The sequence below is a fragment of the Myotis daubentonii genome, chromosome 2 (genome assembly GCF_963259705.1).
Source record: "Myotis daubentonii chromosome 2, mMyoDau2.1, whole genome shotgun sequence".
In the NCBI taxonomy this organism is placed as follows: Eukaryota; Metazoa; Chordata; class Mammalia; order Chiroptera; family Vespertilionidae; genus Myotis; species Myotis daubentonii.
Window position 1 is genome coordinate 109,508,296 of NC_081841.1, and position 232,233 is coordinate 109,740,528.

The 232,233-nt window shown below is 42.0% G+C and overlaps 6 protein-coding genes, 1 long non-coding RNA gene, 1 other non-coding gene and 3 pseudogenes across 23 annotated transcripts; 6 read left to right on the forward strand and 5 right to left on the reverse strand.

Annotated features, from left to right (window-relative positions):
• The first annotated feature begins 2,522 nt into the window (after window positions 1-2,522).
• On the forward strand, window positions 2,523-3,961 carry LOC132225863 (alpha-enolase-like). The gene is given in 3 exon segments (XM_059680849.1): window positions 2,523-2,758; window positions 3,060-3,480; window positions 3,482-3,961. Coding segments are annotated over 3 exon segments (1,047 nt in total). The 5' UTR covers window positions 2,523-2,612.
• Window positions 3,962-31,127: 27,166 nt separating this feature from the next.
• LOC132228193 (signal peptidase complex subunit 2-like) lies at window positions 31,128-32,466 on the reverse strand. Its single transcript, XM_059684188.1, has one exon. It carries the CDS (start codon window positions 32,185-32,187, stop codon window positions 31,864-31,866), a length of 324 nt encoding a protein of 107 aa, XP_059540171.1. The 5' UTR covers window positions 32,188-32,466; the 3' UTR covers window positions 31,128-31,863.
• A 1,358-nt stretch (window positions 32,467-33,824) lies between these two features.
• LOC132228194 (peptidyl-prolyl cis-trans isomerase A-like) lies at window positions 33,825-34,367 on the forward strand (annotated as a pseudogene).
• A 1,535-nt stretch (window positions 34,368-35,902) lies between these two features.
• LOC132228195 (putative elongation factor 1-alpha-like 3) lies at window positions 35,903-36,867 on the forward strand (annotated as a pseudogene).
• A 7,029-nt stretch (window positions 36,868-43,896) lies between these two features.
• On the reverse strand, window positions 43,897-45,607 carry LOC132225864 (MAP kinase-activated protein kinase 2-like; annotated as a pseudogene).
• Window positions 45,608-52,672: 7,065 nt separating this feature from the next.
• On the forward strand, window positions 52,673-68,730 carry SAP18 (Sin3A associated protein 18). The gene is made up of 4 exons (XM_059684232.1): window positions 52,673-52,831; window positions 52,947-53,056; window positions 67,964-68,086; window positions 68,322-68,730. The coding sequence occupies exons 1-4, from the start codon at window positions 52,760-52,762 to the stop codon at window positions 68,476-68,478; spliced, it is 462 nt and encodes a 153-aa protein (XP_059540215.1). The 5' UTR covers window positions 52,673-52,759; the 3' UTR covers window positions 68,479-68,730.
• SKA3 (spindle and kinetochore associated complex subunit 3) lies at window positions 67,348-119,854 on the reverse strand. 4 transcript variants are annotated; one of them, XM_059684209.1, is made up of 10 exons: window positions 119,719-119,850; window positions 109,175-109,294; window positions 105,054-105,115; window positions 104,795-104,960; window positions 95,704-96,112; window positions 93,612-93,691; window positions 81,046-81,131; window positions 79,102-79,308; window positions 77,744-77,875; window positions 67,358-67,616 (listed from the first exon to the last, which is right to left on the reverse strand). In XM_059684209.1, exons 4-10 carry the CDS (start codon window positions 104,877-104,879, stop codon window positions 67,515-67,517), a joined length of 1,101 nt encoding a protein of 366 aa, XP_059540192.1. In that variant the 5' UTR covers window positions 104,880-104,960; window positions 105,054-105,115; window positions 109,175-109,294; window positions 119,719-119,850; the 3' UTR covers window positions 67,358-67,514. The 4 variants fall into 4 exon arrangements, with proteins under 4 accessions (XP_059540190.1, XP_059540192.1, XP_059540189.1 ...); XM_059684207.1 differs by lacking the exon at window positions 109,175-109,294 and having other exon boundaries at window positions 67,348-67,616; window positions 79,132-79,308; window positions 119,719-119,854; XM_059684206.1 differs by lacking the exon at window positions 109,175-109,294 and having other exon boundaries at window positions 119,719-119,854.
• Window positions 79,306-80,866, forward strand: LOC132228213 (uncharacterized). The gene is made up of 2 exons (XR_009451307.1): window positions 79,306-79,568; window positions 79,600-80,866. It is a non-coding gene; the product is annotated as an uncharacterized LOC132228213 (long non-coding RNA).
• A 313-nt stretch (window positions 119,855-120,167) lies between the features above and the next one.
• MRPL57 (mitochondrial ribosomal protein L57) lies at window positions 120,168-120,930 on the forward strand. Its single transcript, XM_059684233.1, has one exon. It carries the CDS (start codon window positions 120,168-120,170, stop codon window positions 120,474-120,476), a length of 309 nt encoding a protein of 102 aa, XP_059540216.1. The 3' UTR covers window positions 120,477-120,930.
• A 459-nt stretch (window positions 120,931-121,389) lies between these two features.
• ZDHHC20 (zinc finger DHHC-type palmitoyltransferase 20) lies at window positions 121,390-231,061 on the reverse strand. Of its 13 annotated transcripts, none has more exons than XM_059684213.1 (13): window positions 230,890-231,059; window positions 223,547-223,573; window positions 219,032-219,135; window positions 187,404-187,524; window positions 181,815-181,884; window positions 179,777-179,809; window positions 177,640-177,760; window positions 164,071-164,106; window positions 161,824-161,956; window positions 148,651-148,777; window positions 142,560-142,649; window positions 140,377-140,492; window positions 121,400-121,611 (listed from the first exon to the last, which is right to left on the reverse strand). In XM_059684213.1, exons 1-13 carry the CDS (start codon window positions 231,005-231,007, stop codon window positions 121,544-121,546), a joined length of 1,164 nt encoding a protein of 387 aa, XP_059540196.1. In that variant the 5' UTR covers window positions 231,008-231,059; the 3' UTR covers window positions 121,400-121,543. The 13 variants fall into 13 exon arrangements, with proteins under 13 accessions (XP_059540200.1, XP_059540205.1, XP_059540196.1 ...); XM_059684216.1 differs by lacking the exon at window positions 121,400-121,611 and adding an exon at window positions 127,848-132,184 and having other exon boundaries at window positions 140,392-140,492; XM_059684215.1 differs by lacking the exon at window positions 121,400-121,611 and adding an exon at window positions 127,848-132,184 and having other exon boundaries at window positions 230,890-231,058.
• Window positions 129,936-130,067, reverse strand: LOC132229026 (small nucleolar RNA SNORA51). The gene has a single exon (XR_009451604.1). It is a non-coding gene; the product is annotated as a small nucleolar RNA SNORA51 (small nucleolar RNA).
• Window positions 231,062-232,233: the final 1,172 nt, after the last annotated feature.

Here is a 232,233-nt window from a genome sequence, read left to right on the forward strand (position 1 = left end):
CAACCATAGTAAAACAAAGACTTATATTTTTGATATTTATTTCATATATTTAAATGCCATTTAACAAAGAAAAATCAACCAAAAAAATGAGTTCGAGTGTCACCTCTGACACGCGTGTCGTAGGTTCGCCATCACTGGCTTAAGGGGTTCCTTTTTCCAGTCTTTTACCCAAACCTGGTCCCCAGGCTTGTGAGGGTGCACAGCTGTTCCTAGAGGGATGGGCAATCAATCAGTAACCCATCTGTGGACTTCAAGGATAGTTTTCCCAAGTCCTTTTAGCTATTTCTGAATTTCTAAGTTCCCTATTTCCCCCCAAATCTCCCTTTGGCTGAATTAAGGGAGGGGGTCTGCCATATAGAATTTCAAATGGAGAGAAGCCTACCCTGGCTCTCGGGGCACAGCACACCCACAGGAGCACAAGTGGTAAGATATCTGTCCAGGGTAAGTTCGTCTCCTGGCATAGCTTAGCCACAGCCTGATTGAGAGTCCAGTTCATGTGTTCTACTTTCCCTGAACTCTGGGGCCTGTAGGCTGTATGTAAGTTCCACTTAATTCTTAAGGCCTTAGCTACCTGCAGTACTACCTCAGCTATAAAGGCTGGGCTATTATCTGACCCTGTGGTTAATGACATTCCATACCGCATACTTATGTCCTTCAGTAACGCCTTAGTGACTTCTTTTGCCTTCTCTGTGCCGGTAGGATATGCCTCAACCCAGTCTGAAAAGGTGCAGACAAAAACTAAAAGATATTTATTTCCTCTACTAGGCCCTATTTCTCTAAAGTCTACCTCTAGACCTCCAAAGGGAGCCAGCCCACAGTGCTGAATTCCTATCAGTCCTACAGGACCCTGCATTGCATTGTTCTGTGCACAGAGGAGGAAGCACTGAGAGACAGAGGTGCATAAGGAAAGGGAGACGGGCAATTAGATAGTATCTGCTTAACAAGGCTTCTAGAGCCGTCTTCCCTAATTGGGTAAGTTCATGCTGCTAGAGGACTACTCTATGAGCTAACTGTTCTGGAACGTAGACCCTATGATCTGGGAGTATCCACCAACCTTCCTTCGTCCTTTTACTCTCTTCTCGTTGGGCCCATTCTTCTTCTTGAGGGGTGTATTTCAGAGGTTCAGGTAATTTAGGAACCAGCATGATCCGCGATGGTGCTTCCCGGTCCCTAGCAGCTAGCCTTGCCGCTGTGTCTGCATGACAGTTCCCTTCTGACACTGAGTCTTTTCCTTTTTGGTGTCCTCTACAATGGATGACTGCTACTTCCTTGGGCTCCCAGACTGCTTCTAGTAACTTCAAGATCTCATTCTGATTTAGCCACAGCCTGATTGAGAGTCCAGTTCACGTGTTCTACTTTCCCTGAACTCTGGGGCCTGTAGGCTGTATGTAAGTTCCACTTAATTCTTAAGGCCTTAGTTACCTGCAGTACTACCTCAGCTATCAGGAGCCCCCTTTCCTTGTATATGCAGGGTAGTGAAGGCATAGCAGGAGTCAGTGTAGATATTGGCACGCTTATCCTTACTGAGATTTAAGGCTTTGACTAGGGCCCAAAGTTCTGCCCTCTGCGCTGACCATCCTTCAGGCGGGGGCTCTGCCTCTATTACCTCAAAGTTTGATACCACTGCATACCTGGCTCGTCTTTTTCCTTCATCTAGGAAGCTACTGCTGTCTGAGAACAATACTAAGTCCAGATTCTGTAGAGACCTATCTGTTAGATCTGGCTGGCTGAAAGTCCTCTAAGACTTCTAGACAATCATGCTCAGGGGTTCCCTCTGCAATGGGTAGGAAAGTGGCAGAATTAAGAGTTCTTACTGCCTCTAATCTTATTCATGGATTTTCACATAGGAGCCCTTGGTATTGAGTTGTCCGAGCGTGAGTCAGCCAATGTTGCCCCTTAGCTTCCATTAGGGTGACAACAGCATGAGACACTTTAACATTTAAGTTCTGTCCCAGAGTGAACTTGTCTGCCTCTTTGACTAATAAGGCTGTGGCTGCAAGGCCCCTGAAGCATGGGGGCCACTCAGAAGCAACCGGGTCAATCTGTTTGGAAGTATAGGCTACTGGCCTCTGCCAGGGTCCCATCTCCTGAGTCAGAACTCCCAGGGCTACCCTGTTGTTCTGGTGAATGAAAAGATTAAAGTCCCTCATCACATCTGGGAGCCCTAGGGCCAGCGCCTCGGTGAGCTTTGTCATTATGGTCGTGAAGGCTTTTTCCTATTCAGGACTCCAGTTAATGGGTGCCTTTTCCTCTCCTTTTAAGACTTCATAGAGGGGCTTAGCTAGATTTGGGAATCTGGGATCCAAATTCGACAGAGCCCTACTGCCCCTAGGAATTCCTGAATCTGTTGCCAGGTACTGGGACTGGTATGGCACATACTGCCTGTTTTCTTTCTGTCCCTAGCCTTCGTTTCCTTTGGGTAATTCGGAAACCTAGGTAATTGACCTCCCTCTGACAGATTTGAGCCTTCCTTTTGGACACCCAGTAACCTGTTTCAGTTAAGAGTCTTAGAAGGGAGTCCTCGCAGCACCACACATTGTGACTAAGCGCTCACCCTGTGTGTCTGCAGCTCCCTTCTTTCTTGGGTGACATCCGGCGGCTAGACATTCACCATGTCTATTCTGAAGGTGCATGCCAGAGAGCTCTTCGACTCTTGTGGGAACCCCACTGTTGAGGTGGATCTCTACACCGCAAAAGGTCTCTTCAGAGCTGCTGTGCCCAGTGGTGCCTCAACTGGTATCTACGAGGCTCTAGAGCAGTGGTTCTCAACCTTCCTAATGCCGCGACCCTTTAATACAGCTCCCCATGTTGTGGTGACCCCCAACCATAAAATTATTTTTGTTGCTACTTCATAACTGTAATTTTGCTACTGTTATGAATCGTAATGTAAATATTTGATATGCAGGATGTATTTTCATTGTTACAAATTGAACATAATTAAAGCATAGTGATTAATCACAAAAACAATATGTAATTATATATGTGTTTTCCGATGGTCTTAGGCGACCCCTGTGAAAGGATCATTCGACCCCCAAAGGGGGCATGACCCATAGGTTGAGAACCGCTGCTCTAGAGCTTCGGGACAATGACAAGATGCACTATCTGGGGAAGGGTGTCTCCAAGGCTGTTGAGCACATCAATAAAACTATTGCACCTGCACTGGTTAGCAAGAAACTGAGCGTGGTGGAGCAGAAGATCGACAAGCTGATTATTGAGATGGACGGGACGGAAAATAAGTCTAAATTCAGTGACAATGCCATACTAGGAGTGTCCCTGGGATTCTGCAAGGCTGGGGCTGTTGAGAAAGGGGTGCCCCTGTACTGCCACATTGCTGACCTGGCTGGCAACACCGGGGTCGTCCTGCCAGTTCTGGCTTTGAATGCCATCAACGGTGGTTCTCACACTGGCAACAAGTTGGCCATGCAGGAGTTCATGATCCTCCCCGTAGGCACCGCCAACTTCAGGGAAGCCATGCGCATGGGGCCGAGATTTACTACACCCCAAGAACGTCATCAAGGAGAAGTATGGGAAAGACGCCACCGACGAGGGGGAGGAAGGTGGCTTTGCTCCCAACATCCTGGAGAATAAGGAAGCCCTGGAGCTGCTAAAGAATGCCATCGGGAAAGCCGGCTACACCGATAAGGTGGTCATCAGCATGGACGTGGCTGCCTCCAAGTTCTTCAAGTCTGGGAAGTATGACCTGGACTTCAAGTCACCCGATGACCCCAACAGGTACATCACCCACGACAATCTGGCCAACCTGTACAAGTCCTTCATCAAGAACTACCCAGTAGTGTCTATTGAAGACCCCTTCGACCAGGACGACTGGGAAGCGTGGTGCAAGTTCACTGCTAGCACAGAGATCCAGGTGGTGGGGGACGACCTCACAGTGCCCAACCCGAAGCAGATTGTCAAGGCCATGAGCGAGAAGTCGTGCAACTGCCTCCTATGTGCAAAATAAAGTCTTCAGTGTCCTTGGGGGGGGGGGGGCTGGAAAGAGTCTTAGAAGGGTTTGTGTTCCTTCCCAACACTGAATTCGAGTGGAGCTAGCCAGTAGGAGGTTGTGTACATATTGGAGTAGAACGCACCCCACGTCCTATCCTGGAAATTTGGACAAATCTGATGCTAGTGCTCCACTAACAAGAGTCAGAGAGTTCTTGAATGCTTGTGGCAGTCTGGTCCAGGTGAACTGTTCCTTAGCCTCTGTGGTTGGGTTTTCCCACTCGAAGGCAAACAGGGACTGACTGGAGGGTGCCAGCTGAAGGCAGAAAAAGGCATCTTTTAGATCTAGACATGTAAACCATTCCACTTCTGATGGAATGCTGCTCCCATTTTGACTAAAAGGTCTCTGCCCATTAGAGGGACCTGGCAATCTGGCAAGTACAGAAATTCATAAACCACCTGGTGGCTGCCTAACTGACATCAGTAGGGGGTGGCAGAATGATCTGCGGGTGTGGTCCCCTGTAGCTCTGATTACAGTGACTTCCCATCCTGAGAGGGGAGCCACTTTCTGAGTAACTACTGAGTGCTCTGCCCTTGTATCAACTATAAAGTTCAGTCTGGCCCCCCGATTTTCATTTCGACCATGGGCTCATGGGGGCCCAGTTTGAAAAAGCCCGGTCTGTCCTAGTCGGAGTCTGCTGCCGCCAGTCCGATGAGGTCTGAAAAGGCTGCGGAACTTTCATTCGGCCTCTGGAAAACCTCAGAAGTCTTGCCATATTCGAGAGCCCCTGGAGGAAGACCAGTGGATATCTCTCTAATCTGGCCCTCCCATCCTCTGAATTTGGGTCCCATCTGGGTTTCACATCTGGGAGAGCCTCCCTGGCTTATCTGTCTGTGTCTAATGTCCCTGCTGGGGCCTGGGTCTGGAGCCATTTCTGAGTTTCTGTTATTCTCATGTGCTCCTCAGTGTTAAAAAGAGTGAGAAAGAGTTGCTTGCAGTCTACCCAGGTGGGCTTATGGGTCTGAAAAATTGACTCCAGAGGTAAATCATGGCTTGAGGTTTTTTTGAATAAGCAGGTGTGAGACTTCCAATTTAAGAGATCGGTCATAGCGAAAGACTGGTAGTAAAAGACTGATCTCGCTTCTTGTGGGATCCCATTTTCTCCAATTATATGAGGACCCTGCATTTTTCAGAGAGGCATCTGGAAAGCTGGGAGTGGTTTGGGTCCCTGATCAGCTGAGCGCTAATGTCTTCCAACTGGCTCTGGAGAGTCTGGCCTGGGGGAGACGGAAGGAGATTGTGCATATAAGCTTCCCTGGGTAGGCAAAGGAGCACTGGGTACCGCTTGAGGCACATATGGAGGTGGTAGAACTGGCAGGGCTTCCTCAGAGGGGTTCCTGCAGGATAGGAGGCTTATTCTCCTTCTGAGGGGCCTGCCCTTTTTCCTTATATACAGAAAACCAGGTCCAAAGTGACTTCACTTTGCTATTTCCAGCCACTGGTCAATATAAGGGAAATGGTCGGGATGACCTGGGTCTCCTGTGAACATTCCTGATCGTGGGGACATCCAATGTGCCCTCCGGTGGCCATCCTACTCCAAAAGATGGCCAGTCTATTTCACATATCCTTTATAACTCCCAGGGGACTAGTTTTATCCCATAGTCCCCAATAAACCCCTTTTTAAAATTCCTTACCATACATTCTAAGTAGAGTTTGTGCAGCAGCTATTACCCATGTTGCAGGGAGGGACCGGGTTGCCTCCCTTAAAAAAAAAAAAATACCTGAATAAAAGAACTAATCAAAATAAGTCTTGTTTTCTAACTTAATTTGTCCTTGGGTGTGGACAGCAAATGACACTAATCAGATTTCTGCTATCAGTCTCCCTGAGTACATTGATGGAAGCTATTTAACCTCTGTTTAGGGAGGTAAAATGCAAATCATTTACTCCAAGTGTCCTTGGTTTAGGGAAGACAGGATTTACAAGATGTCTTGATTTAGGGAAGACAGGATTTCTCTTCAGTTTCCCTATTCTACTTGTCCTAGCATACTGATCAGCTATCATTCATTCAACTTTCTTTCAACATTTCTTTTTTTTTTCTTTTCTTTTTAATTAAATCTTTATTATTCAGATTATCACAGTTATTCCTCTTTTTTCCCTCCATAGCTCCCCTCCACCCATTTCCCACCCCACCCTCTGCCCTTAAACTGCCCGCTTCCCACTGTCCTCATCCATAGGTGTACGATTTTTGTCCAGTCTTTTCCCGCACCCCCCACACTCCTTTCCCCCCCCGAGAATAGTCAGTCCACTCCCTTTCTATGCCCTTGATTCTATTATATTCACCAGTTTATTCTGTTCATCAGATTTTTTATTCACTCGATTTTTAGATTCACTTGTTGATAGATATGTATTTGTTGTTCATAATTTATATCTTTACCTTTTTCTTCTTCTTCCTCTTCTTAAAGAATACCTTTCAGCATTTCATATAGTACTGGTTTGGTGGTGATGAACTCCTCTAGCTTTTCCTTATCTGTGAAGCTCTTTACCTGACCTTCAATTCTGAATGATAGCTTTGCTGGGTAAAGTAATCTTGGTTGTAGGTTCTTGCTATTCATCACTTTGAATATTTCTTTCTACTCCCTTCTGGTCTGCATAGTTTCTGTTGCGAAATCAGCTGACAATCATATGAGTACTCCCTTGTAAGTAACTAACTAACTGTTTTTCTCTTGCTGTTTTAAGATTCTCTCTTTGTCTTTTGCTCTTGGCATTTTAATTATGATGTGTCTTGATGTGGTCCTCTTTGGATTCCTTTTGTTTGGGGTTCTCTGCGCATTCTGGACTTGTAAGTCTATTTCACCAGGTAGGGGAAGTTTTCTGTCATTATTTCTTCAAATAGGTTCTCAATATCTTGCTCTCTTTCTTCTTCTGGCACCTCCATAATTCAGATGTTGGTACGCTTGAAGTTGTCCCAGAGGCTCCTTACACTATCTTCATATTTTTGGATTTTTTTGCTTTTTGCTTTTCTGGTTGGGTGTTTTTTGCTTCTTCGTATTTCAAATTGTTGACTTGATTCTTGCGATCGTCTAGTTTGCTGTTGGACCTCTGTATATTATTCTTCCGAGATCAGACAAGATCGGGCGCGTTCAGGGTGGTATGGCCATAGACTGTATATTATTCTTTATTTCAGTCAGTGTATGCTTAATTTCTAGTTGGTCCTTTTTCATATCCTCAAGGGTCTCACCAGATTTATTGAGGGTTTCACTAAATTTATCCGCGGTTTCTAGAAAATTCTTGAAAAACCTTATAACCATGGTTTTGAACTCTATATCCAGTAGTTTGCTCTCCTTCATTCCTGTCATTTGTGACCTGTTTCTTTGTCTTCGCATTTTGGCTGCTTCTCTGTGTTGATAGAGTGGCTTTCCGTGCTAGGTGTCCTATAGGGCCCAGTGGCTCATCCCCCCCAATTACCTGAGGTGGACACTCTTGGTGCACCCCTTTGTGGGCTTTGTGCACAGCCTTGTTGTAGTTAAGCCTTGATTGTTGTTGGTATCACTGGGAGGAATAGACCTCCAGGCCAAGTGGCTGTGAGAATCAGCTGTGTCTGCAGTGGGAGAACTTCTGTGCTGGAGACACCCTTCTGGGGCAAGACTTGCTTCAGTGAGGCTGTGGTGCTCACTGAGTCTGCCCCCTGAGTGTGTCCCTTATGGATCTGAGGAGTTGTAATCTGGATGGTCCCACTCTGACCACTGGGTACACTGGCTCTTGGATCTCTAAGAAGGTGCTAATTTAGCCTCTGCCTGAGGCTACCCAGCAGGAGCTATGGAGAGATCTGCAGATTCCTCTTCTTTGTTTGGGATTTGGAGGTGCCCAGATGAGGCCCAGCTGTGAAGCAATGCAAGCTGCTGTGGGGTTTTGGGCCTTCTTTTGGATGTTCTGGGTCTCTCTGACCCAGCTGCAGTTTGTTAGGTAATTTTAGATTGCAAAGGGCCAGGACATTCATATGCAAAAGCCTCTGCACACAGCTTGGGTGGGACGGGGTCTCAGGGAATCAACAGGGTGGAGCAAACAGCTATGGCTGATCCTCAGCCCTGCCCTAAGAGTCCCCGGGTCTCAGTGTCTCATGGTAATCGCTGCAAGTACCTCTGAAAGAAATTCTCCCTCGAGTTCTGCCTGCTGCCAGACAGTCCAGTTTCTCCCCGTATGAGTCTGGGTCCCCAGAGACTTGCCCAGAACTCAAGTTCAGAGCAGTCAGGAGTTTGTGTCTCCCTCCCAATTGAAAAAGACAACCATGCCTTCAGTTTCCAGCCCTCTCCATGTGCACCAATTTCAGGTGTTTACCTATGCCGCCATCTTGGTTTCTTCTCTTTCAACATTTCTTGTTACCTTCCTCCATTACACCAAAGCTATACTTTCTTTCCAGTTAGTTAGAACTCTTAGTCTTAATTTTTAGGTGACATGTCATATTTTTTTAAGAGACACAAACAGAAATTTCACTAGCTAAACAATTTAAACAAACAACAAAGAGATATATTTAAACAATAAAGACAGATAACATTCCCCACTAAAAACTTTGAATCACCACAGAAACTCGAGAGAGGTTTAACTTCATTTGTAAACAAACAAACATATAAAACCCCAATAGTAAATAAACACTTTTATACCGGCATGTGCCACATTTACACCACAGAATACCCTGCATTCACCAAATCAGTTTCAATTGCACCAAGATACAGAACAAGTCCCTGAACAGAGGCAGTAGAAAACTGCCTAGGAACACTTTTCTTCTACGTTTTTTTAAAAGGCAGGCCAGACTTGGACCCTTAGGCAGTCCGAGTTTTTACTTCCCTCCCGGGAGGTCCCAGAAATGGTGAATACCGTCTAGAAGCTGTTCCTCCAGATGATCTGAGCTGTCCTGAGGTAAATAATTACCTAGGTCTGGGCCAGCTCCCTCTTCTGTCCCATAGGACAGGCCAGATCTCAGACCCATTTCCCTGGGGAAAAACTTAGCTTTAGATGTCTGATTTGGCTTCTCTCCCAGGAAGTCCCAGAAAGGTGTTTCCTGCCTCTTTGGTGTCCACCAGAGTGCAGAGTTGCCACATTCCCTCTGGGCCCTGAGAGTTCAGGAATGTGCTGGTGGCGCACCTTCCTTGGGTCCCAGAGCTCTAAGCGAGTGCCCCGAAGTCCCCTTTCATCAGCAGTGGCCTAAGAGCCAACTCAACTGACATTTCTCAGCCAGTGCACCAAATGTTGTGGCAGAATGCAAAGGAGAATGATCAGCCGGCACTCTGAGGGAGGAAAATTTAACCTTTATTTCGCAGATCTGCTAGTCCAGGGGAATTACAGATCCAAAGCCTGAACTGAACTCATGGGGAGTCTCCTCCTGTAGTGGGCCCCTGAGGGTCCCCGAAGCTCCACCCAAGTCAGCTGTGGCAGGGCCCTGGGGTTAAGGATCTAAATAGACACTTTAGCTCTGCAGCTCTGCGCAAGTCAGTCAGAGTGGGGAAGTAAGACTACAGTTGTAATCAGATTCTGAACTAGGTTGCAAGCTCCCCTCCCATGCCCCCCCACCCCCATTTTCCTTTTCACTAAAAGAGAACCTTGTGATTGGAATGGAGAAGAGTATGAGAGACAGAAGGTGAGGATGGAGAAGGCTTCCTGATTTACTGTAAGTATTTTATTTATTTATTTTTAAATATGTTTTTATTGCTTTCAGTGAGGAAGGGAGAGGGAGAGAGAGAGATAGAAACATCAATGGTGAGAGAAATCACTGATCAGCTGCCTCCTGCACACCCCCACCAGGGACTGAAGCTGCAACCCAGGCATGTGCCAAGACCTCCTGGCTCATAGGTCAATGCTTAACCACTAAGCCACAACGTCTGTGCCAAACTGCATTTTTAAAAATGTTTTTTTAATTGATTTTTTATTGTCTAAAGTTTTACATATGTCTCCCTTTTCCCCAGTTGACCGAACCCCCCCCCCCCAAGACATTCTCACCCCAGGCAAGCCCCTGCCGCCCCAGTGTCTGTGTCCATTGATTATGCTAACATGCATGCTTACAAGGCCTTTGGTTGCTCTCTAACCCCCCCTCCCCTACCATTTGTCTCAGGATCTATTCTTGTTCAAATTATGTTGATCATTATATCCCACATATGAGTGAGATCATGTGATATTTATCTTTCTCTGATTGGCTTATTCCACTTAGCATAATGCTCTCCAGTTCCATCCATGCTGTTGCAAATGGTAAAAGTTCCTTCTCATAGAATTCCATTGTGTAGAACTACTACAGTTTTTTTAATCCATTCATCTGCTGATGGGCACTTAGACTGTTTCCAAATCTTAGCTATTGTTAATTGTGCTGCTATGAACATAGGGATACATATATCCTTTCTGTTTGATGTTTCTGTTTTCTTGGGATATATTCCTAGAAGTGGGATCACAGGGTCAAATGGGAGTTCCATTTTTAACTTTTTGAGGAAACTCCATACTGTCTTCCACAGTGGTTGCACCAGTCTGCTTTCCCACCAGCAGTGAAGGAGGTTTCCTTTTTCTCCACATCTTCACCAGCACTTATTTTTTGTTGATTTTTTTCTTTAATTAAATCTTTATTGTTCAGATTATTACATTTGTTCCTCTTTTTCCCCCCCATAACTCCCCTCCTCCCAGTTCCCGCCCCACCCTCCGCCCTCACTCCCCACCCACTGTCCTTATCCATAGGTTCACGATTTTTGTCCAGTCTCTTCCCGCATCTCCCACACCCCTTTTCCCCCCAAGAATAGTCAGTCCATTCCCTTTCTATGTCCCTGATTCTATTATGATCACCAGATTATTTATTCACTTGATTCTTAGATTCACTTGTTGATAGATGCATGTTTGTTGTTCATAATTTGTATCTTTACCTTTTTCTTCTTCTTCCTCTTCTTTTTTTTTTAAATATATTTTATTGATTTTTTACAGAGAGGAAGGGAGAGAGATAGAGAGTTGGAAACATCGATGAGAGAGAAACATCGATCAGCTGCCTCCTGCACATCCCCCACTGGGGATGTGCCTGCAACCCAGGTACATGCCCTTGACCGGAATCGAACCCGGGACCTTTCAGTCCGCAGGCCGATGCTCTATCCACTGAGCCAAACCGGTTTCGGCTTCTTCCTCTTCTTAAAGGATACCTTTCAGCATTTCATATAATACTGGTTTGGTGGTGATGAACTCCTTTAGCTTTTCCTTATCTGTGAAGCTCTTTATCTGACCTTCAATTCTGAATGATAGCTTTGCTGGATAAAGTAATCTTGGTTGTACGTTCTTGCTATTCATCACTTTGAATATTTCTTGCCACGCCCTTCTGGCCTGCAAAGTTTCTGTTGAGAAATCAGCTGACAGTCATATGGGTATTCCCTTGTAGGTAACTGAGTTTCTTTCTCTTGCTGCTCTTAAGAGTCTCTCTTTGTCTTTTGCTCTTGGCATTTTAATTATGATGTGTCTTGGTGTGGTCCTCTTTGGATTCCTTTTGTTTGGGGTCCTCTGCGCTTCCTGCACCTGTAAGTCTATTTCTTTCACCAGGTGGGGGAAGCTTTCTGTCATTATTTCTTCAAATAGGTTTTCAATATCTTGCTCTTTCTCCTCTTCTGGCACCCCTATAATTCTGATGTTGGTACGTTTGAAGCTGTCCCAGAGGCTCCTTACACTATCTTCGTATTTTCGGATTCTTTTTTCATTTTGCTTTTCCGGTTGGCTGTTTTTTGCTTCTTCGCATTTCAAATCTTTGCCTTGATTCTTGCGCTCCTCTGGTGTGCTGTTGGGAGTCTGTATAGTATTCATTATTTCAGTCTGTGTATGCTTAATTTCTAGTTGGTTCTTAATCATAACATCGAGGGTCTCAGTAGTTTTCTTGAGGATCTCACTACATTTACCGGCAGCTTCTAGACAGTTCTTAAGAGAACTTAAAAGTGTGGTTCTGAACTCAATATCCTCCATTGACAGTTTTGTCCTGTTTCTTTGTCTCCACATTTTTTATGTTTTCTTGGTACACCCCCTAGTGGTCTTTGTGCGCAGTCTTGTTGTAGTTAAGCCTTGATTGATGTGGGCAATATCGGGGGTGATTTGACCTCTAGGCTAACTGGCTATGAGAGTCAGCTGTGTCTGCAGTGGGAGAGCTTCTGTGCTGGATCTCTAGGGCGGTGTTAATCTAGCGTTTACCTGAGGCTATCCGGCAAATGGCTCTGCGCAGGGCTTGGGCGGGGCGGGTCCCTGGGGATCTACAGGGCGGGCCAGAGGGAGCAGTTATGGCTGCTCTCATTTCCGTCCCTAGGGGCTCTGCCTCTCAGAGTCCCAGCAACTGCTGCAAACCTCGGAGAGAAAGCTGCCTTCGAGTTCCGACCGAAGCTAGACAGTCCTGCTTCTCCCGTTTGAGTCTGGGTCCCTAGAGACTCACCCGGATCTGGAGCTCAGAGTCTGAAGCTCCCTCCCGATTGAAAACAACAACCGCGCCCTCCACCGCCAGCCCGCTCCGCGCACACTCTGCACCTGAGTATTTCACTTCAGCACTGCGCCTCCTCTGAGTCTGGGTATGATATTCTCTTTCCTCCTAGTTGTAGAATTTCCACTCAGCCAGCCTTCCTGTGGTTCTGGATGATGTCCGTTCCATCTTTAGTTGTTTTTTTTGAAGTGGTTGTTCGAGGCAGCAATCTCCGGCGTTAACCTATTGCCATCTTGGTTTCCCAAATGACTATTCTTTGATTTGTTGATGATTTGTCATTCTGACAGGTATGAGATGATATCTCATTGTTGTTTTGATTTGCAACTCTCAGATAATTAGCTACTTTGAGCATGTTTTCATATGTCTCTCGGCCTTCTGTATGTCCTCTTTCTAAAAGTGTCTATTTAGATCCTTTGCTCATTTTTTTAAATTTATTTTTTTTATTGCTTAAAGTATTACAAAGGGTATTACATATGTGTCCTTTTTTTCCCCTCACCCTTGACAGTCCCCTAGCCTCCCCTACCCCCCAGTGTCTTATGTCCATTGGTTATGCTTATATGCATGCATACAAGTCCTTCGGTTGATCTCTTACCCCCCTCCCTCCTGCCCCCGAACCCTCCCCGGCCTTCCCGCTGCAGTTTGACAATCTGTTTGAGGCAGCTCTGCCTCTGTATCTATTATTGTTCAAAAGTTTATAATGGTCTCTATTATCCACAAATGAGTGAGATCATGTGGTATTTTTCCTTCATTGACTGGCTTATTTCACTTAGCATAATGTTCTCCAGCTCCATCCATGCCATTGCAAATGGTAGGAGTTCCTTCCTTTTTACAGCAGCATAGTATTCCATTGTGTTGATGTACCACAGTTTTGTGTTGTTTATTTATTTATTTATTTTTTGAATTAAAGAGTCACATTTATTCCAATCCGGGACTATGAGGGGCCATTCTGCTTTCCCAAATCTCATAATGACAAGATGGCTGCAACGCCAGATTTATATAGGCAAAGATCACAAAGGTATTGATTACATCTCAAGGTTTGGAATGAGGAACCTAGTTTGCAAAAAAGCAGTTTACAGAAGCAGAAGCAGCATGTTATCTAAAGTACAGTTTTGGGACTCTGGATCACTGAATTGATAGAAACACATTATCTAGAGCCCTTGTGTCTGGAATGAGGAACCTGGTCAGACTTAAGCATGTTATCTAAATTACAGTTTTTGTTTTGGGTCTCCGGAATACTAAGTCAACAGGGACACGTTAATTGGAGCCCTCTGGCCTTGGGATAATTGTGCTGTCCTTCCCAGGTAAAGGAAAATGTGCTTTCTAAGACCAGTATGACCACAACCAATGGGATATTCACAATTTATATAATTCAGAAAATCAAAATAACTTTTCTATTATTTTAGCAAACAAATAAGTACACAAACCAAATAGCAGGGTTAAAGTTAAACTATATTGCTACCATACTTCATTACCCACTGGTTTTATGTGCATGAGTCAAATCATGGACTCATCTTTACTAATTAGGGGATTGTACTGCCCCCTAACTACAAGTAGTTTGACCAAATTAATTTTTCTAAGCTGCCTGCTCTCCTGTTCTCTTGACATCTAGCCCCACTTGGCCCTGGACTTTCTCACTGGCTAGTAAAAATGTTCTTACAGTTACCGAGTCCCCTAGTGCCACAGTCCCCATCAGTACTGTCCTCACTGAAGCCCAGTTCCCCTCCTACAGGCATCAAGCCTCCTCCTGGCCTGGGTGGAGCCCAGGCTAGGTGCCGGGGTCCAACCCCAGCAGGTCCAGGGGTTCCCAAAGGCGTAGACGGAGTCGGCGAAGAAGGAAGGACACAGAGACAGCGTTCAGTTGATCAGCAGCCTAGCCAGGATCTCCAGCGAAGTTCTGGTCTGGATCTCCTGCGAAGTTCTGGTTCGGATCTCCAGCCAGGTTCTGTAGCCATGTTCCCTCGCTAGGTTCTCCAGCCAGGTTCTGTCTGAGATCTCCAGCCAGGTTCGGTCACCAGGTTCTAGTCAGGTTCTCTTGCCATATTTCTGTAGTCAGGTTCAGTCCAGGATCTTTTGCCATGTTCTCTCCAGTGAAGTTCTTCTGTCTGTAGGTTCTGTGTAGGTTCTGTCTTCTGAGTTCTGACTTCTAAGTTCTGTGTTCTAAGTTCTGTGTTGTTACATCTGTATTTATACCAGTTGATTCCAATCCTATCAATCTCTATTCCAAAGGTTAGGGCGTTTCTTATCTCCATTCCAGGGAGTAAAGATTATGTAGCTTAAGCATGATTATTCATAGTTAAAGTGATTAATTACCCACCTGGCACTTAGTTAAGAGGTTTTATTCCCTCCCTAACTTCAGGGGAAAATCCCTACCTGGGGAAACAACCTTTCTCAGAGACCTTGGTTAAAACACATAGTGCCAAGAAGGTGAGCAAACATATTAAGAACAGCATGCCATATATGCCAGGTCCCTTGAAACAGCAAGCATGGACCGGCTCCCGGCAGCTAGGGATCTCAGAGATGAGGCAGCTTGCTGCCGGGATCAAGGCCGTTTCCTGGTGCAGGAGCTGGGAGTGGTGTAGCCAGGTCTGGATGCCATCAGCAGGGCGGCAGTGTATAGTCCTTTCCAAGTTGGGCTGAGCCCTTGGGTAGTGAACTTATTTACCCACACCGAGTCTTTAATGTATTGCTGGATCTTATTTGCTAAAATTTTGTTGAGGATTTTAGCATCTATGTTCATCAGGGGTATTGGGCTGTAGTTCTCTGCCTCTGGTTTTGGAATTAGGGTAATTCTAGCCTCATAGAAAGAGCTTGGAAGTGTTACTTCCTCTTGAATTTTTTGGAATAGTTTGAGGAGGATAAGGTGTTAGTTCTTTTTTGAATATTTGGTAAACCTCCCCTTTGAAACTGTCAGGACCAAGGCTTTTGTTTGCTGGGAGTTTCTTGACTACTCCTTCTATTTCATAAGTAGTTATTGACCTATTCATGTTTTCTGATTCTTCCTGATTGAGTTTTTAGAGCTTGTATATTTCTAGGAATTTTTTGTCCAGGTTGTCCCGTGTGTTTGTTGGAATAAAGTCATTCATGGTATTTTTTTATGACCCTTTATATTTCTGTGGCGTCAGTGTTTACTTCACCTCTTTTGTTTCTGATTTTGTTTATTTGGGTCCTGTCTCTTTGTTTCCTGGTGATTATGGCTAGAGGTTCATCAATTGTGTTTATCCATTCAAAGAACCAGCTCTTGGTTTTATTGATCTTTTGTATTGGTTTTTTCTTTTTTGTCCCTGTGCCATTTATTTCCACTCTGATCTTTATTTCTTTTTATTTATTTATTTATTTATTTATTTATTTTTTATTGCTTAAAGTATTACAAAGAGTATTACATATGTCTCCTTTTTTCCCCCCGCCCTTGACAATCCCCTGGCCTCCCCTACCCCCCAGTGTCTTATGTCCATTGGTTATGCTTATATGCATGCATACAAGTCCTTTGGTTGATCTCTTACCCACCCCCCTCCTGCCCTCCCGCCCTCCCCGGCCTTCCTGCTGTAGTTTGACAGTCTGTTCGAGGCAGCTCTGCCTCTGTATCTGATCTTTATTTCAACTAGTAGCCTGATACACCAAATTCGTGCATGGGGGGTGGGGGGGGTGTCCTTCAGCCCAGCCAGCACCCTCTCCAATTTGGAACCCCTTGGGGCAGTTGAACATCCCTCTCACAATCCAGAACCGCTGGCTTCTAACCACTTGTCTGCCTGCCTGATTGCCCCTAACTGCTTCTGCCTGCCAGCCTGATCATCCCTAACTGCTCCCCCTGCTGGCTTGATTGCCCCTAACCATCTCTGCCTCAGCCCCGCACCCGGGACCCAGGATTCCCTTCTCCAGCCAACCACAGGCACCTGGGACCTGAGCTTCCCTCCCTCTGGTCAGCCATAGGCACACAGGACCCTGGCCGGCTTTGCCCAGGCCAGCAGCAGCCGCAGGGGATGGTGGGCAGGTGGCTTTCGCCTGGGCTGCAGCCGCAGGTGGTGGCGCCCAGGACCACAGGGTGGGTGGCTTCTCCGCCTCCCAGGCCACAGCCAGCCGCAGGTGCTGGTGCCCAGGACTGCAGGATGGGCAGCTTCTCTGTCTCCCAGGCTGCAGCCAGCCATAGGCACTGGTGCCTGGGATTGCTGGCAGGCGGCTTCACCCAGACCCAGCTTTGTCAGGAAGGATCTGCGATGGTGATCCAGAAGACATGTGGTCTAATTACCATATTAGCCTTTTATTAGAGTAGATCATGATGTGTTTTTTCTTGCAATCATTAACCGTAGTAACAGTTGCTTATGTATTAAAGTTCTATTCCTGCTAAGTCTAAAAGCAGTCTCAGAATCCTTCTCACCATTCATCTTAAGTCTGATGCTTAGTTGATCAGAATTAATACCTGAGGTGAAGCCTCTTACTGCAGATATATCCCAGAATGTATGGCATCCTCTCTGCTTTATGATCCAGCTAATAATACATTGTCTCAATCATGTTGATTGAGGTCATTTTTCCCCTTGCAGTTTCTAGTAGTAGATTACCATCTACTGCCTAGGAAGTAAAATTGACTGTCTCCATGTAGATCGCAAAATAAGGCATTTTTCTCATCAATAAAATTCCATTCTTTCAGCCGGAACCGGTTTGGCTCAGTGGATAGAGCGTCGGCCTGCGGACTGAAAGGTCCCAGGTTCGATTCCGGTCAAGGGCATGTACCTGGGTTGTGGACACGTCCCCAGTGGGGGATGTGCAGGAGGCAGCTGATCGATGTTTCTCTCTCATCGATGTTTCTAACTCTATCTCTCCCTTCCTCTCTGTGAAAAATCAATAAAATATATTTTAAAAAAATTCCATTCTTTCAACATGAGTAACTTTGTCAACAATGTTTTGAGGCAGTAACAGTTTATAACAAATTGAGTGAATTATTGTTTCAGGTACTGTGCAGTGTCATACACAGATTTCATTTTATCTTTGCAACAACTCTATACAGTGGGTACTATAATTACACAGATGAGAACACTGAGGTATATAGAGATCAGGTAACTTGACCAGTAAAACCTGAAAGTGGCTGAGTCTCATTTCAAATCCATGAGCCATGCCATTTAACCATTACACTCCACTCAGTATTGTGCTAGAGCCTGTTCTTACTGGCTCACAAATTTTCAGGAATTTTGTAAGCTGGTTGTTAATCATGTTCATTATTAAAAATTAAATTATATAATCTTAAAAGTAAATAAATACATTAAAACCAAAGGTAATACATACTCTAAATTCATCACTCCTCAATTATTTACTACACTTTACTGTTCTGACTCTTGACATTATTTGTATCTTTTGGGTCTTTCTGGTAGAATGTAATAGTGTATTACTGCACATTTCTCCTCAGCTCTGCATTTAGTGGCATCACATTAGCAGCTGAAATCAGCCATGGATGGAGAATTTATACCACAGAAATTGGCCGAGAGTATAAATCAGAGTTTTGTTTTCTTTGATTGAGAGCCAGTTGTTAAACATTTATCGGCACAACGCTGACCACAGTGGTGGTGGTGGTGAGCTTGTCAGAATGTGTTACATTATGCAGATGAAAATCTATTTAAACAGACTTGATGTAGATATTTTCAAAGATGGAAGAATTGTCCCTGTCAACTATTTTAGTTGATTCATATCTTCACTAATTGTCATTGCAAAGTTTTCAGTCCCCATATAATATGTCATGCCTTGTCTCTGTCCCCTCCCTTTGTAGCCTTTGTTACCTTAAGGACTCTAGTTTTCCATTTATATGTTTAAGTACCAACATTACCGGCTTAAAGATGTAAGCTTTTAACATTGCTCTCTCTGTTCCATATCCTTCAGATGAAAAGTGTAGTTGGGTTGCAGCAGAGGAGAAAAATTCAGAAGGGGAATATTGGAGTAATGACTGCAGTGGGAGAAGAGGGAACCTATTTCCCGGCCACAGGCGCTGGCGCCCTGGACCACGGGACTGGCAGCTTCTCCGGGTGGCTGCAGCCTGGGACCTTGGGGCGGGTGGCTTGTCCGTCTCCTGGGCTGCGGTCAGCCGCAGGCGCTGGCACCTGGACTGCAAAGTGAGTGTCTTCTCCGTGTCCCCTGGGATGCAGTGTGGGCGGCTTTTCTGGCTGACTATGGCCTGAGATCACGGGGCAGGCGGCTTCTCCAGCTGCCTGCGACCTGAGATCACGGGCAGGGGGCTTCTTCGTCTCCTAGGCCGCAGCCCACCTCAGGTGCTGGGGCCAGGCTTCTCAGTCTCCTCAAGGACATGGGGAGGGCAGATGTGGTGCAGGCGGCTTCTCCAGCTGGCTGTGGCCTGAGATCACGGGGCAGGCAGCTTCTTTGTCTCCCAGGCCGCAGTCAGACTCAAACCCTGGAGCCGTACTTCTCTGTCTCCCCTGACTTCTGTGTCTCCCACAGGCCTGGAGTGGCCAGAGCTGTGTATTGCTGATAGCTCCAAAGAGGGAACTCGGGGCCAGACAGAAACAGTGTCTGACATTGTCCTGCACTAGAAATTGGGAGTCATAGCAGATCTACCTGATACATAGACACAAACCCAAACGGGCAATCAAAATGGGGAGACAAAAACTAACAACAACCCCCAAATGAAAGAACAAAAGAAATCTCCAGAAGAAGAGCTAAATGAAATGAAGATAAGACATTTATCACATATAGAGTTCAGAATAACGGTGGCAAAGATGCTCAAACAGCATAAGGAAAGATATGGTAACTATGAAAAAAGACCAGTCGGAAATGAAGAATAACATAGCACTAATAAAGAACACACAGGAAGGAATACACAGCACATTAGGGGAAGCCGAGGATCAGATCAGTGAATTAGAAGACCAGGTAGAAAATAACACTTAATCAGAGAACCAAACAGAAAAAACAATTTAAAAATGGGAGGACAGTTTAAGGAGCTGTGGGACAACATGAAACACACCAATATTCACATAATAGGCGTGCCACAAGGAGAAGAAAGTAAGCAAGGGATAGAGAACATATTTGAAGAAATAATGGCAGAAAACTTCCCTAACCTGGTGAAGGAAAAAGTCACATCAGTCTAGGAAGCACAGAGAGAACCAAGCAAGAAGAACCCAAACAGGCTCACGCCCAGACACATCATAACTAAAATGCCAAAAAATTAAAGACAAAGAGAGAATCTTAAAGACAACAAGAAAAAAGCAATTTATTACCTCCAAGAAGCTCCCATAAGGCTTTCAGCTGATTTCTCATCTGAAACTCTACAAGCAAGAAGGGAATGGCATGAAGTACTCAAAGTAATGGAGAGCAAGGATTTGAGACCAAGATTACTATATCCAGCAAAGCTATCATTCAAAATAGAGGGTGAAATAAAGAGCTTCCCAGACCAAAAAAAAAGGCTACAGAAGTTCATTATCACCAAGCCAGCATTACAAGAGATGCTAAAAGAGCTGCTGTAATGAGAGGAAGAAAGAGAGAGAGAGAAACCTAAGCATAGGAATTCAAGTGGCAATAAATAAGTACCTATCAATAATATCCTTAAATGTAAATGGATTAAATGCTCCAATCAAAAGACATTGGGTAGCTGAATGGATACAAAAATGTTACCCAACTATATGCTGTCTACAAGAGACCAATCTCAGAACAAAAGATGCACAAAGACTGAGAGTGAAGAGATGGGAAAAATCTTTTCATGCAAATAGAAAATAAAAAAACACTGGGGTAGCAATACTTATATCTGACAAAATAGACTTCAAAATGAAGGCCATCAAAAGAGATGGCCAAGGTCACTACATAACACTAAAGGGATCGATCCAACAAGAGGATATAACCCTGGTAAACATATGCACCCAATATAGGAGCACCTAAATATATATGAAAATCTTCTAGAGGACTTTTAGGGAGAGATCAACTGCAATACAGTCATAGTAGGGGACTTTAACACTCCTCTGTCTTCACTGGATAGATCTTCCAGACAAAAAAAATCACAAGAAAACAGTGACTCTAAAGGACACACTGGATCAGAGAGATTTAATTGATATTTATAGAATATTTCACCCCAAAGATGCAGAATATACAATCTTCTCAAGTGCACATGGGTCATTCACAAATATAGACCACATACTAGGACACAAAACAAGTCTCTACAAGTTCAAGAACATTGAAATCATATCAAGCATCTTCTCAGATCACAATGAAATGAAATTAGAGATAAACTATAATAAAAACACTCAAGAACATTCAAACACATGGAGACTAAATAGCATGCTATTAAACAATGAAGGGGTTACCAATCAGATCAAGAAAGAAAGAAAAAAAACTTCCTGGATACCAATGAAAATGAACACACAACAACCCAAAATCTCAGAAACACAGCAAAAGCAGTCCTATGAGGGAAGTTTATAGCACTAAATACCTACCTCAAAAAACCAAAACAAAACAAAACAAAGAAACACAAGACAAACTAATAATAAATTATTTAACCCTACAACTTAAAGAACTAGAAATAGAACAACAAGAAAAGCCTAGAGTAAGTAGATGGAAGGAAATATTAAATATTAGAGTAGAAGTAAGTGACATGGTGTTGGGGACCAGAGGACATGGCAAAGCCCTGGACTCTACCCTACGTTGATCCTGGAAGGTTTTAAGGTCAAAGCTCAGGAAAGGTTTAAGGCTTTATTAGAGTTTGCAGCAAAGTGGAACTAGACAAGGCTTGACCGAGGCATGACCTCTGTGGCTAAAAGTGTAGTTAAGCTAGCATAACCTGATTGTCATAGTAACTGTAACCTGATTGTCATAGTAACTGTCAAGTATAGATGAATCTAGACAAAGCTTGCCCAGTCTTGCCCAGCCTGTAACAATCTGTTACTTCCCTATGAACAGGCCAGGCCCTAACAGTGATCTATGAAGCATGACCAGCTACAGCTTAGCTATAAAACAGTGTGTGTAAAAAATAAAGTTGCTGGTGCCTTGTGCCAGTCCTCCCAACCCCGTCTCATGGTCTCTTGTATTTCATCCCACGCCACCTCTACCCGTCGGACCCTCTCCAAGGTGCGGGTCACCGCAACATGGAGACTAAAAAAAAATACCAAAAAAATCAATGCAACCAAGAGCTGATTCTTTGAAAAGATAAACAAGATTGATGAACCTTTACCCAGACTCATCAAGAAACAGAGAGGACCCAAATAAATAAAATCAGAAACAAAAGCAGAGAAGTAACAACTGACAGCACAGAAATACAAAGGATTGTAATAAAATACTATGGACAACTATATTCCAACAATCTGGACAGTGTGGCTGAAACGGACAAATTCCTAGAAAAATATAATCTCCCAAAAACGGAATCAGGAAGATTCAGAAACCTGAATAGGCAACTAACAACTGATGAAATTGAAGCAGTAATAATAAAAATAAAAACTCTCAGCAAACAAAAGCACTGTCCAGATGGCTTCACATGGGAGTTTTACCAAACATTCAAAGAAAAGCTAACACCTATACTCCCCAAACTATTCCAAAAAATTCAAGAGGAAGGAACACTTCCAAGCTATTTTTATGAAGCCAGTATTATCCTAATTTCAGAACCAGATAAAGACACTACAATGAAAGAGAATTACAGACCAATATCTCTGACGAACATAGATGCTAAAATCCTCAACAAAATATTAGCAAATCAGATCCAGAAATATATTAAAATGATCATAAACCATGATCAACAATCTTAGGGATGCAATATTCACAACTCAATAAATGTGATACATCACATAAACAAACTGAAAGACAAAAATCAGGGAGAAACCAAGATGGCAGCATAGGTAAACACCTGAAATTGCTGCCTCACTCAACCACTTCAAAATTACAACTAAAAGACAAAACAGACATCATCCAGAATCACAGGAAGGCTGGCTGAGTGGAAAGTCTACAACTAGAAGGAAAGAGAAAAGCACACTGAGACTCAGAGGAGGTGCAGAAGTAAAGTGCAGTGATATACAGGCGCGCAGAAAGGGCTGGCAACTGAGGACCCAGTTGTCTTTTTCAATCAGGAGGGAGTCGCAAGCTCCCGACTGCTCTGAACTCCAGTCCCAGGTGAGTCTTTGGGGACCCAGACTCATACGGGGAGAAACTGGACTGTCTGGCATCGGTCGGAACTCAAGAGCAGCTTTCTCTCAGAGGTGCTTGCAGCGATTACGGGGACACTGAGACCCGGGGCCTCTTAGGGTAGGACTGAGGATCAGCCATAGTTGTTTGCTCCGCCCTGTTGATTCCCTGAGACCACGCCCCACCCAAGCTTTGCACAGAGGATTTTGCATATGAAAGGCCTGGCCCTTTGCAATCTGAAAATTACCTAACAAACTGCAGCTGGGTCAAAGAGACCCAGAACATCCAAAAGAAGGCCCAAGGCCCCACAGAAGCTTGCATTGCTTCACAGCTGGGCCTCATCTGGGCACCTCCAAACCCCAAACAAAGAAGAGGAATCTGCAGATCTCTCCATAGCTCCTGCTGGGTAGCCTCAGGCAGAGGCTAAATTAGCACCTTCTTAGAGATTCAAGAGCCAGTGTACCCAGTGGTCAGAGTGGGACCATCCAGATTACAACTCAGATCCATAAGGGACACACTCAGGGGGCAGACTCAGTGAGCACCAAAGCCCCACTGAAGCAAGTCTTGCCCCAGAAGGGTGTCTCCAGCACAGAAGTTCTCCCACTGTAGACACAGCTGATTCTCACAGCCACTTGGCCTGGAGGTCAATTCCTCCCAGTGATACCTACAACAATCAAGGCTTAACTACAACAAGACTGTGCACAAAGCCCACAAAGGGGTGCACCAAGAGTGTTCACCTCAGGTAATTGGGGAAGATGAGCCATTGGGTCCTATAGGACACCTAGCACACAAAGCCACTCTATCAACACAGGGAAGCATAAAAAATTCAGAGACAAAGAAACAGGTCATGCCGAAACCATTTTTGGCTCAGTGGATAGAGCGTTGGCCTGCGGACTGAAAGGTCCCAGGTTCGATTCCGGTCGAGGGCATGTACCTGGGTTGCGGGCACATCCCCAGTGGGAGATGTGCAGGAGGCGGCTGATCGATGTTTCTCTCCCATCAATGTTTCTAACTCTCTATCTCTCTCCCTTCCTCTCTGTAAAAAATCAATAAAATATATTTTTTTAAAAAAAGAAACAGGTCACAAATGACAGAAATGGAGGAAAGCAAACTACAGGATATAGAGTTCAAAACCACATTTATAAGGTTTTTTAAGAATGTTCTAGAAACCGCCGATAAATTCAGGGAGACCCTCAAGAAATCTAGTGAGACCCTCAAGGATATGAAAAAGGACCAACTAAAAATTAAGCATACACTGACTGAAATCAAGAATATTATACAGAGTTCCAACAGCAGACTAGAGGATCTCAAGAATCAAGTCAAAGATTTGAAATATGAAGAAGCAAAAAACACCCAACCAGAAAACAAAAAGAAAAAAGAATCCAAAAATATGAAGATAGTGTAAGGAGCCTCTGGGACAACTTCAAGCGTACCAACATCAGAATTATAGGGGTGCCAGAAGAAGAGAGAGACCAAGATATTGAAAACCTATTTGAAGAAATAATGACAGAAAACTTCCCCTACCTGGTCAAAGAAATAGACTTACAAGTCCAGGATGCGCAGAGAACCCCAAACAAAAGGAATCCAAAGAGGAACACACCAAAACACATCATAATTAAAATGCCAAGAGCAAAAGACAAAGAGAGAATCTTAAAAGCAGCAAGAGAAAGAAACTCAGTTACCTACAAGGGAATACCCATACGACTGTCAGCTGATTTCTCAACAGAAACTATGCAGGCCAGAAGGGCGTGGCAAGAAATATTCAAAGTGATGAATAGCAAGAACGTACAACCAAGATTACTTTATCCAGCAAAGCTATCATTCAGAATTGAAGGTCAGATAAAGAGCTTCACAGATAAGGAAAAGCTAAAGGAGTTCATCACCACCAAACCAGTATTATATGAAATGCTGAAAGGTATCCTTTAAGAAGAGGAAGAGGAAGAAAATGGTAAAGATACAAATTATGAACAACAAATACACATCTATCAACAAGTGAATGTAAAAATCAAGTGAATAAATAATCTGATGAACAGAATAGACTGGTGATTATAATAGAATCAGGGGCATAGAAAGGGAATGGACTGACTATTCTTGTGGGGGAAAGGGGTGTGGGGGGTGCAGGAAGAGACTGGACAAAAACTTATGGATGAGGATAGTGGGGGAGGGGGTAAGGGCAGAGGGTGGGGTGGGAAATGGGTGGAGGGGAGCTATGGGGGGCAAAAAGGAACAACTGTAATAATCTGAACAATAAAGATTTAATTTTAAAAAATCACATGATCATATACTAAACGCAGAAAAAGCATTTGACAAAATCCAACACACGTTTTTGATAAAAACTTCCAGCAAAGTGGGAATAGAGGGAGCATATCTCTTGATGATAAAGGCCATATATGACAAACCTACAGCCAACATCATAGTCAATGTGCAAAAACTAAAACCATTTCCCCTAAGAACAGGAACAAGACAGGGATATCTACTTTCACCACTCTTATTCAACATAATACTGGAAGTCCTAGCCACAGCAGTCAGATAAGAAAAAGAAATAAGCCAAAACCGGTTTGGCTCAGTGGATAGAGCGTCGGCCTGCGGACTGAAAGGTCCCAGGTTCGATTCCGGTCAAGGGCATGTATCTGGGTTGTGGGCACATCCCCGGTGGGGGATGTGCAGGAGGTGGCTGGTCGATGTTTCTCTCTCATCGATGTTTCTGACTCTCTATCTCTCTCCCTTCCTCTCTGTAAAAAATCAACAAAATATATTTTAAAAAAAAGAAAAAGAAAAAGAAATAAAAGGCAGCCAAATTGGAAAGGATGAAGTAAAACTCCTATTATTCCCAAATGACATGATATTGTAACATAGAAAACCCTAAAGACTCCATGAAAAAACTACTGGGTTTAATAAGTGAATTTGGCAATGTAGTAGGATACAAAATCAACACCCCAAAAATGGTTTACTTTTTAAATACACCAATAATGAATTCTCAGAAAGAGAAACTAAATAAACAATCCCATTTACCATTGAAACAAAAAAATTAAGACACTTAGGAATAAACTTAACCAAGGAGGTATAGGACTTGTACGTGGAAACCTACAGGATGTTGAAAAAAGAGATAGAAGAATACATAAACAATTGGAAGAATATACTATGTTCATTGATTGGTAGAATCAACATCATGAAAATGTCCATACTACCCAAGGCAATCTACAGATTCATTGCAATCCCTATTAAAATACCAATGGCATATTTCACAGATCTAGAACAAATACTCCAATAATTTATATGGAACCAAAAAAAGACCCCGAATAGCTGCAGCAATCTTGAGAATGAAGAACAAAGTTGGAAGAATCACAATACCAGATACCAAGTTATATTACAAAGCCACTGTACTCAAAACAGCCTGCTACTGGCACAGGAAGATGTCAGGGCCAGCCTTACAGGTTGAGCCAGGCTGAGGCAGGGAGGTGGGAATTGAGAAAAGAAAGAAAGACAGGAAAGCAGGATCGGGAGGACTGCAGCTCATTCAAGGAACTACAGCAAATTTATTAAGCACTCAATGCCTTTTATACACAACACACTGAATAGGAGGTCTGTCAAGAGGAATGTATTCTTTGTTTCTCTTAATCTCTAAGGGAGGGACAGAACAGAAGGACAAGTTCTTGGTACAGCATATCTCAGTAAATAGTTACAGACTTCTTGGTAAGCCATGAAAGGCTGTTCTCATTCTACAAACGTTGCTCTCATTCTACTGATAATCGCCATCAAAACAAGTCTGGGAAAACTGTGTGGGTAAGGGTCCCAGCCTTGCTAGCCCCTTCAGGTGCAAGGACCTTGCCAGCTTACATCTGGCCCCCAACAGGAAGAGACATATAGACCAATGGAACAGAACAGAGACCTTGGAAACCAACCCAAGCCATTAAGCTCAATTAATATTTGACAATGGAGTCAAGAGAGTCTCTTCAATAAATGGTGTTGGGAAAATTGGACAGGTACATGCAAAAAAATGAAGCTAAACTGCCAACTTACACCATAAATAAGAATAAACTCAACATGGATTAAAGAGTTAAATGTAAGTCAGGAAACCATAAAAATCCTGGAAGAAACCATAGGCATCAAAATCTCAGACATCTCTCATAGAAATATGTTTACAGATGCATCTTGTAGGGCAAAGAAAATTAAGGAGAAAATAAACAAACAGAAGTACATCAAAATAAAAAGCTTCTGCACAGGTTAAATACCATCAACAAAATCAAAAGGGAGCCCACTGTATGGGAGAACATATTTGGCAATGATACATCTGAAAAAGGGTTAATATCCAAAATATATAAGGAACTCATACAACTTAACAAAAGGAGGACAAACAATCCAAATAAAAAATGGTCAAAAGACCTAAAGACACACTTCTCCAAAGCGAACATACAGATGGGCAAGAGACATATGAAAAACTGCTCAAAGTCACTGATCATCAGAGAGATGCAAATTAAAATGACAAAGAGGTGTCACCTCACACAAGTCAGAATGGCTACCATCAACAAATCAACAAAGGACAAGTGTTGGCGAGGCTGTGGAGAAAAGGGAACCCTAGTACACTGCTGGTGGGAATGCAGACTGGTACAATCATTATGGAAAACAGTATGGAGTTTCCTCAAAAAAATTAAATATGGAATTGCCATTTGATCCAGTGATCTCACTTCTAGGAATATATCCTAAGAAACCCAAAACAGCCCTAGCTGGTTTGGCTCAGTAGCTAGAGCATCGGCCTGTGGACAGAAGGGTCCCAGGTTCGATTCCAGTCAGGGGCACATGTCTGGGTTTTGGACTTGATCCCCAGTAGGGGGCATGCAGGAGGCAGCCAATCAATGATTCTTTCTCAACATTGATGTTTCTATCTCTCCCTTCCTCTCCCTTCCTCTCTGAAATAAATAAAAAAAATTTTTTTTAAAAAAATAGAAAAGAAACCCAAAACACCAATCAGAAAGACTGTATGCACCCCTGTGTTCATAGCAGTACAATTTACCATAGCTAAGATCTAGAAACAGCCCAAGTGAACATCAGTAGATGAGTGAATAAAAAGCTGTGGTACATTTATACCATGGAATACTATGCACATTATAAAAGAAGGATATCTTACCCTTTGAGACAGCATTGAGGGGCCTGGAGAATATTATGCTAAGTGAAATAAGTTAGTCAGAGAAAGGCAAGTATCACATGATCTCACTCATATGTGGAATCTGATTAACAAAATAAACTCATGAACAGAGTGGATCCAGAGACATGGAAGCATGGAACAGAGTGTGGAATCTCAGAGGAAGGAGGGGGCGGGTGAGTGGTTAGGAGGTAATCAACCAAAGACCTTGTATACATATATGCATAACCCATGATGCAGACAGTGTGGTGGTGAAGGCCTGGGGTGGGGTGTGGGATTGGGCTGGCAGGGTCAATGGGGGAAAATTGGGGACATATGTAATACTTTCAACAATAAAGATTTTTAAAAAAAGAAAATAACAGAAAAGAAAAAGAAACATCAAGGTGAGCTCAGCTGGCATGGCTCAGTGCTTGAGTGTGGACAATGAATTAGGAGGTCCTGGTTTAATTTCCAGTCAGAGCATATGATCAGGTTGTGGGCTTGATCCCCAGCAGGGGGCGTGCAGGAGGCAGCCAATCAATGATTCTCTCTCATCATCATTGATCTTTCTTTATTTTTTTTTGTAATTTCAGAGAGGAAGGGAGAGGGAGAGAGAAACATCAATGATGAGAGAGAATCATTGATCAGCTACCTCCTGCACGCCCCCTACTGGGAATCAAGTCAGAAACTTGGGCATGCTCCTTGACAGGGAATCAAACTGTGATCTCCTGACTCATAGATCCGTGTTCAACCACTAAGCCACACAGTCTGGGCTCCAAGTTAAATTTTTCAAATCTAAAAAGAGATAGGGTCTGGGAGACATATTACTTCCATTAGGAAACCATAAGGAGGATAATAACAATATAATATCATTTAATGTACATCCAACCAATAAAAATTAGGTGATATAGGAACAAGCTTTGAGCAGCATCAATTTGTGAGCATGCAGGCCTTGTTGAAGTCTTGGGATAGCCGTCTGCCTCCATGGTCAGTGACTTCTCATCTTTGAAAAGTCTTTGATCTCCATTGTAGATGGAGGGTAGTGTCAGAGTCAGGAGCTGATGTCCATTTGCAGTTTGGCACCTGATAAAGCAAGGTCCCTTTTAACACTGTTGGAGAGAGTCTTTAATTAATTGTCTTTCTCAGTGGACCAAAATCTCCTGGTTGTAACTTGTGGTCTTTGAAGTCTTTGTCTGCTGGGAGTATTGTGAAATAAATGTTACTAATTTATCAGTCCCTATAACCTAGTTAATGAGTAATCTATAACAACAAAAGCATAATATGCTAATTAGACCGGACAGCCAAACGACCTTCCAGACGTCCTTCCGGATGACCTTCCGGACAAAGCCAGGGTTGCGAGGGCTGAGCCCCTTGCATGAATTTCATGCATCGGGCCTCTAGTTGATAATAATGCAGAATGTCTGCTTTTATTTTTCCTTATATTTGGAAAACAAAAGATGTAACATATTTGTAAATGCATCAGAGTATAACAGTGGCTATCTATGAATGACAAAACTTAAAGTGGCATGGTTATAGATTTGATTATAATGCAATTAATAAAAAAGAATTTTACTTTTTTGTAAGATATAACATTCTAAGACAATAATTTTTGGTAAATAATAATCACTGTAAAATGACATAGATTCAATACACAATTTCAACATATACATAAAAAATGATATGTAAGATTTTAAAAATGCTGTTCATAGCTTATTGGAAGCATGTACTGAACATTGGAAATAATTCATATATTCCCAATGTGTGGGCCACAAATATTTGGAGTATCACTGTCAGATGCCCCCACAAGGAACCATCACTCTTGCCTTGCCCAGTATCACTGATAAGACACCTGTTAACCCTGAGAGTTTCTTGTTTGAACTTGGCTTTGAATCTTTATAAGTTCCTTCCTAGGGCAGTTTGAAATCTTTAGAACATCCATTTTAATAAAAGACATATGTACACAAATAGAACAGTTATTATTAATTTTATTTTTTATAGATATTTTTAATTGATTTAAGAGAGGAAGGAATTGAGAGAGAGATAGAAACATCAGTAATGAAAGAAACATTGATCAGCTGCCCCCTGCATGCCCCCTACTAGGGTTTGAGCCTGAAACCCTGGCATGTATCCTGACCAGGAATTGAACTGGGAATCAAACCTCCTGGTTCATGGATCAACACTCAATGACTGAGCCACATTGGCTGGACTATCATTTTTATTATTATTATTATTATTATTATTATTATTATTATTATTATTATCATTATTTAATCCTCACCTGAGGATATTTTTCCATTGATTTTTAGAAAGTGTAAGGCAGGGAGGAAAGGGAGAGAGAGAGAAACACTGATGTGAGAGAGACGCATTGATTGGTTGCCTCCTGCCCCAACTGGGGCCAGAGATTGAACCTGCAACCTAGTACATACCCTTGATCTGGAATCAAACCCAGGATACTTTGGTCCACAGGCTGACTCTCTAACCACTGAGCAACTGGCCAGGACTATTATTTTTATACTAGGGGCCCAGCATGCAAAATCGCACAAGACCCAGGACCCAGAGTCCCGCGGCTCAGCGGGACCCAGAAAGAGTCCTGCAGCCGCCGCCCTGGCGGGACCCAAAAACCCACCTGCTCCTCCAGTCAACTTCTCCAGAGTCAAGTCCATGCCCACCCGTGCACGCCTCGCTGTGCACACAGCCCCGCCCACCCCATGCACACAGCCTCCTGCTAATTGGTAGTCACAGTGTGATGGCGTGACAACCACGGGCTTTTTATATAATAGATTTTTTATTTGGCAAACCTTCCCATGTAATTTCAAGCATATTAAATAAGGATATAGGGGAGGAAATATAGAAGGGGAAAGAAATGGGATGTAGGCATTTATTAGCTTCAGAATATTTCAGAGACAGTCTCTAAAATTTCTTATTAAAATCTTTTAAATATATTGTTATTGATTTTAGAGAGGAAGGGAGAGGGAGAGAGAGATAGAAACATCAATGATGAGAGAGAATCATTGGTCAGCTGCCTCCTGCACGCCCCCTACTGGGGATCGAGCCCACAACCCGGGCATGTGCCCTTAACCAGAATCAAACACAGGACCCTTCAGTCCACAGGCTGACACTCTATCCACTGAGCCAAACCAGCGAGGTCTAAATTTTTTTCTTATAAATTTTTTTTAAAAAAATTTACCTGTGCTTCTCCTTAGAAGCTTCTAATTTTCAAATCAAGGTATGCTTCCCATTCATTCATCTAGTTTAATTTTAGACATTTTTCTAATGTTTGCATGCAAAAAATCAATTTAGACACCCAAAGACAGCATTTTGCCATTTTAAGTTGATATTTTCTAGTTACCAGTAAATCTTCCCATTTCTGAATAAGTAAAGGCTTCTTATCAGGAATATTAATGAGGGCTTGGGTCTGGGAGTTTCCCAGCCTTGGAGACACAAATTTCCATGTTAATTTTAGTGTTTTGTTTTGTTTTTTTAATATCTGCAGAGCCTGAGCAAATTTCCTTTTTTTTTTTAAATCTTCTTTTTATTGAAAAAAATTTTAGAAAATGGCAGTTAATAAAGGACACAAACAAATCAGCAAATCAACAGGGATATACTAGTGAAAAGCATAGACAATATAAAACTAAAAATGTCATTGGCTTCTTTAATCGGTTAAGAGCACACAAAATGTAACAGGCAGAAGGTCTATTTTAAACAAATTAAAAGGCTGGGTTTTCCCCCAATTCGCCTCATCAGATATATACACACCACAAAAAATGGTGTGTGAAGATGTATACAAGTAATTGTATCCTGAGTTAAGGATACAATTAAAACAGCTATTGAAACAGGAATTAACACAATAAAGTCAGCAACAGATGGACAATTTTAAAAACTGAGTCTTAATACTCTGCATGGCACAAAGCTATACTATTCTGCTAGATATGAAGGAGAAAGTCTGTTCAGTTTTTAGCAAAAATGCTTCTCCAGAAAAGCAAATGAAAACAGTGTAATCAGCAGACCAAGGAAGTTACAGCTAGATATCAGAGCTATAATTTCTCATATCTCAGATAGAAAATCCTATTTATCCAGAATGGACTAAATTTCAGGACAAAACAGTAACATTTAACATTTTTTACATTGCTTCTTTCCTTCTCACCCCATAATTTTGCATGATCTTGCAAAAAGACGGCTGCTTTTAGAATTGGCTATTTTATTTTTCTTTCTGTGGCAAGACTGTCATGGAGTCTTGATATTTAAGGCTCATATGCATCCATGACCAGTGTCCCACTGTGGTCAAAAAACTTAGCAATGGACCTGGTGAACTCAGCTTCCCGCTGCTGCTTTGTTCTTCCACTGATGAAGGTCAGCTTCAGAGTGTATTTGTCATCAAACCTTTTGAGACTGGAGGACAGTTGCCAAATATCATCAGGATCCATCCCTGTAGGATCCTTCCTGTGGGCCACGAGAAAGATGCTCTTCTCCTTATATGAGGTATAAATGGTCAGGATCCCCATCATCACAAAATAGGATATGATGCACAACGCCAAAACAGGCTTGGACTCTGGAAAAGGGTGCATATAATTCCAAATCAAAGCCACTATGGCAAAGAAATAGGAGATGGTACAGATGGTGAGGCGACTGTCAATTAGACCAAAATTTTCCACATACTTGTACTTTTCCAGAAGTACCTTTTTGGCAGAATCATCCAAAGAATTTTTCACAGCTGATCCATCCCATTTGTCAATTTTTACAGGCTTATTATCAATCTTCCACTTGTCCAACAAGCCGCTGCGGCCACTGCCTGTCCTGCAGCTAGAGCCACCGCCAGCCCCACTACTGCCTCCGCCACCACCAGATCTCCCCTGAGCAAATTTTCTAGGGATGTTATGTAGTGGGTTGAAGTGTGATGCTTATGCATTGATCTCCAGGAGACTCTCACCCCTCAGGTCACATTCAACCCTCTTACATGCCTCGATTTCTCTCCCGGCTGTCTAAAACAACTGGAAGGGCCAGGCCTGTGTGGTTCAGTGGTTGAGCATCGACCTATGAACCAGGAGGTGATGGTTTGAGGTCATAGTTCAATTTCCGGTCATGCTCAGGTTGCAGGCTTGATCCCCAGTGTGGGACATGCAGGAGGCAGCCAATCAATGATTTTCTCTCATCATTGATGTTTCCCTCTTTCTCTCTCACCCTTCCTCTCTGAAAATATATATAAAGCCAGAGTTAAAAACCAGCCATCCATTTTTCCTCCTTTCTCACCTTAGTCTGGGTTCTGTCAACCCTTAACCTTAGTTCCACATTGAAGATTTAAAAATGCAGCTCAAACAAAGTCAGACCCTCTACCACAAGCAGAAAAGGTCCTGGATCCAAGAGACAACCCACTCAAGTTGACCCAATAGGTGGGGAACCAGCAGGCTCAATGGGCCCTTTGCTGGATCCTAACACCAGGTCTGGATCCACAGGGTAGTCCTGGGTAAGCTTCTTTGGAATCCTGCTGCACTACACCAAGTAAATATCAATGTAAGAAACATTCAAACCTGTGAAGAATTTTTGTGAGTTTAATTGAGTCAAACTGTCAACAATTGCCTGGAAGCAAAATTTCAATGGATTGAGATAATGCTTCAAAGAATGGCAGTTTTGTACCTTATTTTATTTTTATATATTTCTTAACCCTCACTTGGGGTTATTTTTCCATTGATCTTTAGACAGAGTGGAAGAGAGAGGGAAAGACAGAGAGAAATATCAGTGTGAGAGGAACACATCGATTGGTTGCCTCCTGCATGTGCCCTGACCAAGGCCCAGGCCAGGGAGGAGACTGCAACTGAGGTACATGCCCTTGACCAGAATTGAACCCAGGACCCTTTGGTCCATAGGCTAATGTTCTATCCATTAAGCCAAACCAGCTAGCGCTGCACCTTATTTTATACCAGTGGTTCTCAACCTTCTGGCCCTTTAAATGCAGTTCCTCATGTTGTGACCCAACCATAAAATTATTTTTGTTGCTACTTCATAACTGTAATGTTGCTACTGTTATGAATCGTAATGTAAATATCTGATATGCAGGATGATCTTAGGCGACCCCTGTGAAAGGGTCATTCGACCGCCAAAGGGGTCGCGACCCACAGGTTGAGAAGCACTGTTTTATACATTACAATCAAAAGAGGAGATGTATGTGGGTTATATGAAATCTATTGGTGGGCTTTGCAGACGCCGCCGCCCCGAAGCTGTCCGAGACTAGCCATGATGAACCCCACCCTGTACTTCGACATCGCCGCCGTCGGCGAGCCCCTCGAGTCTCCTTTGAGCTGTTTGCAGACAAGGTTCCAAAGACGGCAGAAAACTTCCCTGCTCTGACCACCGGGGAGAAGGGATTTGGTTATAAAGGTTCCTGCTTTCACAGAATTATTCTGGGATTTATGTGCCAGGGTGGTGACTTCACACGCCACAATGGCACAGGCGGCAAGTCCATCTATGGGGAGAAATTTGAGGATGAGAACTTTGTCCTGAAACATACAGGTCCTGGCATCTTGTCTATGGCAAATGCTGGACCGAACACAAACGGCTCCCAGTTTTTCATCTGCACTGCCAAGGCTGAGTGGTTGGATGGCAAGCATGTGGTCTTTGGCCAGGTGAAGGAAGGCATGGATATTGTGACAGCCATGGAGCGCTATGGGTCCAGGAATGGCAAGACCAGCAAGAAGATCACCATTGCTGACTGTGGGCAACTCTAATAAATTTGACTTGTGTTTTATCTTAACCACCAGACCATTCCTTCTGTAGCTCAGGAGAGCACCCCTTCATCCCGATTTGCTTGGAATGTTCCATAATCTTAGTGCTCTTGCCAGTTAATTGGGTTCCATAATTTCCCTCCCCTTTCCCAGTCTAGCTGGATTACAGAGTTAAGTTTATGATTATGAAGTAAAAACTAAACAGTTGTCAAAAAAAAAATCTATTGGTGATAGGTCAGGGAAGCAGGAGAAGACAAAGCAGGAAAACATCTGGGATTGGATAAAAAGTAATATGATAGACACATACTTCTTAACAGTCAACCATTAACTCAATAATAATGAGGGGAATTGTAGTCTCCACAGCAGTGCCTATACTTTGAGGAGTCCAGAAAAAGAAAAATTACTTTGACATCCAAAGATATGTTATTATAGATGCAAAAAGACAATAGATAGGCTCAGTTAGGGTAAAGAGTGACCTTTGTCAGGGAAGATGCCAGCCTAGAACATGACTACCCACCATAAATTGCTTTTAGTTTAAAAAATTTTAATTTCAGCCAAAACCGGTTTGGCTCGGTGGATAGAGCGTCGGCCTGCGGACTGAAGGGTCCCAGGTTTGATTCCGGTCAAGGGCATGTACCTCGGTTGCGGGCACATCCCCCGTGGGGGATGTGCAGGAGGCAGCTGATCGATGTTTCTAACTCTCTATCTCTCTCCCTTCCTCTCTGTAAAAAAATCAATAAAATATTTTTTTAAAAAAATTTTTTAATTTCAGACCATCCTTTGTGGTTATGTTAGTTCTCTGAGTTTGCAAGGCCACCATGCAGGCCTTCCCTGAGCTAGTCAGGTTAGCATGTGGCCCCTTTTCACCCACATATTTTTGCTCAGAATTTCAAACTGAAATCTCATTCAGTATCCAAATCTAACAACCAATTTCTGGGAAATATAAGGGGCCAAGGAAACTTGCTAAATGACACATTAAGTGGAGCTGCACTTAACAATGTCCAGATGGTGAGAAGCTCTACAGGACACACAACCTGCTTGATTCATCAAAAAACTTGCAAGGGCCTGACCAGTGTGGCTCAGCGGTTGAACACTGACTGACCCAGAAACCAAGAGATCATCAGTATGATTCCCAGTCAGGGGCACATGTCCAGGTTGTGGGCTTGATCCCCAATATGGGGCGTGCAGGAGGCAGCTGGTTGGATGATTCTCTCTTATCATGGATGTTTCTATCACTCTCCCTCTCCCTTCCTCTTTCTCTCTAAAAATCAATAAAAACATATTAATAAAAAGTGTAGGTGTAATTATGGTATTATGGTTATATTTTAAATTTTTTAAATTGATTTGAGAGAGAGAGAGGGGGGGGGGGAGAAAGATAGCAACCTTGGCTTATCAGGGCGACACTCTAATCAACTGAGCTACCCAGACAGAGCTGTGGTTATATTAAAAAAAAAAAATCTTTTAGAAATACTTTTAAAAATGTATGGATTAAATGATGTTACTTCTGGGATTTGCTTCAAAACCATCTGGTATGGCTTTTTCGCAATGGGTTTGCCGCCAGAACACAGGTGTCATGAAAACCACTATTAACTCAAACCCTAGATGGGAAAGGAAAAGACTCACATCAACATCGTTGTCATTGGACACGTAGATTCCAGCAAGTCTACCACTACTGGCCATCTGATCTACAAATGTGGGGGCATCAACAAAAGAACCATCGAGAAATTTGAGGAAGCTGCTGAGATGGGGGAAGTATGCCTGGGTCTTGGATAAACTGAAAGCTGAACGGGAGCAAGGTATCACCATTGACATCTCCCAGCGGAAATTTGAGACCAGCAAGTATTATGTGACCTTCATTGATGCCCCAGGGCACAGAGACTTCATCAAAAAATGATTACAGTCACATCTCAGGCTGACTGTGCTGTCCTGATTGTTGTTGCTGGTGTTGGTGAATTTGAAGCAGGTATCTCCAAGAGTGGACAGGTATCTCCTTCCGGCTTACCCACTGGGTGTGAAACAGCTGATTGTTGGTGTTAACAAAATGGATTCCACTGAGCCACCCTACAGCCAGAAAAGATATGAGGAAATTGTTAAAGAAGTCAGCACCTACATTAAGAACATTGGCTACAACCCTGACACAGTAGCACTTGTGCTCATTTCTGGTTGGAATGGTGACCACATGCTGGAGGCAAGTGCTAACATGCCTCGGTTCAAGGGATGGAAGGTCACCCCTAAAGATGGCAATGCCAGTGGAACCACGCTGCTTGAAGCTCTGGATTGCATCCTGCCACCAACTCGTCCAACTGACAAGCCCCTGCGTCTGCCCCTCCAGGATGTCTCCAAAATTGGTGGTATTGGTACTGTCCCTGTGGGCCACGTGGAGACGGGTGTTCTCAAGCTCAGCATGGTGGTGACCTTTGCTCCAGTCAACGTTACAACTGAAGTAAAGTCTATTGAATGCACCATGAAGCTTTGAGGGAAGCTCTTCCTGGGGACCATGTGGGCTTCAACGTCAAGAACGTGTCTGTCCATATGCCGAAGCAATTTCTTCACTGATACAGCTCCTAGGGCACTTGAAACGAAAGAGAAAATGAACAAATGGGACTACATCAAAATAAAAAGCTTCTGCACAGCAAAAGAAACCATCAACAAAACAACGAGAAAACCCACTGTGTGGGAAAACATATTTGCCAATGACATATCTGATAAGGGCCTAATCTCCAAAATTTATAGGGAACTCATACAACTTAACAAAAGGAAGATAAACAATCCAATCAAAAAATGGGCAAAGGACCTAAATAGACACCTTTCAAAAGAGGACATTCAGAAAGCCAAGAGACATATGAAAACATGCTCAAAGTCACTAATCATCCGAGAGATGCAAATCAAAACAACAATGAGGTACCATCTCACACCTGTCAGACTGACTATCATCAACAAATCAACAAATGACAAGTGCTGGAGAGGATGTGGAGAAAAAGGAACACTTGTGCACTGCTGGTGGGAATGCAGACTGGTGCAGCCACTATGGAAGACAGTATGGAGTTTCCTCAAAAAACTGAAAATGGAACTCCCGTTTGACCCTGTTATCCCACTTCTAGGAATATATCCCAAGAAACCAGAAACACCAATCAGAAAGGATATATGCACCCATATGTTCATAGCAGCACAATTCACCATAGCTAAGATCTGGAAACAGCCTAAGTGCCCATCAGTAGATGAATGGATTAGAAAACTGTGGTACATCTACACGATGGAATACTATGCTGCTCTAAAAAGGAAGGAACTCTTAGCATTTGCAACGGCATGGATGGAACTGGAGAGCATTATGCTAAGTGAAATAAGCCAGTCAATGAAGGAAAAATACCACATGATCTCACTCATTCATGGATAATAGAGACCATTATAAACTTTTGAACAATAATAGATACAGAGGCAGAGCTGCCTCAAACAGATTGTCAAACTGCAGTGGGAAGGCCGGGGAGGGTTGGGGGGCAGGAGGTAGGGCTCAGCTTGGAAAAGACTGAGATATCCCACAGCTCAAGGATATCAGGGATCCTAAGGAGCCCTGAGCCCTTTAAGGCACCAGAGTTGTATAGTATCCTGGCTGGATAAGGCTCCTGAGAAAATGGCCTAATGACAACCTTATGCAGTCCTGCACATGGCAGCATGGAAGAGATGTGGAAGTGTCTGAGAAAAGGGCATTACAATAGGGACAAGAAGGACCCAGAAAACACCAGTATTTGATCAAAATACCCAAAATACATAAAGAACTCATACAACTCAATAGCAAATTGCCGGGAGCCGGTCCATCCTTGCTGTTTCAAGGGACCTGGCATATATGGCATACGGTTCTTAATATGTTTGCTCACCTTCTTGGTGCTGTGTTTTAACCAAGGTCACCTCTCCGAGAAAGGTTGAATCCCCAGGTAGGGATTTTCCCCTGAAGTTAGGGAGGGAATAAAACCCCTCAACTAAGTGCCAGGCGGGTAATTAATCACTTTAACTATGAACAATCATGCTTAAGCTACATAATCTTTACTCCCTGGAATGGAGATAAGAAACGCCCTAACCTTTGTAATAGAGATTGATAGGATTGAATCAACTGGTATAAATACAGATGTAACAAGACAGAAAGAGACAGAACTGAGAAGAGAGAACCTATAGACAGAAACTACACAGAACTTAGAACACAGAATTCAGAAGACAGAACCTACACGGAGCCTGGAGACAGAAGAACTTCGCTGGAGAGAACATGGCAAAAGATCCTGGACTGAACCTGACTATAGAACATGGCAAGAGAACCTGACAAGAACCTGGTGACTGGACCTGGCTGGAGAACCTGGACAGAACCTGGCTGGAGATCTGAAGCAGAACCTCTCTGGAGATCCAGACCAGAACTTGGCTGGAGATCCTGGCTGGAGATCCTGGCTAGGCTACTGATCAACTGAACGCTGTCTCCATGTCCTTCCTTCTTCGCCGACTCCGTCCACACCTTTGGGGACCCCTGGACCCGCTGGGGTTGGACCCCGGCATATGGCACCCGAACAGGGACCCCTAGGTAAGCGCCCCACACTCGGAACGGATCGGACTCCACCGTAGGAAGAGGGTGGATAGTCTTCACCGACTCCGTCCACACCTTTGGGAACCCCTGGAACAGGATTCCCATAGGTAAGCCCCACCCCCCCATTGAGAACCCCCGCATTCGGGACGGATAGGACTCCACCAGGGGCTGCAAACCCCCCTACAGAGGATAAGTAGGGTAAGAAGGTGGATAGTACAGAACTTAGATTGAGAAGATGTGCCATACTGAGTCCAAAGAAAGAAGACTCTGTATTGATTCTTAGATTGAGATGTGCCATACTGAGTCTAAAGAAATAAGACTCTGTATTAATCTTTTAACACATATGCTTGCTAGCAGAGGAATTAAGGTTACTCCCAGTCAGACAGAACGTTTTATTCAAGAAGTATGTCCATGCTTTTCTGAGGAAGGAAAGGTAAATGTAATGGCATGGGAGGAGGTAGGCCCAAGGAGCCTTATCCTTAACCCCACTGCAGCCTTTCTACCCTGGGAAAGTGCAGGATTGGCAAGCTCTCCCTGGGATGATAGATCAGGACTCAGGTAATAGCGGAAAGCGCCAATCCTACTCTTAAAATGGATATAAGAGAGCATTTGAGGTTTTTCTTTTTAATGCCTGCTTTTAAAAAATAAAAAAGGGGGAATTTGCCGGGAGCCGGTCCATCCTTGCTGTTTCAAGGGACCTGGCATATATGGCATACGGTTCTTAATATGTTTGCTCACCTTCTTGGTGCTGTGTTTTAACCAAGGTCACCTCTCCGAGAAAGGTTGAATCCCCAGGTAGGGATTTTCCCCTGAAGTTAGGGAGGGAATAAAACCCCTCAACTAAGTGCCAGGCGGGTAATTAATCACTTTAACTATGAACAATCATGCTTAAGCTACATAATCTTTACTCCCTGGAATGGAGATAAGAAACGCCCTAACCTTTGTAATAGAGATTGATAGGATTGAATCAACTGGTATAAATACAGATGTAACAAGACAGAAAGAGACAGAACTGAGAAGAGAGAACCTATAGACAGAAACTACACAGAACTTAGAACACAGAATTCAGAAGACAGAACCTACACAGAGCCTGGAGACAGAAGAACTTCGCTGGAGAGAACATGGCAAAAGATCCTGGACTGAACCTGACTATAGAACATGGCAAGAGAACCTGACTAGAACCTGGTGACTGGACCTGGCTGGAGAACCTGGACAGAACCTGGCTGGAGATCCTAAGCAGAACCTCTCTGGAGATCCAGACCAGAACTTGGCTGGAGATCCTCCTGGCTGGAGATCCTGGCTAGGCTACTGATCAACTGAACACTGTCTCCGAGTCTTTCCTTCTTCGCCGACTCCGTCTACACCTTTGGGGACCCCTGGACCTGCTGGGGTTGGACCCCGGCAGCAAATAATGCAAACAAACTAAAAAAAAAATGAACAATCTGAATAGATACTTTTCCAAAAAAGATATACAGATGGCCAATAGATACATCAAAACCACAATGAGATATCACCTCACATCTGTCAGAATGGGTATTTTTTAAAAAGACATGAAATAACAAGTGTTGGAGAGGATGAGGTAAAAAGGTAAGCCCTGTACATTGTTGGTTAAAATTTGAATGGGCACAACCACTAAGGAAAACAGTGTGGAAGGTCCTCAAAACATTGTGAATAAAGCTATCATATGACCCAGTAATCCCTCTTCTGGGTATTTGCACAAAGAAAACAAAACCACTCATTTAAAAAGATCTCTGCATCCTTATGTTCATTGCAGCATTATTTACAATAGTAAAGAATTGGAAGCAAATTAAATGTCCATCAATGGATAAACGGATAAAGGAAATGTGGTACATAAATACATAGGAATATTATTCAGCCATTAAAAGTGAATAAAATTTTGCCATTTTAGACAACATGAATGGACCTTAAGGGCAGTATGCCAATTGAAGTAAGACTTACAGAGAATGACAAATATTACATGACCCCTCTTATATGTGGAATCTAAGAAAGAAAACACACACAAGCTCATAGATATAGAAAACAGATTGGTGGGTGCCAGAGGTGAGAAATAGATGAAGGGGGTCAAAAGGTAAATAATAATAATAATATTCTGCTGCTTTGGGATGAAACATTCTGTAGATATCAATTAAATCCCTTTGATTCAGTGTGTCATTTAAGGGCCATTTCCTTACTGAGTTTTTGCCTGGAAGATCTATCCAGTGATGTCAGTGGGCTGTTAAAGTTCCCTACTGTTACTGTATTGCTGCCCATCTCGCCCTTAAAATTGACCAAGAGTTTTTTATATATTTAGGTGTTCCTATACTGGGTACATATATGTTTACAAGAGTTATGTCCCCTTGTTGATATGATCCCTTTAGTATTATGTAGTGACCTTCTTTGCCTTTTTTATGGCCTTTATTTTGAAGTGTATTTTGTCATATATGAGTATTACTACCCCAGCTTTTTTCCATTTCCATTTACATGGAATATATTTTTCCATCCTTTTGGCATACAGGAAGATACTCAACCTACTGAGCCACACCAATCAGGGTGGCTCATGTTTTCTTATCAAATTCAGCTATCCTATAACTTTTCCCCCTATTTATCTTTTGATTGGAACATTTACTCTACTTACAGTTGAAGTTATTATTGCTAGGTACTTATTTATAGCCATTTTTTCTTTATTCCTATATTCCTCTCTTTATTGCTTCTTCATCTTAAAGTAGTCTCGTAAACATTCCTTGCAATGTTGGTTTAGTGATAATGAACTACTATAGCTTTTTTATAGTATGGGGAGCTCTTTATTTTACTGTCAATATTAAATGATAGCCTTGCTGTATAGAGTATTCTTGATTTCAGGGGCTTGCTTTTCATTACTTTGAATACTTTATGCCAACCCCTTCTTGCCTGAAATGTTTCCGTTGAAAAATCAGCTGACAGCCTTATAGGAACTCCCTTGTAGTTAAATAATTGTTTCTCTCTTGATGCCTTTAGGATTGTCTCTTTGTCTTTAACCTTTGCCATTTTAATTATGATGTGTCTTTGTGTTGGTTTCTTTCGTTTGTCGTGATTGGGATTCTCTGTGCTTCCTGACCTTTTGTGACTTTTTCCTTCACCTGGTTCGGGAAATTTTCTATCATTATTTCTTCAAACGGGTTTTCTATCCCTTGCTCACTTTCTTCTCCTTCTGATACTTCTTATGATGCCAATATTATTATGTTTCATGTTGTTCCAAAGTTCCCTTAAATGTTTATTTTTTTTCTTTTTGTTGCAATGATTAGGTCTTTTTTCCCCATTGCTTTTGTTTATTTTGTTTTGTTTCATTTTAAAGAGTGGGAGGGAGGGAGGAAGAGGGGAGAGAGAGAGAAACAGAGAGACAGCAATTGGTTGCCTCCTGCATGGGCCCTCACCAGGCCAGTGATTGAACTCGTGAACTGTCAGTGCACAGGGGCTGTTTCTTTCTACCTTGTCTCCCAAATTGCTGATTTGATCCTCTGGTTCATACAGATTACTTTTTTTAAAAATTAAATGTTTATTGTTGAAAGTATTACGTATGTCCCCCTTTCCCACCATTGACCCCTTCTGGCCGGGCCCTGCCCCCCATCCCAGGCTTTCACCACCCTCTGTCTGGGTCCATGGATTATGCATATATGCATACAGTTCTTTTTTAAAAAAAACTATTAAATCTCTTTAGTAAAAACAGTTTTGCTCATGCAAAACAACAGATTACAACAATCTAAGTGCTGGGCTGGACACACCATCAGACCCAGAGGCACTGTAGGCACTGGAGCCCTCTCCAGGGTGGAGTAGACCTGAATGCCCCCCGCCCCCCCCCCCGCCTTGAGGGAGCTGAAAACTGAACTATTACTGCCACCCCATCCCTCCCCAAGGGACCATGTCACCAAGGACCTCTCCCCAATGGGGAAGGACCTCAGTAATACTGGGGAAGGGCCTTCCCCCTGCGTCACTGGCCTGGACACATTAAGCCCAGCTGTTTGGGGTGGATGGGAGTGGCTAATGGGTAGGGCAGAGTTGGGACGTCTTTGGTGTGAAGACCCTCCCACCCACTAGGCCACACAATGGAAATGTGTGGGATGCCACAAGGGTGGTGCTGCCTTTGCCCATAGAGGCGTGGCTGGCCAACGCCAGAGCCCAGGGCAAACTGCAGAAGCTTTGTGTCACGTATAAAGTGCCCAGGTTCACCCTGATAAGCTGAGAGGAGGCCTGTGGAGAAACAGCTAAAAATGTAAGAAAAATAAACAATGGGCGAACAAAGGCAGGAAGGGGAAGCAGAGGTTACTTGGTAGATGAACGCCTCAGAGGACTAGGACCAGCACTAAGTGGGGAGTAAGGGCCCTAGGGGGACAGTCCAGTCTTCCTGATTCCGACCAGTGCTAAGTCACTTCTCTCCACCTCCCGGACCAGCTAACAGAGACACACACGCAGGCCTGGCTCAGAGTCTGGACAGGCTTCCAGGCTTTGTGGCAGATGCTCCATGGGCAGGGCAGGGCAGGCCCAAGGAGGCAGAAGGTTCCTGAGCCACAGCAGGGCCGCTCCTTATGCAGCCCTGCGTGCCCCTGGCCCCACAAATGCACAGTCCTAGGCACACATGCATGGGCGTGGCTGGGGGGGGGGGAGACAAGCGCGTGCGCGTTCTCTCTCTCTCTCTCTCTCTCTCTCTCTCTCTCTCTCTCTCTCTCTCTCTCTCTCCTATCCATCTGGCACACTGGTGATGTCTGAGGGATCCAGTAGGAGGTGGGGGCATCCTGGCCCCAGACCTCCATGACCTTTTGTGCCAGGTTCCTCAGCCAGTGGAGAGCTGAGGTTGTAATAGGGAAATGGGGCATATGGGACACTCCCTACAATAGTTTCCACTAACATCTTTAATAAGAGGAAAGGGTTTGGGGGAGAAGAGGAGTGGGCAAAGGGCAATAAAAGAAATTTCATGAAAATTCTAAGTCAAATTACTGATAAAACTGCAGAATGAGCACAGGTTCAAGAGGATCTGCTCCCTTCTCTGCAGGCCCTCCAGACCTATCCCCTCCCGCTGGGCAGTCAGAGCCAAAGGCAGAAGTGGCCTCTCATGGGGCTCCGGGGTGGGGCGAGGAGGAGGGAGGCAGCAGTGGGCAGTCTGTATCTTCATTTAAAAGCATATTCAGTTCATGAGTTATTGCTTGTCCTCCAGCGGAGAAGGCCAGGCTGACAGTCAGTGAGCTAGGGGCGCGGCCTCCAGGGCCCGAGCCTTCTTCCGCCCTTCAGAAACGGGATTGGAGGCATCGTCTATCTTTTTTATCTTGATCTGCTCGTAGTCGACACGCATCTCCTCTCTGACATCCTCCCACCACTCCTTGTCCTCCTTCAGGACCCGGCTGGTGTGCAGTGGGGTTTGAGGGACCTTTGTTGATCGCATGATCCTGGGGTGGTTCATGAACTTCGTGATGGTCATTCTCTGAGTGGGCTCTGTTTTCAGCAGGTTCCGGATGCGCATCTTCACTTCCTCTAATATTTCTGACACTCTGGGTTGGGAAATTCATATTGGCCCATTTGGATGTGAGTCTTCATGACCGGAGAGTTGGCCAGGCCATGGTTGGAATAGAAGGGCGGGTATCCACACAGCAGGATGTACATGATGACATTCAAGTACCACATATCACAGGACTTGTCATACTTCTCTGGGCCCAGCACTTCCGGAGCTACATAGTATGGCATATAACAAGGAGTGGTCAACAAGTTGTGGCTGGTGGTTTCCTTGGCAAAGCCAAAATTGGTGAGTTTCAGGATGGCGTTGGGCCTTTGGAGGTAGTTATAAGAGATTCTCCGGCTTGACATCCGGATGAGCAATGTAGATTGAGTGCAAACACTGAATGGCTTCATCAATGCTCTTCATGATTTCTGAAGCTCCTCTTTCTGTGAACACCTGGCCTCCTCGGTCCTGGATTTGGCTGAAGAGTTCTCCACCATCCAAGCACTCCATGACGATGAGCAGGCACTTCCTCCCCAAGTACAGATTTTCATAGATGTCCACAATCCGCACAATGTGTGGGCACTGGGAGGCCCACCAGTGCAACTCCACCTCACGCTGGGCCTTGGCGCAGTCCTGCAGTATTTTTAGGGCGAATTTCTCCTGGGTCCTCTTGTTGAAGATCTGAAAAACTTTCCCATTGATGCCCAGCCCCAGCACCTGGGTGGTGACCTTGTAGTCATCATAATGACGTTCTTCTAGATCTACAGGCTGGACCTGGCATGGGACTAGAGAAACTGCTGCGGGGACTGCGGGCACTGTGGCGGCGGGCTGGCGAACGCCAGTAGGGTCTGGCCCTGGCAGTTGGACAGCATGGTGCTAGGAGACAAGGGAGCAGGGGCAGTGACAGGGGCGGGGCCCCCGTCCATCTCCTCTGGCCCGGGTCCGGTCACCCCACCCGCGCCCGGCGATGAAGTTTGCTCCAGGCTGGAGCCAGCTTCCCTGACTGGCCTGGCTCTAGGCTCCATGGGTCCCGCCACGCTCCACTGGCACCCACCCACCCGCTCTGCTCCCTCCCTCTCCCCCTTCTCCTCCTCCCTCCTCCATCCTGGGGCCCTGGTGTTCAGTGAGCGCAGGACTCGGGTGGGGGAGTGGGGAGGCGGGAGGGGAAGGGCAGAAAGACAAACTACCTGTATGCAATTTCTTTGGTTGATCTCTTCCCACCAACCCAACTCCACCGCCATCCCTCTGCCATTCCGCAGTCTGTTCTATGCTTCTGTGTCTCTAGATCTATTTTGTTAATCAGTAAATTTTGTTCATTAGATTGCACATATGAGTGAAATCATGTGATATTTGTCTTTCTCTGACTGGGTTATTTTGTTTAACATAATACTCTCCAAGTCTCTCCATGTTGTCTCAAAGGGTTAGAGATCCTTCTTTTTACTGCTGTATACTATGGTATAAATGTACCACAGCATTTTTATCCATTCATCTACTGATGGGCACTTGATCTTAGCTATTGTAAATTGTGTTGCTATGAACACTAAAATTTCTGATTAGTGTTTTGGGTTTCTTAGGATATATTCCTAGAAGTGGGATCACTGGGTCAAATGGCAGTTGCAATTTAATTTTTGAGGAAACACCATACTGTTTTCCATAATGGCTGCACTAGTTTGCATTCCCCCCAGCAGTGTACTAGGGTTCCCTTTTCTCTACATCCTTGCCAGCACTTGTCATTTGTGTTTTGTTTTGTTTTTATTGATTTCAGAGAGGAAGAGAAAGGGGTGATAGAAACATCCATGATGAGAGAGAATCATCAAACTGCTGCCTCATGCATGCCACCCACTAGGATTGAGCCTGAAACCTGGGCATGTGCCCTTGACCAGAATTGAACCCGGGACCCTTCAGTTCACAGGCCCACACTCTATCTACTGAGCCAAACCAGCTAGGGCAGCACTTGTCATTTATTGATTTGTTGATGGTAGCCATTCTGACAGGTGTGAGGTGATCCTATTGTCATGTCAATTTGCATCTCTCTGATGATCAATGACTTTGAGCAATTTTTCATATGTCTCTTGGCCATCTGTATGTCTGCTTTTCAGAAAGGTCTCTTTAAGTCCTTTGCCCATTTTTAATTAGACTGTTAGTCTTCCTTTTGTTAAGTTGTATGAGTTCATTATGTATTTTGGATAGTAAACCTTTATCAGATATATCATTGCCAAATATGTTCTCTCATACAGTGGGCTCCCTTTTCATTTTGTTGATTTTTCCCCCAATTATTTTTTATTATTATTGAATATATTGGGGTGACATTGGTTTGCAAAGTCATACAGGTTTCTAATCCACAACTTGATTAAACATCATCTGCGCACTGTAGTCCCATTTGTTTATTTTCTCCTTAGTTTCCTTGGCTCTAGGATATGTATCTGTAAACATTGCTATGAGAGATGTCTGAGATTTTGCTGCCTATGCTTTCTTCTAGGGTTTTTATGGTTTCACTATATTTATGTCTTTTATCATTCTGAGTTTATTCTTGAGTATGGTGTAAGTTGGTGGTCTAGTTTCATTTTTTTGGCACATATTTGCCTAATTTTCCCAAAACCATTTATTAAAAAGCCTGTCTTGACTCTACTGTATGTTCTTACCTCCTTTGTCAAATATTAATTGAATGCAATGGCTTGGGTTGATTTCTGGGGTCTCTGTTCTGTTCCATTGATCTATATGCCTGTTCTTGTGACAGTACCAGGCTGTTTTGATTTCAGTGGCTTTGTAGTATAACATGATATCTGGTATTGTGATTCCTCCAACTTTGTTTTTCTCAAGATTGCTGCAGCTATTCGGGGTCTTTTTTGCTTTCCTATAAATTTTTGGAGTATTTGTTCTAGATCTGTGAAATATGCTGTTGGTATTTTAAGAGGGATTGTGTTGAATCTGTAGATTGCTTTCAGTAGTACAGATATTTTAATGATGTTAATTCTACCAATCCATGAACACTGTATATTCTTCTACTTGTTTATATCTTCCTCTATCTCTTTTTTCAATGTCCTATAGTTCCTGAGTGCAAGTCTTTTACCTCCTTGGTTTATTCCTAAGTATCTTAATTTTTTTGTTGCAATGGTAAATGGCATTGTTTGTTTAGTTTCTCTGAGAATTCATTATCGGTGTATAAAAATGCCATTGATTTTGGGGTGTTAATTTTGTATCCTCCTATATTGCCAAATTCATTTGTGAAATCTAGTAGTTTTTTGCTGGAGTCTTTAGGGTTTTCTATGTACAATATCATGTCATCTGTGAATAATGATAGTTTTACTTCCTCCTTTCCAATTTGGCTGCCTTTTATTTCTTCTTCCTGTCTGATCACTGTGGCTAGCGCTTCCAGTACTATGTTGAATAAGAGTGTTGAAAGCAGATATCTCTGTCTCATTCCTGTTTTTAGGGAGATTGGTTTTACTTTTCGCCCATTGAGTATGATGTTCGTTGTAGATTTGTCATATATGGCCTTTATTATGTTGAGATATGCTCCCTCTATTCCCACTTTGCTGAGAGTTTTGATCAAAAATGGGTGTTTGGTTTTGTTGAAGGCTTTTTTTTTGCATGTATGGATATGATCATGTGATTTTTGTCTTTCAGTTTTTTTATGTGATGTATCAGGTTTATTGATTTGCAAATATTGTACCAGCCTTGCATCCCTGGAATATATCTCACTTGGTCATGGTGTGTAATCTTTTTTTTAAAATATATTTTACTGATTTTTTACAGAGAGGAAGGGAGAGGGATAGAGAGTTAGAAACATCTATGAGAGAGAAACATCGATCAGCTGCCTCCTGCACACCCCCTACTGGGGATGTGCCCGAAACCAAGGTACATGCCCTTGACCGGAATTGAACCTGGGACTCTTTAGTCCACAGGCCGACGCTCTAGCCACTGAGCCAAACCGGTCAGGGCAAATCTTTTTAATATATTGCTGGATCCGATTTGCTAATATTTTGTTGAGGATTTTAGCATCTGTGTTTATCAGGGATATTGGCCTGTAATTCTCTGTCTTTGTAGTGTCTTTATCTGATTTTAGAACTTGGGTAATGCTGGCCTCATAAAAAGAGCTTGGAAGTGTTCCTTCATTTGGCAGTTGTTTTTGTCTCCCAACTTTGGCTGCCAATTTGGGTTTGTATCTATGTATTAGGTAGATCTGCCACAGCTCCCAATCTCTAGTGCAGGACAATGTCAGATGCTGTTTCTGACTGGCCCTAAGTACCCTGGTTGGAGCTATCAGCAATCCACAGCTTATGGCTCCCTCTGCCCAGGCTGGTTTTCTTTGGAAAGGACCAGAATGTGCACCAGGGTCTGCTTTTCCTAGCAGCGGGCCCAGAAGGGGATCAGGCATAGACTCAAAGCCACCTGCCTCTGCCTGTAGTCTGATTGTATTCAGGCTTGATTAGCTTCAGGCTATCAACCACAGGGTATGTCAAGAGTTCACCCTAACCCTTGGAATCTGGCTGTTTCCACCATGCATCTCGACCCCTGTTGAGGAGGCAGTAGCAGAGGCCAAGCTCATGGGGCATCAGTGACTGGCTTTGGAATCGAGCCATTTCCCCAACTTTCCTGGGAACCTGATAGCACATCCCCTTCTCAAGAGAGTTGATAGAAATTCCCAGATTCCAACAGGTCCCACCAGCCTGCTGACATTAGGCTCCACCCTGCCGAGGTCAGAGAATTATTTTGGGATAGACTCATATGTTTGACTCTGGGATCGGGGAATACACCCACCATCTTCCCTGAAGTCTGAATGGCACCTGCCCCTCACGGAAGATCTAGAAGTCCTACCATCCTGATTCCATCAAAGCCCTTTGAGAAACAGCCTTTTCAGTAAGTCTTATACATGGCCTGCAGTCAGAGTTGGATAGAGAAGGATCCCAAGGTGCCTTGGGATTTTTACTGACCCATCACTGGGCCCCATGCTGCTAAAAAGTCAGTTTGGCTCCTCCCATGAAGAGGTAGCCACAAGCTGTGGATCACTTGAAGTTTCTAACAGTTGCAGAGAGTCAAAAGTGAGCACCAGGAAGTTAGGAACTGGCATACAAAACAATCAGCCAAAGACAACAACAGTACAGGATTCAAAGGTAGATCCCAATGGCCCCTACACTCTGCCAAGACAAACTCCTACTGGGGATTGAGCCCACCACCCAGGCATGTGTCCTGACTAGGAATCGAACCAGTGATGTCTTTGTTCATGGGTCAACACTCAATCACTGAGCCACACTGGCTGAGCTCTGGTCTGGCCTCTTTTTTTATTTTTATTTTTTTTAGAGGGTGTGGCCATTATTATTATTATTTTTTTTTTGTTAATCCTCACCTGAGGATATTTTTCCCATTGATTTTTAGGGAGAATGCAAGAAAGAGGGAAAGACAGAGAGAAACATCGATGTAAGAGAAACACATCGCTGTAGCCGGTTTGGCTCAGTGGATAGAGCGTCGGCCTACAGACTGAAAGGTCCCAGGTTCGATTCCGGTCAAGGTCATGTACCTTGGTTGCAGGCATATCCCCAGTGGGGGGTGTGCAGGAGGCAGCTGATCGATGTTTCTCTCTCATCGATGTTTCTAACTCTCTATCCCTCTCCCTTCCTCTCTGTAAAAAATCAATAAAATATATATTTAAAAAAAAAAAAGAGAAACACATTGATTGGTTGCCTCCTATACTCGCCCCAACCAGGGCCGGGTCTGGGGAGGAGCCTGCAACTAAGGTACATGACCTTGACCAGAATCGAACCCGGGGAACCTTTAGTCCGCAGGCCAATGCTCTATCCACTGAGCAAACTGGCTAGGGCTGGTCTGGCCCTTTTTTTAAAAAAAGTGTCTTTGTCTCTGGCAGGTTCTGTGTCTCCCCGGTGGGTAGAATCCTACCACCTTTCACTGCCGGATGCTATGTGGGCTGTTCCTCACTCTGGTGCTCTGGGCTGGGGAGCCCAGCCTGGGGTCCAGGCCTCACTCCTTTCGTGAGAACCCCCATTTCCCCAGTAGCCAAAATATCCCTCTGCACCCTTGGCCTCCAGCCCATTGGGGCAGGGCCAGCCCCTCTCACTACCCTACCCTTCCTACCCCTCTTGAGTTGGTTTCTGCCTTTTTGGTTTAAAAGTCTTATCTTCTAATCTCAGAAATCTAATGAACAAAATAAACTGGTGAGTAAAATAGAATCAGAGGCAAGGAAGCATGGACTAGACTGACGAATCTCAGAGGGAAGAGGGAAAAGGAAAGGGAATGGGAAGAGATTAGCCAAAGATCTTACCTATGGACACAGACAGTAGGCAACCGGTCAATGTTTCTCTCATACATTGATGGTTTTGTTTCTCTCTCTATATATATTACTACTTTCCCCTCTCCCTAAGATTAATAAAACATATCCCTAAGTGATGGTTAAATAAGGGGGGAAAAAGTCTTATCTTCAGCTAGTCTTCAATTGGTAATTCAGTATAAGTGTTCCCCAATTTAGTTTTATTTCCAGTTTGGTTCTGGGAAGAGGTGTGAAAAAGATCCACCTACTTTGCTGCCATCTTAAAATTTACCAGTAGAGATTTACTTTTTAATTAAAAAAATATTTTTATTGATTTCAGAGAGGAAGGGAGAGGGAGAGAGAGAAACATCAATGATAAGAGAGAATCATTGATCACCGCCTTCTGCACGCCCCCCACTGAGGACTGAGCCCGCAACCCGGGCATGTGCCCTTGAACAGAATCTAACCCGGGACCCTTCAGCCCACAGATCGACGCTCTATCCACTGAGCCAAACCAGCTATGGCTTAATTTTTTTGAGAGAAAGAGAAACATCAATTTGTTGTTCCTCCTTATGTATGCATTAATTGGTTGATTCTTGTATGTACTCTGACCGGGAATTGAACTGTGACCTCCTGGTTCATAGGTCGACACTCAACCATTGAGCCACACCAGCTGGGCATAAGCCAACTATTTTAGATGCATGTATTTCTCATAACAGGCTATTGGGTATTTTATTATAATATGTGGATCAGGAATCTAGTGACTCAGAGTAGTTAAATGATCCAAGATTAACTAGCTAGCAGGTCACTAAACTAAAATTTAAGATCTATTCCCTAGTCAGTTTAGTTCAATGGTTAGAGTCTCAGCCTGTGGACTGAAGGGTAGCAGGTTCGATTCCAGTCAAGGGCACGTACCTCAGTTATAGGCTTGATCCCTGGTCCTGGTTGGGGCTCATGTGGGAGGCAGCCAATTAATGTCTCTCTGTCTGTACCTATCTTTCACATTCTTCTGTATGAATATTATGTTATTATTTTTATTCAATAACCTCCTGCCCAGCTGGTGTTGCTCAGTGGTTGAGTGTTGACCTATGAACCAGGAGGTCATGGTTTGATTCTGGTCAGGGCGCATGCCCAGGTTTTTAGCTGGGTCCCCAATCAATGATTCTCTCTCATCATTGATGTTTCTCTCTCTTTCTCCTTCTCCCTTCCTCTCTGAAACCAATAAACATATTTTTTTAAAAAAGTGTGTAAAACATAAACACTGTTTAAAGAACAATTTAAAATCAAACAACTGTGTAAGCCCACCTAGTTTAAAAAATAGAATGTTGCTCTAGCCGGTTTGGCTCAGTGGATAGAAGATAGGCCTGTGGACCAAAGGGTCCTGGGTTCCATTGAAGGTCAAGGGCACCTACCTTGGTTGCAGGCTCCTCACGCCTGGGGCTCCTGCAGGAGGCAACAATGGGTGTGTTTCTCTCAGGTTGATGTCTCTCTCAGTCTTTCCCTCTCTCTTCCACTCTCTCTAAAATCTATGGAAAAATATCCTCAGGGGAGGATTAACAACAGCAACAACAACAAATAGACTGTGGCCAACACTACAGAAGTACCTCCTTTGCCCCTGTGATCACAACCCCCCCTTTTTTTCTCAGACGTAATTACCATTCTGCCTTTTGTGATAATTACTTCATTGCTTTTTTTATATATATAGTTTCATCACCTGGGAATACATTCTGAGCAATATAGTAGTGCCTGCTTTTGAATGTTATAAAAATAGATTCAAATAGTATATATTATTTTGTCTTCGGCTTGTCACACCACCATGATGCTTGTGGAAGTCTTGACACACACAGCTGCAGCTTCACGTAGCCGTAGTTTGTTCATGGCCCCGAGTCATGCCTGGGAGGACGCCCAGGGCCGCTTCGTCAAGGACGCCGCACGCGCAGGCGGCGCCGCGGGTTCGCGCTCGCACGCTCAGTGCGCCGGAGCCAGGGACGCCCCGCCCCGCCCCGCCCCGCCCCGCCCCGCCCCGCCAGGTTCGCCGGAAAGCCTCGAGCTTCTCGCGAGACGCTTCACTCGCACGCTCGCTGCCGGGGTCGGAGGTCAGAGCGAGCTTCTCGGGGACCACTGGAGGAAGATGGCGGTGGAATCGCGCGTCACCCAGGAGGAAATTAAGAAGGAGCCGGAGAAGCCAATCGACCGGGAGAAGGTGAGGGGTCGGGATGAGGTGGCGGAGGGCTGGCGGGGCGCAGAGGGGGCCCGCAGGCGGTCGGGATCCGCGCTGGCCGGCTTGCTTCAACCCTTGCCTTTCCTCCTGCCCGCAGACGTGCCCGCTGCTGCTGCGCGTCTTCACCACCAACAACGGGCGCCACCACCGCATGGACGAGTTCTCCCGCGGGAACGTGCCGTCCAGCGAGCTGCAGATCTACACCTGGTGAGCGGGCGGCGCGGGCGGCGGGTGCGGGGGGTCCGGTGGCTGGGGAAGCCGCCTCCACTGGGGCCTGCGGGCGCCGAGCTCACGCAGTGAGCATTTGGCCGCTGAGTGAAAGGATTGGCCCGCCTTGTAACGCTTCGGCGTTTGAAAAGAATTGTGGCGGTTCGTTACGAAAATAGTTTGTAGACTGTTAAGAAGCGGTAGGCACCCTTAAGGGGCTCCTGGTTGAGTAAATGATGCTGAGGTAACAGGCTCATGGGAGCAGTGCTGTGCAGGGATGTCTGTTATCCTCAAAGAGCACTTTCACCTGAGGTTGAATCTTAGCTACCGTAGCATCCACAAATAATCAACAAAACCCAGTGATTGCTGATCTGAGGTTGGACGGAAAGGCTGCTGCCTTGTGTTACCTGCCCTGAATGTATATCCCTTGTGTACCTCGAGTCTGGCCAGGCATGGCACATACTGCAGACTACATGGAATTCCTTGGTTTGTTATCATAATGGCTTTTTAGTAACAGTAAAAGATATGATTATTTAAACTTTGTGTGTTGTGGTAACATTTGCCATTTAACTGTTTTGTTTTCTTAAAATATATTTTTATTTCAGAGCGGAAGGGAGAGGGAGAGGGATTGAAACATCAATGATGAGAAGAATCATTGATGGGCTGCCTCCTGCACGCCCCCCACATGTGCCCTTGACCAGAATGGCACCTAGGACCTTTCAGTCCACAGGCGGAAGCCCCATCCACTGAGCCAAATCTGCCAGAGCTATATATATACTTTTTTGAAAAGAAGGTGTAGTAAGGAAGGAAGCTCAGTGGATGTATAGTAAGCTCAATCTAGTGAGTTTATTAGAGCAGATGAATACTAAATAAGATGTAAGGGTGAAAATGACCCTCTACTCCCAATCAAGAAAAAGGATTACAAAAAATTCTGTCCTAAACTGTCCATCCTATCTAATAAAAGAGAAACGTGGTAATTGGCGTACGACCCCTACCCTTCCCATTGGCTAATCAGGGCACTATGCAAATTAACTGTCAGCCAAGATGGCAGCCGGCAGCCAGGCAGCCTAAAACTAACATGAGGCTTGCTTGCTTCAGTGAGGAGGACTCCAACTTTCCCCGCCTGCCACTGCAGGCCTCTGAGCTGCAAGCAACTATGTAACAAACATAGAAGCTAAACAAAACCCCAGAAACCTGCCCGGCTTCAGCCAGCAGGATCGCAACATTGTAAGCAAAGGCCAGAAACCTACTTTCAGCAGCGGAGGCCTAAGAGCTGGAGCCAAACCTCAAAGCTAAAGCTGGCCCAGAAGAAAAAAAGAAAAAAAGGAGCGGTTGGGAGCTTCCGTCACCCCCAGCCTGAAAACAGCCCTCAGCTCCTCACCCAGACTGGCCAGGCACCCCAGTGGGGACCCCCACCCTGAAGGGTGTGTGACCAGCTGCAAACAGCCATCATCCCCGCACCCAGGCTGGCCAGGCACCCCAGTGGGGACCCCCACCGTGAAGGATGTGTGACCAGCTGCAAACAGCCATCAGCCCCTCACCCAGGCTGGCCAGGCACCCCAGTGGGGACCCCCACCCTGATCCAGGACACCCTTCAGGGCAAACCAGCTGGCACCCACCCATGCACCAGGCCTCTACCCTATATAGGAAAAGGGTAATATGCCTCCCAGCACCGGGAACAGCGGAGCTGCAAGGCCTTCCGGCACCGGGATCAGCGTGATGGGGCAGCGCCCAAACCCCCTGATCGCCCTGCGGCTCTGTGTGTGACAGGGTGCGGCGCCCCAACCCCCTGATCGGCCCTGCTCTGTGTGTGACACGGTGCAGCGCCCCAACCCCCTTCCCCCCCCCCCCCCCACGGCCCCTGCTCTGTGAGTGACGGGGTAGAGCCATAACCTCCCCATCGGCCCTGCCCTGAGTGTGAGAGTGGCGGCACCCCAATCCCCTGATCGGCCCTGCTCTGTGGGTGATAGAGGGCGGCGCCCCAACCCCCTGATCAGCCCTGCTCTGTGCATGACAGGGGCTGCGCCCCAACCCCCTGATTGGCCCTGCTCTGTGCGTGACAGGGTACAGAGCCCCAACCCCCCTGATGGGCCCTGCTCTGTGAGTGATGGGGAAATGCCCCAACCCCCTGATTGGCCCTGCTCTGTGCATGACGGGATGGTGCCCCAACCCCCCAATCGGCCCTACCCTGAGCGTGACTGAGGGTGGAATCACAACCTCTCGATTGCCCTGCTCTGTGTATGACAGGGGGCGGCGCCCCAACTCCCCAATCGGCCCTGCTCTGAGCCTGACCAGGGGCTGTACCTAGGGATTGGGCCTGCCCTCTGCCACCCGGGAGCAGGCCTAAGGCAGCAGGTCGTTATCTCCCGAGGGGTCCCAGACTGCGAGAGGGCACAGGCCGGGCTGAGGGGCCCCCCTCCCCCCCAAGTGCACAAATTTTTGTGCACCGGGCCTCTAGTGAAATATAACCAAACAAGGAAAGACAACTCCTCCTATACCTCAAAATGGTGCCGAAAGACATTCTGAAAGAGCTCTACCCAGAAGCAGTAATGAGAGAGATTAGTTAACAAAGCTTGGGAATTCTCAATTTGTAGAAGTGGGCTGAAGAGCTGTAATGTAGGCAGCCCTGAGACAAATCAAGGAAAAAGGAGTGGAAATCAAGAGGAACCCAAGGCACTCTGTGGAGTTGGGGGAACAAGCCAGACGCCACAGAGGTGCTGTCTCTCTTGTACTTGGGAGGTCATCAAACAGGTTATTGGAAGTGAATTACATAGGTCACTGTTTCAGGCTCAGCCAGAAAAATAGAACCAGTAGAAGCTCTATATTAAGAGATTTATTGCAAATTGGCTTACACCAAGCATGTCAAACTTGAGGCCCGCAGGCCACATGGGGGCCCACAATGAATATTTTTGCAGCCCAGCCAATATAACGGTATGTAAGAAACATTTTAATAAAAATTTTGTAACTTAATTTTTACAGTATCCTGTTATAACGTTCGCTAATGACTGATTACTATAATCATGTTGCATTCATTTCCCTTACATGCCTTATGCACAGGCGCAACATTTCTCTCCACTAATACTAGCAGTAAATATTTTAGCAGCCGATTGCCACATCATTAGTTTTGTACTGACTTGTTTGGTGTGCGCAACAGGAAATATTTCGCTTTCGGAAAATAAGAAAAATAGGTTTATTTGCATTATGCTTATTAATTTGTGCAGTTATTCAGTGTCTGGTAAGTTAATGTTCAAGAAAAATTAATTTTTATTAAAATGTTCTATGATTTTGTTATAGTTTTCTTTTGTGGCCCACATAAACTTAAACCTTGTTTATTTGGCCCGTGTTAACCTTTGAGTTTGACATGCTTGGCTTACACAATTGTAGTGCCTGAGCACCTAAATCCTAATCTGGAAGGCAGGCTATCTGGAAGCTGGAACTCTCAAACATGTGAGAAAGCTGTGTTTGAAGCCTGATAAGACCCTCCTAACTGATTGAATCAGGTGTGCTCATATTATCTGGAATAATCTCTTTAAAGTATAACTGATGATAGACTTTAATCCCATATATAAAATACAAACCCTGCTTGACCTACCATGGGGTTATTGTAATGTCTCAATAAACCCATTCCCATCATAGTTGGAAATATAAATCGAAAATTTAATACATTTAATACAGCTACACTGTAAAGTATTGGTTGTTTAACCTTGTGATCGTGTCCTGTATGTCTGTACCTTACACAACACCTGAATTAGTGGGATTTTTTTGTTTTTAGGTGTTTGTTTGTTTTTTGTAATTTTTATTTGTGTGTTTTTTCACATTCAATATTCTGCATTGGTTTCAGGTATACAACATAGTGGTTAGATAATCATATACTTTACAGAGTGGTCCCCCTGATATTTCAAGGACCCCCCCCCCACCCGTACATAACTATTAAAATGTTATTATTTTCTCCCCTTGACCTCTCCCCAGCCACTCCTCCCCGCCCCCCCAGCACATGACCTCATTGTTCATTGGCTGAATTAGTGTTTGATTGAATAACTGGGAGCTTAAGTTCGCCAGATTGACATATAAAAGTGACCCTCACAGTTAACCAGCAAAGACTTCAGCCCCAAGGGAGCTCTTGCATGCTTCACCCCTATACTCAGCTTTATTTCATTGCTTTAAAATTATTATTAGCCTGGCTGGCATAGCTCAGTGGTTGAGCATTGACCTATGAACCAGGAAGTCATGGTTCAATTCCCGGTCAGGGCACATGCGCGGGTTGGGGCTCAATCCCCAGTTGGAGGCATGCAGAAGGCAGCCAATGGATGATTCTCAAAACTGATGTTTCCATCTCTCTCTCCCTTCCTTTCTGAAATCAATAAAATTATTATTATTTGTTAATCTTTACCCAAGGATTTTTCCCCAAGGATTTTTAGATAGAGAGGGAGAAAGGGAGGAAGGAAGAGAGAGAAAGAAACATCCATGTGAGAGAGACACAGCAATTGGTGTCTCCTTGCACTCACCCTGACCGGCGCTGGGATTGAATTAGCAAACCAGGTATGTGCCCTTGACAGGGAATTGAACTTGAGACCCTTTGGTGGGCGGACCAGCACTAACCACTGAGTCAGGGCTATTTTTTGTGTCTTTTTTCTCCCTCTTATTTTTTTTTAATATATTTTATTAATTTTTTACAGAGAAGAAGGGAGAGGGATAGTTAGAAACATCCATGAGAGAGGAACATCAATCAGCTGCCTCCAACACACCCCCTACTGGGGATGTGCCCCCAACCAAGGTAAATGCCCTTGACTGGGATCGAACCTGGGACCGTTCAGTCCGGAGGCCGACGCTCTATCCACTGAGCCAAACCGGTAGGGCTTCCTTTTTTATGCTTGCTTTTTTTGTTTTGTACTCAAGCTTTAGACTAGTGGTCAGAAAGCAACACTTGGCACTCCTCCACCTATTGGTCTGGGAACATAGTCCTCAGCAGGTTGGAAGCTTGTGGAGGACTCACACTGTCAGAACTCATAAAAGGTGTGAGCGGAATTCCCAAAGTTCATTATGAGCAAGATGACAATATGGGAGATATTTTTAGAAAAGAAGACGGAATCCTTTCTGGTACAGTTAAATATATATTATGTACCAGGGAGTAATTGATTACAATAAACAGCATCAGAATATCGGGTTACCTCCAAGACATTAAAAAAAACCACTCTGGCTTCAGACTTCATGCCAACATTGGAGATCACTGGGGACAAAGTTAAAATAGGGTTGCAGAACAGAATTTGAACTCTGACAAAGTAAAAATAAGCTACGAAAGTACAAGATGAGAGGAAGTAAACAGAATCTTTCTCTGATGTTTTACAATTCCTTCAATTTGACTTCAGTTTTTCTTCTATTAATTTCAAATTAAACCTAATTTGTTAAAAAAAATATGTATAATATCTGATGAGCCCTGTATTAGTCAAGTATTATCAAGTATTAATACTTAATATTATCAAGTATTATAATATAGCATTGTGTGTATATATAAAAAGATGCCTAGAGTGATGTTAATCTGGCTATTTCAGGTTGGTGAGATTTGGCATATAATTTATTGCATTCTTGCGTATGGCTTTTCTTTCCCTATTTGTTTGTTTTTTTATTGATTTCAGAGAGAAAGGGAGAGAGATAGAAACATCAATGATGAGAGAGAATCACTGATCAGTTACCTCCTGCACAACCCACACAGAGGATTGAGCCCATAAGCCGGGCATGTGTCCTGACTGGGAATGGAACCGTGAACTCTGGGTTCATAGGTTGAGCCATGCCAATCCGGCATCCTTCCCCCTTCATTATTATTTTTTTAATTTATTTTCCCTTTATTGATTAACATATTACAAATGTGACCTTATCCCCCCAATGTCCTCTCATCCCCCCAATCCTGCCCTCACCCTCACCCCCTGTTGTCCACATCCATCGCTTATGCTTATATGCATGCATACAAGTCCTTTGGTTGATCTCTCCCCCTCACCCCCACCCTCCCCTACCTTCCCTCTGAGTTTTGAGCATCTGATTGATGCTTCTCAGTCTCTACATCTGTTTTTGTTCATCGGTTTATATTGTTCATTATAATCCACAAATGAGTGAGAGCATGTGATATTTATCTTTCTCTGACTGACTTATTTCACTTAGCATAATGCTCTCCAGCTCCATCCATGCTGTCGCAAATGGTAGGAGTTCCTTCCTTTTTACAGCTGTATAGTATTCCATTGTGTAGATGTATCACAGTTTTTAATCCATTCATCTGCTGATGGGCACTTAGGCTGATTCCAAATCTTAGCTATGGTGAATTGTGCTGCTATGAACATAGGGATGCATATATCCTTTCTGATTGGTGTTTCTGTTTTCTTGGGATATATTCCTAGAAGTGGGATCACTGGGTCAAATGCAAGTTCCATTTTTAGTTTTTTGAGGAAACTCCATACTGTTCTCCACAGTGGCTGCACCAGTTTGAATTCCCACCAGCAGTGAACGAGGGTCCCTTTTTCTCAGCATCCTCGCCAGCATTTGTCATTTGTAGATTTGTTGATGATAGCCATTTTGACAGGTGTGAGATGGTACTTCATTGTCGTTTTGATTTGCATCTTTCGGATGATTAGTGACTTTGAGAATGTTTCCATATATCTCTCAGCCTTCTGTATGTCCTCTTTCAAAAAGTGTCTATTTAGGTCCGTTGCCCATTTTTTGATTGGATTGTTTACCTTCCTTTTGTTAAGTTGTATGAGTTCCCCGTAAATGTTGGAGATTAAACCTTTATCGGTGATAACATTGGCAAATATGTTCTCCCATGCAGTGGGTTTTCTTGTTGTTTTGTTGATGGTTTCTTTTGCTGTGCAGAAGCTTTTTATTTTGATATAGTCCCATTTGTTTATTTTCACTTTAGTTTCCATTGCCCTAGGAGCTGTGTCAGTGAAGAAATTCCTTCGGCATATATCTGAGATTTTGCTGCCTGTGGATTCCTCTAATATTTTTATGGTTTCCCGTTTTTATCCATTTTGAGTTTATTTTTGTGTATGGTGTAAGTTGGTGGTCTAGTTTCATTTTTTTGCATGTGTTTGACCAATTTTCCCAGGACCATTTATTGAAGAGACTGTCTTAACTCCATTATATGTTCTTGCCTCCTTTGTCAAATATTAATTGAGGATAGTGGTTTGGGTCAGTTTCTGGGTTGTCTGTTGTGTTCCATTGGTCTATATGTCTGTTCTTGTGCCAGTACTAGGCAGTTTTGAGAACAGTGGCTTTGTAATACAGCTTGATATCTGGTATTGAGATCCCTCCTATTTTGTTCTTCTTTCTCAGGATCGCAGCAGCCATTTGGGTTTGTTTTTTTTTATTCCAGATGAATTTTTGGAGAGTTCTTTCTAGATCTGTGAAATATGCTGTTGGTATTTTAATGGGGAGTTCATTGAATCTGTAGATTGCTTTGGGTAGTATGGACATTTTGATGATGTTGATTCTACCAATCCATGAACACGGTATGTTCTTCCATCTGTTTATGTCTTCCTCTATCTCTTTTTTTCAATGTCCTGTAGTTTTCCGTGTAGAGGTCTTTTACCTCCTTAGTTAAGTTTATTCCTAGGTATCTTAATTTTTTTTGGTGCGATGGTAAATGGGATTATTTTTTTAAATTTCTCTTTCTGTAAGTTCACTATTGGCGTATAAAAATGCCATAGATTTCTTGGCTTTCATTTTGTAACCTGCTACATTGCCAAATTCATTTATTAGGTCTAATAATTTTTTGATGGAGTCTTTAGGGTTTTCTAAGTACAATATCATGTCATTTGGGAATAATGACAGTTTTACTTCTTCTTTTCCAATTTGGATGCCTTTTATTTCTTCTTCTTGTCTGATCGCTTTGGCTAGCACTTCCAGTACTGTGTGGAACAGGAAGTATTTAAAGTGGGCATCCCTGTCTTGTTCCTGTTCTTAAGGGAAATGGTTTTAGTTTTTGCCCATTGAGTATGATGTTGCGGTAGGTTTGTCATATAAGGCTTTTATTATGTTGAGGTATGATCCCTCTATTCCCACTTTGCTGAGCGTTTTTATCAGAAAAGCGTGTTGAACTTTGTCAAATGCCTTTTCTGCATCAATTGATTATGTGATTTTTGTCTCTCAATTTGTTTATGTGATGTGTCATGTTTATTGATTTGCAGATATTATACCAGCCTTGCATTCCTGGAATAAATCCCACTTGGTCATGGTGTATGATCTTTCTAATGCAATGCTGGATCTGGTTTGCTAGAATTTTGTTGAGGATTTTAGCATCTGTGTTCATCAGGGATATTGGCCTGTAATTCTCTTTCTTTGTGGTGTCTTTATCTGGTTTTGGGATTAGGGTAATGCTGGCTTCATAGAAAGAGCTTGGAAGTGTGCCTTCCTCTTGAATTTTTTGGAATAGTCTGAGAAGGATTTGCTTTAGTTCTTTGAATGTTCGGTAAAACTCCCCTGTGAAGCCATTTGGTCCAGGGCTTTTGTTTGCTGGAAGCTTTTTCATTACTGTTTCAATTTCATCAGTAGTTATTGGCCTATTCAGGTTTTATGATTCTTCCTGATTGAGTTTTGGAAGCTTGTATTTTTCTAGGAATGTGTCCATTTTGTCGAGGTTGTCCAGTTTGTTGGAGTAGAGTTGTTCATAGTATTTTTTGACAGTCCTTTTATATCAGTGGGGTCAGTTGTTATTTCACCTCTTTCATTTCTGATTTTGTTTTTTGGCTCCTCTCTCTTTGTTTCTTGGTGAGCCTGGCGAGAGGTTCATCAATCTTGTTAATCCTTTCAAAGAACCAGCTCTTGGTTTCATTTATCTTTTGTATTGTATTTTGGGGCTCTATGTCGTTTATTTCTGCTCTGATCTTTATTATTTCCTTCCTTCTGGATACTGTGGGCTTTTCTTGTTGCTCTCTTTCTAACTATTTGAGTTGTAGGGTTAGATTATTTATTACCAGTTTTTCTTGTTTTTTGAGGTAGGCCTGTAGAGCTATGAACTTCCCTCTCAGGACTGCTTTCATTGTGTCCCATAGATTTGGGATTGTTGTGTTTTCATTGTCATTTGTTTCCAGGATGCTTTTTATTTCTTCTTTGATCTCTCTGGTAACCCAGTCATTATTTAATAGCATGCTATTTAGCCACCAAGGGTTTGATTTTTTTCAATGTTTATTGTAGTTGATTTCTAGTTTTATGCCTTTGTGATCTGAGAAGATGCTTGTTATGATTTCTATTCTCTTGAATTTGAAGAGACTTTGCCTGTGTCCTAATATATGGTCTATCTTTGAAAATGTCCCATGTGCATTGGAGAAGAATGTATATTCTGTAGCTTTGGGGTGAAATATTCTGAAGATGTTGATTAAGTCCATCTGATCTAGGAGTCATTTAGGATTGCTGTTTCTTTGCTTATTTTTTGTTTAGAGGATTTATCCATTGGTGTCAGTGGGGTATTAAAGTCCCCTACTATGACTATTGCTATCGATCTCTCCCTTGATATCTTCCAGAAGTTGTTTTATGTATTTGGGTGCTCCTGTATTGGGAGCATATATGTTTACCAGAGTTATATCTTCTTGTTGAATTGCTCCCTTTAGTACTATGTAGTGGCCATCCTTATCTCTTGTTATGGCCTTTACTTTGAGGTCTATTTTGTCAGCTATAAGTATCGCAACCCCAGCTTTTTTCTCATTTCCATTTGCCTGAAAAATTTTTTTCCCATCTCTTCACTCTCAGTGTGTGTTCTGAGGTGGGTATCTTGCAGATAGCAAATATATGGGTCATGTTTTCTTATTCATTCAGCTACCCTGTGTCTTTTGATTGGAGCATTTAATCCATTTACATTTAATGTTATTATTGAAAAGTACTTGTTTATGGTCATTTTTATTCTTAATGTTTGTGTTTCTTCTTGTCTTTCTATTTCTTCTTTTTACAGCAGTCCCTTTAGCATTTCTTGCATTGCTGGTTTGGTGGTAATAAATTCTCTTAGCCCTTTTTTGTCTGTGAAGCTCCTGATTCCACCTTCAATTTTGAATGATAGCCTTGCTGGGTATAGTATTCTTGGATTCATTCCCTTGCTTTGCATCACTTTGTATATTTCATTCCATTCCCTTCTTGCCTGGTGTGTTTCTATTGAGAAGTCAGCTGATATTCTAATAGGAGATCCCTTGTAGGTAACTTTCTGTCTCTCTCTGGCAGCCTTTAGGATTCTTACTTTCTCGTTGGTGTTTGCCAATTTAATTATGATGTGTCTTGGTGTTGGTCTTTTGGGGCTCATCTTATTTGGCACTCTATGTGCTTCTTGGACTTGTGTAGTTTTTTTCTTGCCAGTATCAGAGAAGTTTTCTGTCATTATTTCTTCAGATAGGTTTTCTATTCCTTGCTTCTCCTCCTCTCCTTCTGGGACCCCTATTAAGCGAATGTTGTTTCGTTTTGCGTTGTCCCAACGCTCCCTTAGGCTCTCCTCTTGTTTTTTAAGTTTTTTTTCCAGTTGCCCCTGTGTTTGTGTGTTTTTTTCTACCTTGTCTTCTAATTCGCTGATGCGGTCCTCAGCCTCTTCTAGTCTGCTGTTTAAGCCTTCCATTGTGTTCTTTATTGCAGCTATGTCGTTCTTCATTTCCTCTTGGTTCCTTTTCATGTTGGTGACATTCTCATTCAGCTCCTTATAATTCTCATTGAGTTGTGTGTATTTGTCATCCAGCTGTTTGAGCATCCTTATAACCATTACTCTGAATTCTTTCTCTGATAAGTTAGTAGCCTCAATTTTATTTAATTCCCTTTCTGGTGACTTCTCTTTTTCTTTCCTTTGTGGATTGCTTTTTTGTCTTCCCATGTTTTGCTGTAATGTTTTAATTGTAGCTCCGATTGCTTTGCTACCCAGTTTCTTTTGGGTATGGTGCTACTGGTGTGACTTCTCAGATCTCCTGGGCTTGGTAGTCTAGTTAGCTCCCTACTTGAGCTATTTGGGTTCTCTTGATGTAGGCCTGTGAGCTGGAAAGGCGCAAGTGAGGTGTCTAGAAGTCAGCAGCCTTGGAGGCGGTGTCCCAATTTTTGCTGTCTTGTGCCCTTGGTTGAAATCACGCGTGCCCATTGGGGACTCACAGTGGCACCCAGGAGCTGTCTGTTGGGGTGGTGGGGTTCAGGAGGCCTGCGTTCTGGAAAGGCATGACTGTGGTGTCCAGAGTTCTGTTGTTGTGGGGTGGGCAGACTCAGCTTTTGCTGCTGCCTCCGTGGTTGGATACACGCATTCCCAGCGCAGTTCACAGGGGGCACCTGTAGTGTCTTTACCAGCAGGGTGTACTGACACACTCTGAAGGGCCCTGGCACTGAAGCCACTGGATTGCAGTGTCTGTGGGCAGGTATCCCAGTAGAGGGAATTCAGCGTTTCTACAGCCCAGCAGTGCACCCGTTTGTTTAAGTGCGTGTGGAGCAGGGCTCACAGTGAGGCCCCAGGGCTGCCTGTGGAGCGGTGGTTCTGGGAGTCCTGCATGCTGGGAAAGCATGCAACTGTAGTGTCCACAGTTCTGCAGCTGTGGGGTGAGGAAACTCTGTTTTTGCTGATGCACCTGTGGTGGATAGGCGTGCGTTCCCGGTGCTGGTTTACAGGAGCACCCGCAGTGAGTTTGCTAGCGCAGGCGCACTGAAGCACTCTGAAGGGCCCTGGCACGCTTAATCGAGGCCTTTGGGCAGGTATCCAGGATGGGTGAATTCAGAATTTCTACTGCCCAGGGGAGTGCGTCCCTATTTGTCCAAGATCGGACCCAGCGGAGGCTCACTACGGCTTCCCAAAGTGCCCTGTGGATAGATGGGCTCAGGGGGAGTGAGCAACTGTGGCAGTGCCTTTCCAGGGCGCTGAGCTCTGACGCACTCTGAGGGACCCTGGTGCTGAAGGGCCCTGGCGCTTAAGTTGCGCAGCTCGGTATATGTGGGCAGTTATTCAGGCAGAGGGAATTCAGAATTTCTACCGGGGGGCAGTGCGCCTGTGTCTGTACAAAATCACACCCAGGTGGGGCTCACAGTGACTCCTAAGAGAAGTCTATGGAGTGGTGTGCCTCGGAGACCTGCGTGCTGGAGATGCATGAATGCGATGTCGGAGGTCTGCCGCTGGGGTGGGGGAGGCTGCACTTACTCCTGTGGGCGTGGTGGTCCTTTGGAGGTGGAGATCCCAGGGTCTGCGAGTCTGCGGGTGGGGCAGCAGGATTTTGGCTGGAGTGGCTGCTGGGTCGCAGGCAGTATCCCAGGCCTGTCTGGGTGGTGGTGCTGATGAGTTCCTAGAAGAGGCCACTCTCCCCTTAAAGATGGCGTGGGCTCCGTCCTTCCCCCTTTAAATAACATGTTTCAAATTGGGAAAGGCAGTCTTGCCCAGCTTCTCACCCTTTGCTGAGGCTGCAGAAAAGTGGCTTTGGGCCCAGAGCATTTCCTTGCAAAGAGATAAAAGAGCCCTCACAAGCCCGTGCTGGCATATCTCTTTGGGAGTCTCTTTTCCTGTTCTGGATTTGATGTGTGTGCTTTGTTCTGCTTAAACATCATATGGCACCTACCCAACCCCACTGCTGTATCCAGGAGCTTTCACCTGCAACACAAGAGGCATGCATACAGACCACCTCTCTGCATTGGCTGCAGGGTGAGACCTGCTGGCAGTGGGGGACCTGCATGCATCACTTATTGAAGTGGATCTTGCTTGTCTTTTAGTGCAGTGGCCGCCAACCTTTCGGACCTCATAGACTACCAGTGGTCCATGGACCACTGGTTGGCGACTGCTGTTTTAGTGCACGTAAAGTGTTGTTCATGTTTTTCTTGGCAACCTGCAAACCATGGAGTGGGGTGATCTCCTGGGCTGCTGCTTCTGGTAGTGGATGTTGTTATGCTCTTTGCTGCCCTCTACAAAATGGGACTCCTCCCCAAAGTTGGAAACAGGTGTTGCTTGCTTGACATGTTTTATACAAAAAGAGAAACTTAAAAAAAAAAAAATGGAGACAGAGATGAATAGAAGTCAACATATAGAGTTAATGAGAGTTTGAAATAATAAAAACAGTAATGGTGGGAATGGAGAGAAAAATAGATTTGACCTGTATTTAGGAGGTTAAACAATACAATAGAGATTTGAAGAATTAGTGCTTAGGTTTATGACCTGGGCAACTAAGCGGGTGATGGTAGTTTTGATGGTAATATGCGAGGAAGAGTATGTTTTGTGGGGAATTCTGTTTTGTTCTGTTTTGGGTATATGAAAGATTTGGCCACAGCGAGTGGACGGTGATGTAGTCATCCTGGATGTTTTCACTCTCTGTGGTTAAAACCATGGTTTTATTTGAGTATGATGTAGTGTGGAGATTTGTAAATACGTGCAAAGTTAAAACAAAGTGACCTGTTGGGCATTTGACTCCCTGTTTGATGATGTAGTTTAGAAATTTCTTTTTTTTAAAAAAAAATATATATTTTATTGATTTCAGAGAGGAAAGGAGAGGGAGAGAAAGAAACATCAAGGATGAGAATCATTGATCAACTGCCTCCTGCATGCCCCCTACTTGGTATTGAGCCTGCAACCCAGGCATGTGCCCTTGACCGGAATTGAACCTGGGACCCTTCAATTCGCAGGCCAACGCTCTATCACTGAGCCCAACCAGCTAGGGCTAGATTTCTTATTCTTAATCAGTGCCTGGTGTCCTTGAGTCATTTTATAGTGCCCTATTAGGCAAATGTTCCAAGTTCCAGGTCATTCATTTCATTTTCCCAGTTGTCATGAAAGAACACAATATAAAAATTTATATTGATTTGTTACTACTTCCAAGATGCTTATCTTTTTTTTTTTTTTAACTTTTTTTTTTATTGCTTAAAGTATTACAAAGGGTATTACATATGTATCCATTTTATCCCCCCGCCCTAGACAGTCCCCTAGCCTCCCCTATCACCCAGTGTCTTATGTCCATTGGTTATGCTTATATGCATGCATACAAGTCCTTTCGTTGATCTCTTACCCCCCTACCTCCTGCCCCCCAACCCTCCCCGGCCTTCCCGCTGCAGCTCGACAATCTGTTTGAGGCAGCTCTGCCTCTGTATCTATTATTGTTCAAAAGTTTATAATGGTCTCTATTGTCCACAAATGAGTGAGATCATGTGGTACTTTTCCTTTATTGACTGGCTTATTTCACTTAGCATAATGCTCTCCAGTTCCATCCATGACGTTGCAAATGGTAAGAGTTCCTTCCTTTTTACAGCAGCATAGTATTCCATCGTGTAGATGTACCACAGTTTTCTAATCCATTCAAGAGATGCTTATCTTTTAAAAGATTTTTTCCAGATTATGTCATATTAACTCAAAAGACAATATTAAGTTCTGTGTTTCAGATAAATATGTGCAGGGCAAGAATATACATTGTGAAAGGAGCCTGTGCTTTGTCAAAATTTTCCTGTTTCATCTGCTTCTGGGCTCCATCTATTGTAAAACTCACCATAAGATTCCTTCTTAGGAAAAACACTGCACATCTTCATGAAAATACTTTCCTGTCACATTCATTCCAATGTGCATTCCAATTCCAGAGATTCTAAAATTGGGAAAGTATGTGTCCTGGAAATAATGAAACAGTTATTTTAAGTGTTTGGATTAATTTGGAATAGTTAACATTAAAGGGGTAAATCACTAGGCCAATAAGGTGATAGCATATATAATTCTGAAGCCTCTGTTAGCAATAACAGCCTGACTTTAATTCATCAAAATTTCAAATATTGAGGCTGGTAAGGGGACTATTTGGGGGACAAATAGTATTATTAGATGTTTTAAAATTAACTGAAGCATAAAACCATGACAGTTTCTGACATAAATCGCAATTCAGACACAATTAATTCTTTGTATGTCTATATCCTTGTTACATTATTGCTGATTAATGAAATATAATGTCGTTTTAAAAAATTCAGGATGGATGCCACCTTGAAAGAACTGACTAGTTTAGTAAAAGAAGTCTACCCAGAAGCTAGAAAGAAGGGCACACACTTCAACTTTGCAATTGTTTTTACGGATATTAAAAGACCTGGTTATCGGTAGGTAACTTTATTTTTAGTTCCTATAATGTCTTTTCCCTTTTGATATATTTTAACTGATGGGGGTAACTCTTTAGTGAATCTGATTAGTGGAAGGAATATCGATTTGTATTATCTTAATATCTGGTTTATTGTGCTGTAAGATAATGGAGCAGATCCAGTTCCATGTTCACTGTGTAGTATGTATGGAGCTGCATGGTTTGTGAAACATTAACAGTTGGTTTCTTTCCTGCAGGGTGAAGGAGATTGGCAGCACCATGTCTGGGAGAAAGGGGACTGATGATTCCATGACCCTGCAGTCGCAGAAGTTTCAGATAGGAGATTATCTGGACATAGCGATCACCCCTCCGAATCGGGCACCACCTCCTTCAGGGCGCATGAGGCCATATTAAATTTTATTGACTATTTCTTCAGTTTATTTTCATTCAGTTATGTAAAACAAATTTATGCTTTTTCCTCCCCTTTTTATTGCCATTAAGCCTTTAAACTCTAAACAAATTGTAATGCATTTATTTAGGAGTTAGGTTTGGCTGTGCTATGGTATGAATAGTAATAGAAAGTCCATGTTTCAAGTCCTTCTATAAAATATGAAGTGCTCTTAGCATTCTATGTAAAACTGTTGTTAAATATACATGTGCAATCAACCTGAGTGTGAAAATTAATGGAGGCATGGGAACTGGGTTTGAGTATTTGGGGTTTGTGCTGAGTAGTGGAGGATAGTGAGCTTAATGTCAAGTGGGGCAGAACAAGAAAGCCATCTATACTAATAAAAGGGTAATATGCTAATTAGGGCAGACATCCATCCAGACAGCCACAGCGGCTGCGAGGCCCTGGGCTCAGGCCTCACAGCCGCCATGGCCAGCGGTGGTGGCGGCAGCAGGGTGATGGGGGCGGCGCCTTCTCCTGATCATCCTGGTCGCCTCACACAGAGGAAGGCCAGACAGTGGTAGTAGGACATCCCCTGAGGGGACCCCCCTCCCATGCACGAATTTTCGTGCACCAGGTCTCTACTAGGATTATAATTAAACTAGAGGCCCGACGCACAAAATTCATGCAAGAGTAGGCCCTCCCCCAGATGCCAGCACCGGCTTCCCTCAGGCCGCCGGCAGGCACTCGGGACCTGGGCTTCCCTTGCAGCCCTGGTTTCATCCGGAAGGACATCCGGTCTAATTAGCATATTATGCTTTTATTATTATAGATAGCATGAGTTTGTGGCCTAGACAAGGGTGTGGAGTTAGAAAAAGGATCTCTGTGCCTGAGCATGGCAGCAGAGGCATTTTGGAAGTTTGAGCTGATGCAACTTGAAGAACCTTGTGATTGAAGAAATTGGCCTGCCTAAATCATGGCACAGTCAAAATACAACTCTTCAAAAAGCTAGAGAAGAGAATGGGTGCCACAGTGAGGGCTTTTTATGTTTTAAAGATGGGGAGGACAGGAAGCAGGGTTAGAACTTAAGGTAAACCTTCCACCCTTATCCTGAAGAAAATCTGAAAATGGAAGAGGAATCAAGGCCAAGTGAGAAGTGCCAGGAATGAGGTCAGGTTGGGTAAGGGATATTCACACATCCTGCTAAATGCTTATAAGTGAAGACAGTCGTCTCCCCTTCTCTGTCGGGGACACTTTCCAACATTCCCAGTGGATACCTAAAATACCAGAGAGTACTGATCCCTATGTATACTGTCTTTTCCTATACATTCATACCTGTGATAAAGTTTAATTGGTAAACTAGGGAGAGTATGAGATTAATAACCATAACTACTAATAGCACAGTTGTAACGTACTGTAATAAAGTTATGTGAATGTGGCATTATTAAACAAAATACGGGTTACTTGAACATAAGCACTATAATTGATAACTGAGAAATCAGCTGATACACTCGACAAATGTCAGCCATTATTTAACTTTTTTTTTTTAATTGATTTCAGAGAGGAAGGGAAAGAGATAGAAACATCATGATGAGAGAATCATTGATTGATTGCCTCCTGCATGCTCCCTACTGGGGATCAAGCTCACAACCTGGGGTTATGCCCTGACTGGGAAATGAATTGTGACCTCCTGGTTCATGTGTTGATGCTCTCTACCACTGAGCCACGTTGGCTAGGCAAAGGTCAGTCTTAAAATCTTGTCATGCTGTGGAATTGGCCTCTCTGCTGCAAAGTAAGTTAACAGGTAGCAAAGGTAAGCCTGGAACTAGATCCAGTGTCTTTTTTGTTGTTAATCCTCACCCAAGTATATTTTTCCATTGATTTCCAGAGTGGAAGGGGGGGAGAGAGACAGAGAGAAACATGAGACATCGATTGGTTGCTTCCCACACATGCTCTGACGGGCCAGGGATTGAGAGGTACATGCCCTTGACCAGAATTGAACCTGGGACTCTTCAGTCCGCAGGCCAATGCTCTATCCACTGTGCCAAACTAGCTAGGGCTCCAGTGCCTCTTATACATTAGTTTACCCCAAACCAACTTTTATATATATATATATATTGATTTCAGAGAGGGAGAGAGAATTATTGATTGGCTGCCTCCCGCATGCCCCCCACTGGGGAACGAGTCCCAACCAGGAATCAAAACTGCAACCTCCTAGTTCATAGGTCAACACTCAACCACTGAGCCACACCAGCCGGGCCCCTTTGGAGTTTTGAGTTCCAACACATCCATCCTATATAATAAAAGGCTAATTTGCAAATTGTTCCCACGGGCAGGAGTTTGACCGACCGTGAGTTATATGTGCGCTGGCCACCAGGGGGTGGCGCAGAATATGGCAGGCATCAGCAATGAGGCGCTGCTGGCCCCAATGGACCTCAATGAGAGCAGGACTGTGATGGGATGGTGGAACAGGTGAGGGGGCGGGGGCCCCGACTGCCTCACCAGTTGCCCCACAGATAGGCCCATTGCTGGCCAGGCCTAGGGACCCTATCCCTCTAGTTGTCTATAATACCATCTCAGTTTTCTCAGCGGGTACATGCACTTGGTATTTTCAGTAACAGTAAATTCAATGAACCCAGACTATCTCAGTACTTAAACCCAAATTTTAAAAAACTGTCTTTGTGAAACTGAAGGCAACACCCTAAAACTAAGCTTATCATAGTTACAGTTTTGAGTGCTTAGCTGTGCCAGATTCTGTGCTAAGGAACTTACTGTGAATTATCTCATTTACCTTCATTGAGCTACAATGACTAGTTTCCAACCTGCAGATGAAATTAAGACCTGCTTTAATAGGTCACAAGGGAGGCATATAAACCTATGTAACCAATAATAGATGAATTGAAACTATGTTTCCAAAAAATAGTGTTCTTTCATACTTTCTCTGACCAACTCACTGCAGTCTTGCATCCACTCACACTACAGTGATACTGCTCCAGTAGGGAAGTTATCCTCTGCATTGTAAATTTCAGTTAAGGGACCTAGAGTTGTGGACCTGTTTTAGTTTGGGGTTTTTTAAAAAATAAATTTTATTGATTTTTTACAGAGAGGAAGGGAGGGGGATAGAGTTAGAAACATCGATGAGAGAAACATCGATCAGCTGCCTCCTGTTCACTCCCTACTGGTGATGTGCCTGCAACCAAGGTACATGTCCTTGACCGGAATTGAACCTGGGACCCTTAAGTCTGCAGGCTGATGCTCTATCCCTGAGCCAAACCAGCTAGGGCGTGGTCGGCAAACTGCAGCTCTCGAGCCACGTGTGGATCTTTGGCCCCTTGAGTGTGGCTCTTCCTAAGCCTTAGGAGTACCCTAATTAAGTTAATAACAATGTACCTACCTATATAGTTTAAAAAATCTGGCTCTCAAAAGAAATTTCAATCGTATTGTTGATATTTGTCTCTGTTGACTAATGAGTTTGCCAACCACTGGGCTAGGGCCTGTTTTAGTTTTTATACAAACCAGAACACCGCTCTTAAATGATACAGTCACGGCTCACAGTTTGAGGAACCATGTGAGTTGTGTTACTGTATTTTATTGCTTGCCGGGGTCCAACCCCAGCGGGTCCAGGGGTAGTTTTGCCATAGCTGTAGTAATTTCTTGGAGTCTGCATGAACAAGCCTAAAGGAAGAATGTTTATTCTGTTATGATTAATCACGACTAGGCAGCTATTCTGTTTTACTTTTATTGTTTTCAGAGAGGAATGGAGAGAGAAACATCGATGAGAGAGAATCATTGATTGGCTGCTTTCTGCCGGACACTGGGGATTGAGCCCACAACCCAGGCATGTGTCCTGACCGGGAATTGAACTGTGACCTCCTGGTTCATAGGTCGACACTCAACCACTGAGCAACACCAGCCGGGCAGGAAGCTATTTGTTTATATGTTTTATGTGTTTTTTTAATCCTCACCAGGGGATATTGTTCCATTGATTTTTAGAGTGGGAGAGGGGAGAGTCAGAGAGAAACTTCAATGTGAGACACACTGATTGCTTGCCATCTACATGCGCCCCAACCATGGCTTAGGATTGAGCCTGCAACCCAGGCATGTGCCTTTGACTGGAATCGAACCTGGGACCCTTCAGTCCACAGGCCAAAGCTCTGTCCACTGAGCCAAACCAGCAAGGGCTAGGCAGTTACTAGTATTCTATGAAGAGTGTCATGGATTCACCCCTGCCCATAATCTGAGAGGAATAAGCTAAAACCTAAAAGGGAATTTTAAGACTAACATTTGTCCTTAAAATTTTTTAAATAAGCAATAACCGTAAGTCTGGGAGTGATATGAACATTTATTGTGTAAAGGTATATTACATACCCATCTCCTGTTGGGAGGAGCCAATGAAATAGTGCTTAGGAGTGCCTGAGAGTGAATGTTCAATAAATACCTATTTAAAAAGAAAAAAAGGAATTCACAGCCCTCTCGATGTGCCTTTAGAATTTCCTACCCTACCCAGGCTGGCCAGCCCAGTCATAACCATTTCTTAAGAAAATTTTAAGTAAGATTTGATGAAATTAGAGCAATTTAAATTATGAACAAAGTAAACCAAAGGCATTTTTAAAATCTGTAAATCCTAGAGTAATTATTGGAAACCATCAGAATTTGTAGTATTTCTGACTACCGCTCACGCTTTCTAGTACTTTGCCAGGGGAATAATATATACATACATATATATGTAATACAAACACAAACACACAGAGATATAGATATACTAGAGGCCCGATGGAGGAAGATTCGTGCAAGAATAGGCCTTCCATCCCCTGGCTGCCAGCACTGCCTTCGCTCTGGCCCGGAGCTGCCTTCTGCCTTCTCACGCTGCCCAGAGTCCCGGAGCAGCCAGAGCGGGATGGAACACCTGCATTGTTGCCATGGGGACGAAGCAAGCAACCCAGCCTGGCCACCGCCATCTTTGTCATGCCAATTTGCATATTCCCTCATTATTGGCTGTGAGCGCTGCCATCTTTGTTGCAGTGACGGCCTATTTGCATATCCCATCTTTATTAGCTAGGACACACACACACACACACACATACACACACACACACACACACACACACACACTGAGTGGTCAGATTATTATGACCACCTGATGTTTGTAGGCAAATTAGCTATAATTTCACGCGGAAGTTGCTAGAGGGCCAGACCATTATAAATAGGGAAGCAGGTTGTTTATCACAACATAAGTGATTTTTTTCTGAAGATATAGGTAAACAATGCTATTTAACAGCCTTTGAACATGGGATATATTTGAACCTGAGTGGCCAGATTATTATGACCACCTGACGTTTGTAGGCAGATTAGCCGTACACTGCATCGTATGGGATATGGAAGCCGAAGGCCTGTTCGAACACCTTTGCTGTCTGCAGTTACCAAGAAAAAAAGTCTCCAATTCACACAGGAACACAAGGATTGGACAGTCGAGCGTTGGAAAAAGTCATGTGGTCCTATGAATCACATTTCCAGTTGCAGCATGCAGATTGCAGAGTAAGAATTTGGTGGAAACAGCATGAAAGCATGCACCCCACATGCATGAGTACAACCCTTCAAGCTCGTGGGGGCAGTGTTATGGTTTGGGGCATGTTTTCCTGGCATGATTTGGGCCCTTTAATTCGTGTGGAACAACGTCTGAATAGCACAACATACCCAAGTATCATTGCTGATCAAGTTCATCCTATCATGTTGATGGCATATCACAATGGAGATGGCTTCTTCCAACAAGACAATGCGCCATGCCACAGTGCTCATATTGTGCAGGAGTGATTTCAAGAACATGAGGGAGACTTTACCTTGCTTACATTGCCCCCACAATCACCAGATCTCAATCCAATTGAGCATTTGTGGGACGAAGTTAAAAGAGCCATCAGGCAGCTGGTTCCACAACCATCAAATCTCACAGAACTGGACAGTGCTGTTCATCAGGCATGGTGTCAGGTTCCTCGCATCACCTTTCAACATCTCGTGGAGTCAATGCCAAGAAGAATTGCTGCAGTATTGAAGGCAAAAGGTGGCCCAACGAAGTACTGCTTGGGTGGTCGTCATAATCTGGCCACACTGTGTGTGTGTGTCTGTACATCCCATGTTCAAAGGCTGTTAAATTGCATTGTTTACCCATATCTTCAGGAAAAAATCACTTATGTTGTGGTAAACAACCTGCTTCCCTATTTATAATGGTCTGGCCCTCTAGCAACTTCAGCGAGAAATAGCTAATTTGCCTACAAACATCAGGTGGTCATAATAATCTGGCCACTCAGTGTATATGTATAAACTGAGTGTCTGTTATGTAACAGGTTCTGTGGGCCTAGAGAAACATAAGTATGATATAGATACAGATCCTTCCTCATAGTCTTAGTCTCATAATGAAAGGTTTAAACACATGGTAAAAAGTTTATGAGAAGTTGCTACTGAAGACAGCACTTGAGCTTGTCCAACTCCTAAAGGGTTGGATTTATACTCCCATTACAGGGTCTAATCTGAACAAAGACATGCAAGTAGGGAATGTCAGTGCTTATACCACTCATGGAACACTCATGTACTAATTTTGGCCAAATTCAGGATAAAGAGGGGACACATACCAGAGATGTTGGAGGCCATCAATAAGATTTAGGGTGGACAATGAATGGGATATAGAAAAGCCACCATTTCCTCATCTGGAAAATACCTATTTCAAAGAATTAATCTAAGAATTAAATAGGTTAATAAATATTTAGGACCATGCCTAGCATGTTTATTTACTGTTATCAGTCCCCAGCACACCATCAAAAATTAATCAGTTCTGACAATGTCATCTATTTTATTACCAAGTCCAACAGTCAGTTTTGTCTCTTTTATACTTACAATATACTAGAGGCCAGCACACGAAATTTGTGTGTGGGTACGGTCCCTAGGCCTGGCCTGCAATCAGGGCCATCTTCCCTGGCTGCCTGCAGCCAGCCCCGCCCCCCACTGCCATCCACCCCAGTTCCCCATCAGGTGATTGTAGCCTGCTGGCCGAGGGCAGGAGAGGTCGGCCATTCTGCCCACTCGCTGGCCCTGCCCCCGCCGCGGGTTGCTCTGTGTGTGTGTGTGGGGGGGGGGGGGGGGGGTGACTGGTGGGGCGGAGGCCTTGGCCTGCCACCAACCCTCAGTTCCCTGTTAGCCATTGGGCAATTTGAGCCTGCCAGCCGGGGAAAGGAACCAAGAGGTGGTCAGTGCGCCTCAGTGACTGGTCGAGCGGTTGTTCTGGTCATTCTGCTGTTAGGGTCAATTTGTATATGACCCTTTTATTATATAGGATTCTCAGCAATACTGACAGGATCAATCACTCTCCTTGAAATCCTTCCTACTTAATGGCCTCTTCTCAATCTCCTTCCCTAGATTGATCTACCTCTTCTCATCCTCTAATGTAGAAGTCCAGGATTCAGTCTAGTATTCTGGATACCTCCCTCCCTTTGCAATCCACTCATCCTGTGCATTTCTGTCCATGCAGTTGTGGTAAATAGTTAATGAAAGGTTAATAGAAATTTGAGAAGTCATCATCATATGTAAGGTGACTAGAGCTTTACCTTGAACTAAAACTAAGTATTTTGAAAATAATTTATTTTACATATTTAACAAAAATTACAACTACACTGTAATTCCTAGAACACAGAATAAGTCAAGTTTTGTTTTAATGACTATTTTCTGACAAAATGAAGAGAGCAAGTCTTTACATTTGACTTTCAAGGCACAGTCACAGAAGAGGGTATTCTACCACATCAAATTCCCCAAAGCTAAGCCAGTGAAGCACCTTGTCATTATACACTAGGTCCTTATTTTCCCATTGGCCATCTGAAATGTTTGCCAAAGTACTTTTATGGACTTAATTAGATAAGATTACTGTTCAGTTATACTTAAATGGGAAGGATCTTGGGCCTGATGGACAGGGCAGTGGGAAGCTATTAGATAGCTCTCGACACATTCAGTTTCCTTGTTACTGTGGTCACAGTCGACATTCCAGAGAAGCACACCTGGCCCAGGAAATCATCAGAATCTTCCACAAAGGCCTCAGGGTTGGTGGGTAGCCACTGAAGTGGAACTTGGAGAGGTCAGCAGCCATGTGGGGGAAACAGCTGAGTTGAGAGGATGAAATGGACACTAAGCAAAAAGTTGGAAGGAAAACCCCCCCAAATTGACAGCAGGTGATTTCACTTGAGACCTACTACAGTGCAGATGTCCTGGTCTGTAAATTCTCCATTTCCTAAATTAAGCTGTCATTTGTAAACTGTTTTAAAAGAGCAATGTGAGTATGTTACCAAATAAAAGGTATAAGAGACTGGGAGGAGACAGGAGAAGGGCAGTTAGGGTTAAGAAGCCTGCTCTTGCAGACAGCAGGAACTACCCAGCTCAAAGAAGACTGGAGGTGGCCTTTTTTCTTTAGCATAGAAGGGAGAGACAGAGACAGAGAAATATGGATGTGAGAGAAACATTGACTGGTTGCCTCCCACACACGCCCTGACGGAGATGGAGCATGTAACTGAGTTATGTGCCCTTGACCAGAATTGAACCCCCGACCCTTAGTCTATAGGCTGATGTTCTATCCCGAGCCAAACTGGCGAGGGCTGGACATGGCCTTACTTGAATAGCAAATAGTAACACTTAAAATTTAAAAGTTATTGATCCTGCTTCCTAGAAATTACTTAATCCATGATTAGATTAGGTAGGGTAAATTTGATATCAGTGAAATAGTAATGATATTTAAAAACAATAAGTGAGTTGCATGTCAAGATTTAGGTTAAAGTAAATCAAAACTTAAAAAGCAAATTATAATATCAGTATCCAAACTCATCTTTGATATGGACTGATTTTTAGAAAGGGAGAAACGGGAATGTGAAAACAAAATAAGTCCAGCTTTGATTTCATCTCATTCTGTTCAGTTTCTATTAATGGACGGATGGATCCACTAGGATTTCTGCAAAAAGATCAAATAAATATCATCTAGGTGTAATTAATAGCAATCAACAAAACAAATGATACAACGTTGTGGTTATATATTTTTACACTTTATATATAAAATAGTTGGGAATAATTCTGAATGATATTATCTAACTTGACATTGTGGGAGTCAGGTATAGGGATCACAAATTCTATATTGAGAAAGACATAAGCTGTTAACCCAAGCTGCCAAATGTCAATTAAAATTTTGTTCCTACCATTCAAGTGTTAATTTTCAAATGTTCTCCTCAAATGACACATGTACTTTCTTTGGAATGGTAACATACTCACTTTCACCAGTTTTCTTGTTGCCAACATCTCAGATGTTCCGTCCTTCACTTCTAGTAAAGAATGCTTTGCTGGGTGGCATGCCTTAACTGCTACTGGAGTAGTAGCTAGGTTTGGGTTGTATTTTGATAAAATCTAAAAAACAAGCAAATTCCTTTTTATTAAGTCATATGAACAACATAAATTTGGAAGGTGTTATAAAACTCAAGAAAACCCAAGGGAAATTAGAGGGTATGGGTTGTTTGAAACAGTAAGAATTTTTTAGCAGCACAGACGGACGTTTAACATCACAGAAATAATGGCAATATTAAAAACTTAACTTGGGTGTGGAGGCTTGATTACTAAAGTCTTCTAAAATGTACACTAAGGATAATGGAAACAAGCAATGTGTCCCTGTGAACAAATTAAGCCTTTACAAAGATGTTAGGAAAAATATATATATAGGAAAGAGGCAAAATAAATGCTAAAAAAAGATCATGTTATATAGATTATAAAAATAATTTGAAATATCAACTATGATTGTTTTCATACATAAAGAAGTGACACATTAAATACAAGGTTTCCCTCTTTTACCATAGAAATAAAAAGGGAAGTGGAACTCTATATAATGCTTATAGACAAAAACTGCTCCTTCTCACTCTATTATGATGCCCAGAAAAAAAAACCAGAAAAGCCAGAGAGAGGAGAATAATGAACCCTTTACTTATATGTTAGGATGAGTCTGTTCCAATGGCATTTAGGTTTTTTTCCAAGTAGTTTTTTATCTTTCTCATAGCTCTCCATAAGCTAGGAAGGTTGCTAGAATAACCACTGCCAAACACTACAACTCCTTTGGGGGAATAGTGGGGGAACTGGAAGAACCAGACTGGTGGTTATTTAGATTTGGCAGTTGCTATAAATCAGTAGTTGACTAGTAGTAAATGATGTTTTACTAAAGAATTAGAAATTCTAAATCAGTGTTTCTCAAGTTATTCATGATACCCATCTCTGAAGAACTGTAGGATAAATGACATTCCTTACTTGGGCAGCAACACCTCCCATGGAAATAGTGGTCAACATGACCATCACAGGTAAACAATTGAACAATTAGAATACATTACAAGAATACATTTCTGAACTTGAGGTTAAAGAGAAAATGCCCCAAGGGCATAGAAGTATGATGATGTCACTAGCTTCTGCTCAACTCAGAAGAACCTTAACCAGGTACTGTCAGAAAAGTCCTAGCAGCCCAGAATTTAGATTTTCTCAATACCCAAACCAGCACATAGCCCAATAATAAGTAACAGTTTACATCAGAGATTACATAAATATCTAACTTTGAAAAAGATGTATCAGAAAAAAAAAACAGCCTGGAAAATAACCTGGAGAATGTCTTCTGGAATTGTAGTTACTTTTGGAGGTGTAGGTGTTCTGAGCAGATTCTCATAAGAAGAAATCACAGGGGAAGAGGGAGCTTCCGCACAGCTCTCAAAGCACTTGTCTGAATTTAAAACTAACGATGTATAGTCTTTCATTTCCAAATCATTTGATGAACTGTTTGTTTTTGATAATGGATAATCTGTGGATACCTAATGAATAAAAATAAATCATTAAAATATGGTGGTATAAGATAATGGAAAAGAAAAATTGTCAATTGTTAGTTCTGTTGGGGTCCTTAAATAGGCCAGAAATGGCCCCCTCTTCCCAATCAAGCATTAAATAAAATCAAGAAAACAAAGAAATGGCATATGGAGGACGAAGTACCACCTTCATTACCAACAAAGGCTGAGCTACAGCTTAATATGAAAAATGGACTAAATCCCAGATTTAGATGATTCACCCCTCCCCAGTCTCAGGCAACTAACTGGGCTAGATGAGAGTCACAGCACAACTAACTGGGCTAGATGAGAGTCACAGCACGAAGGAATGGGCAAATTACCACAGGCCCTCACCCCCCAAGAGGAAGAAATATTTGATGGAAACCCAGCATTTTGTTTCTCTACAACTACAGTGTCCAACACAGAAGCCACAACCATCTGGGGTTGTTTAAACTTAATGAAATTAGTAAAAATTTAAAAACTAAAAATTAGTTCCACAGATGCACTTGCCACATTTTATGTGCTCAGTAGCTGGCTGTGACTAATAACTACCATACCAAACAGCACAGAATATAGTACATTTCCATCACTGTAGGAAGTTTTATTGAACAGCCTGGTCTACCATATGGGTTGTCTTAAATATTCATACCAACTTTACAACAAAATGAGCTTTTGATAATAGTAAATTTGTTCACTAGGGAAAATTTGGGGGGGAAAGGGGGGGCAATAAAAATCACCCATAAATAACCACATTTTGGTGTGTTTATATTCATTCTTTTTCCTTAAAATGTAGTAGTCCCACCTTATCCACAGGAGATATGTTCCAACACCCCCAGTGGATGTCTAAAACCCTAGATAGTACTGAACCTACATGTACTGTTTATTCCTATACATACATACCTATAATAAAGTTTAATTTATAAATCAGGTACAGTAAGAGATCAATAACTAATAATAAAAAAGCAATTCTAACAATATACTGTAATAAAAGTTATGTGACTTGAACACAAGCACTGTGATACCTTGACAGTTGATCTGATAACTGAGATGGTCACTAAGTGACTAACAGGAGGGTAGTATCTACAGTGTGGACATGCCAGACAAAGGGAAGATTCATATCATATGGAGCAGGAGGATGAGAGATTTTATAACTACTCAAAGGAGAGTAACTGAAAACTCATGACTTGTTTAATTCTGGAAATTTTCATTTAATATTTTCAGATTGCAGTTGACCACAGATAACTGAAACCACAGAAAGCAAAACCACGGATAAGAGAGGACAACTATATGCACGTGTATCTGTACATATACATACATGCCACTTTCCATATCATTAAATACCTGAACACATTGTTTTTATATGTTCTTATATGTTTTTTAAAAACATGATAGTTATGCAACACTGGACCTTACTGACATACCTTACTGTATCTTGCTTTTCTTCTACCATTTGACATTTAGATTGTTTCCATGTTTTGCTCTAATAATAATTTGCTATAACAAATCTGTCCCAGTGAGCCTTAGAATAAATTCTGAGACATGTTTAAAAGGTATGAAAAAATTTAAAGCTCTTAATATATGCGGCTAAATTACCCTCCAGAAGTATACGGTAAGTATACAACTAAAGTCTGTATTATTCTAACTTTTTAAACAGACTGAGTCAAGAAGTAATCGTGTATCTGAGTCATTTAGAACAAAATTAGAGCTTTTAATTTTATGAAAATTTACCAAAGCTGCTCCGTTCTTTGTAGAAGGAATTTTCAAACCAGGAGTACAGAATGTAGGTGCCAAGGGAGACTTTGTATATTCATCATCTAGAAGACACATACAATCACGTGAAAATAAATATTTGAAAATAAAGTTGAAATACAGATTTCAACTTTTAAGTTATAATCCTTGTCAATATAATTTGTGTATATTATTTTTAATAAATTATAACATCTGCTTAGTTGGATAGGAAAAGATCAAAACTCATATCACATATCTAATGATCACTAGTACTAACAGAAGTTCAGCAAGGCACAAGTGCCACATGCAAAAATGAATAATTCTAGCATAAGAGTAAGAAACAAAAACATAATTTGAAGAAAGGTATTTTTCACTATTGCAACAAAATTAGAGCAAGATACCTATATATAAACCTATTAACTGTTTAAGATCTTTATGGAGAAAATCAAATTTCTGGAAAAAAAAAAAAAAGGAGAAAGAAGGCCAGGAAGTCGCTTGCTGTCCAAGATATTATGAACAGAACTATGCATATACATATATTTGATATCTATAATACACAGTATCATGAAAGCAATCTTTAAAAAATACCAAGGAGAAACTGTGAACATGTTAGAAAAGTGATCATCAGACTGGCAAAATTTGATTAGGTCTAAATATCATTAAGTGCTGGAAAAGATAGAGAAACAGTAACCCAAACACTGCTTGGGGGCATAAAAGCCACCTTCAGGGCAATTTAGCATCTTAGAGTAAGTGAAGGTGTGCATCCCCTTTCATCTAGAAATTCTACTACTAGAGTGAGAAACACATGTGCATAGGCATAATTTTCATTATAGCACTGCCTTGTAATAGTAAAAAATAAAAACAACTCAATGTCAATAAAATGGCTTATTCATACAGCGGAACACTACTGAACAATTAAAATGGATGAACTGCCCTACTGAACAATTAAAATGGATGAACTGCCCTAGCCGGTTTGGCTCGGTGGATAGAGCATTGGCCAGCGGACTGAAGGGTCCCGGGTTTGATTCCGGTCAAGGGCACATGCCTGGGTTGCGGGCTCACTCCCCAGTAGGGGGCATGCAGGAGGCAGCCAATCAATGATTCTCTCTCATCAATGTTTCTCTCTCTCTCTCTTTCCTCTCCGAAATCAATAAAAATATATTTTTTAAAAAATGGATGAACAGGATTTACATAGATTACTATAAAAAACATACTGTGTAGTGAAAAAAGCAAATGGCAAAAGAATACAAATTATATGTTGTTGTGTGAAAATTTAAAATACAATTATGCTTTAATTATTACTTTTGGGGAGGAAAAGAAGGAGAACAATTAAGTGGGGCTAGGTATTTAGCTTTAGGTATAACTTTTTTTAAAAAAAGATTTTTAAAATTGATTTTTAGAGAGGAAGGGAGAGGTGGAGAAACATGAATATGAAAGCAAAACATCGATTTTCCTCCTGCACGCCGCCTACTGGGGATCGAATCTGCAACCCAAGCATGTACCCTGATTGAAAATCTAACCGGTAACCTTTTGGTGCATGCGATGGCTCAACCAACTGAGCTAGACTGGCCAGGGCACTTTAGGTATAACTTTAATTTTAAAACATTTGAAGCAAATATAGCAAGATAGTAACATCTATTTAATTTTATATTTTCAGTATACACCTATACACCTGGGGTTTTAAGATAAGGCAGCTAACCTAAAACCTGTCGGCAGCCCTAGCCAGTTTAGCTCAGTTGATAGTGTTGGCCTATGGATTGAAAGGTCCAGATTCAATTCTGGTCAAGGACACATGCCCGGGGTTGCAGCCTCAATCCCCAGTAGGGGGCGTGCAGGAGGCAGTCAGTCAATGATTCTCTCTCATCATTGATGTTTCTATCTCTCTCTCCTTTCCCCTTCCTCTCTGAAATCAATAAAAACATATTTAAAACAATAACAACAACAACAAAAAACCTGTTTGCAATGGGTAACCCATGGAGTCCTGGCTGGGGTAAGCATGAAACAGCTCCACAGGGCACGTAGAACTACCACTGAAAACCCCTATTTAAAGATGAGTTCAGAGCCCTGACCAATTTGGCTCACTGGATAGAGCGTCGGCCTGGGGGCTGAAGGGTCCCAGGTTCGATTCCGGTCAAGGGCATGTACCTTAGTTGCAGGCACATCCCCAGTGGGGGGTGTGCAGGAGGCAGCTGATCGATGCTTCTCTCTCATCGATGTTTCTGACTCTCTATCCCTCTCCCTTCGTCTCTGTAAAAAATCAATAAAATATATTTAAAAAAATAAATAAAAAATAAAGATGAGTTCAGAGAGAGACAAGATGGTGACCACCGAGAAGGTAGGGAGGGAGTGTGTGTGAGAGGGAGTGATAGAGGAGTGTGTGGACAGGTGTGATGTGTGTGTGTGAGAGAGCTAGGACAGTTAGATCCTGCAGGTCTTCCAAGGGGCTGCCAAACTGGGCAGTCTTAAAGGGTGCAACCCTGTTGTTTCCGCAAACACTCCGGGGAGGACACCGCCGGCACAGAGACCACGCCATCTTGAAGAACAGAACTGCTTGAGACTAGGATCCTAGCCTCTCCATGACCTAATCTGGTCTCAGTCACAAACTGGGACCCTACAGCCACTCGGGTGAAAGACCTGCGACCACTGCTGCAGACCCAGGGACACCAAGACGCCAGGCAGACCAGGGTTCCAGATTTCTGTGAGTCACAGAGCCAATCCCTCTCCCCGCCGGCCCGCGGCAGTGGCATAGGAACTGCCAGACCCTCTCCACGCAAACAGGCTTCCTGCCCACACACAACAGCAGCAGCTCTACCTGAATTTGAGCCTGGGTGCGCGGACAGGGGAAGTTTGTTTCCCGCGACCAGACCCTGCGCCCACACAGGAGGCTGCACTGAATTTGAGCCCAGGTGCACAGACAGGGGGAGTTTGTTTCCCGCAGTGCACAAGCATGTGACCAGACCCTGCACCCCCACAGGGAGGCTGCACTGAATTTGAAGCTGGGTGCTCGAACACGGGGAGTGTGTTTCCCTCAGCCCGCACTCCCATGACCAGACCCCAAGCCCACACAGGGCAGCAGTGCCACCTGACTTTGATTCAGGGTAAACGCACACGGAGGCTGTTTTCCCTTGCACAGGAGTGGACATTCTGATGACACAGTGCAACAGTGCAACCTGGTCCCCCAAGCAGACCAGGGACTCTGATTCTCCGCGCGAAAGGCAGCACTGAGCACCAGTGACTTGACTCTGTTTCTCATGTGTGTGCCTGAGATCCCTGACTCCCAGTGCATTCACACTAAGAGCCAGGGACTCCAATTCTTGGCACATGCACACACAGGGACCGTGATTCTCGGTGCGAGGCCGCACCAAGCAACAGAGACTCTGATACTCGATTCTCAGCATAGGCACAGGGGATCTGTGATTCCTGACACTCGCTAGGGGACTCTGATTTTCGGCACACGCCAGCGGGGTCTCTATTTCAGCATGGCGCAGGCGGGGTCCCTGATTCTGTGTGTGCACACGAGGCCACACTAAGTGCCAGTGACTCTGATCCTGGGCGAGCGTGGCTCCCACCAACCCATGGCAGCCAGAGCTCTTCAGTGACAGTAAGGGGGTGCGAAGCACCCACTGCACATAGCCCAGGCCTCCACAACTCGACATTTGAACCTGCAGGTGATAGTTAGAATAGGGAGACAACGAAACAATCCCCAGAGGAAAGAAAATGAGGAATCGCCAAGAAAGGAAATAAGTGAAACAGAAGCATGCAACATAACAGAAAAAGAATTCAAAGTAATGGTCGTACAGTTCATACACTGGATGGACGAGAAAATCAACAACCTATGCAAAAATCAAGAAGTAATAAGAAGTGATACAGCTACAATCAAAAACACCATGGAAGGTTTCAACAGTAGACTATAAGAACCAGAGGACCAAATTAGAGAGTTAAAAGATAAGGTATAGAAAGAGGCTAAATCTGAACAGCAACTAGAGAATAAAAGTAAAAAACAAGAGAAGAGCCTAAGGGAGCTTTGGGACAAGACAAAACAAAGTAACATATGTATAATAGGGCTGCCAGACGGACAAGAAGAGCAGCAAGGATTAGAGAATCTATCTGAAGAAATAATGACAGAAAACTTCCCTGATATGGGGAAGTACAAAGTTACACAAGTACAGAGAGTCCCAAGCAAGATAAATCCCAAAAGATCTACACCAAGACATGTCATAATTAGAATGGCAAATATTAACGACAAAGAGAGAATCTTAACGGCTGCAAGAGAGAGACAGACAGTTACCTACAAAGGATTCCCCATCAGATTATCAAATGATTTCTCAACAGAAACACATCAAGCTAGAAGGGAATGGAAGGAGATAGACAAAGTGATGTAAAGCAAAGGACTGAATCCAAGAATACTCTATCCAGCAAGACTATCAATCAAAATTGAAGGGGAAATCAGGAGCTTCGCAGACAAAAAAAAGGCTAAGGGAGTTTATCACTACCAAACCAGCAATACAGGAAATGCTAAAGGAAAGAAGAAACAGAAAGGAAGGAAGGAAGACAGGCATAAAATACAGAAATGGCTACAAACAAGTACCTATAAATAATAACATTAAACGTAAATGGATTAATGCTCAAACCAAAAGACGTCGAGTAAATGAATGAATAAGAAAACATGACCCATATATATGCTGTCTACAGGAGACCCACCTCAGAACAAGGGACTCACACATACTGAAAGTGAAGGGATGGAAAAGTATCTAGCAGGCAAATGGAAATGAAAAAAAGCTGGGGTAGCAATACTTATATCTGACAAAATAGACCTCAAAGTGAAGACCATAACAAGAGACAAGAAAGGCCACTTCATTCTAAAGGGATCAATACAACAAGAGATATAACTCTGGTAAACATTTATGCACCCAATGCAGGAGTACCCAAATACATAAAAAATCTGGAAGATATCAGGGGTAAGATTAACAACAACACAATCATAGTAGGAGACTTTAATATCCCCTTAATGTCACTGGATAAATCTTCTAGAAAAACATTAGCAAAGAAATATCAATCCTAAACGACTCACTAGATCAGACAGCCTTAATCGACATCTTTATTACATTCCATCCCAAAACTCCAGAATATACATTCTTCTCAAGTGCACATGGGACATTTTCAAAGATAGACCACATATTGGGACACAGGCAAAGTCTCTCCAAATTGAAGAGGACTGAAATCATATAAAGCATTTTCTCAGATCACAATGGCATAAAATTAGAAATCAACTACAGTAAAATCAATCACAAAAATTCAAACACTTGGAGGCTGAATAGCACACTATTAATCAATGAGTGGGTTACCAAAGAGATTAAAGAAGAAATAAAACACATCCTGCAAAAAAAACCAACAATGAAAACACAACAATCCAAAATCTTTGGGACACAATGAAAGGAGTCCTGAGAGGGAAGTTCATAGCATTATGGCATATCTCAAAAAACAAGAAAAATTGATAATAAACCATCTAACTCTGCAACTTGAAGAATTAGAAAAAGAGCAACAAAAAAAGGAAGGAAATAATAAAGATCAGAGTGGAAATAAATGAAATAGAGAACAAAAAAAAAAAAAATAGAAAAGATCAATGAAACCAAGAGCTAGTTCTTTGAAAGGATAAACAAGATTGATGAACCTCTAGCCAGGCTCACCAAGAAGCAAAGAGAGAGGACCCAAATAAACAAAATCAGAAATGAAAGAGGTGAAATAACAACAAACCCCATCAAAATACGAAGAATCGTAAAAAAATACTATAAGCAACTCTATTCCAACAAACTGGTTAACCTAGAAGAAATGGACATATTCTTAAAAAAATATGACCTTCCAAAACTCAATGAGGAGGAATCAAAAAATCCGAATAGGTTGATAACTATGGAGGAAGTTAAAGCAGTAATCAAAAAACGTCCAACAAACAAAAGCCCAGGACCAGGCATCTTCACAGGGGAGTTTTACCAAACATTCAAAGAAAAAATAAAACCTATCTTCCTCAGACTATTCAAAAAAATTCAAGAGTAAGGAGCACTTCCAAGCTCTTTCTACAAAGCCAGCATTACCCTAATCCCAAAACCAGATAAAGACACCACAAAGAAAGAGACTTACAGGCCAATATCCCTCATGAACATAGACACTAAAATCCTCAACAAAATTCTAGCAAATCAAATCCAGCATTACATTAGAAAGATCATACACCATGACCAAGTGGGATTTATTCCAGGGATGCAAGGATGGTACAATATCCACAAATCAATAAATGTGATACACCATATAAACAAAGAGAGATAAAAATCATATAATCATATCCATTGATGCAGAAAAAGCATTTGACAAAATCCAACACCCATTCTTGATAAAAACCCTCAGCAAGGTGGGAATAGAAGGATCATACCTCAACATAATAAAAGCCATATATGACAAACCCACAGCCAACATCATACTCAATGGGCAAAAACTAAAACCATTTCCCCTAAGAACAGGAACAAGACAGGGATGCCCACTCTCACCACTCCAGTTCAACATAGTACTGGAAGTACTAGCCATTGTGATCAGACAAGAAGAAGAAATAAAAGGCATTCAAATTGGAAAAGAGGTAAACTGTCCTTATTTGCAGGTGATATGATATTGTACACAGAAAAGCCCAAAGACTCCATAAAAAACTACTAGACTAAATAAATTAATTCGGCAATGTAGCAGGATACAAAATTAACACCCAGAAGTCTATGGCTTTTCTATACATCAATAATGAACTCACAGAAAGAGAAATTAAAAAAGCAATCCCATTTACCATTGCAACAAAAAAATTAAGATACCTAGGAATAAATTTAACCAAGGAGATAAAGGACCTGTACTCAGAAAATTTCAGAACGCTGAAAAAAGAGATAGAGGAAGACATGAACAAATGGAAGAATACACCATGTTCATGGATTGGTAGAATCATCATCATTAAAATGTCCATACTACCCAAAGCAATCTATAAATTCAATGCAATCCCCATTAAAATACCAATGGCATACTTCAAAGACCTAGAACAAACTCTCCAAAAATTCATCTGGAATAAAAAAAGACCCCGAATAGCTGCAGCAATCTTGAGAAGAAGAACAATGTTGGAGGGATCACAATACCAGATATCAAGCTATACTACAAAACCACTGTTCTCAAAACTGCCTGGTGCTGGCACAAGAACAGACATATAGACCAGTGGAACAAAACAAAGAATCAAGAAATCGACACAAGCCATTATGCTCAAATAGTATTTGACAAAGGAGGCAAGAGCATACAATGGAGTCAAGTCAGTCTCTTCAATAAATCATGTTAGGAAAATTGGACAGATAATTGCAAAAAAATTAAACTAGGCCACCAACTTACACCATATACAAAAATAAACTCAAAATGGATAAAGGACTTAAATATAAGATGAGAAACTATAAAAATCTTAGAAGAAGCCATAGGCAGCAAAATGGCAGGCATTTGTTGTAGCAATATATTTAACGATACAGCTCCTACGGCAATGGAAACTAAGGAGTAAATAAACAAATGGGACTACATCAAAATAAAAAGCTTCTGCACAGCAAAAGAAACCATCAGCAAAACAACAAGAAAGTCCACTGCATGGGAGAACATATTTGCCAATGTTATCTCCAATAAGGGTTTAATCTCCAACATTTACAGATAACACACAACTTAATAAAAGGAAGATAAACAACCCAATCAATAAATGGGCAAAGGACCTAAATGGACATTTTTCAAAAGAGGACATTCAGAAAGCCAAGAGACATATGAAAACATGCTCAAAGTCACTAATCACCCGAGAGATGCACATCAAAACAACAATGAGGAACCACCTCACACCTGTCAGAATGGCTATCATCAACAAATCAACAAATGACAAGTGCTGGCAAGGATGCGGAGAAAAAGGAACCCTCCTTCACTGCTGGTGGGAATACAAACTGGTGTAGCCACTGTGGAAAACAGTATGGCATTTCCTCAAAAAATTAAAAATGGAACTGCCATTTGACCCAGTAATACCACTTCTAGGAATATATCCCAAGAAAACAGAAACACCAATCAGAAAGAATATATGCACCCCTATGTTCATAGCAGCACAATTTACAATAGCTAAGATTTGGAAACAGCCTAAATGCCCATCAGCAGATGAGTGGATTAGAAAACTGTGGTACATCTACACAATGGAATACTACAGTGCTATAAAAAAAGAAGGAGTTCTTACCATTTGAAACAGCATGGATGGAACTGGAGAGCATTATGCTAAGTGAAATAAGCCATGGATCTACCAATCCATGAAGTCAGTGAAAGAAAAATACATGATCTCACTTATTTATGTATAATAAAAAACATTATAAACTGATGAACAAAAATAGATACACAGGCAGAGAAGAATCAAACAGACTGTCAAACTACAGCGGGAAAGCTGGGGAGGGATGGCGGGGGGCTGGGGGGGGAGAGGTAAGAGATCAACCGAAGGACTTGTATGCATGCATATAAGCATAACCACTGGATGCAAGACAATGGGAGGAGGGTGAGGGCATGTGCGGGGGGGGGGGGGGGGGGGGTAGGGGAGGCTGGGGGAAGGTCAATTGGGAAAAAAAAGGAGATATATGTACTACTATTTATAATACTTTAAACAATAAAAAAATAATTAATTACTTAATTAAAAAAAAGATGCATTAAAAATTAAAGGCATGTGAGGAAACAAGCCCCAAGAAAGACAATCAAAGTGATAAACAAGAGAATGAATACATTAAGAGTCTTTCAGATACAAGTGTTTAAAATGTTCAAAGAGATAAATGGAGGCATATAAATCTTAAGGCAAGAGAGCAATACAGAAGGAAAAATAGAAAAAAACTTATAAAACAAAAAATGTAGTCATTAGAGTAATAATTCAAGTGATCGGTTAACATAATAAATTAGACTCAGTGTAAGAGATAAACAGCAATTGGAAGGACGTCTAAAGCACAAAGTAGCAAAGAAAAAGGGAAGGAAGCTATCAAATGGAAGTTAAACTGAGGAGGCTAAAGGGTAAGTTTCAATATATACTGAGTGGCCAGATTATTATGACCACCCCAGCAGTACTTCGTTGGGCCACCTTTTGCCTTCAATACTGCGGCGATTCTTCTTGGCATTGACTCCACGAGATGTTGAAAAGTGATGCGAGAAATCTGACACCATGCCTGATGAATAACACTGTCTAGTTCTGTGAGATTTGATGGTTGTGGAACCAGCTGCCTGATGGCTCTTTTAACTTCGTCCCATAAATGCTCAATTGGATTGAGATCTGGTGATTGTGGGAGCCACCCAAGCAAGGTAAAGTCTCCCTCATGTTCTTGAAATCACTCCTGCACAATATGAGCACCATGGCATGGTGCATTGTCTTGTTGGAAGAAGCCATCTCCATTGGGATACGCCATCAACATGATAGGATGAACTTGATCAGCAACGATACTTAGGTATGCTGTGCTATTCAGACGTTTATAATGGTCTGGCCCTCTAGCAACTTCAGCGTGAAATTATAGCTAATTTGCCTACAAGTGTCAGGTGGTCATAATAATCTGGCCACTCAGTGTATATCTTACAGGAATTTCAGGAGAAAAAAATTGAGGAATTAGAGGAAAGTAATATTATTAAAGAGATAATGTCAGTATTTTCCAGACTTAGATGAGTCCTTAGTTTAAAAAATCATCCCAAATTATAAACATAATACATGAAAACAAACATACTATAGAGAAATGAAGAATATCAAAGATAAAGATAAAAACTTATAGGCTACCAAAAAGAAGAGATTTTCTATAAAGAAAAGCTAATCAGACCAATAGCCCTCTGCTCATCAGCAATAGATACCAGGTCACATGGAATAATTTCTTTAAAATACTGAAGAAAGACCTATGTTGATCTAGTCACCTATATCGTGTTAAATTATCATTCAAGAATGAGTGAAAGCCCAGCTGGTGTGGCTTAGTGGTTGAGTGTCGACCCATGCACCAACAGGTCACTGGTTCAATTCCTGGTCAGGGCACATGCCCTGGTCTCAGGCTCTATCCCCATGGGGGTCATCCAGAACTAGAGATTACTTAACACAGAATAGACCTTCTCTGAAAGAACTGCTAAAGGCAGTACTTTAACCAGAAAACTAAACCCAGAAGGAATGAGTGAACTATAAGAAGCAATGCGCCAAAACTGGTTTGGCTCAGTGGATAGAGCGTCAGCCTGCGGACTGAAAGGTCCCAGGTTCGATTCCGGTCAAGGGCATGTACCTTGGTTGCGGGCACATCCCCAGTAGGAGATGTGCAGGAGGCAGCTGATGGATGTTTCTCGCTCATCGATGTTTCTAACTATCTCTCTCCCTTCCTCTCTGTAAAAAATCAATAAAAATATATTAAAAAAAAAAAAAAAAGCAATGGCAAACACAAAAAAAAATGGTAAAGAAATTACTAAATTTTAATAAGTACAGACTATAAAAATTTTAATAGCTTTTGTGGCGTAGAAATAGGGTCAAACAAAAATACATTAACTCTCTTAATAAGCCTCCACTTAACCAAATTACTAATGGGTAAACGTAAGCTTTCAATTCTTTTCATAAGACTAGAGGCCCGGTGCACAAAATTCGTACACTGGCGGGGGGGGGGGGGGGAGGGGCCCTCAGCCTGGATTGCAAGAGGGCGCAGGCCAGGCCGAGGGACCCCAGTGGTGCACGATCAGGGCCAGGGAGGGACATGGGAGGTTGGCCAGCAAGCCAGGGACCGCGGGAGGGCTCCAGGGCGTGTCCAGCCAGTCTCGCTCAGTCCTGATTGGCCGGACCCCAGCAGCAAGCTAACCTACCCATGGGAGCATCTGCCCCCTGGTGGTCAGTGCACATCATAGCGAGCGGCTGAGTGGCCTTAGCATATCATTAGCATATTACACTTTGATTGGTTGAATGACCGACCAGATGACCAGACACTTAGCATATTAAGCTTTTTATTATACTAGGGGCCCGGTGCACGAAATTCGTGCACTGGGTGTGTGTGTGGGGGAGTGTCCCTCAGCCCAGCCTGCCCTCTCTCACATACTGGGAGCCCTCAGGCGTTGACCCCCATCACCCTCCAATCGCAGGATCGGCCCCTTGCCCAGGCCTGACGCCTCTGGCCTAGGCGTCCGGCCCAGGCAGCGGGGACCCGCAGCTGCAGCGGCCCCACGATCGTGGGCTTCGCTTTAGGCCCAGGCAAGGGACCCCTAGCTCCTGGGACTGCCAGCTTCGACCGTGCCCAGCTCCCATCGCTGGCTCCACCCCTACTTCCTGCTATCACTGGCCAGGGCGGAAAAGGCACCTGATTCTCCGATCATGGCTGGGGGGCAGGGCAAAGGCGGCCCCAGGGCCGCCTTTGCCCTGCCCCCCAGCTCTTAGCTCCCCCCTGGGTTTCCAATCACTGTCAGTGGCAGGGGGCTGCTTCCTGCTTTCCCTTTCGCCTCCATGCATTGTGCCTACATATGCAAATTAACCGCCATCTTGTTGGCAGTTAACTGCCAATCTTAGTTGGCAGTTAATTTGCATATAGCCCTGATTAGCCAATGAAAAGGGTAGCTCGTACGCCAATTACCATTTTTCTCTTTTATTAGTGTTGATAGGATACTGCTGATGGCCCACTGAAGGATTTCAGGCAGGAAGTCATAAAAGATAGTCTCCCTTATTATGGTCCACTGGGAAGTGATTTCTGAGTATGATGGAAGGTAGTGGTCCAATTTCTCTCCTTTTTAAAAAAATAGGCTACTCTTTAATATAGTCATGTTTTTTCTTATAAGTTAAGCTCTAAGCTTACTATGAATGAGTTGCATTTTGTTACACCTGTTTATGCCAGAGGTACTTGTTAATTTAATAACAAGTCAGTGAAATTAGTAAAGAGAATATTTCTGAAAATAATGTCTAAAACTCTGGAAAGACTTCATAAAGACAAGTTACTTTAAAAGATTTGCCAATAAATTTGGAATAGATCAGACAAGTATAAATAATTATTCAAAGAAATCATAAAACTAGAATTTTTTTATTTTATATTTTCATGAAAACCAGTGTTTTCAGTTTGCTGGGACAAATATGAGAAAACTACATGAAATTTTCTTTAAGTTCTTGTACTCTTTAAAAACAATTTGAATGGTAGCTGATGTATTCCGAGTGTAGTTTATATAAAATAATGTAGAACTCTAATCAATAGGCTGAGGCTAAATTTAAAAAGGGTGCTACTGGCTCTATATCAAAAAATTGGTGAATGAATGTATATTTATATGCTTTAAGTTAAAATGTTAAAAACAAACTGACAAATACTGAATATAACAAGGAAGAGTATAAAAAGAAAGAAAATTTTATCTTTCTCCCGTATGAAATCATGCTGAACATGAATGAAATGAATGGTGGTACTTAACAGAACTGGATGTCACCAACTGAAAAGATGCAGAAGGCTATTAGAATATGTATGTGGTGCATCATTTTTGTACAAAGATCATCTGGAAAGAGTATAGCTGAGAAGTAACTTGATTTTCATACTTACCATTTTTTTCCAATTGCTGGTTTATGAGGCTAGCAGTGGTGCTATTACTGGACACTGGTTCTGTTTCTACAGCTTCCTCACTGGCATGATTAATAGGGAAATTATAAGGTAAAAAAAAGTTAATATTAAACCTCTGGGAAAATTTAATCTTACAATAAATCATCAAGCCTGGAGGAATATTCACTCCTATTTTATGACTCAGTTGGTTGGGGTGTCATCGTGTACACCAAAAGGTAGCAGTGCAGGTTTGATTCCTGGTCAGGGCACATACCCAGGTTGTGAGTTTGAGGCAACTGATTGATGTTTCTCTCTCTTTAAAAGAATTATTTTTTATTTATTTTTATTTATTTATTTTGTTAATCCTCACCAGAGGATATTTTTTCCATTGCTTTTTCAGAAAGAGTAGAAGGAAGGGAGGGAGAGAGAGAGAGACATAGAGATTGGTTGCCTCTTGCACGCACCCAGACTGGGTACAGGGAGCGAGCCCACAACCCAGGTAGGTGCCTTTGACTGGGAATCGGAATAGAATCTGGGACCCCTATGTGGAGACTGATGCTTAAACCACTGAACAACACCAACCAGGGCTAAAAGAATTGTGTTTTTTTTTTTTTTAAAAATAAATGTACAGCCCAGCCCGGCTGGTATGGCTGAGGTTAAGCACTGACCTATGAACCAGGAGGTAATGATTTGATTCTCAGGGCACATGCCAGTGTTATGAGCTATATCCCCAGTAGGGGGTGTGCAAGAGGCAGTTGATCCATGATTTTTTCTCATCATTTATGTTTCTCTATTCCTCTCCCTTCCTCTCTAAAATAAAAATACATTAAAAAAAAAAAAAAAAAGTATAGCCCAGTGGTATAAATCAGTGGTTGAGCATCAACCCATGAACCAGGAGGTTGAGGTTCGATTCCCAGTTCCCAGTCAGGACACATGCCAGGCTTATGGCTCAATCCCCAGTGGGGCGGGGGGGGGGGGGGGGGGGCGGGGAGGGGGGTGTGCAGGAGGCAGCTGATCACTGACTCTCTCTCATCAATGATATTGCTGTCCCTTCTGTTCGCTTCCTCTCTCTGAAATCAAGAAGAAGAAAAAAGTGGAAACATGGCTCAAAAAAGCTTAAGAACCATCTTGTATTGAAAGTTTTGACTTAGAAGTAGATTAAGAATCTCTGACTTAAAGGAAAGCCATAATAAGTTCAACTCATTATATAAATCAGTGGCTCTCAACCTGTGGGTTGCGACTCCTTTGGGGGTCGAACGACCCTTTCACAGGGGTCGCCTAAGACCATTGGAAAACACACATATAATTACATATTGTTTTCGTGATTAATCACTATGCTTTAATTATGTTCAATTTGTAACAATGAAAATACATCCTGCATAGCAGATATTTACATTACGATTCATAACAGTAGCAAAATTACAATTATGAAGTAGCAATGAAAATAATTTTATGGTTGGGGGTCACCACAACATGAGGAACTGTATTAAAGGGTCGCGGCACTAGGAAGGTTGAGAACCACTGATATAAATTAATCTGTTTCTGGGCAATTTTGTCCCAGTTATAGGTCTATTCTGTGACAGTTTTATACTGTTTTACTTACTGTAGCTTTACTTACACACACATACTTTTTTGTTAATCCTCATTCAAGGATATTTTTCCCATAGATTTTTAGAGCGGGAGGGAAAGAAGGAGGGAGGAAGGAAAAAACAACGATGTGAAAGACACTCATGGGTTGCTTTCCATACACGCCCCAACCCAGCTAGGGATGGAACCTGCAACCCAGGTAATTGAACCTGAGATCCTTTGGGTCTAACCACTGAACACACCAGCCAGGGCAATGCTTTAATTTTATTCTTCTTTCTCTATCTTACCAAACATCTTTTTTTTCCAGGCCAGTGTCACTCCTTTTATAGCATGTAACCTGAAAAAATCTATAGCTCACACTTTACTTAGAATTGGTGATTCAGGGAAGTTTGAAATAAGAAGTATCTGAAGACCTCAGTCTGAAACATCATACTTCTAAGAAAAAAATCAATAAATACAAGAGATATAGGAAGTTAGATGAGCTGTACCTTTTAAGAAAGCTGCTTACCTTTTATTCTTCACATTTTTAAGTCCCATTGTGTAATCTTCATTCAAACACACAGTATATTCAGAGATACCAAAGTGCTCTAATTTAGGAGTCACACACTCAAAATCATCCATATTTAGTGCACATTTTGGAGTTTTTAGTACTTCAACTGGTGACTGTTTGGAAGATGGAGTTAACATGTTTGGCTCTTTCTTATGATTGTTTACTGCCTGTGGAGGGTTTGGTGGAATTTGCGATATCAGGTACCGCTCAAGTCCAAAATCTGAAAGTTGTGGACTACATGGAATCTTCTCAGAAACAGAGCTGCTTGGAACAACAGGATTAGACATATCATCCTTTACATCAGGCTTTTGAAGGTTTTCATCTCTAGTGGACTCTGGTTTAGAGTCAATGGCTTCTTGCTCACCCTCTGGAAGAAAAGGTCATATTGTATTTAAACATCAAATCAGGAAATCTCAAGTACTAAAACCACATAAAACAGTTTCATTTGAAATGTCCTTAATCAGTAAAAGTCCTGATTCTGTCCTCAGTCTCTAAGGTTTCATTCTAATTGTACCTTTAGTAAATTTCTGATTATCATCTCTTGTCTACCCATACCCCATTTTGATGACAGAGAAAAGAAGTAAACTAAAGTATTAAAAGATGAAAAATCAATACCTACAAATATAAGTCCAATTTCCTTACTTCCCCAGTTAATGTAATTTACCAGTTCTTAATATACTGTGAAACTATTTTATCATTTAATGACAGTAATTACAGTGTGGAATTAACTACAATCTAGATTCAACATAAAGTATAAAAATATTAATTTAAATATTTAACTTACAGATGCATAAAAAGGAAAGACTGTTATACAAAAATAAATTTTTATCCTGTCAGCCTGAAACACAAGTATCAAAAGCCAAGTGAGAGCCTAGCCAAGGTAGCACAATGGTTGAGCATCGACCTATGAATCAGGAGGTCACGGTTCCATTACTGGTCAGGGCATATGCCCCGGTTGTGGGCTCTATCACCAGTGAGGCATATGCAGGAGGCAGCCTATCATTGATTCTCTCTCATCATTGGTGTTTCTCTCTCTCTCTCCCTCTCTGAAAGCAATAAAAAAAACTATTTATTTTTAAAAAGCCTAGTTAGAGAAATAACAGGACAGCATTAGAAAGATATGCCATTCCTAAACCTTTGATAGGGTTACATCTAACTCTACACCTTAACTTTTAACCACTACACTTCAGATTAAATAACTGACTAACAACTATACTTTTCCCTATAGTCCTTTGTCATTTCCTGGGTACACTACTGATGAATGAATTTCGTGTGGAACTAAAGTTGGAGTTAAAAGATCCAGGACGGGTGCCTTGTTGTGTTGTATTATGTGCCCTTAAATCAACGCAGCAGATCCAAGCAACAGCAGCCTCCTGATCACCACACCCTCTGAGGATCAGCAGCTGTACATGAAGCCTCCCCACACCAGCCAGAAGAGCCACCAAAGCTGTGAACAGCACCCACCAGAGGAGCTGCTGCCAAATGAGAAGCAGCTGCTACCGCAACCGCCCGAAGAGCAACCACAGCCCAAGGAGTCACTGCCACCAAGGGAGCAGCCACTGAATGACTCAACGCCTAGATATGTCAGTGAGATCAAACATGGGTAGACAAAGAAACCCCCAAAGGAAAGAAAAAGAGGACTCTCCAGAAAAGCAGCTAAGTGATACAGAAGCATGCAACATGACAGAAAAAGAATTCAGAATAAGGGTCCTAGAGTGCATAAACTGGATGGAGGAAAAAATCAACAACATATACAAGAAGCAAGAAGAAACAGATGAAAAAATCAACAACTCAAGTAAGACCCAAGAAGAAATGAAGACCAATATAGCTGCAATAAAAAACACCATTGAAAGTATCAACAGTAGACTAGGAGAAGCGGAGGACTGAATTAGTGAATTAGAAGACAAGGAAGCAAAACACACCCAAACTGTACTGCAATTGGAGAAAAAAATTAAAAGACAGGAGGAGAGCCTAAGGGAGCTTTGGGACAACAGGAAACGAAACAACATACGAATAATAGGGGTGCCAGAACAACAGAAAGAGGAACAAGGATTAGAAAACCTATTCGAAGTAATAATATAAGAAAACTTCCCGGAGGTGGGGAAGAAAAAAGTCACACAAGCACAGAGAGTCCCAAACAAGGTGAACCTGACAAGACCCATGCCAAGACACACCATAATTACCATGGCAAATGTTCAGGACAAAGAGAGAATCTTACAAGCTGCAAGAGAGAGAAGGAAAGTTACATACAAGGGATCTCCCATTAGATTATCAAATGAATTCTCAACAGAAACACATCAGGCCAGAAAAGAATGGACGGAAATTTACAAAGTGATGCAAAGCAAAGGACTCAATCCAAGAATACTCTATCCAGCAAGGCTATCATTCAAAATTGAAGGGGAAATAAGAAGCTTCACAGGCAAAAAAAGGCTAAGGGAGTTTATCACCACCAAGCCAGCAATGCAAGAAATGCTAAAGGGACTGGTGTAAAAAGAAGAACTAAAAAGCTCAGAAAGAAAACAGCCAGACACAAAAAAAGAAATGTCTACAAACAAGTACTTTTCAATAATAACTTTAAATGTAAACAGACTAAATGCTCCAACCAAAAGACATCGAGTGGCTGAATGGATAAAAAAACATGACCCATACATTTGCTGTCTACAAGAGACCCACCTCATTAGAAGGGACTCACACAGACTGAAAGTGAAGGGATGGAAAAATATCTTTCAGGCAAATGGAAAGGAAAAGAAAGCTGGGGTAGCAATACTTATATCGGACAAAATAGACCTCAAAGTGAAGGCCATAACAAGAGATACGGAAGGCCACTTCATAATACTAAAGGGATCAATACAACAAGAAGATATAACTCTGGTAAACATATATGCACCCAATGCAGGAGCATGCAAATACATAAAAAAACTCCTGGAAGATATCAAAGGAGAGATCGACAACAATACAAACATAGTAGGGGACTTTAATACACCACTGACATCACTGGATAAATCCGCTAGAAAAACACTCAGCAAAGAAACAGCAATCCTAAATGACTCACTAGATCAGACGGACTTGACATCTTCAGAACACTTCACCCCAAAGCCACGGAATATATATTCTACTCAAGTGCTCATGGGACAGATTCAAAAATAGACCACATATTGGGTCACAAACAAAGTCTCCCCAAATTCAAGAAGACTGAAATCATACCAAGCATCTTCTCAGACCACGATAGCATAATATTAGAAATAAACTACAATAAAAACAACCCAAAATACTCAAACACTTGGAAGCTGAATAGCATGTTATTAAATATTGATTGGGTTACCAATGAGAGCAAAGAAGAAATTAAAATCATCTTGGAAACTAATGACAACGAAAACACAACAATCCAAAACCTATGGAACGCAATGAAAGCAGTCCTGAGAGGGAAGTTTATAGCTCTACAGGCCTATCTCAAAAAAACAAGAAAAAATGGTAGTAAATCATCTAACTCTACAACTCAAAGAATTAGAAAGAGAGCAACAAGAAAACCCCAGAGTGAGCAGATGGAAGTAGATAATAAAGATTACAGCAGAAATAAATGACATAGAGACAAAAAAAAAAAAAAAATACAGAAAATCAATGAAACCAAGAGTGGTTCTTTGAAAGGATAAACAAGATTGACAAACCTCTAGCCAGACTCACCAAGAAGCAAAGAGAGAGGACCCAAATAAACAAAATCAGAAACGACAGAGGCGAAATAACAACAGACCCCACAGAAATACAAATGATTGTTAAAAAATATTATGGACAGCTCTACTCCAACAAACTAGACAACCTGGAGGAAATGGACAAATTCCTAGAAAAATACAACATTCCAAAACTCAATCAGGAAGAATCTAAAAATCTCAATAGGCCAATAACTATGGAAGAAATTGAAGCAGTCATCAAAAAGCTTCCATCAAACAAAAGCCCAGGAACAGACGGCTTCACAGGGGAGTTTTACCAAACATTCAAGGAAGAACTAAAACCTATCCTCCTCAGACCACTACAAAAAATTCAAGAGGAAGGAACACTTCCAAGCTCATTCTATGAAGCCAACATCACCCTAATACCAAAACCAGGTAAAGACAACACAATGAAAGAGAATTACAGGCCAATATCCCTCATGAACATAGATGCCAAAATCCTCAACAAAATCTTAGCAAATCGGATCCAGCAGTACATCAGAAAGATCATACACCATGACCAAGTAGGATTTATCCCAGGGATGCAAGGATGGTACAATATCCGCAAATCAATAAATGTGATACATCACATAAACAAATTGAGAGATAAAAACCACATGGTCATATCAATTGATGCAGAAAAGGCATTTGACAAAATCCAACACCCATTTTTGATAAAAACTCTCAGCAACGTGGGAATAGAAGGATCATACCTCAACATAATAAAAGCCATATATGACAAACCCACAGCCAACATCATACTCAATGGACAAAAACTAACACCATATCCCCTAAGGACAGGAACAAGACAGGGATGCCCACTCTCACCACTCCTGTTCAACATAGTACTGGAAGTGTTAGCCATTGCGATCAGACAAGAAGAAGAAATAAAAGGCATCCAAATTGAAAAAGAGGAAGTAAAACTGTCCTTATTTGCAGATGACATATTATACATACAAAACCCTAGAGACTCCATCAAAAAACTACTAGACTTAATACACGAATTTGGCAATGTAGCAGGATACAAAATTAACCCCAAGAAATCTGAGGCATTTCTATACACCAAAAATGAACTTTCAGAAAGAGAGACTAAAAAAACAATCCCATTTACCATCGCACCAAAGAAATTAAGCTACCTAGGAATAAACTTAACTAAAGAGGTAAAAGACCTCTACTCAGAAAACTACAGGACGTTGAAAAAAGATATAGACGAAGACATAAACAGATGGAAGAACATACCGTGTTCATGGATTGGTAGAATCAACATCTTTAAAATGTCCATACTACCCAAAGCAATCTATAAATTCAACGCACTTCCCATTAAAATACCAATGGCATACTTCACAGATCTAGAACGAACTGTCCAAACATTCATCTGGAATAAAAAAAGACCCCGAATAGCTGCAGCAATCCTGAGAAAGAACAAAGTAGGTAGGATCTCAATACCAGATATCAAGATGTATTACAAAGCCACTGTTCTCAAAACTGCCTGGTACTGGCACAAGAACAGACAGATAGATCAATGGAATAGAATAGAGAGACCAGAAATTGGCCCGAACCAATATGCTCAATTAATATTTGACAAAGGAGGCAAGAACATACAATGGAGCCAAGATAGTCTCTTCAATAAATGGTGTTGGGAAAATTGGACAGATAAATGCAAGAAAATGAAACTAGACCACCAACTTACACCATACACAAAAATAAATTCAAAATGGATAAAGGACTTAAATGTACGACGGGAAACCATAAAAATTCTAGAAGAATCCAAAGGCAATAAAATCTCAGACATATGCCAAAGCAATTTCTTCACTGATACAGCTCCTAGGGCACTTGAAACTAAAGAGAAAATGAACAAATGGGACTACATCAAAATAAAAAGCTTCTGCACAGCAAAAGAAACCATCAACAAAACAACAAGAAAATCCACTGCGTGGGAAAACATATTTGCCAATGTCATATCTGATAAAGGCCTAATCTCCAAAATTTATAGGGAACTCATACAACTTAACAAAAGGAAGATAAACAATCCGATCAAAAAATGGGCAAAGGACCTAAATAGACACCTTTCAAAAGAGGACATTCAGAAAGCCAAGAGACATATGAAAACATGCTCAAAGTCACTAATCATCCGAGAGATGCAAATCAAAACAACAATGAGGTACCATCTCACACCTGTTAGACTGGCTATCGTCAACAAATCAACAAACGACAAGTGCTGGAGAGGATGTGGAGAAAAAGGAACACTTGTGCACTGCTGGTGGGAATACAGACTGGTGCAGCCACTATGGAAGACAGTATGGAGTTTCCTCAAAAAACTGAAAATGGAACTCCCATTTGACCCTGTGATCCCACTTCTAGGAATATATCCCAAGAAACCAGAAACACCAATCAGAAAGGATATATGCACCCCTATGTTCATAGCAGCACAATTCACCATAGCTAAGATCTGGAAACAGCCTAAGTGCCCATCAGTAGATGAATGGATTAGAAAACTGTGGTACATCTACACAATGGAATACTATGCTGCTCTAAAAAGGAAGGAACTCTTACCATTTGCAACGTCATGGATGGAACTGGAGAGCATTATGCTACGTGAAATAAGCCAGTTAGTGAAGGAAAAATACCACATGATCTCACTCATTCATGGATAATAAAGACCATTATAAACTTAAATAAAAAAAAATAGATCCAGGACGGCACCTTCAGTGCCAAGTCCTTTTTTTAAAATATATTTTTATTGATTTTTTACAGAGAGGAAGGGAGAGGGATAGAGAGTTAGAAACATCGATGAGAGAGAAACATAGATCAGCTGCCTCCTGCACACTCCCTACTGGGTACGTGGCCGCAACCAAGGTACATGCCCTTGACCAGAATCGAACCTGGGACCCTTGAGTCTGCAGGCCAATGCTCTATGCACTGAGCCAAACCAGTTAGGGCCCAAGTCCTTCCTTGTTATTAATCCTCACCCGAGGATATTTTTCCATTGATTTTTAGAGAAAGAGTGAAAGGGAGGGGGGCAGGGGGAGAGGGAGAGGGAGAGGGAGAGGGAGAGGGAGAGGGAGAGGGGGAGGGGGAGAGAGAGAGAGAAACACATTGATGTGAAAGAGACACATCCTTGGTTGCCTCCACATGATCGAGCCTGCAATTGAGGTACATGCCCTTGGCCAAAATTGAACCTGGTACCCTTAAGTCCGCAGACTGATACTCTATCCACTGAGCCAAACTGGCTAGGGCCCAAGTCCTTTTGTTTCTGTTCACTCCATCTTTTTTTTTAAATATATTTTTATTGATTTCAGAGAGGAAGGGAGAGGGAGAGAGAGAAACATCAATGATGAAAGAGAATCATCAACTGGCTCCCTCCTGCACGCCCCACACCGGGGATCAAGCCTGCAACCTGGGCATATGCCCCAACCGGGAATCAAACCATGGCCTCCTGGTTCATAGGTCAACGCTCAACCACTGAGCCACACGTGATGGGCTTTTTACTCCATCTTTTAAAGGAAGGTCTATAGTTCAAATAGGATATATGAGATACTTGTGGAAATCCTTATCAGAATCACCTGGGTCCAAAGGAAGAGGAAAGGGATAAATTTAGGCTATACATTTAGTTGATCAGCTAAGAGATGCAACAGACGAGGGAGTAGAGGTGCACACTTGTTTTTGAAGATATAATTTTCATTGTTTTGATCAGCAACTGGAAATTAACCAGGATAGGGTACTATTTCTGTATATAAACCAGGACACATTAAATCTGCAGGGTGCATTATCTAAAAAAAAGTTATAATAAACTTTGATTTCATGGCTTTTGGCCATGGAAGAGCTAGCTGCTGATTCACCGAGTTCTGTTTTGACATTATGCTTTTCTATTAATTCTGAAAAATGTTACGACTACCAAAAACCTCTTCTTGCGCTTATCACAAGGCTGTCAGTGATGAGATTAATAAAATAAAGTAAAATCATCACCATGGCCAAGACTGGTTTGGCTCAGTGGATAGAGCGTCGGCCTGCGGACTGAAAGGTCCCGGGTTCGATTCCGGTCAAGGGCATGTACCTGGGTTGCGGGCACATCCCCAGTGGGGGATGTGCAGGAGGCGGCTGATTGATGTTTCTCTCTCATCAATGTTTCTGACTCTCTATCTCTCTCCTTTCCTCTCTGTAAAAAATCAATAAAATATATTTAAAAAAAAAAATCATCACCATGATCATCCCCATTTCGCAAGTGAGGGAAAAGCAATTTGAAAAAACTGTCTAGTCCAGGGATGGGCAAACTTTTTGACTCGAGGGCCACAATGGGTTCTTAAACTGGACCAGAGGGCCGGAACAAAAGCATGGATGGAGTGTTTGTGTGAACTAATATAAATTCAAAGTAAACATCATTACATAAAAGGGTACGGTCTTTTTTTTTTTTTAGTTTTATTCATTTCAAACGGGCCGCGGGCCATAGTTTGCCCACGGCTGGTCTAGTCACACATGTAGTAGTGTGTGTAGATGGTGGAGTCAGTATTTGAATCCATAGCTTGTACACACCAAAGTCAACTGAATTGTTTCTTTTATACCTTGTGGACTGTTTAATATACCTTTCACAAAAATCTTCAGTACGTATTTGTTGAACTTAATTAATGCTTTATTTATGTACAAAGATCACTCTCACAATGGAAATGAGGACACTGAAGCTCAAATTGGTCAAACAAAGGTATGGACACAACAATAACAACAGGTAACACCTCACAATTAACATGCCAGATACTGTTCTAAGTAAACTTTATCTTATTTAATCCTAATACAATCTGAGAAGTAGAGACTATTAAACATCTCCATTTTGTGAATGAGAAACCGAGATAAGAGGTTGAGGAACTGGTCTAAGACAATGCATCTGGTTAAGTGGTGGAATCAGAGATTTGAACTCAGGCAGTTTGGCTCTGAATTTAAAATCACTATGCTATATTACTGTTTATTAGAATTTTAAAACTGAAAAGGACTTTGTCATTTTATATAGGCAAAAATCTCTCATTCTACAGAAGAGGAACTTGAGATTAAAAAAAGGGGGGGGGGGGGGGGAGACATGCCAGAAGGTCAGTCTCATTTATTAGCAGAGCTGACTAGAAACCAACTATGCTGAAGTAAATCAACATATCTGTTCTTTCATCTAACATTGTGTTAGTTCTTATCTAGCATTTAGAAAGGACAACACACAGTGGTTATTGAATAAATAATAAAATGATGGTCACATAATGGCAGAGCAAGAACTAGAAACCACGGCAAAGCCAAAATAGTCTTATGGAATCATGCTGCCCTTTCTCTTTGATACTAAACAAACCCTATAAAATACAAGTTATCCATACCTGAATTTTTCTTGGCCCGTGGATTATATCCATACTTCTGGAAAAGCTCTCTTATTTTTATAATATCCACTGAGGTTTTTTTCATCAGTACTTTTGTTGCCTTTATGAAACCAATGCTTTCTTGACTTTCCAAACTTGCTTTATCAAGAAGAATATTGACATTACCCTTTTAGGAGGAAAGAAAGTACATTATAGTTTCTCTAACTTTTTACTAAGTTTATTTATATTTTTAAAATGATAAATATTATAGGAGTGATACCTTTAGAGTCCGAACTTCTGAATTAAGGTCATGTAAAATTCTCACTGCATAACCTTCAAAGTCTTCAATATGAGTATTGAAAAGAAAAAGGAGGGGAAAATAGAAAATATAATTCAGTTTATTTTTAGCATTACAAAATTCTTGTAGGTATTGATGTATAATTTATATCCTGCTAATCACAAAGAAAAGTGTTAGGCCTTTCTTTAAAATTGTTATTAAACTACTAGAGGCCTGGTGCACGAAATTCATGCACACGTAGGGTCCTTAGGCCTGGCCAGCGATCACGGCCAATCTGTGGAGTGACCGGCAGGGCAATTGGGGGGGCCCCCCACTGGCACCTGCCTTGGAGGCAACCAGCAGGGCAATTGGGGGGCCGGTGCCAGCCCACTCACTGGCCAGCCCCGCCCCCTGATCGCCCCCCCACCACCAGTCGCCTCCCTCTACGGGGTGACGGGGGCCCCCCCACTAGCACCCACCTTGGCTGGCCTAGGGCCTGCGCGCTGGGGGTAGCTCCTACGTTGAGCATCTGCCCCCTGGTGGTCAGTGCATGTCATAGCGACCGGTCGTTCTGCCGTTAGGTCGATTTGCATATTAGGCTTTTATTATATAGGACTAGAGGCCCAGTGCACAAAATTTGTGCACTCAGGTGGGGGGTGCGTCCCTCAGCCCGGCCTGCGCCCATTTGCAGTCCAGAACCCCTTGGGGGATGTCCACCTGTTGACTTAGGCCCACTCCCCGGGGGATCAGGCCTAACCTTGCAGTCAGACATCCTTCTGGCAGCCAGGGAGTCCTTGGGGGATGTCGGACTAAAGGCTTAGGCCCCCAAGGGATCGGGCCTAAACTGTTAGTTGGACATTCTTAGTGCTGCCACGGAGGTGGGAGAGGCTCCTGCCACCACCACTGTGCTGGCCAGCCATGAGCCAGCTTCTGGCTGAGTGGCACTACTCCTCAGTCTGACCTAAACCCTAGAGATTAGTACTTCATTTTACAACTTTTTCTCGATTTATAGGCAGCAGCAAACTCAGACCACACAGTCGGGTGTGCGAGAAATGTTGCTTTCTTTATTGTTTAGTAACCAAACCTAACTTCAATTTCAGCCCCCATTCTGCCAAGTGAAAAAACAAAAACAAAATATTTAACTTAGGTTCCCCACCCCCTTCTCTGGAGTTGTACTTCCATGTCAGACAGTTTATATCTCAGGCAGAGGTGCCAAAGAACCGAGCAGGGTCAAGAACATCTGGACCTCAGTCTTCCGTCTGGGCTGGCCCCCACCCAGCTGCCCTTGACCCTCACCTCAGAGCTCAACTCCATGCTGTCCCTGGTATATTCTCCTCATCTGGGCCTTGAGGCCTCTTGAGTCCAATTTGCTCCCTCCCTCCCTCCCTGCCACCTTCTCTCTCTCACACAAAGAGGTATTGGGTTTTCTGGGGTGAGGTCCTCTGTTACCTCCTCAGCCCCGTTTCACGGACACCATCTTGGTGCCTTGGTCACGGCCACAAAGCTGTGTGGCTGCTCTCAGACCCTCCGTCTCCTGCTGCCTTAGGGAGTGACTCAGCGAGAGGGGAGGGTCACAGTCCTTTTTACATGGCCGCAAACAAACACTCAATGTTCCTTCCTTCTAGTTCTCCTTCTCCTCCTCACCCCAGTCCAGGCACGTCTATGTGCAGGGCAGGGGAGGGTGGGAGGCAGGCGTGTCTCTGACCCAGCACACAGGCTTCCAGATCCACTGCTCCCCCAGGAGGCCTTCCATGCTCTGGACCTCGACACCCAGAACCTGCCCCCTCTCAGCTGCAGGTCTTTGCCCGCAGTAGTCAAGTCTGTTTAGAGCAGTGGTTCTCAACCTTGGCTGCACATTAGAATCACCTGGGAATCTTTTTAAAATCCTGATTTCTGGGCCTCATCCTCCGGAAATTCTGTTTCTTTGTTACTAATGTTGTGGCCCTACCCCATAACAAAGAAACAGAATTTCCAGAGGATGAGGCCCAAAAATCAGGATTTTAAAAAGATTCCCAGCCGAAACCGGTTTGGCTCAGTGGATAGAGCGTCGGCCTGCGGACTGAAAGGTCCCGGGTTCGATTCTGGTCGGGGGCATGTACCTGGGTTGCGGGCACATCCCCAGGAGGGGGTGTGCAGGAGGCGGCTTATCAATGTTTCTCTCTCATTGATGTTTCTAACCCTCTGTCTCTCTCCCTTCCTCTCTGTAAAAAATAAATATATTTTAAATAAATAAATAAATAAATAAAAAGATTCCCAGATGATTCTAATGTGCAGCCAAGGTTGAGAACCACTGGTTTAGAGGCTTGAAGTCAAGAAGTGACTCTTTGTTCTCTGCTTTCTGGAGGCAGTCAGTGTGGAACATTCCTGCCCTGGATTGGGGAAGGGTCTTTGGGTGTTAAGAATACCAGGAGGGGGAGCACAGACTCCTCCTAGAGCTCTGAGATGGGAAAGGCAGCACCCCCTCACCTCTAACCCCAGGACGTTTCTTTAGAAGCAGAAGCCTCATCCTGTGCAGGGGCCTGTGCTGGCTGCCTCAGTTTCTCATAGACAACGAATTTGATGAACGTCTTTTCCCCACTGCAGTAGCTGCTTCATTTGTTCATTCTTGCATTTTTCATTAGCTGCTAAATCGCCCCTGTGGCTTGCAAACCTGTTGTGCCTGACTCAGCCAGTGGGGAGCTATGGGAGCTGTGCAGGGACAGGGGAAGGGGGTGGGGGGCCCGGCCTGCAGAGAGGGTCAGTGGTGCCTGCCCAGCTGTCTCAGAGGATGTGGCTTAGGTTAGGTCCTGTCCTTTGGCGACTTTAGGAGGGGAGGCCGTGTCCTCCGCTCCCCACTTTGACTCAGGGGTGGAAGTTCTCCTTGCTCTCTGGCCTCATAACTCAGTGGATCATAGTGGGATTCGGCAGGCAGGCGGCTTCTGCGGCTGCACATGGGCATGGGCTGGTGGCTTCTGCAGCTGCACACGGGCACAGGCCTGCAACCTGGGACGAATCACGTCACAGGCGGCAGCAGGCGGCGGCAGGCGGCTTTTGTGGTTGTACACAGGCATGAGCAGGCGGTTTCTGCGGCTGCACACGGGTGGGGGCAGGCGGCTTCTGGGGGGTCTGGGGTTGCTGCCTGGCCTGCTCCCGGGCCCTCCCGCCCTCCAATCACCATGGCAAATTCGGGGCCGCAGGCCAGCCACCAGTCCCGGGAGTCCGGGGTTGCCGCCTGGCCTGCGCCCTGGCCCTCCTGCCCTCTTATCGCAGGGCGCAGGCCCTCCCGCCCTCCTATCGCGATGGCAATCGCTCCACGCAGGCCAGCTGGCAACCCCAACTGGCTTTTCGATGGGAATCACCAGCTGGTGAGTGGGGAAAGGAGGCCTTTGCCCACCCCCCAGCTCTTGCCTGCCGCCTGGGTTGCCGATCACCATTCTTCAGTCCTTCCCCTTTCGCCTCCCAGCATTGTGGCTACATATGCAAATTAACCGCCATCTTTGTTGGTGGTTAACCGCCATCTTGGCTGGCAGTTAATTTGCATATCGCCCAGATTAGCCAATGGGAAGGGTAGCGGATGTACGGCTAATTACCATGTTTCTCTTTTATTAGATACGATAACATGCACATAGAAAAGTACAGAAATCATAAGTATATAGCTTGATGAACTTTCAAAGTAAACACCTACATAATCAACACTCAGATCAGGAAGGGAGGGAGGGACAAGAGGTGAGAACATGGTCCTACTGAGCAATTTTTTCCTGTATGGCAAGCACTTTTTGATTCATATTTTATAAAACTTCTTTACTGATAACACATATTTTCTTCTAAAAGCTTTATTGCTTTCCTTTGCATTCAGAAATAAAATCCATCTGGAATTGATCTTTCTGTATGGAAGGAGATAAGGATGAAGACCCATGTTTTTTCCCCTGAGTATACAATTGACCTGGCACCATTTACTGAAAAAACATCCTTTACCCACTGTACTGTCACCTTTCTTATTAATCAGATGGTCCTATCTATAAAATAGAGGCAGTTTTTTTTAAAGAATTATGTTTCTTGCCCTAGCTGGTTTGGCTCAGTGGACAGAGTGTCAGTCAGCCATGGACTGAAGGGTCCAGGGATGGATTCGGGTCAAGGGCACGAACCTGGGTTGAAGGCTCGATCCCTGGTCCTGGTTGGAGTGTGAGCAGGGAGCACCAATCAATGTTGTCTCTCGCACATTGATGTTTCTCTCTCTGTGTCTCTCCCACTCCCTTCCACTCTCGCTAAAAATCAATGGAAAAATATCTCCAGGTGAGGCTTAACAACAACAAAAAAAGAATTGTATTTCTTTTTCCTAAAATATGTCTCCTTTGAAGATCTCCTTCTACCTGTTAAAAGTCAACCAATTTTCTGCTGGACCCATGTGGCTCAGTGGTTGCTTGTTGACCCATGAACCAAGAGCCACTGGTTGGATTCCCAATTCCTGGTCAGGGCATGTGCCCAGGTTTCTGGGTAGATCCCCAGTAGGGAACATGCAGGAGGCAGCCGATCATGTTTCTATCTCTAGCCTTCTCCTTTCTTCTCTCTCAAAAATCAATAAAAACATATTTAAAAAAAAAAAGTTAACCAGTTTTCATTAGGGAAATGCAATTCTACACCACAATGATTTTCTACTTTATACACACTAGGATGTCTACAATAAAAAAGACAGGTAATAACAAATGTTGATGAGGATGTGAATAAATTGCAACCCCCATTCATTGCTGGTGGAACTATACAAATAGCACATCTACTTTGGGAAACAATTCACTTTGTTTTACCCAAGAGTAAACCCAACAGAACTGAAAACTTGGACAGAGTGGTGCCTGGTACGCGGTGCCTTGTTGTGTTGTATTTTGTGCCTTTAAATCAACGCAGCAGATCCAAACAACAGCAGCCTCCTGAGCACCACACCCTCTGTCTGAGGAACAGCAGCTGTACGTGAAACCTCCCCCTACCAGCCAGAAGAGCTACGACAGCTGTGAACAGCACCCACCAGAGGAGCTGCTGCCAACTGAGAAGCAGCTGCTACCGCAACCGCCCGAAGAGCAACCACAGCCCAAGGAGTCACTGCCACCAAGGGAGCAGCCACTGAATGACTCAACGTCTAGATATGTCAGTGAGATCAAACATGGGTAGACAAAGAAACCCCCAAAGGAAAGAAAAAGAGGACTCGCCAGAAAAGCAGCTAAGTGATACAGAGGCATGCAACATGACTGAAAAGGAATACAGATAAGGGTCCTAGAGTTCATAAACTGGACAGAGGAAAAAATCAATAACATATGCAAGAAGCTAGAAGAAACAGATGAAAAAATCAACAACTTAAGTAAGACCCAAGAAGAAATGAAGAGTGATATAGCTGCAATAAAAAACACCATTGAAAGTATCAACAGTAGACTAGGAGAAGCGGAGGACCGAATTAGTGAAATAGAAGACAAGGAAGCAAAACACACCCAAACTGTACTGCAATTGGAGAAAAAAATTAAAAGACAGGAGGAGAGCCTAAGGGAGCTTTGGGACAACAGGAAACGAAACAACATACGAATAATAGGGGTGCCAGAACAACAGAAAGAGGAAAAAGGATTAGAAAACCTACTCGAGGAAATAATATAAGAAAACTTCCCTGAGGTGGGGAAGAAAAAAGTCACACAAGCACAGAGAGTCCCAAACAAGGTGAACCTGACAAGACCCATGCCAAGACACACCATAATTACCATGGCAAATGTTCAGGACAAAGAGAGAATCTTACAAGCTGCAAGAGAGAGAAGGAAAGTTACATACAAGGGATCTCCCATTAGATTATCAAATGACTTCTCAACAGAAACACATCAGGCCAGAAAAGAATGGACGGAAATTTACAAAGTAATGCAAAGCAAAGGACTCATTCCAAGAATACTCTATCCAGCAAGGCTATCATTCAAAATTGAAGGGGAAATAAGAAGCTTCACAGGCAAAAAAAGGCTAAGGGAGTTTATCACCACCAAGCCAGCAATGCAAGAAATGCTAAAGGGACTGGTGTAAAAAGAAAAACTAAAAAGCTCAGAAAGAAAACAGCCACACACAAAAAGAAATGGCTACAAACAAGTACCTTTCAATAATAACTTTAAATGTAACGGACTAAATGCTCCAACCAAAAGACATAGAGTGGCTGAATGGATAAAAAAACATGACCCATACATCTGCTGTCTACAAGAGACCCACCTCATTAGAAGGGACTCACACAGACTGAAAGTGAAGGGATGGAAAAATATCTTTCAGGCAAATGGAAAGGAAAAGAAAGCTGGGGTAGCAATACTTATATCGGACAAAATAGACCTCAAAGTGAAGGCCATAACAAGAGATACGGAAGGCCACTTCATAATACTAAAGGGATCAATACAACAAGAAGATATAACTCTGGTAAACATATATGCACCCAATGCAGGAGCACCAAAATTCATGAAAAACTCCTAGAAGATATCAAAGGAGATATCGACAACAATACAATCATAGTAGGGGACTTAAATACACCACTGACATCACTAGATAAGTCCGCTAGACAAACAATCAGCAAAGATACAGCAATCCTAAATGACTCACTAGATCAGATGGACTTAATAGACATCTTCAGAACACCTCACCCAAAAGCCAGGGAATATACATTCTACTCAAATGCTCATAAGACATATTAAAAAATAGACCATATATTGGGACACAAGCAAAGTATCCCCAAATTCAAGAAGATTGAAATCATAAAAAGCATCTTCGCAGACCACGATGGCATAATATTAGAAATAAACTACAATAAAAACAACCCAAAATACTCAAACACCTGAAAGCTGAATAGCATGCTATTAAATATTGATTGGGCCAAAACCGGTTTGCCTCAGTGGATAGAGCGTCGGCCTGCGGACTGAAGGGTCCCAGGTTCGATTCCGGTCAAGGGCATGTACCTGAGTTGCGGGCACAACCCCAGTGGGAGATGTGCAGGAGGCAGCTGATCGATGTTTCTCTCTCATCGATGTTTCTAACTCTCTATCTCTCTCCCTTCCTCTCTGTAAAAAATCAATAAAAATATATTTAAAAAGAAAATATTGACTGGGTTACCAATGAGAGCAAAGAAGAAATTAAAAACATCCTGGAAACTAATGACAACGAAAACACAACAATCCAAAACCTATGGGACACAATGAAAGCAGTCCTGAGAGGGAAGTTTATAGCTCTACAGGCCTATCTCAAAAAACAAGAAAAAATGGTAGTAAATCATCTAACTCTCCAACTCAATGAATTAGAAAGACAGCAACAAGAAAACCCCAGAGTGAGCAGAAGGAAGGAGATAATAAAGACTAGAGCAGAAATAAATGACATAGAGATCAAAAAAACAATACAGAAAATCAATGAAACCAAAAGTGGTTCTTTGAAAGGATAAACAAGATTGACAAACCTCTAGCCAGACTCACCAAGAAGCAAAGAGAGAGGACCCAAATAAACAAAATCAGAAACGACAGAGGCGAAATAACAACAGACCCCACAGAAATACAAATGATTGTTAAAAAATATTATGGACAGCTCTACTCCAACAAACTAGACAACCTGGAGGAAATGGACAAATTCCTAGAAAAATACAACATTCCAAAACTCAATCAGGAAGAATCTAAAAACCTCAACAGGCCAATAACTATGGAAGAAATTGAAGCAGTCATCAAAAAGCTTCCATCAAACAACAGCCCAGGACCAGACGGCTTCACAGGGGAGTTTTACCAAACATTCAAGGAAGAACTAAAATCTATTCTCCTCAGACCACTACAAAAAATTCAAGAGGAAGGAACATTTCCAAGCTCATTCTATGAAGCCAACATCACCCTAATACCAAAACCAGGTAAAGACAACACAATGAAAGAGAATTACAGGCCAATATCCCTCATGAACATAGATGCCAAAATCCTCAACAAAATCTTAGCAAATCGGATCCAGCAGTACATCAGAAAGATCATACACCATGACCAAGTAGGATTTATCCCAGGGATGCAAGGATGGTACAATATCCGCAAATCAATAAACATGATACATTACATAAACAAATTGAAAGAAAAAAACCACATGGTCATATCAATTGATGCAGAAAAAGCATTTGACAAAATTCAACACCCATTTTTGATAAAAACTCTCAGCAAGGTGGGAGTAGAAGGATCATACCTCAACATAATAAAAGCCATATATGACAGGCCCACAGCCAGCATCATACTCAATGGACAAAAACTAACACCATTTCCCCTAAGAACAGGAACAAGACAGGGATGCCCCCTCTCACCACTCCTGTTCAACATAGTACAGTAAGTGTTAGCCATTGCAATTAGGCAATCCTATCTAATAAAAGAGAAACATGGTAATTGGCGTACGACCGCTACCCTTCCCATTGGCTAATCAGGGCGATATGCAAATTAACTGCCAGCCAAGATGGCGGCCGGCAGCCAGGCAGCTTAAATTGAACATGAGGCTTGCTTGCTTCAGTGACGGAGGACTGCAACGTTCCCCGCCTGCCTTGCCGGCCTCTGAGCTTGCAGTTTAAAAAACATTGTAACAAATATAGGAGCTAAACAAAACCCCAGAAACCAGCTTTCAGAGAGCTGGGATCTCAGAGCTGGAGTTGATACCGAGTTTCGATTATAGAACCGAAACAAACCAGATACCTGTTTTCAGCAGCTGAGGCCTCAGAGCTGGAGCCAAGCCTCAGAGCTAAAGCTGGCCCAGAATAAAAAAGAAAAAAAGAAAAAAAGGAGCAGTCGGGAGCTTCAGTCCCAGCCTGAAAACAGCCCTCAGCCCCTCACCCAGACTGGCCAGGCACCCCAGTGGGGACCCACACCCTGAAGGGTGTGTGACCAGCTGCAAACAGCCATTATCCCCTCATCCAGGCTGGCCAGGCACCCCAGTGGGGACCCCCACCCTGATCCAGGACACCCTTCAGGGCAAACCAGCTGGCCCCCACCCATGCACCAGGCCTCTATTCTATATAGTAAAAGGGTATTATGCCTCCCAGCACCGGGATCAGCGGAGCTGAGAGGCCTCCCGGCACTGGGATCAGCATGACGGGGCAGCGCCCAAACCCGCTGATTGCCCTGCGGCTCTGTGTGTGACAGGGGGTGGGGCCACAACCTCCCTATCCGCCCTGCTCTGTTCGTGACAGGGGAAGGCGCCCCAACCCCCTGATCGGCCCTGCTCTGTGCCTGATAGGGGGGAGCTCCCTAACCCCTTGATGGGCCCTGCTCTGTGCGTGACAGGGGGGAGCTCCCCAACCCCCTGATGGGCCCTGCTCTGTGCGTGACAGGGAGTGGCGCTGCAACCTCCCCATCGACCCTTCCTTGAGTGTGACGGGGCAGTGCCCCAATCCCCCAATCGGCCCTACCCTGAGCATGACTGAGGGTGGCATCGCAACCTCCCAATCCGCCCTGCTCTGTGCATGACAGGGGGCGGCGCCCCAACTCCCCAATTGGCCCTGCTTTGAGCCCAACCAGGGGCTGCACCTAGGGATTGGGCCTGCCCTCTGCCACCCAGGAGCAGGCCTAAGCCAGCAGTTCGTTATCTCCCGAGGGGTCCCAGACTGCGAGAGGGCACAGGCCGGGCTGAGGTACCCCCCATCCCCCCCGAGTGCACAAATTTTTGTGCACCGGGCCTCTAGTAAGAAATAAAAGGCATCCAAATTGGAAAAGAGGAAGTAAAACTGTCCTTATTTGCAGACGACATGATATTATACATACAAAACCCTAGAGACTCCATCAAAAAGCTACTAGACTTAATACATGAATTTAGCAATGTAGCAGGATACAAAATTAACACCAAGAAATCTGAGGCATTTCTATACACCAATAGTGAACTCTCAGAAAGAGAGATTATAAGAACAACCCCGTTTACCATCGCACCAAAAAAATTAAGCTACCTAGGAATAAACTTAACTAAAGAGGTAAAAGACCTCTACTCAGAAAACTACAGGACGTTGAAAAAAGATATAGACGAAGACATAAACAGATGGAAGAACATACCGTGTTCATGGATTGGTAGAATCAACATCATCAAAATGTCCATACTACCCAAAGCAATCTATAAATTCAACGCACTTCCCATTAAAATACCAATGGCATACTTCACAGATCTAGAACGAACTGTCCAAACATTCATCTGGAATAAAAAAAGACCCCGAATAGCTGCAGCAATCCTGAAAAAGAACAAAGTAGGTGGGGTCTCAATACCAGATATCAAGATGTATTACAAAGCCACTGTTCTCAAAACTGCCTGGTACTGGCACAAGAATAGGCATATAGATCAATGGAATAGAATAGAGAGCCCAGAAATTGGCCCGAACCAATATGCTCAATTAATATTTGACAAAGGAGGCAAGAACATACAATGGAGCCAAGATAGTCTCTTAAATAAATGGTGTTGCGAAAATTGGACGGATATATGCAAGAAAATGAAACTAGACCACCAACTTACACCATACACAAAAATAAACTCAAAATGGATAAAGGACTTAAATGTATGACAGGAAACCATAAAAATTCTAGAAGAATCCAAAGGCAACAAAATCTCAGACATATGCCGAAGCAATTTCTTCACTGATACAGCTCCTAGGGCACTTGAAACTAAAGAGAAAATGAACAAATGGGACTACATCAAAATAAAAAGCTTCTGCACAGCAAAGAACCAACAACAAAACTACGAGAAAACCCACTGTGTGGGAAAACATATTTGCCAATGTCATATCTGATAAGGGCCTAATCTCCAAAATTTATAGGGAACTCATACAACTTAACAAAAGGAAGATAAACAATCCAATCAAAAAATGGGCAAAGGACCTAAATAGACACCTTTCGAAAGAGGACATTCAGAAAGCCAAGAGACATATGAAAACATGCTCAAAGTCACTAATCATCCGAGAGATGCAAATCAAAACAACAATGAGATACCATCTTACACCTGTAAGACTGGCTATCATCAACAAATCAACAAACGACAAGTGCTGGAGAGGATGTGGAGAAAAAGGAACACTTGTGCACTGCTGGTGGGAATGCAGACTGGTGCAGCCACTATGGAAGACAGTATGGAGTTTCCTCAAAAAACTGAAAATGGAACTCCCATTTGACCCTGTGATCCCACTTCTAGGAATATATCCCAAGAAACCAGAAACACCAATCAGAAAGGATATATGCACCCCTATGTTCATAGCAGCACAATTCACCATAGCTAAGATCTGGAAACAGCCTAAGTGCCCATCAGTAGATGAATGGATTAGAAAACTGTGGTACATCTACACGATGGAATACTATGCTGCTCTAAAAAGGAAGGAACTCTTACCATTTGCAACAGCATGGATGGAACTGGAGAGCATTATGCTAAGTGAAATAAGCCAGTCAATGAAGGAAAAATACCACATGATCTCACTCATTCGTGGATAATAGAGACCATTATAAACTTTTGAACAATAATAGATACAGAGGCAGAGCTGCCTCAAACAGATTGTCAAACTGCAGCAGGAAGGCCGGGGAGGGTTGGGGGGCAGGAGGTAGGGGGTAAGAGATCAACCAAAGGACTTGTATGCATGCATATAAGCATAACCAATGGACATAGGACACTGGGGGATAGGGGAGGCTAGGGGACTGTCTAGGGCGGGGGTGGGGGGAAATGGACACATATGTAATACCCTTTGTAATACTTTAAGCAATAAAAAATAAATAAAAGAAAAAAAAGAAAACTTGCACATGAATGTAAAATAAATTGCGGATACACACTGACATGGATGCTAAGTGAAACAAGTCAGCCACAAAAGATCACATATGTATGATTCCATTTATATAAAACTAGAGGCCCGGTGCACAAAAATTTGTGCACTGGGGAGGGGGGGGCGTCCCTCAGCCCGGCCTGTGCCCTCACAGTCTGGGACCCCTCGAGGGATGACCATCTGCTGGCTGAGGCCTGCTCCCCAGGGGATTGGGCCTAAGCTGGCAATCAGACATCCCTCTGGCAGCCCGGCAGCCATTGGGGGATGTCCACTTGCCAGCGGGGAGCAGACCTAAGCTTCAGTCGGACATCCTTAGCGCTGCTGAGGAGGCAGGAAGGCTCCCACCACCACCGCTGTACTGGCAGCCATCAGCCTGGCTTGTGGCTGAGCAGAGCTCCCCCATGTGGGAGCACACTGACCACCAGAGGGCAGCTCCTGCATTGAGCATCTGCCCCCTGGTGGTCAGTGTATGTCATAGTGACCAGTCATTCCCAGTCTTTCTGCTGTTAGGGTCAGTTTGCATTATTACCCTTTTACTATATAGGATAGAGGCCTGGTGCACGGGTGGGGGCCGGCTGGTTTGCCCTTAAGGGTGTCCCGGATCAGGGTGGGGGTCCCGCTTGGGGGCCTGGCCAGTCTGGGTGAGGGGCTGAGGGCCATTTTCAGGCTGGCGGGCAACTGAAGCTCCCAGCCTCTCCTTTTTTTCTGTTTTTTTTTTTTTTTTTTTTTTTTTTTTAATTCTGGGATTTATTTACCTTCTATAGCTGTCACTAGAGCTGAGAGAGCCGGCTCCAGCTCTGAGGCCGAAGCTGGCTGAAAGCAGGTTTCTGGAGCTTGTTTAGCTTCTATAATTGCAACATAGTTGCTTAGAGTGCAAGCTCAGAGCCCAGCAGCGGCAGGCGGAGAACTTTGGCTTCCTCCATCACTGGAGCAAGCAAGCCTCCTGTTCGCTTCAGCTGCCTGGCTGCCAGCCGCCATCTTGGTTGGCAGTTAATTTGCATATCGCCCTGATTAGGCAATGGGAAGGGTAGCGAAGTTACGGTTAATTACCATGCTTGTCTATTATTAGATAGGACGTCCAGAATAGGCATATCTATAAAGAAAGAAGGTAAATTAGTGTTTGCATAAGACTAGTGTGGTAGTAGATGGAGGTGGGACTGTGAGCTGCTAACAATCACATGGGTTCCTTTTGGGGATGATGAGAACCTAAACTTATTGTGATGACAGTTGTACAACTGTGAATATACTAAAAAGCCACTGAATTGTATCCTTTTAATGCCCAATTTTGTGGTATTTTAATTACATCTCAATAAAAATGTTTAAAAGTCAACCAATTGAATGACATCACCGTGATAATAAAAGGTAAAACTTTTTGTGACCATTTTCTCTAATGTTCACTATTCTTATATTTTCTGTAATATATATGGGCCTGGATTAAAAAAATTATTCCAACTTTTTCTTGTAAAACCAAAAGAAAAGGCAGAATTTCTGTACACAGGTAATATGTTGGTAAGAAGGTAAATTTGCAAAAGCTTTGTGGAAAGCAATTCAGCTACATATCAAGAACTTTTAAAATATATGTATATACTTTTAAAAAACTTTTAAAAACTATTTTTATTGATTTCAGAGAGGAAAGGAGAGGGAGAGATAGAAACATCAATGATGAGAATCATTGATCAGCTACCTTCCACACACACCCCCACTGGGGATCCAGCCTGCAATCTGAGCATGTGCCCTGACCTGGAATCGAACAGTGATCTCTTGGTTCATAGTTTGAAGCTCAATCACTGAACCACACCTACCCTGCAATATCAAGAATTTTAAAACACAGCTGGCCCAGGCTGGGTAAATTGGTTGGTTAGAGCGTCCTCCCCATATGCCAAGATAGTGGTGCAATACAGTCAGGGCATATACAAGAATCAACCAATGAATGCATAAATTAGTGGAACAACAAATCCTGTTTCTCTCTCTCCCTTCCTCTCTCTAAAATCAATCAATAACTTTAAAAAAATAATTTTAACATGCTAGTATACTTTCCTGTCTTATAGCATTATTTCAACTACATAAACAAAATGCAAGAAAAATAAAGGAATTCTAAAAATAAGAACGATAGAAAAGCTACTAAAACATTGAGTGGTGCCCTCTGATGGTGCAGTTACAGGATATATTTATTTTTTCTATTTTTCCATATCTCAAAATTTTGCGATGCATACATACAGGTAGTTTTTACAGTCACAAGAACAAACATTTTTAAATGGCTGGATAACCTTTAACAAAATCATTTTAGTAAAAGGACTCTACAGGATGCAATATTTTAAGGCACATTAAAATTATGACATTTATTAAGTCTGAAGTACTCTTTCAATTTTAAAAAATCCCTAATACAAAAGTCAGTGGTGAAGAATTTTACTTTACTAACCAAAAAAAAAAAGAGCAGTACTGAGTCCTGGTGTTTGTGTTGGCCACACGGTTTGCTGGGAAAAATAGACATTTACTGCAACTGTGGACCATCATCACTATACATGCGGAGGGCAGTGCTGAACAGCTGCACTGTAAAGGGAGCTAATTTTGTTCCTATTGTGTGCTAGGGATAAGTACAGATTCTGTACGACTAGCAAGCACACCAAGTGTAACTCAGGTGCGCAGGCTGAGCTCAATGTGTCAACTTAGGTTTGACTCGCACTACGTGTTTCTCCAGGCTACACAGCAACGCGCTGCTTTTCTTCTCCGGAGGGCGCGGGGGTCACCCCACCCCCGGGGGCGAAGGAGCGAATCAGGGAGGGCGGCCTCAGTGACCTCCCGGGGCTGCACGCTCCGCGCCGCCCGCATTCGTACTTAGCGGCCCCCTCCCACAGCGGACGAACGGCCCATCCGAGGTGTGTGCCCGTTTCGACGCCACCCACCCGCCCCTCTCACCGCTGTCTTCCTTCTCCAGCGCCCGCTGCAGCCGCGCCGTTTCGCTGTCCAAGGTGACCGCCAGAGACCGCAGCTTCGCACAGAAGCTCCGGATCGGGTCCATGGTGAGCACACAGCGCCGCGGGCCCCGCCACTCGCTTGAATCCCCGGCGCCGGAAGTTTCGTTGGTCCCGCGGCCGCGCACTAGTCTCCTCTCGCGGGAGCCGAAGTCTCGCGGGAGCCATCTCCCGCGGAGGAGAACCACGCCGGGCGGAGCCAACGCACTACGGGCGGTGCGTCAGTCGGCGTGCGAAGGGACGCGGGCTCCCGAGGCGGTGGACTGGTGAGTGCCCTGGCTTTCGTGGCCACTCGGGGACCCTGGGTGGGCGAGCACTTACCCGGAGGCGCTGGTGGCCCCGGCGCCGGGCGCGTGTCCAACCCGTTCCCGGTCTCTGTTCGCGACAGGCGCCATGTTCCTGACCGCGGTCCTGCGCCGCAATCGCATCCCTGGCCGGCAGTGGATCGGAAAGCATCGGCGGCCGCGCTTCGTGTCCTTCCAGGCGAAGCAGAACACCGTCCGCCGCCTGGAGACGGAGGCGGAGAACCACTACTGGCTGAGCGCTCCCTTTCTCAGCGCCGCGCAAGAGTTCGGGCACGCCGCGGCCCGCAGGGCGGCCGCCTTCCAGGCCATCAAGGCGGCCAAGGAGGCCAACTTCCCGCCGCACCGGCGGCTCGTCGACCAGCTCAGCCACCTCAATGTCACCAAGAAGTGGGCCTAACGACCGCGCCCTGGAACCGGGAGCGTTAGGGACTGTGACCGCCAGGGAACTCGGCTTGGCGCGGTGAACAATACACTGTACAGATGACATACTGTAGTGTAGTATACCTGAAACCTGTATCATTTTATCAACCAATGTCACCCAATAAGTTCAATTTTAAAAGTGACCTTTGGACCAGAGTTGTGAGCAGAGCGTTCAGAACATCAGGTCTTCAAGCTCCAGCTTCTCTCGTGTTTCTGTTTCTTCACCCGGGTCATAGTGATGTAAGATGCATTTTGGGTGAACCTGCGGTGAAACTGCAAACTAATGGTTTGAAGTCTGTATATGTGACATCCAGTGGGTTGCCTAAACGTAAATGAAAACAAGCTTTGTCAGTCAAATATATTCCTAAAAATGTCTTTTTTCTTCTACCAACAGTGGACATTAAAATGAAGTAAAACGGTTTTTATCAGAACTGTTGCATGAAGGTGTGTTTTAAAAAACTTTATCAGGAAAAAAAACTTTATCGGGATAAAATTAACATATTATACAGTTAATCAGCTGTGGATCTTTTCTTTCAAATAACCTTTTTCTGGATAAAAATAGTCAAGCACTTTACATGTGTCACCCGATACAGTAATTCTATTGAGGCAGGTTAGTAAGAAACTAGGAAAATTCCCAGGTAAGTGGAATGGAGAAACAGACAAATGGCTGAACAAACTTGGAACTGCTGAGCAGAGATTCTATCTTCCCTAACCAAAGATAACTAATGAAAAGGAAAATGGGGGTTTGCGGGGGCAGGAGGGGAGCTTGCAACCTAGTTCAGTATCTGATTAAAACTGTAGTCCTACTTCCCCACTCTGACTGACTTGGGCGGAGCTGCAGAGCCTAACCTCAGGGGCCCACCACAGCTGACTTGGGCAGAGCTGGGGAGCAGGCCCCCCTGCCAGGAGCTGCGGGGACCCTCAGGGGCCCGTCACAGGAGGAGATGCATAGGTCAGAGCCTCCCCACAAGTTGAGTTCAGGCTTTGGATCCGGAATTCCCCTGGACTAGCAGATCTTCGAAATAAAGGGTAAACTTTCCTCCTTCAGAGTGCCAGCTGATCACACTCCCGTGCATTCTGCCACAACACTAAGAGCAGGTGGTTTAAATCACCTTAGGGAGATAACAACAAAACACAATTAGAGCCAGACTAATCCAAGATAGAAGTGAAACTACTCAGAAAATGACCCCAAACTTTTAATACATCAGTTACCAAAGGACACACCCAGAAGTCTAGTAAATATTGTTGAGATGCTGCCTTGGAGCCTCCCCTAAAATTCTCACCCATAGAAATAGATAAAACCCTCAGGACAAAGAACTCCTGGTGTGTGCTCTTCTTTGAGCATGCCTGTGCCCCCTTTCTTCAGACATACACTTTGCACCTTCTGTCCTAAGGTTCCGGATGAGTCCCAGGGGAACCGTGGGCAGCAGCAGCAGCTGTCGAAGACTTATCCCCAGGTCCTGCCTCCAGGGGGCCCTTCCTTTGCCTCTCTAGCCCCAGCTTTAATAAACTTACCTGGACTCTGTCTTGAAAATTTTCCTGCATGAGTCAAGAATCTGGAGGTTGCCCGACATGTGAAAGGTTCAGGACAACATGGAAGGAGTCCCCCAACACTATCATTTGGGACAGTTTTACCTGTGAGAAAACATTTAAGGAACTCCAAAATTACCCTCCCAGTAATGACAGTGACTTGGATTTGGATTGCTGTATAATCCAGAAATCTTAACTATGTGATTAATAAGAAATTTTCAAAATGCACAGAAGAGAAATATTTCACTGCCTTCTGCCCTCCCCTCCCCCGCCCACACACACACTCTGGAAACAAACTAAACATGAGTCCACACAGGTACACAACATGGACCATGGACTTTTAAAACCCTAAGTGGGATCATACTATGTATATAGATTTCTGCAATTTTTTTCACTTAATGTTTTTGTTGTTGTTGTTAATCCTCACCCAATAATATTTTTTCCATTGATTTTTAGAGAGAGGAAGGGAAGGGGAGAGACAGAATCATCAATGTGAGAGATAAATCCATTGATGGGAGTCAGGGAGCCTGCAACCAAGGACATGCCCTTGATAAGAATTGAACCCTCAACCCTTCAGTCTGAGGGACCAACACCATAACCACTGAGCCAAATCAGCTAGGGCTCACTTAATGTCTAAGATCTTCCCCACAGAGTTATTTCAATTTTATGAATATAAAAATATAGAATCTTGCCCTAACCGGTTTAGCTCAGTGGATAGAGCGTCAGCCTGGGGACTGAAGGGTCACAGGTTCGATTCCGGTCAAGGGCATGTACCTTGGTTGCGGGCACATCCCCAGTAGGAGGTGTGCAGGAGGCAGCTGATCGATGTTTCTCTCTCATTGATGTTTCTAACTCTATCTCCTCTCCCTTCCTCTCTGTAAAAAATCAGTAAAATATATTTAAATATATATATAGAGAGAGAGAGAGAGAGAGAGAATCTTTAAATGGTTTTATTGTATCAACACAGTAACAATTTAGCCAATTTCCTTTTTTGTTGTTAATCCTCACCCAAGGATATTTTTTTCCATTGCTTTTCAGAGAGTGGAGGGAGGGAGGGGGAGAGAGAGAGAAAAACTGATGTGAGGGAGAGACATCAATTGGTTATCTCCCACACATGTTCCTACTGGGGGTGGGGAGTGAACCCCCAACTGAGGTACGTACTCTTGACCAGGAATCAAACCCGAGACCCTTTTGTGTGCGGGCCGAAGCTCCAACCATTGAGCACACTGGCCAAGGTGCCAATGTTCATCAATATTTACTGTTTTTTAAAAAGCCTCTCAAATACTAGCCTCACTTGTAGGTAAGATTTTTTTTCTTTCTACGTGGGGAAGAACCCAGTTCTGTGTTTCTCTCCAGTGTGTCTCCTTTACTACACATGAAACACTTTACTTAAGGTCACCAAATATGGAGGGGTTTTTTCCCACACCAAACAATTCTTTGCAACACCAGCTGCAAAGGATTTAATTCTGACACTATCTACCTGGACATGGACTCAGTCCCACAAAACTGTTCCCCACCCTGCTTCAGTTGCCCCTTGCAAGTAATAGGTCCCCAATTACCCACAACTGCTGTTCATCTTGGCTACAAATAAAAGGTTTCCATAACCCCCTCCTCAGTTTGGATCAATTTGCTCGAGCAGCTCACAGAACTCAGGGAAACACGCCAGCAGTTCATTAAAGGATATGATAAGGGACAAAGATGACCAGCCAGATGAAGAGATGCATAGGGTGAGGTCTGGGCGGGTCCCAAGCACAGATTTAATCCCCATTGAGTTAGGGTGCCAGCCTGGAAGTTCTCCAAACCTCCTATGATTGGGATTTTATGGAATCTTCCTCACATGGGTGACTCCATTTCCAGCCCTTCTTCCCCCTCTGGAGTATGAGGGATAGGTCTGGAAGTTCCAAGCTTTTTCTAGTCTTTCTGATGACCAGTCCCCATCCAGGAGCTCACTCAGTCACCTCATTGGAACAAAATAAGCTTCTAGTGCTCTTACTTAGAAAATTACAAGGGTTTTAGGAGCTGTGCCAGGAACTGGGGTCAGGGACCAATACATATATTTTCTATTATCTCACACACTAGAGGCCAGGTGCATGAAATTCGTGCACAGGGTGTGTGTGTGTGTGTGTGTGTGTGTGTGTGTGTGTGTGTGTGTGTCCCTCAGCCCAGCCTGCACCCTCTCCAATCTGGGACCCCTCTCACAATCCAGGACCACTGGCTCCCAACCACTCACCTGCCTACCCGATTGCCCCTAACCGCTTCTGCCTGCCAGCCTGATCACCCCCTAACCACCCCTGCCAACTTAATCAATGCCTAACTGCTCCCCTGCTGGCCTGGTCGCCCCCAACTGCCCTCCCCTGCTGGCCATCTTGTGTCCACATGGGGGCGGCCATCTTGTGTGTTGGAGTGATGGTCATTTTGCATATTACCTCTTTATTATATAGGATTATACACATCTCTATATGAATTTTTAAAAGTGGGGTTGTCAGTAGAGATTATGTGGTGAAACTTGGACACATATTGTCATATTCTTTTTTTTTTTTTTTCACAGTTAAGCCATTTTATACTCCCCACCAGAAATACTTCTTTGCTCATATCCTCGGCAACACTGGTGATTGCCTATCTTAGGCAAAATAATGAAGCTGAGCATCTTTATCCACGCTGTAACCAATCAATCCTATTTTTTTTATTTTTATTAATCCTCACCCGAAGATATTTTTTCCATTGATGTTTAAAGAGTGTGGAGGCGATGGATGGAGGGGGGAGAGAGAAAAACATCGACATGAGAAAGAATATCAATTTGTTGTCTCCTGCACAGACCCCAATCCAGGCTGGGATGGAACCTGCAATCCAGGTATACTAGTATGCCCTTGACCAGGAATTGAACCCAAACCCTTCACTATGTGGGCCAATGCTCTAACCACTGAGCAACCCACTAGGGCCTCACATGTGTTTTTATGATCACCAGCAGTATGTCTTCCTAGGAATACCTTTCCTATACCATTATAAAAGTCTTTACCCATCTTTTCCTGTAGTACCTTCCCGCTTTCATTTTCTGATAAAGTCCATGAGCCATCTGGAATGTGTTGCCAGAGGCAAACAGAAGCATCTTTACCTTTCCCCAAATGTATAGCACATTGGTCCAGCATCATGTCAAATAATTTTTCCCCCCACTGATATGTAGACCATTTAAGGGACCATTTTTCTTTTTTTACAAGTAATATATGCACATGGTATGAAAATGAAATAGCATAAAGGGGCACACAGCGAACTGTAATCTATTACCCCTCATTTTCCTCTGGAGGCAATCCCATTATTAGTTCAGTGTCTCCTTTCAGATATTTTGCATATGCAAACAGAACTGTAACAAATATCCTTATAATTATTGTTCCTAATGCATAAGTAAATCAATAAAACTCCTAAAAGTAGAACCTGATAGGTCAAAGAATATGAGCATTTGAAAACCTGACATTATCAAGTTGCTCTCCAAAGATATTGCACCATAAATTTATTCTTCCACTAAAATATGTGATAGTTCAGTATTTTTCAAGATTGAGATAATTTTATTGGCTCTGGTGTCCACTGCAACTTAGGCAGCACAACAGTTAACAAATCTAATGGACATTAAATTAACCACTTCAATTATTTTCTGAACGTCAGTGTTCATTTTGTGGGTAATAACTTACAAAGAAAAAGTCCTCAAGAATTTATAATCTAGGCAGCTCTTTGAGCCACCTGCTCCAAATTTCTCTTTGAGTGTACTTTCTCTTTGCTTGCTCAAATAAATTTTCTCTAGTGAAAAAAAAAATTATAATCTAGTGAGTTGGGTTGCAAGTATTTCAAACCAACATATGGCTAAATGAAATTAGTACTAGATAGGCAGCCAGAAATGTTAGTCTGTGTGGAGGCCATGGAGAGTTATGGAAGAATGCTGCTGGAGTTCGAAAGCCTGGATAAAAAGAATTACATTGCGTGGGGGAGGGTGGGAAAGAGCCATTCTTGGTGGAAAAACAAGATGCCCTGAATTAAGGAGTAAAACCTCTGTACCAGACGGAAAGCACTGAAGCATTAAAGACCATGATAGTAATAAAGGGTTGTTAACCTCACCTACAAAAAGCTATTACACAGAAGGAACTACATGTTAGTTCTCATCCCTCTAGAGTCCGGGGGCAAGTAAAACAAGTACAAGAGGCCAACATCACTCAATTTTCCCAGAGTGGTTCCAAAAAGCTAGCTTATGAGAAAGGAGAAAAGTAAGGCCAAAGTGATATCATTAGTTCTATTCTTTAAAGAGTCAAAATTTGGCCATCTAGTTGTTAATCCTTCCTATTCCAAACAGGGCTGAATTAGCATACCTCTTCCCAAAGGTTGCTTCATATCTACTGGCCTTGTTAGGGGCAGAAATAGAATACTAGGGACTAGCTACAATTATAAAAAAATATTAATAATGCTGTTAACCGTGATGGTTCTGTTCTGATTAGAGAAAGTGCATTCTAACCTGGCTGAGAGTTATATGCTTGGGGACATGGGAGCAAACATCAGAATGCAGTCCATCCTCCTTTCCCAAGAACTGCCTATCATTATGGAAAGATTTACAACCTCGTGGCTGAAACAATCTAGTCCTGGAGGCACCTGTCCTTCGCAATCTCCAGCCCCTATTGCCTGTAATCTCAGAGGTGCCCAAAGGCACCCACTCTCTGCAACCCCCACACAGCCCACATTACTAGTAACCTGTAATGATTATACTATGCCTACTTTCCTATGCCTATAATTCTTACTTTCTCCCATAATCTTTGTCCTTCTACCCAATATAAGCAGCTGGCTTATGGGGAGAGGCAGAGCAGATTTTTATGGATGACCTGTTCTCCCAGATTGCCAGCATTAATGGAATAGACATTCATATATGATTCTGATGGGGAAAATGAGATATTTTAGGGGGGCTAGCAATCTGAATCTGTGCCAGTAACCTAATGCACATTCTTGTTAGCCTATAGTCTAGTCCAGTGATGGCAAACCTATGACACGTGTGTCAGAGGTGACATGCGAACTCATTTTTTTTTGGTTGATTTTTCTTTGTTAAATGGCATTTAAATATATAAAATAAATATCAAAATATAAGTCTTTGTTTTACTATGGTTGCAAATATAAAAAAAATTGTATATGTGACACGGCACCAGAGTAAGTTAGGGTTTTTCAAAATGCTGACACGCCGAGCTCAAAAGGTTCGCCATCACTGGTCTAGTCACTGCCCCTTCTTTAATTATCTGGTCCTGTTTACCTAAAGTACTATTCCCATTTTAGAGGCCATAAACCATGAACAACACACAACCCCCAGATGGAGTTATCAGTGCTGGCGCCAGGCCAGGCCTTGAGATGTGGTCTCACTGCCCCCATCCCAGCACATGGGGCTTTTTGCAAAGCCTGCGAAAGGTCCAGAAGTATGATCCATATTTGGGGGACAAAGAAACCACAGGGTATAAACGGAAAGCTTCCTCCATCTTGGTTTGCTCAGGATTTGGAGAGAAACAGCCTCCCCGGAGTCCTGTACTAGTACATAAGAAACATCTGAAAATAAATGAGTTTTTCCTGTGCCTCTGGTACTCCTGCGTATTTTTCAGTCGCCTGGTAAATTCTTTAACAATGCAACCCTGTCTCTGCTTAATTGGCTCAAGTAGTGACCAGACCCCTTGGTTGTCGGGTTACAGCTTCTGCCAGTTCCTGGGAATCAGCTCTGTCTCAGATCCTTATTGCTTCATTCAGCAGCCTCAACTATTAAGCTGTCCCTTTGGAGGGGAATTGGAACAAATATGCCACAAAAGAATTTTACATAAAATAAAATTTATTATTCAGCATTTTGAAAACCACAATTCAGCAACTTCTAGTGTTTTGCAAGTACTTATGATCCAAAAGTTATTTCTGAATTGAAAATTATGTTCAGTAAAAACTAAGTTAAAAACTTTTTGAATAAAGCAATCTATACCTCTGGCTTAGGTAAACTACAATACTGTTACATTCAAATATTAAATGTCTTAGATGTAGTTACTCCAAATTATTAGCCAAATTTCTTTCTCTAACTAAACAATATTTGACCAGATTTATGACCAAAATAATAGTTATTCTTTCATTTGGCAAATACCACTTTATAACAACAACAAACTGTTCTAACACAGAACTTTATTTTTATATAATAAAGTAAGTTATGATTTTTGAAAAAAGTTTAAAATGTTCAGCCTTCATGTTAATGTAATTAGACTATCCAAAAGACAAAGCAAAAAAATTAACATTAAGTCATGGTCCAGGGTTATATTTATGAAAAACAAATACAAGACTTATGGGAGGGACTCGGTAAGTAAAGACAACAAAAATAAACTGCATGTCAAATCTGTTTAAATAAAAACATTAAAGATCACTTTAAAATAGTGTCCATCTTTTCTTTTAAATGGGCATGCACTCATCTGCAATCATGTACAAATATAATAAACTTGACTAATAGCTTTCTCAAGCTTTTAATATAAATACAAATCCTTGCTTCCTTATGTAAACCAACAAAATAATACAAAGTGAACTTGTTAGAAAAATATGGACCTTTCTGAATCTATATTGCATTTTAAATTTAAATTGTAAAACATAGTTCTAAGTATATAAAACCCCTGTTGACTTATTATTACCTGTATCTTACATATTATTACATCTGGTTTTTATTTTGGCTGAAATGCAAAAATATACTTAATTTCGTAGTAACAGATTAAAAGTATTTTCCATTGATAACAATGCTATTCCTAGAACAAAACATAAGCTATGCAAATGCCTTAATATACACCAAGCCCTTAATATACATTTATTGCTTTCAAGTTTACTGAATGGAAATCTGACATGTCTGATAATCTTGAATTTAAACACTCTGTAAACAAAGTAAAAACCTGTATTCTATTGGAAATAAAATTCAAATAAACATTGCCTATCTGATTTAAACTAATCTTAGTCAAATTAACTTATGACACATTGAATCAGAACCATTAAATATATAAAAATATTTAAAAAATCAGCCATATGTAAAGATGAAACTAAACTCTGTAAACGTGTCCCTGATTAATAACTACTCTGCTGCAGCTACTCTTTGGTTTGGCAAAGTGATACTGGTCAGATACCTCAGGGACTGAATGGAAGTTTGTACCAGGTAAAATCAAGTCTCCTGTCTACTTTTTTTTTTTTTTTTAATGGCAATGGCAATACCTGAAATTCAACTTAATATCCTTAAATGTCATCACATTTGTTCAAGTGTTTGAAGGACCAAAGACAGTACTAATAAATTTTCACAGGGCTTCATTTTGACCTTTCTCCCCAAAGAGTGACAGCACTAACCAATACCAGTTGAAATACCGAAGAGGCAGCTGGTTCCTGATTCCCACATTACACCAGTGGGACCTTACTGAAGAGTAGTGAATGTTTATGAATAAACTCAGCCAAATATTATTCAGAATGTGGTAAAATGTTGGCCATTAATTAAACCAAAGGTAATTAAAAGGCTTTCATTGAAAATTTCTGAAAAGGTGTTTACTACACTATTAAAGATGATATTGAATAACAGAACTTAAAAGAAAGATTACACCACCACAAAAGTGCCTGAATACACTAAGGGGGTAAATTGTGTCCTCACTTGTTAATCAGGTGCATGCAATCCTGATCTAGATGTAGAAATACTCATGAACAGCGCCAGATCATTTCTGAAAGTATTAAGTTTAAAACATTGACTATTTATCATATGGAAATTGCCAAAATGATGATTTTGGTTGGTAACTGGTATCACTCATTTAACTCTCATACTTAAAAGTTTTTTAGAATAAAGATTATCAAGACTACAGAGGTGAAATAAAGGTGGAAGAATCCATATTATATATATATATTTTTTCAATGTCTCCCCATTCACAATACAGACGAGGCAAAGAGCCTGAGCTGAGGTGTATATGGGGCAAGTTTACTCTACCTCCTATTTCTGTACAGTCAGTGTAAGAACACAGCCTGTGGTAAGCACCAGGAGGCCCATATTATATTTCTTAAGCTACCATATTCCTTCAGTTCAAAGGGGAAACTTCCTTTTAAAATCCAGTATTACTATTTAGTCAATGGAATTAGGCAAATCCTATAAATTGTAAACCTGGAATAGTTTATTATAAAACTTATGTGGGGAAAAAATAAAATGTATATGACATTAAGAAAGTATATAGCTATCCCTAGTATACTGTTTGATGTATAGAAGGTACTCCAGAAGTATTTGTTGGATGAATGAAAAGTAAGGTGATTTTGCAAAATCAGAAATCAAAGAATGTTAGAGGTCATCCAGTCCAAGTCATTGGTATCACCCCGTCCTGTCAATCCTATGTTACAGATAAGAAAACTATAATCCTAGATAATTATAGATTCTGGTTAACATTTAGCTCTGATGGTATGGTTCAGTGATTGAGCGTCCACCTATGAACTGGGAGGTCACAGTTTGATTCTCGGTCAGGGCACATGCCTGGGTTGTGGGCTCCATCCCCAGTGTGGGGTGCAGGAGGCAGCCAATCAATAATTCTCTCTCATCACTGATGTTTCTATCTCTTTCTCCCTCTAAAATCAATTCAAAAATATTTTTAAAAAACATTTATCTCTATCCACTACTGGAAGCAATCAATTATTTTGGTTCGTGTGTGTATATTTGACTGACTAGTATAAATAAGGATTGACATTTTTACATTGTTTCTCCTTTGTAAGATATTGAATTTTTATTTATAATTAACTAGAGGTGGAGGGGTCCCTCAACATGGCCTGTGCCCAGCTGGCAATCTGCAACCCCTGGGAGGATGTCGGACTGCTGGTTTTGGGCCGAACCCGGGGAGGAGCCCAACCTGGGCCAGGGATCACGCTGCTCCCACTCATCCTGGCCCCACTGCACCTGCTGTGAGCCTGCCATCTGATGCTTGTCAGTCAGCTTAGCGGCACTCCCACTGTGAGAGCACACTGACCACCAGGGGGCAGCTCCTGCATTGAATGTCTGCCCCCTGGTGGTCAGTGTGAGTCATAGCAACTGGTCACTTAGGGTTTTATATATATTGTATAGATGCAACATTTCTTGCCCCTTAGACTGGATTTCAAAAGGAAAAGAGGGTGTGTGTCTAGGTAGAAAGATGTTGCTGTTCAGTCAGATTTAGTATTTTGGATTTATGAGTGGAATCCATCTTTCAGAGACTGGAAGTTTTAAATGACTACTCAGGTTGCCTGACTGGTGTGGCTCAGTGGTTGAGTGTCAACCTATGAACCAGGAGGTCACGGTTTGATTCCTGGTCAGAGCCTAGGTTGTGGAGCCTGCCGTTGTCCAATATTTCTGAGTGCCTTTGTGTTCTCCTGTATGTATACTAATAATTTTTTTTAAAGTAATTATAAATCAGAGAGAAACAAAAGTATTTTTTATAATGCCAAGTTTCCTATAAGCTTTGGGCACAATACTATACAACATTGTTGTATTAATGCTTAGAACTAAACCTTCAATGAATTATACAAATATGCTCCATGTTGTAAATAATTATATTTAGATATCTTAATCCTTCTGAGTGTTATTGTATAGCCAACAATAAAAAAATCTTTATTAAAAATGTTGAAAAGTATAAAACAGTATTTATAAATGATCAAACACCCAATTTTTAGAAAGCAGTCATTTCCTTTTCCCTACATAGTACAAGCAACAGTAATTTGGATATTATTAATCAGTTTCAGCCACCATACTGTCCTAGGTGTTCTTTACTTAAGAGAATTTGTTAGCTTCTGTTTCTGGAGTGAAAATTCATATAGACACCAAGAAACAATTCTGATAATGTAACTCAGGTATCAAAAAAAAAAAAAACATATGCCATGTTAACATGTGATCCGACATATTATAGCATTTCATAACAATAAGTGTTATTTACAAAGTAAAATCAAGTCACTTTTGCAGCTTTAAGTCAATGCTGGACTTAAGATTAAGGCATCTTCCTGCTCTGCAGTAGCGCTTCTGTGGATCCAAGGATCTGTACAAAGGCTTCCTTTTTTGAAAAAATATATCTTCTGTTATACTTCAGTTATTTCATCCCATTGATAATTTTCTTGCAAGTAATACTGAAAATATCAGTCCATGTTTTTATAAACCTATAAAACCAGAAACAATTGAGTTATTGGTTAAAACTTGATTTTATATTTCTGAAAACAAGATTTATTAAATGGTTCTCTGGGCTAAGATATAAAGCTACTAATATAACAAGGTAAGAAATAAATATTTTAATATTACTAAACTGTAATAATAATGATTTTTGTAAGCAGTAAATAAGGGATATCACTGACTTTCTTCTTCTTAAGGATCAAGAAAGCATTTTAAAAGAGAAAGATTCTCAGGGTTCTCCCTTACTGTTAACTTGGACATAATCTGAAGAGTCATCTTATCCACAACATTCTTTTCTTTTTTAAATTAAATCTTTATTGTTCAGATTATTACATTTGTTCCTCTTTTCCCCCCATAACTCCCCTCCTCCCAGTTCCTGCCCCACCCTCCGCCCTCACTCCCCGCCCACTGTCCTCATCCATAGGTGCACGATTTTTGTCCAGTCTCTTCCCGCATCTCCCACACCCCTTTCCCCCCCAAGAATAGTCAGTCCATTTCCTTTCTATGCCCCTGATTCTATTATGATCACCAGATTATTTATTCACTTGATTCTTAGATTCACTTGTTGATAGATGCATGTTTGTTGTTCATAATTTGTATCTTTACCTTTTTCTTCCTCTTCCTCTTCTTAAAGGATACCTTTCAGCATTTCATATAATACTGGTTTGGTGGTGATGAACTCCTTTAGCTTTTCCTTATCTGTGAAGCTCTTTATCTGGCCTTCAATTCTGAATGATAGCTTTGCTGGATAAAGTAATCTTGGTTGTAGGTTCTTGGTATTCATCACTTTGAATATTTCTTGCCATTCCCTTCTGGCCTGCAAAGTTTCTGTTGAGAAATCAGCTGACAGTCGTATGGGTACTCCCTTGTAGGTAACTGGGTTTCTTTCTCTTGCTGCTTTTAAGATTCTCTCTTTGTCTTTTGCTCTTGGCATTTTAATTATGATGTGTCTTGGTGTGGTCCTCTTTGGATTCCTTTTGTTTGGGGTTCTCTGTGCTTCCTGGACTTGTAAGTCTATTTCTTTCACCAGGTGGGGGAAGTTTTCTGTCATTATTTCTTCAAATAGGTTTTCAATATCTTGCTCTCTCTCATCTTCTGGCACCCCTATAATTCTGATGTTGGTACGCTTGAAGCTGTCCCAGAGGCTCCTTACACTATCTTCGTATTTTCGGATTCTTTTTTCATTTTGCTTTTCCGGTTGGGTGTTTTTTACTTCTTCGCATTTCGAATCTTTGACTTGATTCTTGCGCTCCTCTGGTCTGCTGTTGGGTATCTGTATAATATTCTTTATTTCAGTCAGTTTATGCTTAATTTCTAGTTGGTTCTTTATCACATCGAGGGTCTCATTAGATTTCTTGAGGATCTCACTACATTTATTGGCGGTCTCACCAGTCTTTTCGAGGGCCTTACTAAGTTTATCGGCAGCTTCTAGACAGTTCTTGAGACCTTAAAAGTGTGGTTTTGAGCTCTATATCTTCCATTTCTGACATTTGCGTCCTGTTTCTTTGTCTCTGCATTTTTTTAATCTTTTCTTGGTGCCCCCGCTAGTGGTCTTTGTGCGCAGTCTTGTAGTTAAACCTTGATTGTTGTCAGCAATACCAGGGGTATTTGACCTCCAGGCTAACTGGCTATGAGAGTCCGCTCCACACCTTTCTAAGGCTGTTGAAAGGATGTAGGGAAGACTCAGAGCAACAGTTCTAGGAACTTTAGCTGGGGATTCTCAACCATCACAGGCAGCAGCCACTATTCTGCCTATATTAAGAAGAAATAAAGCCAGGACTGAGGCCCAACTGCTGTACCACAGTTCTCAGTGGCACTGACAGGTGCTCCTGCTGTCCATCTTCTGAGTCCAGCCTGCTCCACCTGACATGAGCCTGGCCAGAGTGCCCGTGTTCTGATTCTGTCTGGATCTCAGGCTCTAGGTCCTTGGTACGGAACTGAATGCTCATGACAAATGCCTGCAAGGAAGCAAAGGCTTCCTTAAGACTGCAGATGACAACCCTTTTAAAAAAAAATGAGCTCATGACAACAGGAACTATGGTAATGAATGTGTGTTGTCTGAAGCTGCTAGGTTTGTGGGCATTCATTACAGGCAGTAGGTAACTAAGTTTGTTAAAAATTGAACACCTTCACAAGATGCTACTAAGCACGGAGCTCAGCTACTGAATGACTACAGACAGCTGCATCCTTAACTTTAGCATCAGGAGAGACTTCACTACATCCCTGCAGTTCAACTTAAGGTTAGCAATTATCCTCACTGCTCAGGCTGCAGATCCACCAGGACGGTCTTCTGTGGCTCCTGTCTCTGGACACACAGTAAAGAATAGCTTATCCATGTACCTGCCTATAGAGTAAGCTGCTCTTTTACAAAATAAACAACATTTTTTCAGACTTTAGTGTTAGTCACTCTTCTCTGGATCGAATTTCTTCAATAGTAGGCAAGTCACATTTTTTGTCTATTGTCACTATAACAAGGTTATTTATCCCTGTAAGCCCATAATTATATATGATCCAATAAAAAAATGAATTGAGTTGCTGGCTAAACAGCAAAATTGATGATTAAAGTAAAAGCAACTCTTATATAAGCACTAAATAGGTATATGGTGCCAACCATTTGTCTTCTTGTAGAACCCAGAAGCAGTGCTAAGAGCTGAAAGTCTAGTTTTATGCTTTTTAAATTATTTATTTATTTTTAAATATGTTTTTATTGACTTCAGAAAGGAAGGGAGAGGGAGAGAAACATCATTGATCAGAGAGAATCATGGATCAGCTGCCCCCTGCACGCCCTCTACTGGGGATCGAGCCTGCAACCCGGGCATGTGACCCTGACAGGAATCGAACCTGGGACCTTTCAGTCCTCAGGCCAACACTCTATCCACTGAGCCAAACCGGCTAGGGCCCACAGCTTCTTTATTTTGTTTTGTTTCCATTGTCATGACATATCTTTTTTCATACCTTTACTTTGAGACTGTGTGTGCCTTATGATCTGAAGTGAGTCTCTTGCAGACAGCATAAGTAAGAGTCTTATTTTATTATCCATTTCAGTTACTGAATATCTTTTGATTGGAGCAGTTAACCCGTTGTATTTTTAAAATACATTTATTTACTGATTTTAGAGAGGAAGTGAGAGAAATAAGAAACATCAAAGATCAGAGAGAGAATCATTGATCTGCTGCCTCCTGCCCCCCAGCTCCTCACCCCTTACCAGGTATTGAGCCTACAAACTGGGCATGTGCCTTGACTGAGAATTGAACCATGACCTTCTGGTTCATAGGTCAATGTTCAACCACTGAGCCACTGGGGCGGGTGGCATTTGCATTTTTAAAAAATATATTTTTATTGATTTCAGAAAGGAAGGGAGAAGGAGAGATAGAAACATCAGTGATGAGAGAGAATCATTGATTGGCTACCTCCTGCACACCCCCTCCTGGGGATCAAGCCCACAACCCAGGCATGTGCCCTTGACCAGAATTGAACCCAGGATCCTTGAGCCCACAGGCAAACACTCTAGCCACTGAACCAAACTGGCTAGGGCCCATTTGCATTTTAAAGTAATTGTCGACAGATATGTATTTACTGCCATTTTATTATTCATATTTTTGATGTTTGTTTTTTTTCCTCCTTCTTCTTAAAGAAGACCCTTTAATGTTTCTTGTAATACTGCTTTGGTGGTAATGAACTCCTTTAGATTGTTCTTGTCTGAGAAGTTCTTTATCTGTTCTATTCTAAATGACAGCTTTGCTGGGTCGAGTAATCTTGGTTGTAGGTCCTTGCTTTTCATCACTCTGAATATTTTGTGCCAGTCTCTTCTGGCCTGCAAAGTTTCTGTTGAGAAATCAAATGACAGTAATAAGGGAATTCCCTTGTAGATAACTAACAGCTTGTCTCTTGCTGCTTTTAGAATTCTTTGTCTTTAATCTTTTTTTTAAAATTAAATCTTTATTGTTCAGATTATTACATTTGTTCCTCATTTTTCCCCCCATAGCTCCCCTCCTCCCAGTTCCCAACCCACCCTCCACCCTCACTCCCCGCCCACTGTCCTCATCCATAGGTGCACGATTTTTGTCCAGTCTCTTCCCGCATTTCCCACACCCCTTTCCCCCCCAAGAATAGTCAGTCCATTCCCTTTCTATGCCCCTGATTCTATTATAATCACCAGTTCATTCTGTTCATCAGATTATTTACTCACTTGATTCTTAGATTCACTTGTTGATAGATGCATATTTGTTGTTCATAATTTGTATCTTTACCTTTTTCTTCCTCTTCCTCTTCTTAAAGGATACCTTTCAGAATTTCATATAATACTGGTTTGGTGGTGATGAACTCCTTTAGCTTTTCCTTATCTGTGAAGCTCTTTATCTGGCCTTCAATTCTGAATGATAGCTTTGCTGGATAAAGTAATCTTGGTTGTAGGTTCTTGCTATTCATCACTTTGAATATTTCTTGCCACTCCCTTCTGGCCTGCAAAGTTTCTGTTGAGAAATCAGCTGACAGTCGTATGGGTATTCCCTTGTAGGTAACTGGGTTTCTTTCTCTTGCTGCTTTTAAGATTCTCTCTTTGTCTTTTGCTCTTGGCATTTTAATTATGATGTGTCTTGGTGTGGTCCTCTTTGGATTCCTTTTGTTTGGGGTTCTCTGCACTTCTTGGACCTGTAAGTCTATTTCTTTCACCAGGTGGGGGAAGTTTTCTGTCATTATTTCTTCAAATAGGTTTTCAATATCTTGCTCTCTCTCTTCTTCTGGCACCCCTATAATTCGGATGTTGGTATGCTTGAAGCTGTCCCAGAGGCTCCTTACACTACCTTCGTATTTTCGGATTCTTTTTTCATTTTGCTTTTCTGGTTGAGTGTTTTTTGCTTCTTCACATTTCAATTCTTTGACTTGATTCTTGTGCTCCTCTGGTCTGCTGTTGGGTGTCTGTACAATATTCTTTATTTCAGTCAGTGTATGCTTAATTTCTAGTTGGTTCTTTATCACAACATCGAGGGTCTCATTAGATTTCTTGAGGATCTCACTACATTTATCGGCAGTTTTTAGAAAATTATTGAAAGACCTTAAAAGTGTGGTTTTGAGCTCTATATCTTCCATTTCTGACATCTGCATCCTGTTTCTTTGTCTCCGCATTTTTTATGCTTTCTTGGTGCACCCCCTAGTGGTCTTTATGTGCAGTCTTGTTGTAGTTAAGCCTAGATTGTTGTAGGTAATACTGGTGGGGATTTGACCTCCAGGCCAACTGGTTGTGAGAATCAGCTTGTCTGCAGTGAGAGAACTTCTGTCCTCTAGGGAGGTGCTAATCTAGCCTTGCCTGAGGCTATCCAGCAAATGCCTCTGTGTAGGGCTTGGGAGGGGCGGGTCGCACGGGATCAACAGGGTGGGCCGGAGAGAGCAGTTATGGCTACTCTCAGTCCTGTCCCCAGGGGCTCTGCCTCTCTGAGTCCCAGCAACCACTGCAAACCTCAGAGAGAAAGCTGCCTTCGAGTCCGACCGAAGCCAGACAGTCCCGCTTCTCCCGTTTGAGTCTGGGTCCCTAAAGACTCGCCCGGATCTGGAGCTCAGAGTCTGCGACTCCCTCCCGATTGAAAACGCCAACCGCGCCCTCAGCCACCAGCCCGCTCTCCTTGCACTCCACACCTTAGTATTTGACTTCAGCACTGCGCCTCCTCTGAGTCTCGGTATGCGTTTCTCTTTCCTCCTAGTTGTAGGACTTCCACTCAGACAGCGTTCCTGTGGTTCTGGGTGATGTCCGTTCCATCTTTTAGTTGTATTTTTGAAGTGGTTGTTCAAGGCAGCAAACTCCTGTGTTAACCTATGCCGCCATCTTGGTTCTCCTCCTCGTATGTCCTGTCTTTAATCTTTGGCATTTTAATTATAATGTCTTTGTGTGGGCCTCTTTGGGTTTACCTTGTTTGGGACTCTCTGCGCTTCCTGGACTTGTATGTCTATTTCCTTCACCCGGTTAGGAAAGTTTTCCATCATTAGTTTTTCAAACAAATTTTTAATTCCTTGCTTTCTCTCCTCCTTCTGGCACCACATGATGAACTGTTGGTATGCTTGAAGTTGTTCAAGAGGGTCCTTACACTATCTTCTTTTGGGGTTCTTCTTCCTTTTTGCAATTCTAAATGCATATTTTCTGCTTCCTTATCTTCCAAATTGCTGATTTGATCCTCTGCTTCATCTACTCTACTGTTGATTCCCTGTAATCTTTTCCTTCACTTCAATTATTGTATTCTTAATTTCTTACTGGTTCTTTTTTTATAATTTCCATGTCCCTTTTCATGCTACTGATGTTCTTGCTAAGTTCCTTGAGCACACTTATAATCATTGTTTTGAACTCTATCTGGTAGACTGCCTTCATTTCATTTAGTTCTTTTTCTGGAGATTTGTCCTGTTCTTTCATTTGGGACATGTTTCTTTGTCTCCTCATTTTGGCTTCTGCCCTGTGTTTCTTTCTGTTTTTGGTAGAGCTGCTATATCTCTGGACTTGGTAGAGTGGCCTCATGTAGTAGGTGTCCTATAGGGCCCAGTGGAGCAGCCTCCCGTCCCTTGATCTGGGCACTCCAAGTGCACTCTGTGCACTGTCCTGTTGTAATTGAGTCTTGATTGTTTTTGGCAAATCACTGGTAGGGACTGACCCCCCGGCCGATCAGCTGCAAAGACCAGCTGAGAGGACAGGCTTTCACTACAGTGGAGAAGCTGCTGTGCAGGGGCCGATCCTATAGAGCAGTACTTGCTTTAGTGGGGCTTTGGTGCCTGTGACCTCTACCCCTTGAGTGTGTCACTTGTAGAGGTGGTTGGGTTGAAATCCGGGGTGGTCTGGTGCTGTCCACTGAGTACACTAGTTCTGGGGCCTCCCAAGAGGTGCAAGGTCAGCCACCACCTGTGCCCTGCCAAGGGCCACCCAGCATGAGCTACTGAACAATCTGTAGTTGACTGCTAGTTGTGCTTACTTGGAGGTGCCTAGAAGAGAGGCCAAATTGTAAACCAAGGCTAGCTGCCACTAGTATCAGGCCTGGAGCTACTTAACAAGGAGTATGAGGTAAACGGAGGCCAGATGCTGCTCGTTTGAGAGATTTTAGAAATGTCCAAAGCATAAGCCAGGATATGGAAAAGCCACTGGAAAGGGATTGGGTGGGCCTGCAAATGGGAAGGTGGAGTCAGAGGGTCTCAGCAAATCACCAGGGTGAGGCCAACAGTGTTAGCCAGTGTTGATGGGATTTAGATATGGTGTCCACCTGGGGATTTTGAGGGGGGAGGGCTCAGAAAAGGAACAATGACCTCTGCTGGCACTTCTATCTGGGAGAAAGTTGCACCTCCAAAACTTACCCTGCAGTCAGACAATTCAGTCCCTCCCTGTATGTCCCCATATGGCATCTTTTGAGTTGCTGCTCCAGCACTGGGGCTCAGAGAAAGTGAGTCTAAGTCCTTTAAGAGGAATACCTGGATACCAGGAACCCTCAGCCTCACTAAGCCACAATTCCCACTGGTTTTAACAGAGAAGTTATGGGGACTGCTCCTCCTGGCACTGGAACTCTGGGCTGGGGGTTCTGATGTGGGACTGGGACCATCACTCCTTAGGGGGTACCTCTGCAGCTGAGATATCTCTTCCAACTTTTAACCGCCATCCGTGAGTATGGGACCAGCCCATTCCACAACCCCACCTTTCCTACCAGTCTTGATGTGGCTTCTTCTAATATATCCCTAGTTGTAGGACTTCTGTTCAGCTAGATTTCAGGCACTCTGAATGATGGTTGTTTTGTATTTTAATTGTAATTTTGATGTGGTTGTGAGAGATTCTGAGTACCACATTTACCTATGCTGCCAACTTGACCAAAACTCACCTTAAGATTTATTCAGAATTATGCCAAATGAACTTTCTATGCCTGAGTTAAAGAAATACATGTCCTGGGTAACAAAAAACCAACAACCACCTATCTGTGAACAGAACAAGACACAGCAGTAGCCACTACACTTCCTCACTGAACCCCCTTCTCCATAAAATCTACCAATAAACACTAACACCCCGTGTGTGTGTGTGTGTGTGTGTGTGTGTGTGTGTGTGTGTGTGTGATGTTTTATTTAAAAGTTTCACATATTTCAGCATTTTACGATTTTTATACAGTAATTCAACCTGGTGAATTTATTTTAACCAGATGAAGTGATGTTTTCAGATGACAAGTATTACCTGATCTGACAGTACCTTCTTCAGATCCATTCTCTGTCCATTGAGATTCACTGTCCAGCAATCGGTTTTTTGATTCACTAAGTGGTTTGATAGGAAAGGGTTGATTTGAGCCAATACTGAAAAGAAGAGCAAACAATTTAGTAAATAGTTTAATGCTCAATTAAGAACACTAAATTAGCCTGGCTAGTGTGACTGAGTGGCTGCGTATCGACCTATGAACCAGGAGGTCACAGTTCAATTCCTGGTCAGAGCATGTGCCCAAGTTGAGGACTCGGTCTCCAGTGGGGGGCGAGGGGGCATACAAGAGGCAGCTAATCAATGATTCTTTCTCATCATCGACATTTCTCTCTCTCTCTCTCCCTCTTCCTTCCTCTCTGAAATCAATAAAATTAAAAAAATAATAATTAATAAGCAGAAAATTAGTATTCCTTCTCCTAAACATGAGGCCAAATCATAAGATCTCAGCACTCTGAGAAAAACAACTCAATCTTCAAAAGAAAAATATGCCCACACCCTTATTAAATGATTCTCTAGATCCAAGAATCTGTACTCCAACTGCCAATGAAAACAATTAGGCAAAAGAAAAAAGCTTCAGAGGCCAGTCTGAAACATTTTTAACATATGTTAATCAAGAGCCATAAGGTAGCATTAGGATAGGTCTGTGTGGCCAGTACAAAAAAATTACCTGTCATCTTTCAAGTTTTCTGCTTTCTATCTCTGCAGTTTAGATCTAAGGGGAAAAAATGATTAAGTGATTTAATGTAGACTTATTTTTCTAGCTAACAGATTAGGAAGAGAGGGAACGGAGAATGAAAGAAGAAGGAAAAGGGAACTAATATGTTGTATACCTATTATGGGCCAGATACCTGTGCTAGGTGCTGTATATATATTATTTCAACCTTTGCAAAAACTGGAGGTAGATATATAGCTGGAAATTGAGGCTCTGACAGTTTAAGTGACTTGTTTAGACCCATAATAAATGTTGGAGGTCTAAGGTCTTAGCTAAGGTCTAAAGTTCTAAGGCCTACATGCTTTTGATATTATATGCAAACTTGTAATTAATAATCTCTTCTCCCCACAATTAATTTCTGTAGTAAGTTCCAACTATTTCGCTTTGACAGAGTATCCCTCTCTCTCTTTTTAAAATTGATTTTGGAAAGAGAAGGAGAAATATCGATTTGTTTCATTTATTTACGCATTCATTGGTTGCTTCTTGTATGTGCCCAGACCAGAGATCAAACCCACAACCTTGGCTACCATGACGACGCTCTAAACTGAGCTACCTGGTAAGGACCAGAAGTATCTTTATCTTCTTTGAAATTTCATTTTCAAATGAATTACTTTGAATGTATGGATCAATTTGCTTGCCATACAAATACTGAGAAAATATCCTCTAAATGAATGAATGAAATTTTATATTTGTATTTTTTGAATTCTCAATCTCATTTTCACACTACAGTTAAAATCTGTTTATAAAAATAAAATGGTGAATAGAGAAATGACTAATTTCTTTGCATAAAAAAACTTACATACACCAATTTAATCAAATCTCAAAAGAATGTATTAGTTTCTAGGAAAATGCAGCATATTTAGGGGCAGCCTTGCTTCCTAGTTTGCCCAGACATTTCCAGTTTTATGTGATTATTCTGGTTCAACTAGTAAGAGCAAGCATTCCCTTTCTTACTTTGAAAAGTAGTCTGGTTTGGATGATAAAAAGTAAGGTTATCCTAAGCATATACATTATATAACAATATAATATGTGAGGAGATATATATTATTAACCCTAAGTTAAAAGTTAGCCCTGGTCAGTGTGGCTCAGTTGGTTGTGGTGTCATCCCGTACATTGAATGGTCATGGGTTTGATTCCCAGTCAGGGCCCATACTCAGGTTTTGGGTTCGATTCCCTGTTAGGGTATGCACAGCAGGCAACCAATCGATGTTTCTCTTTCACACAGTTTTTCTCTCTCTCTTACTTTCCTTTCTTCTCTCTCTAAAATCAATAATAAGTTCAGGATTAAAAAAATATTTAAAAATATATTAAAAATTATTTAGATGTTCTCTTTTGCTATGTATGTTGGCTTACTAAATTACTACTGTATTTATAAGACATGTTTGTATCACACACACATATATATATTTTGTTTTACAATGAATACTGAAAAACATAATGACAAGAAGCACACCTTCTGGCATATTCATTTTGGTTTGTAACAGAAGCTTGTTCTGGATCCATTCCCACAAGGCGAGTTGGAAAACTGCAACCATCACCCAAACTGCATAATAAAAAATATCAGTAATATTTTAAATCATATTAAGTTAAATCAACGTTGTCAAGTTTAACTCCCATTTTTCAGAGACCTGGTATAAGGAAATAACTTGTCATTTCAAAGAAAATTTCCTAGTATTTCTAATTAAGAGGGTGATTAACCTCCACTGAAAAAAAATGCACCTTTTTCTTTTATAATTTACATAGATTTAAAAAGAGAATCTTCCATAATATTGTATGCCAACTATACTTTATTTACTGAATGCCTATGATATTCCAGGTACTATTTTAAGTGCTAAGGATCTGGCAGTTAATGAGAAGGAAATCTCTGCCCTCAAAACATTACAATCTAAAAAAATTCAGATATGCTTACTTTCACATTTTAAAAACATCAAAATTGTGTATAACAAGAACTTTTACTTCCATCCAAGATGAATTAACTACAAAATCTGATCTTTCAGTCTTAAACAACCAGAAAACTGAATAGTATATACAATACTGTTTTCAAAACATCATAGAACTGTGCTTTGTGAAAGAAGAGAACTGACCAAGTGAGTTCCAGCCTTTGCCAGGCCAGGAGGGGACACAGAGCAAGGTAGTCTCACTGATCTGAGGTGACAGAGATAGAAATTTCTAAAGTTAAGGCAGCTTAAATCTATCAGATAGAGCTGAAGAAGAGGGAGAGATGCTGAAACACAAGAAACTGTATTGATGATAAGTCCCTACAAAAAGAAAACGAAAAAAACTGTCTGCCTTCTTTAACGGGAGACAAAATTTAAACACTCAGAATTCAAAATGTCACTCATCCAATAAAAAATTACTAGCGTGAAAAGTAGCAAGTAAACATATACAAAAGAAAAAAAGTCAATAAAAAAGAAGTTGAAACAAAGACTTTAAACTACAGGAAAAGTGAGAAATGAAAATGTAAGATATAAAAAGAACCAAATTGAACTTCTAGAGCTGAAAAATATCTGAAATGAAAAATTCACTGGATTAGGTAACAGTTGAGTAAACATTACAGAAGATCATGAACGTACAAACATAGCAATAGGAACTATTCAATCTAAAGCAAAGAAAAAAAATGGGGGAGGGAAAGAGAGGGGCGGGAGAGCAATGGCCTGTGAGTCACAAACAATTTAACATAGGTATATTTATCAAGTACCAGTATCTGAAAAGGTAGTGGGGGGAGGGCATGGGAAGAGGCAGAGCAGGCAGCAAAAACAACTGAAGACATATGATGAAAATTATTCAAATATGATGAATACTATAAAGTCAGATTTAAAAAGCCTAATGAATTCTAGAGAGAATAAACACAAAGAAAACCATCCCACCAAACATTATCATCAAACTGCCTAAAACCAGTGATAAAGATAAAATCTTCAAAGTAGCCAGAGGGAAATTTATAAACACTGCAATAAAGATAAGAGTGGGGCTCATTTTTTTGTTCCTAAGCCAGCAGATAATAGAACAACATTAAAAAATTTTTTTGAGATACAGAGAGAGAGAGAGAAACATTGATCTGTTGTTTCACTTATTTATGTATTCATTGGTTGATTCTTTTTCTTCTTCTTTTTTTTTGGTTACTCCTCTACCTGAGAATATTTTTTCCATTCCTTTTTTTTGGGCGGAGTGGAAGGGAGGGGGAGAGACACCAAGAGAGAAACATCTATGTGAGAGAGACATCAATTGTTTGCCTCCCACACACGCCCAACCAGGGCCAGGAATCAAGCCTACAACCAAAGTGTGTGTTCTTGACCGGAATCAAACCCAGAACTCTCTAGTCCAGCCGTGGGCAAACTATGGCCCGCGGGCCAGATCTGGCCTGTTTGAAATGAATAAAACTAAAAACAAAAAAAGACCGTACCCTTTTATGTAATGATGTTTACTTTGAATTTATATTAGTTCACACAAACACTCCATCCATGCTTTTGTTCTGGCCCTCCGGTCCAGTTTAAGAACCTATTGTGGCTTTTGAGTCAAAAAGTTTGCCCACCCCTGCCTAGTCCATGGCCAATGTTCTATCCACTGAGCCAAACTGGTTAGGGCCATCGGTTGACTCTTGTATGTGCCCTGACTGGGGATCAAACCCACAAAATTGGTTTATCGGGACAATGCTCTAACCAATTGAACCAACCAGGGCCATGGAGCCATATTTTTAAAGAAAAGAGAAAAACAAAACAAAACCCCTTAATATTGAAATAATCTGTTTAGAAAAAATAACCTTAAAAAAAATGTCTGTCCCAACTACAGTGGAAAAACCTTGCAATACAGAAGACAAAATATAAAGTACACAGAAGAGGTTGGCTTTTGAAAATATAGCAATAAGATTTACTCGATGACACACAGAAAAAAGACTACACAAAAAAAAAATGTACAGTGCATCAATCAATAAGCTGTGGTTAGAACTTCTTTGAGTGGATAAATGTAATTGGAGTCCCTGCTGTAATGAGGAGAGGGGGATGTCAGAAGAAATAGTTGAAGAAAAAATAGTTGAAATATTTCCAAATCTGATAAAAGTTATAAAATCATAGAACCGGGAAGTTCAATCAATCCTAAGCCCAAGAACACAAAGAAAATTATACCAGGGGAAAACAAAACCCAATTTCATGAAACTATTTACAAATAGAAAATCTTAAAAGCAGCTGGAGGAAAAAAAAGACACATTACATATTCATTAAAAAAAAGAATAGGGGGAGAAACCAATATGGCGGCATAGGTAAACACTGGAAATTGCTGCCTCGCACAACCACTTCAAAAATACAACTAAAAGACAAAACGGACATCATCCAGAACCACAGGAAGGCTGGCTGAGTGGAAATTCTACAACTAGAAGGAAAGAGAAAAGCACACTGAGACTCAGAGGAGATGAGGAAGTACAGAGGTACGGAGGTGCACGCGGCAAGGGCTGGCAACTGAGGACGCGGCTGTCTTTTTTAATCGGGAGGGAGTCACAAGCCCCCGACTGCTCTGAACTCCAGTTCCAGGTGAGTCTCTGGGGACCTAGACTCATATGGGGAGAAACTGGACTGTCTGGCAGCGGGCAGAACTTGGAACACGAGGGCGGCTTTCTCTCAGAGGTGCTTGCAGTGATTGCCACGGAACACTGAGACCCGGGACCTTTTAGGGCAGGGCTGAGGATCAGCCATAGCTGTTTGCTCCACCCTGTTGATTCCCTGAGACCCCGCCCCACCCAAGCTGTGTGCAGAAGCTTTTGCATATGAATGACCTGGCCCTTTGCAATCTAAAATTATCTAACAAACTGCAGCTGGGTCAGAGAGACCCAGAACATCCAAAAAGAAGGCCCAAGGCCCCACAGCAGCTTGCATTGCTTCACAGCTGGGCCTCATCTAGGCACCTCCAAACCCCAAACAAAGAAGAGGAATCTCTCTATAGTTCCTGCTGGGTAACCTAGGGCAGAGACTAAATTAGCACCTCCTTAGAAATCCAAGAGCCAGTGTACCCAGTGGTCAGAGTGGGACCATCCAGATTACAACTCCTCAGACCCATAAGGGACACACTCAGGGGGCAGACTCAGTGAGCACCAAAGCCCCACTGAAGCAAGTCTTGCCCCAGAAGTGTGTCTCCAGCTCAGAAGTTCTCCCACTGCAGACACAGCTGATTTTCACAGAAAATTGGCCTGGAGGTCAATTCCTCCCAGTGATACCTACAACAATCAAGGCTTAACTACAACAAGGCTGTGCACAAAGCCCACAAAGGGGTGTACCGAGAATGTCCACCTCAGGTAATTGGGGAGGCTGAGCCATGGGCCCTATAGGACACCTAGCACACAAAGTCACTCTACCAACACAGGGAAGCATAAAAAATGCGGAGACAAAGAAACAGGTCACAAATGACAGAAATGGAGGAAAGCAAACGACTGGATATAGAGTTCAAAACCACACTTTTAAGGTTTTTCAAGAACTTTCTAGAAACCACCGATAAATTTAATAAGACCCTCAAAAAGGCTGGTGAGACCACTGATAAATGTAGTGAGACCCTCAAGAAATCTAGTGAGACCCTTGAGGTTATGAAAAAGGACCAACTAAAAATTAAGCATACACTGACTGAAATAAAGGATATTATGCAGAGTTCCAACAGCAGACTAGAGGATCGCAAGAATCAAGTCAAAGATTTGAAATACGAAGAAGCAAAAAATACCCAACCAGAAAAGCAAAATGAAAAAAGAATCCGAAAATACGAAGATAGTGTAAGGAGCTTCTGGGACAACTTCAAGCGTACCAACATCAGAATTATAGGGGTGCCAGAAGATGAGAGAGACCAAGATATTGAAAACCTATTCGAAGAAATAATGACAGAAAACTTCCCCTACCTGGTGAAAGAAATAGACTTACAAGTCCAGGATGCGCAGAGAACCCCAAACAAAAGGAATCCAAAGAGGAACACACCAAGACATATCATAATTAAAATGCCAAGAGCAAAAGACAAAGAGAGAATCTTAAAAGCAGCAAGAGAAAGACAGTCAGTTACCTACAAGGGAATACCCATAAGATTGTCAGCTGATTTCTCAACAGAAACTTTGCAGGCCAGAAGGGAGTGGCAAGAAATATTCAAAGTGATGAATACCAAGAACCTACAACCAAGATTACTTTATCCAGCAAAGCTATCATTCAGAATTGAAGGTCAGATAAAGAGCTTCACAGATAAGAAAAAGCTAAAGGAGTTCATCACCACTAAACCAGTATTATATGAAATGCTGAAAGGTATTCTTTAAGAAGAGGAAGAAGAAGAAAAAGGTAAAGATACAAATTATGAACAACAAATACACATCTATCAACAAGTAAATCTAAAAATCAAGTGAATAAATAATCTGATGAACAGAATGAACTGGTGATTATAATAGAATCAGGGGCATAGAAAGGGAGTGGACTGGCAATTCTTGGGGGGGAAAGGGGTGTGGGGGATTTGGGAAGAGACTGGACAAAAATCGTGCACCTATGGTTGAGGACAGTGAGGGAGGGGGGGAGGGCGGAGGGGGGGAGGGAACCGGGTGGAGGGGAGCTATGGGCGGAAAAAGAGGAACAACTGTAAAAATCTGCACAATAAAGATTTAATTTAAAAAAAAAAAAGAATAGTTACTGCAAATTTCTCATCAGAAAAACCACAAGCCAGAAGACAATGAAGCAAAATGTAGAATTCTATGCCAAGCAAAAATGTTTTTCAAAAACGAAGGCAAAATAAGTCATTTTCACTTAAAAATAGGCAATACAGATAAGGAAAATAAAAACCTACAACACTCTCAAAAATATCACTTGAATATCAAATATTTTTTCCTCTTCTATAATGACTTTTGTATATAGATAGCCTAGGATGGCTATGAATTTGGAAGAAAAGGAAACTATATAACATCTCAAACATGTATTCCCATTTACAGTTGAGTAAAAATTACATTATGTGTTAGATCTTCTATGATTTAAGATAAAACAGAATATATAATCTGTGATAGAATTTTTGAAGATATGGCTAAAAATATCACCTCTGAATATTTCATCACCCGTATAAAAATGTCAAAATAATTATCTAATATTACTGAAAATCTACTAAAATGTGTTTAATATACCTTACTTTTAAAAAATATTTATTTACTTATTTGTTTAGTTATTTAATAAGAGTTTATTTAAACCAAACTGGTGACATGCCAGGAAGCAAGATCTCAAAATGCTTCCTTTTTTTTAATATTCTTACTCTTGCAACTTCGCTCATTCATTATTTATATACTTTCTCTATTTCAACGTATTTTCATTTTGAAGGAAATAGGTAGTAATTCTTATTTTTTATGAATCATCTTTTTCAATATTCCATTCAAATATATGCCCAAACTCTCCTTTACCCTCTCTAATAAAAAAAATAAAATAAAGAAAAAACTTTATAGAATCAAGTTATTCTGGGTTTTCATTCTTAAGGCTAAGAATTATATATTGTAGTCTCTGAACCTTAAGACATTTAACTGTAATTTTCATAATTTCTGAGACCTGCATTTTATAAATTACCTTGAAAATATTGGAAGTAGCCAGTATTTCTTTTCATCTCCAAAGACTTGTCTCCAATTTTTACTGTATCCAAGAGAGAAACCATTTCCATCAGGTCCATATGAAAATGTGGGTGCACTAAATGATTCTGTTATAGGTATACATAAAAAATGAGTTAATCTATTTAAAATTATAATAGGAATGAAAGTACCAATTTTCTTGTTTTGTATCTTTGATATCAAGAGCTATAAATATAGCCTTGGCTGGTGTGGCTCAGCTGGTTGGAGCATTGCACCAAAAGATGGCAGGTTCAATCCCTGGTCAAGGCACATGCAGGAGGCAACCAATTAATGTTTCTCTCTCACATCAATGTTTCTCTCTTTCTCAACCTTCCTTTCTCTAAAAATCAACAAAATTTAAGAAAGAAAAAAACGATTAAAGAAAATCTTAATAAAAAAGCTATAAATAGAATTTAAAATAAATAATGTATCCTATATAATAAAGAGCTAATATGCTAATTAGACCGAACAGCAGAATGACCATCTGGACGACATTCCAGAGGATCTTCTGGACGAAGCCGGGGGCTGTGAGGGCCGGCTGAGGCAGCTAGGGCTGCAAGGGCTGAGCCCCTTGCATGAATTTCATGCATCGGGCCTCTAGTTTATAATAAAAGATGAATTTCTGAAATGTATTTCAGAAGAAAATATCACCTCTGAATACTTCATCACCCTTATAAAAATGTCAAAATAATTACCTATTACTGAAAATCTGCTAAAATGTGTTCAATATATCTTACTTTTCTTTTTTTAAAAATATATTTTATTGATTTTTTTACAGAGAGGAAGGGAGAGGGATAAAAAGTTAGAAACATCAATGAGAGAGAAGCATCAATCAGCTGCCTTCTGCACACCTCCTACTGGGGATGAGCCTGCAACCAAGGTACACGCCCTTGACAGGAATCGAACCTGGGACCTTTCAGTTTGCAGGCCGATGTTCTATCTACTGAGCCAAACCGGTTAGGGCTTACTTTCTTTTTAAAAAATATTTATTAATTTGAGTTTATTTAAACCAAACTGGTGACATGCCAAGAAGCAACATCTCAAAATGCTCCCTTTCTTTCTTTTTCTTTTTTTAAAAATATTTTTTATTGCCCTAGCTGGTTTGGCTCAGTGGATAGAGTGTCAGCCTGCAGACTGAAGGGTCCTAGGTTCGATTCCAGCCAAGGGTACATGCCTGGGTTGTGGGCTTTATCCCCAGTGGGGGATGTGCAGGAGGCAGCCAATCAATGATTCTCTCTCATCATTGATGTTTCTATCTCTTTCTCTCTCCCTCTCTGAAATCAATAAAGATATATTTAAAAAAAGGAAAATATCTTTTATTGATATTTTATAGAGAGGAAGGGAGAGGGATAGAGAGTTAGGAACATCTATGAGAGAGAAACATCGATCAGCTGTGTCTTGCACACCCCCTACTGGGGATGTGCCCGAAACCAAGGTACATGCCCTTGACTGGAATCGAACCTGGGACCCTTCAGTCCGCAGGCTGATGCTCTATCCACTGAGCCAAACCGGTTAGGGATCCCTCTTTTTTCATATGCCTAGTTTTGCAACTTCTCTCATTCATTATTTATACATTTCCTACTATGTGCTTGATGGTACATTACCAGGTGTTTGGGATTCAAAGATAAATTCGATAAAATTTTTACTAAAGAACCCAAAGTATAACAAAATTACAATGTGATACAGATATGTGTGTATTGAGGGTGTGGTAGAGGACGGTTAAATATGGAGGAGGTGATACTTGAGAATAATCCTAAACAAGGAATAACAGAAAAGGAAGCAGATGGTTACTAAAGACTATTCTTTTTTTTTTTTTTAATGTTTTTATTGATTTTAGAGAGAGAGGAAGGGAGAGGGAGAGAGCAACACTGATCAGCTGCCTAACCCAGGCATGTGCTCTGACAGGGAATCAAACCTGCAACTTTTTGGTGCATGGGGCAATGTTCAATCAACTGAGCCACACCAGCCAGGGCTAAAGACCATTCTTTTAAGCTTGGTTGTAAAGTGATATGGAGTGAGGGTTATAGATAGATCTAATTTTCACTAAATAAATGTATTTTTTAAAATTTAAAAATAGATTGCATTTCAGCATGTTTTATAAGCTAAGGATAAGCCAGGGAGAGTTTGATTGGGAAAGGTTGATAACATAGAAAAGTAATGTAAAAATTGATGGAAGACTATGCTAGAAGAAATGGGATTGGTTCTAGAAGAGTTCTAAAGATTAGCCTTAGATACTAGAAAAGACATATCTTATCCTCAGAAGTTAGAGGAAGGGTAACTGTGATGGGTTTGAAAGTAGAAATGATTGTGTGGGGTTATAAAGATAAGAATTTACTTGTGACAGCTTCTAATTCATCTATGAAGAGCTCACAAAATGGGTAAGAAATTAGGGAGAATGGTGAAAATCTGGAATAACTGTTATAGGTAATATAAGGTGATCAACCTGATCAGAAGCACTACATTACTCCCAAATAGAGGTGAGGGCCTAAGTGAGGGCTGAGACTTTAAATCTGTAGTTGTAACAATCTCTATGGGAGTGAGATTGCCTTCACTGGCTTTCTACAACCCTGATTCACATGTAGATAAAATAGACAGCTGGAGTAACCCAGGTCATGGATTAGCAAATGCATTATGGGAGAAAGCCTAGGGGCAGGTATAAAGTGAATGTACAGCCAAGAATTATTAAAATCAGCCCAGCCGGGTGTGGCTCAGCGGTTGAGCATCGACCCAGGAACCAAGAGGTTGCCGGTTCAATTCCTGGTCAGGGCATATGCCCAGGTTGCGGGCTCGATCCCCAGTGGGGGGCATGCAAGAGGCAGCCAATCAATGATTCTCTCTCATCATTGACGTTTCTATCTCTCTTTCCCTCTCCCTTCCTCTCTGACATCAATAAAAATATATTTTTTAAAAAAGAATTATTAAAATCATTTACTATAGGACCTAGAATGGAAAAGACTGGAAAATGAAACAAGGAGAGAGAGAGACACTTGAAAGAAAAGTGCTGGAAAACAGAGGATTCAGTAATCTATAAAAGGAATTAAAAGTATAGAAAAGAAAGAGCTAAAAGGACAAAGACTGTGGTTTAAAACTTCAGGGGCTCTTCAGTTCCAAGCAATGAAAAGGTTCAGTGTTTAGTTATGGAAATTACTGGCCATCAAATTTAAAGGGACTAGCCTGCCTGTTTGGGATGGTAGTAGTTTGACTACAGAAACTCTTACTGTGGGGGAATTATCTCAAGGTACGTAGATGACTGTTATGAAGAAGGGTAGAGGTGATTCTCCAAAGGACAGAATAAGATACCTTGAAAGGACAGAAAGACAACAATTTGGAAGAAGCAGTGGAGAACCAGCTAACATCCAAGGGTAGGGTTGTGGAGGGTGAGGCTATAAGGGAATGCTGTGCTAGGGGAATCCTATAGAATAAAAGGCTAATATGGAAATTGACCATCACACCCTTGCACAAGGTGGCCACCCCCATGTGGTCACAAGATGGCCAGCAGAGGAGGGCAGTTGTGGGCGATCAGGCCAGCAGGGGAGGGAAGTTAGGGGTGACCAGGCCAACAGGGGAGGGCAATTGGGGGTGACCAGGCTGGCAGGGGAGGGCAGTTGGGGGTGACCAGGCTGGCAGGGGAGGGCAGTTGGGGGTGACCAGGTCTGCAGGGGAGGGCAGTAGGGGCAATCAGGCCTGCAGGGGAGGGCAGTTAGGGGCAACCAGGCCAGTAGGGGAGGGCAACTGAGGGCAACCAGGCTGGCAGGGGAGGGCAGTTAGGGGCAACCAGGCCAGGCCAGCAGGGGAGGGCAGTTAGGGGCAACCAGGCCAGGCCAGCAGGGGGGGCAACTGGGGGCGACCAGGCCAGCAGGGGAGGGCAGTTAGGGGCGACTGGGCTGGCAAGGGAGGGCAATTGGGGGCAACCAGGCTGGCAGGGGAGCAGTTAGGCATCAATCAGGCTGACAAGGGAGTGGTTAGGGGGTGATCAGGCTGGCAGGCAGAAGCAGTTAGGGGCAATCAGGCAGGCAGGCAGGCTAGCGGTTGGGAGCCAGCAGTCCAGGATTGTGAGAGGGATGTCCGACTGCCGGCTCCCACAGGGATCGGGCCTAAACCGGCAGTTGGACATCTCCCAAGGGGTCCCACATTGGAGAGGGTGCAGGCTGGGCTGAGGGACACCCCCCACCCCCTGCACAAAATTCGTGCACTGGGCCTCTAGTTTTTTATAAAGTGCAAGTTAAAATACCTTAATAGTCTGTAAAATTAATTCACTGGTTTGTAACCACAGAATTACTTAAGGAACTAGAACAGAAAATATCGACATCACTGCATATAGTAAAGTTAAATAATATTTTGTGAAATTTTCGCTTATTTACATAAATTTATACATATGTGTGCATGCACTAAGTTATAGAAAATGATGCATTTCTTACTGTAGTCACTGACCAAAAAAAGTTTGAAAAAGTCTGTTTGAAGGGATCAACAAGCTTCACAGAAATCACTGGCCTCTCAAAGGTTTGATGGGAAATTAATGACCTGGGCTGGGTGGGAACTGTGGCAAATTACTGTTTGCAACCCATTTAAAGCAGTCTGCTACTACTTAGCTGTGAATAAATGATGCCGGATGGAAAAAAGAGGACCACAATATCATATTTATCAGTTTTGAAAGAAGAAATCTACTTTTCTATGTAAAATCTGTAAGTTTTTAGCTGTTGTGGAAGGTTTTAGCTGTTGTGGCTAGACTCTGCATGTAGGATGCACTTTGTATTTCTCATTAAAGGTAAGAAAATGGCAGGAAATTCTATGAAGAGGGTAACAAATTAATTAATGGGTATAAGGAAGTTTATTTACATGGATGAAGGCACGACAGACTGAAGTGCTCAAAAGTGAAGAGTTGAGGTAGGAATGGCACAGAAATCCTTTACTCTGGAAGCATGTCATTCCTTACATGACATAGTTGGACACAAGTTTAAAATGATCCAAAAATGAAAGTATCTAAAAGGCTTCCTAAAATGTCTTCATCTTTCTCTATTAAAATCTATCCCCTTCTAATTTAGCTAGCAGACACATGGCATAATAGCAGGGAAGGTTTTAATTTTCTTTTTTTTAATGTTTTTATTGATTTTAGAGAGAGGAAGGGGGGAAGAGAGAGAGAGAGAGAGAGAGAGAGAGAGAGAGAGAGAGAGAGAGAGAAACATTAAAGATGAGAGAGAATCATTAATCAGTGGCCGCCTGCATGCCCACTACTGGGGATCAAGCCTGAAGCCTGAACCCAGACATGTGCCCCTGACTGGGAATCGAACCCTGACCTCCTGGTTCATAGGCTGACGCTCAACCACTGAGCAACACTGGCTAGGTGAAGGCTTTAACTTTCTAATGAAATGTTGCAACAAATCATTATTTTGTATCTTGGTACATTAGCTGATAATTAAATATTTCAATTACAGCAGTGAGGTGCTGCTTACATGCCAATAGCTCAGTATGAGCAATGCCACGTCACCTTGTTTTCAAAATGTTTGTCCAATTATTTGAATATCTTACTGAATTCTTCCCCTATATTTTAGGTTTAAAAAATGAGTAATGCTGATATTAGTGATACAATACGTAAGTTCTACTGTCAACTAACACAAAGATGGAAATGATTAACCATGTCAAAAACACTATTCCTTAGCCTCAATCATGAAACACTGTGAGGAAAAATCAAAGAACTTACATTTTAGCTAAACAATAAACTGTAATTAAGGATTTATATATTTTTTTTACCAATCTCAGAATGAACCACCACATTAACATGTCAATCTATTACTCACCTTTCATAGATTAATTTTTGAAGACATTGAGTAAATGAAGGAAACAGCTTCTTTAAAAAATCTTTATTGTTTCAAGTATTATATATGTCCCCTTTCCCCCTCCATTAATCCTTTCTAGCCTACCCCCACCCCCCGCCCCAGGCCTTCATCACCCTGTTTTCAGTGTCCATGGGTTATGCATATAAATTCTTTGGTTGATCACTACCTACCTCCTCACCCTCCCCCGCCTTCCCTCCAAGATTCCAAATTTTGTTCTATGCTTCTGTATCTCCGAATCTACTTTGTTCATCAGTTTATTTTGTTCATTAGATTTCACATATAGCTGAGATCATGTGATACTTGTTTTTCTCTGACTGGCTTATTTCTCTTAGCATAATACTCTCCAGGTCCTTCCATGCTGTCTCAAAGGGTAAAAGATCATTCTTTTTAAATGCTGCATAGTATTCCATGCTGTAAATATACCACTGCTTTTTTTTTTTTTAATATATTTTATTGATTTTTTTACAGAGAGGAAGGGAGAAAGATAGAGAGCTAGAAACATAGATGAGAGAGAAACATCGACCAGCTGCCTCCTGCACACTCCCCACTGGGGATGTGCCCGCAACCCAGGTACATGCCCCTGACCGGAATCGAACCCGGGACCCCTCAGTCCGCAGGCCGACGCTCTATCCACTGAGCCAAACCGGCTTCGGCTGCTTTTTAAAAATATATATTTTATTGAGTTTTTTACAGAGAGGAAGGGAGAGGGATAGAGAGTTAGAAACATTGAAGAGAGAGAAACATCAATCAGCTGCCTCCTGCACATTCCCTACTGGGTATGTGCCTACAACCAAGGTACATGCCCTTGACCGGAATCAAACCTGGGACCCTTGAGTCCGCAGGCCGACACTCTATCCCAGTGATGGCGAACCTATGACACGCGTGTCAGAGGTGACACGTGAACTCATTTTTTTGGTTGATTTTTCTTTGTTAAATGGCATTTAAATATATAAAATAAATATCAAAAATATAAATCTTTGTTTTACTATGGTTGCAAATATCAAAAAATTTCTATATGTGACACGGCATCAGAGTTAAGTTAGGGTTTTTCAAAATGCTGACACATGGAGCTCAAAAGGTTCGCCATTACTGCTCTATCCACTGAGCCAAACCAGTTAGGGCTACCACTTCTTTTTTATCTACTCATATACTGATGGGCACTTGGGCTGTTTCCAGATCTTAGCTATTGTAAATTGTGCTGCTATGGAGATAAGGGTGCATACATTCTAATTGGTATTTCTGGTTTCTTGGGATATATTCCTAGAAGTGGGATCACTGGGTCAAATGGCAGTTCCTTATTTAATATTTTGAGGAAACTCCATACTGTTCTTCATAATGGCTGCACCAGTCTGCATCCCCACAGCAGTGTACTAGGGTTCCCTTTCCTCCACATCCTCACCAGCACTTGTCATTTGTTGATTTGTTGATGGTAGCCATTCTGACAGGTGTGAGGTGATACCTTATTGACATTTTAATTTGCCTCTCTGATGATCAATGACTTTGAGCAGTTTTTCATATGTCTCATGCCCATCTGTGTGTCCGCTTGGAGAAGTGTCTACTTAGGTCCTTTGCCCACTTTTTTTTTTTTTTTGGATTGTTTGTCTTCCTTCTGTTAAGTTGTATGAGTTCTTTATATATTTTGGATATTAACCCTAAGTCAGACGTATCATTGCCAAGTATGTTCTCTCACAGTGGGCTCCCTTTTGGTTTTGTTGATAACTTATTTTGCTATGCAGAAGTTATTTACTTTGGTGTCGTCCCATTTGTTTATTTTCTCCTTAGTTTCCTTGGCCCTAGATGTATCTGTAAACATATGGCTACAAGAGATGTTTGAGATTTTGCTGCCTATGGTGTCTTCTAGGATTTTTATGGTTTCCTGACTTACAATTAAGTCTTTTAACCATTTTGAGTTTATTCTTGTGTATGGTGTAAGTGGGTGGTCTATTTTCATTTTTATGCATGTATCTGTCCAAATTTCCCAACACCATTTATTAAAGAGACTATCTTGACTCCGTTGTATAATCGTGCCTCCTTTGTCAAATATAAATTGAGTGTAATGGCTTGCGTCGATTTCTGGGGTCTCTGTTCTGTTCCGTTGAAGTATATGCCTATCCTTGTGCCAGTACCAGGCTGTTTTGATTACAGTGGCTTTGTAGTATAACATGATATCTGGTATTGTGATTCATCCAACTTTGTTTTTCTTTCTCAAGACTGCTGTGGCTATTTGGGGTCTTTTTTGGTTCCATATAAACTTATGGAGTATTTGTTTTAGATCTGTGAAATATGCCATTAGTATTTTAATAGAGATTGCATTGAATGTGTCGATTGCTTAGGGTAGCATGGACATTTTAATGATGTTAATTTTACCAACCCATGAACATGATATATTCTTCCACTTGTTTATACCTTCCTCTATCTCTTTTTTCAATGTCCTGTAGTTTTCTGAGTACAAGTCTTTTACTTCCTTGGTTAAGTTTATTACTAAGTATCTTAATTTTTTTTTGTTGCAATGGTAAACGGGATTGTTTATTTAGCTTCTCTTTCTGAGAATTCATTATTGGTATATAAAAAAGCCATCCATTTTTGGGTATTGATTTTGTATCCTGCTCCATGGCCAAATTCATTTATTAAACCTAGTAGTTTTTTGGTGGGGTCTTTAGGGCTTTCCACATACAGATCATGTTATCAGAAAATAATGAGAGTTTTAATTCCTCATTTCCAATTGGGATGCCTTTTATTTCTTCTTGTCTAATCGCTGTATCTAGAACTTACAGTACTATGTTGAATAAAAGTGGTGAAAGTGGACATTTTTGTCTTGTTCCTGTTCTTAGGGGAATGGTTTTAGTTTTTGCCCATTGCATATGTTAATGGCTGTAGGTTTGTCATATATGGCATTTAATATGTTGTGATATGATTTTATTAAAAATAGTTTTTGGATTTTGTCGAATGCCATTTCTACATCTATGGATATGATCGTGTAATTTTTGTCTTTCCATTTGTTTATGTGATTTATCATGTTTATTGATTTGCAAATATTGTACCAGTTCTATATATGTCCTGGAATAAATCCCAAGTAGTCATGGTGCATGACCTTTTAATATATTGCTGGATTTGATTTGCTAATATTTTGTTGAGGATTTTAGCATCTGTGTTCATCAGGGGTGTTGGACTGTAATCCTCTTTCTCTGTAGTGTCTTTATCTGGTTTTGGAATTAGGATAATGCTGGCTTCAATAAAAAAGCTTGGAAGTGTTCCTTCCACTTGGATTTTGGAAATAGTTTGAGTATAGGTGTTAGTTTTTTCTTTGAATGTTTAGTAAAATTCTCCTGTGAAGCCATCTGGACCAGGGCTTTTGTTTGCTGGGAGTTATTATTATTATTATTAATTTTTATTATTATTGCTTCTATTTCCTCAGTTGTTACTGGCCTATTTAGGTTTTCTGATTCAGTTTTGGGATACTGTAGTTCTTTTGGAATTTGTCCATTTCATCCACGTTGTCCAGCTTGTTGGCATATAGTTGTTCACAGTATATTCTTACCATCTTTGTATTTTTATGCTGTAGGTGGTTACTTCTCTGCTTTCATTTTGATTTCATTTATTTGGGTCCTCTCTCTGTTTCTTGATGAATCTGGCTAATGGTTCATCAATCTTTTTTATCATTTCAAAGAACCAGCTCTTGTTTTCATTGACTGTTTTTTTTAAAAATATATTTTATTGATTTTTTACAGAGAGGAAGGGAGAGGGATAGAGAGTTAGAAACATCAATGAGAGAGAAACATCAACCAGCTGCCTCCTCACACTCCCTACTGGGGATGTGCCCGCAACCAAGGTACATGCCCTTGACCGGAATTGAACCTGGGACCTTTCAGTCCGCAGGCCGACGCTCTATCCACTGAGCCAAACCTGTTAGGGCTTCATTGACTTTTTATATTGCTTTTTTAGTTTCTAAGTTCTTTATTTCTGCTCTGATCTTTATTATTTCCTTCCTTCTACTTACTCTGGGCTTTTCTTGTCATAATCTTTCTAATTCTTTAAGTTTTAGGGTTAAATAATTTATTATTAATTTTTCTTGTGGTTTTTTGTTGTTGTTTTTTTGAGGTAGGCCTGTAGTGCTATGAACTTCCCTCTAAGGACTGCTTTTGCTGTGCCCCATAGATTGTGGGTTCTTGTGTGTTCATTTTCATTGGTTTCCAGTAAGTTTTTAATTTTATTATTATTATTTTTAAATATATTTTATTGATTTTTTACAGAGAGGAAGGGAGAGGGATAGAGAGTTAGAAACATCGATGAGAGAGAAACATCAACCAGTTGCCTCCTGCACACTCCCTACTGGGGATGTGCCCGCAACCAAGGTACATGCCCTTGACCGGAATCGAACCTGGGACCCTTCAGTCCGCAGGCCAACGCTCTATCCACTAAGCCAAACAGGTTAGGGCTTAATTTTATTCTTGATCTCATTGGTAACCCATTCATTATTTAATAACATGCTATTCAGCCTCCAGGTGTTTGAGTGTTATTACTATAGTTGATTTCTAATTTCAATCCATTGTGATCTGAGAATATGCTTGATATGATTTCATTCTTCCTGAACTTGTATAGACTTGTTTTGTGTCCTAACATGTGGTCTATCTTTGTGAATAACCCATGTGCACTTGAGAATAATGTATATTCTGTAGCTTTAGGATGAAATGTTCTATAAATGTCAATTAAATCCATCTGATCGAGTGTGTCATTTACAGTCCCTGTTTTCTTGTGAATTTTATTGTCTGGAAAAGCTGTCCAGTGAAGTAAGCAGAGTGTTAAAGTCCCCTACTATGAATGTATTGCTGTCAATCTCTCCCTTAAAGCCCTCTAGAAGTCTTTTTTTTTTTTTTTTAATATTTAGGTGCTCCTATATTGGGTGCATATATGTTTACCAGGTGCAATTATATATTGACCTTTGTTGTCTCGTGTGATGGCCTTCAATTTGAAGTTTATTTTGTCAGGTCTGAGTATTTCTACCTCAGGTGTTTTTTTAGTTTCCATTTGCATGGAAAATTTTTTTCCATCCCTTTACTCTCAGTTTGTATCTTTTGTTCTGAGATGGGTCTCTTGTAGGCAGCATATAATTGGGTCATGTTTTTGTATCCATTCAGTAACCTTATGTCTTTTGATTGGAGCATTTAATCCATTTACATTTAAGGATATTATCGATAGGAACTTATTTATTGCCATTTTAATTCTGTATGCCTAGTTTTCTCTTTCCCTCTACTTCTGCTCATTACAGCAGTCCCTTTAACATTTCTTGCAGTGCTGGTTTGGTGGTGATAAACTCCTTTAGCCTTTTTTTTTTGTCATGGAAACTCTTTATCCAATAATCTATTTTGAATGATAGCCTTGCTGAATATAGTAATCTTAGTTTTAGATCCTTGCTTATCATTACCTTGAATACTTCATGCCACACCATTTTGGCCTGTAGAATTTCTGAAATATTATCTGACAGCCTTATGGGAGCTCCTTTGTAGGTAACAAATTGCTTTTCTTTTGTTGTCTCTAAGATTCTCTCTCTTTTATTTTTGGAATTTTAATTATGATGTGTCTGGATATGGGCCTATTTGAGTTCTTCTTCTTTGGGACTCTGCCTCCTGAACTTGTGTTCCTTTTTTCTTCACCAGGTTAGGGAAGTTTTCTGCCCTTATTTCTTCAAACACATTCTCTATGCCTTGCTCACTCTCTTCTTCTGGCACACCTATTATGCAAATATTATTAAATTTCATGTTGTCCCACAGCTCCCTTAAGCTGTCCTCCAGTTTTGTAATTGTTTTTTCTTTTTGGTTCTCTGTGTGATTTTTTTCTACCCTATCTACTAATTCACTGATCCGATGCTCTGCTTCCCCTATTCTGTTGTGTATTCCTTCCCCTGTGTTCTTTATTAATTCTGTCATTCTTCAGAGTTACTCTATCTTTTCACATGCTGTTGAGCATCTTTACCATCATTATTCTGAACTCTGTATCAGAAAAATTTCTTATCGCCAATTTATTTAGCTCTTCTTCTGGAGAAATCTCTTGTTCTTTCATCTGGGGGGTGTTTCTTTGTCTCCTCATTTTGGCTGCCTGTTTGGGTTTGTGACAATGTACTAGGTAGATCTGCTACACCGCCCAATCTCAAGTGTAGAACAGTGTCAAATGCAATTAATTAGATCGGGCAAAGACTCAAGGCCTCCAGACACTGCTGCTCTCTGCAGACTGACTGGATTTACTCTTGAGTAGCCCTCAGATCATTAATCATCGACAGGTGCAGTGCTAGGTTTGCCAACAGGGTGGGGCAACTGCTTCTGCCTGGAGGCTAATTGTTATTCTCAATCTCTTAATGGGCCTCAAAAACTCCACATGGTGGGCAAGGGGTTTTCCAGTAGGGTGGGTCAACTGTCTTCTCCCCCAGAAAAAAATTGCCTGGATAGCCAAAGTCTACCTGACAAAGATGACCTCCACAGGGTGAGGGAATGAATCAGCACAGGAAACCAGGGTATCTGCCTTCTGAGCTCTAAGTCCAGAACTCCCAACCCTGGCTTCTGGTCACATAGATCCAGTCCACTCTGCCTTCCCTGTGCTGGAGCCTAAGGTGAGTGGCTGTACACAAAATTTTGTGTGTTGGCCCTTTAAGAGGGTACCTGCATTTCTAGCTGTCTTTTCCTGGCATACAGCAAATCTGCTGTTTTTCACAGCCAGATGTTATGTGGGCACTTTTCTCAGTTCTGTTGCTCTCTGCTGGGGGACCCAGCTTGGGGATTAGACCCCAGATTTCTCAGTGGCAACCACCCACAGCTGAGATCTCTCTCCAGAACTTTAGCTGCTATCTGTGGGAGCCCAGCCAGCCTTTTTGCACCTCTGTCCTTCCTACCAGTCTCTCTGTGGTCTTCCACTTTTCATTGTTGGTTATCAGGGTTCTCTCAAGCTAGTCTTTATTTGATTATTCAGGATTTTTTTTTTTGTATTTTAGTTGTAATTCCAGTTTGGTCCTGGGGACATGTTGGTGTAGTATGCACTTACTCCACCACCATTTTTAATCTCCCAGAAAGTAGCTTGTATTAAAATATGTCTTGTTCTCTACTTTTATATACAATGAGCTACTGAAAAAATATATAAAAGTCAATCTAACTTCTTCACCCTTTACATTTACATACACCCACTGTTCCTGTCCAGTCACGGTGAATTTTCACATATAATTATTTTACACTTCTTTATCATCTATTGTCCTCTAGATTTCATATTCACTTATGGTCATTTCCCTAAATCATTATGATTTATTTTGACCTACTTACCTATTGTTGTTCTATTTTTTCCAACTAGCCAGCAGTGATAGCTGAAAAGTGATAGGACGCTGATGAAGAACATTGTAGACACAAAGAAAAGAAAAAGTACGTGGAATTTGGCACGTGTATCTGTGAGTTCATTCTGAGAAAAGAGAAAAGAAGTGTTAATTTTGAAGATAGTCAACTTCTAGCATGTACTCTTATGTGGTTTTACTAAAAATGGTTAAACCAATAAAAATTTGCCAGATATGAAGAGTAACAAAATAAATTAGACATGTCCAAAAATAATATTTTGAAAGCAGAAAATTGGTATTATCAAAGGAGCTTACTTACATAAAATCAGTGCTATCTAAAAAACTGATTTTAAACATTATAAAAATTGCAATACTTTCAGTAATAAAAAAAAGATAGATTCTTTAATCAACATTTTTATTTTGTACTTTCTGCATAAGTGAAAGAAAACCTTTCCCCCAACATCTAGGAAGTAGGATGGTTTTCACATCAATGCTAAATTATCTGCTAATGTTAATCATATATAATGCTTACCAGAAATTAATTGTGATATATTTATTTTTGTACTTTTCTAATCTTTATTCTTGGAATTCCAATACGAATATGCCCATCCTCTCAGCTGTTTCCATTCCTATCTTTTTAAGCCTTGCTCCATTCCTACAGAGCCTTTTTTGGTAATTAGCAATTTTGGTAAATGAATTTAAATTTAACACAAATTATGAGTGAAAGAAAACAGTTTGTTGGTTACCCATTCTTATGGCTATGTTCATTTTAACAGAAGCAAAGTCTTAACTCAGAAGAAATTAGTATCTATTGATAGGATAAGGAGGAATCTGTAATCATGAAAGCTACTACAACACAAGGTGGTACTACTTGACTTAAACACTGTTTACAGGCTAAAAGAAAGGTCTTTAGTATTCCATAACTCTATTGTTCATCTTCTCTTCTCCTCAATAGTAACCACAATACCTTGGATTTTTATTAATTTTAGAGAGAGGAAGGGAGAGAGAGAAAGAGAATGAAACACTGATCAATTGCCTCTTGCACATGCTCCAACCAGAGATAGAACCTGCAACCTGGATATGTGCTCTGACCGAGAATCGAACCTGCCACCTTTTGGTGTACAGGCCGACAATCCAACCAATTGAGCCACACTGGCTAGGGCAACCACAATACCTTTTAAACATCTAGTGGCTCTGGCTGGGTAGCTCAGTTGGTTAGAGCATTCATCTCAATATGCCAAGGTTGTGGGTTTGATCCCTGGTCAGGGCACATACAAGAAGCAACCAATGAATGCCGGGAGCCGGTCCATCCTTGCTGTTTCAAGGGACCTGGCATATATGGCATACTGTTCTTAAAATGTTTGCTCACCTTCTTGGCACTATGTGTTTTAACCAAGGTCTCCTCTCTGAGAAAGGTTGTTTCCCCAGGTTTTCCCCTGAAGTTAGGGAGGGAATAAAACCCCTCAACTAAGTGCCAGGCGGGTAATTAATCACTTTAACTATGAACAATCATGCTTAAGCTACATAATCTTTACTCCCTGGAGTGGAGATAAGAAACGCCCTAACCTTTGTAATAGAGATTGACAGGATTAAAATGAACTGGTATAAATACAGATGTAACAAGACAGCAAGACACAGGGCTTGGAAGACAGGACCAAGAGAGACAGAACCTAGGCACAGAACCTACACAGAACGTTCTCTAGAGACAGAAGAACTTCGCTGGCGAGAGCATGCCGGAGGATCCTGGACAGGGACTGGCCTCGGAGCCTGGAGGCGGAGCCTGGCGAGAGAGCATGGCAGGGGATCCTGGACTGAACCTGACTGCGGAGATTGGCAGGAGAGCCTGACTAGAACCTGGTGACTGAACCTGACTGGAGAACCTGAGCAGAACCTCTCTGGAGATCGAGACCAGAACTTGGCTGGAGATCCTGGCTAGGCTGCTGATCAACTGAACGCTATCTCCGTGTCCTTCCTTCTTCGCCGACTCCGTCCACACCTTTGGGGACCCCTGGACCCGCTGGGGTTGGACCCCAGCAAATGAATACCTGAATAAGTGGAACAACAAATCGATGTCTCTTTCCCCTTCCTCTCTTTAAAATCAATAAATAAAAATTAAAAAAAAATCAAGTGATTCTCCTATCTCCCTTCTTGTGAAGCAAATAAATATTATATATTTATGTATATATTCACTACAAACATCATAAAGGAGATGACAAAATGTCATGGCAGTAATGTGTTTTACCTTTGGACAACTCTGTGTAGACTTCCTGCGGCAAAGCTTGTACAAATAGAGACAATGTATTAAGAAACCAATTTTTAAACATTTTTCTGAACACTACCGTTATATTTTTTGTTTTGAAGGAACACTAAGATGTTGCTCTCTAAAAATTATTGACATTTTCTCAAAAAACACAAAACAAGCAAGAACATTTAGCTCTTCAAGCACATTTCAGGTACACTTTAAATACACACTTTTCCATTGTGTTTAAAACAAATTTGTATTTAAGATATAATAACATTTAAAAATTTTAGCAAATAGTCCAGCCGGTGTGACTAAGCGGTTCAGTGTTGACCTATGAACCAGGAGGTCACAGTTTGAGGTTTAGGGCTCGATCCCAGTGTGTGGCATGCAGAGGCAGCTGATCAATGGTTCTCTCATCATTGATCTATCTCTCTTTCCCTCTCACTTCCTCTCTCTGAAATCAAGTAGCTTTTAAAAAAAACTTCTAATTAGCAGTTTCTAGATCCAGATGGGACAATTTCTTATCCTCTTCATTGTTATTGCAATAGTCTTTTAAAAGGCTGTCGCTTGCCCCTTTCTGTTTTAGTGTCAGCACAGCAATCAGTGATCCTTCACATCACAGCTGTTCCCATTTCACCGAGTAGAAGCCGTGGTCCTTACTACACTTTCCAAGGCTCTTTATTTTGGGGGCCCATATCAGGGACTTCCCACTAGTCTCACTCTTGCTCACCCTCTCAGCCACACTAGATTACTTTCTCCTGCTCAAACATGACCGGAACACTCCTAATTTCCGATCTTTTCCTCTGTTTGAAATTCTGTACTCTCAGATATCCCCAAACTCTCTTTAAGTCTTTGCTCAAATATTATTTCTTACCTAGGTCTATCCTGATCACTTTTCTTTTCCTTAGTTGAGATATAACTGACACAACATTTTATTAGTGTCAGGTGCACAGCATAATGATTTGATATTTGTATGTACTATGAAATATCACCACAGTAAGTCTAGTTAACATCCATCACCTCACATGGTTATAATTTTTGTGTGATGAGAACTTTTAAGATATACTGTTATCAACTTTTAAATATCCTTATTAACTGTAGTCACCATAGTGAACATTACATCTCCAGGGTCTATTTTATTTTTACTATGTCCACCCACTTCACCCATTCCCCACCCCCTACTTCTGTCAACCACCAATCTCTAGATCTATTAGCTAGTGGGGTGTTTTTATGTTTACATATAAGTGAGATCATAATTACTTATCTTTGACTAATTACATTTACAAAAATGCCTTCAAGTACCATCCATATTGTCCCAAGTGGCAGAATTTCCTTCTTTTTTATGGATGAATAATATCCCACTGTATAAAGACAAATCTTCTTCTTTATCCATTCATCTGTCGATGGACACTTAGGTTGTTTCCATGTCTTCATTAATGTAATTAATGCTGCTATGAACATGCAGTTACAGATATCTCTCTGAGATAATTACTTTTGTTTCTTTTGACTATATTTCCAGAAGTGGAATTGTTTGATCATATGGTAGTTTTCTTTTTTAATGAACTCATTGAGGTCACATTGGTTAATAAAATTAAATAGGTTTCAAGTGCACAGTTCTACAACATATCATCTGTATATTGTATTGTGTGTTTACCACCCTAAGTCAAGTTTCCTTCCATCACCATTACCCACCCTTTACCTTCTTCTACCTCCTCCACCCCCTTTCATCTGCCAATCAAATTTTAGGACTGTTTATTTCTGTGGAAAAATGCCATTGAAATTTTGATAGGAATTGAATGGAATCTGTAAATTTTTGGTAGTCTGAACCTTAAAAAAAAAAAAATCTCTATTGTTGAAAGTATTACATATGTCCCCCTTTTCACCCAGCGACCACTTCTAGGTAGTCTGAACATTTTAACAATATTAATTCTTCCTACCCATGCACACAGACTATTTTTCCATTTATTTGTGTCGTCTTCAAATGGTATCATCAATGTCTGTTTTCAGTATAACAGGTCTTTCACCTCCTTAAATTTATTCCTAGGTATTTTATTCTTTGTGGTATGATTGTAAATGGGATTGTTTACTCTTTCTGATTATTAGTGTAGCAAAATGCAACTGATTTTTCTGTACTGATTTTTATATCATACAATTTTACTGAATTTATTTTATTTATTTTTTTTTAAAATATATTTTATTGACTTTTTACAGAGAGGAAGGGAGATAGAGAGTCAGAAACATCGATGAGCGAGAAACATCCATCAGCTGCCTCCTGCACATCTCCTACTGGGAATGTGCCCGCAACCAAGGTACATGCCCTTGACCGGAATCGAACCTGGGACCTTTCAGTCCGCAGGCCGACGCTCTATCCACTGAGCCAAACCAGTTTCGGCTTACTGAATTTATTAATTCTAAGTTTTTTGATGGACTCTTTAGAGTTTTCTATAAATAATGTCATCTACAAATAGACACAGTTTTACTTCTTCCTTTCCAATATCAAAGTCTTGATTTCTTTTTTTTTTAAGTAGTTTAGTAACTTTTAAAAAAGTGTATTTATTTCAGAGAGGAAAGGAGAGGGAGAGAGTAGAAACATCGAGTGGCTGCCTCCCACTCGAACCTCACTGGGGATCGAGCCCACACCCGGGCATGTGCCCTGACGGAGAATGGAACTATGACCTCCCAGTTCATAGGTCAATGTTGAACCACCTAGCCACACTGGCTGGGCAATGTCTTTATCTTGCCCAATAGCTCTGGGTAGGACTTCCAATATTATGTTGAATAAACAAGTGAGCATCCTTGTCTTGTTCATTATCTTAGAAGAACAGCACTCATTTTTTCCACAGTTGATGTTAGCTGTGCACTTATATATATAAACTAGAGGCCCGGTGCACAAAAATTTGTGCACTTGGGGGGGAGGGAAGCTCCCTCAGCCCGGCCTGTGCCCTCTCACAGTCTGGGACCCCTCGGGAGATAACGACCTGCTGCCTTAGGCCTGCTCCCGGGTGGCAGAGGGCAGGCCCAATCCCTAGGTGCAGCCCCTGGTCGGGCTCAGAGCAGGGCCGACTGGGGAGTTGGGCCGCCACCCCCTGTCATGAACAGAGCAGGTCGTATCGGGAGGTTGCAATGCCACCCTCAGTCACGCTCAGGGTAGGGCCGATTGGGGGGTTGGGGCACCGCCCCCTGTCACACTCAAGGCAGGGTCGATGGGGAGGTTGTGGCGCCACCCCCTGTCACGCACAGAGCAGGGCCAATCAGGGGGTTGGGGCGCTGCCCCCTGTCACGCACAGAGCAGGGCCCATCAGGGGGGTTGGGGCTCCATACCCTGTCACACACAGAGACGGGCCCATCAGGGGGTTGGGGAGCTCCCCCCTGTCACGCACAAAGCAGGGCGGATCAGGGGGTTAGGGTGCCGCCCTCTATCACCCACAGAGGAGGGCCGATCAGGGGGTTGGGGCGCTGCCACTCTCACACTCAGGGCAGGGCCGATGGGGAGGTTATGGCTTTACCCCGCCACACACAGAGCAGGGCCCGTTGGGTGCGGGGGGATTGGGGCCCCACACCCTGTCACACACAGAGCCGCAGGGTGATCAGGGGGTTGGGGAGCTCCCCCCTATCAGGCACAGAGCAGGGATGATCAGGGGTTTGGGGTGCCTTCCCCTGTCACGAACAGAGCAGGGCAGATAGGGAGGTTGTGGCCCCGCACCCTGTCACACACAGAGCTGCAGGGCGATCAGGGGGTTTGGGCACTGCACCGTCACACTGATCCCGGTGCTGGGAGGCCTCTCAGCTCAGCTAATCCCTACGCTGGGAGGCCTTGCGGCTCTGCTGATCCCGGTGCTGGGAGGCATATTACCTTTTACTATATAGGATAGAGGCCTGTTGCACGGGTGGGGGCCGGCTGGTTTGCCCTGAAGGGTGTTCTGGATCAGGGTGGGGGTCCCCACTGGGGTGCCTGGCCAGCCTGGATGAGAGGATGATGGCTGTTTGCAGCTGGTCACACACCCTTCAGGGTGGGGGTCCCCACTGGGGTGCCTGGCCAGTCTGGGTGAGGGGCTGAGGGCTGTTTTCAGGCTGGCGGGTGACTGAAGCTCCCAACTGCTCCTTTTTTTCTTTTTCTTTTTTATTCTGGGCCAGCTTTAGCTCTGGCTCCAGCTCTGAGGCCTCTGCTACTGAAAGCAGGTATCTGGTTTGTTTGGGTTCTATAATCGAAACACTGTATCAACTCCAGCTCTGAGATCCCCGTGGGCTGAAAGCAGGTTTCTGGGGTTTTGTTTAGCTTCTATATTTGTAACAATGTTTCAAACTGCAGAGGCCGGCAACGGCAGGCGGGGAACGTTGGTTTCCTCCGTCACTGAAGCAAGCAAGCCTCATGTTAGTTTCAAACTGCCTGGCTGCCGGCTGCCATCTTGGCTGGCAGTTAATTTGCATATCTCACTGATTAGCCAATGGGAAGGGTAGCGGATGTACGCTAATTACCATGTTTCTCTTTTATTATATAGGATATAGCCTTTATTATGGTTCAGTATGTTCCCTCTATGCCCACTTTGTTGAGTTTTGTATACAGAGTTGAATTTTAACAAATGTCTTTTTCTGACTCTATTAAGATGAACATGATTTTTATCCTTCATTGTGTTAATGTGGTATATCACACTGATGAATTTGTAGATGGTGAAGCATCCCTGGAATAAATCTCACTTGATCATGGTGTATGATTCTTTTAAAGCATTACTGAATTTGCTAATATTCTGTGGAAAGAGTTTTGTATCTATATTCACCAAGGATGTTAGCATGTAATTTTTTCTTGTAGTGACCTTGTCTGGTTTCTGTGTCAGAGTAGTGCTGGCCTCATAAAGTGAGTTTGGAACTATTCCCTCTTCTTCCATTTACTGGAAAAGTTTAAGGCAGGAGTTAGTTCTTTAAATATTTGGTGAAATTTATCAGTGAAGCCATCTAGTCCTGAACTTTTCTTTGGGGGGCAGGGAGGCTTTCGATGACCGATTCAATCTCCTTTTTAGTAATTAGTCTGTGCAGATTTTCTAATTCATCATAATTCAGTGTTGGAAGGTTGTATGGTTCTAAGAACTTATCCATTTCTTCTAAGTTGTCTAATACTTGGCATATAATTGTTCATAATAGTTTCTTATAATCCTCTGTATTTCTGTGGTATCAGTTGTAATGTCTCCTCTTTCATTTTTTAATTTTATTTGAGTCCTGTCTTATTCTTGGTGCGTCTCGGTAACGGTTTGTTTATTTCTGTTTCTCTTTACAAAAACCAGCTCTGATTTTCACTAATCTTTTCTATTTTCTTTTTAAGTCTATTTCATTGATTTCTGATCTATTTTTTTAAATTTGTAGACGTTAGTTGAACTTTTTGTTTATTGTTGAAAGTATTATATATGTCCCTTTTCCTCCCACAGACCCCTTCAACCCCGCCCCCTGCCTTCACCACCCTATTGTCTATGACAATGGGTTATGCATATATGCATACAAGTTCTTTCGTTGATCACCTCCCACCCATCCACACTCACCCTCACCTGCCTTCCCTCTGAGATTACCCACATTGTTCCATATCTCTGGAACCACTCCATTCATGAGTTTGTTAATTAGATTCCACATGAGTGAGATCATGTGATACTTATCTTTTTCTGACTGGCTTACTTCATTTAGCGTGACACTCTCAAGGTCCCTCCATGCTGTCTCAAAGGGTAAGATATCCTTCTTTTATACTGCTGCATAGTATTCCATGGTATAAATGTACCACAGCTTCTTTCCCACTCATCTACTGATGCGGACTTGGGCTGTTTCCAGATCTTAGCTATTGTAAATTGTGCTGCTATGACTATAGGGATGCATACATTCTTTCTAATTGGTGTTTCCGGTTTCTTAGGATATATTCCTAGAAGTGGAATCACTGGGTCAAATGGCAGTTCCATATTTAGTTTTTTGAGGAAACTCCATACTGTTTTTCATAATGGCTGCACCAGTCTGCATTCCCACCAGCTGTACTAGGGTTCCCTTTTCTCCACATCCTCATCAGTGCTTGTCATTTGTTGATGGTAGCTGTTCTGACAGGTGTGAGGTAATACCTCATTGATCCTGGGAACGTGTCTGTGTAGCATCCACTTACTCCACCACCATTTTTAATCTCCCTGGTAGCTGAATTCTGAATGAACCCTGATCTGATTTTTGTTATTTCCTTCTTCCTGCTGACTTTGGCTTCATTTGTTCTTTGTTTCCTAGTTCTTTTTTTTTTTAATTAAATCTTTATTGTTCAGATTATTACATTTGTTCCTTTTTTTTCCCCCCCATTAACTCCCCTCCTCCCAGTTCCCGCCCCACCCTCCGCCCTCACTCCCCACCCACTGTCCTCATCCATAGGTGCACGATTTTTGTCCAGTCTCTTCCCACATCTCCCACACCCCTTTCCCCCCCAAGAATAGTCAGTCCATTCCCTTTCTATGTCCCTGATTCTATTATAATCAACAGTTCATTCTGTTCATCAGATTATTTATTCACTTGATTCTTAGATTCACTTGTTGATAGATGCATATTTGTTGTTCATAATTTGTATCTTTACCTTTTTCTTCCTCTTCCTCTTCTTAAAGGATACCTTTCAGCATTTCATATAATCCTGGTTTGGTGGTGATGAACTCCTTTAGCTTTTCCTTATCTGTGAAGCTCTTTATCTGACCTTCAATTCTGAATGATAGCTTTGCTGGATAAAGTAATCTTGGTTGTAGGTTCTTGGTATTCATCACTTTGAATATTTCTTGCCACTCCCTTCTGGCCTGCAAAGTTTCTGTTGAGAATCAGCTGACAGTCGTATGGGTATTCCCTTGTAGGTAACTGAGTTTCTTTCTCTTGCTGTTTTTAAGATTCTCTCTTTATCTTTTGCTCTTGGCATTTTAATTATGATGTGTCTTGGTGTGGTCCTCTTTGGATTCCTTTTGTTTGGGGTTCTCCGAGCTTCTTGGACCTGTAAGTCCATTTCTTTCACCAGGTGGGGGAAGTTTTCTGTCATTATTTCTTCAAATAGGTTTTCAATATCTTGGTCTCTCTCATCTTCTGGCACCCCTATAATTCTGATGTTGGTATGCTTGAAGCTGTCCCAGAGGCTCCTTACACTATCCTCGCATTTTTGGATTCTTTTTTCATTTTGCTTTTCCGGTTGGATGTTTTTTGCTTCCTCGCATTTCAAATCATTGACTTGATTCTTGCGCTCCTCTGGTCTGCTGTCGGGCGTCTGTATAGTATTCGTTATTTCAGTCCGTGTGTGCTTAATTTCTAGTTGGTTCCCCAATATAAGATCGAGGGTCTTATTAGTTTTCGTGTAGATCTCATTAAGTTTATCGGCAGCTTCTAAACAGTTCTTGAGAGACCTTAAAAGTGTGGTTCTGAACTCTATTTCTTCCATTGACAATTTTGTCCTGTTTCTTTGTCTCCGCATTTTGTTATGCTTCCTTGGTGCACCCCCTAGTGGTCTTTGTTCGCAGTCTTATAGATAAATCTTGATTGTTGTAGCTAATTCCAGGGAGGGTTTGACCTCCAGGCCAAGTGGCTATGAGAGTCAGCTATGAGTGTCAGCAGTGAGAGAACTTCTGTCCTCTAGGGAGGTGCTAATCTAGCCTTTGCCTGAGGCTATCCGGCAAATGCCTTTGCCTGAGGCTATCCGGCAAATGCCTCTGTGCAGGGCTTGGGCGGGGCGGGTCGCACAGGATCAACAGGGTGGGCCGGAGAGAGCAGTTATGGCGGCTCTCAGTCCTGTCCCCAGGGGCTCTGCCTCTCTGAGTCCCAGCACCCGCTGCAAAGCTCGGAGAGAAAGCTGCACTCGCTCTGACCGAAGCCAGACAGTCCCGCTTCTCCCGTTTGAGTCTGGGTCCCTAAAGACTCGCCAGGATCTGGTGCTCAGAGTCTGCGACTCCCTCCCGATTGAAAACAACAACCGCGCCCTCCGCCGCCAGCCCGCTCCGCGCACTCCGCACCTCAGAATTTGACTTCAGCACTGCGCCTCCTCTGAGTGTCCGTATGCGTTTCTCTTTCCTCCTAGTTGTAGGACTTCCACTCAGCCAGCGTTCCTGTGGTTCTGGGTGATGTCCCTTCCGTTTTTTGGTTTCACTTTTGAAGTAGTTGTTCAAAGCAGCAAACTCCGGCGTTAACCTATGCCGCCATCTTGGTGCTTGTTTCCTAGTTCTTAAGTTTTGAAGTTGCATTGAGATCTTTCTTAATTCTTAACGTAGGTGCTTATCACTATGAACTTCCCTCTATGAATTGCTTTTGCTGCATTCTGTAAGTTTTGGTGTGTTTTACTTCCATTTTCATTTGTCCCAAGATATTTTTTAATATCTCCTTTGATCCACTGGTTGTTCAGTACCATTTAATGTACACTTACGTGTGAATTTCCCAGTTGTCTTCTTGTAAATGACTTCTAGTTTTATACCATTGTGGTTGGAAAAGATGCTTTGTATGATTTCAATCTTCTTAAATTTATTAAGACTTGTTTTTTTTTACTAAAAAAGATCTATTATTTAGATCTTTGAGAATGTTCCATGTGTGCTTAAGAAGAATGTGTATTCTGTGGGTGTTTTTTTTTCCTTTCTTTTTTTTTTTTATTGCTTAAAGTATTACAAAGGGTATTACATATGTGTCCATTTCCCCCCACCCCCGCCCTAGACAGTCCCCTAGCCTCCCCTATCACCCAGTGTCTTATGTCCATTGGTTATGCTTATATGCATGCATACAAGTCCTTTAGTTGATCTCTTACCCCCCTACCTCCTGCCCCCCAACCCTCCCCGGCCTTCCCGCTGCAGTTTGACAATCTGTTTGAGGCAGCTCTGCCTCTGTATCTATTATTGTTCAAAAGTTTATAATGGTCTCTATTGTCCATGAATGAGTGAGATCATGTGGTATTTTTCCTTTATTGACTGGCTTATTTCACTTAGCATAATGCTCTCCAGTTCCATCCATGACATTGCAAATGGTAAGAGTTCCTTCCTTTTTAGAGCAGCATATATTCCATCGTGTAGATGTACCACAGTTTTCTAATCCATTCATCTACTGATGGGCACTTAGGCTGTTTCCAGATCTTAGCTATGGTGAATTGTGCTGCTATGAACATAGGGGTGCATATATCCTTTCTGATTGGTGTTTCTGGTTTCTTGGGATATATTCCTAGGAGTGGGATCACAGGGTCAAATGGGAGTTCCATTTTCAGTTTTTTAAGGAAACTCCATACTGTCTTCCATAGTGGCTGCACTAGTCTGCATTCCCACCAGCAGTGCACAAGTGTTCCTTTTTCTCCACATCCTCTCCAGCACTTGTCGTTTGTTGATTTGTTGATGATAGCCAGTCTGACAGGTGTGAGATGGTACCTCATTGCTGTTTTGATTTGCATCTCTCGGATGATTAGTGACTTTGAGCATGTTTTCATATGTCTCTTGGCTTTCTGAATGTCCTCTTTTGAAAGGTGTCTATTTAGGTCCTTTGCCCATTTTTTGATTGGATTGTTTATCTTTCTTTTGTTAAGTTGTATGAGTTCCCTATAAATTTTGGAGATTAGGCCCTTATCAGATATGTCATTGGCAAATATGTTTTCCCACACAGTGGGTTTTCTCGTTGTTTTGTTGATGGTTTCTTTTGCTGTGCAGAAGCTTTTTATTTTGATGTAGTCCCATTTGTTCATTTTTTCTTTAGTTTCAAGTGCCCTAGGAGCTGTATCAGTGAAGAAATTGCTTCGGCATATGTCTGAGATTTTGTTGCCTTTGGATTCTTCTAGAATTTTTATGGTTTCCCGTCGTACATTTAAGTCCTTTATCCATTTTGAGTTTATTTTTGTGTATGGTGTAAGTTGGTGGTCTAGTTTCATTTTCTTGCATATATCTGTCCAATTTTCCCAGCACCATTTATTGAAGAGACTATCTTGGCTCCATTGTATGTTCTTTCTGTGGTTTTTTGATGGAGTGTTCACTACATGTGTGTTGAGTACATGTGGACTAAGGTGTCATTTGAGGTAGATGTTTCTTTTTTTTAAAAACATTTTTATTTTTATTTATTTTTAATATATTTTTATTGATTTGAGAGAGGGAGGGAGGGAGGAGGAGGAGAGAGAGAGAGAGAGAGAGAGAGAGAGATCAATGATGAGAATCATTGATTGGCTGTCTTCTGCATGCCCCCTACTGGGGATGGAGCCTGCAACCCAGGCATGTGTCCTTGACTGGAATCAAACCCGGGACCCTTCAGTCCGCAGGCTGACGCTCTATCCATTGAGCCAAACCAGCTACGGTGAGGTAGATGTTTCTTTATTGACTTTTTGTTTGGATGATCTATCCACTGATTAAAGTGGGGTATTAAAGTCCCCTGCTATTATTGTATTGCTGTCTATATCTCCTTTTTGAAAATATTTTTTAAATTTATTTCAGAGAGAGGAAGGGAGAGGGAGAGAGGAGATAGAAATATCAATGATGAGAGAAAATCATCAATTGGCTGCCTCCTGCCTGCAACACGGGCATGTGCCGTGACTGGGAATGGAACTGTGACCTCCTGGTTCATAGGTCAATACTCAATCACTGCACAACACCAGCCAGGCTATATCTCCTTTTAAGTCTGTTAATATAATATTTGCTTTATATATTTAGGTGCTCCTGTGTTGTGTGCATAAATGTTCTTCTCTCAGATATCCACTAACTTAAGGTCTTTCCTCAAAACTTCTTACTGAGGTCTACCTGATCACTCTTTTTAATGCTGCAACCTGCACCTATCCTACCCACTCTCATACACTTGCCAAATCCCTTACCCTACTTTTATTTTCTTCACAGCATTTACTTTCTAATATATAATTTACTTATTTATTATGTTATTTGATTCCTTCTTCCAAAGACATTACTCTTTGTTTTGTTCACTGATATATCCCAAGTGCCTAGAATACTGCCTGGCACATTATAGGTGGTAAGTAAATATTTGTTGAACAAATGAAGAAAAAGGTAGATTTAAGTTTACTAGACTTTCTTAACATGATTAACCTAAAAAAGTTAATATTCCTTAATTAATAAATCATTACATGCAAACAGTGCTGAAGTTTCTGATAAAGAAATGTGAAATTCTATAATTTGGACTTCATTCATCTGGCACTGAATCCTTTTCCTTTAAATAGGGCCATTGAGTATGGTTAAGTAGGTTGTAAACTGAACAAAGATACCAAGGTAGGGAAACAATAGAGGCTAAAATTCATTAGGTTAAGACCACATAGATATGGGGTGCTCTTTTTAACATGCTCAAAGGCAAGGTCAGCATTCCCTGGTTTTAAATACCCAAATTTTAAACATCTAATGATGTTTTAAATAAAATCCTTCCAAAATGTATTAGGTATTTCATGAAAAAATAACTGTGTTTTATGACTTGAGCCTTTAATTATGTTCTTCCCAACTGTGATTATGAATAACAAGTCATAGTGGTAAGTATCTGTATGTTGGAATAGACAGATGTCAGTTAAAATTCTGGCTTCCAATACTATTAAATATGTTACCTTGGGTAGTTATCTAACTTCTCTATCCTCATTTTCCAACTCTGAAAATTGGAATAATAATAATAGCCCCTCTGCATTAAGTATACTTTCTTATTTTCTATGTTCTTGATGCTCTGATATCTTGGGCCTTGCTGACTGGGAAGAAACTGTCACTGCCAGGGCTATCTAATTCTTAAGAGACGGCAAAGAATGTATCTCTCATGTACAAACCAACCAGTTAGAGTCCAAATTCCAAACCACCCCCTCTGCCTGACTCTTACACTCTAGGATGCAATATTCCCCTGCCCTAGAGTTAAGTATCAGACAACCAGGAACAGCCTGTATTCCCAGAGAGTACTGAATTATTCAAACTGGTTAATTAGAAATCCCCGTGCCCTACAATGCCCTGCCTTTCCTGCAGAAACCACAATAAAGGCGCTGGGCTTGCCCCTTCTGCTTACTGCATGACCCCAGTGCTTCCCTGTGTGGCTCTGTGTGGTATAGCACAGTATGGCATGCCTCTGCCCTTGGGAACTGTGAGCGACAAACTATCCTTTCAATGGTAATTACCTCCTTATCTGTTGGCTTCACCATACCTGAATAATAACAAAACCTGTATTTTAAAACACCTTCAGAGGGTTTTTAGGAATAAATTCCTAAAGTACTTTTTTTTTTAATCCTCACTTGAGGATATTTTTTCCATTGCTTTTCAGAGTGGAAGGGAAGGAGGGGAAAGAGGGGGGGAGAGAGAAACATCAATGTGAGACACACTGACTGGTTGCCTCCTGCAAGCACCCCAACAGGGGTCGGGGATCGAACTGCAACCCAAGTACATACCCTTGACCGGGAATCGAACCCATGACCCTTTTGGTGTGTGGGCCAACATTCTAACCACTGAGTAACACAGGCCAGGGCCAAAAGTACTTTTCAACCACAACAACCCCCCTTTCAAAATCAAAGAATTAAATGTGAAAACACAAACAAAAATTCCAGAAGAAATTTATAGCAAACAAACTAAAGCCAGGAATCATAAATACAAAGTACTGTTTTTAAATTTTAAAAACCGTTAAAATTGGAAATCATTAAAAAAGTACTGCTTTAGCCCTGACTGGTTTGGCTCAGTGGATAGAGCATTGGCCTGAAGACTGAAGGGTCCCAGGTTCGATTCGGGTCAAGGGCATGTACCTTGGTTGTGGGCACATCCCCAGTGGGGGGCGTGCAGGAGGCAGCTGATTGATGTTTCTCTCTCATCTAGCTCTCTGTCCCTCTCCCTTCATCTCTGTAAAAAATCAATAAAATATATATATTTTTAAAAAGTACTGCTTAAAAATATAAAACTTTGATTTGATAAAAAAAAAAGCAGGGTTATCCTATATAATAAAAGCCTAATATGCAAATCGACCAAATGGCAGAATGACCGGTGGAACAACCAGTTGCTATGGTGCGCACTGACCACCAGGGGGCAGACGCTCAACGCAGAAGCTACCACGAGTTTGCAGGCCCCAGGCTAGCCAAGGTGAGTGCCAGCGTGGGTCCCCTGATCGCCACACTGGTCACCCCACAGATTGGCCCTGATCGCTGGCCAGGCCTAGGGACCCTACACATGCACAAATTTCATGCATCGGGCCTCTAGTAAGATATAAAATGAAAATGTGGAAAAAAACATTTGCAACTCATGATAGAAAAAGGATTAATGTCTATACAGATATGACAGAGATTAGTGATTATATAGACTTGAGAATATCAGTTTTATTACTATAAAACTTCAGTAAGTCTCATCAACTCAAATAAAAGCAATTACTTCCCTAAAATTGTTATGTCCACTATTAAGAGTGTGACTGAAAACAGTTTAGAGCACTAAAAAGAAGCTCACTACATCCTGTTTTTCATTTACTTAAAGTAAACATGTATATATGTAGGAAAATATTACCCTGTTTGCTCTCTGATCCATTATATATTCTAATTAGTAAAATTAAAATAAAGTATACCTACTTGTAATAAAGAATAAATTATTTATGAATAGAGCATTTTAAAAAGTCTTAAACATGTTTTAGGATAAAAAAAAGACTTACCGTCCAAAATTTTATAAAGTACTGTAAAACTGTTGTAGCCACGAACAGGCAATATAATAAGGAATACAATAAAAACAGCAGGAAGAATTTGTAATTAGAAAATCCCACACAGTTATTCACCCTAGAAGAATAAAGAAGGTCACACTGTAAAAATAAGACAAATCATAAACTCACAGAAACAAAAATTAGAATGTTTGCCAGGGGCTGAGGGAGGGGAAATGAGAAGATGTTTAATGGGTACAGAGTTTCAGTTTTGCAAGATCAAAAAGTTCTGAAGACTGGTTGCACAATATGAACATACTTCACAATACTAAACTGAACTTAGAAATGGTTAAGATGGTAAAATGTATGTTGTTTTTTTCTAATCTAGACTAATAAAAGAGAAAAATGGTAATTGGCGTACGATGCTACCCTTTTCATTGGCTAATCAGGGCTATATGCAAATTAACTGCCAACTAAGATTGGCAGTTAACTGCCAACAAGATGGCGGTTAATTTGCATATGTAGGCACAATGCAGGGAGGCGAAAGGGAAAGCAGGAAGAAGCCCCCTGCCACTGACAGTGATCGGAAACCCAGGGGGGAGCTAAGAGCTGGGGGGCAGCGCAAAGGCGGCCATGGGGCCGCCTTTGCGCTGCCCCCCAGCCATGATCAGAGAATCAGGTGCCTTTTCCGCCCTGGCCAGTGATAGCAGGAAGTAGGGGTGGAGCCAGCGATGGGAGCTGGGCACGGTCAAAGCTGGCAGTCCCGGGAGCTAGGGGTCCCTTGCCTGGGCCTAAAGCGGAGCCCACAGTCACGGGGCCGCTGCAGCTGCGGGTTCCCGCTGCCCGGGCCAGACGCCTAGGCCAGAGGTGTTAGGCCTGGGCAGGGGTGGAGCCTGCAATGCGGGGAGCTGGGGGTCCCCTGCCCAGGCCTGACACCTCTGCCGGAGGCCTCAGGCCTGGTCAAGGGGCTGATCCGGTGATTGGTGATCGGAGGGTGATGAGGGTCAACTCCTCTGGCCGAGGCATCAGGCCTGGGCGGGGGGCGGAGCTGGGGATTGGGGGGATATGATGGTCCCCTTGCCCAGGCCTGAAGCCTGGGTCAGAGGCGTCAGGCTTGGGCGGGGGGTGGAGCAAGCAATCAGAGGGAGATGGGGGTCCCCTGCTCAGGCATGATTCCTGGGCCAGAGGCCTCAGGCCTGGGCGGGGGTCAGAGCCAGTGATCGGGGCGAGATGGGGGTCCCCTGTCCAAGCCTGACGCCTCTAGCAGAGGCGTCAGGCCTGGGCAAGGGGCCGATCCTGCGATTGGAGGGTGATGGGGATCAACGCCTGAGGGCTCTCCCCCCGCCCCCACACACACACCCAGTGCACGAATTTCGTGCACTGGGCCCTTAGTCATAATGATAAACAAGACATTTCAAAAAAACTTAATCATTATTATTAGGAAATGGGTCATTGGAAAGTAGGGAGCAATGTCTTAATTGTGAATGTGTTTTTAATAAATTCCATAAGGAACTGGGAAATTTAATATTAATTCTTAATATATAATTATTTGGATTATCAATATCAATATATTTTTAAAGGAAAACATTTAGTATAAACATGTATATAAATAGATCAATCTTATCCTATATAGTAAAGAGGTAATAAGCAAACTGACCGTCATACCCTCGCACAAGATGGCTGGCAAGGGAGGGCAGTTGTGGGCAATCAGGCCATCAGGAGAGGGCAGTTAAGGGAAACCAGGCCTGCGAGGGAGGGCAGTTGGGGGCGACCGGGCCAGAGGGGAGGGTAGTTAGGGGCAACCGGGCTGGCAGGAGAGTGGTTAGGGGTCAATCAGGCTGGCAGGCAGAAGCAGTTAGGGGCAATAAGGCAGGCAGGCAGGCGAGCGGTTGGGAGCCAGCAGTCCCGGATTGTGAGAGGGATGTCTAACTGCCGGTTTAGGCCCGAGGGATTGGGCCTAAAGCGGCAGTCAGACATCCCCTGAGGGGTCCAGATTGGAGAGGGTGCAGGCTCGGCTGAGGGACACCCCCCCCCAGTGTACGAATTTCGTGCACCAGGCCTCTAGTTGTATATAAGTAATTAAGTTGATCTTGAAAATTTTTCTCCTTCCCACCTCTCCACCCTTATATGTGACTTCCTCTGTGTTTATACATACCAAGGACAGTGATGATCCATCTTAAGAATACATCTAAAAAACAAATAAACATAATTCTCATTGTTGATAATTTTTTCCCTTACATTTTTCTCTTTACAAATACATCTTAGAAAAACCAACCAAGTAAGCATTAGATTAATTTTCTGATATTTTCCCCAATACTTTCATAGGTAAAAGGTAATAGTTTTCTGCCTTGGACCACATCAAGAGACAGACATTTTAACATACAGATATGATGCACTTGGTACATTGGCTAGTCCAGCTCACAAATCAGCTAAGGGAAATGAAATGAAATACAGACAATCCCTATTTTAAATCTGTGCAAGTCATAAAAAGAAAACTTTAGAAGCAACTATGTTAAAATATTAATACTGATGGGCTTATATGTGATTATTTTTAAACATCCTATATAATAAAAGCCTAATATGCAAATCAACCGAACGGTGGAACGACCAGATGCTATGATGTGCACTGACCACCAGGGGGCAGATGCTCAACGCAGGAGCTGCCCCCAGCCTGCAGGACCAACGGTGGTGGCCGGGGGCAGGGCTGGCGAGTGGGCAGCACCAGGCCAGCCAAGGCGGGTGCCAGCGGGGGCCCCCCCAATTGCCCCACCAGTCACCCCACAGATTAGTCCTGATTGCCAGCCAGGCCTAGGGACCCTACCCGTGCATGAATTTCATACACCAGGCCTCTAGTATTTTATAAAATTCTATCCATGGATAAGCATTTAATTATTTTTATAATTAAAAAAAAATCTCAAAATTTGCCTCCCTGCCAGAATATGTAATCTATCTATATATATAAAAGCCAAAGCAAACATTCGATCGGTAGCTATGACTCACACTGACCACCAGGGGGCAGATGCTCTGACTGATAGGCTAGCTTGCTGCTGAGGTCCAGCCAATCGGGACTGGGCAAAATGGGCCGGACATGCCCTGGAGCCTTCCCGAGGCCCTCCCCGGCCCCGATCATGCACTAGGCCTTTTGTATATTTATAAAGTCAGACCACAGATCATCTCCATTAACATAATAAATGATAAAGTTAAACCCAGAAGGTTAAATAACTTGTCTAACTCAAGTTCAAGAATTAACTGGGATTCCCAAACTGGGGATCTTTCCTTCCAACACATTATCTTCTAACAAGTGCACAGGAATAAAATCTTTTAAGTTTTTTCTGGGAACAACGTTACAGATTAAAATTAAAGAAATATTTTTTTGTGTGTGGCTTGTTAGGTTTTAATATCAACATTTATAATAAAAAACAAAAAAATTAACATTTTAATCCAGGAAATAGTTATTCTTAAGGGGGTAATTGCTTACTTGTTCATCAACATTATATTAAGCATAAACATAAAAAATATATTTAAAGAAAACTCCATCAAGTCCTGGCTGGGTGGCTCAGTGGGTGGAAACATCATCCCATACACCAAAAGTTTATGGGGTTCAATTCCTGGTCAGGACACATACCTAGGTTGTGGGTTTGATCCCCAGTTGGGGATCATATGGGAGGCAACCAATCAATGTTTTTCTCTCTCTCTCTCTCTCTCTCTCTCTCTCTCTCTCTCTCTCTCTCTCTCTCTTTCTTCCTCTCTCTAATAACATATATCCTCAGGTAAGGATTAAAAAAAAAAAGAAAATTCCATCAACCAGTACAGGAACTATTATTAAAGATTACGCCAAAGTATATTCTAGCTTATGGAAATATTAATGTTAGCCCACATATACAGTGGGGCCTTGACTTACGAGTGTCCCGACTAACGAGTTTTTTGAGATACCAGCTGTCTCTTGGCAGATTATTTGCATTGAGTTGACAGAGTCATTTGAGTTAACAAGCTCCTTAACGAGCTCCTTTACGAGCTCGGTCTCAGAATGAATTAAACTCATAAGTCAAGGCCCCACTGTATAGCAAATAATGGGAGAGGATGAAGTCTTTTTGCTAAGTATAAAGCATATAAAATGTCCCTTCCCCTTCTGTTCTCCTGTCACCAATTTCCAATGCTGGGGTTAAAGGAAAGCAAATGAAGGTAACACTTACATGTCACATGCTGAGCAGTGATGCGCCCGATCAGGTTTAATCAACTGACATCTTTCACAATATCTGATGGCTACATTTAAGAATTAAAAGGTGTTAAAGGTTATACAACTTTAGTTAATTTGACTATAAAATTTGCTTTCATTCTTCTATAAATAACTCTGGGGAAATGGACAACTAATAACTCTGCCATCAGTTTTGATACTAGTTGGCCCAATGACTAGCTGATGACCTTGGGCCAGTAACTTACATTCTAAGAGCCTCTGTTTCCTCTTCTGTAAATGTAAACAATATCAATTATAATGAACTAGTTTTCAGATTAAAATAAAACCTCTGAACATAGCAGATTCTCAATAAAGCAGTTATCACTATAATAAAAATATTATTTTTAGTAAAATATAAAGTAAAATTCTATGATGAGAAAAATTAGTGAAGGCGAAAAAACCAGGAGATTAAAAAGTGCACACAGCCCTAACCGGTTTGGCTCAGTGGATAGAGCATCGGCCTGCGAACTGAAAGGTCCCAGGTTCGATTCTGGTCAAGGGCATGTACCTTGGTTGCGGGCACATCCCCAGTAGGAGATGTGCAGGAGGCAGCTTATCGATGCTTCTCTCTCATCGATGTTTCTAACTCTCTATCCCTCTCCCTTCCTCTCTGTAAAAAAATCAATAAAATATATTTTTTAAAAAAGTGCGCACAAATAAATACATAAATGGATAAATAAAGTACAAATAGCCATGAAAGAGAATACCCAGAAATAGTCACTCCACAGACATCTCTTGATGCCTGTTTATTGAGACACTGTGTTAGAGACCATGGGAGAACTCTTGGCTGCCAGGGGCTTAAAGTCAGTAAAGTGAGAAGGACATCGATAACTAAAAGGCTTTGACTTATAGTCTACAAGGTAAAAATGTGAGATGTTCTGAGAAGACTCACTAAAGCACTTCTTGTTAAAGTGAAAAAAGTTGCAGAGAGGTGGACAGTGAATTAAAACTTTAAACTGGATTTAAAGGGAGAAAAATAATCATTCCAGGCAGACACAACAACCAAAAGAAAAAGAAAAAGAAAAGGTGGGGAAGGACAACTCCACCTCTGTGTTAGCAGAGTTAACACAGGGAAATAGTGTGGAACAAAGCTAGAGATAACTGCTGGTTGGATTGAGATTGGAGGGGAGAAGATTTGGGAAGACACATTTTGTTTCCTGAATAGATAATAATATATCCACATAGCTCGAAAAGGCACACACAAAAGAATTCAGTGAGAAGACCCCACTCTGATGCCCAGCACCCTAACTCCCCTCTGTGAAGGCACCTCCATACTTTCAATGATCTCTGGTCTATGAAAGGTCGACTTTCTGTAACATGTTTCTGTAAATTTGTTCTTTAAAGATCTATAGGTATTGCTTCTGTAGCAAGAAAAAGAAAAAGCCCCAGAGTTTGGGATTCTAAGCAGTAGAAATACAGTACAAAATAGTTCCCCAGAGCAAGACCTGCCAGCAGTCAGAAAATAAGGCACATATCCCAGGCCTGGCCACTTGAGACTCTGGGTATTTCTCATCTCTAAAATGGGGACAAGTGCAGCACCCATCTCAGAATTGTTCTGAAGATTAAACCATCACCAATAAAGTGCTTGGCCTGATACTGATGTAGTATTCAATAGATGAAGCTATTATTCAGATTAGAGGGCAGCCATTTTATGTAATGAAAAGCAGTAAAGCTTTTTTAAGAGTAAAGATTTTAGCCCTGGCTGGTATGGCTCAGGTGGCTGGGCATTGTCCAGTGCACCAAAAGGCTGCCAGTTCAATTGCTGGTCAGGGCACATACACGGGCTGTGGGCTTAATCCTTAGCAGGGACGATGATCCATTTTCAAACCAATGTTTCTCTCTCCCTCTCCCTTCCTCTCTAAAAACCAATAAAAATATTTTTTTAAAAAAACAGTCAAGCCTTAACTGGTTTGGCTCAGTGGATAGAGCATCGGCCTGCGGACTCAAGGGTCCCAGGTTCGATTCCGGTCAAAGGCATGTACCTTGGTTGCACGCACATCCCCAGTAGAGGGTGTGCAGGAGGCAGCTGATCGATGTTTCTCACTATCTATATCTCTCCTTTCCTCTCTGTAAAAAAATCAATAAAATGTATTTTTTTAAAAAAGAGTCAAGATTTTACATCATGGCTCTTAACTCTTTGGAGCACATGTACTGCTCAGATGATCTTGTTATGAATAGGCTACTTGAAAGTTTGCGTAAAACCTCAGGGCTTCCTAAATTCTTTGAAATCTTGGACTTTGGGTTAAACACATCTAATCTGCAGAGAAGTATTGTTAACTACTAAGAATTATTATTAACCAGACCTTTCATAATTAAATATAAGAAAGGATTGCCCTGGTTGATGTGGCTCAGTTGGATGGGCAATGTCCATGCACCATAAGGATGTACCATAAAGTTCTATCCCTGGTAAGCGCACATGCTGGGGTTTAGGGCTTGATCCCTGGTAGGGCACGTACGGGAGTCAGCTGATCGGTTTCTCTCTCTCTCCCTTTTCCTTCCTCTCTCTCTCTAAAAACCAATAAAAATATTTTTTAACAAAGGATTATTTTAAATTAGCTATCATATATTGAAAATTCATTATGTACAAAGATCTATACTAAGTGCATATCTCATCTATGTTTCTCATTTAATACTTCCACTAACCCAGAGATGTAGATATTATCCTCATTTTAAAATGAGGAAACTAGGGCTTAGAAAGTTTAACTAACTCTCATTGTACTACTAGTAATGGGAAAGTTGGGGTTTGATCTGAAATCCAAATTTTCATTCCATATGGTAATCTACTAAATTATTTAAGAAGGACAGCATTAAATGCATCAAAAGAAACAAAAAAACTTGGTCAAATATCCCCTCCAAAAATCTTGTGCAAACTTTATACTCTCTGAACTCACATTCCTATCTAATAAAAGAGAAACATGGTAATTAGCCATACCTCCGCTACCCTTCCCATTGGCTAATCAGGGCGATATGCAAATTAACTGCCAGCCAAGATGGCAGCCGGCAGCCAGGCAGTTTGAAGCGAACATGAGGCTTGCTTGCCTCAGTGACGGAGGACTGCAACGTTCCCCGCCTGCCGCTGCCGGCCTCTGAGCTTGCGGTTTGAAACATTGTAACAAATATAGAAGCTAAACTAACCCCAGAAACCTGCTTTCAGCCAGCCAGGATCTCAGAGCTGGAGTTGAAACAGTGTTTCAATTATAGAACCCAAACAAACCAGATACCTGCTTTCAGCAGCCGAGGCATAAGAGCTGGAGCAAAGCCACAGAGCTAAACCTGGCCCAGAATAAAAAAAGAAAAAAGAAAAAAAGGAGCAGGTGGGAGCTTCAGTCACCCGCCAGCCTGAAAACAGCCCTCAGCCCCTCACCCAGACTGGCCAGGCACCCCAGTGGGGACCCCCACCCTGAAGGGTGTGTGACCAACTGCAAACAGCCATCATCCCCTCATCCAGGCTGGCCAGGCACCCCAGTGGGGACCCCCACCCTGATCCAGGACACCCTTCAGGGCAAACCAGCCGGCCCCCACCCGTGCACTAGGCCTCTATCCTATATAGTAAAAGGGTAATATGCCTCCCAGCACCGGGATCAGCGGAGCCGTGAGACCTCCCAACACCAGGATCAGCATGACAGGGGGCAGCGCCCAAACCCCCTGATCGCCCTGAGGCTCCGTGTGTGACAGGGTGCGGGGCCACAACCTCCCTATCCGCCCTGCTCTGTTCGTGACAGGGGAAGGCACCCCAAACCCCTGATCAGTCCTGCTCTGTGCCTGATAGGGGGGAGCTCCCCAACCCCCTGATTGCCCTGCGGCTCTGTGTGTGACAGGGTGTGGGGACACAACCACCCCCCCCCAAACGGGCCCTGCTCTGTGTGTGACGGGGTAGAGCCATAACCTTCTCATCGGCCCTGCCCTGAGTGTGACAGTGGCGGCGCCCCAACCCCCTGACCGGCCCTGCTCTGTGGGTGATAGAGGGCGGCGCCCCAACCCCCCATCTTGGGCCCTGCTCTGTGTGTGACAGGGTAGAGCCATAACCTCCCCATCAGCCCTGCCCTGAGTGTGACAGGGTGCGGTGCCCAAATCCCTTGATCTGCCCTGCTCTGTGTGTGACAGGGGGCAGTGCCCCAACTCCCCTATTGGCCCAACTCTGTGAGTGACAGGGGGGAGCTCCTCAACCCCCTGATCGGCCCTGCTCTGTGCGTGACAGGGTACGGAGCCCCAACCCCCCTGATGGGCCCTGCTTGTGAGTGACAGGGGGCAGTGCCCCAACCCCGACTGGCCCTGCTCTGTGCGTGACAGGGGGTGGCGCCACAACCTCCCCATCGACCCTGCCTTGAGTGTGACAGGGGGCGGTGCCCCAACCCACCAATCGGCCCTACCCTGAGTGTGACTGAGGGTGGCATCACAACCTCCCGATCCGCCCTGCTCTGTGCATGACAGGGGGTGGCGCCCCAACTCCCCAATCGGCCCTGCTCTGAGCCCAACCAGGGGCCGCACCTAGGGATTGGGCCTGCCCTCTGCCAACCGGGAGCAGGCCTAAGCCAGCAGGGCGTTATCTCCCGAGGGGTCCCAGACTGTGAGAGGGCACAGGCCGGGCTGATGGACCCCCCCTCATCCCCGAGAGCACAAATTTTTGTGCACCGGGCCTCTAGTGTGTATATAACTATACACAGGAAAAGTCTTTTGTTTCCCACTGGGTGGAGAAGCACTGGTGGGTCCTGAAGACAGAGCACTTTGATTTAAAGCCATTTTTTTTACATATATCTGTCTGACCTTGAAAAAGATACTTAAGCCCATTGTGTCTCAGTTTCCTAATCTGTAGACAACAGTACCACCCTCACAGGATTATTGTGAAGTTTAAATGAGTTTATAGGTGCAAAGCACTTAGAACAGAGTAATTGTCAGCTACTACTATTATCTGGTATTTAATGAATTCTTGAGTTACATGATACATAATTTAAAACAGTTTACTATATTTAAATAATCAGTTTGGCGACTCATAGTTTCACCCCTATCATAAGGTTCTGTCCCTGAGAAAACGAAGCTGCTACTGCAGTCACATATCTCTCAATGGAGGCAGTGGGACAGTGGAAACAAAAACAGCTTTAGCACCACACAAACCTGAGTTCAAATTCTGGCTCTGAATATTAGCTTCTACTTCTCTCCTCTCTTATTTAGCATGTTCTTGATTTTTTATAATTACTCAGAGATGACACATAATATTCAAATTCAAATCAGAATTTCTAAATGATAGTTTACTAAGAATCATAACTCAAACTTTTAGCCATAAAGGTGAAATTGGGAAAAAAAGAACATATAGAGAAAAAGAGACTCATATTAAAGGGAATCTTTTAAAAAATCTGTATCAATATATATACATATCTATATCTAAAATATCACAGAAGACAGAACATTAGAAAAATCTTATTCTTGCCTATGTTATTTTAGGAATTGCAATATCCATTTAATAGTCAAATCATGCAAATAAATCTTGGCAAGTATGACCATATTTTTAAAAATGCTTTGAGTAGAAAAGCTTAAAATTTGTTTTTCTTACTCCTTGAGCCTGATGTGGTGTAGATAGGTAAGTCCTTCGCTGTTCTTCTCAAAATTTCTTGTTGTCGTTCTTGGCTGAATTCTTTTTCATAATGTTCCCTTTCAGAATTGGACAAGTAGAACTATAAAAGTAGAAATAACTATTAATACTTTTTAATCCCAAAATTATTAACTATCGTGCTCAGAAAAAACAAAGTTTTATCCAGAACAGAAAAAAAAACACACACATGCAAAAATTTTCTTCTATGAAGGCAAAATTTGTCTTCAAATTTCTTTAAGAAGCTAAATCAATTATATTTTAACTATACTACATACTTTCTTTCCTTGTCCCTTTGGTTTTTTTATTTTTAATCTTTATTGTTGAAAGTATTACATATGTCCCCTTTTTTCTCCTATTGACCCCTTATACCCCGCCCTCACCCCTTGCCTCCACCACCCTATTGTCTGTGTCCATGGGTTATGCATATATGCATACAAGTTCTTTGGTTGATCTCTTCCCACCCCCACCTTCCCTCTGAGATTTGACAATCTGTTCCATGATCTATGTCTCTGGATCTATTTTGTTCAACAGTTTATTTTGTGCATTAGATTCCACATGAGTGAGATCATGTGATACTTGTCTTTGTCTGACTGGCTTATTTCCCTTAGCATAATACTCTCCAGGTCCCTCCATGATATCTCAAAGGGTAAGAGCTGCACAGTATTCCATGATAAAACTACATACTTTTGATAGATTAAAAAATACTTGCTCTACTTAATGAAGGCAAAGAAGATCCAACTAAATATTTTTGCATCTTTGTTTCTTTACAGAGAAAATTTAATTCCTCCAGCAAAAAGGTAATGAAATAGGTAGCAGTAAAAATTTTAGTGTTTGTCAAGAGATTTTTCATTTTTGGAAAAATGTCTGAACTACGCATAGTCTCTTTTTCTCAAGCAAGGACTCCTTTATGTAGTGGTTTCTAGTTTTCATTTCCTAAATGTTTATTCCCATGGTGTATTCTGCATGTAGTTCATCTCTTAAATAGCATTTTCCCTAAAAAGGACTTCAGTTGCTCTCTGATATCATCCCAGAAGACTTATTTCACTTAGCATGATTTTAAGGAACCCCAGTTTTATGCTTCTATTCCATGTAACCAGGAACTTTACATTTCTATCCGTCTTTATTTCACAAAAGTCTTTTAAAACTCATAGTGACTTGAGATTTGCTCTTAATCATGTTTTAGATTTTAACAATACTCTTACTCAATTTTTACTTATGTACATGGTTTTGCTCGAAAGGCCTAAGGAATCATGACTGGAATTTTAACCTTTTATATTTACACTAGAGGCCCGGTACACGAATTCATGCATGGGTGGAGTCCCTAGGCCTGGCCGGTGATCAGGGCCAGCTGGAGCCATCTCACCCAGTCCAGATTGGGGCCTGCTGGCCAGGAGAAAAAACCTCGGGAGGTTGGCAGTGGGAACGTGCTGACCGCCAGGGGGCAGCTCCTGCATTGAGAAACTGCCCCATGGTGGTGTGCATCATAGCGACTGGTTGACCGGTCGTTCAGACGAAATGGTCACTTAGGCTTTTATTTTATTTTTATTTTTGGATATTTTATTTTATTTTTTAATTGTTTTATTGCTTAAAGTATTACAAAGAGTATTATATACTAGGGGCCTGGTGCACGAAATTCGTGCACTGGGTGTGGGGAGGGGGGGAGTGTCCCTCAGCCCAGCCTGCCTCCTCTCACATACTGGGAGCCCTCAGGCGTTGACCCCCATCACCCTCCAATCGCAGGATTGGCCCCTTGCCCAGGCCTGACGCTTCTGACAGAGGTGTCAGGCCTGGGCAGGGGACCCTCATTTCCCCCCATCACTGGTTCTGCCCCCAGCCCAGGCCTGATTCCTCAGCCAGAGGAGTTGACCCTCATCACCCTCCGATCACAAATCACTGGATCGGCCCCTTGACCAGGCCTGAGGCCTCCGGCAGAGGTGTCAGGCCTGGGCAGGGGACCCCCAGCTCCCCGCGGTTGCAGGCTCCGCCCCTGCCCAGGCCTAAGGCCTCTGGCTGAGGCATCCGGCTCGGGCAGCGGGGACCCACAGCTGCAGCGGCCCCGCGATCGTGGGCTCCGCTTTAGGCCCAGGCAAGGGACCCCTAGCTCCTGGGACTGCCAGCTTCGACCGTGCCCAGCTCCCATCGCTGGTTCCACCCCTACTTCCTGCTATCACTGGCCAGGGCAGCAAAGGCGCCTGATTCTCCGATCATGGCTGGGGGGCAGGGCAAAGGCGGCCCCAGGGCCGCCTTTGCCCTGCCCCCCCAGCTCTTAGCTCCCCCCTGGGTTTCCGATCACTGTCAGTGGCAGGGGGCTTCTTCCTGCTTTCCCTTTCGCCTCCCTGCATTGTGCCTACATATGCAAATTAACCGCCATCTTGTTGGCAGTTAACTGCCAATCTTAGTTGGCAGTTAACTGCCAATCATAGTTGGCAGTTAATTTGCATATAGCCCTGATTAGCCAATGAAAAGGGTATCGTCGTACGCCAATTACCATTTTTCTCTTTTATTAGTGTAGATGTCTCCTTTTTTTTTCTCCCCTTGACCCTCCCCTAGCCTCCCATGCCCCCCAGTGTCTTGTGTCCATTGGCTATGCTCGTATGCATGCATACAAGTCCTTCAGTTGATCTCTTACCCTACACCCACCCCCCAACCCTCCCCAGCCTTTCCGTTGTAGTTTGAGGGTCTGTTTGATGTTGCTCTGCCTCTGTATTTATCTTGGCTCAACAGTTTATAATGGTCATAATTATGCATAACTGAGTGAGATCATGTGGTATTTTTCTTTCATTGACTGGCTTATTTCACTTAGCATAATGCTCTCCAGTTCCATCCATGCTGTTGCAAATGGTAAGAATTCCTTCTTTTTTACAGCAGCATAGTATTCCATCGTGTAAATGTACCACAGTTTCCTAATCCATTCATCTGCTGATGGGCACTTAGGCTGTTTCCAAATCTTAGCTATGGAGAATTGTGCTGCTATGAACATTGGGGTGCATATATCCTTTCTGATTGGTGTTTCTGATTTCTTGGGATATATTCCTAGAAGTGGGATCACAGGGTCAAATGGGAGTTCCATTTTTAACGTTTTGAGGAAACTCCATACTGTTTTCCATAGCGGCTGCACCAGTCTGCATTCCCACCAGCAGTGCATGAATGTTCCTTTTTCTTCGCATCCTCTCCAACACTTGTCGTTTGTTGATTTGTTGATGATAGCCAGTCTGACAGGTGTGAGATGGTACCTCATTGTTGTTTTGATTTTCATCTCTCAGATGATTAGTGACTTTGAGCGTGTTTTCATATGTCTCTTGGCTTTCTGAATGTCCCCTTTTGAAAAGTGTCTATTTAGGCCCATTGCCCAATTTTTGAATGGGATGTTTATCTTCCTTTTGTTAAGTTGTATGAGTTCCCTATAAATGCTGGGGATTAAACCTTTATTGGTGATAACATTGGCAAATATGTTCTTGCATGCAGTGGGCTTTCCTGTTGCTTTATTGATGGTTTCTTTTTCTGTGCAGAAGCTTTTTATTTTGATGTAGTCCCATTTGTTTATTTTCTCTTTGGTTTCCAATACCCTAGGAGCTGTATCAGTGAAGAAATTGCTTTGGCATATGTTTGAGATTCTGTTGCCTTTGGATTCCTCTAGTATTTTTATGGTTTCCCGTCTTATATTTAAGTCCTTTATCCATTTTGAGATTATTTTTGTGTATGGTGTAAGTTGGTGGTGTAGCTTCATTTTCTTGCATGTATTTATCCAATTTTCCCAAGACCAATTATTGAAGAAACTTTCTTGACTCCCTTGTATGTTCTTGCCTCCTTTGTCAAATATTAATTGAGCATATTGGTTCGGGTCGATTTCTGGGCTCTATTCTACTCCATTGACCTATATGTCTGGTTTTGTGCCAGTACGAGGCAATTTTGAGAACAGTGGCTTTGTAATACAGCTTGATATCTGGTATTGAGATCCCACCTAGTTTGTTCTTCTTTCTCAGGATCGCTGCAGCTATTCGGGGTCATTTTTTATTCCAGATGAATTTTTGGAGAGTTCGTTCTAGATCTGTGAAATATGCCGTTGGTACTTTAATGGGAAGTGCATTGAATTTATAGATTTCTTTGGGTAGTATGAACATTTTAATCATTATGATTCTACCAATCCAAGAACATGGTATGTTCTTCCATCTGTTTATGTCTTCCTCTATCTCTTTTTTCAACGTCATGTAGTTTTCTGAGTAGAGGTCTTTTACCTCTTCAGTTAAGTTTATTACTAGGTATCTTAATTTTTGTGCTGCAATGATACATGGGATTGCTTTTTAAGTCTCTCTTTCTAAAAGTTCACTATTGGTATATAGAAATGCCATAGATTTCTTGGCATTGATTTTGTATCCTGCTACATTGCCAAACTCATTTATTAAGTCTAATAGTTTTTTGATGGAGTCTTTAGGGTTTTTTATGTATAATATCATGTCATCTGCGAATAAGGACAGTTTAATCCTTCTTTTCCAATTTGGATGCCTTTTATTTCTTCTTCCTGTCTATTTGCAATGGCCAATTCTTCCAGTACTATGCCAAACAGGAGTGGTGAGAGTGCGCATCCCTGTCTTGTTCCTGTTCTTAGGGGAAATGGTTTTAGTTTTTGTCCATTGAGTATGATGTTGGCTGTGGGTTTGTCATATATGGCTTTTATTATGTTGAGGTATGATCCTTCTATTCCCACCTTGCTGAGAGTTTATATAAAAAATGGGTGTTGAATTTAGTCAAATTGTTTTTTCTGCATCAATTGATATGACTATGTGGTTTTTTTCTTTCAATTTGTTTATGTGATGTATCATGTTTATTGATTTGCGGATATTGTACCATCCTTGCATCCCTGGGATAAATCCTACTTGGTCATGGTGTATGATCTTTCTGATGTACTGCTGGATCCGATTTGCTAGGATTTTGTTGAGGATTTTGGCATCTATGTTCATGAGGAACATTGGCCTGTAATTCTCTTTCATTGTGTTGTCTTTACCTGATTTTGGATTAGGGTGATGCTGGCTTCATAGAATGAGCTTGGAAGTGTTCCTTCCTCTTGAATTTTTTGTAGTAGTCTAAGGAGGATAGGTTTTAGTTCTTGCTTGAATGTTTGGTAAAACTCCCGTGAAGCCATCTAGCCCTGGATTTTGTTTGCTGAAGCTTTTTGATGACTGCTTCAATTACTTCCATAGTTATTGGCCTATTGAGATTTTTAGATTCTTCCTGATTGAGTTTTGGAAGGTTATATTTTTCTAGGAATATGTCCATTCCCTCCAGGTTGTCTAGTTTGTTGGAGTAGAGTTCTCTCCAAAGTATTTTTTAAGAATCATTTGTATTTCTGTGGGGTCTGTTGTTATTTCGCCTCTATCATTTCTGATTTTGTTTATTTAGGTACTCTCTCTTTGCTTCTTGGTGAGCCGGGGTACAGGTTCATCAATCTTGTTTATCCTTTCAAAGAACCAGCTCTTGGTTTCTTTGATTTTATGTATTGTTTTTTTGGTTTCTATGTCATTCATTTCTGCTCTAATCTTTATTATCTCCTTCCTTCTGCTCACTCTGAGCGTTTCTTGTTGCTCTCTTTCTAATTCTTTGAGATGTAGAGTTAGATGATTTAATACCATTTTTTTGATTGTTTTATTTTAGTAAATCTTTATTGTTCAGGTTATTACATTTGTTCCTCTTTTTTCCCCCCATAGCTCCCCTCCACCCAGTTCCCAACCCACCCTCTGCCCCTAGCCCCCCCACACTGTCCTCATCCATAGGTGCACGATTTTTGTCCAGTCTCTTCCCGCATCTCCCACACCCCTTTCCCCCCAAAGAATAGTCAGTCCATTCCCTTTCTATATCCCTGATTCTATTATAATCACCAGTTCATTCTGTTCATCAGATTATTTATTCACTTGATTCTTAGATTCACTTGTTGATAGATGCATATTTGTTGTTCATAATTTGTATCTTTACCTTTCTCTTCTTCTTCCTCTTCTTAAAGGATACCTTTCAGAATTTCATATAATACTGGTTTGGTGGTGATGAACTCCTTTAGCTTTTTCTTATCTGTGAAGCTCTTTATCTGACCTTCAATTCTGAATGATAGCTTTGCTGGATAAAATAATCTTGGTTGTAGGTTCCTGGTATTCATCACTTTGAATATTTCTTGCCACTCCCTTCTGGCCTGCAAAGTTTCTGTTGAGAAATCAGCTGACAGTCGTATGGGTACTCCCTTGTAGGTAACTGACTTTCTTTCTCTTGCTGCTTTTAAGATTCTCTCTTTGTCTTTTGCTCTTGGCATTTTAATTATGATGTGTTTTGGTGTGGTCCTCTTTGGATTCCTTTTGTTTGGGGTTCTCTGTGCTTCCTGGACTTGTAAGTCTATTTCTTTCACCAGGAAGGGGAAGTTTTTTGTCATTATTTCTTTAAATAGGTTTTCAATATCTTGGTCTCTCTCATCTTCTGGCACCCCAATAATTCTGATGTTGTTACGCTTGAAGCTGTTCCAGAGGCTCCTTACACTATCTTCGTATTTTCAGATTCTTTTTTCATTTTGCTTTTCTGGTTGGGTGTTTTTCGCTTCTTCGCATTTCAAAACTTTGCCTTGATTCTTGCGCTCCTCTGGTGTGCTGTTGGGAGTCTGTATAATATTCGTTATTTCAGTCCGTGTATGCTTAATTTCTAGTTGGTTCTTTATCACAACATCGAGGGTCTCATTAGATTTCTTGAGGATCGCAATAACTTTAACGGCAGCTTCTAGACAGTTTTTGAGAGACCTTAAAAGTGTGGTTCTGAACTCAATATCCTCCACTGACAGTTTTGTCCTGTTTCTTTGTCTCCGCATTTTTTATGCTTTCTTGGTACATCCCCTAGTGGTCTTTGTGTGCAGTTTTGTTGTAGTTAAGCCTTGATTGTTATAGTTAATACTAGGGGGATTTGACCTCCAGGCCAACTGGCTGTGAGAGTCAGCTGTGTCTGCAGTGGGAAAACTTCTGTCCTCAAGGGAGGTGCTAATCTAGCCTTTGCCTGAGGCTATCTGGCAAATGGCTCTGCGCAGGGCTTGGGCGGGGCGGGTCGCACGAAATCAACAGGGCGGGTGGAGGGAGCAGTTATGGCTGCTCTCAGTCCTGTCCCCAGAGGCTCTGCCTCTCAGAGTCCCAGCAACCGCTGCAAACCTCTGAAAGAAACTGCCGTTGCGTTCCGACCGATGCCAGACAGCCCCGCTTCTCTCGTTTGAGTCTGGGTCCCTAGAAACTTGCCCGGATCTGGAGCTCAGGGCGTGAGCCTCCCTCCCGATTGAAAACGACAACCACGCCCTCAGCTACCAGCCCGCTCCTCGCGTACCTCCGCACCTTTGTATTTTCTGCACTGCGCCTCCTCTGAGTCACGTATGCTGTTCTCTTTCCTTCTAGTTGAAGAATTTCCCCTCAGCCAGTCTTCCTTTGGTTCTGGGCGATGTCCGTTCCGTCTTTTAGTTGTATTTCTGACGTGGTTGTTCGAGGCAGCTAACTCCGGTGTTTACCTATGCTGCCATCTTGGTTTTCTCCCTTTCTTGTTTTTTGAAGTAAGCCTGTAGGGCTATAAATTTCCCTCTCAGGACTGCTTTCATTGCGTCCCATAGGTTTTCGATTGTTGTGTTATCATCGTCATTAGTTTCCAGGATGTTTTTAATTTCTTCTTGATCTCATTGGTAACCCAATCAATATTTAATAACATGCTATTCAGCTTCCAAGTTTTTGAGTATTTTGGGTTGTTTTTATTTTAGTTTATTTCTAATATTATGCCATTGTGATCTGAGAAGATGCTTGGTATGATTTCAATCTTCTTGAATTTGGGGAGACTTTGCTTGTGACCCAGTATGTGGTCTATTTTTGAAAATGTCCCATGTGCACTTGAGAAGAACGTGTATTCCGTGGCTTTGGGGTGAAATGTTCTGAATATGTCAATTAAGTCCATCTGATCTAGTGAGTCACTTAGGATTGCTGTTTCTTTGCTGAGTTTTTGTCTAGAGGATTTATCCAGTGATGTCAGTGGTGTATTAAAGTCCCCAACTATGATTGTATTGATGTCAATCTCTCCTTTGATTTCTTCCAGGAGTTTTTCTTATGTATTTGGGTGCTCCTGCATTGGGTGCTTATATGTTTATCAGGGTTATATCTTCTTGTTGTATCAATCCCTTTAATATTATGAAGTGGCCTTCCTTATCTCTTGTTATGGCCTTTTCTTTGATGTCTATTTTGTCTGATATAAGTATTGCTACCCCAGCTTTTTTTTCATTTCTATTTGCCTGAAAGATATTTTTCCATCCCTTCACTTTCAGTCTGTGTGAGTCCCTTATTCTGAGGTGGGTCTCTTGTAGATAGTAAATATATGGGTCATGTTTTTTTTATCCATTCAGCCACTCGATGTCTTTTGATTGGAGCATTTAGTCCATTTACGTTTAAAGTTATTATTGAAAGGTACTTGTTTGTAGCCATTTCTATTTTTTGGGCCTGTTTTCTTTCTTAGCTTTTTATTTCTTCTTTTTAAATCAGACCCTTTAGCACTTCTTGCATTGCTGGCTTGGTGGTGATAAACTCCCTTAACCTTTTTTTGTCTGTGAAGCTTCTTATTTCCCCTTCAATTTTGAATGATAGCCTTGCTGGATAGAATATTCTTGGATTCAGTCCTTTCCTTTGCCTCACTTTGTAAATTTCCATCCATTCTTTTCTGGCCTGATGTGTTTCTGTTGAGAAATCATTTGATAATCTAATGGGAGATCCCTTGTATGTAACTTTCCATCTCTCTCTTACAGCCTTTAAGATTCTCTCTTTATCTTGAACATTTGCCATGGTAATTATGATGTGTCTTGGCGTGGGTCTTTTCGGGTTCATCTTGTTTGGGACTCTCTGTGCTTGTGTGACTTTTTTCTTCCCCACCTCAGGGAAGTTTTCTGATATTATTTCTTCCAATAGGTTGTCTAAACCTTGTTCCTCTTTCTGTTGTTCTGGCACCCCTTATTATTCATATGTTGTTTCGTTTCATGTTGTCCCATAACTCCCTTAGGCTCTCCTCCTGTCTTTTAATTTTTTTCTCCAATTGCAGTTCAGTTTGTGTGTGTTTTGTTTCCCTGTCTTCTAATTCGCTAATTCGGTCCTCCACCTCTCCTAGTCTACTGTTGAAACTTTCAATGATGTTTTTTATTGCAGCTATATCACTCTTCATTTCTTCTTGGTTCTTACATAATTTGTTGATTTTTTCATCCATTTCTTTTTTATTCTTTCATAAGTTGTTGATTTTTTCCTCCATCCGTTTTATGCACTCGAGAACCCTTAATCTGAATTCTTTTTCTGACATGTTTCCTCCCTCTGTTTCACTTACCCGCTTTTCTGGCGAGTCCTCCTTTTCTTTCCTTTGGGGGTTTCTTTGTCTACCCATGTTTGATCTCACCAACAAATCGAGATGTTGAGTCATTTAGGGGCTGCTCCTTGGGTGGCTGTGGCTCCTCGGGCGGTTGTGGTAGCAGTTGCTCCTCAGTTGGCAGCAGCTCCTCTGGTGGGTGCTGTTTAAAGCCATGGTGGCTCCTCTGGCTGTTGTGGGGGAGGCTTCTCACACAGCTGCTGTTCCTCAGACAGAGGGTGTGCTGATCATGAGGCTGCTGTTCCTTGGGTGGGGGCAGGCTACACACGCAGCCGCTACTCCTTGAACTGGGGCGGTCTGCTCATGTGGCTGCTATTTCTTGAATGGGGGCTGCTGTTGTTCCTTTGATGTGGTGGGCTGCTTGTGGGGCTACTGCTCCTAGGACTTGTACAGGTTGATTGCAAGTCTGCTGCTCCTCGGATGGGGGTGGGTTGCTTGCGTGGCTGCTGCTCTTTGGACGGGAGTGAGCTGCATGCGTCACTGCTCCTCCTCTCCAGGTGTCTGGTTATGTCACTTAGGCTTTCATATATATAGATATTTTGGTCTGCCTGTTAACTCAAATACCAACTCCCCATACCTTTAATGCCTCATCAGCAATAACAGTATTAGCCTATCAATGTAGCCTATCTTACATAATAAAAGAGAAGCATGCAAATTAGCTGTCCCTCCACTACACTCAAGCCACGCCCACCAGCCAATCAGGAGCTAGTATGCAAATTAACCCAACTAAGATGGCGGCAGCCACGGAGCTGGAGTGAGCAGGAAGCTTGGGTTGCCCCCGGCAATGGAGGAAGCCAAGCTTCCCGCCTGCCTTGGCTAGCCCTCGGCTCCGCTCAAGGCTACAAAGTTTCAATTATAGAAGATAAATAAATGCCATAAAAAAAAAGAATAGGCTGGGAGCTTGGGTCACCGGGGGCATGGCCAGCCTGAAAATGGCCATCAGCCCCTCACCCAGGCTGGCCAGGCACCCCAGTGGAGACCCCAACCCTGAAGGGGTTTGGCCAGCCTGAAAACGGCCCTCAGCCCCTCACCCAGGCTGTCCAGGCACCCCAGTGGGACCCCCACCCTGATCTGGGACACCCTTCAGAGCAAACTAGCTAGCCCCCACCCATGCACCAGGTCTCTATCCTATATAATAAAAGGGTAATATGCAAATTTACCCTAACAGCAGAATGACTGGGAATTCCTGGTTACTATGACACACATTGACCACGAGTTGGCAGACCCTCAATTCAGGTCCTGCTCCCTGGTGGTCAGTGCGCTCCCAAAAGGGGAGCTCTGCTCAGCCACAAGCCAGGCTGATGGCTGCCAGCACAGTGGTGGTGGCAGGAGCCTATCCTGCCTCCTCAACAGCACTAAGGATGTCCGATTGTAGCTTAGGCCTGCTCCCCGCTGGCAAGTGGACATCCCCCAAGGGCTGCCAGGCTGCCAGAGGGATGTCTGACTGCCAACTTAGGCCTGATCCCCCGGGGAGCGGGCCTGAGCCAGCAGGTGGACATCCCCTGAGGGGTCCCAGACTGCGAGAGGCCACAGGCCAGGCTGAGAGACCCCCCCACCAAGTGCACAAATTTTTGTGCACCAGGCCTCTAGTTTTGTTATAAACAAGGCAATACTTTGGCATAAAAGAAAGAGCTATGGTTGAGGAAACTGATCCCAAGAGGCTCAGGGAACTGTCTGAGACTATACAATTAATGGCAGAGCTGCTATTAAATATGTCTCTTTTTTTTAATTCATTTAAAAATAATTAGTTGAAAGTATTACATATGTCCCCTTTTATCCCCCATTAACCACCTCTAGCCTGCCCCCATCCCTCACCCCAGGCCTTCATCACCCTATTGTCTGTTTCCATGAGTTATGCATATATGCATACAAGGTCTTTGGTTGATTACCTCCCTTCCACTTACCCTCCTCCCACCCCCGCCTTCCCTCTGAGATTCCTCACTCCGTTTCATGCTTCCAGGTCTCTGGATCCACTCCCTTCATCAGTTTATTTATTTATTTATTTAGTTAGTTAGTTAGTTAGTTAGTTAACCTTCACCCAAGGATATTTTTCCATTGATTTTTAGGGAGAGTGGGAGAGACAGAGAAACGTCGATGTGAGAGAAACACAATTGGTTGCCTCCTGCATGAGCCCTGACCAGGGCCTGGGCTGGGGAGAAGTCTGAAACCAAGATACATGCCCTTGACCTGAATTGAACCCAGGACCCTTTGGTCTATAGTCCGAGGCTCTATCCACTGAGCCAAACCGGCTAGGGCTCATCAGTTTATTTTGTTACTTAGATTTCACATATGAGTGAAATCATGTGGTACTTGTCTTTCTCGGACTGACTTATTTCACTTAGCATGATTCGCTCCAGGTCCCTCCATGCTGTATCAAAGGGTAAGAGATTCTTCTTTTTTACTACTGCATAGTATTCCATGGTATAAATGTACCACAGCTTTTTTATCCACTCATCTACTGATAGGCACTTGGGCTATTTCCAGATCTTAAGCTATTGTAAACTGTGCTGCTATGAACATAGGGGTGCATACATTCTTTCTGATTGGTGTTTTGGGTTTCTTAGGATACATATTCTTATCCTAGAAGTGGGATTACTGGTTCAAATGGCAGTTTCATATTTAATTTTTTGAGGAAAACTCCATATTGTTTTCAATAATGGCTGCACTGTCTGCATTCCCACCAGCAGTGTACTAGGGTTCCCTTTTCTCCACATCCTCACCAGCACTTGTCATTTGTTGATTTGTTGATGGGATCCTTCTGACAGGTATGAGGTGATACCTCATTGTTGTTTTAATTTTTTTTAATTTAAATTCTTTATTGTTTAAAGTATTACATGAGTTTCCTTTTTCCCCCATTGACCTCTCCCCGGCCACTCCCACCCCCCAGCACATGCCCTCACCCCCATACTGTGTCCATTGGTTATGCTCATATGCATGCATGCAAGTCCTTTTGTCGTTTTAATTTGAAACTCTCAAATGATTAGTGCCTTTGAGCATTTTTTTCATATGTCTCTTGGCCATCCGTATGTCCACTTTGGAGAAGTGTCTATTTAGGTCCTTTGCCCACTTTTTAATTGGTTTGTCTTCCTTTTGTTAAGTTATATGAGTTCTTTATATATCTTGGATATTAACCCTTTATCAGATACATCATTGACAAATATGTTCTACCATATAGTGGGCTCCCTTTTCATTTTGTTTATGGTTTCTTTTGCTGTGCAGAAGCTTTTTATTTTGATGAGTCCCATTTGTTTATTCTCTCCTTAGTTTCCTTGGGAGATGTAGCCATAAACATATTGCTATGAGAGATGTCTGAGATTGTGCTGCCTATGGTTTCTTCTATAATTCAATACAAGTCTTTTGAGTTCTACTCTAGCATGTTTCCCTTGGTACTACTGATATAAAATACATGTTCTTGCTTTTTAAAGACCATTACTCTAACCTGACCAAAACATCACAGTCTAAGAAGTGGAGGAATGTATTTAGATTAACTGGCCTGGCTCCCCCAATCCAATCTTGATGGCATAAGAAATCCCAAACTACTTATAAAAAACAAGAAGCAACACAGACAAATAAAGAGGACAGAAAGAAGTCAGGAAAGATTCCTGTGATCTTACAGTTGATATTTGTGGTCAATTATCTAACCTCAGGCAAGGTGGAATCTTCAGACCACATTTCCAAGTTCCACCCCCTCTTGAAATTTTCAGGTACAGAAATATTTACCTACGTTGTAAGATGGCCCATTCTTTAAAATACACACACACACACACACACACACACACACACACACACACACACACACATATATATATATATAATTTGTTAGAAAGTTCTTCCCTGAAAGGCATGTCTCTGAAACATTCATAAGCAGAGAATAAAAATCTTATGGTATGGCTGAGACAGCAAAGGGCTCCAAGGACACCAGATGGCCAGAGGAAATCCAGGAGGCAAAAATTTCACCACCCTTCCACTCCCTTCTCAAAAACGCAGAGCTAGCTGATTTTATATCCTTTCTAAGTGCAGATGCTTAAACTACATACACAGTTGATCAAGGTTTGACCGCTATACTACCTCTGTAGGATGGCAGTAATGAATAGTTCAACATCTTGGCCCTCACAGCCCAGGAACAAAGATAGTTGTTAAGCAACCTGATAGCAGGAGGAAGTAAACAGAACCTGAAATGAAAAATTCCACAAGCCCACCTTTCTCAAAAAAGCCTGTTTTGTTTTTTTTTTCACATAAGCCCATTCTGTTCCCAGCTTATCAAAGCTGCCAAGCAGAGCCAGTTTGTAGGATCTTCCTCTGTGCTGCCTCCCTTGTGCTCAAACAAAAGCTTAATTAAATCTGTATGAGAGATTTCTTGTCAAGATGGAAGTGTAGGTAAACTCTGTACTTGCTTCCTCCCACAATCACATCAAAATTACAACTAAAATACAGAACCATCATTCAGAACTGCCTGAAATCTAGCTGAACAGAAGTCCTACAACTAAGGATATGATGAAAAAGCCACTACAAGACTGGTAAAAAAGGTGAAGACATGGAACAGACTGGTCCCAGCTTGTTAAATATCAGAAAGGTTATCTTGCCTGTGGAGGTCCCTCCTGAGGAATGAGGGTCCCAGCCCCACACTATGCCCCCCAGTACAGGGTTCTGGTGCCCATAACCTCAGCTGTGAAAACCAGCGGGGATTGTGGCTGAGTGAGAGAGAGGATTCCTGGTGATCCAGCCAGATGTTCCTCTTGCTGATGAACTCACTCTCTCTGAGCTCCAAAGCTGGGGCAGCAGCTCGAAAGGTGTCGTACGCGGAGATACAAGGAGGGACTGAATTGTCTGGTGTCAGGGTGATGGTTGGAGGGGCAGCTTTCTCCCAGACAGAAATGCCAGCAGAGGCCATCGTTCCTTTTCTGAGCCCTCCCCCCACAAAGCCAGCAGGCAGGCACTATATCTGAGTCTCCATCAACCTGGCTAACAGTGTTGGCCCCTCCTTCCTGATTTTCTGAGGCGCCGCCCCACCTAAATTGTGGGCCCACCCATGCCGTTTCCAGTGGCTTTTCCATGCAAACAGCCTACTTCGGTTCATGCTTTGGACTTCCCTACTATCTCTCAAACAACCATCATCTGGCCTCTACGTATGCCATACCTCTTGCTGTGGCCCCAGGACTGGCACTAGCAGCAGCTGCCTCTCTCAGCTTGCATTCTCCCAGGAACCTCCAGTCCCTGCATAAGTAGCATCCATCTTCAGACAGGTTTGTAGGTCATACCTACAAACATGTGTGCAGTACATAGGCCGCTGAGATTTGAGTACACTCCCTGAGATGCCACAGAGCTAGCACACCCACTGGACAGCTTCAGACCATGCCAAAGCACCATACAACAACCTCCACAAGTGATACATGCAAGGGGCAGACTTAGTGGGCACCAAAGCCCCCCTAAAATGAGTCTTGCACCGTGAGGTGAACTGCTGCATAGCAGGTCATCCACAATGGTCGCAGCCAGTTGTGGAAGCCAATCAGCCTGGGAATAAATCCCTCCCATTGATGTGCCAAAAGCAATCAAAGCTCAACTACAAGAGGAGGGTGTACATGGCCCACCTGGGGTGTGCACCTCGAGGACCCAGCTTAGGTGATTGAGGAGGCTGTGCCATTGGATCCCATAGAACACTTACAACACTAGGCCATTCTACCAAGCCTGGGAGACACAGCAGCTCTACCTAATACATAGAAACAAACACAGGAAGACTGTCAAAATGAGGAGACAAAGAAATATGTCCCAAATGAAAGAACAGAAAACTCCAGTAAAAAAACTAAAAAGGAGTTTCAGAGGAGAAACCAAGATGGCGGCATAGGTAAACACCAGAGTTTGCTGCCTCAAACAACCACTTCAAAAATACAACTAAAAGACAGAACAGACATCATCCAGAACCACAGGAAGGCTGGCTGAGTGGAAATTCTACAACTAGAAGGAAAGAGAAAAGAATACCGAGACTCAGAGGAGGCCCAGTGCGGAAGTAAAATACTGAGGTACAGAGGCACACACGGAGCGGGCTGGCAGCTGAGGGCGCGGTTGTCATTTTCAATTGGGAGGGAGTCTCAGGCTCTGAGCTCCAGTTCCGGGCGAGTCTCTGGGGACCCAGACTCATACGGGAGAAGCGGGACCGTCTGACATCGGTCAGAACTTGAGGGCAGCTTTCTCTCGGAGGGGCTTACAGCAATTGCTGGGACACTGAGAAGTGGGGCCTCTGAGAGCAGCCATAACTGCTAGCCCTGCCCTGTCGATCCCGTGGGATCCGCCCCGCCCAAGTCCTGCAGGGAGGCTTTTGCTGGATAGCCTAAGGCAGAGGCTAGATTAGCACCTCCCTAGAGAACCAGGAGCCAGGAAGCCCAGAGGTCAGAGTGGGACCATCCAGTTTGCAGCTCCGTGGAACCATAAAGGACACACTCAGGGGGCAGACTCAGTGAGCACCAAAGCCCCACTGAAGCAAGTCTTGCCCCGGAGAAGTTCTCCCACTGCAGACACAGCTGATTCTCACAGCCAGTTGGCCTGGAGGTCAATTCCTCCCAGTGATACCTACAACAATCAAGGTTTAACTACAAGACTGTGCACATAGGCCACAAGGGGGTGCACCAAAAGTGTCCTCCTCATGTAATTGAGGAGGCTGAACCACTGGGCCCTAGAGGACACTTGGCCCAGAAAACCACTTTATCAACACAGAGAAGCATAAAAAATGCATAGACAAAGAAAAAGGACACAAATGACAGAAATGGAGGAAAGCAAACTACTGGATATAGAGTTCAAAACCACACTTACAAGGTTTTTCAAAAATTTCCTAGAAACTGCCAATAAACTTAATGAGACCTACAAGAAATCTAATGAGACCCTTAAGGTTGTGATAAAGGACCAACTAGAAATTAAGGATACACTGACTGAAATAAAGAATATTATACAGACTCCCAACAGCAGACTAGAGGATCGCAAGAATCAAGTCAACGATCTGAAATACGAAGAAGCAAAAAATACCCAACCGGAAAAGCAAAATGAAAAAAGAATCCGAAAATACGAAGATAGTGTAAGGAGCCTCTGGGACAGCTTCAAGCGTACCAACATCAGAATTATAGGGGTGCCAGAAGAAGAGAGAGAGCAAGATATTGAAAACCTATTTGAAGAAATAATGACAGAAAACTTCCCCCACCTGGTGAAAGAAATAGACTTACAGGTCCAAGAAGCGCAGAGAACCCCAAACAAAAGGAATCCAAAGAGGACCACACCAAGACACATCATAATTAAAATGCCAAGAGCAAAAGACAAAGAGAGAATCTTAAAAGCAGCAAGAGAAAGAAACTCAGTGACCTACAAGGGAGTACCCATACGACTGTCAGCTGATTTCTCAACAGAAACTTTGCAGGCCAGAAGGGAGTGGCAAGAAATATTCAAAGTGATGAAATCCAAGAACCTACAACCAAGATTACTTTCTCCAGCAAAGCTATCATTCAGAATTGAAGGTCAGATAAAGAGCTTCACAGATAAGGAAAGCTAAAGGAGTTCATCACCACCAAACCAGTATTATATGAAATGCTGAAAGGTATCCTTTAAGAAGAGGAAGAGGAACAAAAAGGTAAAGCTACAAATTATGAACAACAAATACACATCTATCAAGTGAATCTGAAATCAAGTGAATAAATCTGATGAACAGAATGAACTGGTGATTATAATAGAATCAGGGGCATAGAAAGGGAGTGGACTGACTATTCTAGGGGGGGAAAGGAGTGAGGAAGATGCGGGAAGAGACTGGACAAAAATCGTGCATCTATGGATGAGGAGAGTGGATGGGGAGTAAGGGAGGAGGGTGGGGTGGGAACTGGGTGGAGGGGAGTTATGGGGGGTAAAAAGAGGAACAAATGTAATAATCTGAACAATAAAGATTTAATTTAAAAAAACTAAAAAAAAATATGGAGACAAGCAATCTACTAGACGTAGAGTTCAAAACACTAGTTATAAGGATGTCCAATGAACTTAGTGAGAACTTCAACAGCATAAAAAGAATCAGTCAGAAATGACAGACACACTGTCCTGGCCAGTGTTTCTCAGTGGTTAGAGCGTTGACCCACACACTGAAGGGTTACAGGTTCAATTCCCGGTCAAGGGCATGTACCTGGCTTGCAAGTTCGATCCCCAGCTCTGATTGGGGTGAATAAGGAAGGCAACCAATCGATGTGTCTCTGTCTCTCTCTGACTCCCCTCGCCCTTTCTACTCTCTCTAAAAATCAATGAAAAAGTATTCTCAGGTGAAGATTAACAACAACAACAAAAAACACACTAACTAAAATGGAGAATAACTGAAAGGGAATCAATCAATAGTAGAGTAGATGAAGCCAAGAATCAAAACACTGATTTGGAATATAAGGAAGCAAAAAATACCCAATGAGAACAGCACAAAGAAAGAATCTAAAAAAGAGAGCATAGCCCTAGCTGGTTTGGCTCAGTGGATAAAGCATCAGCCTACGGACTGAAGGGTGCCGGATTCGATTCCAGTCTAGGGCACATGCCTGGATTGCAGGTTCGATCCCCAGTAGGTGGTGTGCAAGAGGAAGCCAATCAGTGATCCTCTGTCATCATTGATATTTCTATCTCTCTCTATCTCCCTCTTCCTCTTTGAAATCAATAAAAATATATTAAAAAAAAAAGAGAGAGTATAGTGTAAGGAGCCTCTGGGACAGCTTTAAGTGTACTGACATTTGCTTCAGGGGGATACCAGAAGGAGAAGAAAGCAAGGAATTGAAGACTTGCTTGAAAAAATAATATCAGAAAACTTCCCTAATCCGGTAAGAGTTCCAAACAAGATAAACCCAAAGAGGCCCATACCAAGACACATCGTAATTAAAATACCAAAGGTTAAAGATAAAGAGAGAATCTAAAAAGCAGCCAAAGACAGTTAGTAATCTACAAGGAAGCGTCCATAAGACTGTTGGCTGATTTCTCAACAGAAACTTTACAGGCCATTAGAAAGTGGCAAGAAATATTTAAAGTGATGAAAAGCAAGGACCTACAACCAAACTTACTCTACCCAGCAATACTATAATTTAGAATTGAAGTACAAATAAAGAGCTTCGTGGACAAGAAAAAGCTAAAGGAGTTCATCACCACCAAACCAGTATAACAAGAAATGTCTTCTTTAAGAAGAAGGAGAAAGATAGAAAATAGGAATAATAACATGGCAAAAACTCATATCTATCAACAAGTACTTTAAATGCAAATGGATTAAATGTTCCATTCAAAAGACATATGGTGGCTGAATGGATAATAAAACAAAATCCTTACATGTTGTCTACAAGAGACTTGTTTCAGACTGAAAGATACACACAAACTGAAAGGGATGGAAAAAGATATTTTGACACACACAGACTGAAAGTAAAGGGATGGAAAAAGATATTTTATGAAAATGGAAAGGGGGGAGAAAAAGGTGGGGTAGCAATACTTATACCAGACAAAACAGACTTTATTTTTATTTTTTAAAATTTATTTATTTTTGATCCTCACCCAAGGATATGTTTCTATTGATTATTTTTAAAGGGGGGGGGAGAGAGAAACATTTATGTGAGAGAGAAACAATGATCATTAATTGCCTTCTATACACTCCCCATAACCTAGGTATGTGCCCTGACTGGGAACTGAACCTTTCAACCTTTTGGTGCATGGAACGATACTCCAACTAACTGAGCCACCTATCCATGGCAACAAAACAGACTTTAAAACAAAGCCTGTAACTAGAAGCAAGAAAGGACCCAGCAATTCCACTCCTAGGTATTTATATCCAAAAACTAAAAAAATAAATACTAGGTGTACCAGTTAATAATGGTGGATTTTGTAATAAAACACACACAATAATTTCAAGAGAAACATCAAAAGTGCTTTATTCAAAGTAATGTCCATCACTAGTTACACATTTCCCCCATCTTTCAGGTAATTTGTGGATACCATCCCAATATAACTTTTCTTGTTTTGAGGCAAACCATTCAGAGACCCAATTTTCCACGTTTTGAAGTGCTGCTCAGAAAGTGCGTGTGCCATCGATCAGAACAAGTGGTAATCTGAAGAAGCAAGGTCTGGTGAATACGATGGGTGGGTTAATACTTCCAAGGCAAGATCTTTTAATATGTCTTTAACAGGTTTTGAAGTGTGTGATGATGCGTCATCATGAAGCAAAATTACTTTGCCATGTCTTCTGGCCCATTCTGGTCGTTTCACGATCAAAGTGTGATTCGAACTGATTATTTGTTGTCGGTAGCGATCACTATTAACAGGTTCACCTGGTTTTAGAAGCTCATAATACACCACACCTTCCTGATCCCACCAAACGCAGAGCATTGTCGTCTTTCCAAGCGATTTGGCCTTGCAGTCGATGTTGTTGGTTGACCTGGATCAACCCATGATTTTGTGGATTTGGGATTCTCAAAATAAATCCACTTTTCATCGCCAGTCACAATTCGACCCAAAAAAGACTTTCTTTTGTGCCATTGAAGCAAAATTTTACTGGTGACTTTTCGGATTTCCATCTGTCTTTCGTTCAGTTGATGTGGGACCCATTTTCCTTCCTTTTAAATCTTTCCCATTGCTTATAAACAATTGGAAATTGTTTGCTGAGCAACGTCTAATCTTTCTGCAAGTTGTTTTTGAGTTTGACACGCATCTTGATCCAATAATGTTTATAATTATTGGTCTTCAAACTTTTTCGGTTGACCTGGATGTTCTTTGTCTTTCATATCGAACTCATCACTTTTAAAGCATTTAAACCAGCGTTCACAAGTATCTTGAGATGGAGCATGTTCACCATAAGCTTCCCAAAGTATTCAGCAGCACTTTTCTTCAAAATAATGAATTAAAACTTCCAGCAAATGCTCTTTTTTTGGGGCACAAAATTTGACATTTTTAAGTGTAAAAATCTCTATGATGTTAACACCTTCAGAAAATTTGACAGATAAAGTTTTGAAGCTTATTGTCAATACAACAAAATAGCATACATATCAAATCGCATATATATCAACATATGTGTAACTCCATCTATTGAAAAAAATCTGATTAACTGGTACACCCATTATATAGCCCTGCCAGAGTGGCTCAGTTGTTTGTGAACCAAGCGGTTGTTGGTTGATTCCCAGTCAGGGCACATACCTGGGTATTAAGTTCAATCCCTGATTGGGGTATATGCAGAACACAACTGATAGATGTTTCTCTCTCTCTCTCTCTCTCTCTCTCTCTCTCTCTCTCTCTCTCCCTCCCTCCCTCCCTCCCTCCCTCCCTCCCTCCCTCCCCCTTTCTCTCTTTAAGCATGTCCTCCGGTGAGGATTACTAACAACAACATATACTGTACATCCATATGTTCGCTGTAGCATTATTTACAATAACCAAGATATGGAAACAACCTAAGTGTCCATCAATAGATGAATGGAGCACTGTCGGTGTGACTCAGTGGTTGAGGGTTGACCCATAAATCAAGAAGTCATGGTTCTATTCCTGGTCAGGGCACATGATTCTATTCCTGAGTTGGGGGCTCGATCCCCAGTAGGGGGCATGTAGGATATAGCTGATAGATGATTCTCATTATTAATATTTCTATCTCTCCCTCTTCCTTCCTCTCTCTTAAATCAATAAAAACATAAAAAAGACGAATGAATAAAGAAGGGATGCATATATACAATGGAATATGACTCAGCCATAATAAAGAATGAAATCCAGTCATCTGCAACAACATGGATGGACCTAGAGGAAATTGTACTGAGTGAAATAAGCCAGACAGAGGAAGACAAATGCCATATGATTTCCCTTATATGTGGAATCTAAAAAAACAAGTTAAATGAACAAGAAGAACAGAAACAAAGTCACACATACAGAGAATATTTTGATGACTGCCAGTTGGGAGGAGGGTTGAGGGAATTGGTAAAAAAGGTAAAGGATTAAAATGTACAAAATGGTAGTTACAGAATAGTCACAGGGATGTAAAGTACAGCATAGGGAATCCTATATAATAAAAGGCGAATATGCAAGTTGTCCCCATGGGCAGGAGTTTGACGGACCAGGAGTTATATATGCGCTGACCACCAGGGGGCGGCATGGAACATGGCGGGCGTCAGGAAACGCTGCGCTGGCAGCGCACGGCAGTGGAGGCGCTGCCGGCCCCAATGGGCCCCGATGAGAGCTGGACTGTGGAGGGATGGTGGAGCAGGTGAGCAGGCAGTGCCAGGCCAAGGCAGCTGTGAGTGGGGGCAATCAGCAAGTGGGTGGCATCAGGCCAAGGTGGGTGCAAGCGGGGACACCAATGGCCCGGCCAGCTGCCCCACAGATCAGCCCTGATTGCCGGCCAGGTCTAGGGACCCTACCAATGCACGATTTTTGTGCACCAGGCCTCTAGTATAGTAAATAAAACTGTAATAACTATGTATGGTGCCAGGTGAGTAACTAGATTTATTAGTTATATAAATGTCTAATCACTGGGCTATACACCTTGAACCAAGCATGTCAAACTCAAAGGCTAACACGGGCCAAATAAATGAGGCATATGGGCTGCGACTTTGACATGCTTGCCTTAAACTAATATGCTATTGTACATCAACTATAATCTAAAAATAAAAAGCTATTTTTAAAAAACCTGTCTTGAAGTTTCTCTGGGGGTTCTTCTTGATTTCTATCTTGGGGAACCCAAAAACTCCAATGCCGGTAACATGACCTTAAAATACGTATCTGGATAGGAGATGTTCTAACCAAATTTTAGTTTCCTTGTGAAATCTGAACAAATTTCCCTGGGCTGTCTTATCTGTAGCCTATCATAGTATTCCAGGCCTTAACATAATTATTTTTCCTTAAGAATTAAGGTTATAAATTATGAAAACTAACACCAAATGAAAATCTCAAGAAATGCCCAAATTTTAGATGAGGAATGGAATAAAACACAATTTAAAATGAATTAGTGTTTTGAAATTATTACTAGAAGTCTATTTTCCATTAAAAACTACTGAACATAATTCAAACTATGAAATGCCATTTTAGGTTCGGTGTTCAGACAGTTTTAATTTAAATATACATTAAATACCAAGAAAGAGCGTGGCACTGTCCCAGTTATTAAGGGTCCAAAGACTAAAAATATACACCAGTTATGTGCCCTTGACCAGAATCGAATCTGGGACCCTTTGGTCTGCAGGCCAACGCTCTAGCCACTGAGCCAAACCAGCTAAGGCAAGTCTAGTAGAAATGTTATCCATGTAAACAGAAAACTGCAAATTATAAATCAGCACAACAAATACAACATTAACTTTACAAGGTAAGCTAAAAGCTCCTTTGGGGGTGGGAGCTGTCAATGAAAGTTTCCTGGAAGAAGTGGTATCTAACCTGGGTTTTGAAAGATTAACAGGAATCTTTCTGGAAGACAGAGAAAGAGAATCCTGGCAAAAAGAACAAGGTATAGAAGCACAACGATGTGACAATAGTGTGCTCAAGGTAATATATTACTTGAGTACAGAGTTCCAGGATGAAGCAATGGAGATGAAGTTGGTAAGATTTTAGTTTAGGAAGCATTTTGTATACCATGCAAATGAGCAGGAACTTCATTTTGTAGCTGACAAACTCTGAAGTGTTGCCAAAGAAGTGATGGAAAGATATTTTCTTTTTAAAAATATGAACAGAAACAAAGTTGCCTACCAGCTCTTTTTGTTGTTGTTAATCCTCACCTGAGGATATTTTTTCCATTGATTTTTAGAGAGAGGGGGAGGGAGGGAGGGAAACATCAATGTGGGAGAGACACAGATTGGTTGCCTCCCGCATGCGCTCTGACCAGGACCAGGGATTGAACCTGCAACTCAGATATGAAAATCAAACCTATCACCCTTCAGTGCACAGACTGACACTCTAACCACTTAGTCATACACAGCAGGACACCTACCAGCTCTTCATATGCTGCCTCCTCCTCACCATTCATTCATTCATTCATTCTAGTATTTAGCAATCTGTCCATTATACACTGGGTCTGACTGTAGCTAATGAGGACACAGCAATAAACAATGAAGATTCTTGCCTGGCTGGCATGGCTCAGCAGTTGATCATCGACCTATGAACCAGGAGGTCATGATTGGATTCCTGGTCAAGGCACATGCCCGGGTTGCAGGCTCAATCCCCAGTGTGGGGCATGCAGGAGGTAGCTGATCAATGATTCTCTCTCATCATTGATGTTTCTATCTCTCCTTCCCTCTCCCTTCCTCTCTGAAATCAATAAAATGTATTTTTTAAAAAACACAAAGATTATTCCTTCAAGAACCTTATACTTTAGTGAAAGAGATACTCATAAAGGTCTCAGCTTAAATGGCACTTCTTCAGAGAAGACTTCTTTGATCATACTATCTAAAATAGCTTTTTTTCTAATAGCTTTTATTGTTATGCTCTACCACATCATGTTCCTTTTTTAAAATTTATCACAATTTATAATTATTTGTTTACTTATCATCTCTTTCCTTTTAAATGTAAAGCCTCTAACTCTTTTTTTTATTCCCATTGCTTACCAGTCTTACAAACAGTAAATACTCAGTAAGTTCATGCTGACTGACTGAAAAAATACTTAGTTTTCCTAAAAATGTATTTTTGCTTTTTTAGACCCAATCAATTACTCTAGATTTTAATATCTAATTGTTGCTCTAACCTCTGAGCTTGAAGAGCCCTTTGGGCACAGTTACATTAGCTCTTACAGCTTGGTAATTACTTATAAAGTATCTCAGTCAGCACACTACTCTTATGTAGAAAGAGAACCTTAAGTTCCTGTCTTTGGTTGTTTAGGCAGCTTAGCTGGCCCTTAATGATTTAATAATTCAATCATTTAGTACTTACTGAACACCCACTATGCGGTAAAAGTGGGGAAATTACCCCGTCCTCAAAAAGCTGAAAGTTAATATATGTGATTAATAAATGTATAGTAATATATAACCTACTTTTATAAAAACCCTGGGTGGTGTTCATCACGTCCAGAACCACCGCGACCAAGCGGAAGGAAGTCAGTCCTGCAGGGGTTGTCTTGGCAACAGCTGCGCCCTCCCCCAAGCTGTTTCCCAGAGCTGTTTCCTGTAAGGGCGGGGTTTGAGGCAAGAACCCCCCCTGGGAGTGTGGAGACATTATCTTTCTAAAGTGTGCCACACCAGCACAGCCAAGGGTGAACCTGAGTGGGGCGGCTGAAAGGCTTATAAAAGACAGACAAGAGAATGAAAGCCAGGTCTCAGTGGGACGCTGCTTCTCTGAGAGACATGCCCTTATTTTATAGCAGATGCGCGAGGCAAAGTAAGGGTGTGACTAAGATGTTTACAACATTCTCCTGGGTTTCAGTCCTACTCAACTACATGCACCTGAACTCTATCAAGCCTACATCACTCAGGCACGTGGGGCCATGTGTTCGGACCATAGGTTGAAGCTTACAACTACAGCTGTTGGCTATAATTGTGCTGGGAGGACCCTGCCCTCCAAGCTGGAACTTGCATGTGGCAATGAGGAGACTATGCCCTCTCATCAGTCCAAGGCTTGAACCTGTCCAAAATACTGTAGCGGCTCCCCACAATAAAATTTTAGTTCTGTTTCTTTGTTACTGATGTTGTGGCCCCACCCCATAACAAAGAAACAATTTCCGGAGGATGAGGCCCAGGAATCAGGATTTTAAAAAGATTCCCAGGTGATTCTAATGTGCAGCCAAGGTTGAGAACCACTGCTAGAGATAATATTAAAAATATAGGAGAACCAAGATGGCGGCATAGGTTAACGCCGGAGTTTGCTGCTTTGAACAACTACTTCAAAAGTGAAACCAAAAAACGGAAGGGACATCACCCAGAACCACAGGAACGCTGGCTGAGTGGAAGTCCTACAACTAGGAGGAAAGAGAAACGCATACGGACACTCAGAGGAGGCGCAGTGCTGAAGTCAAATTCTGAGGTGCGGAGTGTGCGGAGCGGGCTGGCGGCGGAGGGCGCGGTTGTTGTTTTCAATCGGGAGGGAGTCGCAGACTCTGAGCACCAGATCCGGGCGCGTCTTTAGGGACCCAGACTCAAACGGGAGAAGCGGGACTGTCTGGCTTCGGTCAGAGCGAGTGCAGCTTTCTCTCCGAGCTTTGCAGCGGGTGCTGGGACTCAGAGAGGCAGAGCCCCTGGGGACAGGACTGAGAGCCGCCATAACTGCTCTCTCCGGCCCACCCTGTTGATCCTGTGCGACCCGCCCCGCCCAAGCCCTGCACAGAGGCATTTGCCGGATAGCCTCAGGCAAAGGCTAGATTAGCACCTCCCTAGAGGACAGAAGTTCTCTCACTGCTGACACTCATAGCTGACTCTCATAGCCACTTGGCCTGGAGGTCAAACCCTCCCTGGAATTAGCTACAACAATCAAGATTTATCTATAAGACTGCGAACAAAGACCACTAGGGGGTGCACCAAGGAAGCATAACAAAATGCGGAGACAAAGAAACAGGACAAAATTGTCAATGGAAGAAATAGAGTTCAGAACCACACTTTTAAGGTCTCTCAAGAACTGTTTAGAAGCTGCCGATAAACTTAATGAGATCTACACGAAAACTAATAAGACCCTCGATCTTATATTGGGGAACCAACTAGAAATTAAGCACACACGGACTGAAATAACGAATACTATACAGACGCCCGACAGCAGACCAGAGGAGCGCAAGAATCAAGTCAATGATTTGAAATGCGAGGAAGCAAAAAACATCCAACCGGAAAAGCAAAATGAAAAAAGAATCCAAAAATGCGAGGATAGTGTAAGGAGCCTCTGGGACAGCTTCAAGCGTACCAACATCAGAATTATAGGGGTGCCAGAAGATGAGAGAGAGCAAGATATTGAAAACCTATTTGAAGAAATAATGACAGAAAACTTCCCCCACCTGGTGAAAGAAATGGACTTACAGGTCCAAGAAGCTCGGAGAACCCCAAACAAAAGGAATCCAAAGAGGACCACACCAAGACACATCATAATTAAAATGCCAAGAGCAAAAGATAAAGAGAGAATCTTAAAAACAGCAAGAGAAAGAAACTCAGTTACCTACAAGGGAATACCCATACGACTGTCAGCTGATTTCTCAACAGAAACTTTGCAGGCCAGAAGGGAATGGCAAGAAATATTCAAAGTGATGAATACCAAGAACCTACAACCAAGATTACTTTATCCAGCAAAGCTATCATTCAGAACGGAAGGTCAGATAAAGAGCTTCACAGATAAGGAAAAGCTAAAGGAGTTCATCACCACCAAACCAGGATTATATGAAATGCTGAAAGGTATCCTTTAAGAAGAGGAAGAGGAAGAAAAAGGTAAAGATACAAATTATGAACAACAAATATGCATCTATCAACAAGTGAATCTAAGAATCAAGTGAATAAATAATCTGATGAACAGAATGAACTGTTGATTATAATAGAATCAGGGACATAGAAAGGGAATGGACTGACTATTCCTAGGGGGGAAAGGGGTGTGGGAGATGTGGGAAGAGACTGGACAAAAATCGTGCACCTATGGATGAGGACAGTGGGTGGGGAGTGAGGGCGGAGGGTGGGGCGGGAACTGGGAGGAGGGGAGTTATGGGGGGGGAAAAAAAGGAACAAATGTAATAATCTGAACAATAAAGATTTAATTAAAAAAAATATTAAAAATATACCTAAACGTGCAATTCTTTGTCCAAAAAATGAGCATGTTCAAAAATTAAATGAAAAGAATTTGGATATACTCGATGGAGATTTTCACACATATTTAAGTGATGATTCCATTGATTCCACAGATGAGGCTGAAAAGAAAAATCTTCCCATCAAATTTCTCAATAGTATTACTCCTTTGGGAATGCTGTGTCATAAATTAAAATTGAAAGTGGGTGCAATCATCATGCTATTGAGAAATCTCAATAGTAAATGGGGTCTTTGTAATGGTACCAGATTTATTATCGAAAGATTATGACCTAACATTATCGAAGCTGAAGTATTAACAGGATCTGCAGAGGGAGAGGCTGTTCTGATTCCAAGAATTAATTTGTCTCCATCTGACTCTGGCATCCCACTTAAGTTGATTCGACGACGGTTTCCCACGATGCCAGCATTTGTGATGACTATTGATAAATCACAAGGACAAACTCTGGACAAAGTAGGCATATTCCTACCTGAACCCGTTTTTGCATATGGTCAGTTATATGTTGCTTTCTCTCGAGTTTGAAGAGCATGTGATGTTACAGTTAAAGTTCTAAGTACTTCATCACAAGGGAAATTAGTCAAGCACTCTGAAAGTGTTTTCACTCTTAATGTGGTGTACAGGGAGATATTAGAATAAGTTTAATCACTTTATCAGTCATTGTTTGCATCACTGTTGTTTTTATATCATGTTTTTGTCGTTTTTATATCATGCCTCTGTTGTTGTTATATCCTTTTGTTAGTTTATTAATAAATTTATATATTACTTTCATATACATCTTACTAATTTCCTTTCATCTCTCACACTTCTATTATAGAGAAAGGGCAAATAGCAATATTAAAATATCACCGCTAATTCATTCCCTTTTTAAAAATATATATATTTTATTGATTTTTTACAGAGAGGAAGAAAGAGGGATAGAGAGTTAGAAACATCGATGAGAGAGAAACATCAATCAGCTGCCTCCTGCATACTCCCCACTGGGGATGTGCCCGCAACCAAGGTACATGCCCTTGACCGGAATTGAACCCGGGACCCTTGAGTCCGAAGGCCGATGCTCTATCCACTGAGCCAAACCAGTTAGGGCAATTAATTCCCTTTTAATGTGTACGAATTTCGTGCACCGGGCTACTAGTTAATACTATAAAGTACTTCCAAGAATGCTAAGGACACAGTAAGTGCCATCTAAATGCCATTATCTTCGTTTCTGTTGGATTTTTTTTTGCACATTGCACCCATAGAGTAATACAAACAAGTAAAACACCAATTACAATACTAGATAATAGAGTCATGACAAGGAAGGCAGGATGTGCGAAGCAGGGACACTGGATGCATAATTGGACAGGCAGCTAAACTTGTGGAAATAGGGAAGAAGTGGATATAAACGCTTAAGCCCTGGACATAAGGCTAAATGGGTGCCAAAAACAACCAATAGAAAAGAAGATAATGGCATTTAGATGACACTTATTGTGTCCTAGGCATTCTTGGAAGCACTTTACTAGTATAGTATTAATTATACACTGAGTGGCCATATTATTATGACCGGTCAGATTATTATGACCACCCCAGCAGTACTTCGTTGGGCCACCTTTTGCCTTCAATATGCGGCGATTCTTCTTGGCATTGACTCCACGAGCTGTTGAAAGGTGATGAGAGGAACCTGACACCATGCCTGATGAACAGCACTGTCCAGTTCTGTGAGATTTGATGGTTGTGGAACCAGCTGCCTGATGGCTCTTTTAACTTTGTCCCACAAATGCTCAATTGGATTGAGATCTGGTGATTGTGGGGGCCACCCAAGCAAGGTAAAGTCTCCCTCATGTTCTTGAAAGCACTCTTGCACAATACGAGCACTGTGGCATGGCGCATTGTCTTGTTGGAAGAAGCCATCTCCATTGGGAGACGCCATCAACATGATAGGATGAACTTGATCAGCAACAATACTTAGGTATGTTGTGCTTTTCTGACGTTTATAATGGTCTGGCCCTCTAGTAACTTGAGCGCGAAATTATAGCTAATTTGCCTACAAACGTCAGGGGGTCATAATAATCTGGCCATTCACTATATATTACTATACTTTTATTAATCACATATATTACTTGATTCAGTCCTTAAAAGAATCCCATAGGTATGTAGTACTATCATCCTCACTTTACAGGGGAGAGGTCTGAGCTACAGACAGCTAAGCAAAGTCTCTGCCATCACACAACTCACAACTGCTCAGTAGCAGAGATCAGAGTTGAACCTGGTCAGTCTGGAGCTAGTCTGAGTTCTTAACCTCTATACTATACTGCTTCTTAAAAGTATTACCAATTGCTTTTTCTCATTCTAATTTTTATTTTCCATAATGAGAACTAAATTCTCATGCATGCTATGTTTCAACAGCCATCACGACAAGTGATTGATTAAATAAAATCAGGCCCTTTTCTCAACTTAAGAGATTTAGATATGGATGGCATAAATTTAAGGGTTGACTATTACCAATGTCTGAAGAATGTACTTGAAGAAACACTGTTCTATTAATGTTTTATAATACCTCTTAAAACAAAAGCACACAATAAAAAAATGGACAAAAAAAATTGGCATTATCTACTAATGACGAAAGTATATATAACTTATGATCCAGCAATTCTATTCCTATGCATCTACCCAAAAGAACTATATATGTATGCACATATGTGTGTATGTATATGCATTTGTCCATGCACTAGAATGTTCACAGCAGCACTATTTGTAGTAACCTTAAACTAGAAGCTATCCAAACCTCTGTACCCATCAACAGCAGACGAGGTATATAAATTGTTTTATAGACCACAACTAAATACTAAATAATGAGAATGAATTTTCCACAACTGTATACAACAGTACGAACAAATCTCACAAATAGGATGTTAATGAAAGAAGCCACACACAAAGTATATGTCCTGTATGACCCCATCTACGTGAAATACTAGGCAAAACTAATCAGTGCTACTGGAGTGGCTTCCCATGAAGTGGGTTAGTGAAAGGGAGCATGAAGCTACGGGAAGCTGGTAATGTTCTGCTTCTTACCTGGGTGGTGGTCACTCAAGTGTGTTTAGTTTGTGAAAATTCATCAAGTGTACACTTATGGTATGTATATTTTTCTGCATATATATTATTCTATAGAAAGTTAAGTGGAAGTTGATCATTTTAAACATCTGGTCTATAAATTTAATGAATTATGAAGAGAAATAATTACATTGTCATCATCAGCTAATATCTGAGTGCTAATCATGTGGCAGGTATTATATCAAAAGCTTTACATGAGTGAATCTCATTTAATTCTCACAAAAAAATCTTACAGAGATAGGCACTATTATTAACTTCATTTTCCAATGAGAAACTAAGGCTTAGATTCATTAAGTAATATGTTACAGCAGAAAAATCAAACTGAGACGATCCTAACTCTAGGGAATATATTAAACATCTAGCTATATTAAATTACAGGTAAAGGTGAATTCAGGCGAGTCAAGGCAAGAGAGACACACTGGTCTTGAAACTTACTCTATGTAAACGTTCACACATTATTTTCCAGATAGAACCTTCAACTAGAAGAAACACTAGCCAAATTAAGGTGTAACAAGCAATACCCTAGACCAGCGGTTCTCAATCTATGGGTCACGACCCCTTTCGCGGTCGAACGACCCTCTCACAAGGGTCGCCTAAGACCATCGGAAAACACATATATAATTACATATTGTTTTTGTGATTAATCACTATGCTTTAATTATGTTCAATTTGTAACAATGAAAATACATCCTGCATATCAGATATTTACATTACGATTCATAACAGTAGCAAAATTAAGTTATGAAGTAGCAACGAAAATAATTTTATGGTTGGGGTTCACCACAACATGAGGAACTGTATTAAAGGGTCGCGGCATTAGGAAAGTTAAGAACCACTGCCCTAGACAATTTATACCCACAATCAAATCAACTCTTTAGTTGTAGCACACTCATTCAGACCTAAGAAATATGTTAAAAGATTTCTAAAAACAAAACCTACTTTTCTAACTTCATTCTGTCCCTTAAGATTTTTTTATTCCAGTAACATAAGTATGTCTTTAAGAAAATATAACATGGCAGAAGAATACAGTGGGGCCTTCACTTAGGAGTTTAATTCGTTCAGAGACCGAGCTCGTTAAGGAGCTCGTTAACTCAAATTACTCTATCAACTCAATGCAAAAAGTCTGGCTGAGAGACAACTGGTATCTCAAAAAACTCGTTAGTCGGGACACTCGTAAGTGAGGCCCCACTGTATAAGTACAGCTAAACTTTAACACATCATTACTCTTTAACTCTGCTATGTCAGTAGAGTTGTATCTGAGAATAGGCTTATGAGTCATCCACAATGCAGAATTACCAAGCAGGATCCATGAATGGAAACAGAACAAATGCACTATATAATAAAGCTTTAACAAAGGTAACACAGGGAAAATATTTCCATAGTTACAGCATTTGGCAATTTACCAACATTAAATTTACCTCTTTGGAGGGGGAAGCGGGAGAGGTGAAAATTGTCATCCAATAGGACCATACAAACATAACAATGAACAGATGAAAAGCCACAAGGTAAACAACGGCCTTTCCTGGTAAATAAAAACAAATAATATTTCATTGAATCCTGGTGAAAACAGGAAAAAGCATTACATTAAAACACAATATTTAGGGTCAGGAGGTTTAACCTAATAAAAAATAATTAAAACACACTAAAGAGATAAAATATATAAAGTCCTTTATCTGCATGATGTAATATTACAGATATGAAGGAGCATTCTGTATTTAAGAGCATGGTTTATAGTTTCTGTAATATTAGTCTGAGATGAGATTTGATTTTATTGAGTTGCTGAAGATATAAGTTGAAACACCTCTTTCACTGGTTGCATTTCAAGCTCTTCTAAAAGTTAGATTTTCAATGACTTAAACCAGATTCCATTACTATGAACATTAAATCCAGTGCTATGAATATTAAATAAATGTTCTATTACTATGAACATTAAGTATGAACTGAAAATAAAGGAAGTTCATAACACAGCAAATAATCAGTACATTAGAAAAATTTAATTCTTGGATTGTTCAGAAAGATATCCTAAATTTCATTCTCCTTTCAACATAGGGTAATCAAAAATTTCAGCCACTTTGAATTTCTGTCATAACTCTTTCCCAAGTAAATAAGTGTAAGACTACAACATCTTTATCTCCAAATATTAACTCACTGTTGGGTTCTGTAGTTTTCTATTTGGAAGAAGTGAGAATGATTTCCACAAGAACAAGAACTATCTACCAGGTACTTAAATTCTAAGTTTAGAATTCAACATCACAAACCCACTAAAAAACACAAGTATGCCCAACCTGTGTGACTCACTCGTTGAACGTTGACCCATGAACCAAGTGGTCACTGGTTCAATTCCCGGTCAGGGCACATGCCCGGGTTTCAGGTTCAATCCCCAGTAGAGGATGTGCAGGAGGCAGCCAATCGGTGTTTCTCTCTCATCGATGTTTTTATCTCTCTATCCCTCCCCCTTCCTCTCTCACTAAAATCAATAGAAATATATTTTTTAAAAAGTTTGTTCTACCCATTTTAAATTTCAGATCAAATACTACTTCTTCCACAAAAACCTTCTCCATTACCTTATGAATTCATTACCCCTTCATACTCTACTCCCCAAATAATTTGCTCAGACTTCAATAAACCACTAGATTAAAGTTAGTTGCTTAATATTTATGAGCTAATATAATAAATGCAAAACACGACAATGCCTGGCACATAATAAATCCTGTTCTTCCTTTGGTCTGAGGTTATTTTTCCGTATGTTTTTGGTTTTAAAAAAGTTTCTTTTAAAATAAAATAAAAAATTGTCAACTCAGAGACCTAAAGTAACCACAAAGGATGGTCTGAAATTAAACTTTAACTAAAAGCAGTTATGTCCTAGGCCTGTATATTCACTGACAAGGTCATACTTTACCTTAACTGAGACTATCTGTCTTTTTCATCTATGATAACATACTCTTGAAGTGTCTGGTTAACTTGTACCTTCCCTTTTTCTGGACCCCCTGGGGCACAACCAAATGTGCTGAGAGCCAGGACAGATACCACAACCTCCTCTTATGTTCAAATTTGCCTTATTTTCATTTCCATTAAAACTGATTATAATCCTCATTGAAAATCCTGGATTCTCAAAATCGGTACTTTGTATCATCTCTGTTCCCTCCAGTGTTCTACCCAGTGGATTTAATACAATTTCTTTACTTGTTTTTTTCCTTTGGAAAAGCATGCTGGAGCTCAGTCTCCTACTGTTATACCAACTGTCAACTTCTTAACTCACTTCACTGATTTATACTTTTGCCTGGCCTGATATTCAATCAAGTCTATTAATCCTCATCTACAGAATATCATATAGCTTTGAAATAAATGGTAACCTAGAATTACTTTAAACTTGGTCATTTAGTTACTTACACTATGACCAAAATATAAAACAATATACTCCAGAAATATGTTAAAAAACATTTAACATATTTTCAGAATATTTCAGCTCTCCATAAGAATAAAAACAAAATGGCTTTTGCTTTTAAAAATTGTAACCCTCAGTTACAAAACAGGTAAAATAAATCTCTCAGTATGATGCCGGTAATATAGTAAGTACTTAACAGATCATTATTATTATCAAGTTGATATAGGAAAGGGGCATGAGAGCTATATAAATTAACTAAAGTCAAACAAAGTTAAGTCAGGGGCCGGCTACATGCTGTCTGACACGAAACTCAGGTGACTGGAGATGCAAGCAGATCATGAAGAGCCTCTGGACAAAGAAAATTCCTGCGAAGACTGAGTAACAGCTGCTCACCCATACCTTATCATTTACACATACCATAAAGCAGTGGTTCTCAACCTGTGGGTCGCGACCCCTTTGGGGGTCGAACGACACTTTCACAGGGGTCGCCTAAGACCATCGGAAAACACATATATAATTACATATTGTTTTTGTGATTAATCACTATGCTTTAATTATGTTCAATTTGTAACAATGAAATTGGGGGTCACCACAACATGAGGAACTGTATTAAAGGGTCGCGGCATCAGGAAGGTTGAGAACCACTGCCATAAAGGGAAAACACAATGCCACAAAATATACCTTGTAAAGGTTAGAGTTAATCTCAACCTTTTCCCACTCTCTATTTCCCCATACCAGCAATTTTCCATAGAAACTACAAACAGATGTAAGTCAACCTGTAGAGATGGTTGGGATCTATCTTCCTTCTTTGGTGAGGAGAGTCCAGTAGAGTGGTTTTTCTTGCTTGTCCCCTCTACTCAATAAAACCTGCTTTTCCACTTTAACCTCTTCTCTGGCTCTAGTCTTGAATTCTTTTCTGCTCCAAGCCCAAATAACCTCTTGGCTCTGGGTTTAAGTTGCCACTAGAGACTTGCCCCTCCAGCATCAAAATTATGATGCAGCCTGGTTAGTGTAGCTCAGTGGTTGAGCATCAACCTATGATCCAGGAGGTAATGATTCGGTTCCCAGTCAGGGCACATACCTGGGTGTGGGCTCGATCCCCAGTAGGGGGAGTGCAGGAGGCAGTCGATAGATGATTCTCTCTCATCATTGATGTTTCTCTCTCTCCCTCTCCCTTCCTCTCTGAAATCAATAAAAACATATTTTAAAAAATATGATGTAAAGAATAAAAAATATTGCTTTTAAGTAAGTTTGAATCAATTTGATTGCTAATAACAAACTTCTGGTCATATATATGCTGGAAGAAATATATAAAGTAAAAGTTACCTAAGCAAATTAAATCAAAGCTGAAAGAAAAACTGAACCTATAAATCAAAATATCTGATTCAAATATCACCTATAACTGAATTAAAGACTAATAAGCAAACAAAAAACATCATCAAAACACTCTTTGGAAGACATGGGGAAAATAGCCCCAAGAAATAATGATACAAGTTTAAAATTCTGTTGTAAGAATTTCAGAAATTCTCTGCATTCTGTATGTGCGTATTCAACATATGGAAAACAGTACTGATTTAAAGGAAGAAAAGCATGCCTACCAAGATTGAGTTTGTTCTGTTAATGAGAAACCAGATTCAAAGGTAACTTGAGATTTACATAATGAATGCCTAATTATTTCCAGTAATAAGGATAAATATTAATTTCTAACTATTCAACCGTTCTAGAAATCCTCTGGATTTCCATATCTCAAATCAAATTTTATTTTTGAAATTTGATCTCAATAGGTAGAAAAATTTATTTTATCTCAGTGAATTTTGAGCAAATATTCTTCTCAAAATATTGTCATTGACTAGTCATTATAAAAACTTTAATTCCCTTTCAAAATGAACTAGCAATCTTCATTTTTACAGTCTGCCTATTTAACTAATTGTCAATGCTATTTTTAACAAATGCACAAACAAAAGAAAATAAAATTCCTTCCTCCACCCTAGCTAAAACTGGTATTAAATATCTAAACTATTACTATAGAATTCTAAAGTCTATACAAGGCAGAAATATATATATATAAGTATACCAAAGAAGTTTGGGTACTAGGTGCCTTACAAAATAACAACTTACTAATAGTGCAAAGAAGAATATATTGAGCCCTAGCCGGTTTGGCTCAGTGGATAGACCGATGGCCTCTGGACTGAAGGGTCCCAGGTTCGATTCCGGTCAAGGGCACATGCCCATGTTGTGGGCTCGATCCCCAATAGAGGGTGTGCAGGAAGCAGCCAATCAATGATTCTCTCATCACTGATGTTTCTATCTCTCTCTCCCTCTCTCTCCCTCTCTGAAATCAATAAACATATATTTTTTTAAAAAAAGAATATATTGAATGTATAGAAATAAACCCAGTATTACATCTCATTTTAGTTGCTTAAGCTTAAAATATATATTGTCTTTCTAAAAATAAAAGCACAAATAGCCATCACTAAATAAAAAGTAGGAAGGTTGCAATTATGATACCATAAGGAGTCTACTTAAACTGAGACTAAAAGTGTCTTACCATTTTCTCCATTTCCAGAAAGAGTAACTAGAATAAAAGAAAAAACAATGAATATTATACTTTAAACATTTTGTACATAAGTTTTATCGCCAGTTGACTATTCATCTTAATATCATTTTCATAAAAACAAAGTTTAGTTATAAAATGTAAACACTAATACAACTTTAGAATTGCACAAAAGTCCTAAAAACACTAAAATGCTAAAATTCAAATTACTTATCATTAACACTGCAATCACATTACACATTTTTTCCAGACCTTTGTTCATTTTAAGTGTATCCATATGTTTAGAGTTTGAAGTATCTTTAGCTCTTTCCTTAATGCTACCTAAAGAATGAACAGAAATCTCCTCTATGGCACTCAGAGTTATTTAGTCTGTGATGTATCTCTCTAGAGGTTTTTAAATAATTTATTTGGTATCATATTTGTATCTCTTTGTTTTTACAATGAAAATCTTAGTTCCTAATTAATTTACTTATTTGTTTTTTCCTAAAATATACATAAAATAGTTTAAAAACTGCATACTAGTTTAAGATTTCTTTGCAACTTTTAAATTTATTTGGCTTGGCTTTAAACTATATCCCACTAAGGAGTACTATGTTCAAAAGTCATTTGAAATAATTCTTTCCTGTGTGTAGTTATAGAATCAACTTTATATAAAATCAAGTTCATTTTTGCCCTAATCGGTTTGGCTCAGTGGATAGAGCATCGGCCTGCAGACTGAAGGGTCCCAGGTTCAATTCCGGCCAAGGGCATGTACCTTGGTTGCGGGGACATCCCCAGTGGGGTGTGTGCTGGAGGCAGCTGATCAATGTCTCTCTCTCATAGATGTTTCTAACTCTCTATCCCTCACCCTTCCTCTCTGTAAAAAAAAAAAAAATCAAGTTCATTTTTAAAAAGAAAAAATAATTTAAAAATTAAGTTCATTTATTTCATGATTTCAAACTGAACTGTTTGCTTTTATTCCCCTCTTTTATTTTTTTCAATCTGAATAATATGAATAAAGTATCAATGGTTTAAAAGTCAAAACTTTATAAAGAGGTACTCAGAAAGGCCTGGCTTTTATTCCTCATCCCAAGTAATCATTTTTATTAATGTCTGTTTTATCCTTCTAATATTTCTTTTAGCAAAATAAGCAAGTAAGTACACACAGGGTGAGGTAAAAGTAGGTTTACACAGTTGTTTATATGGAAAATAATACATTAATAAATAATAATACAAGTATAAGCTCTGTGTTTCCTATACTCACAATTGTAAACCTACTTTTATCCACCCTATATTTCCCGTTTCTCCATTTATAAACCATTCCACACCTTTTTTTCCATCATTATACAGGAGTACATGGACACAATCATGGCTTGTTTGTAAAGCACTGCACAGTACTCCATTGTATGGGAGTTCCAGTAATACGATTAGGCCTCTATTGATAGACATCTGGGTTGTCTCTAATCTTCTGCTGCTACAATGATGTGGCAATAAATAATTTCATGCATGTGTCATTTATGGAAGTTTATTTTCAGTGTAGATTCCTAATAGTAGGATTACTGGACCAAAAGTAAATCTGTCCACTTATCCCCAAAATCCCTGTTTTAGGGGCTGTACCATTTTATACTCCTACCAGTGCTTTAGCAATGTCACCATCAGAAAGGTCCTAGGCTGGCCCTGGCTGGTATGTACAATGGTTAGAGCACTGGCCTGCCCACTGAAGGGTCTTGGGTTTGAATCCCAGTCAAGGGCACGTACTTAGGTTGCAGGTTCAAGCCCTGCCCTGGTTGGGGCAAGTGCAGGAGGCAATCGATGTGTCTCTGTCACATTAATGTTTCTCTCTCCATTTCTTCCTCCCTCCCTGCCTTCCTCTCTAAAACCCAATGGGGAAAATATCCTCAGGTGAGGATTTTAAAGAGAGAGATGAGAGAGAGATGAGAGAGATGAGAGACAGAGAGGGAAGGAAGGAAGGAAGGAAGGAAGGAAGGAAGGAAGGAAGGAAGGAAGGAAGGAAGGAAGGAAGGAAGGAAGGAAGGAAGGAAGGAAGGAAGGAAGGAAGGAAGGAAGGAAGGAAGGAAGGAAGGAAGGAAGGAAGGAAGGAAGGAAGGAAGGAAGGAAGGAAGGAAGGAAGGAAGGAAGGAAGGAAGGAAGGAAGGAAGGAAGGAAGGAAGGAAGGAAGGAAGGAAGGAAGGAAGGAAGGAAGGAAGGAAGGAAGGAAGGAAGAAAGAAAGAAGAGCCCTGGCTGAGTAGTTCAGTTTGTTAGAGTGTTGTCCTAATATGCCAAGGCTGGGGGTTTGATTTCCAGTCAGGGCACAGACAAGAAATCAACCAATGAATACATAAATAACTGGAATAACAAACTGATGTTTCTTCTCTCTCTCTCTCAAATCAATACAAAATAAATAAATAAATAAGAAGGAAGAGCACTAGAAATGGTAACTACATGGGTAAACACGTAACATTTGTTTTCTTATTATTCAAATCTTAAAAAAAAATAAGCTGTTTGTTTAAACAAAATGATAGCAATATAGTGTGAGTTTTACAACATAAAATGTATGACAACAATAGCATAAAGGCTTGGAGGGAAGAAATGAAGGAATGCTTTTATAAGGTAAAAGCATGTGAAATTGTATATCACTTGAAGATAGGTTATGATAAGTTAAAAGATGTAAGCTATAAACCTTAAAGCAATCACTACAATAAGAGTTACAGCTAATAACCCAACAAGGAAGAGAAAATCATAAGAATAATTCAGAAATTTTAAATCATTTAAAAGTTGATTAATTCAAAAGAAGGCAGAAGGAAGGAAGGATAGGACAGATTAAAAAATAACAAATGAGAAGGCTTAAACTTAACCATTTCAATAATCACATTAAATGTAAATAGTCAAAACACCTCAGTTAAAAAGGCAGAGATTGTACAGCATGGTGACTATAGTTAATGATACTGTATTGTATATTTGAAACTTGCTAAGAGAATAAATCTTAAAAGTTCTCATCACAAGGAAAAAAACTTGTAACTATTTCTGGTGATGAATGTTAACTACATTTGTTGTGGTGATCATTTTTCAATATAGATACATATGAATATAGTATGCTGTAGTCCTGAAACTAATATGATGCTACATGTCAATTTTTTTAAAAGGCAGAGATTTTCAGATTGGATTAAAAAAAAACCCACAAGACCTGCCCCAGCCGGTTTGGATCACTGGTTAGAGCATTAGTCCATGGATTGAAGGGTCAAGGGTTTGATTCCGGTCAAGGGCACGTACTTCAGTTGCTGGCTCAATTGCTGGCCATGTCTGGACATGTGTGGGAGGCAACCAATTGATGTGTCTCGCTCACATTAATGTTTCTCTTTCTCTCTCTCTCTCTCTCCCCTTCCAGTCTTTCTAGATATCAATGTAAAAGATATTATCAGATGAGGATTAACAAAACAAACAAAAAAGACAAGACCTACTATATGCTGTTTACAAAAAATGCATTTTTTAAAATATATTTTTTATAGATTTCAGAAAGGAAGAGAGAAAGACAGAAACATCAATGATGAAAGAGAATCATTGATCGGCCGCCTCCTGCACACCCCTATGGGGGAGCCTGAAATCCAGGCATGTGCCCTGACAGAGAATCGAACCGTGACCTCCTGGTTCATAGGTCTGTCGACGCTCAACCACTGGGCCACACCGGCTGGGCAAACAAATACATTTTAAATATACAAATATAAACAGGTTAAAGTAAAAGGAAGGAGAAAGACATACCATGCTAACACTAATTCAAAGAAAGATTAGTAGACATGTTAATATTTGCCAAAGTATATTTCAAAGTAAACAATATCACCAGGAGTAGGAAGGTCATTTCACAATGATAAAAGGTCAATTCATCAAGAGGACACAACAATCCTAAATATATTTATAATTTTGTTAATACTTACCCAAGGATATTTTCCCATTGATTTTTAGAGAGAATGGAAGGGAGGAGAGAGAGAGAAAAACATTGATGTGAGGGAAACACATCTACTGGTTGCCTCCTGCATGTGCCCTGACCAGGGTTGGGGAACAAACCCATACCCAAGTATGTGCCCTTAACTGGGAACTGAATCCTCGACCCTTCGGTCCAAAGGCTGATACTCTAACCACTGAACCACATAGGCCAGGGCATCAGATGGCTATTATTGTGTTGGCTGTTGTCATTTTTTTTATTTGACAATCTAAGGGAAAAGAGGTCAGTGCCCCTGACTAAATAGGTACTGTATGATTTTTATTGATTTCAGAGAGGAAGGGGGAGAGGAGGAGAAGAGGGGAGGGGAGGGAGAGAGGGAGAGGGGGAGGGGGAGGGGGAGGGGGAGGGGGAGGGGGAGGGGGAGGGGGAGGGGGAGGGGGAGAGAGAAAGAAACATCAATGATGAGAGAGAATCATTGGTGGGCTGCCTCCTGCACACCCCCGACTGGGGACCAAGCCCACAACCCGAGCATGTGCCCTTGACCGGAATCCAACCTGGGACCCCTCAGTCCCCAGGCCGACACTCTATCCACTGAGCCAAACCAGCTAGGGCCAGGTACAGTATGTTTTAAAAATTCTTGCAGCACACCAGTGTGCCTCGCCACAGGGGTTGAAAATCGCTGCCTTATAAAGGGTGTCCCAAAATTCATGCAAGAAGTAATTTTGATAGAAAACACAGGTTTATAATTAAAAATTATAAATTTTTTACTGATTCATAAAGTATACAGTATAGGGTTATGTATGGAATAGCACATCGGGTAAATGGCCTCCACGGTTTTGCTGGCACATACGCAAAGCCGTGGTCTTCATTGTTCCTGCTCCTGGGTCATAATTGGTACTTGGTAATGCTTATCAAATTGAAGGGATTGAAATCAAAGGGCAACAGATATTAGAATCTGATTCAATAAACCAAGTAAAATTAGGCTTTTATTTATTTTGTTGTTGTTGTTAATGCTCACGCAAAATTCAAATCTTGCGTGAATTTTGGGACACCCTTTACAAATGGATCATAAATAATACTGAAATGTGCCCAAGTGTCCAGGTCTGGATAAACAAATAGACTTATCTTGCATAGTAATTTATTTTTATTGATTTTAGAGAGAGAGGAAGGGGAGAGAGGGAGAGAGAAAAAGAGAGGGGGGGGAACACAGATTTGTTGTTCCACTTATTTATGCATTCACTAGCTGACTTTTGTATGTGCCCTGACTAGAGAATGAACCCACAACTTTGGTGCATCAGGGATGCTCTAACCAACTGAGCTACCCGGCCAGGGCCTACTTTATGGAGATTATTATGAGCATTAAATAAATTAACACATGTAAAGATAATTATTATCATCCTTTCCCATATAGTTTGATAAAGAATACCAGAAGCTATGGAAATTTTATAAAAATGATGAAAACAGCACATTAAGACACTTCTCTCAATTTAAAGTTATATAATATTAATAAAAAAAATATAAAAAAGTTATATATTAATGTATTTCAATGGGAGGGTCTGTGCTTATTAAAACAAATATACTTGAATAATTTAAAGAAAAGTTTGAATATGAGTCTGAATGAGTTTTTATGCTCAAGTCCAGCAGACCTCCCAAATTCTCCCTACTCTAACTCAGATAACTTAGAAGTATTAAATACAGGCACTATGTAAGACCTTTCACCATCAGTATTTTAAAATACCCTCATGGCTCACTAAAAATTATATGTATAATAGAGAGATGTGGTACATTCTAATACCCACTCAACAATTGTGTGACCTAACCAAAGAGCCTATTTGCTCAGTCTCATTTCTTACATCTGTGGCATATTGAAGGAAGAATGATGAAATGCCCCCCTCCATCCCCATTAGTGCACACAGCACTTCTTAATTCATGTTCATTTTCCTTTCTTTATGTTTGATGTCATCTTTTGATAGATTAAATGTGCAATTTCAACATAAATGCACATTTTTAGTGCTTCATCAGAGACTTTACTTCAAAACCACTATGGGATTAAAATGGGGTGGGGACAATCTTCTGACAGAATTAAATAAGACAGGTACAACTTTTGTAATGAATGCCCACTTCCGAGTAAATAAAATAAAGTATTACCATAAGCTGATGAGAACCCTATGATCACTATCACCTACTGGAAGTAGTCTCAGAAAAAAACAAAAAAAAACCTAACTCTAGCCAACCTTAATGGATTCAAAAATCATTGTTAGTAAACATTCTGGTCTCCAAAAAGACGAGACTAAATAATATTCAGCAGATTATTATTTGGAAATGTATTCCACAACTAATTTATTCTAGTTCTATTTTCCTTGGAATTAAATATTCCAGAGTACAAAATAATTTTCTTAAAGGTGGATAGTTTCATTTAAAAACCTATCTTCAAGCCTTCTGAGGCAAAGCATTCTCCTCCACGTGCGGAACTCGGTTTTTGCCAAGTACTTATTTGAGAGCTGTACAAACCCGCAGCCATAACTGCGGAAGTCCTGGTGGTGTCAACCTTCAAGCGGAGTGGGCGGCACAGCTTTCCATTCACAGGGCTCGTTTCTATCGCACGGGGCTCTTTCTTTAAGTATATATAACAGCGGTCCTTTTGATAGCGTGGACTCGGCGTGGACGCGAAGGCGAGGGATAGCAAGGGGGTGCTCTGACAAACCCCGCAGACGGTGTGGCCCCCCGTTTCCCCGAAGAGCGGACACTGCCAGCGGCCAGGCGGGCACAGGCCGGTGTCAATCTGAGCGGTCGCACCACGCCTGTTCCCTTAGGACAGACCAACCGCGCAACAGCCCAGAACAATGTTTGGATTGACAGCCAATTTCCTTCCATCTTAAGTACAACCTAACCAAACCAGTGTCCTAAACCTCTGAAGTGTAACGGGATGTGCCTTCCCTTTTCCAGGGACTCGGGTGAGAACTAACGAGGGAAACAGTTAAGGACAATAAAAGGAGATCTCAACATCTGAGGGATGAGCGAACTAGAAACCTCCGTCAGAAAACAGCAGCGAAGATGATCATCACCTCACTTATTCTTTGTCTAAAAGCAGTATTGTCTGCGAGTTCCTGACTCTGACGTGAAATAATGAACTTCCCACGCGCCGGCAGCGCAGGAGGCTGGAAGCGGCCGCCCGTCGCGTCCGCGGCAGTCGTCCTCGGCGGAGCGACCCCCCGGCCCCGCCCGCCCGCCGCGGCACTCGCGGCCTCCGCGGCCCCCAGGGCCGCCGCCCCCGGCCCCGCTCTTCGCTGCGAGCGTCACAGACGCAGAGCCGGCCACACACTTCCGCCCCGGCTCCTCCGGGAAGCCCTGCGGAGCGAGCGTCCAGCGCACGGCGCCGCTGCGGGCCGCGTCCCGCCCGTCCGCCCGCCCGGTACTCACACACACACAGCTCCACCACGTACGCGTAGTAGGACCACGCCACCACGAAAGTGATGAACAGCACTGGCACCCAGCCTGCGCCGCGTAGGCAGCAGCGCCAGAACCGCCCCGGCGCCATTTTCGGGGCGGCGGCAGCACAGCGGCCGTGAGGGGCGCGGCCCCGCCTCTAATGCCCGCGTCGCCTCACCCTGGGGCGGGTCCCGCAAAAGGGGCCGCGCTGGGGGGCGGGGCCTCGATGCGACTCCGCCCTGGGGGCGGGGCGGGGCAGGTTCTGGAAGGAAAGGAGGGGGCAGCTGCCTGGGGAAGTGCTGAGGCGGAAAACGCTACCTTGTCGGAGAGCTGAGCTAGTGGATGTCCTTTGTGTCTACAAACGACTCTCCTGGAGCCCGTTGTCAAGCGGGGCAGACCGTGCCTGCCAGGTGCAGGGGAGGACGTAAGTTGTCGTAAGGCTCCTCCGTGGACGGCGATGTGCAGCTGTGATTAAGAACCGTGAATTTTGAAAACATCTGCGCAGCGTTTCAGGTCCAGCCCCTCCATTTTTTGAAGATGGACTTAGTAGAAGCCCGTGATTTAAGATGGGAGCCCTATAGAAGCTCTCAGTTTGATTTGAAACACAAACTGAAGGCTGAGTTGTGAGATGGGGAGCAACAGCCTCTCTTCCTGACCCCCAAGGGACTATTGAAATTTTGAGAATTTATTTACAACTGGAGTATTCTGTTAAGCCGTGCTTGTAATCATAAGAGAACATAAATGCAGCACTGTGAAGATAGCATAATACAAGTAATTCCAAACTGCATTTCCTATTGGTTGGACTAAGATTTTAGTTAGCCACTGCTCAGTACAACTGTAACTGAAGGCAGGTTTCAGCTGCCTGCCACAAGGAAAGCCAAACTCATGAGGCAGATGCTGGTAAGAAAGAAAGTGGTTTATTCCAATGCCAGCAAACTCAGAAAGTGGGGGGGGTTCACACCCAAAGCCCATCTTAACATCTCACCGCCAGCGGGGAGTTTTATTAGGAGGGAGAGGGAAAGCAGAACAAAGAAACCGGGGAGGAGGGTATTTGAAAGTTCTCTATGTGTAAGACAGCATAGTCCATGCCAATGATTATCTTGAAATTGGTCAAGCCTAGGTCTGGTTTATTTTTTTTTTTAACTTTAAAAAAATGTTTTTGTTTATTTTAGAGAGAGAAGAAGGGAGAGGGAGAGGGAGAGAAAAAGAGAAACACCAATCAGTTGCCTCATGAACGCACCCTGACTGGTGATGAAACCCGCAACCTGGGCATGACCCTAACTGGGAATCAAACCATAAGATGATGCTCAACCAATTTATCCATACCAGTTATGG

Bases quoted from the DNA above. Each gene is read 5' to 3' on its own strand.
- LOC132228193 (XM_059684188.1), bottom strand. From the start codon at position 32,187: ATGCACCCTTTTCCAGAGTCCAAGCCTGTTTTGGCGTTGTGCATCATA.
- SAP18 (XM_059684232.1), top strand. From the start codon at position 52,760: ATGGCGGTGGAATCGCGCGTCACCCAGGAGGAAATTAAGAAGGAGCCG. The intron at 53,057-67,963 runs GTGAGCGGGCGG...TAAAAAATTCAG, and splicing joins GAGCTGCAGATCTACACCTG to GATGGATGCCACCTTGAAAG. The intron at 68,087-68,321 runs GTAGGTAACTTT...TCTTTCCTGCAG, and splicing joins ATTAAAAGACCTGGTTATCG to GGTGAAGGAGATTGGCAGCA.
- SKA3 (XM_059684206.1), bottom strand. From the start codon at position 119,821: ATGGACCCGATCCGGAGCTTCTGTGCGAAGCTGCGGTCTCTGGCGGTC. The intron at 104,961-105,053 runs GTATCACTCCTA...TCCTCCTAAAAG, and splicing joins CAGAAGTTCGGACTCTAAAG to GGTAATGTCAATATTCTTCT. The intron at 79,309-81,045 runs GTAAATTTTCAT...TTTATTCATTAG, and splicing joins CAAAGAACGGAGCAGCTTTG to GTATCCACAGATTATCCATT.
- MRPL57 (XM_059684233.1), top strand. From the start codon at position 120,168: ATGTTCCTGACCGCGGTCCTGCGCCGCAATCGCATCCCTGGCCGGCAG.
- ZDHHC20 (XM_059684213.1), bottom strand. From the start codon at position 231,007: ATGGCGCCGGGGCGGTTCTGGCGCTGCTGCCTACGCGGCGCAGGCTGG. The intron at 179,810-181,814 runs GTAAGTGTTACC...TTTGTTTTTTAG, and splicing joins CACTGCTCAGCATGTGACAT to ATGTATTCTTAAGATGGATC. The intron at 164,107-177,639 runs GTAAGTCTTTTT...TATTTGTACAAG, and splicing joins ACTTTATAAAATTTTGGACG to CTTTGCCGCAGGAAGTCTAC.